We start from the raw sequence: 238,518 nt of genomic DNA on the forward strand, positions 1-238,518 counted from the left end.
ACTTCAACAAGTATCTAGTGAGCCACACCTGATGTGCCAGGCTTGTTCTAGATTCTGGGGATAACTGCGATTTAAAAACAGCAGACAGTCCAGGTGCAGTGGCTCACACCTGTAATCCCAGCACTTTGGGGGGCTGAGGCAGGAAGATTGCTTGAGCCCAGGAGTTCAAAACCAGCCTGGGCAATGTAACAAGACCCTGTCTCTACACAAAATACAAAAATTAGCCAGGTGTGGTGGCACACACCTGTAGTCCCAGCTACTCAGGAGACTGAGGTAGGAGGATGGCTTGAGCCTTGGAGGTTCAAGGATGCAGAGAGCTATGATTACACCACCGCACTCCAGCCTGGTTGACAGAGTGAAAGCCTGACTCAAAAAAAAAAAAAAAAAAAAGCAAAAAACGAAGAACAAAACCAGCAGACAAAAATCTCTGTCTTGTGGAGCTGGCATTCTGGGGTACGTGTAGGGGAGTTGGGAGACAGCAAACACGTAAGTAAGATATAGGCTATGTCAGGTAAGTGTGGTGAGAAAATAAAGCAGGGGAGCATGGGGAAGGGTGCTTGGGTGGAGAGGGGTTGCCATTTTCAACATGACAGCCAGGGAAGACGTCAGTGAGAACATGACACTGGAGTGAAGACCCCAAGAAGATGATGTGGATGCTGCAGGGCAGGCCTGTGGGCCCCAGTGAGATGGGGACCCCTGGAGGGTTGTGAGCAGGAGAGAGACACAATCACTCTGTGTGTTGTACCAAGAATAAACTCTCACAGGGAGACAAGGAGACCGGGTGAGAGGTTACTTCAAGAATCCAACAAACACCCTTTTAAAAAATGGAATGGATGACTGCGGGCCTGTCCAGCCCAGAAGCCACATGTGGACATAGTATCTCTTCAACCTTCAAGAATATGTCTCCTAACACATGCAGCCAACTTTGGAAGGGATGTCACAGATCATCATGGGCTGATGTAGCTGTCCAAGAGATGGCATTGAATTTAAAAATTAGGTTGCAGAACAGCATAATCCACTTTGTGCATGAAAAGTGAGTAGGTGATAGATAATAATAGAAGATAGATGATAGATAGATAGATAGATAGATAGATAGATAGATAGATAGATAAGGATAGACAGATAATAGGTAGATGGTAGGGAGGAAGGGAGAGAGAGAGGGAGTGAGAGAGGATGAAGGAAGGGAGGGAGGCAGGAAGGAAGGGAGGGAGGGAGGGAGGAAAGGGAAGGGAACAGAAGAAAGGAAGGAAGGGAAGAAGGAAGGGAAGAAAGGGAAGGAAGGAAAGAGGGAAGGAAGGAAGGAAGGAAGGAAGGAAGACAGGCAGACTCAATACCCACTTGGTACTGGCTCCTTCAGCTGCTCTCCTGCTGAACTGAGGTCAATCCCACCAGAGCCCATCTCTTTCCAAACCACAAGTTCAACCCTATAGTATTGCCAAACATGTGGATTTTAAAAAGTATTTTCTTTATTATGAAATATACATATAAGGAGTATATATGTTCAGGTCCACCATATTGCCAGAACCCAATGTCTCAATCACATAGATTTTACTGCTGTTTTCCTCTAGAGATGCAGGAGGGTGTTGCACCACACAAGGCCCATCAGGGCTTCTGAAAACTTCGCTTAAATGCCCCTTCTCTTTTCCCCAAGCTCCTCTGTCCACGGCATCCCTGACGCCCCACCCTGAGCTGTCTGTCAAATGCCCCTCCCAGCTCCGCAGCACTCTGGCCGCCTTGCTTCTCCTTTCTCTTCCTAACATTTCCAAAGCTGAGAGACTGAGAACTGGGCAAAACAAACAGTGGGCTGAGGGCCAAACTGGGATGCTACGGTCCTCCAGGACTTCCCTGGGGGTCTGCTCAGACTCACAAAAAACTCTCTACAGGGGTTACCTGTGGGGAAGGCTCAGGGGCTTTAGCTTACCATTTGCCACCCTTTTGAACAATTTCTTCCTTGGAGGTATGTCGGTTTTAGAGAGACAGTAATCATACCCCCACCCAGACCTGTCATTCCCAGTTTGGGACACAGGGAAAGAGAGCAAAAGGAGGTCCTCGATACCTGCCTACCCTTTCCCTTCCTGCCCCTGATCCAGCCTCTGGGAAACTGTGTGGACAGCCCAGCCTGAACTTGTCTTGCCCGCACTCTCACCCCTAAAGCTGCCCTTTGGTCATCCTTCAGTCCTAGGTCTACTCTTGTTAGATCAGATGTGGAAAGGGGCCTAGGTAGGCCCTGGAAATAGATTTGGGGATATTTTAGCAGGGAATTATGTCCTGGGTGCCCAGAGCACGGGGTGTGGAGTGGCAGAACAGAGGGGAGGTTAATACTGCATCCACCCAATGATAAGATTACCAGCATCTTTATCCTTTCGTCACCTCTTCTGTATTCTGTATTTTCTTTTCTTTCTTTCTTTTTTTTTTTTTTTGAGATGGAGTCTTGCTCTGTCACCCAGGCTGGAGTGCAGTGGCGTGATCTCGGCTCACTGCAAGCTCCGCCTGCTGGGTTCACACCATTCTCCTGCCTCAGCCTCCTGAGTAGCTGGGACTACAGGCGCCCGCCACCACGCCCAGCTAATTTTTTGTATTTTTAGTAGACGCGGGGTTTCACCGTGTTAGCCAGGATGGTCTCGATCTCCTGACCTCGTGATCTGCCCGCCTCGGCCTCCCAAAGTGCTGGGATTACGGGCGTGAGCCACCGCGCCCGGCCTGTATTCTGTATTTTCTATCAAGCAGAACCCTGATGATCTTTGTGTGGTCTCCAAATTGTGCGGCCACAATTGGAGGAATCGAGATGACTACACAGTGAAGCACAGTGAAGGGGAGGCCTGAGGAGCCACGAAGATCTGTAGCACATTCTGGATTTTGTCACATCTTAGCCGGGTGCCCTGAGCAAGTCCCCTTGGCTGTCTTGAGCCTCAGTCTCCTTCTCTGTAAAACAGGAATAATAATAACCACGTGAATGGCACAGAGATTTTTAAGATGTAGTTATTACTATTTTTTAAACGTCAGTTGATGCCAGGAATATTCCGCCAGCCCTCCAAGGGTGGTTTCAGCAGGCTTACTTCCTGGTCATAATCACTTCCTCCATCCCCGGCTTCTGTCATGCTCAGCCCTGACCTCACCACCGGCCCGCCCTGCCCCTCCCATTAGCTGCGTCACCACTGCCTGCCCCCACGTTTAGCCCAGCCCCAGCCCAGATCTCAGCCTTGGGTGAAAAGTGTCAGCCCACACACTTTCTATTTTACCTCCGGCCGCTCTTTTAACCTTTACCCTTTCCCTGCCCCCTTTCAGACCCTCTTACTCACCTCTACAGATGACGTGTAAAAGAGCTCAAATCAGTGTGTTACCTTTCCTGGGGTTATTTTGTTTTTAAACTGAGGTTTTGTCCCTTGGTGAGAAAGCTAGGGTACCGCTGAAAAGAAAGCCAGCCTGGGAGCAAGAGACTTGGATTTAAATCTTGCATCTGTACTTTCTAGTTGTGGGGTCTCTGGTGAGTTACTTTAGCTCTCTGAACCTCAGGGTCCTCATCTATAAAATGGAAGAACGTCCAATGTTTTGGGACGCTGAGGTGGGGGGATCGCTTGAGCCCAGGAGTCCAGGACCAGCCCGGGCAACGTAGCAAGATCCCATCTCTATGGAAAAAACCCACAAATTAGCTGGGTATGTTTGTTCCCACCCATAGTCACAGCTACTTGGGATGCTGGGGTAGCTCGATTGCTTGAGCCCAGGCGTCCGATATTACAGTGAGCTGTGTGATCACACCACTGCACTCAAGCCTGAATGACAGAGCAAGACCCTGTCTCTTTAAAAAAAAAAAAAAAGAGAGAGAGAGAGAGAATGAATGATTGAACAATTTCTACCCAACAATTTTGTATATCGAACCACCAACATGTGTAAGACACAGAAGAGGAGTTTGGTCAGTGATAGGTATGTAACCGCCCAGTGGGTTCATCTCGTCTGCTGCCCAGGGGAATGGAAATAGAGACAGAGTTTATACATGCAGAGCCTGCTGAACAGGAAACCGGAGTTTCATTATTGCGCACATCAGCCTCCCAGAAAATTTGGAAGCTAGGGTTTTTTAAAGATAGTTTAGGGGGCTAGGGTATGGGTGCTGCTGACTGGGTGGGGATGCAATCGTAGGGGTGAGGAAAATGGTCCTCGTGTACTGAGTCCACTTCTGGGTGGAGGCCTCAGGACTGGGTGAGTGGAGAGTCAAGGGTCCAGGTAGGGCCATCCAGTTGTCAGAAATGCAAAACTCTGAAAAGACATCTTAAAAGGCCTGTCAGGCCCAAAACCCTAAATTCTTTTTTATCTTTTTTTTTTTTTTTTTTTTTTTTTTGAGACGGAGTCTTACTCTGTCGCCCAGGCTGGAGTGCAGTGGCGCGATCTCTGCTCACTGCAAGCTCCGCCCCCCGGATTCATGCCATTCTCCTGCCTCAGCCACCGCGCCCAGCCCCTAAATTCTTTTTTTATTTGATTTTTGTTTTGTTTTCTTTTCTTTTCTTTTCCCAGATGGGGTATCGCTGTGTTGTCCAGGCTGGAATGCAGTAGCGATATAATGGCTCACTGCAGCCTCAACCTCCCAAGCTCAAGCAATCCTCTTGCCTCAGCTTCCCGAATAGCTGGGACCACAGGTGTGTGCCACCACACCAGTCAAGTTTTTATTTTTCTGTAGAGATGGGGTCTCCGTATGATGCCCAGGCTGATCTCAAACTCCTGGGCTGAAGCAATCCTCCCACTCAGCCTCCCGAGGTGCTGGGATTACAGGCTTAAACCATTGAGTCCAGCCCCCAAACCCCAAGTTGTTAGGGGAAAACTAAACACCTAGTGAGACTACAACAAAATGAGAACCAGAAATGTGGGTGTCCGATAATAGCAGGTTAGTCACCATAAGGAGAGGAAAAGCACATTATATGCAGTTGACTATAAGCACATTTTTAGGAAACCTATACATGGATACAAGATAATATTTACAAAAGCAATCACAAATATAAAGTCTCCAAGATAAGTCGTTGTGGTGTTATGATCTGTATTGATTTTCATCCACAGTTCCTGGTTCATAATCCCATAGCCCTAGTTACAGTGTTTTATTATAATGTTGGGTGAGTTGGGTCTCAGGAAACAAACTCTCCTGACCTCGTTTCACTTACTTCAAAGAAGAACTCTAATCTTCCCCCATCTTTTTGACTGTGGGTTTTAAGACCCTCCCCAGAAAGGATCCTGTCCTATATCATGGAGGAAGGAATGCTGACTGACATCATTAAGCTTCCATAAAAACCCAAGAGGACGAGGTTTGGAGAGCTTCCAAGTAGTTGAACATGTGGAGGTTCCCGGAGGGTAGCGTACCCAGGGAGGGCATGGAAACCCCGCATCCCTTCCCTTATACCTCACCCTACACATCTCTTCTTCTTTGGTTGGGAGAGGATGGCCAGTCTTGGGAACTGAGCCCTCACCCTTTGGTATCTGACACTATCTCCAGGTAGATAGTGTTGAAATTGAATTGGAGGACACCCAGCTGTTATCCATTGCTTGGTGTATGGGGAAAATCCCACACATTTATTTGGTCACAGAAGTCTTCTGCTGTGTTGGTGACTGTTGTGATGGTGTGAGAACAGAAGAAAAACATGGTTTGAGAGAGGTTTTCCCTGCACGGTTGTCAAGACTTCTTTAAGAAAATTATAAATAATATTAAGTGGCATTAAAGAAAACCTAAATATATGGAGATGCATACCATGTTCATGGACAGAAAGGCAATTATCTTCACATTGTCCTAATGCTATTTCTTTTTTCTTCTTCTTTTTTTTTTTTCTTTTTTTTTGAGAGAGAGTCTCACTCTGTTGCCCAGACTGGAGTGCAGTGGTATGATCTCAGCTCACTGCAACCTCCACCTCCCGGGTTCAAGAGATTCTTCTGCCTCAGCCTCCCAAGTAGCTGGGACTACAGTTGCGTGCCACCACACCTGGCTAATTTTTGTATTTTTAGTACAGATGGGGTTTCACCATATTGGCTAGGCTGGTCTCGAACTCCTGACCTCATGATCCGCCTGCCTCAGCTTCCCAAAGTGCTGGGATTATAGGTGTGAGCCACTGCACCCAGTGTCCTAATGCTATTTCAACCAAAAGCCCCAAGCAGTTTTTCGTATAATTTGACAAGCTGAAACTTCAATTTATATGAAGGAGCAAAGGACCAAGGAAGGCTAAGACTTGCCCAAAGCAGAATTCTGGGCAGGTACTTGGCCTCCAAATATTGAGATTTACTATAAACAACCACAAGTAAGATAGTATGAAAATGACAAAGAGATTGACAAACAAATGATGGAACAGAATGAAGGGCCTCAAAATGGATCCACACAGGGATCCAGAATACCTGCTTTCTGGTGGAGGATGCCCTGAAGACTAGTGGGCAAAGAACAATTTATTTCATAAATAAAGCTGGGACAATTGGCTATCCAAATTAGAAAGACAATACCCCTTAACACATAAAAACTCAATTATAGGTGGATCAAAGTCCTAAATGTGAAAATAAATCCTTAAAACTCTTAGAAGAAAATGTAGAATATTTTTATGATCTCAGGGTAGAGACAGATTTCTTAAGCAAAATACAGAAAATGCAACCACAAAGAAAAAGACTGACATTTTTTGAAACAGTAAGTATGTGATTAAAAAAGAAAAAACTGGCACATTTGATAAAATAATTTCTGTTCATTAAAAGACATCATAGATCAAGCACAGTGACTCATACCTGTAATCCCAGCACTTTGGGAGGCCTAGGTGGGAGGATTGCTTGTGGCCAAGAGTTCAAGACCAATCTAGGCAACATAGCAAGACCCTGTCTCTATAAAAAATACAAATTAGCTGTGTGTGGTGGCATGCACCTGTAGTCCTAGCTACTCAGGAGGGTGAAGTGGGAGGATCACTTGAGCCTGAGAAGTTGAGGCTGCAATGAGCCGTGATTACATCACTGCACTCCAGCCTGGGTGACAAAACCAGACTGTCTCTTAAAAAAAATTGTTTTTGTCTGGGCATAGTAACTCATGCCTGAAATCCCAGCCTTTGGAAGGCCAAGGCGGGTGGATCATCTGAGGTCAGCAGTTTGAGACCATCCTGGCCAACATGGCAAAACCCTGTCTCTACTAAAAACACAAAATTAGCCGGGCATGGTGGCGCACACCTGTAATCCCAGCTACTTGGGAGGCTGAGGCAGGAGAATCACTTGAACCCAGGAGGTAGAGGTTGCAGTGAACAGAGATCACACCATTGCACTCCAGCCTGGGCAACAAGAGCGAAATTCTGTCTCAAAAAAAAATTGTTTTAAATAATAATTTAAAATACATCATAATATATGAAATGATGTCGTAAACTTAGAGAAGATATTTTAATGTATAATCAATAAATGATTAGTATCCAGAATAAAGTCCTACCAATTCATAAAACTAAGATAATCTCATAGAAAAATGGGCAAAAGACTTAAACAGATATTTTACGTAAGAGGAAACAAATGTGACAAAGGAACTTATGACCAGATGCTCAATTTCATTATCATTCATGGAAATGCAAAATCAAACCACACTGAAATATCATTCTGTACCCACCAAACTGGTAAAAACCGAAAGTCTGACAATAATAAATGTTAGGATGTGGAGCAACTGTGATGACCATATATTCTTGATGACACTGTATGTTGGTGCTGCCATTTAGAAAATAGAACACTCGGGCTGGGCGCAGTGGCTCAGCACTTTGGGAGGCTGAGGTGGGTGGATCACAAGGTCACGAGTTCAAGACCAGCCTGGCCAAGATGGTGAAACCCCATCTCTACTAAAAAAAAAAAATTACAAAAATTAGCCGGGCCAGGCGCAGTGGCTCACACCTGTAATCCCAGCACTTTGGGAGGCTGAGACGGGTGGATCACAAGGTCAGGAAATCGAGACCATCCTGGCTAACATGGTGAAACCCTGTCTGTACTAAAAATACAAAAAATTTGGCGGGCGTGGTGGTGGGCGCCTGTAGTCCCAGCTACTTGGGAGGCTGAGGCAGAAGAATGGCGTGAACCCGGGAGGTGGAGGTTGCAGTGAGCTGAGATCGTGCCACTGCACTCCAGCCCAGGCAACAGCAAGACTCTGTCTCAAAAAAAAAAAAAAAAAAAATTAGCCAGGCACGGTAGCAGCAGCCTCTTAAACCAGCTACTTGGGAGGCTGAGACAGGAGAATCGCTTGAACCCAGGGGGCGGAGGTTGCAGTGAGCAAGATCATGCCACTGCACTCCAGCCTGGGTGACAGAGTGAGACTCCGTCTCAAAAAAAAATGAAAAAGAAAATAGAACACTCACATCTTATGACCCAGCAATTCCAACTCTAATTACATAACTAGAAAAACCTCTTGTACATGTGCATCAGGGTATATGTACAAGAATGGTCATAGCTGTCGTTTATTAAAAATTCTGGAACCAGCTGGGCGTGGTGGCTCACGCCTGTAATCCCAGCACTTTGGGAGGCTGAGGCGGGCAGATCACTTGAGGTCAGGAGTTTGAGACCAGCCTGGCCAACATGGTGAAACCCCGTCTCTACTAAAAACACAAAAATCAGCCTGGCATGGTGGTGCGTGTCTGTAGTTCCACCTACTTGGGAGGCTGAGGCAGGAGAATCACTTGAACTTGGGAGGCAGAAGTTGTGGTGAGCCGAGATTGTGCTACCGCACTCCAGCCTGGGTGACAGAATGAGACTTCATCTCAAAAAAATAAATAAAATTCTGGGACCATTTTACACACATTAGGATGGCTATGATAAAAAAAAATTTAAATAAAAATACCAGAAAATAACAGGTGTTGGTGAGCATGTGGGGAAATTAGAATGCTTGTGCACTACTGGTGGGAAATGTAGCACGGTGCAGAGACTGTGGAAAACATACGGTGGATCCTCAAAAAATTACATATAGAATTACCATATGATCCAGAAATTCCACTTTTGAGAATACACCCAAAATAACTGAAAGCAGGGGTCTGGGGCGGTGGCTCAAGCCTGTAGTCCCAGAACTTTGGGAGGCCAAGTGTCTCACGCGTCCGTGTGACGAGACCACCAAACAGGCTTTGTGTGAGCAATAAAGCTTTTTAATCACCTGGGTGCAGGCAGGCTGAGTCCAAAAAGAGAGTCAGCAAGGGGTGGTGGGATTATCATTCGTTCTTATAGGTTTTGGGATAGGTGGTGGAGTTAGGAGAAATGTTTTGCGGGCAGGGGGTGGATCTCACAAAGTACATTCTCAAGGGTGGGGAGAATTACAAAGAACCTTCTTAAGGGTGGGGGAGATTAAAAAGAACCTTCTTAAGGGTGGGGGAGAAACAAATCACAATGGTGAAATGTCATCAGTTAAGGCTATTTTCACTTCTTTTGTGGATCTTCAGTTACTTCAGGCCATCTGGATGTATACGTGCAGGTCACAGGGGATATGATGGCTTAGCTTGGGCTCAGAGGCCTGACACCGAGGCAGGTAGATCAGTTGAGGCCTGACACCGAGGCAGGTAGATCAGTTGAGGCCAGTAGTTCGAGACCAGCCTGGCCTGAACATGGCGAAACCCCGTCTCTACTAAAAATACAAAAATTAGCCAGGTGTGGTGGTACACACCTGTAATCCCAGCTACTTGGGAGACTGAGGCAAGAGAATCGCTTGAACTCTCTTGAGGCAGAGGTTGCAGTGAACCGAGATTGTGCCACTGCACTCCAGCCTGAGCAACAGAGCGGGAATGTTAAAAAAAAAAAAAAAAATTGAAAGCAGAAACTCAAACAGATATTTTATACTGATGGTCATAGCAGCATTCTTCACAATAGCTAAAAAAGGTGGAAGCAACCCAAATGTCCATCAATGGATAAATAAACAAAATATGGTATATACATACAATAGAATATCTTTCAGCCTCAAAAGGAAGGAAATTCTGACATATGCAACAACATGGATGAACCTTGAGGACGTTATGCTAAGTGAAATAAGCTAGACTCACAAAAAGACAAATACTGTATCATTCCACTTATATGAGGTCCCTAAAGTTGTCAAATTCATAGAGACAGAAAGTAGAATGCTGGTTGCCAAAGGCTGAGGGGAGAGAGGAATGGAGAGTTATGGCTTAATGGGTGCGGAGTTTTAGTTTGGGAAGATGAAAAATTCTGGAGACGGATGGTGGTAATGGTTGCACAACAATGTGAATGTACTTAATACCACTGAACTATACACTTAAAAATGGCTAAAATGAGGCTGGGGGTGGTGGCTCACACCTGTCATCCTGGCATTTGGAAGACCGAGGAAGGTGGATCACTTGAGGTCCGGAGTTCAAGACCAGCCTGGCCAACATGGAGAAATCCCATCTCTACTAAAAATACCAAAATTAGCCAAGCATGGTGGCAGGCGCCTGTAGTCCCAGCTACTCGGGAGGCTGAGGCCGGAGAATGGCATGAACCTGGGAGGCAGAGGTTGCAGTGAGCTGAGGTTGTGCCCCTGCATTCCAGTCTGGGAGACAAGAGTGAAACTCTGTCTCCAAAAAAAAAAAAAAAAAGAAAGAAAGAAATGGCTAAAAAGGTAAATGTTTATATATATAGACAGAGTATAGACATATATACACATGTATACAACATATACACATGTATATGCTGTATGTACATGTGTATATCATAATAGAAAAATACCAGTAATCATTTAGCTTAATAAAATGTTTTAAAGATAAAAAAAAATTCCTGGAAACCACCCATGTGTATATCAGCAGGAGCATAGATAAATACAGTATATTCATATGGTGTATTATTGTACAGCAATGACAATGAATGATCTAAACCTGCACCATCAACATGGGTGAATCTCACAAACACAATACACGAAAAGGGCAAATTACAAAATAATACAATCCAATTATATATAAAGGTCAAAAACATTACATCATTTTGGGACTCTATCTATCTATCTATCTATCTATCTATCTATCTATCTATCGTAAAACTATATAAAGAAAAGCAAAGGGGCCAGGCGTGGTGACTCACACCTGTAATCTCAGCACTTTGGGAGGCCGAGGTGGGAGGATTGCTTGAGTTCAGGAGTGTGAGACCAGCCTGGGAAACATGGTGAAACCCTGTCTCTACAACAAATAAAAAATTAGCCAGGCATGGTGGCACATGCCTGTAGTCCCAGCTACTCAGGAGGCTGAGGCAGGAGGATTGCTTGAGCTCAGGAGGTCGAGGCTGCAGTGAGCCGTGATTATGCCACTGCACTCCAGCCAAGGCAACAGAGCAAGACCTTGTCTAAAAAAAAAAAAAAAAAAAAAAAAGAACGATTTGCACAAATTCAAGATGGTGGCTACTCAGGGTGGGTAGAAAGAGGCACATGATCAGAGTGGGGCATGAGAAGGCTTCTTGGATATTGATGATGATCTATTTCTTAAGCTGGGTGATGGATACACGGGTATTCATTCTACATTTGTTCTTTCATTTACACATATGTGTTATATACACTTTTTGGTATCTGAATGATAGCACATAATTATTTTAAAATGCTATATATAGAAAAAAGCCTGGAAGAACTCTAAATTTAATGGTGTCTCAGTAGTGGGACTTTCTTTTTACTTTCTACTTTTTGTATTTTTAAAATAGTCTTTTGTACTTTTATAATGAAAAAAAGGCATTAAATTACAATAAGAAAAAAAGAAACAAAGAGAGTTTTCCCCTCAAATTTGTTCGGAGAAAAGGGAAGCGAGAGAAGATGGGTGAAAGCTCTGGGCTTCCCCCAATTCTACTGCAATAAAAGATGACATTGGAATTTTGAGGTTAAATGCTGCTTAGGAGATAATGAGTTTTAACCGTTATCTTGAGAAGGGAAACGTTCCTTCGAAAAGCAAATTCCCTGGTCCCTTTTCTCAGAAATTCCCTGCCAGTTTCAAGAGTGGGCAGAGAGTTTTGATGTCCTTTGGAAACAAGGGGACATAACCAAGGAGATAAAGCCACGGGACCCAGCCAGTCCTTGATGGGAGTGATTTCAAATGAAAATCTTGACACAAATCCCCTTTCAACAGCCTAAAGAGCAGATGAAAGCGATGAAAAAGAGGAAATAACAGAGCTAAGAGAAATTGTAGAGCTGGGAGATGACTTGAGAATATATGGTCCAACACCGGTAACATAGTTCTGGGTAGTGCGATGGCCTTTTGGCTAAATTAGGTTTCTCTTCTTAGTACTATCATCTTATGTACCTGGTCTCTTTCCCTTCATCACTCCCAACACAAGATAACAAACTCAACCATTCTCTCTCTTGAGGCATCTGTGTGCCCCACAAACATGTATGCAACACCCACCATGTCTACAAGCCTTGTTCAGCACCTAGAGATGCAGGAGAATGACACAGTGACTGTCCCTTCAAGAAGCTACCCCCTCAAGGTTGGGAGGCAGATACAATGGCCATTAGAATGGAATGTACAAGACATTGTGGGCCGTGCGGAAGGGACTAACCCAGCCTGGGGTAATAGGGAGGGCAACCAAAAAGAGATGGCCCTTGTATGAAGTCATAAAGGATGAGCTGCACTAAGCCAGGCAAAGAGGGGTTACGGTGAGTTCTTCCAGGCAAAGAGGACTTTGCCTGGAAGTCCTCTTTGAGCAAAGACATGGAGTCCACATGAGCAAAGACATGGAGGAGAAAAACAGCATGGCACGAAGGGAACTGCAGGTACTGTGGTTTATTTCTTTCTGGGAAGGTGACCATGAGGCAGAGCCTGGCCAGGGGAGGGTGGAGAAACTAACGGGAACCATGTCTAGAAGATCCTTTCTCATCAGGTAGAGGGACTTAGACTCTGTTTCTTGGGCACTGGGGAGCCATGGAGGTATTTTAACAGGGAAGGGAGGTGGCCAATGAGTTCTTTGCATTATGACCAATCTTCTATTTAAATGGCCCACTTGATGATGTCAGGGAAACAAAAAAGAAAGAAAGAAAGAAACTATAGGCAGATTAGGGAGAGGACAGATTCATGCTAAACTTGGAGAGACACATCCCTGTCTGAATCCTGCCTCACTACTCACCAGCTGTGATGAGTCACTTCAACATTCGCTGAGCCTCTGCTCATCTGCAAAGTGGGGGCTGAGTGGGAGCATCCAATGAAATGTTTTTGTAGATTTGTACTCACCTGATCTCCCAGATATATTGTTAACCCAGAAATTAAGTGGCTGGATAATATGCACAATATCATTAATCTTAAAAGACTAATAAAGCAAAACACACATGTATGTAAAATGCAGAGAAAAAAAGTTGGAAGGAGTCACACCAAATCGAAAATAGGGGTTGCCGCTGGAGAGGTGGAAGGAAGCCAAGATTGGAGCTGGAGATCAAAGGGAGATTTAGCCTCATCTGTAGTTTTCATTTGTACAAGGAAAATGTACTCCTACATTACTTTACTTGCGTCCTTAAAAATTAATTTTTAAAGGCCGGGTGCAGTGGCTCACAACTGTAATCCCAGCACTTGGGATCACAAGGTCAAGAGATAGAGACAAGCCTGATCAACATGGTGAAACCTCGTCTCTACTAAAAATACAAAAATTAGCTGAGCATGGTGACGCACGCCTGTAGTCCCAGCTACTCAGGAGGCTGAGGCAGGAGAATCGCTTGAACCCAGGAGGCGGAGGTTGCAGTGAGCCGAGATCATGCCACTGCACTCCAGCCTGGGCGACAGAGCAAGACTCTGCCTCAAAAAAAAAAAATTAATTAATTTTTAAATAACCTAACAAAAGCCCTTGACAGAGAGTAGGTGTCCAGTCCGTGTTATCTCCCTTCCTGTCACTTACACAGTAAAGGTCTTTCCAGTTCCATTTCCTAATTCACCCTCATTCCAACTTCAGTTCAAGGCCAGAGTTATTTCTGGCCCGTCATAGTCACTCAATAAATATTCGTAGAAGATCTTCCCTGAAGGGGTCAGTTGATCTCTTACAAGTGAATTGAAGATTGTCTCGGCAGAACCATGAGCCCAAGGCTTTGACGCCCTGGAGACCACAGAGGAACTGAGCTAGTCCTCAGCAGCCATCCTGAGCCATACTGAGGAGCTGCCATCCCTCTAGCCTTCTGGTAGACCCTGAACTCCTTGGGAATCATCCGCTCTTGCTCCTTTCAGGATTCAGAGCTCCTGGCTGGGAAGACAGAGTAATCGCTGCCTCCATTGGCTTCCCAAAGAAAGGCCAAGATTATCCCTGGCACATCAAAGAGCCCAGTCTCAACAAAGGAAACCATCAGCAGTGGTGGCCTTTGCACCAGGGGAGGAGGGGGATGCCAGAGAGATTTCACTTCCTGCTTAGGGAACCTTTTCCTTTTTTTTTTTTTTTTTTCTCCAGACAGGTCAAAAATCCTCTGTCACCCATGCTGAAGTATAATGGCACCATCACAGCTCACTGCAGCCTCAACCTCCAGGACTCAATCAATCCTCCCACCTCAGTCTCCTGAGTAGCTGGGACTACAGATGCACGCCACCATGCCCAGCTAATTTTTGTATTTTTTGTGGAGGTGCGGTTTTACCATGTGTCACAGGCTGGTCTCAAACTCCTGGCCTCAAGTGATTGGCCCACCTTGGCCTCCTAAAGTGCTGGGATTACAGGCATGAACCACCACACTTGCCTTCCTTTTTCCTGTTTGAATATCTTGTTTAAATGTTACTTTCTATTTTTTATTTAGTTTTATTTAGGTTTCTTTTTTTGAGAGAGAGTCATACTCCATCGCCCAGGCTAAAGTGCAGTGGCACAATCTCAGATCACTGCAACCTTCATCTCCTGGATTCAAGTGATCCCCCCACCTCAGCCTCCTGAGTAGCTGGGATCACAGACATGCACCACCATGCCTGGCTAATTTTGTATTTTTAGTAGAGATGGGGTTTCACTGTGTTGGCCAGACTGGTCTTAAACTCCTGGCCTCAGGTGATCCACCCGCCTTGGCCTCCCGAAGTGCTGGAATTACAGGCGTGAGCCACCGCAACTGGCCTTATGTTACTTTTTAAATTAAATACATACTATTCCTTTAATTGGATGAGACTGGGTGCATTCAGGGTAGATAGAGTATGGTATCCGGTGGGAGTATCCAGGGCAGACAGAGTATGGTATGTCTATAGACCATTCTTTTAATTAATTAGTTGATGCAAACAAAAAATAAATTTTACAAATGGAAATTCTATTTTGATAACTCTGATTTAGGCCAAATGAGAGTTCTTGGTGAATATATGATTTTTGGGGTTATAGCAGAAGAACAATGATCATTTGATGATTCTAAATGTGAACAATGGTGGTATTACTTTTCTGGAGAGGATAAAGTTGATGTCTGCATCCTGCCCACATAACTCCTAAAGCACTTCCTGAGGCTTGGGGGAGGATTTATTTAATTTAATTCACATAGGAAGCCAAGTCCAGGGTCTGCTAAAAATGTAGCTGTTTTGTATAGGAGGGGGAAAAGCAAAGAGAAGATGGGATGAAGCCACAGAGCAGGAAGAGGCCTCGGTTGCTGTCCTGACCAGTCCCCTCACTTCACCAACAAGGCCATGAAACCCAGAGAAGGGATGTGACTTGAGATCCAGCCAGACCCAGATCCAGAGTTGGGAGGGCGGGGGTGCTGCAATATGATCACAGAATCGACACTTGACCCCTCCCAGCGACCTGGCAAAGTGGGCACTAACTCCATTCTGCAGAGGTGGAAACTGAGGCCAGTGTGGGGAATGGAAATTGACTGGGCTAAGCTTAGAAGCCTGAACTCTGACCCCAAAGCTCTCTCTTGTACCTTTGACCCCCTGGTCTTGTCCTGCAGCTCTTAAGGTTACAGTGAGCCAGTTTTTCATTTTGCCTTTCTCCAGTGGAGGCACCTTGGAAAATAGAGATCTGGCTGGAGCAACCTGGAACATTTGATGATTGGGCTTATTTATATTTATAATTATCTATAGAGTGATAAGCACTTATATGCAGAAGGAGAGAGTTCCTGTCCTGCTCACTGATGTATCATCAACTTGCTAATGAATGAACAAATGCTAATCCTCACAGATCCCCTCTCTACAGAGGAAGAGGCTGAGGCTCAGGGAGGTGCAGTGACTTGCTTCAGAGACACAGGAATCATGCCAGGAATCGTCGGGCCTCCGTTTTTTCTCAGAGAAGAAAGATTGTTTCTGTTTCCTCCTCCGTCATGCTGGGCTTGTCAACCAGCCAGTCACCGGCCCTCCCTGAGGAAGCGCAGCACAGTCACCAGCCAGGAGAACAGATTCACCTGCCCCGGGACGTCAGCGCTGCCCACACACGGTGCCGCCCACGCACTGTGACACACACTCACACTTGGGCCCCAGACTCCCCAGGTCCAACCAAGGAGCGGGAATGGCAGAGGAGCGCACAGGGGTGGGGCAGGCACTGAACCCCGCTGGGGAATGGAGGGGGAAAGGGTGGGACAGGCCCCACCCAGCCCCAACTGTCAGACGACGAAAGAAAGGGTGCAGGTGGGCTCCGGGTTCGAGAAGAAGAAGGTGAGCCAGCAGAGCCTAGTCACGGCAGCCTGCCAAGCCGACTGCTGAGGCAGAGTTAGCACTGGCTGGATGAGACACTTCACACTTCACAGCTCCTGAAAAGTGTGGAGGAAATGCCCACACCCTACATAGACCAGAGGGCCACTATCTGCTTGAAACAAATGGCCCCTTCCTGGACATCCTTTGTTCCCCTTTATGGACAAAATGCTACTACCTTCACTTACACCCTCCCTAGAGATCTCCCAAAGAAGGAGGATGAGGGAAGCTGCCTTTGGTTGAGTCTATTCTATGTGCCTGACTCTGTGCCAAGCTCTGGACCTCCACCAAGTCAGGTGACATGATGATATGGGCACTACTAACCCTGGTTTCCCAGTGGGCAAACTGAGGCACGGAACAGAGTGGATCAGTAACTTGCCCCGAGTCACACAGGCTGGTAAACGGGAGCCAGGATGGGACTGAAATGCAGGTCTAGCTCAGCCCAAAGCACATCACATCAAGGGTCTCACAGAGCAGGGGTCCCAGGAAAGGTTACTGTGTCAAGCAGAAAAGGGCCAGGCAAGCAAGTCCCCAGCAAGAGCCAAGACTGCACTGTACCTTGCAAGGGGCATTAGACACTTCCAGATTTATCTGGATTCAATGACAGAGTGAGAACTCATGAAGGAAGGATAAGGTGGGGCTCAGAAAAAGAGGGTCCAAAGAACTGAGATCTCATGTGCATTGAAAATGTTAGAAAGTTGCCTCGCAGGGGCTGGTGACAAAGTGAGTTTTGACATAGCTGTGGGGAGCATCTGAGCACTTCATATAAAATGGAAACACTACCCACACACTCATTTGCTCATGTGTGCACACACTTATAGGTGTGCACTCACACACACACATGCATATGTATCCTCCCAATGGGTGGGCATGTGTGTGGCATGCAGAGGTTGGTGCTGGAGGAAGAGGGGAACACATACCTACCGTCCATATACCTGGTTACTAATGAGCACCTACTGTATACATGGTGCCTTGCCAGACACTGATTGTCCAAAGGGGGTCACTGTGATTCCCAGCTCCGAGGTGGACTATATGTATAGGCACGAAGAGTTAGCTCTTCAGACTTCTCATCACTCTCCAAAGGCCTTGGATTGGTAGGTTGCTTTGTAGCTTCCAAAGCACTTCTATATATGTTCAGTCTCAGTGAAAGGAAGAGCCCAACACGGTGAGTGTGGGAGGAAATGTGAAGAGTGCCCTGAGCATCACCACCACGGATGAGTCTTGCCCGAATCAATTACTGGGATGAGTGTCAAATGGTTTTCCAATTCCATCATTCCTTCTATGTCTATTTAGTTGGCATCCTACTGCAAGGGAGAGCTCTCCCTTCTCCCCCATGTAGCGATCTACTTGTTTATATTTGTATGAACCCAGATTCTTATTTTATTCCATGTGTAATCATCCATGATCATCATTTTTGGTTTTGATGTTGAAATTGTCCCAGATTGGCCCGTATTTGGCCGGTGGGAGCTCCTTCAAGCTGGCTCCATGTCCTTTCACATGCACGTGCCCATTATACCTTGAGCATGTCCTTACTTCTGACCTGAAAAGACGCTCCGGACTCATCTGGCACTTCCCCCGGCCCAGCCGAAGAATCAGCTCCGGGTTGAGTAGCCTTTATCTGAAATGCCTGGGACCAGAAGTGTTTTGGATTTGGGATTTTTTTTTCCAGATTTTGGAATATTATTTGCACATACATAATTAGATGTCTTGACGATGGGATCCAAGTCTAAACATGAAAATTTTTCAGATTTTAGAATATTATTTGCACATACATAATTAGATGTCTTGGCGATGAGATCCAAGTCTAAACATGACATTTCTATAAAACATTCATGTTTTATACACATCATATACACATAGGCTGAATAAAATTTTACACAATATTTTAAATAATTTGGGGATTTTTATTTGTTTTGGTTTTTGTTGTTGTTGTTTTATTTTATTTTATTTATTTATTTTTGAGATGGAGTTTCGCTCTTGTTGCCCAGGCTGGAATGCAATGGTGTGATCTCAGCTCACTGCAACCTCTGCCTCCTGTATTCAAGCAATTCTCCTGCCTCAGCCTCCCGAGTAGCTGGGATTACAGGCGTGAGCCACTGTGCCTGGCTTGTTGTTTTTTGAGATAGTGTCTCACTCTGTTAACCAGACTGGAGTGCAGTGGTATTATCTCTGCTCACTGCAACCTCCGCCTCCTGGATTCAAGGGATTCTCGAGCCTCAGCCTCCTGAGTAGACGGGATTACAGGCATGCACCACCACGCCTGGCTAATTTTGTATTTTTAGTAGAGATGGGGTTTTACCATGTTGGCTAGGCTGGTCTTGAACTCCTGGCCTCAAGTGATCCTCATCTCTTGCCAGGCAGGATCCATCTGCATTGGCCTCCCATAATGCTGGAATTACAGGCGTGAGCCACTGTGCCAGGCCAGAAGCAAGGTTTTGACCACATGTTGACTACAAGCCATTTCATGAAGTCAGGCGTGGAGTTTTCCACTTGCGGCATCACATCAGTGCTCGAAAAGTTTCGGATTTTGGAGCATTTTTTATTTCAAACTTTCAGATTGGGGATGCTCAACCTGTGCTTCTCCAAGGACCCCTGGTTCTATTACATGGAGATTGGTATTAAGAAACCACGATCTGGGCAGTAAATATGTCACTAGTGCTTCCTAGATGACAGAGCTAAGAAGATATATGCATATTCACACACACACATTTCTCCATCTAATCTATCTATCATCTCTATATGCACATAGTAAAATCCACGAGTTCACACCAATACCCCCAATTCCAATACAAAACGACAAGGCCTCTTCTAGTCTTCCTTTTTTCCATATTTGCAATTCCCATCTCCAAAGTAAGAACCTGATTCCCACCATCCCCAACACATAAACTTAATTGTTCAATGCTCTTGTACGTAACAATTTCCCATTAACACAGGCCTCTTCCTTGGCCCTGGCCTTGCTGGACACAGGGGCCACAAAAGCCAAGTTCCTGCTGGCCCTGGTATCACTTCACTCTGATTTACATTCATTCCTTCAATAAATCTTTACTGATCACCTACTGTGTATGTGCCAGTCACTATTCCAGATTCTGGGAACCAAACACGTACCAAAAAATCCCTACCATCATGAAGCTGAGGTTCTAGTGGGGAACAGAGAAAACATGCAAAATAGGTAAATGAAAAATAAATGAGTGGAATTGTATGTTAGAAGGTGATACATGCTATGAAAAAAATAAGAGTAGGGTAAATGGGCATCAGGAGTGTTGGGGAGGTATGTAACTTAAAATAAGGGGCCAGGAAAGCCTCCCTGAAAAGACGTTTGAGCAAAGACTTGAAGAGGAGGGGGCTGGACAAGCAGCCACTGGGGGAGGGCAGCAGTGTAAAGGCCAGGGGCAGGAGCATCCCTGCTGGCTTGAGGTGTGAAAAGCCACTGCAGCTGGAGCCAAGTGAGCAAGGGGAGGGGACCAGGAAAGGAGGTCAGAAGCACACTGAGGCAGACCCTGCAGACTGCAGGCCATCGTAAGGACTTGCCGTTTATTCTCAGTGAGACAGGAGCCTCTGGCATGTTCTGAGCAGAGGAGGCACATGGTCTGACTTCGGATAAAAGGTCAGTTCTGGCTGTGGTGTTGGAAACAGGCTGAAGGCGACAACGCTGAACACAGAAAACCAGTTGAATAGCAATGCCTGACCCAGGTGCGATATGATGATGGCTTATATCAGGACAGCAGTCATGTGAGGTGATTAAAAGGGCTCAGATTCTGGATCTGAATTTTGAAACCCAGGGAGACTGACATCAGAGTCAGGGTCTGCCACAATTTGATGACCCTGGTAAACCTCCCTAGCTTGGGCTGTGACCCTGAAAGGGCTGTACCCTAGAAGTAGGGGTGAAATAAAAGCAAACTAGTCCTGAGCTTCAGGTCATCTGGGTAAGCTAGTAAATTTCAGCCTCTGAACTTGAAATAAGGTGATCCTAGAATGCTGATTTGCTCCAGGTGCCTGGAGAAAGGGATTTTTAAAAAAATCATCCCAGGCCTAAAATTATTTTTATAAATATTTTTCCAAATACAGTATTTTTTTTTTTTTAGCACACAATCGAAGATAACCAGATTTCATGAGGGGAAAATACACCATGAATGGTAACAAGCAGAAATGGATCTCAAGGACTCCAGACATGGAAATTATCAGACACTGACTGTAATATAATTATGCTTCCTATGTTTAAGGAGATTAAAAGTCATGCCTGAAAATTCTGTAAGGAGACTGGAAACTATACAAAGTAACTGTGTCAGTCATGTCTTGTCCTGAATATGATGGCATAATCTAGGTGGTTAGACGGGAGTTTAACTAAGCGATGCTTTTATTTTTATTTTCATCATTTTTTGAGACAGGCTCTGGCTCAGTCACCCAGGCTGGAGTGCAGTTGCATGATCTTGGCTCACTGCAACCTCTGCCTCCCAGGTTCGAGCCATTCTCATGCCTCAGCCCCCCGAGTAGCTGGGATTACAGGCACGTGCCACCAGGCCCAGCTAATTTTTGTATTTTTAGTAGAGACAGGGTTTCACCATGTTGGCCAGGCAGGTCTCAAACTCCTGACCTCAAGTGATCCACCCACCTTGGCCTCCCAAAGTGCTGGGATTACAGGCATGAGCCACTGCACCTGGCCAGATGCTTTTAACAGAATGAAAAGAGTATAGGGAAACTACAAGAGATACTCTATAGCTAGTACCCTGGAGTAAGTAACAGTGGAGTGCTATTACTATCCCAAGGCCTGAAGGGGAAGGAGAAGAAGTGGTTACTGGAACTAAGAAGAGTGGACCTAGGTGAAGAGTACCACTTGGTAGAAATTATGATGTTCACTGAAGGACACAATCAACCTGGGTGACCACTCAGGGCAGAAGCTGGGCAAATACATACCAAAACTTCATTCTTCTCCTTCCTTCCAATCTACTGCAGGTACTCCCCACAGGCTGAAATCAGTCAGAAGCCAAAAATAAGGAGCCATCAAAACAGGTCAAGAAACCTCCCAGCACACAGAAAAGGGTGAAGAAGCAGAGTTATTCTGGAGGGACAAATAGAAGGCACCTGGCACAGTGAAGTCACATATTTGAAAAAGAACTAAACACAAATTCCAAAACTGGGAAATACAATGATAAAATTAATAATTCAATGGTCAGGTTTAATAGCAGATTCAACACAACCAAAGAGAGAATTAGTAAACTAGAAAACAGGTCAGAAGAAACTATGTAAAATGAACGGAGAATAAAAGCAAGATAAGAGAAGAGAGATAACAGGGTAAAGTTAATATCCACAAATAAGTAGTTGGTAATTTTCCAGGACATTGAGAAAACATCAATCCACAGATTCAATAAGTCCAATGAACCTCAAGTCTACACTCATACTCATTATAGTGACCCTGCAGAGACAGACAGGAGTCAGGGATGATGGTAAGAATAACAGGCAAATGGAAGCTAATGGAGTTGCCCTGGACTGAGAGGAGAAGACTGAGAGGAAGGAAAATTTGGGAAATTTGAGGAATTGTCTGCCTGGCCCCTGTAAGCCCTTGTGTTTGAGCCCTCTAGTCCCCGGATCTTCTGAGTAGTTCTACTGCCTCCAGACCCATTCCCCACTCCCACTGACTTGGGCCTACTCCCCTTCTCTTCTCAGGAGATTGTAGCAACCTCCTCTTTGGCCTCCCACTCCAGTCCCTTCTCCACATTGGCTGCCAGAGTCATGCTTCTAAAAATGGCAAATGGTTGGTGGTATGATGTGGCCTAATTGTGGGTGATATACTTCTTTCCTACTGCTCTGGTTTCTACAAAGAAGGATTTCCCCTCAATACTCTGGGCTCCCCTCAAGCACCACCAGGTAAGATGGATGAATTCTGACTGGGGAGTGTGGGACTGGAGTCTGCGATGGTGGTGCTCAGCTCTTCCTTTCTTCTTCCTTTTGGGAGAAGACCACCTGCAGGGAGCTGCATTTTGCTCTCCCCTCCCCAAGAAGGCCTGTACTTTTTCTTTGCTTTTTATGCCTCCTGTGTGGGTCTGTCTGCCAAATTCTGAGGTTCACCATTAGGAAGCCCTCTGCAGATAGAAATCACATTTGTTCAGAGCATTGGCAGAAAAGAGAAACTATATTGGGTTCCCCCAAACCCCCAAACCAAATTATTGCAATACATCCTAACTTAAAATGCTTCAGGGCCTCTAACTGCCTACCAGAGAAATTTCACATTTTTAACACAGCCCTCAAAGTCCTTCACCATCCAGCCCCTACCTCTCCAGCTTGATATTAGCCCAGGCTGCATCCATGCTGTCCTCTCTCCCACCACCCATGTTATTTGGATCCTTATCCAGTAGGTAGCCAGTCCCTTGAAGACTACTTTATAAAAGGCAGACTCTCTTTCCTAACTCACACTGGGGAAGTCATATCATGAGCAGCATTATGGAGAGGTCCATGTGAGAAGGACTGAAGCCTCCAGTCAACAGCCAAGTGAGTGAGTGTCTATCCCCCAGCTCCAGTCATCTGCAGAGTCTGTAGCCTTGACCGTGCCAGAACCACCCAGCTAAGCTGCTGTTGGATGCTTGATCCTCAGACATGGGGGCATAATAAATATATGCCATGGTTTAAATCCATCACCCAAATTTTATGTATTAGAAACTTAATCCCCTAATTCGTGTTGATGGTATTTGGAGGTGGGGGCCTCTGGAAAGTAATTCGGATTATATAAGGCCATCAGGGTGGAGTCCCTCTGATGGTACGGGTGGCCTTATAAGAGGAAGAAGAGGTCAAACTCGGTGGCTCACATCTGTTAATCCTAGCACTTTGGGAGGCCAAGGCAGGCGGATCACCTGAGGTCGCCAGTTCGAGACCAGCCTGGTCAACATGGTGAAACCCCCGTCTCTACTAAAAAAAAAAAGAAAAAGGCAAAGAGAGGCCTGAGCTGACATGCTCATGCCCTCTTACCATGCTATGCCCTCCACCATGTTATGAGACGGGAGAAAGGTCCTCACCAGAGGCAGCCCCTCAGCCTTGCCCTTCCCACAGCCCCCAGAACTGTAAGAAATATATTTATTTTCCTTATAAATTCCCCAGTCTGTGGTATTCTGTATAGCAACAGAAAATGGGCTAAGACCTTGTGTATTGTTTTAAAGTTTTAAATTTTGGGTAACGTGTTTTGCAGCAATAGATAACTAATGTACCCAGCCTGCTTCTCTCCCCTTCACTAACTTCTTCATCAGGTCTCAGCTCAGACTCTTCCTCCTCCCAGAAGCTTTCCCTGACTCTGTCCAAGACACCTGATGGTTTAGCCTCCCAATACCTCCTTCTCTGGCTGCACTGCCCAGACTTTTCTTTAGGGAACCACTCTTCTTCCATCTGAGTCTGTGTGTGTAGGATGAGGGTGACTCCACCCCAGGTTTGAGGGCCTGGATGCCAGCCTAGGCCTGGCCAATCAGCACTCTCCAAACCCCTGGAGCCACTGTTTAGGCTGTGACCTAAGCCAGACCCTTGGGGGTCAGCCCAGGAGCCTTTCAGGAGGTACGGGGGAAGTGGTAATCTTTATCTCCTGGCATTGCTGAGTGGGAAAATATCAGCCTGGAGCTACAGGCACACATTTTGCCAGCACAAGGGGAAGCCTGCCTCAAGACGAGGCCAGAGGAAAACAAAGAAGAACCTGGGGATGGGAAGAGACAGATTCCTGATGCAATTGTTGAAGTGCCTGTATCCAACTGTGCCTGAAATCCAAATCTACCTCTGGACTTTTGGACTTTAATTTTTCTTTTTTCTTTCTTTCTCCCTCCCTCCCTTTCTTCCTTCCTTCCCTCCTTCCTTCCTTCTTATCTTTTTCTTTTTTTTTTTTGAGTGCCATAGACAGTGTGTGTTGCTTTTAGATGATTTCTGTCACTTTCAGCTGAAAGAGTTCAGACCAATTCATCCCCACGGGTGGAATCAGGGACTCCCTCTAGACTCCCAGATCCTCTGGTACCACCCTTGTCGCTGCACTTATCACAAAAAACTGCACCAGAGATACGTGACCCTTTCCCTGTCCCTGATTTTTTTGTGATGGTATCACACTTTTGCTTACCTCCTCCCTTCTTTTTTGAAATTTGAGGTATGTCAGGTTCATTTCTACATCCAGAGTATCTGCCTAAAAGAGGTATTCAGTGAATAATGGTATAATGAACAAATACAAGAAAGGATGAATGAACGAACACACGAGTGTCTTCTAGTTGGTCAAGAGACTTTAATAGAGTGAGAAAGGAGAGTTGTTTCTCCAGAGACCTACCTGCTATGAGATCTAAGTTACACTAAAGTCCTCTCTGAGCTGACAAAGGATTATTATTTTTAAATCTCACTTCACCCAGACCACAGCTGAACCGGCCGCACCCATGGGACACAAACCCATCTCCCATTACAGAAAAACAAATCTGACCCAGCCATTCTCTGCTTAAAACAACTTTTGGTGACGTTTTGGACGGGAGTGGGTGGAAGGGAGTGAACATTTGGATTCAGAGAACATTCGGTGTTATAGAACATTCATTTGTTTATTGACTGACTCATTAGACAAGCAATGAATTAGCACCTACTATGTGTGGGCACTATACATGTTACTCCATCCTCACAGCAAGCTCTGTCTTAGGCCAATGTATTTGTTATCTGCTACTGCATAACCAATTACCCTAAACCTAGGGGCTAAAGCAACAAACATTTGTTATCACACAGGAATCCAGATGCAACTCAGCTGGCTGCCTGTGGCTCACAGTCTCTCATGAGGTTGCAGTCAAGCTGGGGGCCAGGGCCGGGGTCATGTCAAGCCTCCACTGGAGCAGAAGGATCCATTTCCAAATTCATTCACAGGGTTGTTGTCAGGCCTTAGCTCAACCTTGTCCAGTGTGTGGTCTGTAGGCTGCCTGTGGCCCCGGATGGCTTTGAATGCATCCCAGGACAGCTTTGAATCCAGCCCAACACAAATTCTTGAACTTTCTTAAAACATTATGAGATTTTTTGTGATTTGTTTTCCTCATCAGCTATTGTTTGTGTTACTGTTTTTTTGTTTGTTTGTTTTTTGAGATGGAGTTTTGCTCTTGTTGCCCAGGCTGGAGTGCAATGGCGCAATCTCAGCTCACTGCAACCTCCGCCTCCTGGGTTCAAGCCATTCTCCTGCCTCAGCCTCCCGAGTAGCTGGGATTACAGGCACCCACCACTACACCCGGCTAATTTTTTGTATTTTTAGTAGAGACGGGGTTTCACCATGTTGGTCAGGCTGGTCTTGAAGTCCTGACCTCGGGTGTTCGGCCTTGGCCTCCCATAGTGCTGGGATTACAGGCGTGAGTCACCGCACCCAGCCCGTGTTACTGTATTTTATGTGTGGCCCAAGACAATTTTTCTTTCTTTTTTTTTTTTTTTTTTTTTGAGACGGGGTCTCCCTCTGTCACCCAGGCTAGAGTGCAGTGGCTCCATCTCTGCTCACTGCAACCTCTGCTTCTTAGGTTCAAGAATTCTCCTGCCTCAGCCTCCTGAGTAGCTGGGATTACAGGCACGCGCCACCATGCCTAGCTAATTCTTTTTGTTTTTAGTAGAGACGGGGTTTCAGCATGTTGGTCAGGCTGGTCTCGAACTCCTGACCTCGTGATCCACCTGCCTCGGTCTCCCAAAGTGCTGGGATTACAAGCGTAAGCCACCACGCCCGGTCCCTAAGACAGTTTTTCTTCTTCCAGCATGGCCCAGGGAAGCTAAAAGATTGGACACCCCTGCCTTAGAAGAATCACTTGCAAACTCACCCACAGGGGCTTTTCCTTAGGGCACAGAAGCCACACACAGAAGCCAGCTTATCCAGGGTGACTGATCCAAGAGATAGCAAGAGAGTGTCCAAGACAGAAGTCACCATCTCTTGATAACCTAATCTCAGAAGCAACATGCTCATCACTTCTGCCATATTTTGTGCATTAGAAATGAGTCCATAAGTCCAGCCTACACTTGAAGGGAGGAAATTACACAAGGGTATGAATACCAAGAGGTGGGTTAATTGGGACAATTTCAGAGGCTACCTGCCACAGGTAAGGTATTATTATCCTTCATTTCATACCTAGACACCCAGCTAGTTAAGCAACTGGTCCAGGTCACCCAGCAGAGAGTGATCCGAGTCCGAAGTGGTTTTCTATTTCCCCAGGCTGGCGGGGGGTGAGATGGAGGAAGGCAGGGAGAAGTTACTGGTAGGAAAAAAAAATAATGAGGATGGAGTCTCTGTTATTTGTCTACTGCTGTGTAACTAATTACCCACAACTTAATGGCTTAAAGCAAACATTTATTATCTTATAGTTTCTATGGATCAGGAATTCAGGAGCAGCTGAGCTGGGTGTTTCTTAGGGTCTCTCAAGAGCCTGTGGTTAAGCTGTGGGCTGGGGATGCAGCTTTGAAGACCTGACCAGGGCTGAGCCGCTACTTCCAAGAGAGCCCACTCACATGGCTGTTGGTGGGAGGCCTCATTCCTCACCGACCAGGCCCCTTTATAATCGTGCTTGAGCCTCTTTAGGACAGGCAGTTGGCTTCCCTCAGAACGAGTGATTCAAGAGTGGCTAAGCAGAGCCTCAGTCTTTTGTGACGTAGCCACAGGAGTCATAACTGTCGTTTCTGCAACATCCTGTTGATTACACAGGATAGGTCAGCCCTATTCATTGTGGGAGGTGATTCTAGAAGGGCATGGGAATACCAGGAGATCAGGTTCACTGGAGGCTGGCTACCTACCACAGGCTTCCACAAGATTGATAATCCGAAAACTTAACTTGTATTGTTCCCTGCTCAAAGAGACCCAGAGCCTTCCCACGTACTGCAGACACAGTCTGATTTTCTTAGCTCCATCTCCCACTGGCTCTTGAGTGGATGGACCATCTGGGACTGACAGCCTGGTCTGCTCACAGACCTCACCAGTCCCACAGCGGAGGCCCATGTTGATACCTCCCCTCCCATCCGCTGTTCTGTTGGTAAGGCCTGCCTCCCTGGGAAGCCTGTATTCAAACTTCAACGCATAGTTAGTGCATCCCCAGCATGTGCAGGGTCTGGCTGGATGCTAGGATATGATGGTGATACCACCTTGTCTCAGGGAACTTTCCTTTTTTTTTTTTTAATTATACTTTAGGTTCTGGGATACATGTGCAGAACGTGCAGTTTTGTCACACAGGCATACACGTGCCATTTGTGTATGACATCATCGTTTGTGTACCCATCAACCCGCCACCTACATTAGGTATTTCTCCTAATGCTATCCCTCCCCTAGCCCCCTACCCCCCGACAGGCCCCTCTCAGGGAACTTTCACTCAGATGGGGTGGTAGTAGTTACTAGTGAATTAATAATAACCTAATCACACGTCATGCCCAGTTCTCCCAAGGAAATCTACAAGGTACCATGCGATTATATAATAGGGGACTGGCCTAGTCCATGAGCATTGGGGCAGTCAAGTAGCTAGCCAGGCTGCATAGGTGTATCAGCATTGGGTTTAGGTGTAAGTGTCTGAAAACACAGAATAACAATAGCTTAAATAAGATAGATGTTTGTTTCTCTTGGGCAGGTGTTTGAGGACAGGTATTTTGCCACTTAGAGACAGGAACTCAGGTATTTTTTTTTCTTTTTGAGACAGAGTCTCGCTCTGTCGCGCAGGCCGGAGTGCAGTGGTGCGATCTGGGCTCACTGCAACCTCTGCCTCCCAGGTTCAGGCGATTCTCCTGCCTCAGCCTCCTGAGTAGCTGGGATTACAGGCGCGTGGCACCACGCCCGGCTAATTTTTGTATTTTTAGTAGAGAAAGGATTTCACCACATGTTGGTCAGGCTGGTCTCGAACTCCTGACCTCAGGTGATCCGCCCACCTTGGCCTCCCAAAGTGCTGCAATTACAGGTGTGAGCCACTGTGCCCGGCAGGAACTTAGGCTCTTTTTGTCTTGTTGCTCTGCTCTGTGGTGGCCTCCACCTTATGGTCCAGGATGGTGACACCTACATTCCCGGCAGCCAGATGGAGAAAGGGACACAGAGGGTAAAGCAGACATACCAACTATCCCAGATGCCCCACAAGACACTTCCCTTTACCTCTCAATGCCACATCTAGCTACAAAGGAAGCTGGGGAAATGCCCAGCCAAAAGTTGGGAGCTCTATCCCCACTCGAAAAGAGCAATGATAGTCAACCCTGTCTTGCATTTACTCTGTGCCAGGCATTTGCTGACCTTGGATATCATCCCAAATGCACACTTGATTCAGTAGGTCTGGCCTGGGGACAAGAGTCTGTCCTGTGATGGCCATGTGGCTGGTCTGTGGACCACAGTTTGAGGAGGGAGGATTCGAGGTCAAAGATCCATCATTGCATGTTTCCTCCCACACAGGGCCAACGAATGGCTGTTTGGAAGCAGTGGCTGCTCAAGGCCCCTTAACTCTCCCTGCTGTCCCTAGGTTTCCAGTTCAGGCTGAGATTTCCTTTTCTCCCCCAACAGTGTCAGACCACTGACACTGAATGAATGAATGAATGAATGAGTGAATGAATGAAAAGGGAACGCAGAGGTCAGGTCCCGGCATATGCTCTAGGGGAAGGCTTTGGTTCACCACGCCACCCTACCCCAGACCCCGTGCTGGTTCTGTCCCTTCTGAATCCTCCCGGAGGAACCAGCACTGCGGTTCCCCTCTATTTACACAGGGGGAAACTGTCCATTGACTCTGCTTTTTGAACCCGAGCCCTCACCATTCTCCCCTGGGTTTTTTCAAGCCCTGTGCCACCACAACCTTGGAGAAAGGGCCAGTGACAGAACCTGGGGGAAGTTCAGAGTGAGTTTCCCCTACTCAGGTCTTGTGTGACCTCAACTACCATCTCCTCTAATCCAGCAGTCACGGAGGCAGCTGCTCTGTATTCCTGAAGAGGAAACTGAGGCTCTAAGAAGGAGACAATCGGCACAGTCCACGTTGGCCAAGTCACAGTGCAGGTCCCATCTGCCTCTGCCACAACCCTGCATGTTCTCGATGGACCTGGTTCAGAGCAGATGCTCTATGAATGCCCACTGGAGTGAACCACAGGGGCAGATGGAAGCAGGGACAGCCACTGCCAGCCTCAATAGTTTCAGGTGCCTGGCACTGTGCTAAGCCAGTCTCCTGTTTCTCAGCTGATCCCCAGGAAAACCCCCTCAAGTAGGTGTCATCGTCCTCTTTGTGCAGATATGCAAAAGGGGCGGGGCGGGGGGGCGCTCTGAGAAGCCCAGTGGCTTTCCCAGAGAGGCACGGCAGGGGCAGAGGTGAGTCCACCTTAACAGCCTAGGATGGCCGACCTCTTCCCTTCCCCCACAGTATTAGGCCCTCACTCAGAGCTAGACGCTGTGCACGGCCAAAGTCTGTATCACCCCCACCCCCGCCGCCCCCAACTCAATCACAGTTCAGTGAAACTGTTTACAAATGCAAAAAACTGGGCTCGGAGAAGCAGAGAATTTGTCCGAGGTCATCCAAAGAGATGGAGAAGGAAATCTAAGTGGGAGGCTTGAAGGAATGAGTACTGGAGTCTTTGGGGGACTCCCTTCCCTTCCGACAGCCTCGACTCTCCGCCCCTTCCCTGCCTGCCCGCGGGCCCCTTTAACCGGGTGGCGGAAGGGGCGGCCGGGCGGGCGGCGCCCAATGGGCTGCGCAGAGCGTCACTTCCCGGCAGCGGGAGGCGAGTGGCGAGTGGCGAGTGTCAGGGGGGCGGCCGGCGGGGGCGGGGCGGCCGGAGGAGGCGTTGGCAGCGGGCTCGGACCCACGCGGCGCCGCGGCCCGCCTGGCCTGCAGCGCTCCCACCCCCGGCGGCGGCACGATGCCCTTTGACTTCAGGAGGTGAGTGTGGCGACCCCGGCCAGTCGGGAGTTCCCTCAGCGGGCAGAGGGAGCGCCCCGGCACGCCGCGGACCCCTCCCGCCCTGCATGCAAAAGCGGCTCCCCGCCCTGTGCATGCCTCCACAGGCCCCTAGGGACCCCAGACGAGCCCCCCTGCCGCACACGAAGCCAGCCAGAGCCGCGGAGGCCCCCTCGTGCAGCGGGAGATAAATCCACCCACCTTCCCTCCGCCGAGCCCCCTCCCCAGCCTGCCCGGATACCTTGCATTCCCCTCCCCCACACTAGGAAACATTTCCTCCCTCCTCCCAGATGGGAACAGCCCTTAACACCCCAGCATCCCTCTCCTCCCTCTACTGAGCCTCCTTGGTGGACCCCACCCCAGCTGACAGGTGGGGCAGGGCACCTGGAATGAGTCCGGAGGGGCCTGGGGCCCCATGCAGCCTGCCGGCAGCTGGAGGGTTTTAAGTTTCTATAGCCTGAGGCTCCCCCAGGCCGGGCAGATCAGGAGGCCTGCCCCCGCCCCTCCCTCCCTCAGCCCCAGCCCTGTCCGCTGGGTATGGGGGCACCATGGGAAGGGGAGGAGGCGCCTTGGGCAGGACTCTGCAGAAGGGCCACCGGGGTCTGGCCTTGGCTTTCTGCAGTCACCACAATGGGTCCTTTGTGGGGTCCAGCTGCCTCATGGTCTAGGTTGCATGGGGCATTCTGGAAGCCTGCGGGGGAAGAGATCTCCACCAGAGGTTCCCTTGAGGTGTGGAGCCCCAGGGGATGTCCTGGCCTGAGGCAGCCACACTTGGTGTCTGGCTGGGAAAAGAGCAGGGCTTTAATGCAGGGAGGAGCTGGATTAGAATCCTGGCTCTGCCCTTTCTACTGAACAGCTTGGTATATTCTAGAAGTTAGGGGCAAAGGCTCTGGGTTCAGAACTCCCTGTCGCTGCTCGGCTGACTGACCTCAGCAAGTCTCCGAGCGCTCTCAGTTTCACCACCTGCAAATTGGGGCTAAAAATAAGGTCTCCGCTTGTGACGACTGAGTGCGTGAAACACCCTTAGCAGAGTCTGGCATGATTTAGAGCTCAGAAATAGGGCATTAGTGGATGGGGGGTGTTCTCCAGGAGGGGTTTTCCACATCCACAAAATAGTGATTCAGATGCCTGTGCCACAGGAGGTATTTCTTCCCCTCTTCTTACATGTGAAGGCAGTGTAAAGTGACAGTCTACCCAGAGAGAAAGGCCCTTAGCCTGCCATGACCCCCATAGCATGGGATATATTGGGGTTTAGGCCCAAAGAGGACACTGGCCTTGGACCTCTTGATTGGTTGACATGGTTTTCCAGCCTGTCCGGGTCCCTGATACCAGCTAGCAAATGTTTGCCGGCTTCTTGCCCCTGCCGGGCAGCCCTGAGGCTAGCAGACCTAGGCAGTTTTGAACAAGAAGAGCCCTTCTGATGGAATTCAACGTCAGTCCTAATAGCATCAGTTAAGTCTGGGCCATAAGAGCTGTGGTCGGCACATCAATTTCTGGTTCCACAAAGCCTCCCCTTACCCAGGCCAACCATAGGGATTCGTGCCACCGCCGCCCCCCGCCCCTGTGTGATTCAGTAGGTTCCGGTGATTTTGAGCTTGCTGGGGAAATTGCTGTTTTTGATCTTTTAATCCTTTCTCCCTGCACCTCACCCTTCCGTCTTACCAAGGAGGAAATGAGGCTCCAGGGATGAGGGCCTTATCTTGGACTTTATGGGTGCTAAATGGGAAGGGTAGACTTAGGTCTCAGGTCACACATGGCTCCCAACCTTGTGCTCCTTGAATTGGTGGCTTGTGGGGGCAGGTAAGGGAAGTAAGGAAAATGGATAAGGCCAGCTCTAGCCTTTGGCCTTGGAAGGGCCCTGTGTCAGGCATTGATATTTCAAGAGAGAAATGCTCAGCTCTGAGAAGCTGGCTAGTCTGGGGCTCCCTTGGCATACTTCAGGTCCCTGAGTGCCCAGGTGTCAGGGGGCCCAGCTTAACTAGGAAATACTCTCAGGGCTTGGGCTCACTGCGGAATGGTGAAAATGGATTCAGTGCTTCACATTTGCACCTTGGAGGACGAGCCATGTGTGCCCAGCAAACCTGCACTCTTTAAGCTCTGTGAACTTCAAGGCTCCAGGACCTGGGTTCTACCGAGGGTTCGACCATCCCCATGCGCCTTCCTCCACTTCAGTGTGCATTCATCAAGCATTCATCAAGTGTCCAGTCCATGCTCAGCCCTCTGCCACAGGCCCCACCGTGAGGAGGTGGGTGGCATGTGGTCCGGCTCTCTTTGCATTCCAAGAGAAGGGAGGAGGGCTTATGGGGTCCCAGGAGTGGGGGTGTGCGTGAACTGGCACGCAAGGAGCATCTACCACTGTATACACACTTTGGGGTCCAGACATCGATTCCCTTGTCACCTGAGAGAGGGAGTTTTAATCTTCATTTTAAATCAAAGGAGAGGGGAGCTCCACTGAGTAGAAGCCGTTTGCTCTGGCCATGCAGTGCATGAGCTGGTGGATCTGGGATTTGAACTTGGGGCTGTTAGCTCCAAAGCCTTAGATCTGGGAGAAAAGGGAGAGATCGGAGGGGCCCACCATCCTGTCAGCTCTTTTAAGAATTGTGGGGAGTGGAGAGGGGTATACCATGATTAGACCTCCTCCCCCAGTTCAAGGCCAGGGAGAAAACCAGCCTTCCTGCTCGTGTTCCCCTTCTTAAAATCAGAAGCAGGAAAAATAGGGCACTCTTGCCCTTCCCTACGGATACTTCTGATTTTCTTACTGCCTGTAGAGCCTGGTGCAACTGAGTTCTGTGTTTTCCTGTCTGTGAAATGGGAATGAGGAGAGTACTCACCGAAGTAGAACAGTTGAGGGATGAGGCAGTGCGGAAAGCATTTAGACACAGAGTAAGCGCCCCATCCATTTTGGCCACCATATTTGTTTGTGTCATTTTATTTAAGCACCCATCATCTCCTAACACATTATATAATTCACTTAATTATCATGCTGCTTCTCTCTGCCTCCCATTAGTACATGAGCTCCTGAGGGCAAGAAGTTTTTATCTGGCTTCTTCAAGGTTGCATCTCCAGCACCTAGAACTGTGCTTGAGCCAAACTCGATCCTTGGAGATGCCTCTTGAAATCTGTCAAGGAAGCCATAGACATGACGTGACTTGATATGCCAGCTTCAGTGGGCAGATTTTCAGCCATTAGTGGAGAAATCTCCCCTCTCCACCCTTGAATCTGCCGTTCCTAGGTTGTTTTTGGGGTTAAGGAAGGAGGCAGAACGCAGGGGAGGGAGGCTGAGCTTTCAATGATTTATTGTGTTTGCTTTGCTCTTGTTAAATTGTTTCACTAATGGCTGGATGTTGCAGTTGTGGAACTGGCCTTGTGACCCACATCCGTGTGTGTTGTTTCGAGTTCCGGCTGGCCTGGGGCCAGTAGCACCTGCTGCCTTCTGCACACCAGCCCAGGGTGGGTGAGGAGGGAAGATAACAGCATCCGGAAGCCCTGTGCCCAGGCCCAGTGGTGCCTGAGCACTGCCTTCCGGGAGGTGCAGGTGGCTGCTGTCCCACAGTGACAGCCCCCATGTTGAAACCCCAAGGCCTGGGGGGTGCCGCTGCACTGGCACTGACCAGATGTGCTCTGGGACCATTGACTTCCCCTCTCAGAGCCTCCATTTCTTCATTTTAAGGAGGGGATGTAAACTTCGCTGCCTCACCTGGTAGAGTAGATGTAGGGGCAAGTGTGATCAATGCACACCTGCAGGATCAATGTGCAATGCAACTTGCAATGCAGGATCAGGCCCATAATTTGTGGGGCCCAGTGCAAAATGAAAATGTGGAGTCCCTTGTTGAAAAAGTATTAAGAATTTCAGGACGGCAGCAGCAGCGCATTCAGCCAAGCATGGACCCCTCTGAGTGTGACCCTGTGTGCCTGCACAGGTCATGCGGCCCTGATGGGGCTGGCCCTGCTGCAGGGCCTTGGTTTGGCCTCTACCATTTTTCACTCTGGCCTTCTGAGTGGTCTTTCCCCCTCCAGGATACCCCAGACCTCCTCAGGACTCCCTAGTGAGCTTTCCAAAGTTGATCTGATATTTTCATGTCCTGATTTCAACCTTCAAATGGGTCTCATTGCTCTAAGGATCCAGTGTGAATTCCTTTTTTAAAAAAAATGATATAGAGATGGGGTCTCGCTATGTTGGCCAGGTTGTTCTTAAACTCCTGGCCTCAAGTAATCCTCCTTCCTTGGCCTCCCAAAGTGCTAAGATCACAGGCATGAGCCACTGCGCCTGGCCCAGTCTTAATTCCTTAGGCCCCAGTAGGGAATGGGACCCTGGTAGCCCCATCAGTTCCTACACCAAGCTAAGCGCCAGCCACCACAGGGACCTCTGAGCACAGAGTTAACATTCAGCAGAGAGTAGCTAACATGAATGCCTGTGTTTCTACCCTGCTGTTTCTTCCAGAAAGAATTCCAAGGAAGCTGACAAGAACATATACTTTACAGCAAGTTTTAAAAAATATAAAATGAGCGCTGTGGCTCATGCCTGTAATCCCAGCACTTTGGGAGGCCGAGGTGGGCGGATTATCTGAGGTCAGGAGTTTGAGACCAGCCTGGCCAACATGGTGAAACCCCGTCTCTAATAAAAATACAAAAATCAGCCGGGCTTGATGGTACATACCTGTAATCCCAGCTCCTCGGGAGGCTGAGGCAGGAGACTTGCTTGAGCCTGGGAGACGGAGGTTGCAGTGAACTGAGATCTTGCCACTGTACTCCAGCCTGGCCAACAGAGCGAGACTCTGTCTCAAAAAAAAAAAAAAAAAAAGTGTATATATATGGGCCAGGTGTGGTAGCTCACACCTGTAATCCCAGCACTTTGGGAGGCCGAAGTGGGAGGATTGCTTGAGGATTGCAGGAGTTCAAGACCAAGCTGGTCAACATAGCAAGACCCCATCTCTATGGGGAAAAAAAAATGGCCAGGTGTGGTGATGTGCGCCTGTGGTCCCAGCTTCTTGGGAGGCTGAGGTGGAAGGATCTCTTGAGCCCAGGAGGTGGAGGCTTCAGTGAGCCATGTTCATGCCATTGCATTCCACACTGGGTAACAGAGCAAGACCCTATCTCAAAACACACACACACACATACACACACACACACACATACACATACACATATAGCCTTAAAAATCAGGGCAAAAAGAAAATAAAAATTAGACCAGAGAGAAAATTATGTGAAAAGGCCAGTATTTCGGGTTTATTGAATATTTGTTAGTGCCAGGCACTGTTGTAAGGATCTTACTGTATCAGCCCATTTAATTCTCCACAGTCCTACAAGGGAGGTGCTGTTGTTACCCCACTTTACAGGTGAGCCAGTGGAGGTGCCACAGAGTTCGGAAACACGGTCGTTCCTGTTCCTGGAGCTGGGATTGGAACACTGCCATTTGGCACCAGCGCTCCACTGTGTCCTGTAGGCTCATCTCTAAAGCTTTCTCTTTTCCATTCACTAAATTCAGAGAGAACTGAGAACTCTTCTAATTGGATTCATTGGATTTCTCTTCACTAATCCTCACCCAACAGTGCTCATTAAGAAGCTTAAAGCCATCAACTTTTTTCCCCCTAGCCTCATGTAGCCTGATACCTGATTCTGAAATGGTCTTTAAAGACCCTCACACCAGCTAATGGCATCACCCTCGAGGGGCTCAGTTTTCCCACGCTGACCAGTGGGGGTTTTCCAGCTTAGAGCATCATGTTTACCTGCTCGCGGGGACATGGAATGAGAAGGAGTGTCCTCTCCTCCCAAGGCAGTTTGGATTCCTGACTGTGGTGCTGTAGTAGCAGGAGACAGGGCTTTAGCCGGCTGTGTCCCGGTTAAGTTACATTCCCCTTCTGGTAATCCTTTCGTATTTTATTTGGAGTTACTCCTAGCCAGTTTTCATCAGGCGTGGGAGAGACAGGCAGGGTGTGAAGAGGGCATTTGGGGTGAGGCTTACCCGGTACATCTAAATCAGTGAGCCTCAACCCTGGCTGTATATTAAAGTCTCTCATGTGATTCTAATGCACAGTCAAGACGGAGGAGAAGTGCTCTGAATTGGGAGAAGCAATAGCAAGCAGGGCTGAGAGCAGCAGGGGAGCCAGGTCGGGTGGCGGTGGAGAGCCTTGCCTCGGGAGGCTGGGGCGTGGAGTTCCCGTCCCACCCATCACTCCTGCATGACCTTCGGCAAATCTGTTACCCCACCAGTGAAGTGGACAGTAAGGGGTCGTAACTTTCTACTAATAACCTTGCTCTTCAAAGTGCAGTCCCAGATGCCAGCTTCAGCAGCACCTTGGAGCTTGTTGGAAGTGGCGAATCTCAGTGCCCACCTGGAATCTGAATTTGTATTTTAACAAGATCCCCAGGTGATTCATGTATTCATTAACATGTATAAAGCCCTGGTCTGTATGATTGATTTGACTCAGTGTCCTCCAGTCTGTGTCCCTCCATGCCGCACTGGCTGCCTCACTGAGGGCTCTGAAGAGTCCGGCACTGAGCGAACCAGAGTTATTTGGTTCAGCCCAGCATTTGCCGCATGTATAGTCTCAGACGCCCTGTTGTTTATGGAGCAGCTAGTACCATTTCTCAAAACACAGTTTGGGAAACACAGCCCTAATTGATCCTTTAAGGAAGTGGCAATTAGCCTAATTGTCTGTTGTCAGCTTTAACTTTTAGGTCTATTAACTTAATTACATTGATTGTATATGTGGGAAAAGTATAGGACAGGAAAAAAACCTCCAATGCTGGCTGTCTTTGTTTAAAAAAAATCTTGACCCATGGGAGAGACAGGGTGAACTCAGGGTTCTCCATACAGCCAAGAGCCAGGGGACATGTGGGGTCCTTTACAGATACCTCTTCTCCCTCTGAGTGGTCATGATCCTTCCTGTTTTATGTCCAGGGAAACCGACCCTCAGAAATGCTGGGTCACAGCTGGTGCCTCTGACAGCGTAATCCTCATGCCCTTGACAATTAGCCTTCCTCCTGGCACCTGCCAGGCAGCACAGCTACACAGGAAGGCAGATCCGCTTGAAATGGACAAACCATTCTGTTTCTCCAAAAGGTGGAAACCCTATTCGAGATGAGAGGCCTGGCTGTAATTACAGTTAGTATAGTCAGAGGACCCAGATGTCCCTGATGTACTGGGGACTGGCGTTGTGATAGCCCCTCCATACATTAGCTTTCCTTTCTCAGATTCTGGTCTGGGTCTTGAATATCTTTGGAGGAGGAGAAGTAATGCTCATCTTATTAGCAATAATACCTCATGGCCCTTCAGCTTGTAATGTCTTGAGCACTGGGCTAGGCATGTCATTGGACTTACAAAATCACACTGGCCTTACAGACAGATACAATGATTCATGATTTATTTTCTTTGTTTTATTTTTAAAGTTAGCATATGATAAAATTAATGTGTGTTTGTGCACTCTTCTATGAAAGTTAAGGCTTGTTTATCATGTAATCACCACCATCCAGATACAGGACAGCTCCATCTCTATCACCCCTCACATCTCATGCTGTCACTTTATAGTCATACCATTAATTTGGTTATTTTTTGTGTGGTAAGAATACCTAACATCAGAGCACCCTCTTTTTTGAGACGGAGATTCATTCTTGTTGCTCAGGCTGGAGTGCAATGGCGCAATCTCGGCTCACTGCAACCTCCAGTTCCCAGGTTCAAGCAATTCTGCCTCAGCCTCCCAAGTAGCTGGGATTACAGGCATGCACCATCAAGCCCAGCTAATTTTGTATTTTTAGTGGAGATGGGGTTTCACCATATTTGCCTATTTTAGATACTTCATGTAAGTGGAATCATGCAGTCTTCATTCTGTGTCTGCCTTATTTCACATAACGTAATGTCCACCAGTTTCATCAATGGTGTCACAAATGACAGAATTTCCTTTTTTAAGGCTGAGTAATATTTCAAGGTGTATATATATACCAATATTTACCCATTAATAGACATTTAGGTTGTTTCCACATCTTGGCAGTTATGAATAATGCTGCAGTGGGCATGGGAGTGCAGAGGTCTCTGAGATCCTGATTTCAATTCTTTTGGATAAATACCCCAAAGTGGGACTGCTGGATCCTATGGTAGCTCTATTTTTAATTTGTTGAGAAATCTTCCTCCTGTTTTCCATAGTGGCTGCACTATCTTTCCTTCCCACCAACAGTGTACAAGCATTCCCTCTCCCCACATCTTGCCAACATGTCTTTTGTTTTTCTGGTAATAGCCATCCTAACAGGTATGAGGTGCCATTTCATTGTGATTTTTATTTGCATTTCCCTGATGAATAGAGATTTTGAGCATCTTTTCAAGATCTTGGCCATTTGTATGTCTTGTTTGGAGAAATATCCATTCACATTTTTTGTGCTTTTTAAAATTGGAGGGTTTTTGGCCAGGCATGGTGACTCACACTTGTAATCCCAGCACTTTGGGAGGCCAAGGTGGGTGGATCACCTGAGGTCAGGAGTTCAAGACCAACCTGGCCAACATGGAGAAACCCCATCTCTACTAAAAATACAAAAATTAGCTGGGCATGGTGGTATGCGCCTGTAGTCCCAGCTAGTTGGGAGGCTGAGGCAGGAGAATGGCTTGAACCTCCGGGAGACGGAGGTTGCAGTGAGCCGAGATTGTGCCACTGCACTCCAGCCTGGGTGACAGAGTGAAACTCCGTCTCAAAAATTAAATAAAATAAAATAGGAGTTTATTTTTGCCACTGAGTTTAAGGAGTTGCTTATATATTCTGGATATTAGCCCCTTATCAGGTGTGTGGTTTGCAAATGTTTTCTTCCATTCTGTAGTTGCGTTTTCACTCTGTTAATGTTTTCTTTATTCAGTTTTAAAATGGTAAGCCAAGGCACAGAGCTGGAATGGGAATGGCCCAGGACACAGCTGGTGAGGTGCGGAGCTGGGGTCCCAGAGCCTGGCACCTCACATGGTGCTATCCTGCTTTGCTGATTTTTCTTGTTGATTTTTATTATTCTTCACTAGATCTTCTCTCCCCTCCCACTTTCACACCAACATATAGAATTACCTAAAGTATCCTTTGAGAACTTTGGGAAACCCTGGTGATATTTGGCGTGTTTTGATGTCTTGCTGGGTCCGAGAGTATGTTCATGGTGTGCAGAAAGAGGCTCCAAGTCTTCAGGGGAAAGTGGTATGTAGCGGTCCAACCCTGGCCACCCTTTCTGAATGGTCTTCGCCCTTGCAAACCCCTCTGGGGACTGACCACAGGTCCCCTGGGGAACGCTGTGAAGTGCCCTTGGAACTGACCCTTACATTGCACTCATTCGGCAGAACTCTCTGGATTGAAATCCCTTCCTCAGTGTTTACCAGCTGTGGGGCCCAGGACAAGACACTTTGCCTCTGCAAGCCTCAGTTTTCCTCATCTGCAAATTGGGGTGCTCATACTTTCTTTGCGGGGATTTTGTGAGGGTGAGATGAGCTCATGTGGAATGTGAGACAAGTGTACTTGGAGACGGGAGGACATTTCCCTCTCCTCTGCCTTTCCTGGTGGCATAGTCCTGTGCACCTCGCCGAGCCGTGATAGGTGGCAGTAGTGGGTCTTCTGGTAGGTGGACGTGGTAAAACCAGGGCCTCCGGGGTTTGCAGGGCACAGATGCAATCACATGGGAACACCTGAGATGGTCAGACCCAGAGTTAGACCCCTCTCCCTTTGTGGTACCCACACAGCCATAGACGTCAAACACCAGTCTGTGGTAAGGGAGAAAGTGGCCAGAGGGTCACACACTCAGGCGCCCCTACCTATCAGCAAGTACCTCAGTTGGTGATTGGGCAAGATGTGGGCCGTGGCCACCTGGAGCGCGAGGCCCTGTGGGGAAGGGACAGCTGACATGCAGCTCTGTTGCTTACTGCCTACAGATGCCCTGATTTTTCAAGAGACAATGAAAATCTGATAAATTGCGTGAAAATGGTTGGCCACTGATCTCAATTTTATTTCTGTTAAACACCAAACAAATCCTTCTGAGGGCTGACGATAGCCTATGACAGGCAGGGTGCCGCCTCTGTGTCGCACATGGCAGTGTGACCAGGACAAGCTCGGGGTGGGCAGGACCTTGGGTTCGTGGGAGGTGGCCTGGTGGGCATGGACTTGAGGCTGGAGGCAGAGGAGTGAGGGACCCACAAGTCAATTTCTTTGGGCACAGGCAGCCTCGGGGCCCCATCCCACGCTAAGCCTCCTCCCACCCGGGGCCTGGCCTGGCCCTAGGACCTTGATTCCTTCAGGTGTCAGCTGGGGCTCCCCTCCTCTGATGGTGTGGGAATGGCACCACCAGCCCCTGCCATTGGACCTGCTGCCCTCTTTGGTGATCCTAGGGCTGGCCCAGGTCCCTTTGGAGTGGCACACCCTTTCTGCAGATCCTTCAATACCTTTGTCCCCGGGGTGTCTTTCAGGTGACTTCCCAGGGCTATGCTGTGACAACAGTAGTGCCCACAATAGTCACTGCTTATCAAGTGCTAGACTAAAGGCTTTTCTTGGATTCCCTCAGTCCATCCTCAAGTCAGGTAGGAGCCATTTCCCATTCCCATCTTCTTGAGGAGGACGCAGGGGTATAGAGGGGGGACAGGACTTGGCCGAGGTCACACAAACAGCAGGTGATGCCGCTAAGTCCCAAGTGCCTGTCTCTGTGCCAAAGCTGGCTTTCTTAGCCAGTATCGTGCCCCAGGAGGGTAGTGTTGTTACCTTGATTTTCTTGCAACCCCTCCGTGGATACCCCCCATCTACTCAGCTGTGTTTACAGTCTGTTGCCTTGGGGGCAACAGACTGTAGAAGTGGAAGCCTTGGGGGGCCCTGGTTGCTGGAGAGGAGGCCGGGCCTGGTGACCATTTCCTACCACCCTGTGCATCTGTGGGCGAGAGATTATGCTGAGCCCCTGCCGGGGGAGCCAGGAAGGCGTGCAGCACTTCCTGTGGGCAGCGGGCAGGGCTGGTCCTCTTGCCGGAGGATGCTCTGGCCAGTCCCCAGGGCCCCTGTCCACAGACCAGGAGCAGCTGGGCCACAGAGTCATCTGTTGGTTGAACACATTGATTGAGGGCCTGTGTGCCAGGTATCATTCTAGAAACTGGGGACATAGTGCTGAGCCAAACAGACAACCCCTGCCCTGCAACTCATGATTTAAAATTCATGTTTTAATTCTGGTATTTTGCTTCTCTCTCTCTTTTAACTAAATACACTTTTTATTTTGGAATAGCTGAGATTTGCAGAAAAGCTGCAAAGCTAGTACAGACACCCTACATCCATTCCGCGAGGGTCCCCACCTTCCATTACCACATTCTCACCACTAAGAAACTGACCTTTGCTCATGACTATTCTCTAAACTCTGGGCTTTATTTGGATTTTGCCCATTTTCCACTGATGTCCTCATGGCACCCCAGGATCCCATCGAAGTTCCCACATTTGCATTCAGAGCCTGTGTGTCCCCAGGCTCCTCTGGGTGGGGGCAGTTTCTCGGTCAGTCCCTGTTTTCTATGACCTCAGCAGCCTTGAGGAAGACAGGCCAGGCATCCTGTAGAATGTCCCCAGCCTGGGTTTGTCTGATGTTTCTTCCTAAGTGGACAGGGTTATGGTTTTGGGGAAGCATCCCCAGAGGTGAAGCGCCCTTCTCAGCACATCCCATGGGGGTCCATGGCATCCATTTGATCTCTCTGGCGATGTCGGCCTTCAGTACCTGGTTAAGTCCTCATTTGGGTTGGTGGTCTTTCTCCCCCTCCCCCAATCCCCTGCACCCATCTTTCCTGTAAAGTGACCCTCCTGGAGGGAAGTGGACTGACTCCCAGCATCTAGAATCCCTTGTGTGATGCTACGTGACTTAACAGCGCCTCTTTCTGCGCTGTCTGTGCAGGACGCCCAGCACTGGGCACTTTGAGTCACTTCTGAGCCCAGCAGCGTAAGATGGGGCAGGAGAAGGAGCTTGTAAGAACCCATTGTCCTCCCTGGCCTGCCCCTTGTGCCAGGCTGATGTCAGGTGGTTTATAGTCATGATCTCATTTCACCATCATTACACACCTGCATGGTAGGAGGAACTGTCTTGGCTCTGAGTTGGGAGACAGCAGAGCTAGGATTGCAGCTGCTCTGGGTCCCCACTCCACAGTCTTTGGATTATGCCCTGTGCCCTTTGTAAGAAGAGCCAATAAGAAGGGCTATAGGAACCATGTCATAAGAGTAACCTTCAAAGGAATAGGAAGGTTTCTCCTGGCGCAGGGAAGTGTTTTAAGAGGTGAGCATGAGACTTGACCCAGAGTCTTTTAAGTCCCTTACAGTAGACAGTGGTGGGCCTGTCTGGAGCTCATTGCTGTGGATTCAGGATGTGACTCTTGACTGCCGTGAGGACTAAATAAGTTTGCCTCTGTAAAGCCCTTAGAACTGTGCCTGGCATCTGTTAGGTGCTTGACATCTATTCGTTACAGAAAAAAGCACCAGGATATCCAGGCTGTCAGAGAAGATTTATGGATGGGCAGGAAATTGGACTAGAGATGCCTCCTTTGTGTTAGCCTAAGTCAGCTAATTCCTATAAACAACCTGCAGATCTCAGTGCTGTAATGCAACACACGTTTATTTTTTGCTCAGTGTAACTTATGCTGGGACTTGATGACTGCTTATGAAGTCCCAGCAGAAGATGGGGTGCTCCGCTCCCCCTGGGTACTCAGAGGCCTTGACTCCTTGCGTCTTCTGGCTCTGTCCTCCTCTAGGGTGTGCTGGATCCTCTCCTTGGCCTGGCAGTGGTGGGGAGAGAAAGGAGGATGGGGACAATTGGGTGGCAGGTCAAGATGTGGGGCCATCACTTCTGCTCACACTCCTTTGTCCAGAACTCAGAGACCTGGTCACACCTAACTGCAGGAGAGGTCAGCAAATACAGTCTAGCAGTGTGCCCAGAGGAAGAGGAAAGAAAGTGCTTTCATAAGCATGTTAATAAGCATGTCTCTACCATGGCAACTGAAATCAGTGGTTTTTACCCTTCCACTATTCTGCTACTATCATCATAATTTTTGGCAGATTCCTAAACAGCATGTGATATATATATATATTTTGTTGTTGTTGTTGCTGTTGAGAGGGAGTCTTGCTCTGTCGCCAGGCTGGAGTGCAGTGGCATGATCTCGGCTCACTGCAACCTCTGCCTCCCGGGTTCAAGTAATTCTTCTGCCTCAGCCTCCCAAGTTAGCTGGGACTACAGGTGCGTGCCACCACACCCAGCTAATTTTTGTATTTTTAGTAGAGACAGGGTTTCGCCGTGTTGACCAGGATGGTCTCGATCCGTTGACCTCGTGGTCCACCCGCCTTGGCCTCCCAAAGTGCTGGGATTACAGGCATGTGCCACCGCGCCCGGCCACGTGTTATTTACTTAATATTTTTTCTTTGAATTAATCAGGTTTTGAACTTAACACTTTTACTGATGAAAGGTGACCTTATAACATCTTTGAAAATGGAAAAGGAATAGCTCCTGCTGTAAATTGATACAGATAATTGCAATGTGTTTGGTTCTCACGAGCATCTGGTGCCTGGTGAAGTTGCTGGGTTTGTTAAAAAAGAGATATTAGCAAGTGCTAGAGAGAGGAGATGCTGAAGACATAGTAGTACCACCCTGAGGCTTTCTCGTTGATATTCTGAGCATACTTAAAAGAGAGCTGAACAGGGAATAACTTTTTTCATGGTGGGGTCTGATGTCATTTAACCACCAGGGAAGTTGGGTTCATTCCTTTTTTCCCTCCATCAAAAATTTATTGGAGGGATTCTGGGGAAAACAAGACAGGCACTGTTTCCACCTTCATGATGATTCCAGGCTATTGGGGAAGATGGGCAGAACAGCAGGGAACAAATCATTGCACAAGTGGTTATTTTCCATTGTGATGAGTGCTGAGAAGGAAGGCAAAGTAGATGGGGTGATAGAGAGTTTATAGAGAAGGAGCTCACTGGATTAGCTTGGCTAACGAGTACTCTTCCTCAAAAAAGATCTTCCCAGACTGCCTCTTCAACCTAACTTGGGTCATCTGCCACCCCTTTTCTGGCCACACCTTTTTATGACACCTAGACAGGTCCTTCAGATCCCTTGGCACAATTAGCACAGTTGCAGTGATTTGTTTGTGCAGTTTGTCATCTTGTGTCTGTCTTCCTTATGGAGTCTAAGTCCTCGAGAGCAGGGGCCATATCTATGTGTTCATCACTGGATCCTGGTGCTGAGCCAGGGTCTGCACCCTGTGGGTGGTCAGTAAATATTGACTGAATGAAGGAAGTAGAGAGACAGGGAGGAAGGGTCCAGCTGAGACCCTCCTGCAATGTGGCAGAGGGGTTCACCTTCGCAAGAACGGAGGACTTCATTGCTATATCTCTTTGTGTTTGGAAAATGTTTCTAGTTTTCCTAAGTGCATCTGAAAGAATTTATTTTGACCGAGTCCTGAGGAATTGGGAAGTCAGACATTACTGAGGCCCTGCCTGAAGGAGGGGTGGGTGGCCCACTACCTATCCTGATGGGAGGCCACCATGTGCCAGCTCCTCTTGCTTGAAGCCATGTTAGTCCCCAGAACAGGAGTAAGGCAGCCGGGAGAAGACACCTGACATTCCACCTTCACTCCTGCCTGGGCATTAGGATTCATTGTAATCATTCCCATTTTGAGGAAATGGAGACCGAGAGAAGTTGAAGACCTGGCTCAGGGTCATACCTCTGGCAAAGTAACAAACCCAAGCCCTAGCTCTACTTTCCGACCCCCAGAAAGTAATGCTTTCAGTTAGATCACCTAACCCTGGAAATCTTAGTTGCCTGTTTTTGAGTTGAGCAACTGTGCTCTCTCTAGCAAACTGGCCAGTTTCCCTAATCACCTGGGGCCCTGTGCGGATCCGGGAGAGTCAGATTCAGGTGGCCTGGGAATCTGCATTTTCACCAGTGTCTTCAGTGATTCTTAGGGTCAGGCAAGCTGGGGAGACCCTGAATAAGGGTTCCCCCATTATGTTCCCAGCATAACTCTGGAACTGGGTGCCACAAATCTTTGTTAACCTAGTAATGACCATCACAAAAGCGAGTGATGGGACTAAGACTTCAGAAAGCCCTTGAAGATGTGTGTGCTCTAGGGATCATTGTTTTCTCTGCAGATGAGGAAGCTGAGGCTTTGGGGGGTTGAGAGTTGGGGGTCACACCTGCAGGAATGCAGCTCTTCTGAATTTGAATCCCTTACGTTTTCCAGTTGATGGCAGGAGTCATATGTGCCTTGGTGAATGTTAGGTCCTCACATACCCCCAGTGACAGCAGCTGTGGGTCTCCTCTCTGTCCTGGTGCATAGCACAAGGGCTCACCCACGCTGTCTGCACTCAACTTGTTTCTGGAAGGCAGGGAGGAAGGAAGCTGTCAGTGCTAGACATTTGCAGGGGAACAGGGGTGGGTAGGTGGTGATAGTAGAAGTAAAAACATTCACTGAGCATCTCTGGGGTATCAGGAGCAGTGCTACAAACTATAAATATCATCTTCTTCTGTTCTTACCCATCAAGTTGGAGCTTTTATTTGCCTCATTTTACAGGTGAGAGAACCGAGGTGGCGTGATCTGATCTAGTGTTGGGTGTGTCAACGTCGTGTGCTGATTAGAATTAGTAAACACGGAAGCTGGAAGGGTCCCAGGATGGGTTCAGTGTCGCCCTGATGTACCCAACAAGCCAGGTGGCAGGAGCTGGTTCCACCTTTCGGGCCTGCCTGACTTTCCCCAATTCGGCTTCCATTGGCCAAGCTGCAAAACTGGGTCACACTTGAAGCCAGGTGATTGGTCAGAGCTGAGTTAACCCTGAGTCAAAGGAGGGCATGAGAAGGTTCGTCTACCCGCCCCCTCCCTGCCCCACCCCACCCCACCCCACCCCGGGCCAGGCCCCTCACAGTGGAGCCACACAGGCACATCATCCTGCTTGGGCCTCCGCCTGCCCCACACTCACCAGAGCATGACAAGTCAACCACCCGGGATTTGGCTGTTCTAGAGGCACTGTTCCATGCTGCCAGGCAGACCTGGGACAGCTGGGCTGAGGGCTCGGGGGAGTAGAGGGAGGTGGGCACAGTGTAGTGCGGAGAGGCCTAGGGCTTTGGAGTCTGGTGGACCTGGGTGCTGATCCTAGTGCTCCTACCCACTCGCTGTGTGTCCTTGGGCAGCTCACTTCACCTCTCTGAGTCTGTTTTCTGCTACAAATGGGGATATAACCCTGACCCCAAGCAGCTGCTGTGTAGAGTTAACAAGAGCCTCATATAGCCCTAGGTCTTATTTCAGTGTCGAACCCCTCTTTTCTTCCTGCATTTATGAAACTTCCTGACACATTTGGTCTTCTAAAGCGGAGGTTGCAAACTGGTGGCATCAGAGGTTGAGTTTTGCCCACAAATGTGATTATTTGGCCCTCACATTTTTAAAAAATTGAATTTTATGTCAGCATTTTTGAATGAAAATATTTCACATAAAAATTTGGATTTCCAGCTGGGCACGGTGGCTCACACTTGTAATCCCAGCACTTTGGGAGGCTGAGGTGAGCGGATCACTTGAGGCCAGGAGTTCGAGACCAGCCTGGCCAACATGGTGAAACTCCATCTCTACTAAAAATACAAAAAATTAGCCGGGCGTGATGGCATGTGCATGTAATCCCAGCTACTCAGGAGGCTTAGGCAGGAGAATCCCTTGAACCTGGGAGGTGGAGCTTGCAGTGAGCTGAGATTGCACAACTGCACTCCAGCCTGGGCAACACAGCAAGACTCTGTCTCAAAAAAAAAAAATTAAAAATTCAGGCACAGTGGCTCACATCTGTGAAGCCAGCACTTTGGGAGGCCGAGGCGGGCGGATCACCTGAGGTCAGGAGTTCAAGACCAGCCTGACCAATATGGTGAGATCCCGTTTCTACTAAAAATACAAAAATTAGCCGGGCATGGTGGCATGCACCAGTAGTCCCAGCTACTCAGGAGGCTGAGACAGGAGAATCGCTTCAACCCCGGAGGCAGAGGTTGCAGTGAGCTGAGATTGTGCCACTGCACTCCAGCCTGGGTGACAGAGCAAGACTTCATTTCAATAAAAAATAAAAAAATTGGATTTCCAATGCATCTGGAAAAATGGACCTCAGTGGCCACATGGCAGCCCAGGGCTGTTGCTGGGCAGACCTCTGGGACCTTAAAGCGGGAGATGTGAGAGCCAGGATCAGGTTGCAGGGCCTAGACAGGGAGGTGGGGGGGTATGGTCACCTCAGGGGCTTCAGGTGCCCGAGGACCCCTCTGAGACATGAGGACAGTCTTCCAGTGTGACTGACTTAATTCCACCTAGTGAGGAGGTGGCTTTTAGAGTCTGGATGCCCCTGGGTAAAAGGGCTCCACTTACCAGCCCCTTGGGCCAGTCACTGACTTGTCTGTGCCACTTTCTCATTTGCAAAACAAGAGTAATGGGTTGTTAGTAAGCACCATGGTAAGCACTCCACTCGTGTCAGCAGCTCATATGAGTCCATCCCAAGTAGGAGATTTGCCCGAGATCGTCTTTGAGAGATGTCTTTCTAAAGGTTCCTGGAGAGACAGGCCTGTGTCTGGAAATCCCAGGCAGGGACTCTGACTGTGATCAGGCCTCCACCTGTCAATGGGTGAACCAGCCAAAAGGAGACCGCCAAAGCATCAGGTGCATTGCCAGGGGCATTGCCATGATTTGATTGGGAGGGAGTGTCAGTGTTGCATTTTTTTTACCCCCACTTTGAGCCCTGTGCTTAAAGGCACCATCAAGGCCACCCCCTGATGGTCTTGGGAATGGATAGAGCTGAAAAGAGTGAGTCCCAGAGGCAGCTTTTCGTTTTCCAAAACGCAGGCAGGGTCTGCCCAGGTGCCCTCTGTGGGCTTGTTAGCCTGCAGGAGCTGGTTTCTGCTGGCTGATGTTAAGTCAAAGAGGTCTCCTGGCTCTAACTCAGACAATTCCTCATACAGTCTTCTTAGTGGGCTTCCTGCTGACAGTGGATGCCAGGGACCCAGGCAGGGAGGTCTCCCTTTTGAAAGGGGCCACTGGCCTTTGGGAAATAGTAGAGACCAGTGATTAAGAGCTTGATCTCCAGAGCCCCTCATAGGCCGTCAGTGACATGAGAGCAGAGACCAGCTCAGCCTTGTTCTCTACCAGGTCCCCAGGGCCAAGGACCCTGAAAGCCCTTTTTAAAAAAAGTGTTGAATAGTAAATGAGCAGGGTCTTCCTCTTGGGTCTGAACCTCAGCTCTCCTACTTGAAGCCTCTCTTGACTTGCCAACAACTTACCGTGTCATCAGCGGGGATGGTAATGGTACCTTCCTCCTGGGGGACAGTAGAGTTTCGGTGAGATAACGTGTACATCACTCAGCGTGGCACGCAGCCATGCGACGTGCTCAGCACATGTGGCTGTGATGACTGTTTGGTTTGCACAGGCATTTCTATGTGTGGACCTTGACACAGGTTCCCACACAGGACTCTGGCCCCATGGGTGACGGTGTCACAGCTGTCCTTTTGGAATCTTCACCTCACCTAAACTCCCTGGCAGTAATAGCCCAGGGGAGAGAGGGCATGTGGGTTTGGCCAAGGGAGGGGATCTCTGGGGAAAGTCGCCCTGTTTGTCCAAGAAGCGCCTGTGTGTACGTGTAGATATGAGTGTGCAAATGTGTGAAACTGTGTGTTCATGCCTTTGCTGCAGGCCCACAAGGTGGTTTACCACATGCTGTTGTTGCCTGGAAAGGTATTGCGCAGGATGCCGTGTGATATGATGTCCCTGGCCCCAGCAGCCCCAGTGACTGGTGAGCGGCTCCTGGGTCTGCTCCTGCCTGCAGTAGAAGCAGCCACAGGAGTCCTGGCCACAGCCCCCATTGCGGCCCCCATCGTGCTGGGTGCTGGCTTTTGGAAATCCCTGCATACCCGCAACGGCTCCCGTGGTGGGGGTGGAGGTGGAGGAGCTGGTCAGGCCACCCAGAGGCATCTTCCTCAGTGGAGCCTTCTGCCAGGTACCTCTCAGCTGTTTTCCAAATGACTACTTAGCATTTCCCTGCCTCGATCCCCACAGCAGCCCTGTAGGGAAGGAGTGGCCCATTTCACAGATGAGAAACTCGAGGCTTACAGAGTCAGTCTGCGCAACTGGGGCTGGGGGCAATGTGCTGGTTAAAATGCAGATTCCCATCTCCCCCCGCCCCGGAGGATGGGATGTGGGAATCAGGGTCCAGGCCTTGGTGTTCTAAGCAGCCTCTCCAAGGAGCTGCGTTGTCAGGAGAGTGGGAAGCAGAAGCAGGAGCCTTGGGCCTTACAGTTCTGGGAGTGTGCTCTGGCCCTGCTGTTTGCTCAGTTGGGGCAATTGCATCAGCTTCCTGGGCTTCCTTCAGCTTTCTCAGCTGTGAGCTGGAGAGAGTGGTGCCCACCTCCAAGGGGCCTGGTGAAAATTCCATGATCAGTTCGTTTATCTCACTTGGGATAGTGGAATTCCTGGAGAGTTCAGTAAAATGGTTTGTTGCTATTATTCCACATGGGATTTACTACAAAAGCAATTTCAGAAACATCCAAAAAGATATCCATGTGCATAATTGACAGTAGTGTATCTGCTCATCTCCTTCGAAGTGGGAGTTTCACAGGATGGTGAATCAGGGTTGCTCTACCCCCATTTTAGAGATTAAACTACAGCAGGCAGGGCACGGTGGCTCACGCCTGTAATCCCAGCACTTTGGGAGACCAAGACAGGAGGATCACCTGAGTCCAGGAGTTCGAGACCAGCCTGGGCAACATAGTGAGACTCCATCTCTACAAAAAAAAAAAAATTAGCTGGGCATGGTGGCCTGCACCTGTGGTCTCAGCTACTCAGGAGGCTGAGGCGGGAGGATCACTTGAGCCCGGGAGGTTGAGGCTGCAGTGAGCTGTGATCACGCCACTTCCACTTCAGCCTGGACAACAGAGTGAGACTGTCTCAAAAAACAAAAAAAGAAACTACAGCAGACCCTCGAATAATGTTTTGTTATAAAACATTGATGAGAAAAAAAGTATTTCCCGGCTGGGGCCACTGTCTGTGTTGGGTTTGCACGTTCTACCCACGTCTGCGTGGCTCTTCTGCAGGCACCCCCACCCACCTACCCACATCCCAAACCTGTGCCTGTCAGGTTCATCAGCACGTCTGCATGGTCCCGGTGTGGGTGAGTGTGGGTGTGTGGGCGTGTGTGCCCTGCGATGGGAGGGTATGCTGGCCAGGGCCGGTTCCCGCCTTGTTCCCTGAGTAGCTGGGATGGGCTCTGGCCACCCATGACTTGGAACTGGAATAAGTGAGTAAACAGTGATCTTACTTGTTTTGACAAATCTTTCTTAAGTGTATGTACAGCTCACATGTATTTTAATGTCTAATAGTAGAAGTGTTTTGATCTTTATTTGGAAGTTTGGTGTTGTTTTTGTGACCAGAAATATGCCTTAGGAACTTAAGTCTTGTTTATATCCATTAGCCTGTGGGGAAATTGTTTTTCATCTTCTGCTGTTTCCCTCAAAGTCATGGTTTCCAAGAACCTACCAACAACCTTAAGTGAGGCCTTGCTGTACTGAGGGGCCACCTGGGACTCACACAGGTTTTTAGCTACCAGGGTTCTGGGGCTCCTGAAATGGACTCAGCTCTCCTTCAGACACCTACCTGGGCTGTGTTCCCCCAACGGACAGTGGTGGATGTGGGTTGGGATGTCACAGGTCACTGCACCACCTACCACCTCCCTGGAGTGGCATTTCCCAGAACACCAGGACACACTGCCGAGTGGGAACAATGACGCTGGTTTCCAGGAGAGCAGTGGGGGTGGGAGAGGAAGCATGCCTACCTGTCTTCCATACCTGATCTGGACCCAGCGAACACGGCCCTGAGGTGCTCCACACCCCATACCTCTCTGCTGGGGGCTTCACCCACAGCCCTTCTGCTGAGATGGTCTCGGGCCTAACCAGGACCTCGCTGGCCCATTTGCTCACTCAGTCATGTAAGAGATGTCTGTTGCATGTTTACTATGTGCTGCGCCCTGTGCTGAGGCTGGAGTATCTGGCTGACCCCACAGACATGGTCCCCACTGTCATGGGGCTTACACTTAAACAGGGAAGATGGACAGTTGGAGGATCAAGAGTTTTCCCAGCAAGAATATCCAGGGAACTCTGGGGATGTTCTGATCCAGCCTTGCGTGGGGTGCAAGGAGGTCCTCCCCACAATGTTCAACTCAAGGCCTTAAGTGAGGAGCAGAGCTGGTTTGGTGCTGGGGCAGGGAGCCAGGCCCGTCCAGCACGTGGTACACTGATGAGGGAATGCACCAGGCAGGCAGAGCCTTCGGGCACGGTGAGGAGTGTGCCCTATCCTCAGCATAGAGAGGCCACGCCTTGTGTTGGGGAGCCGGGTTCCATGTGGGCTGTGAGCGGCCCACTCAGCCTGTGCTTCAGAGGCTGGACTGGGTGCAGCCCGGCGGGGGCCAGGCCAGCGACTGTCAGCTCCTGTGGTGTCCAGTCTTTTTGCCAAGAGGCCTCTTTAATTCACATTTTCCACATCGACTTGATGTTTTGAAAATGTCGACCTTTAGTTCATCAAATGTCACTTATTAAATCATAAGTCACATCCCATTCAATTAAAAAAAGACAATGGACTGGTGACTCAGTGTATGGTCTCTTGGCAGGAGAGACCCTGAAGCACTTGAGGCCAGAGGAAGACATGCGCCTTGTCAGTGATCCCTGCATCCCTAGGGGTGGGCAGCACGTCATTCCTGTGAGAGGCTGGACTGGAGAGAGAGACTGGGTTGGCAACCAGGCTGGAGAAGCTGTGACCAGCCTGGAACGCCAGGCCCAGGCAGGTGGACTTGAAACTTACTCACAAGAAGCAAAGAGCCCTGTTGGAAAGGTGAGGTTTGGTCAGTCAGGCCAGAGAGGAGTCAAGGCCATGCATGCAACAGTGCTTGACTGGAAGAGAAGCAAATGGCAAAATGTGTACAGGCAGGGAGTGAATCAGGGGGCTTCCTGGAGGAGGGACACTTGAGAGATGAGTTGGAGTGAAGTCAGTAGAGGTGAAGGGATTCTAGCCAAGGGCTCTGCGGCCTGATGAGAGGCTAGGAGGTGGGAAAGAGCGGGGGATACAACGGGCAGGTGAGATGGGGCTGCATGTGCTGCCTCAGGCACTGGGGAGCCCTAGCAGGTTTTTGAGCATGCGTGTTGCTCAGGAAGAAAAATAAGATCAAGTGAATGTAAAAGCTCCCTACAGCTTAGAGGAGGGAGCACCGAAAGTCTTTTGGTATGGGTTAGAACGGTTCCCAAAGGCTGTGAGGGGAGGGTTCTCCCTGCTGAGATGACTGCACCTTATCAGACCTTCATGGAGACGGAAGACAGACTGTGGAGACCAACCTGAGACTGGATTGTAGCCTTACCCTCCTACCCTTGCACCTCAGTATCCCTATTTATGAGGTGGGAGAAGCAGTAATCTGCCTCACGGTTGTGCGAAACGTAATTAAGCCGTGCATACAAAATGCCTGAAGCATACTGCAGGCCTGTAGACAGCACTGGGGTAGCCAAGGGTTGGGGCCCCTGGAAACCCCACTACAAGAAATTCACAGCTGGGGAATTTAAGAGCTTTTTGAAAAAACAGTGTTGGGGCCCCAAGGCCACCAGTAGACCTTAGGAACATGATGTACGCTGAAGTTCATTCAAATAACACGGTAAAGAGACTAGCCACCATGTTTTATGTGTCTTAAATTAGGAATAAGGGGAACTTCTTGAAGCCTCAGTTTCCTCATTTGTAAAATGGGGCTAGTGACTGCTTCACAGGGCTGTTGTGAGGATGAAATGAATGGGGCTGAGACGCTTGGCATTGGACGTGGCTGAGGTAGGGTCTCAGGTGATATCCCTGGAATGGTTCGATTCATTGCCATGCACCATCCTTCCTCAGTAGAGGAGTACACATTTCTGCTCCAGTAGTTTCAAGGACATGCTTATAAATATGCGTTCCTTCCTTGCAGACTTGCCTGGGGGAGGAGACTTCTCTTGAGCCTGGGACTCACTGCCTTGTGTGCAGCAATGAACAGTCACAGCTCTGGCCCCACCCTTTGCTGGCTTTGGGACCTTGGGCAGGTCCTTCACCACCCTGGGACTCAGTTTCCTCACCTGTAACAATGGGCTAATAATGGTGCCCCCCCACCCACCCTTAAGCATTGTGTGAGGCCAAAATGAGAATAGTGCACCTGCCAATAAGGGCTCAGCCATGGCCACGTGGTCATGGAACCCCTCCTCCTGGGGTCTCATGTGGCCCCAGGACCCCAGGCACCCCTCTTCCATGGAACTTGGCTTCTTCCCTGGGTTCTTGTCTTGCAGCTTACGTTATGGTTCTTGGAGTGAGAGGAGTAAAATCGGTCTCCCCATCTGCTCTCTGCTTTGCCTTCCTTTTCACTTTTCATCTCCCCAGGCTGTTCATTCGCTCATTCATTCATACATTCACTCACTGACACATTTACAAATATTTATACTGGTCACTGTGCCAGGCACTGCGAGACCCGGTGGTGAACGGCAGGGATATAGCCCCTGCCCTCATGGAGTCTTGGGCTTCAGCAATTAAACATCCAATTAAATGTATAATTCTCAGGTGACATGTGACTATAAAGGAGAAAAGCAGGGGGCTGTGAGGCCTGCGTCTTCTAGGGGATCGGGGGAAGCTGACTGCAGTGGTATTTGACGGCTGTCTGAAAGGTGCTTGGGGTTCACTGGGCCACTGAGAGGCAGGGAGGCCCAGGTGGAGGGAGAGCATGGGCAAAGGCCCTGAGGTGGGAGGTCACAGGTCGGCCGGCTGAAGTGGCTGCCGGACAGAGAGCTGGGGAGTGCCAGGGCTGGAGGACTCAGCTGGCCAGACCATGAAAGCTGCATGAAACACCGTAAGGAGTTTATCCTAAGAAGCTTCAGCCCTTACAGGGTGGTGAGCAGATCCTCACGAACTCTTGATGCGAAGGGAAGGGCGGACCCATTCTGGGTGTCGGGCAGTGTCTGAGCAAGGGGCCGGTGGTCTGTGCATCTGCACACTAGGCCCTTCCTCTTCAGTCACACGCTAGAGGAACAACTCACAATTTGCACTTAGTCCTGAATCCGGGCGGTGACACAGAAGAAAGTCATAGACACTCGGGGTGGGGCAGAGGGGCCCTCACTGAGTCCTCTGCCGTCATCCAGCCCTGATGATTGATTCTAATCCAGGCCGCTTCTGAGGACGCGAGGAAAAGGCTGTTAGCATAGGCCCTACTGCGTACCTGGCAGACCCAAGTTCATCATCGCAGCTGACCTTACCAGCCCCCCGCTGGCATGGGTGGGGGTCCGCTGTTGTCCACAGAAAGAAAACAGGGCTGGGAGCTTGTGAGGGCCCTGCCCAAGATTCCAAGGCCCCTGCCAGCCAGATGTTTGGGGCCAAAGTCCATGCTTCCCTGCCCTGTGGGTAACACGGGGGAGATTCCTGTTTGAAGTACTTTGGACAGTCACACCAGGTCAAAAGGTCTGTGTGGTCAAAAGCTACAAGGCCTGTGGCTGGGGGAGCTGTGCTGAGGACGTGATTTTGAGGCTTTCTTAGCCCAGACTTACCTTCATAGCTTCCTGGGACCTCCCAGGTCTGGGTCGTCATCGGCACCCTTACCGGGGAGGGCTCTGCTCCCCTAAATGCCCCTGTGCACCTGCCCCAGCCCCTTCCCTCCTCCTGGTGCTTGGGTCATGTCGTTCCCTGTGCATGCCAGTCCCCTTACATGCACATTTTTCCTCTATGATTTTTCCTGTTTTGATGAGACACTGCTCTTGGCCGTGCTGGTTCCCAAGAGGGGACCAGGCCCCGGCCTGGCCAGCCGGTCATTCAGGAACTTTGCTCCTAGGCCCAGCCCCACACCCAGCCACATTCCACTAGGGCCAGAACCTTTGAGCTCCGTGTGAATGGGGCATGTCCCACCCACCCCCACCTCCCATGGCCGCCTCCTTATCACCCTTCCCAGCTGACGGAAAAGGCCATATTCCATCCTGGAATTAGCTTTCCCCCATTTCTGTTTGCTTCCAGACTGAAGGGTGGGAAAAAAAATGTCCTAAAGGTCACAGTGCCGTCCCAAGCCTTTGAAGTGTGGCTGCTCTCATTGGCTCCACTTAGCAGGATGAAACTGGGACTCAGAGAGCTGCCGCAGGTGCCTGGTGCTGCTGGTCACTTCTTTGCCACCTCTGAGGGAATCACCTTAAAGGGGCCCCTGGAGCCCTCCGTAGCCCTCACACCTCCTGTGCTGGGCCTGGGCTGGATTGCAGCCCTTGCTGCTATCCTCCGCAGGTGCCCTTGGACAGGGGACAGCCTGCCCAGCTGTACACAGTGGCCTTGCCAAGACCACAGCATGGCCCATAGGTGGTGGCTTCAGGATTTGGAAGCCCGTTTTCTCTAACTCCAAACTCCACAGTCAGTACTTTGGGGTTCTGGATTGTTTGTCGGCTGGGTTAGCTCTGTTCTATTTTTCCAGCTGTTTCTTGCCTTTAAGCTGTGCTTTGCCTACAGGCCTTTTCTTAATTATTCAGCTCTGCCAGAGGTGCTTCTGTAGAAAGTACTTGTCCTGAGTAATTTCAAGCTTTTAATCTTACCTTTGAAGAAATATTTAACCATCCCATGCTCCTATATGTTTGTTCATTTCTTATTCATTCTTTCACCGAACAGCATTGATTCAGTGCCAGGGAGGGGCAGGGACAGAGGTGAACAAGACATGTCTCCAGCCTCAGGTAGCTCAGGTGTGTGAGGCAGTGCGCTCAAGTGGGCTCATCAGTTCCCTGACGGGGAACGAGCAGAGGAGGGCAGGAGGGCGTGGAGAGGTGTGGCAACCTTGAAGGACTTTGGTGATGATGATGATCATAGCCAGCCCTGAATAGGGTTCTCTTTATGCCTGCACCATTCTACCCCCTCACATCTGTTAACATGCTTCATCCCCACAACCAGTCATTAGGAACAACTTACACATTGGGAAGCCGAGGCACAGAGAAGTTAATTAACCTGCCCAGCATTGCCTGAGCCAGGACAGAGCTGGGGTTTGAACCCAGGCCTCCTGGCTCCTGCATCTGCCCCCCTCACCACTGCACCTCACTGCATGCACGGGAGCTCTTTGGATGCAGGGATGGGAGCGGTGTGTGCAAGCCTCAGAGCTGTGACCGTGAAAGAAACAGACTGCTCTGAGGCTTTGCTGCAGAATCTGGGCCAGCAGGTGTCTGGGAGGAAGCCACCCTTGGGCTGGGGCCAAGCATGGGTCCCGGGGTCAGGACAAGGAGAGGGACTGGTGCTTGAGTCCTTTTGGAGCTGCAGATCCACGGTGGGGCTTCTGAATGATCTTGTGTGAGGAAGGAGTCCAGGGTGTTAGCCACGCCTGTGTTTCTTTGTGAGCACAAAAACATATTCCATAGCCAGAGTTCCACAGTGCTTGGAGCTCTGCCTGAGAACCTAGGCTGGGGCTGTGTGGGGAGGAAGGGCCGGCGAGAGCGGATGTAGGCTGAGCCAGCCTCGGCCGGAGACTGGCCCTGGCACTGACTGCCTGGGGTCACTCTGGGTGAAACTCATCCACCCTCCTGGGCACTCTGCGCTCTGCTTCAAATCCACTGCCGAAAACAAGCCGAGTCCTGCCCCAGCCTGCAGGGCCTGTGGGATGTGTCCTCCATCCGCCTCGCTGACCTCGTCCCGTGCCACCTGCCCCTCCCTGCGTGCCAGCCGCAGTGGCCACCGCTGCTGCTGACACAGGCCAGCCACACACCCACCTCAGAGCCTTGGCCAAGCACTGGCCATTCCCTCTGCTCAGAATGCTCTTCCCAGGCACTTGGCTTAGTGGCTCCCTCCCTTCCCTCGGGTCTCTGCCCTGACCTCACCCAGCCTGCAGTGCCCTCTGTCCAGCTCTGTCAGACCCACGTGTTCTCTTTCATAGCTCCTCCCACCCTCTGGAACAGTCCCATCTCCCTTTGGCTTGTTTATTATCTGTCCCCTCCATGGGAACCTCGGTTCCTCAGAGGCGCAGGCTTTGCCTGTCTTGTTCACGCCTGTTGCCCCAGTGCCATCAATGGAGCCTGGCACTTGTGGATGCTGACTACTCGTTGGCTGAATGAATGAACCTCAGTTGCCTTATTTGTAAAATGGGAAGCATCACACTGATCTACTAACGTTGGTGTAAAGATGAAAGGCATGTTATTTGGGTCAAGACACCCAGCACCGTGCCTGACACATAGTAGGTACTTAGGAAGTGGTAAGTAATGCGTGTGTCAGCCCAAGTGTGAATTACTGGCCTTGTTTAGACAAAGTGTACACGGCATAGCTCTATTTTTTGACATTGCCAGGACAGCCTGGTGCTCCCCAGCTCTAAAACTCAGGGTGATCGGTGGGGCAGAATAAGGTAAGGGCAGAAAAGAAAAGAGGAGGAAATGAAAAGGAAGAAGCCCTTTGCAGTGTGGACTACTTTTCAGTAGAAACATAGAAAGACATAGTTTACCTCAAGGCCTCGCTTTGCCCACTGGAAAGTTTATAAATTCCTGCCAAGAACTTTTATTTATTTATTTATTTTTAAATTTTATTATTATTATTTTTAGATGAAGTTTTGCTCTTGTCACCCAGGCTAGAGTGCAATGGCATGATCTCGGCTCGCTGCAACCTCCGCCCCCCGGGTTCAAGTGATTCTCCTGCCTCAGCCTCCCGAGTAGCTGGGATTACAGGTGCATGCCACTGCACCTGCTCATTTTTATATTTTTAGTAGAGGCAGGGTTTCACCATGTTGGCCAGGCTGGTCTCCAACTCCTGACCTCAAATGATCTGCCCACCGCAGCCTCCCAAAGTGCTGGATTACAGGCGTGAGCCACCTTGCCTGGGCAACTGAGTGAGACTACATCTCAAAAAAAAAAAAAAAGATGGCACAAGATAAGGGGGGAGATAAGGAAGTGCAGTAGAGGAAAATGTAGGTGGAGACTTCCTTACACCATCGAGACCACACAAATGGGCATGTGTTTATAGAAAGGCCCAGTGGTGAGGACGGCAATGGTGGTGAGCACTCCCGAGCACAAAGGTGGATGCCCTTCAGCTGTAAGATCCCTTTTCCTTGAAGAATTCTCCGCAGCAAGCTGGCTGGCCAGCCTTGACTTTTCTCTTCCTGAAGGGAGCCTGGTTCTCTACTGACTCAGCAGGGAATGTGTCCTTTAGTGCCACTTATTGATGTCAAGATATGAAAAACTTCCCCAACCTCAAATTTGGGACGTCCTTACCAGTGTTTCTCAAATTTCAATCACTCTAGGGCCACTGTCACAGTTTGTGCCACACCTACATCTACTCCTACTGTTATATGCTTTGTATCTTATTTAAATGGACTCACATTTTAAAAAGCTTGCATAGATGAGTTTTAAAAGGCAAACAGTTTACCTTCTCTCTAAAAATGGAAGACCAGGATCACCTGCCATGAGTCCAAGGTACCTGTGAAAGTCAAAGCAGTGAGATGAAAGTTCGAGCATAGAGCTATTGCTGGTAGACAGTTCTGTGCCTGAAGCGGAGCCTTCTATTTATTTATACGCACATATATACGTACATACGAACTCTCCCTCTGTCACCCACGCTGGAGTGCAGTGGTGCAATCCCAGCTCACTGCAACCTCAGCCTCCCCATTAGCAGGGACTACAGGTAGCACGCCATCACACCTGGCTAATTTTTGTATTTTTAGTAGAGACAGGATTTCGTCATATTGGCCAGGCTGGTGTCGAACTCCTGACCTCAAGTGATCCGCCCACCTCGGCCTCCCATAGTGCTGGGATTACAGGCGTGAGCCATCGTGCTTGGCCTAGTCTTCTTTTTATTAAAAAGTGAGATTATTAAGTGTAAAAAGACCTACTAGCACCAAATGAGATTTTTTTCTAAACTCGATTATGAGAATTGAAAGAAAAGTGGAAAAATAATCACTTCTTCTGTGGGTGATTTGTGTTATTTGCTGCCCAATCTGGGTTCCACCTAAAACCGTCTCAGGTACACCACTGCGCAGCCTCCCAGAACCACCCACCTCCTTCCTGGCGGCCAGGAGACAAAGGACCCTTGGGCGTGATCAGCCGCACCTTCAGGCTGAGTGGCCAGGAGTCCTCCCGTGGCCCAGCCCACCTCTCTCTTTCAGGAATTCAAGTCAGCGTTTTTGTTGGTCCAGATCTGAAGCCACTTCTTCCAGGCAGCTGCCCCTGATCTCTCAACTTCATAGCATTTTGGCTCTTTAAAAAAAAAGAAAGAAAAAAACCAAACGTGTGACTTTCTTAGAGGTGTTAGAATTATCCTCCTGGTATGTTGTTATTCTGACTTAATTCCGAGAGCAGGGCTTTGTCACATGGAGCTGGTACCTACTGTGTCACAGCACTGCATGTGGCTCAACAGACCAGGAAATACCTTTTATATCACAACCTGGTGTACAATACATGAAAACTCAACATGGCCGGGCGCGGTGGCTCACGCCTGTAATCCCAGCACTTTGGGAGGCAGAGGCGGGCGGATCACTTGCGGTCAGGAGGTTGAGACTAGCGTGACCAACATGCTGAAACTTCTCTCTACTAGAAATACAAAAAAATTAGCTGGGCATGGTGGTGCATACCTGTAGTCCTAGCTACTCAAGAGGCTGAGGCAGGAGAATCGCTTGAACCCGGGAGGTGGAGGTTGTAGTGAGCTGAGATCACGCCACTGCACTCTAGCTTGGGCCACAGAGGGAAACTCCATCTCAAAACACAAACAAACAAACACCTCAACAGTGCTTCTGTTACTACACACAATGACAATAAATATTTTATAGTCTTTTTTTTTTTTTTTTTGGAGTCTTGCTCTGTCACCCAGGCCAGAGTGCAATGGCATGATCTCAGCTCACTGCAACCTCCACCTGCCTCCAGGGTTCAAACGATTCTCGTGCCTCAGACTCAGTAGCTGGGATTACAGGCACGTACCACCACACCTGGCTGATTTTTGTATTTTCAGTAGAGACGGGGTTTCACCCTGTTGGCCAGGCTGGGTCTCAAACTCTTGGCCTCAAGTGATTACAGGCAAGAGAAGGATAAATACCACATTTAGAGAGTATTTCTCCTGGGATGGGATGGAGATGGGTCAAAATGGAAAGTGCAGACAGAAGAGGAATATAGGGGCCGTCTTTTTTTTTTAAATGCTGGTTGCAATCTACTACTTTGATTTTTTAACTCACTAGTCATCGTCATCTGCAGTTGGTAAAAACATTGCTGTAGAGGGTTAAAGCATGAACCATATTAACAGGTCCCCCCCCTTTTTTTTTTTTGAGCACCTATTATATGCCGGGCACAGTGCTGAACACTGTCTCATTTTGTCCTAACCACGTTTTGCGTATCAGGCCACTGAGTCTCAGAGAGGGACATCACTTAAGCCCGGCTCACACAGCAAGTAAGAGCAAATTAAGATTCCAGCCTGGGTCAGCCTGACATATTTTCATGTCCTTGAGGCCTTGGAGCAGTTCCCTTGTGTATCTGCTGCAAAGCCTTGCTCAACGCTCTTCCCAGAGGAAGTGATCGAATGAAGGAATCAAATATCAAATTGCTATAGAAAGAAATTCTTTTTTTTTTTTTTTTTTGAGACAGTCTCACTCTGTCACCCAGGCTGGAGTGCAATGGCACGATCTCGGCTCACGGCACCCTCTACTTTCTGGGTTCAAGCAATTCTCTTGCCTCAGTTTCCCAAGTAGCTGGGATTACAGGCGCCCACCACTATGCCTGGCTAATATTTTGTATTTTTAGTAGAGACTGGGTTTCACCATGTTGGCCAGGCTGGTCTCGAACTCTTGACCTCAGGTGATCCACCCGCCTTGGCCTCCCAAAGTGCTGGGATTATAGGCGTGAGCCACCGCACCTGGCCTATAGAAAGAAATTCTAAAACAGTCTCTTTAATATTAACATAAGCCAGTGCAAAGGGTTCCCAAATGTGGCTGATGACTTGGTTTTCTTTCTTTCTAAATGTTTAAGGAATTTTTAAATTGAGGTATTGCAGATTGTAAAGTGTTCTTATCTTAAGTATACAGCTCAATGGCTTTTTTACCTGATACCCCCATGTGGCCACCCCCAGATCAAGGTGCACACCACTTTCAGTACCCCAGAAAGCTCCTACATATGCCTCTTCCCAGCCAGCACCCCCACCGCGGGGTGACCTATCTCCTGACTTCCCTCCCCTTGCTTTAGTCTTGCCTGTTCTTCAGGTCACACACGTGGAATCATATGATCTGATCTGTGTGTGTTGGACTTCTTTCATCCCATGTCCCATCTGTGGGATTCATTCATGTGGTCGGATCAGTGCTTCATTCTTTTTTATTGTTATATACCTGATTGGGGTACTTTTGAGCTTATTTTTTATTTCATAGACTATTTTGGACATATAGAATCATATAGAATCACACCCACCTCCCATCCTAAGAAGCAAACCTTAAGCCCCTATATTCCTCTTCTGTCTGCACTTTCCATTTTGACCCATCTCCATCCCATCCCAGGAGAAATACTCTCCTAAATGTGGTATTTATCCTTCCCATGCAAGTTGGTAAATTTGTACTACCTATGTACAATTTCTTAACAGATCCTTTGAGTGAGTATAAACTCTCTTTTTCTTATTTGGTATTGCCGAGTCCATTAAATTTTAATTTAAATGTTCCAAGTGTTTCTGGGATTCAGAACCTCAGCTCCATGCTCTAGAGGTCAAGACAGTTGGAGCAAAGTCCAGAAGGAAAGGCCAACTGGGGAGAGGCAGGAGGAGAGCAGAGTGGGGAGAGAAGCGGAGGGAGGTGGGTGTGGGAGGGAGATGCTCACAGCCCTCAGCAGCCATGATCTGGTGGGGGCCCCTGCCGCTGCCCTGGTTTTTCTCTCATCTTGGACCTATGGGGAATGCACCGTGCCCCTCTTTCTGGCCTAATTTCCTGTGTCCACTGGTGCCACCTCTTTGCAGAGGCAGCCTTCAGAGGGATTTGTGGGGGAGAAGGAGCTTCTCCTTTGGGAAGAAAATGCTTGTGGTCCTCCATGTACCCTACACCCTGCAGCTGCGTCACAGGGGAAGCACTCCCCCATGGGGGCCAGGCGCTGGGCTAAGCCTTTTCCCTGTACTAACATGTGAACCCCCTCTGAGCAAGCCAGCGAAGTGAGCACTATTTGACAGCCTGAGAAACTGAAGCACAGGGCAGTGAAGTGAATTCCCCGAGGCCACAGCTAGCAAGTGGCAGAGCTGGGACTTGAACCCAGAAAGGACAGCTCCAGGCTCACCACCCGTATACTCTCCAGTCTATTGTCTAGTGGAGGCACGGGCGGCCCAGGGGCCTTCCCCGATGCTTATCTCATTCTGTAACTCTGCATTCTCAGTGGAGGTTTTCTTGACTTTAGCTCCAGGCAGGCAGAGACTGCCTTTGTTTGGCTCCCATTTTTATCATTAGCAGAGCAGGTGCTAGTGATATTTGCGGAACAGGTGCTGAATGAATGCATGAACAAATGCATGAATGTGGAAATGAAAGGGGATGCAGATGGAGATGATGCAGATGGAGAGCAGTGGCCATGCAGAGTCTTTGCAGACCTTGGCTTGGCTTCAGGCTGTGGGGGCTCTGCAAGCCAAGGGTTTGAGTTCCACCTCCAGTGCTTGCCAGCAATGCCACCTTGGGTGACCTTTATCGTGCTACCTGGAGAGTGGGGATGCTGGCAGCCCCTCCCTCCTGGCATCACTGACACTGCATGGTCAGGGTGTGATCCCTTTGGGTACAGGCGGGGGTGGTGGACCTCCCAGGTGGGCAGGTCCAGTTTGGATGAAAGGCCAAGGACGATTCATAGGAGAGCACAGGAGTCCTTGCTTAGCCCCAGCAATTCCACAGAACCTGCTGTGAACTGCTGGCTGCTGCCCGTAACTTTTTCCTGTCCCTATTTCCACTCCTTGGAGGCCGCAAGAACAACTGCTGGCTGGCCTTGGCCACTGCCTCAGTGTTCCAGCCTCTGCCGTCATTTGACACCAAGAAGACAGCCAGGCAGGCCTTGGCTCACTGCAGAGGTGTTACTCCACCCCCGAGTCCTAGCCGCCCCCTGTCCTCTGGGTCCTGGCTGGGCTGGGCAGGAGGGCACTCACCTCTCTCCCTTCTCTCTCTGCCCTAGCATGAACCAGCAGAGGGGCTCTCAATCCTGGTGTTGGGCAGTGGGTCTAGATTTCCCTCTCCATCTGCAAATATACCCACGATTTCCCTTCCCTGCATTCTGCGCTCAGCAGGGCTATTCACAGGAAGCACGGAGGACCTCTCCTTCACAGCGAGCAGTTGACCTTTTTTGAGCACCTACTGAATGCCAAGGGTTTTTTCTACATTTCAATTTGTGATCTCATTTGTTTCTCAAAATCTCCCTAGGAGGGAGACGTAATGCCCCTCCCCATTTTACAGATGAGTAAACTGAGGCTCCAAGAGATTCAGCCAGTTGCTTAGCAGAGTCAGGATTTGAGCCGAAAGCTGGGTTGTCTCTACTCCCCTCCATGCTGCTCTGCAGAAGAGAGAAGCCATAGAAAGCTCAGGAATGTAGTGACAGTCGCAGTGCTAGTGATGATGATAATCACAGCTCACATCCACCATGTGCTTGCTACGTGCTGGGAGCTGCCATTCATGCCTTACATGCGTTTCTGCATTTAATCCTTACTCCTGTGAGGTAAGCAGTATTTTAACCCCATTTTACAGATGAAAAACACTGGCGGTTCAGAGAAAAATCTGTCCAAAGTCATGCAGCTAATGCATGAGACAGCAGAGCCCCTGGCTCTGAAAATCCGTGGGGATTGAAATACCAAGCACCCTGGTTCATCCAGATAATGGGATATTGTTCAGGATTGAAAGGTAATGAGCTAGAAAAATGTGAAAAGACATGGAGGAACCTTACATGCCTCTTACTAAATGAAAGAAGCCAATCTGAAAAGGTTCTGTACCATATGATTCTCACTCTGTGACATTCTGGAAAAGGCAAAACTATGGAGACCGTAAAAGATCAGCGGTTGCCAGGGGTTGCGGGGAGGGAGGGATGAATAGGCGGAGCACGGAGGATTTTTAGGGCAGTGAAACTGTGTGTGATGCTGCAGTGATTGATACGTGTCATTAGACATTTGTCTAAACCCAAGGAATGTACAACACCAAGAGTGACCCCTGATGTCAAGTATGGACTTTGGGAGACAATGATGAGTCAGTGTTCATTCATCAATCATAACAAATGTACCCTGTGGTACAGGATGTTGATAGTGAGGGAGGCTGTGCATGTGTGGGGACAGGCAGGATATAGGAAATCGCTATCTTCTGCTCAATTTTGCTGTAAACCTAAAACTGCTCTAAAAAAATAGCCTATGTTTTAAAAGAGGGAAAAAAGAAAAACGGGTTCACGATGCACTTGGTGCTTGAGCCACCACAACCCCCAGCAGTGATGTGCAGCGGGGCGTGGCTCTGCACTCTGGGGGGGGCTTCCCGGGCTGGCTTAGCTGTGGGATCATCTTCTCCAGTGGTTCTTCCAGGCCTGCTGTCAGGTGTAGTTTGAAATCCAGTTCAGGAGTGCACCTTGCGTGGGGAGCTGGAGGGAGGCAATGGTTGCTGTTGGGTGACTAGCAGAGGCTGAGGGAATGGCAGGCATGCCAGGGCTCTGCCAGTGTATAGACAGATCTTCCCCCCTGGGGAGGAGGAAGGAGGAGGTGAGGGGGGTGACAACAACATTCTTTGGTCCCCATTCCCCAGGACAGCGTGTGCTCAGGGGAGGCTGGCCTCACCCCTGCCAGGGAATTGCAAAATTCAGCTTCAGTTGAATGAGTGTCCTTTGGAAAAGTACATTTTGCTCAGGAGCCAAGTAAAACTGAGGACTCTGCAGCCAGCACACTGAAGTCGCTAGCCATGACTCACACCGAGTGGGATGGGGAGGGCCAAGCTGGGAGGCAAGCCATGGCTCTCTGGTGGGTCCAGGCTCCCTCTGGCGCCAGACCCCTCGGCTGGGCTCAGGTCCCTCAGCTGGGATATTTCGTGTGCCAGAGGCAGCAGCCTCAGATGGCTTTGTCAGGGTTCAGACTCTCCTTGCTGTTTAGAAAAGATGTTGTCTCTAAGAAGTCATGGAGAAAATGAATCACTGTAAAAATCACATTTTCTTATCCACTTGCATTATTGGTTTAGAGATGGCTTCTCTCCAAGATAAGTTTTTGGTAGACTGCAGATCAAAATGTTTAGGGGCATCTGGGGGTGTCATGAGAAGAGCCCCAGATGGGACACCCGTTCTTCCTTGTGACATTAGGGAATTTGGTACAGCTTTCTGGATCAGTTTTTGCCTTTAAGATGCATCTGGACTCATCAAACCCAGAAAGTGTAGAGCAAATGTTCCTATTCCCATGTCCTTGGCAGACATTGCTAATCTATCTCAGGGCTCCAACAGAGTTGGGTCTCAGCCTTACCAGCCTGGCAGCCACTAGACTTGATCCCTGAGATGAAACCTCTTGACCACACAGGAACTCCATGATCTTGAAGCTCCCTTCTGGCTCTATAACTTTTATGTCTCTCTCTCTCTTCTTGCTGTATTTTTCATTCTACTGACTATTCTGATACAAAAATACTTCACGTTCAAGATTTAAGGCCAAGTTCACAAACTGATAATACTCAGGCCAAATCTGACCCACAGAAGTGTTTCCTTTGCTTTGCGTATTATTTCATTTTTGAAACACTTGCCATCATTTTTTAATTGGTGATTTTACCTAATTCCCCAGATTTCTGGTTTCACTTAACGGGCTGCCCTCGGACCCCTTGGTTTCAGCCATGTGCCAAGCTGGGAGGCTTTCTATGGACTCCACAGTTTGCCACAGGCCACACCCAGCCCACTTCTCTAATTTCCAGTTCCTGCCTATTCTCAGTAGGCATTTTTCCACTCCAGAGAAGTATACTTCTGTCCCACATGTAAGGCCTGGCTGTCTCTCATTGGCTGATGTGAGCTGCTAGATGACCAATGCTTGGGTCTGTTCATTCACTTGGGATGCTGACGTTTCCTGGAATCTCTTTCAGAGGGAAAGGTGTTTCCTCTCTATGAATAATAACTGCCTGATGAATTAGTTTTACATTTTTATTTTCTCATGTGGGCTTTCCTCAAAGCAGGGGCTCAGTTATGCCATAAACTGTTGAAGAAAGCACGAGTTGAGGCAGATATGGGAAATTTAGCAGGCGTAGCGGGGAGCAGAGCCCTTCCCTCCCTCTCGCAGCCACTCCCTTCCTCCCCGCCTGCCTGCCTGGGTCTCCTCTGTGAAGCCTCATTGCTGGTGGGTGGTGAGGAAGCCAAGTGGCTCCCCGAGGGTACTTGCCTGCACAGCTCAGGTGAGCTCTTGGCTCAGGAAAGACTCAGTCTTCCCTGGCTCGGCAGGCCTTTTGCTGCTTAAAGATGATGCTCGCCACTTCAGATCACAGTGCCAGCCCCTGGGGAACCCCAAGATGCGTAAGACAACCTCCTGCCCTTGAGGAATTCACAGCTTTGAGGGGAAGACACCAATAGTATTAATGAGGCAGTGTGGGCCGTGCTGTTGTTTGTGAATGCAGTCCACGCATGCTCAGTGACATCAATCATCGCATGTGGCCCGGTAGTAACAGGGAGACCTCAGGGGCTGCAGAGGTCCCCGTGGGGGCACTTCATCCGGCCTAAGGCTGATTGGAGATGGCTTCTCAGAGAAAGGGATGCGTGAGCTGAGTTTTCAATTGCCCGAGACCTCTGACCTCACTGGCCACTCCAGCTGTATCAGCCTCGCTGCTGTTCCAGGAACCTGCCAGATACGCTCCCTGCCTCGAGGCCTTTGCACTTGCTGTCCCTTCTGCCTGGAATGCTCTTCCCTGGCTATCCCTGTGGCTGTTGTCTCACTTAATTCCCATCTCCATTTGCATGTCATGATCTCCTTGTCTGATGAGCCCCATCCAAAGGGCCCTGGCATTACACTATTTCCTTAACCTGTTTTATTTTTCTTCATAACGCTTATCAGCACTGACATATATGAGTTCATTCACTGTTGGTCTCTCCCACTAGGAAATAATCTAGGTGAAGACTGGGAGATTTGTGTCTGACCTCCGATGTGCTCCCAGCACCTAGATCAGTGCGTGGTCCACAGTAAGCACTAGAGGATGCAAAGTACTGTGAGCTGATGAAGGAGAGAGAGGGGGTGATGCAGACAGATGGCACCAAGCTGGAATAGCAGTGGTCTTTGGGGAACAAAGAATGTTGGCGGGCAGTGGGGTGGGAAGGAGGGGCAGATAACACACAGCCAAAGACAGATCTGCTAAGACAGGCCCTGACTGTGTCTCTCTTTTCATTTATAACCTGCTTATTATAGAAAAAGTGACAACACTGAGATGTGCCGAAGTGGAAGTGATCACCAACTAGCCTCTCAGCCAGGCCCACAAGGAAAACATTCTGACCCCTTTCCTAAGGCCCTTTTGCCTGGGATTGTGTGGAGAGTTTCACCTTTTCATTTGTGAGCCAGATCTTGCTTTCTAAGTGCACAGCTGCCTGCCCCTTCAGGTCTCTTCGCTGTGCTCCCAGCCCAGTGCAGTAACCTTGTGTTCAGATGGGCGAGGACATGTACCCCAGCTTGGCCACGAGATAGAGTAACCTCGGGCCTCAGGGGGCCATGAAGCTTTGCAGGAACCTCCACCCTTTCTCCTCCAGCCTCGTCCCCACGTGTCTGCCTGTACTCAAGGCCTCAGTCTGAGTCACTGTCTCTACACAGTCTTTCCTGAACCTCAGTTTTATTTTTCTGTAAAAATGGGGATGAAGCTAGTGTTTATACCTTGAATGGTTTTGAGGATCAGATTTGAGGATCAGATGAGACAATATGAGTTACTACTTGGGTTCATGGGAGGTGCTCAGTAAATATCATTCTCCTTCCCCTCTTAAAATCTTAATCCTGCACTGTGCTTTTACCCCAGGCCTCACCAGAACTCAGCCTTGACTTATTTCTCAAGGTCACTGAGAGTGTTGTCAAAAGGTGGTCTCAGGCCAGGCTTGGTAGCTCACACCCGTAATCCCAGCACTTTGGGAGGCCGAGGCAGGTGGATCACTTGAGGCCAGGAGTTCGAGACCAGCCTGGCCAACATGATGAAACCCTGCCTCTAGTAAAAATTCCAAAATTAGCCTGGTGTGGTGGCACATGCCTGTAATCTCAGCTACTCAGGAGGCTGAGGCAGGAGAATTGCTTGAGCCCGGGAGGGGGAGCTTGCAGTGAGCCAAGATCACACCACTGCATTCCAGCCTAGGTAACAAGAGCAAAACTCTATCTCAAAAAAAAAAAAAAAGAAAAGAAAAGAAAAAAAAGGTGGTCTCATAGCACAAAGCAAAGCTGAATCAATTGGGCAGGTGGAGGTCAGGGGACACTTGGGGTCCCCAAAAGGGGCACCTTTCGCAGGCATCTTGGCATGGCTCCTTCCCCTAAATACTCCCCTCCTAAACTTAAAAACACTGACACCAACAGTTTATTCTTTTTAAATCTCTGTGAAAGGCCGTGCCTGGCGGGGAGCCACGGGCATGAGAATCCAGTCCCCGGAATAGCTCCTGCCGCTCAGCGTTTAAACGCCGTCTGTATTTTTATCCGATGATGGGCCACTTTTGAAAAACCCCGCTCATGCTCTGCCCCTCTAAGAATACATTTCCATTTATAGCATCTGCACACAGGATGTTGTTCTATCCCGGTGTGGGGCCAGGAGGCCGTGTCCTGTTTCCAGTGAGTTGGAAACACTTGGGGGGCCCTTGCTCCCCCCAGCCCAGCACTCCCTGTGGCCTTGTCAAGCGGGAAGCCTGACTCCCGGCCAAGCCCTGGCTGCCTTTCCTCTTCCTGTGCAAGCCTGAGCTCATCTGTCTGTCGCAGGTTGGGGAGGCGAGTGGGGGTGAGGGGCCCCTCTCCAGCCTTGCCCAGCCAGGGCCTCCAGGTGGCACAGCACCACAGTTCCTTAGCTCCGTGGACCCTGCATCCTTCACTCACTCACCCAGTGCCACGGCCTGCTGTCAGCATGGGCCCTGCATGGCACAGGAGAGCAGCGATGAGGACAGAGAGCCAAGGCTCCCAGGGCCCACTGGGGAGCTTTTGGGAGGCCAGGGAGGATCAGTGTTCAGTCTCCAGGATGAGGCTGGCCAGGGTTCCAGTCCTGACTCTGCTTCTTGTTAGCTGTGTGAGCTTAGGCAAGTGGCTTGGCCTCTCTGAGCCTCAGTTTCTGCATTTGTTGAAGGAACCTCAGGAGTAGTAGGGAAGATTCTGTGAACAGAGTAGGCCAAGTGTCTAAGCAGTGCTTGGCCCATAGGGTGGGAGTCCAGGAAATGCCAGTCCCCTTTCCCGTCCCTCTGTTGACCTGTGGTAACTCAGGTGGGTGCAGGCTAAAAGTCTTAGGAAATCTGCTTGAAGTTAGATATAAACACATGCCTTACACCTTAGGAATTCTAGCACGCATGGGCATCTCCTGAACTGTGCTTTTCAGCAAAGCAGATTCCTGCCCTGCCCACCTCACCCCTCACCAGTTTAGTTCATTCTACAGTGGGGCCCTGGAATCTGCAAAATTTTTTTTTTTTTTTTTTTTTTTTTGAGATGGAGCCTTGCTCTGTCCCCCAGGCTGGAGTGCAGTGGCGTGATCTTGGCTCACTGCAACCTCTGCCTCCCGGGTTCAAGCGATTCTCCTGCCTCAGCCTCCCAAGTAGCTGGGATTACAGGCACACGCCACCACGCCTGGCTACTTTTTTTGTATTTTTAGTAGAGACGGGGTTTTACCGTGTTGGCCAGGCTGGTCTTGAACTCCTGATGTCAGATGATCCACCCGCCTCGGCTTCCCAAAGTGCTGGGATTACAGGCATGAGCCACCATGCCTGGCTGGAATCTAAGTGTAATCAGCTTCCCACAGATTCTGAGGCAGTGGTCCTTGGACCACATTTTGAGAAATGCTGCCTTCTTCATCCATTGCACAAGTGCTTCTCCTGAACCTACTCTATGCCGGACACTTTTCTAGGCCCTGGTGATGTAGACAGATGGGGTTCCAGCTCTCTGGTGACTTATATTCTGATGGAGTCAGGCAGTGAGCAGATACACATAACTCAACATCAGGGAGTGATTTTAAGTGCTGAGAAGAAAGAAGAGGGCAGAGGCTGGGCGTGGTGGCTCACACCTGTAATCCCAACACTGGGAGGCTGAGGCAGGCGGATTGCTTGAGCCCAGGAGTTTGAGACAGCCACGGCAACATGGCAAAACCCCGTCTCTACAAAAAAAATACAAAAATTAGCCAGGTGCAGTGGTGTGCGCTTGTCCTAGCTCCTTGAAAGGCCAAGGTGGGAGGATCACCTGAGCCTAGGGAGGTTGGGGCAGCAGTGAGCCATGATCGCGCCACTACACTCCAGCCTGGGCAAGAGTGAGACCCTGTCTCAAAAAAAAAAAACAAAAATTAAAAGAAGAGGGCAGAGTAAGCACAGGCTCCCCCGAGGAGATGACATTTGAAAGTAGACTTAAGTAAGGGAGCAAGCCATACAGAGATGCAAAGGCAGAACCTTCCAGGTAGAACGGTAATTCATTCAAGTTCTCCAGCTGTTGAGTGGCAGAAAGTCAAGGCCTTTCCATACCTCCTCTGCTTTTTCTTTTACATGCTATCTATAAGGGTGCTTTTTTAGCTGAAGTAGCAGAAAAGTGGACTAGAAGAGGTTTAAATAAGAGTTTTTTTGTTTTCATTTTTTTTCTCATGTAACAAGAAGACTGGAGGTAGCTTGCTCCTGGTGTTGGCTCAGCATCTCAAGGATGCCAGAGTTTTTATCTCTGCTCTCAACTGCACTTTTCTCTTATGGTCTCAGAGGAGCTCCCCCAGCTCCAGATGTTATGTCTGCACCCAGGACAGGAAGATGGGGTTGGGGTAGAAGTGTTAGTGCCGGTGATGTGTGACCCTTTGATTATAAAACCAAAAGCCCCCTACCCCCAGCAGGCTTCTGCTTATTATCATCAGTCAGAGCAATGGTATATGGCCACCGCATGCCACAAAGGAGGCTGGGAAAGTGAAAGTAAGTGGTTAGGGTTAAAGGGAATCAGAATCCAACAAGGTCTACCTATTGCCTGTGGGCTTTCTTGAGACAGGATCTCATCCTGTTGCCCAGGCTGGAGTGCAGTGGTGCAATCATGGCTCACTAAAGCTCAAACTCCTGTGCTCAAGTGATCCTCCCACCTCAGCCTCCTAAGTAACAGATTACAGTCATGAGCTACCACACCTGACTAATTTTTTAATATTTTGTGGAGACGGGATCTCGCTATGTTGCCCAGGGAACTCCTGAGCTCAAGAGATTTTCCTGCCTTGGGATAACAGGCATGAGCCACCATGCCTGGCCACGTCCTTTATTTATTGAAGAAACTAGGTCATTTATTCTGTAGAATGTCCGCATTATGGATTGGGCTTATTGAATCATGTAACCTGTTCCTGGTATTTTCTATAAACTGGTGGTTAGATCTGGAGCCTTGATTAGACTCAGGGTCAGTTCTCTGGGCAAGAAGCATTCCTGGGTACTGCTGTGTGCTTTGTATTGTGTCACATTGAGACGTACAGAACAACTGGCTTTCTTCTCTTTGAGATGCTCAGATGGATCACTGCGTTCAGGCAGGCAGATGGATCACTGCGTTCAGGCAGGGGCAGCCTGGTCTATCTGTTAGGAAGTTTCCTGTCATTGCTGATTATTGTCTAGAGCCAGGATTTCATCAGCGGATGCACAAAGAGGATTTTTCTAATTCTCTTAGTCTTTCTGCATACAGTCTTTGAAGTTATTCTATAAAACAGAACGTTGCCCTCATCAACTATTTGGCTAGCTAGAAATACATTTTATACCAAGAAAAAAAGTCAGAGTAAGTGCATTCTCTTTATTTACCAATTTTCAGAATAATGAGTTGGTGGTGTAGGATCTTAAAGGTGTCCAACAAGGCTTGTTACTTGTTTTTAGGAAGTATCTTTATGAACTCATGGATCACTTAATGTATGGGATGTATTTCAATCACGGCTGTTATTAAAATGTTTTATTCAGACAGCTTTATTGAGGTATAATCGACTTACAATAAATGTCACATGTCTAAAGTGTACAATGTGAAAAATTTGACATATATATACGTCCATGAAACCATCATCACAGCCAAGATCATGGATATCTACACCACACCCCAAAGCTTGCTCCTCCCTGTCCTTTCCGCTCTCCCTGGGCAGCTGATGATCTGCTGTCACTCTAGATTAGTTGGCATGTTCTAGCATTTTATATAGACAGAACCATACCATATGGACCCTAGTTTGCCTGCCATTCAGCATAATTATCTTGAGAATCATCCATGTTGTTGCAGTGAGCCGAAATCGCGCCATTGCACTCCAGCCTGGGCGACAAGAGTGAAATTCCGTCTCAAAAAAAAAAATTTAATGAAGCCTAATTTATCATTTTTCTTTTATTACTTGAGCTTTTTGGTGTCTCATCTAAAAAGATAATCTTTGCCTAACCTAAACTTACAAAGATATTCCCTTATGTTTTCCTCTAGAAGGTTTATAGTAAGTCTGGACATCAGATCCAAATTTGTTCTTTTTCACAGTTGCTTTGGCTGTTCTAAGTCCTTTGTATTTCCATATGAATCTTAGAACCAGCTTGTCAATTTCTACAAAAATACTTGCTGGGATTTTGATTGGAATTGAGTTGAATCTATGGATAAATTTGGGAAGAAATGCCATCCTTACAATGTTGAATCTTCTGACCCACTAACATGTCTATATTTCCACATTTACTTTTGCTTTCATGTCTTCTTTAATTTCCCTCAGCAGTATTTTCAGTATATGGGTCTTGTACTTTTTTCTCAAATTTATCTCTAAATATTATATATATGTGTGTGTGTGTGTGTGTGTGTGTGTGTGTGTATATATATATATATATATATTTTTTTTTTTTTTTTTTTGAGATGGAGTTTTGCTCTTGTTGCCCAGGCTGGAGTACAATGGCACGATCTTGGCTCACTGCAACCTCCACCTCCCAGGTTCAAGCACCACCCCCCTGACACAGGGACACACACATAAAATGTAACAGAATGCAGCATTCTGCCTTGGCCTTTTCCTCTTACTGTATCCTGGAGATTCCCCTGTGACAGTGTCATTCTCCCATCCAGCTGTATCATCCTCTGCCTTATGGGTGATCTGTAGTGTCCCCTTTGGCTGGATGTTTGGATGACCTCCCGTCATTTGCTATTACAGCTGGTGCTGTGGTACATAGCCTTGTGTAGACGTCAATTTATATTTTCACCTGGAGTTCACTGAGTGCTATTAATGGGCCAGGCCCTGCGTGACCCACAGGAGATTCAAGGACAAATCTGACCCAGCCCAGCAAGAGTGGAAGGCCCTGCAGCCAGCCTGGGGCTGGGCCGGGTATAGTCCCCAGAGCCTGTGGAGACTGGGGAGCTGCCTTGGGATGGGGAGTGTGGTTTGTCTGGCCTTCCGGAAGTCAAGCAGTCAGATTTACTCTTCTTCCTCTTTGTCCAGACTTGGTCTTTGTGGGAAGGAGGGGAGGGGAAAGGCCAAGATTTTGTGGCCAGAAAGGGTTATCACGGATGGGAGAGGTCACATGTGGAGATGATTGGGGTAGAAGTGGAGGCTGCTGGAGCTGGGAGGCCATGCCATGGGCACCAAGGTCTAGGGAGAGAGCTGCAGGGAGAAAACCTTATATGCGTTGGTGACATCAGCATTATGTGCTATGTAGACCAGGAGTCGTCACCCAGATTTCTCATAAATCCAGGCCTTCACTCCTTCACCTGCCAGCCTGTTTCCCTCTTCCAGGCAGGCATGTGGCCCAGGGGTGAGAAGAAGTGTTCTACTGCCAGACTGTGCCAGTTCAAGTCCTGGCCCTGCATCTTGGGCAAGTAAAACAGAAAGAATGCTACTGTCTACCATACAGGGTTATGAAAGTGATCCGAGATACTGAACGCAAAGTGTAAGCCGAGGCTTCGTGCACAGTAAGCCCTCGCAAGGGGGGTAGCAGCAGTCATAGCTGTGATTGTTACTATTATATTATTATTATTCCTCCCTCAAAGTTGCTCCATCTGGGCTGGAGACAGAGATGGACCTTTTTTCCTTTGGACAGAGGGAGAGAGTGGTATGAACTCATCTTAGTAGTATGAATGTCAAGGTCAGGATTTGAGGGGGGCGATGAGAATGATTCTAGGGCTCCCTCCCGCCTGCCTCCACTTGGCTCTGGTGTGTTCCTTTGCCTTCGTGCCCCCCAACACACATACACGCATGCACACACATACACTAGCACAGCCCCCGGGCCAGTGGTTCTCAGTAAGGTGGAGGGAATGAGTAGGTGAACAAACGAGTGAGTTTTTCGCCTCACTCCCTGGCACTCGGCACCAAGGGCTCCGACAGGCTGGTGGCCAGGGCTGACCAGCCAGAGTTTCATCTAAAAGCCTCGATGGCTATTTTTGGGACAAATGACCCACCACTTCCAATGACTTGCTCCGAAATGGCATCTAATTTAATTAAGCCTTGGAAACAGTGACATCACAAGTGCCTGCCCGGTAGCCGCCCACATATGGCGAACCACAGAGTGATCTGAGATTCGTCTGCAAGAACAGGGGAGAACTAAGGTCCCAAGCAGCAAAAGTTAAAATAGCAAAGCTGAGGCATTCTGCTATGAAAAGAAATTACAGATGAAATCCATTAGTCAGACATTTCCAGCGGCAGTTTCCTTGCTTGGGAGCAGGGGAAGACGTGTTTATTCGGGGTTGGGCTCTGCAGCCATTCCTCACTCTGTAGGCTAGATGTGGCCCGGAAAGTGGGTTTCTCTTAAGGAAATCCTATGTTCTCATTGACTTTTAGCACCGACCTTCCTGTACATTCTCATGGAATTTGCTGTATCCTAAGGCATGAGGAAGCTAGAGACGTGGATTTGGCACCTTTTTGATTAACATAGTGACACTTGTACTTACCACACCCTTACAGTAAGTCACAAAGTAAATTCAGATGGACTTCATCTTTTCCCTGTGGGTTCCTTTGCTTTGTTTTTTTCCCAAGTGAGCGCTGCCTTCTCAGGCACAGAGCAAAAAGGGAGAGGGAAACACTGCCTAACTCCAGATTCTTGGTCTCCATGGAGGCCATCAAGGCGGTGGCTGTGACATCACCCATCGGGGGCAGGAGCAGCTGGAGGCCCCTCAGAGAGAGCATGGGATCAATGGGAAACCTTCTATGTGGGAGGTTTTATTCTACACACAACAGAGCTTCCCAGCCTCAACCCTATTGACACTTGGGGCTGGTCATTCTTTGTCGTGGGGGGACCTTCTTGTGTGCCATGGAATGTTTAGCAGTACCCCTGGCCTCTACCTATGAGATGTCAGTAGCACCCCACACCCAGCGACGGCCCAAAAGACAAATGTCCACTGAGAGGCAAAACCTCTCCTTACATGAGCACTATCGAGGATTGATTGGAAAGCTTTTTAGTGGCTTGTGTTTATTTATTTACTTTGTTATTTACTTATTTTTTGGAGGCAAAGTCTTGCTCTATCTCCCAGGCTGGAGTACTGCAGAGCCGCGATCTTGGCTCACTGCAACCTCCACCTCCCAGATTCAAGCAATTTTCCTGCCTCAGCCTCCCCAGTAGCTGGGATTACAGGCACCTGCCACCATGCTCGGCTAATTTTTGTATTTTTAGTAGAGACAGGGTTTCGCCATGTTGGCTAGGATGGTCTCGAACTCCTGATCTCAGGTGATCTGCCCGCTCTGGGGCTTGTTTTTATTTTTTTAAATTATTATTATTATTTTATTTACTTATTCTTGAGACAGGGTCTTACTCTGTCTCCCAGGCTGGAGTGCAGAGGCATGATCTCAGCTCACTGCAGCCTGGACCTCCCTGGGCTCAAGCAATCCTCCCACCTCAGCCTCCCAAGTAGCTGGGACTACAGGCGACCACCACCACACCCAACTAATTTTTGTATTTTTTTGTAGAGACAAGGTTTCACCATGTTGCCAGGCTGATCTCAAACTCCTGACCTCAAGTGACCCACCCACTTCAGCCTCCCAGAGTGCTGGGATGACAGGCGTGAGCACCACACCCGGCTTTGTTTTTGTTTTCAATACTCTGAGTTTAATTGCACCTTCAACTGAGCAAGGCACACCTCTTCTTGAGGCTTTGGTTTTCTCTTCTGTAAAGCGAACGGGTTGGACACAGTGATCTCAGAGTCCCTGAGAGAGCTGACCGTGAGGAGCGTTGAGGGCAGGGGGCCCTATGGGGTCTCTGTTTGGGTTCTGCCCCAGCAGGGGATAAACCGCGTGCCCAGCTAGCCCCAGTCCCCACTCCCATTCCCTTGACCCCTGGCATCCAGGTTAGTTTTTCTTAAGTCCAGTTGGTTCCTCTCTTGCTTTAATTTTGGCCCATTTTCCTTTTTAAAAAGTGAAAATATGGCTGGACGCGGTGGCTCACGCCTGTAATCCCAGCACTTTGGGAGGCTGAGGCAGGCAGATCACCTGAGGTTGGGAGTTCGAGACCAGCCTGACCAACATGGAGAAACCTCGTCTCTATAAAAATACAAAATTAGCTGGGCATGGTGGCACATGCCTGTAATCCCAGCTACTCGGGAGGCTGAGGCAGGAGAATCGCTTGAACCTCGGAGGCAGAGGTTGCGATGAGCTGAGATCACGCCATTGCACTCCAGCCTGGGCAACAAGAGCGAAACTCTTTCTCAAAAAAAGAAAAAAAAAAAGTGAAACTGTCTAAGTATCCACAAAAGTAGAGGAAACAGTACAGGGACCACGGTGTACTCACCGCCCAGCTTCACCACTGCCCATCTTATCTTAGTCTCATATTTAAGGCTATCCAGTGGGCCTTCTGCTTGTGCAGATCCATTCATGGACTCAGTTCCCCAAGGGCCTAGACTGGGTAGCGAGGAGGGCAGTAGAGGAAAGGTCTGGGACCTGCCCTTGAGAACTCATACTCCAGTGGCCGGGGAGGGCTGGGAGGGAGTGTTTCTTAAATAATAAATATTTATTATAATCCGTCCTTTAGCTTTCTGTGTTTGAGGCTAAGCAGTCCAAATCTTTAACTTTTCTTCCAAATATTTTCCACCCAAATGGGCCTGATTTGTCCCCACACTGTGGGGGAAAAGCAACAGGACCATAAATTAGATCTGGATTCAGATCTCTGCCGTGGCACTTCATAGGTGTGTGAGCCTAGCCAAGTCTCCAGCCTCTCTGAGCCTCATCTGTAAAATGGAACAATAATCCCTAATTTGCAAGTCAGTCAAGACAATTAGATGTGAACATGCTGGTCGAAGGCCTCTGTGGCCCTAGTATACAGCAGGTTTGCTGTAAGCACCCCTTTCCCTCCTCCATTCTCTTCACCCTTTCCTCCACATTCTCTTGACGGAGAGCTGGTCACAACTGGTCACATCACCGCAGCAAGGGACTGACTAATGTCAGCCAGGGAGGACGGCTCACTTCCTGGTCTGTCACATGCCTGGGGTTCTCACCAGCCTCCTGATAACCCATTTTCTTAGTGACATTCATGCTGACTCACTTGGCTTGTGGTCAGTTCTGAAACCAGGGTCTTTTTGAGCTCTCCCTTTACCCCACCACTGCTGCCCAGCGTGGCTCTGTGGCGTGGGAATGGAGTCAGTATTACAGTACGTAGTGTTGAGGTGGCCACTTCCAAGGAGCCAGAAGCTTTGCTAGATTGGCAGCTTCATGGGGTGGTGTCTGCCTTGATCACTTTCATTTCCCCACTGTCTAGAACACTGCCTGATATAGTAGGTGCTTAGCAAATGGCTGTTGAATGAATTAACGAATTTTGAACTGGTCTCTGTCTTCCAGGTGACTCTCATCTGCTCTGGGGCAGCATCCTTGGAAAAGCAGATGAGCAAAACCATGAGACCTTCATCTGATTTACCAAAAAATGAGCTCTAAACTGGTAATTCCCAGAGTATGGGCAGTGGAAGGACCATGCCCTGTGGACTCAGACTTGGGTTTGAATCCTAGCTCTGCCACTCACTGGCTTGGTGACTCTGAGCTTCCATTTTCTCCCTGGAAAAATGAGATATCAGTATTTTCCAGGGTTTTGTGAGAAATACATGCAAATATGTATGTCAAAGTGCCCAGCATAGAATGGAAATGATTATGGTTAAGCATCATTTACTCTTTCCTTTGATTGCCTTCTGTAGTTTTGGTCCAAATCTCACCTCCCTCTTAGAGCGTCATCATCGCCCAGCCTGCCTCCCTACCCCTGTCCCCATGCCCAGCAAAGACTTACTCTGCCTGACACCCAGGAGTCAGGGTTAAACCAGCACCTAAAATTCAGCACCTCAAATTCAGGTGCCTACAAGGACCAGCCATATGTGAAGACAACAGGCTAAGTGGGGTGGTGATGATGATGATGATGATGATTACTATTAGAGATGGTGGTTTCTTTTGCTCAGGCTGGAGTACAGTGGAGTGGTCATAGCTCACTGTAGCCTCAATCTCTGGTCTCAAGTGATCCTCCCACCTCAGCCTCCTGAGTAACTGGGATTATAGGCATGCTCTAAGTGTGATTAAGTGGCATCTCTGTCTTTCATGTTTTTTTAAATTTCCATTTGAAATACTTTTTTAACTTTTTGTTTTGAAATAATTTCAGACTTTTCCGCCGAACTGCAAAAATAGTACAGAGTTCCTGTATGCCCTTTACCCAAGCATCCCCAGATGTTAACATCTTACATAATCACAATACCATGATTAAGAGCAGGAAAATCCATTAGACAGTGCTGCCGGCCAATCTGCAGATCGTACTCAACTTTCTTCAGGTGTCCCACTGATGGCCTTTTTCTGATCCAGGATCTCATCGGATTTAGTTGTCATCTCTCTTTAGTCTCCTTCAATCTGTGACAGTTTCCCCATCTTTTCTTGTGCTTTATGACCTGAGTGCTCTTGACAAATGCCAGCCAGTTTTTGTTTTGTTTTGTTTTGTTTTGTTTTTTTGTAGACTGCCCCTCACTTTGGATTTGTTTGATGTTTTCTCATTGTTAGATTGAAGCTGTACCTTTTAGGCAGGATCCCCCAGAAGTGGTGCTGTGCCCTCCTCAGTGCGGCATATCAGGAGGCACGGGGTGCCAATGTGTCTCCATGCTTCCGGTGCCCACTGTCTTCACCTGGTTAAGATGATGCCTGGGCCAGGCACAGTGGCTCATGCCTGTAATCCCAATACTTTGGGAGGCCGAGGCGGGCAGATCGCTTGAGCCCTGTAGTTGAAGACCAGCCTGGGCAACATGGCAAAACCCCATCTCTACAAAAAAATTAAAAAATTAGCCAGGCATGATGGTGCATCCCTGTAGTCCCAGCTACTCGGAAGGCTGAGGTGGGAGGATCACCTGAGCCTTGGGAGGTTGAGGTTGCAGTGAGTCCTCACATCACTGCACTCCAGCCTGGGTCACAGTGAGACCCTGTCCCTCCAGGCCCCATCAAAAAGACGATGTCTGCCAAATTTCTCCACTGCACAGTTACTCTTTCCATTTTGTAATTAATAAGCATTTTCTGGGGGAAGTGCTTTGAAGGTATGTCAGTATCCTATCTTTATCAAAGTTTTGATTTGTTCATTTCTTTATTTCTATCTATGTTTTATCCTTTCTGTTTTATCCAATGGCTTATAATCTGTGATGACTGTTATTTATTTTGATGCTCACATTGTCTATTCTTCGGCCAGTGGGAACCCCAAGTTTTTTTTTTTTTTTAAAGACAGGGCCTCACCCTGTAGCCCAGGCTGGAGTGCAAGGCTCACCATAGCATTAAACTCCTGGATTCAAATGATCCTCCCACCTCAGCCTCTTGAGTAGCTAGGACTATAGGCACACACCACCACGCCCAACTTTTGTTGTTGTTTTTTGTTGTTGTTGTTTGTAGAGATGAGGTCTTGTTATGTTGCCCAGGCTTTTCTTGAACTCCTGGCCTCAAGCGATCCCCCCACCTGGGCCTCCCAAACTGCTGGAATTACAAGCATGAGCCACTGACTGTGTCTGGCCTCTTCTTGTCCTTTTGACATGTCCTTTTCATTCTTTGAAAACTTTCTTGGTTTCTGACATAAGAACGTGCTCCAGGCCCATCTTGTATTTTTCCTGCCCAGCCTAGAATCAGCCATTCCAAGGAGCTCTGACTGCTTTAAGTAGAGAATAGTGATTAGAAGCCAAGGTTTGAGTGCTTGTTACACTCACTGCTATTGGGCTGTTGCTGTTGCTGGATCTTCTCTATGGAAAGAGCTAGGAAATGTATGTATATATGATATGTATATATACATGTGCATATTTCAGTATTTGGGTGTATTGAAAATGATCAATTCATACTGATATTTCCATTACCACTATAATACCATGTTTTCACCTCCCTTCCCTGACAGTGAGGCGCCTGGCCCCACTATCCTTGTACATGTACATGTTTGACCAGTCTCTCTGTATGTAACAGTCTCCTATCTCTCTCTTCCTCATCCTGACTGAACTTAGACACTCTGCCCCTAGCCACCGCTGCCTCCTCACCCAGAGCAGCCTCTGACTTCCAGTTTTGAAACAATGGTTCTTATATTTTTTATTTTTTAATTTTTATTTTATGTATATTTTTGAGATAGGGTCTCACTGTGTGACCCAGGCTGGAGTACATTGGCACCATCTTAGCTCACTGCAGCCTCAACCTCCCAGGCTCAAGTGATCCTCCCACCTCAGCCTCCTGACTAGCTGGGACTACAGGCGCACACCACCATGCCCAGCTAATTTTGTTCATTTTTTTTATGGAGATGAGGTCTCTCTATGCTGCCCAGGCTGGTCTCAAACTCCTATTCTCAAGCAGTCCTCCCACCTCAGCCTCCCAAAGTGCTGGGATTACAGGCAAGAGCCATTGTGTACAGCAGTTTCTGTATTTTTTAAACTGCAAGGCCCAGTTTCTGCTTGTCAGTCCCTGATGGTGACCTGGACAAAAGCTGGGCTGTTAGCCACCTGGGGTATCGAGCCCCAGGACACGGCTGTCAATTCAGCTTTAATCTGCATGGGAACTTTTAGATCCCCTGTGCACCCCTCATTTCATACTCAGAGAAGCTGAGGCCCAGCAAGGGCCAGGGATTTTCTGAAGGTCTAAGATGAAGTTGGGGTGGAGTGAGGACGAGACCCCTCCCGCTGCAGCCCTTTCCCGCTGCCTCGCTACCTGTTGCTCATTTCTCCAGTCTTCTTAGGAGAACCCACGTGCCTTCCCCACTGGCCCAGGCTGGCCTTCCTATGACACGAGGTGGACCACATCCTTCTCCAGCTCCGCAAGGCCTCTCCGCTCAAATGGTCACCGCCTAGGCCCCAGGCCTCATGTCATCTGCAGACACGTCTCATTTGTCCTGTAGAGTGTTGGCCCAGCATTTGAGAATGGTGAACTTCCATGTAAAATTCCATATTTTTGGCTTCTCTTGGACAATCAGAAGATCTGGCCTCCTGAGCCCGCATCTCTGCCTGGCAGGTGTCAGCTGGGGCTCAGTGATGGCCCCCTGCTGGTTTGTTTTCTCTCCATTCCCTCTCCCCACCCCCACCTCCCAAATTTGCTGACCTCTCACAGTCTCCCACAGTAGACCGCCCGCCGGCCCCCATCGACACTTGGTGTGAGACTCCCTAGCCACAGCCTGGCCTCAGGACCCTCTCCTCCAGCCCCGCCCCAGTTTTCCATCCTCCTCTCCCTCCACATCGGGCTGTACCCCGTGCAGGAGAGAGGACAGCGCCCAGCTTCCCAGATTCGGTCCTACTCTGTCTTTGCTTCTGCTCCTCTCCTTGCCTGGGCTGCTCTTTCCCTCCACCCACCCATCTTCTCCCCCTCCTGCTCTGTGCACCCATCACCCCCTGTAGGAAGCTTCACCGAGGACCCCAGGCCAAGTCAGGTACCCCCTCCTGAGTTAATCCAGCACCTCGTGATGAGGATGCCACTACCTTCTCCTTCCCTTTCTTTGCCTCTACTGCTAAACTACAAACTCACTGGGCCAAGGGTTGATTTTTATCTCCTTGCCTAAGGGCCTAAAAGAGGGGCTGTGTTAGTAGGCACTGCGTAAATGTTTGTCAAACAAGCATTAATAATGATAGTAACCACAAATATCCACTGGTGTGGATCTGGGGTGCCAGGCTCCGCCTAAGTACTTTATGTGTGCTCAGTCATTTGAGCCTCACCACCATGCTGTGAGATAGTTACTGTTGTTGCCCCCACTTTATAGACAAAGAAACTGAGGCACAGAGAGGTTAAGTGATGGTCCCAGGGTGGTACAGTAGTGGTCGTAGTTGAGCCCAGGCACCTGATTCCACAGCACATGCTCTTAGCTCTCACACACCTCTCAGTGTTAAAGTGGCCCCCACTTTCTGACTAAGGGATATGAGTAAATATGGACAGGTGAGTCGCAGAGACCCCCAACCTCCCGACCACACCCCAGCCCCAGCTTCTAGTACCCTCAGGGGCACAAGCACAGGTGACTGGGAGCTAAGCAGGCGGCAGAGAAAGTGGTACCTTTTAACTTGGCAGCCCGCAGGAATTTTTCTCCCCTGAGGTCTTAGGAAACTGAGCATGTTTCACGTGTAATTAGGGTGAGCACACTGATTCAAGCATCAGCCCTTACGCAAGGTTTCCAAGGCATTGCGTCGGGTTTAGCTGGGCATACTCTTGTTTCCCAATCACCAAAGAGGAACCGCACACCAGCCTGTCACCCCCAAGGGCTGGAGCCGCCGGCCTCTCCAGCAAGTCAAGTTCTGTCTGAGAGCTGGGATGCCGTGTGGACTGAGGAGGGTTCTGTCGATCAAACTCTGCTGTGGGAGAACTGTCTGCTACGCAGGTTCAAGTGAAGGAAACGAAGCCAAGTGCGTGGGGAGCCTCCCCTGCGAGCTCTCTGCGTCACATCCTTTACAGACACTTCTTTCCCTCACTCCTTTCCGTGGCCTCGCAGGGTCTAGTAGTAATGGTCCCATTTTTACAAAGGAGGAAACAGGCTCCGAGAGGTGAAGTCGTTTGCTGAAGGTCACATGGTGAACGAGAGGACCAGCCGAGATTTGAACCAGGGTAGTCTGATTCCAGGGTCTTAACTCTTAAATAGCTGAAGCAGAGCCAGAATTAAACCTGTGTCTGTCTGATTTCCAAAACCCTGAATTCTCCCACTACACCACACGATTTCCCTGTGCTCTGGTGGGATCCATAGGAAAGAAAGACATCTGTCTGCTTCTGTGACGGAAAGAAATCACACAAGACAGGAACCAGAGCCATCACGAGCTGATGCTGAGACCGTGGGCTCCTGGCAGGACTTTCTGTTAACCTCATGCCTTAGCATTCTTAAGAAGAATCTCCATGAGGCAGACAGCAGGAGCTGGGGGGTGCAGCAGGAGTGGAAACAGGAGGAGGCAGGAAAGGGAAGAGGGGGAGGAGAGGTGACGTGGAGCAAGAATGCAGCATCGTCACATAACTCGAGCAGGGCTGTGCGTTTCCTTGCTTCCTCTAGCGTCAGAGTCACCCCCGATTCAGGGGTTCCATACATTCCATAATTATCCAGTGCCTACTATGCACCAGGCCCATGCTAGGGTTTGGGAACGTGGCAGGGAACAAAACCTAACTAGGCCCCTGCTCTCGCAGAAGTTACACTCTGATGGAAGACCCACCGATGAGTGGGAAGGTCATCTGGTGGTTCACACCTGTAATCCTAGCACTTTGGGAGGCCAAGGTGGGCAGATCGCTTGAGCTCAGGAGTTCGAGACCAGCCTGGGCAACACGGCAAAACCCCGTCTCTACCAAAAATACAAAAATTAGCCAGGCATGGTGGCACATGCCCGTAGTCCCAGCCACTTGGGAGGCTGAGACACGAGACTCACTTGAACCTGGGAGGCAGAGGTTGCAGTGAGCCAAGATTGCACAACTGCACTCCAGCCTGGGTGACAGAGCGAGACCCTGTTTAAAAAAAAAAAAAATGTTATGAAGAAGAGATGACAAGGGGATGTGATCTAAGGGTGTTGTGGGGAGCAGGGGTTCCATCAGAGAAGCATCTTGGAGAAAGTGTCCTGAAAGAGCAGAAAAACTGTGGGAAGAACCATGGTTTGTTGAACCATGTGTCACACGAGCCAGCACCACTGCCTGCTGCCTTGAGACCCACCCTTTGTGCCCACCTCACTCCTGTTCCATTTGCTCTCCACAGGTTTGACATCTACAGGAAGGTGCCCAAGGACCTTACGCAGCCAACGTACACCGGGGCCATTAGTGAGTAGCCACCCTCTGGCCATGCCCTCTGCCCCATCTCCACTGCCTGTGCCTGCTCTCTCTGTGCAGATCATCTGGGCCAGGGAGGAAAGAAGGAAAGACAGGAGGGAGGAGAGAAATGCTGAGCATCTTGCGGGGGCCCTTCAAGCATTTCCTCACTTACTCTCTATCCTCACTGTAACCCCGCAAGGCACAGGCACCATCTGGAAGGACATGAAAGAAATTGTCAAGAGTAGCTGCCAGGCTGGGCGCGGTGGCTCATGCCTGTAATCCCAACACTTTGGGAGGCCAAGGCGGGTGGATCAATTGACATCAGGAGTTCGAGACCAGGTTGACCAACATGCTGAAACCCCGTCTCTATTAAAAATACAGAATTAGCCAGGCATGGTGGTACATTCCTGTAGTCCCATCTACTCAGGAGGCTGAGGCAGGAGAATCGCTTGAACCAGGGAGGTGGAGGTTGCAGTGAGCCGAGATCACACCATTGCACTTCAGCCTGGGCAACAAGAGCGAGACTCCATCTAAAAAAAAACAGTAGCTGCCCCTGGGAGAGGAATTGGGCCCAGGGGTAGGAAGGAGATTTACTTTTCTCTTTATACCTTAAAAATGATTTGAGTTTTCCACCAAAGCATGTTTTTATCCATTAAAAAAAAAAATCACAATCTCATCCAGATTTTGGGTTCTAAAGACCATTCTTCAATAAAAAGAACCATGGCTCCTTGGAGAAATGGCTGATTTCAGGGCTAGGCAGGGTAAAGACAGAGGAGCCTGGAGCGCCTGGTGTCAGCAGGACCTAGGAGCCAACTTGAAAGTCAGCCTGCGGCAGTTTGAGTAATAAAATAAATAATGACATTATTGGCTTAGAAGCCAGAGAATTAAGAAAGAGTTCTGTGGGTCCTAATTGATATCAATAAATGGGGGAGAAGAGACAAATCCATTCAGAATAATTCCAAATAATATACAGGCTGAGTATCTCTTATCCAAAATGCTTAGGACAAGTGTCTCAGATTTTGGATTTCAGATTTTAGAATATTTGCATTATACTTATCAGTTGAGCATCCCACATCCAAAAACCTGAAATCCAAAATGCTTCAGTGAGCATTTCCTTTGAGCAACATGTTGGCACTGAAAACGTTTCAAATTTTGGAGCACTTAGGATTTCGGGTTTTCAGATTTGGGATACTCAACGTGTATGTAGCTATTCTCCCATCCAGGTGGTGGAGTTTAATTCCCCTCTCTTGAGTGTGGACTTAGTAACTCTATTTCAAAGAATAGAGAATGAGAAGGAAAAATAAGGCCTTTACTGAGGAAATATGGCAAGTGCCAGTGAGGAACCAAGTGAGAAAGGTTGGCATCACCAGTGATAAGCCACGTGCATATCGTGAGCCCCTGATAGGATGCATGGAGGCATCTTGCCTCCATGGGATCGTACCAAAAAACCACAGTTCAGTCTAATCATAGGAAAACTCACAATCCCAGGTCAGGGGACATTCTATAGGATACTTGGCCAGTACTCTTCAAACGTGGCAAGGCCTTGAAAAACACAGAAGACCGAGGAACTGTCACTGATAAGAGACTAAGGACCCAGGATGAAAATGCAAAGTGGACTCCCAGATCAGTTCCTGGAATAGAAATCTGGAGTTTGTGGGAAAACTGGTGAAGCCCAAATAAAGTCCGTAGCCAAGTTCATGGTACTGTACTAATGTTCAATTCTTCATTTTGACAAATGTAAGATGCTAACATAAGGGGAAGCCCAGTGAAGGGCGTATGGGAACTGTCTGTACTACCTTTGCATCTATGATTATTCTACAGTAAAAAGTTTTAAAAACAAACCAAAGCCACCTTGCAAACGGGATGCTTTCGCCTCATTTTCCCAATGAGAAAATGAGCTGAGAGAGGTGAGCTGAAATTTCACAGCTCACAGAAGATGGAGCCACGACTCATACTCAGGTGGGCCTCCTTGCACCCCACAAGCCCCCCTAGTGCCTGGTGTGGGAGAGGGAACTGCCCCCCTGATGGTCCCAGCCCTGCTGCCTGAGCAGGGTCCTGGGCCGGGCAGTCGGTCATATTGGAGTCCACTTCTCCCAGGTCAGGCCATTCTCAGTTGGGGGAGGACCTTGGGGATCCGGCTGGGCTTGTTGAAACTGCAAGATGCCTTTGAGAGCCCTGAGGAAGGGACAGCACAGCCACGTGGCAGGATGCATGTCACACAGGCTCTGTGTTCGGGCAGAGCAAGGTTCATCCTCCCATTTAGCAGCAGTGTGACTGAGCAAGTCACTCCCCTCTCTGAGCCTCAGTTTCCTGATCTGGGGATTAAATGTGTCCCGGGATGTGTCTTGTGCAGGGCACGTACTAACCCCTCAGTGCATGGATGACTCTCCTTTTCTTCTCACTGTCCTCACGGAGCCTGCAACCCATGAGGGCCTGTGGCCTGAGAAGCTGTGCAGCTTTGTGCCTTGACCCCCTAGGAAAGGATATGGAGGGGACCATGAGAGGAAAGAGCCTTGGTAGTTTATGAACCTGATCCAAAAAAATCAAATAAGGCTTCCTGCCCCATTCCTACCGTCCACCAGTGGCTCCATCCTCTTCCCTCTTCTCCATCTCTGCAGTCTCTCCCTTGTCTGGTATGTTTAACAGTCAGGTGTGTATTTTTCTAGAGTTTTTAAAAATATATTTAGGCTGTTTTTTTTTTTGAGGTGGAGTCTCGCTCTGTCCCCCAGGCTGGAGTACAGTGGCGGGATCTTGGTTCACTGCAACTTCTGCCTCCCGGGTTCAAGCAATTCTTGTGCCTCAGCCTCCCCGAGTAGCTGGGACTACCGACGCCCACCACCATGCCAAGCTAATTTTTGTATTTTTAGTAGAGACGAGGCTTCACCATGTTGGCCAGGCTGGTCTCGAACTCCTGACCTCAAGTGATCCGCCTGCCTCGGCCTCCCAAAGTGCTGGGATTCCAGGCATGAGCCACTGCACCTGGCCTATTTAGGCTTTGATATACCTATATCACTGTTTGAAACACAAAAGGGAGCATACTCTGCACACTGTTCTTCCCCTGCCTTTCTTCTGCTGATACATCCTGGGCACCTTTCCTGCCAGCGGATAAACAGCCACCACATTCTTCTTTCCAGCTGTGTCACATTCTGTTATCTGGCTGACCTACGGGGCCTGTGGCCAGCCCCTGAGGGTAGACATTCCCCATTCTGGTTTGTTGGACATCCTTGTCCATATCTTTTTGTATCCTTGTACAGTTATTTCTGTAAGGTAACTTCCCTAGAAGAAGAATTACTGGGTTAAAGAGTATGTGTTTTTTTTTTTTTTTGAAACTTACAAGGTCCTGCCAAAGGGCCCTCCAGGGACATGGTCTGATAGACAGTTTCAGCCACAGCACAGGAGACAGCAGATTTCCTTACACAAGAGGAAAGGCGTGAGGCATAGGAAGCCAGCCCTTAGCTACCATTTAGTGAATAAATATTTATTAACCAGGTCCTTGGGCCAGGCGCCATGCCAAGCCCTGGGACTGTGCTGATGAACGGGGCTTCCATCTTTGTCCTTGAGGAGCACACGACTGGGCAGGGCGGGCTGACTTGGACACACACCATTTCATTACTTTGTGATGGGTGCTATTAATAACTGAAGGAAAGATCAGGGCATTGGAGACTTACAGCTCAGGGTTTAAATTTTGCCTCCTCCACTTACGTGACTGTGTGACCTTGGACAAACTCCTTGGCCTCTCGGAGCCTTGGGTCTCAGGTCCGGTGCCCCCTTTGGCTGGCCGCACCAGGTTTCCTACCGTCAAGCCTTCTCCTGGGGTCACATTCCTACTGTCCGATGCCTGAGTCAGTTTCAGAAGAAGTCTGGAGTTAGAGAGCCTTAGAGTCTTGCCCAAACATGGACTGAAAAACCTTCATCAAGCCTTCAGTATCAGAAGGCCTTTCTGGTTGAAACAGTTTTTACCTCCTGTTGTGTTTTTTATTCATTCATTCAATAAATATTTATTTTATACCTTCTCTGAGCCAGGCACTGTGCTAGTCTCTGAGGCCACAGTGGCATTGTGACCTGGTCTCTGTCCTCCTCCTCTGTCTGGGGTAAGGGTAACACACGCCATGAATGTGTGTGATCGGGACCTTTGGACCACTTGAGTCTCTGCTGAGTAGACTTAGCACTTATTGTGTCCACCTGCTGGGCTGACCAGGCTTAGTCCGAGCCTTGAAAAAGCACACAGATTTCAGGAGGCCTTTCCATCCCATCCCCCCGGCTCTGGTGTGGATAGAATTAGAACCCTGGGACACACGTCTACAAGCATGAACACGGAAAGTAGCTAGGAGACCTGAACCCATCCAAGTTAGCACCGACCTTCATAAACACATCCTGTTTTGTTTTGTTTTTTTGAGACAGAATTTCACTCTTGTTGCCCAGCCTGAAGTGCAATGGTGTGATCTCGGCTCACTGCAACCTCCGCCTCTCGGATTCAAGTGGTTCTCCTGTCTCAGCCTCCCAAGTGGTTGGGATTACAGGCGCCTGCCACCGCACCTGGCTAATTTTTGTATTTTTAGTAGAGATGGGTTTTCACCGTGTTGGCCAGGCTGTTCTCAAACTCCTGACCTCAAGTGATCCATCTGCCTCAGCCTCCCAAAGTGCTGGGATTATAGGCATGAGCCACCATGCCCGGCAACACTCCCTGTTTTGTGCCTGTTCATCATTACAGCATCCAATGGGTTGTCAGGGCTTGGGGGAGGAGGGTGTAAAAGATTCTGAAATGTGGGTCCTATATGATCCTGGTCAGAAAGTTGCAAGCTTCCAAAGCAAAGATGTTTTGCCTGCTCAGTTTTCCAAGAGGTTTAATAGCCTCAGTTTGCGGGTGAGAAAGGGAAGAACAGGAGCCAGGAAATTTGGATTGATAGCTGATCTCTTCCAGTGGATTTGTTCAGCAGCTGGAGAAAACAATTTGAAATTTATCTCTCTGCCGTTCGAAAATGAAGGAAAACACGGCCACTCGGTAAACTGACGTGGAACCTGTTTCAACATAGATTGCTGAGTGAGCAAAGCACGGTGGAAAAGAGTGTGCTCATTACGCTGCTGTTCGCTTAGGGGGATATATATATTTAAATGTCCATGGATGGACACACGAAACTGTAACAGGGAATCGGGGGCTGCAGATCAGGAGAGACAGACTCACTTTTTTTATACGGCTGGATTTTTTTTCTTTATAATACGCATTGTTAACTATTTTTTTCTTTAAAAAAATTTTTTTTCTCACTCTTGTCTTATGGTGCTAATGATACTTTTTTTTTTTTTTTTTAAGTAAAACCTTTGAATGCTTCCCCGGTACAACTTTTTTTTTTTTTTTTTTTTTTGAGACGGAGTCTTGCCTTTTACCCAGGCTGGAGTGCAGTGGCACGATCTCGGCTCACTGCAACCTCTGCCTCCTGGGTTCAAGTGATTCTCCTGCCTCAGCCTCTGGAGTAGCTGGGACTACAGGCGCCTGCCACAACACCCGGCTAATTTTTGTATTTTTAGTAGGGACGGGGTTTCACCGTGTTGGTCAGGCTGGTCTCGAACTCTTGACTTCGTGATCCGCCCGCCTCAGCCTCCCAAAGTGCTGGGGTTACAGGCATGAGCTACCGCGCCCGGCCAACTTTTTGAAAGTTTGGGAGAAATTGGGAGTAATTCTAGTATCCCCCATGTCTCAGGGTGGTTGGAGAGACTCAGTGAGCAGTCTGGGGACATCCTGCCCTTCACTCGGAGCCTAAGTTCTTGAGGTTCCTTTTCTCAGGGCTTTGCCTCTAAAACATATGGCTTCCAGTCCTGCCTCTCCTGCCCCCACACAGTGAAGCCATGGACCAGCCTCCTTGTCTCACTGTGCCTCCATTTCCACACCCTTAACATGGGCACCGCCCCCCTCAAGGCGGTGGGAGTGTGAGGTGACAGGACATCTGTTAATGCAGTCACAACAGGGCACATAGTAAGTGCCCAGCAAACACTCTCTTTCTTCCCCCTTCCCTCAGAATGCATCTTTGGCTGTTTGTTTTGAAGACAGTTAGATGGCTATTTGCTTTGAAGATAGATCGATCAGTCGATCAATGTTTGGCTGTTTGTTTTAGATAGGTAGATAGGCAGATCGATATATGTAAATAGATACAGACTAAGAAAAATAATAGAGATAACTGGCTGTCACATCCGTGACGCTGGCTCTGCCAGTCCAGGTGCAGGCTGCGGAGAATGCAGCAGAATCAGCAAGAGGGATTGGGAAGTCTTCTTTGCAGGAAACTAAGGGTCAACCAATGTGTTGAATCACTTTCCCCAGATCACCAAACCCTTCCCACATCTCTCTGATGTAAGTCCTACTCATGAGCTGACGCTCAGGTAATTATTACCTGCCGGGCTCTGTTTCAAGCTCAATCCTTGTGTTGTTGAGATCCTCAGAGAAGCCCTATAAGGCAGGTACTACCATTGCTGCCATTTACAGGTGAGCAGGTGAGGAAGTGGAGGCACAAAGAGGTTAAGTAACTCACTTAGGGCCAGTGAGCAGACAAGAACTAAAGCAGGGCAGGCGGTAGAAAATGAGATGGCTGCAGGTACATGATATTTTATGAGGATCAAACAAGATTATTTAGCTGAAAGCTAACTTAATATAGTGCCGGCTTCACTTTAATATCATAAGGTCCATATCTCTTCGTGCATTTATTCATTTCCTACATAGTCTGCATCTAACTCTAAAAAGGTTTTAAGGCCGCTCCGCACCAGGCATATAAGTACTCAGGGAATGTGAATTCCTTGTCCCCTCTTCCGCTTTGAGTTAAGAAGACGCCTCTCTTGCCTGCGGCTGACAGCGTGTGGGGTGGCATTCCCAGCTCATCCCACATGAGGTGGGGCACTGAGGCAATGGGCTGCCAACAAGTGAGTTTTGACGTCACAGCTTGAGGCTCGAGCAGGTGGGGCCCCACCCGCAGAATGCCCGGGAGCAGTGGGGCCCCAGCGTGGTCCTGAGTGAGCCCTTGCCCACTAAGTGCCTCTGGGATAAACTCAGGTGTGGCGTATTCAGCCCTCATTTTGTATCCTGGGAGCTGACTCTCTGCCGTACACAATACCTGTTAGTCCCCAGCCCCAGGCCAGGCACTGGAACTCCAGAGTATTTGTCTTTCTGGATATCAGTCTAGTGGGAGAAACAGCCACAGATAACCGATAAAATGTGGGACATGTTCAAGTAGAGGCTGGGAACACAGACGAAAGAGTGACCAGCTCCACCTCTGGGAGTAGGGGAAGCTTCCCATCAAAAGGGACATTTGAGTCGGGCCTGGGAAGATGAGTAGGAGTTCAGCAAGCAGAGAGGATAACCATGGAGGAGGAGGGATGATGAGTCCAGGCAAAGGAGCAGAAATGAAAGGCATATTTAGGGAATAGCATGCCGCTCGCTGTGGGTGGGTGGTTAGACATTGTGGGGAGTGTCAGGAGATGGGGCTGGTGAGTGGAGTTGAGGGCCGGCCTCTGGGGCACTTGTTATGTCCTGCCCCCAAGGAGTGACTCCAAGGTCCACAAACCCCAGTGTCTTTAGGTGCCAGGCAGATGAGAGAAAGATAACACATGGCCGACCCCAGAACTCTGTTCTACACTCTGCATTTTAAACATATTGGACCAGCCGGGTGTAGTGGCTCACGCCTGTAATCCCAGCACTTTGGGAGGCTGAGGCGGGCGGTTCACTTGAGATCAGGAGTTCAAGACCAGCCCGGCCAACATGGTGAAACCCCGTCTCTACTAAAAATAAAAAAATTAGCTGGGTGTCGTAGCAGGCACCTGTAATCCCAGCTACTTGGGAGGCTGAGGCAGAAGAATCGTTTGAACCCAGGAGGTGGAAGTTGCAGTGAGCCGAGATTGCGCCACTGCACTCCAGCCTGGGCAACAGAGTCTCAAAAGTAAAGAAATAATAAGCATATTGGACCATTCTTCACTTCCATAAAGAATTATTTCTTCTCTTGAAGCACCGCTGTCTATAGCCCCTTCTAAGGACAGGGGCACCGTGTGGATGGCACCACAGAGGGTGGTGAGAAACAGCCACAGACTCTGCCTCAGCCTCAGAACCAGAGAGGCAGAAGGGAGTGGTGGGGCGTGTGGCAAACTCATGGGCTTGGACCCTCTGTGGGAACAAGGGTGAGATGTTCTGGAGAAGCCAGAACGCTGGCCTTTTATGTGAAATCTGCTGACTGTTCAAGGTGGACTCCAGATTGTGAAATATGTTGTCACTCGAGCCAAACAGAACACATTTGTGGGCCACCGGTTTGCAGCCTCTACTTTTGGCTGGCCTCTGCATTAAAGAGCTCTCCTGGAAGGAAGCGGGGCCAGCCCCAGGAGGATTGCTCATGTCGGCAGGTTGATCCACACCTGGAGGCCAGACCAGTACCCCAAAGGCAGGGGGTGGGGCTGCTTCATATTGAGGCTCCAGTCAGAAGGGGCTCTGGAGGGTCTGTGGGCACACCCCCACACCCTTGTCCTGGGGCCTCTTTCCTCTTCCCTGTAGGCTGGTCTCCCTTCGTCAGTGCCCACCACCCTTAACAGTTTGCATTTCTGTTGTTTCTTCCAGTCTCCATCTGCTGCTGCCTCTTCATCCTCTTCCTCTTCCTCTCGGAGCTCACCGGATTTATAACGACAGAAGTGTAAGTCATACTTTCCCGATGGGGCATTCCAGGATGTTCTGGGACCCCAGACAAGAAGAGGGAGGGGTCTTTGGCCAGGTTTGGTGCCTCACACCTGTAATCCCAACACTCTGGGAGGCCGAGGCGGGCGGATCACCTGAGGTCAGGAGTTGGAGACCAGCCTGGCCAACATGCTGATACCCTGTCTACACTAAAAATACAAAAATTAGCTGGGCGTGGTGGCGGGCACCTATAATCCCAGCTACTGGGGAGGCTGAGGCAGGAGAATTGCTTGACCCTGGGAGGCAGAGGTTGCAGTGAACCAAGAGTGCGCCACTGCACTCCAGCCTGAGTGACAAAGCAAGACCCTGTTTCAAAAAAAAAAGAGAGAGAGAGGAGTCTTAAAAAGGAGAGCAAGTTCCAAACCTTCCAACTTCTGTCTCCAAGCCTGTGGCATCGGTTGCTCTTCTGTTTCTTAAAAGGACTTTAAAGTGAGAGCAAAAGTGAATATTGCCTTGTTAAAGCTGAAGGGAACATTTTGGTTCCATTCCGTGGGGGTTCTCCTGGGCTCAAAGATGAACAGGAATAATTTGCTCATCTCTGCCATCCCTTTGTTTGGCCAGTGGGCTTTTTTTCCCTCTGAATCATCACAGGGTCATTTGATGTGAGAGCCGAAGAGTTCAGTGAAACTAATGGGTACAGCTTCCTACCGGAGGGGGCGAGGTTGCTGACATCAGCGCCCGGCCCCCTGGACTAACCCCCTTCCCATTTCTCAGGCCCACACTTGGTGAGGAATCGGTGCAGGCTTCCTGGCAGTGGCTGACGCAGAGTTAATCCATTCCTGATTCCTAGAATTATCTGTTGTCTGGATAACCTAGTAAACGCTCTGGGGTGTGTGTAACAGAATGCCATTAGAATTATGCAGTCACGACCTCATCGGACGCCCCTCTGTGATGGAATTAGACCCAGGAGCTTCCTGCCTTTGGCACTGGCTTGAGGCTTCAAAGCCTCTTCATTTCTGTGTTTACAGCCCGGAAAGTCATCACGGAGCTGGGCCCTGGCCACCCACTCTCCTGCTCAGCACTGGAATTTTCTTTTTCACTAATGGGATTTCTTGGTTTCCTTTGCCTCCACTCAGCCACAAGACAATAGGAAACTAAATACATAGCTGCTTAGCCCAAGAAGACTCTCATTATACAAGCATTACCACCTTTAGTTCTCAAACAGCCTCAGGAGGGAGCTGCCCCCTCTTTACAAAGAGGAAATTGAGGCCCAGGGAGGTGGAGGGACCTGCCCACAGCCATACAGTTAGGAGCTGGCTCCCAGCCCTGCCTGTCTCCCTAGCCCACGTGTGTTTGACTGGCACACTGAAAGGCCTATGAGACAGGAGGGCTGGTCTCACCTTGTTTCTGGGTATACCTTTCAGCCCTCCCCTGGCATGGGAGAGTTTGCCTTTCCTGGTCACTCTGATCCTGTTTTAACCCTGATGGTGCCAAAGCCAAGGGGACCTTTTACAGTGGTGGGAAGAGTACAAGATAAGGCATTGGGAGACCCAGGGCCAGGTCTCTGCTTAATTACTACTTTGCTGTGTGACCCTATGCAAGTTGCCGAACCCCTCTGGGTCTCAGTATTGGTAGCCAAATGAAGGAGAGTAGACCAGAGTCAGAGCTCCCTTCCAGCTCTGGGAGAGGTTGGTCTGCTTCCCAAGACATGACCCTGTGGCCATGCAGGGTTCGAAGAAGGGCTTTTATTCCCCCCAGGCCTCTAATGGGAGATGGCCATGTCCAAGTCAAGCATCTTCCCCTCTGTACAACTCAGTCACTGGACATCTTAGGATCACCCTATCATGAATCAGAGCTCGAAGCAGGGAGAGCGGCAAGAGGTTGAGACTTGCTGATGTTATGAGGTACCTGTTGTATGCCAGGCACCCACTGGCCTCTGCAGGCTGTACCCCACCCTCTAGGAGGGGACCTGCTTGGCTTGGCAGGCCTGTCATGTTCTGAGCAAGGTGACAGAGGCACACATGTGTCATCTGCTGAGACCAGGCACCAGGCAGGTGGCTTTATGTGCTGTGGGCAGGACACCAGCAGGTGCAAAGGGCCTCAGGCAGGGATGACCTGGTGTATGTGAAGGCAGGAAGAAGGCCAATCAGCCAGGTCAAAGTGAGCAAGCGGAGAGGGTAGGAGGTAGAGCAGGCAGGACGGAGAGGGGCCAGGCCTTCTGAGCTGCCAGGTAGAATTGGGAGTTACTTCTTCTTTTTTTTTTTGAGACGGAGTCTCGCTCTGTCGCCCAGGCTGTAGTGCAGTGGCGTGATCTCGGCTCACTGCAAGCTCCGCCTCCCGAGTTCAAGAGATTCTCGTGCTTTAGCCTCCTGAGTAGCTGGAATTACAGGCGAGCGCCACCATGTCCAGCTAATTTTTGTATTTTTAGTAGAGGCAGCGTTTCACCATTTTGGTGAGGCTGGTCTCGAACTCCTGACCTCAAATGATCCACCCGCCTCAGCCTGTAATCCCAGGCTGGGATTACAGGCGTAAGCCACTGCGCCCGGCCTGGGACTCGCTTCTTGATGATGAGCTCGTGGAGCCCAGGAATGGACCTGCACACTCACTGCTCTGTGGCTCCACACATGGAGGAGCTGAAAACGCCAGTGGTAGACACAGTCAACAAGCAAACAAAACTAGACTATATCGATCAGGGGCAAGTACTCCAAAGACAAGAACTAAAGCAGGGCAGGAGGTAGAAAACGAGATGGCTGCAGGTACATGACATTTTATGAGGATCAAACAAGATTATTTAGCTGAAAGCTAACTTAATATAGTGCCGGCTATACTTTAATATCATAAGGTCCGTATCTCTTCGTGCATTTATTCATTTCCTACATAGTCTGCATCTAACTCTAAAAAGGTTTTAAGGCCGCTCCGCACCAGGCATATAAGTACTCAGGGAATGTGAATTCCTTGTCCCCTCTTCCGCTTTGAGTTAAGAAGACGCCTCTCTTGCCTGCGGCTGACAGCGTGTGGGGTGGCATTCCCAGCTCATCCCACATGAGGTGGGGCACTGAGGCAATGGGCTGCCAACAAGTGAGTTTTGACGTCACAGCTTGAGGCTCGAGCAGGTGGGGCCCCACCCGCAGAATGCCCGGGAGCACTGGGGAAGGGCCCTTCCAGCAAGCCCAGACAACTCATGCAGCTTCCCAAGGGCAGGGCTGCTTCTTTCTGAAGAGCACAGTGTGTTCCCACTGCTCCCCATTCTCCTGTGCCAGGACTTCCTCTCCCTCTCTCCCAGCGGCACCCCGGATGCTCTGATCCCACCGAGTCCCTGGAGAGGTACAAAGCTTAGGGATGAGGGGAGGAAGGGGGCCAGGCGCAGTGGCTCACACCTGTAATCCCAGCACTTTGAAAAGCCAAGGCCAGAGGATCACTTGAGCCCAGGAGTTGGAGACCAGCCTGGACAACACAGTGAGATCCTGTCTCTGCAAAAAAATTTTAAAAACATTAGTTGGCCGTGGACACACACACCTGTAGTCCCAGCTACTTGGGAGGCTGAGGTGGGAGGATCACTTGAGCTCAAGAGATCCAGGCTGCAGTGAGCCATGATTGCGCCACGGCACTCCAGCCTGGGAGACAGAGCGAGACCCTATCTCAAAAAAAAAAAAAACAAAACATGAGGACATTTTTTGAGCATTTGCCTTGAGTCCAACCCTGTGCTAAGTCAGCGGCTGGAGAGAGGGAGGGAGGCAGAGATGAATAGAGAGATCTGTCCGGAGCTGAGGCCAGATGCTCCAGCTATGAAGATGCAGTGACCCTAATGTCCCCTTCCCTCCTTACTAAGGTATAGGAGTTGCCCGAAGGGCCTCCGCAGGATGAGCCCTAAGACTTACAGAGCAATCGAGAGGAGAAAGCATCACATCTTTGGGGTCTTCCAGTTGTCAGAAGCTTGTGACCCCCAGGAAGCCCTACAGGTTTGGGAACAACTGAAGGTCACGGTTCTCGTTTTCTGGGTGGCTGGCCCTCTGTGGCAGGTTTGTGGCCACAGTGGGGTCAGTGCCCCCTCCCGCCACCATGAGATTGTAACTTAAGGAAATGAGGTCACCGTTGGTTGGGTCAACATGGCTCCAGCCCCAGCCTGTGGTTATCAGTGACATAAGACGCTTATTCTGGCCTGGGCCTGGTGGGGGGTGAGGGGGAGGCACATTTGTTTGGGTGGTTGGGCTCCAACCTGGCTTTGGACAGGCCGTTAATTATCCTTGGGAAAGAGGCCCCACAGAGTGTTCTGAAACTCCGTGTTTTCAGGGAGCAGGCCCCTCCTCAGGCAACCTGGCCACAGAATGTTCCAGCCTCTGACTGCCCAGTCTCTGACTGCTCTGAATAATTATTAACCTCATGAGGATTTATACTAATAAAATATAGTAACTGGAACTCTCCATTGATAGTTTATAATGTAATATAACTCATGGTACCTTCCATACTATAACTCATGGATTTATCGTGTGCATGCCAACACCTAGGTCAGCACTTTATTTTTATTTTTATTTTTTGTTTGTTTTTTGAAACAGGGCCTCATTCTGTTGCCCGGGCTGGAGGGCAGTGGCTCAATTATGGCTTAATGTAGCCTCGACCTCCAGGGCGATCCTTCTGCCTCAGCCTCCCGAGTAGCTGGGACTACAGGCATGAGCCACCATGCCTGGCTAATTTTTTAATTCTTTGTAGAGACAGGGGTCTCCCTGTATGTTACCCAGGCTGGTCTCAAACTTCTGGGCTCAAGCAATTCTCCCACCTTGGCCTCCCAAAGTGCTGGGATTATAGGCGTGCAGGCTGCCCCCGGCAGGTCAGCACTTCATGATGGTCATCTCATTGGTCATCGCAGAACCCCTTGAGGCAACTACTACTGTTCACCCCATGTTACAGCTGGGGAAACTGAGGCACCAGGCGGCCAAAACCACATGAAGCAGTAAGTGGTGTAACTGGAGTCAAACACGGGTCTGTGATGCTAAAGCCCAGACTCAGCACCTCCCCTCTGTTGTACCCCACTTCCCTGGCCCCAGCGTTTCAGGGCCCCAGCCTCATGGGAGCCACTGCTTTTTGATCAGAATGGTTGACTGGAGGACTTGGGTGCACCCTTCTAGGGTGAGGTGGCCAAACAGGCAGATGGAAGCCTGGGAGGTGGGAGTTGGAGGTCACCTGGAGGTCACGGTGTTCTCACAGGCTCCCCGTAGGAGGCCCGGAGTGGGGAGCAGTGGCTTAACCAGGAGGAGGAGCTGGAAGTCTCCAGGTTGCCTGCCTTGAGCCTGGGTTGTGAGCCAGGCTGGGTAGAGGGCCCCAGGCATCCCATTAAGGAGCATGAAGGACATTGCTCTTAGCAATAAGAGGCCTGAGGGCGTCTGAGTGTGGAGTGACGGGTTTATGTCTCAGACAGCTCACCCCTTGTGAAGATGGGTTTGGTGTGGGGCCACCCAGAGGCCAAAGCCCTGGTGGGAGCTGGGGGATGACCCAAGTCAGAGGGGCCGAGGGTGCTGGGACTTTGGCTTTGGAGCAGGGGTGGGCAGAACCCGGTGACTGGCTGTCGAGGGATGTATTTTAGACATCCACCTGGTTGGTAATAGATGCACATACTTCTACCTGGACGACTCAGGATTTGAAACTCAAGGTTCCGGAGCGCGTGCTTGCAGAATCTCCATCCCTCCCTCCACCCCACCCCAAGCCCTTGCGGCAGGCCTCACCGCCGCCTAAGTTTCCATTCGATCAAATTTTGAAGCATAGAGGTCAGAGACTTCAGGCAGGAATCTGAACTATTTAAGGGCTCTTCAAAAAGCAAATAAAATTGTTTTGTATAGATGTCATCGAACTCATGCCTCAGACTAGAATTTCAAGGCCCTCCACCACATTCCATTTACACTCCCCCCACCCACACCTCCCCAGGCCCTTGCGTACCTCTCCCTACAAGGCCACTGTCCACCCACACCCCCCACCCTCCCACGCACTCGCCTGACTCCCTGACGCCATCTGGCGTCCCCCACCTGGAATGTGCTCCCGACTGCTCCACCAGCGCGTGCCTTCCCTGCATCCTGGGAGTGCTGCTGAGGACTCCCTCCTCCACTCAGGCTCATTCCACCGAAGTTTGTGAGCACACGCTCTGTGCTGAGGCTCAGGGAGCCCTCGTCCTGGGGGTGTTGATGGGAGTGGGAGAGGCTTGTGGGACAGACGCCACTGGACCCCTAAGCACCCCTGTACCCTGCAGGCACCTGGGCCCTGGTGGGAGGGGGCACACCTGAAGATTATGAAAAAGGACTAGGATGCCTGCATCACACGTCCACTGAGGGCCACCGGCCCCTCAGCTTTTCACCGATTCCCATCCCATCCAGGCAGTGCAATGCCTTGGAAAGAGCATGGGCTCTGGGCCCCCTGTCCCTGGGCTCGGATCCTGCCTCTGCCTCCTCTTGGTCCTATGATCTTGGCCAGCCAGCTGTGCTCCTCTGAGCCTGGTTTCATCGACGTGAAGGGAGAACAGTACCCTTATTAAACACTGGATCAACTCCTTGAGCATCGATATTAATAATAATGATAAAAACCGTGGACATTTATTGAGCACTTACTGTTTACTAAGACCACACTTAGCATTGCTCTTGTTCTCATTTGATCTTCTCAGCAACCCCATAGCAACCCGTATGATTGTCCCCATTTTACATCTGGGGAAACTGATGGATGGAAAGCCCCTTGCCCAAGTCAATCAGCCAAGAGGTGGCAGAGCCAGGATTCGAACCCTGGTAGCCTAGGCTTCGAACCCTGGTAGCCTAGGCTTCGAACCCTGGTAGCCTAGGCTTCCCCTGCACTGCTGTATTTTCTTTACCAAGAAGGGTGTGGAATCGGCCCTCAAGAGAGAGATGAGTCTCACACATACACACACACACACACACATTGACTCACACTAACATACACACACTCACTCACTCACTCTCCTGCCCTGGGGCAGCCAACAGCTTGACCTGGCAGTCGTCCAGCAGCCCTGTGAAGTAGACGGAATCTTTATCCTTATTTTCCTCTTTTTCTCTCCTTTCCTCTCTCCCTCCTTCCTTTCCTTTCTTATTTTCTTATTTTAGTGAGGTATGTGTAACTTACATACAGCAAAGCATACAAATATTAAGGTAGAGGCCCGATGAATTTTCACCTGTGTTTACACACGTAACCATCACTCTGATGAAGACATAATACATTCTATCACCAAAGAAGGGTCCCTTGAGCCCCTCCCAGTCAGTAGCCCCCACCACTATTATTCTGACTTCCATTGCCATAGATTAATTTTGCTGATTTTCGAACCGATTGAAAGCTTTTCCAGTTTTACAGATGAGGAAACTGAGGCTCAGAGAGGTGAAGCAGTGTGTCCTAGGTCTCCCAGCTCCTCAGTGGCAGAGCCAGGAGGTGAGCCCACACCGGTCTGCCACTGCCTCCATAGGCCTTCCCACTGCCCACACTGGTGACAGGGGAGTCAGGCCCATGGAAGTCCTCAAACCACAATGAATCCACAAAAAACATTTCCTTTTCTTCCAGGTGGGTTGATTTGTGGCAGCCCGTTGGCCTTTTAAAATCAGTTCAGCCCTAGCCAATGAAGTTAGTTAGCCTTGGCAGGCCCCTGCCGTGGGGTGGTTGTGGGTGAGCTCGTGGCGCTGGCTGGGGTGGCAGGAAGCCAGCAGTCCTGGAACATTTGCCTTGGACACGAAGGCAGCTTTATTGACCTCATCAGGCGGCCCAGGTGATTGAATTGTGTTTATCCCACAGCCTGGGGCCCTCCAGGAAGGAGCCTGGGAGCAGCCAGTTCTGGCCTTACATAACCAGCCTGGCCAGAGCTCCTCAGGCCGTCCCTGCCCAGCACCGCCGCCCCCTTGTTCTGGGTGGCCCTCTAGCCCTGCAGAGCCTGTTCTCTGCTTATTCTGGTTAGGAAGACAGGGACCCACGCCTGGGAGAGGCTTCTTGGGGCCTTGTGGGTGAGCTCACCTTGGCGCCACACCCGGGATTCACTTTGCTCTTGGCTGAGGTCACCTCCAGAGGGTTGCCAGTGGATGACATCATCCCACAATCCCTCAGTGCTGTGCGGAGGCCCAGCCTCGCCAGGTGGGAAAGGTGAGTTGCTTCAAGGAAGAGTCTCAGGCGGCTTCCTGGCTGGGAAGAGAAGCCCAGGCTCTCCTTAGTTGACTGTGTGTTAATCACCCAGCAATTTCATTACTCAACAGCTCTCCAGAGTTGCACATTACAGCTGGGGTGGAAATTGGGTGCTGAAGGCCAGGCAGAGCATTTGGCTGTGGGGAGGCCGATCCTCCTCGGGCCTGTTACCAGCGGGTCTTTGTTCTTAGACCTGGGGTTCTTGGCCTCACGGATTCCAAGGAATGGAACGTTGGGCCATGCGGTGAGTGTTACAGCTCTATTGGAAGCCGTGGGTCACGGAAGACAACTGTGGAACCCAGCGACTAGTGTGCAGCTCATTTAGGACAAACCCGGGCGCTTAGCCACACGGGAACAATGGCCAGCCTCTAGCCCGATCGGGAGCGGCAATGGGAGCCTCGCTGAATAAGCACAGCGGACACCCTGCCGGATCCAGAGGGGTGGAAGTCAGTGGTGGGTCTGTGACGACTGCGATCAGCACCACGAGCTAAAGCTCAGCTTGAGCCGGAACAAACACAGACCAGAAGAGTGTGTAGTTGCAAGACTTAATAGAGTAAAAACAGAGCTCCCACACGAAGGAGGGACTGAAAGGGGGTTGCCCAATCCAGCTCGAATGCCTGGGTTTATATCCCCATCATTGTCCCTCCCCCTGTGCTCCCAGGCCATAGCTGATTTGACTTTCTTTACCTCCTGCTTTTAGCCTAATTGGTATTTCAGTGAGTTCCCTTTACTACCTGATTGGTCAGGTGTGAGCTGAGTTACAAGCCCCGTGTTTAAAGGTGGGAGTGGTCACCTTCCCCAGCTAGGGTTAGGAATTCTTATTTGGCCTAGGAAATCCAGCTAGTCCTGTCTCTCATAACCTCCTGGGCTCCTGTTTGCCTCTCTCCCTCCAGCTCCTTTGCTCTTGGTGGCCTCTGATTGGGGCCAACACTACAAGCAAGGTCAAGTGCAGGCCCGTGTCTCCCCTCTCCCATCCTAAGGCTTCCCAGGACCAGGGCCCTCCTTCATTTTCTTCCTTGACCCTGATGCTGAGGAGACGGCTGGGAGGCAGCCTGAGCTGTGGAAAGGCTGGGTTGAGATTCTAGCTCGGCCATTTCCTAGCATGTGACCCCGGGGATGGGACACACCCTCTCCGAGCCTGTTCCCTGGTTTTAAGATGGGGCTCAGGGCATTTCACAGGCGCACATGGGACAGCGTGAATGCACGTAGTAGGCCTCCCCCAGCTTAACGAGTGGAGGCCCATCTGTTGCACTCTTGTCTCTGGGAATATCCTTGTGGGCCCCACAGAGAAGCCCCAGGTGTCTTTTCAGAGCCCACCGTTCCTTGTGAACAGCATCACACCAGGTGCTAGGGGCGCAAAGATGTGGTCTTAGTAAAAACGAAATTCCTTTGCCTTGGTCTGACTCATTCTTTCCCTAAGATGTGGCCATTTACAAAGCTCTCTTGGAGTCTTCATTGCTTAGATAGGGCAGTTCTCTTTTATTTTACAGCCTAGGGACTGGACCCAAGGGGCCTAATAAATGTTTAAAATAACCACAGCCCAGCCACCTGAAGCACTGCCCCCTCCAGCTGCCCCCTAGACCAGGCCTTTAGATTTGGTTCCCTCTGGGTGGGGGGCATTATCTGGGAATCACATGCGGCCATCAGACATCCAGCAGCTACTTGAGGATGCCTCCAAGACACCTGGGCTCAGCACAGCCTCTGGCACTCAGCACCTCTCCCTCCTGCTGCTCCTGTTCCTCTTCCAAGGGCTCTCAGCCCAAAGAATGGGTCCAGGAAGAAACACAGCAGTGTGTCTGCATTCCCCCCTCACCTCACCCTCCTCCGCCCAGTCCCATCCATCAGCAAGTCCCGCCTGCTCTACGTGGGTTCCTACAGCCCTCCTGCTCTCCATTCCCATCCCACCCCATCCAAGGCGCCGCCATCCCCCGCCTGGTCTCCCTCTTGCACAGCAGCCCCTCCAGTGGGTCTTCCTCGCAGCAGCCAGAGGGAGCCCGTGTGAGTGCGAGCCTGACCCCGTGGCTGTGCTCATATCAAGTCTAAAGGCCTCGGCCGGGCACGGTGGCTCATGCCTGTAATCCCAGCACTTTGGGAGGCCGAGGCGGGCAGATCACCTGAGGCCAGGAGTTCAAGACCAGCCTGGCCAACCTGGTGAAACCCCACCTCTACTAAAAATACAAAAATTAGCCAGGCATGGTGGCGCATGCCAGTAGTCCCAGCTACTTGGGAGGCTGAGGGAGGAGAATCGCTTGAACCCGGGAGGCGGAGGTTGCAGTGAGCCGAGATCGCGCCACTGCACTCCAGCCTGAGGGACAGAGCGAGACTCTGTCAAAAAAAAAAAAAAAAAAAAGTCTAAAGGCCTCGTGTAGCCTCCTTACACTGCAACCACGGTGACCTTCATTCAGTTCCGCAAAGCAGCCATGCCCTCCCCAACCTCCAGGCCTTTGCACATGCTGCCAGGATGATGCCTACGCATCCCCCAGACCTCAATCACACCTCAGAGAGGTCTTCCCAGCCCCTTCTCCCCAAAGGTCAGTGGCCCTGTAGTCCCTGTCACGGCCCCCTGCAGCTTTCTGTCAAGTACTAATCAGCGTTGGGGGTGGCAGCATATTTAGGGGCTGAGTGATGTCTGGTTCTTGTGTCTATAAGCTTGAAGAAGGCAGAGACAGCATCTGTCTGATTCATTGCTGTTTCTGGCTCCTGACAGGTAGTAGGTACTCAAAAAGTATTTGTTGAGCAAATTTGGATTGCTAACAGATGCCAACACTGTGCTGCTGACAGCAAGGTGACATGGCTGTCTGTGGAGCCACCTGCCCCTAAATATGGCCGATGCGGTTGACAGAATAATGACCCCCTGCCCCCCGTGATGTCTAGGTCCCTGTCCCTGATGTGTGTGGCCGTGTTACCTTGCATTCAAAAGGAACTTTGCAAATGTGATTACATTAAGGATCTCGAGATGGGGAGAGGATCCTGGGTTAGCCAGGTGGACTGGATGAAATCACAAGAGTTCCTGTAAGAGAGAGGTGGAGGCCAGGCACAGTGGCTCACGCCTGTAATCCCAGCACTTTGGGAGGCTGAGGCGAGGGGGAAGGGGGGGGAGGGGGAGGGGGGATGGGGGGTATGGATCACGAGGTCAGGAGTTCGGGACCAGCCTTGCCAATATGGTGAAACCCCATCTCTACTAAAAATACAAAAATTAGCTGGAGTGGTGGCACACACCTGTAGTCACAGCTACTCGGGAGGCTGAGGCAGAAGAATTGCTTGAACCTGGGAGGTGGAGATTGGAGTGAGCCGAGATCGCGCCACTGCACTCCAGCCTGGGTAACAGAGTGAGACTCTGTCTCAAAAAATAAAAAAAGAGAGAGGTGGAGGTCAGAGAAGGGGGAAGCTGCTGGCTTTGGAACTGGGAGAAGGAGCCACAAGCCTAGGCAGCGCCTAGAAGCTGAAAAAGGCAAGAAAATGCATTCTCCCAAGAACACAGCCCGTTTTAGACTTCTGACCTCCAAAAGCGTAAGACAATAAATGTGTGTTGGTTTAAGCCATTCCCGTTGTGATAATTTGTTACAGCAGCCACAGGAAATTAATACAGCGGTCAAGTCGTTTCTCAGAACCGGTTCTGCCCCTACGGATGAGCATCAGGGAATTCCTGGCTTCCCAGCTCGGGGGAGGGGACCTCAAGAGAGGAGGCTGTAAGGTCCTCTGTGCCTGTTGGTGCCAGGCCCTGATCCCTTATAAGACCCCTATTTCTCATTTTAGTGTTCATACCACCTTATTTGTAGTGGGTGGTGTTATCCCCACTTAACAGGTGTGTTCGGAGGTGAGCATAGGAAGTGCCAGAACCAGAATTTGAACTTGAATCTGTCTGACTCTGAAAGATATGCTCTTACCACTGTGCTATCCCACCCCACCCCTTCCCTTTCCTGAGCCCCAGCCCTCCCCTCTTTTTTTTTTTGAGACGGAGTTTCACTCTTGTTGCCCAGGCTGGAGTGCAGTGGCGCAATCTCGGCTCACTGCAACCTCAGCCTCCTGGGTTCGTGATTTTCAACCTCCCAAGTAGCTGGGATTTCAGGCATGCGCCACCACGCCCAGCTAATTTTGTATTTTTAGTAGAGATGAGGTTTCACCATGTTGGTCAGGCTAGTCTTGAACTCCTGACCTCAGGTGACCCACCCACCTTGGCCTCCCAAAGTGCTGGGATAACAGGCGTGAGCCGCTGCGCCCAGCCCAGCCCTCCCGTCCTGAGAGGTAAGGCTGCACTTGAAGAGTGCAGCCTAGACCCATGCCTGAGGGCACAGGAGGTGCAGGCTCTGCCCAGATGGAGTCTGGGTTATCTAAGTTGTGGTCACCAAGTGAAGTGGTCCCCGGCTGTCCCCTGCAGCTGAGATCTTTGCTGCCATCTCAACAAAGGTTCCTATACTTGTCTTTCCCCTAGTGTGAACGAGCTCTATGTCGATGACCCAGACAAGGACAGCGGTGGCAAGATCGACGTCAGTCTGAACATCAGTTTACCCAATCTGCACTGCGAGTGTGAGTACTCCACGCAGCCCCTCCCTCCAGCAGGACACCTCCTTAGGGCAAATGTGTGTGCAGAAATGGCAAGATCTCCAGGACAAGCCAAGCCAACATATGGTTCTCCCCACTCTTTTTTGGAGGAGAATATAATTGAGTATGCATGCACTTGGAGGTTTTCTGGCATAATAAACACAAGACACTACTCATAGGGGTTAACCCTGGAGAGCAGCTGATTTGGTGCAGGGAGGTGGGGTGTTTCTTAGGGTCATGTTACAGCTTCGCAGCAGAGCCTGAGAGTCTCATGCAAGTGACTTGTTGAGGGGAGGAAGCTGTAAGGGAGTTAGGGACGCAGGATAGGGCAGTACGACAGGATAAGCAAAGATGTGTGTTCAGCTGAAGTCCAAACTCAGCCTGATCTCACAGGATGCTGTGGGGTGTGAATGACACCATAGCATTTGTCACACCCAATAGCAATGGGACCAGGCTGTTATTATCCATGTCATTGGGTAATGGCTGCAGAGTGGTGTGCGTGGCGGGGGTCATATCACCTCCCAAGCATCTCAAGCGAGAAGACCTCCGGTCAGCCAAGAGCATTCATCTGGAGAAGGGCGCAGCTCTGAGTCATTGGCAGCTGACACCTAGAGAAGCTGGAGCGGTCCACCATCCGTGAGAGAGTGCAGGACAGGGCTCAAGAGCATCTGCGACAGTGAAGGGCTGAGAGATTCCCTTTTTGACTTCACACCTATTTTGTTTTAACCAAAAGAATGAATTACTTCTTTTTTTTTTTTTTTTTTTTTTGAGACGGAGTTTCACTCCTGTCACCCAGGCTGGAGTGCAATGGCACGATCTCGGCTCACTGCAACCTCTGCCTCCTGGGTTCAAGCGATTCTTCTGCCTCAGCCTCCCGAGTAGCTGGGATTACAGGTGCGCACCACCATGCCAAGCTAATTTTTGTATTTTTAGTAGAGACGGGGTTTCACCATGTTGGCCAGGCTGGTCTCGAACTCCTGACCTCAGGTGATCCACCCACCTCAGCCTCCCAAAGTGCTAAGATTACAGGCATGAGCCACCGTGCCTGGCCCAGAATGAATTACTTCTACAAAACAAAACTCATTTGAAGTCTGATTTGGAGTCAGATCCTGGCTCCTTTGCTGGCTAAAACTGTGACCTTGGCTAGGGTGACCTCTCCGAGCCTCAGGTTCGTCATCTGCAAAATGGGCTTAGTAATGTCTGTTGTCTGAGGTTCTTGGGAGAATCTAATGCCATGGTCCCTAGACTTGTCAGCGAGTGGACTGGGCGCCCTCTCCTGGACTGGGGTTCCAGCCGTCCCTCTGCCCAGCCTGGCACAGAGCCTGCTGCAGGCCCTTCTCTCCCCACCCCCTCTTCCTGTTAAAGGACACAGCTGAGAGAACACTGGGTGCATCTCCGGCCAGAGATAGGAAGAGTCTCAGCCCTGTCATTGCTTTTGGTGAGATTTACGTCACAATTTTGAATCCTCGCTGGGCCCCAAGCCAGGGAACCTGTTGAAATAGGTCGGTCTTATTTTTTGTTATTTTTTTTCTTTCACTTAGAAAAATAATTCATCTGGCAGATTCTCATTCAGGAGTGACTGTATCTCTGGAACAAGGAAATTCTTAGTCAGACCAGAGGACTGGGACAAGTGTGGTAGGAAAGGGAAGAGATGTGGTTCCAGGAGGGGCCAGGCAACCTCCACCCCGTTCCCTGCCATGCCCTGCTGGATCTGTGGGGCTATAACCTGAACCCCCAACCCCCTCACCCCTGTTACAGCCCAGCATTCTGGCTTTTCTTTAAAAGAACTTCACATTTTTATTATAGGAAAAAACACATGCTCATCATTATACTTCTGGAAAACACAGGGAAGCAAAAGAGATCACCCATAACTCTGCCACCTGACAGCAGTGTTGGTGACATTTTGACATCATTCTGTCCAGCTGGCCTTCCTTTCTGTGTTTCTGAACATAGCTGAGATCGTCCTGCATGTATGATCTCATATCCTGCTTTTAAAAATAATATTCTTCATTATACAACTAATAGAATATATTTTAATCTTAAAAAAGACATACATTCAAAAATACAAAAATAATATGTTTTTTAAAAAGCAAAAGTACCCCTCCCCTGTCCCCCTTCTTGTCCCAGCATGCCATCTTCCCCAAAGGACACCTCTGCTAGCAGGTGGGGCCCCCGTTCCCCACCCCTACATGTGTGTGCGTGTCTGTGAACATATATTGGGTTTGGGGTTGTTTTTGTTGTTGTTATTGTTTTTTCTTTTTACATAATTAATTGGGACCCTACCATATGTGAACCTTCTGGAGTTTCTTTTTTTTTTTTCTAGCTAGTGTCTTGGAGCTGTTCTCATATTACTCATAATATGAGTAAAATAATAACAGCTGCCATTTATTCCATTCTTCCAGGCCAGGCCCTGTCCTGCGTCCTTTGGCTATATTAAATCCACTGGGATTTGAGGTGTCTTAGCAGAATGGCTGAAGGGTGTGGGCTCAGAAGCAAATCCACCTGGATTTCATTCCAGGCTCTGCTGTTTCCTAGCGGTGAGGTCTCTGTGCCTCAGTTGCCCTAGATGTAGAATGGGACTGATAATATTATCTTCCCCACAGGGGTGTTTAAATGGTGTTTTGTTTTGTTTTGTTTTGTTTTGTTTCGAGACAGAGTCTCACACTGTCACCCAGGCTGGAGTGCGATGACGCTATCTTAGTTCACTGCAACCTCCGCCTCCCGGGTTCAAGCCATTCTCCTTCCTCAGCCTCCTGAGTAGCTGGGATTACAGGTGCCCGCCACCATGCCCGGCTAATTTTTTGTATTTTTAGTAGAGATGGGGTTTCACTACATTGGCCAGGTTGGTCTCAAACTCCTGACCTCGTGATCCACCCGCCTCAGCCTCCCAAAGTGCTGGGATTACAGGCGTGAGCCACCGCGCCCAGCCAAGAAGGTGTGTTCTTACATAAAAGGCACTTAGAAGAGAGTCTAGCACATAGTAAGTGCTATTTTACTTTTCTTTTCTTTCTTTCTTTCTTTCTTTTTTTTTTTTTTTTTGAGATAGAGTTTTTCTCTGTTGCCCAGGCTGGAGTACAGTGGCATGATCTCAGCTCACTGCAACCTCCACCTCCCGGGTTCAAGCGATTGTCCTGCCTCAGCCTCCCGAGTAGCTGGGATTACAGGCACCTGCCACCACGCCCAGCTAATGTTTTGTGGTTTTAGTAGAGATGGGGTTCGCCATATTGGCCAGGCTGGTCTCGAACTGCTGGCCTCAAGTTATCTGCCCACCTTGGCCTCCCAAAGTGCTGCAATTACCGGCGTGAGCCACTGTGCCCAGTCCTGTTTTACTTTTCTTTAACCCTCACAACAAGCCTGTGATAGGAGAGGAAACTGAGGCACAGAGATTAGGCAACCTGCTTGAGGTCTCAGCGCTAGTAACTCAGCCACTGATCTACTCCGAGCCTCCTCCACGCACCTGCATTTAGCCCATTCTTTGTACCTGCCGCATGGCACTGGGAAGAGGGCTGTTCCACTGGCTCCAGTGACAAGCAGTTGAATTGCTTCCAATTGCCACTATTTCAGATAAGCTTGCCTGAGCAGCTTTGCACACACATCTGGACACACATTGTGGATCTAGAGGACAGGCTGCCAACATTGGAACTGCTGAGTGAAAAGCGGACCTGCTTGTATTTTCTCTAAACTTCACATTATACCATTGGCATTTCCCGTGTCGTGTGGACCCGTGAGAGTCATTTCGAATGGCTCCAGCACGTTCCCTTCTATGGATGGATCCTCACTTCTCTGTCCTCATCGAGGAACACAGAGTTGTTCCCAATTTTCCCTTTTAAGGTTGTCCCTCTTTAAAATTGCTTCCAGCTGTTCTTCCTCTGTATGGCACCTCCTTTCTAGCGCTCCTGCCAGGGAAATTCCTACATTTCCGTAGTTCACAGGGATCATCTCACCACTGGCTACTTGGACCATCTCTGGGGATGCAGTTGGCATTGGCCTGCCCATTTTACAGATGGGGAAGCCATCTGAGTCACAGTGAGGTGACAGAGGGCAGGGCCTATCTTTTCCCTTTGTGCATCCCTGGTGCTTATCATAGGGCTGGTAGCATAGGTGATGGGTAAAGGAATGTGTGAATGAATGAATAAGTGAATGATGGATGAATGGATGGGGGGCCTGAGCCTATTCACCCCATAAACCCAAAAACTCTCTGAAGGCCAGGAACGGTGGCCTACACCTGTAATCCCAGCACTTTGGGAGGCTGAGGCAGGTGGATCACCTGAGGTCAGAAGTTCAAGACCAGCCTGGCCAACATGGTGAAACCCCGTCTCTACTGAAAATACAAAAAAATTTTTTTGTATAGGCGGGCACCTATATTCCCAGCTACTTGGGAGGCTGAGGCAGGAGAATTGCTTAAACGCAGGAGGCAGAGGTTGCAGTGAGTCGAGATCCTGCCATTGCACACCAGCCTGGACAACAGAGCGAGACTCTGTCTCAAAAAAAAAAACAAAAAAACAAAGACTATCTGAGATACAAGAGCTAACATTTATTAAGCACTTTCCACCTAGCGTTCATCAGACCCTAAGCATTTTCTACATCTATGAACTATTTGATCCCCATAATCTTTCAAGGAAGGTTCAATTATGGTCAACCCCCATCTTACAGAGAAAGAAACTGAGGCATCCAGAGGTTAAGTACCTGAGGCAGGACCCAGATTCAGAGGACCAGTATGGCAGACCCCAGGGTGGCCCCAGGACCCCTACTATGCACCGCCTCCCTCGGCCTCACATTTAGCAGAGTCATTGCCCTGTCCCCTGTAGTCTTTGGACCCCAGACCATGAGCTCCTGGAGGTCCCCAGCCTGGCCTGCCCCTGGAATGGATGAATGAAGGCTCCCAGAGAGAACAGGCTGGCCCCCATCCTCCCGCGTCTCTGGGTTTGTGACTGCTGTCTCCCTTTGGCTCCTGCAGTGGTCGGGCTTGACATTCAGGATGAGATGGGCAGGCACGAAGTGGGCCACATCGACAACTCCATGAAGATCCCGCTGAACAATGGGGCAGGCTGCCGCTTCGAGGGGCAGTTCAGCATCAACAAGGTATGGAAGCTCTGCCTCAGCCCTTTCTACCTGCTCCCCTTTCCTGCTGTCTCCCCGCTCCCTGGAAACTGGTTGTGGAGGCACTCACTCGACCTGACCCCAACACAGGCCCCAGCAAGCGAGGGTTCGTGTCCAGCTGCCTGGCCGTTCCTGCTGAGAATCTGGATGGGTGGTCCAGGCTCCCTGGGGTTTTAAGCCCCTGATGGCTGGTTCAGGAAGGAGCTACTCTTCTCTCCAATGAGGGAGACAATGATGAGAAGACCTGAGGATTTGCAGCCCCCAGCCCTGGGTTCAAGTCCCAGCTCTACCCCTTCTTGGCCTCTACAAGTCACTTGACCCATCTTAGGCTGAGGGTGTGATGGCGATAATAGTATCACGATACCACCCACTTCACAAAGTTTGTGTGGGGATTAAATGAGCTAATGCAGATTCATTCATTCAGAAAAATTTTTGAATGAGCACGTTCTGTGTTCCAGGGTCGGTGATAGGCTCTGGGGCAGCGTTCCTGGGCTGGTGGGGCTCCCATTCTGGTGGAGGGAGACAGTCTACAAACCAGAAAGCATCAGGGATGCTAAGTGCAGTGATGAGGAATAAAGCCAAGGGGAGTGAGATGAGGTGGGCTTGAAAGTACCTTGTCTGCTCAGAAGGACCATTCAAGGTTCACTGTTGTTTTGTCCTCAGAACCAGGAGCTTCAGATGCTAAGTCAAGTGGGTGAACGCAGTGCCCTTGGGAGGGCCGAGGCACCCGGTGGCAGCTGGCAGGGTTTTGCTCAGCACGTGCCGGCCTTCCTCGAAGCTCGGTACTGTCACAGTGGAGCCTCTCAACAACGCTGTGAGGCAGCACCATTTGACAGGTTAGGATGCTGGGGCCCAGAGAGGTTAAGTGTCTTGCCCGAGGTCACACAGCTATCCGCATGTCCCACAACTCCCCTTCCCAGCCCCAGCCAAACTGAGCCACTGGCCACTCCTGGCTTCTCCTTGTCCCTCCTGCAGCCTCTGCTCAGAACGCCCTTCCTCCAGACCCTGACACCTGAGTTGGGGTTGCAAAGTCACTGGCCACATCCAGCCCAAAGATAAATTTTGTTTGTCCAGTATAGCATTTAACTGCATCAGAACCAGTATGAAAAGATCAGGAATCCAGATTTCTGGCTTTTAAAAGTCAGAGGCTCTCACTACGTTGGGTCCGTGTTCCCGCTATGACAATGACCTGGCACCAATGGGCAGTGTTCCCCTTTAGAGAGGGTGTGTGCTGTCCCTTCCCACAGTCCCTGGCAGGCGGCTGGAAGGCCAGGCCTGGTCATCTGTCAAGCAGGGTGGACTTCTTACGTGACAGTTCAGGGCTCCCTTAAGTGCTAAAGCAGAAGCTGCAAGGCTTTCTTAAGGTTTCGAGTGTTGCTGGGAGAAATCTGCTGCATGTTGTGGGTTAAAGGGAGTCTCGCACCAGCCCAGGCCCTCAGGAGGAGGAGATACCAGGAGGCAGGGATGCTGGGGGTCGTGGTTCACTGGGGGCTCTCTCTGCCCATGAGCTGCCACACAGCACTTTTGCCATGCCCCGTAATTTGGATTTTATGGTGGTTGTGATGGAAAGCCATTTGAGGGTTTTGAACAGGGAGGCAATGTAATCAGATTTATGCCTTAGAACTGGACTATCCAATAGGTTGCCACCAGCCACATAAGGCTATTTAAATTAATTCAAATTAAATAAAATGTACAATTCAGTCACTCATTCTCATCAACCACATTTCAAGTGCTCAAAGCCACGTGCTGGCTAGGGGCCACAGCGTTAGACAGTGCAGAGAGAAAGCACTTCCATCGCTGAGGAAAGTTCTGCTGGACCGCACACCCTTAGAAGGATGGCTCTGGTGGCCGGGCGCGGTGGCTCAAACCTGTAATCCCAGCACTTTGGGAGGCCGAGGTGGGTGGATCACGAGGTCAGGAGATCGAGACCATCCCGGCTAACATGGTGAAACCCTGCCTCTACTAAAAATACCAAAAAAACCAAAATTATCCGGGCGTGGTGGCAGGCACCTATAGTCCCAGCTACTCAGGAGGCTGAGGCGGGAGAATGGCATGAACCCGGGAGGTGGAGCTTGCAGTGAGCCAAGATCGCACCGCTGCACTCCAGTCTGGGTGACAGAGTGAGACTCCATCTCAAAACAAACAAAAAAAGGATGGGGCTGGGCTGGAGAGGGTGGCAGGCAGTAGTTGTGGCAGTGGAGCTGGGGAGATGTGGTCGGATTAGGGAGGTAGAATCAATAAGACTCAATGAAGAATCGGATGTGGGGGTAAGGGCACATGTGGAAGCAAAGAAACCTTTGACATCTTTGTCTTGACAACCGGGTGGTCCTGTTTCTAGACATGGAAGCTTAGAAAAGCCTGGATTCTGTGGGAAGTAGGTAGGGCTGGGCATTGGTCATTCCACTCTGGTTTCCTTTGGGGTTCCCATTAGGTGTCTACAGGGAGAGGTGAAATTGGAAGTTGGAGGTGTGGAGAGTTCAGGAGAGGGTTCTGGACCACAGATGTTGAGGTGGGAGTCATCAGTGAATAGATGATGTTGGAAGTCATGGGTCCTCAGAGTGGGGGCTCCTTAAGCCTCCAGGCCAGCAGCATCAGCATCACCTGGGAGATTGTTAGGAATGCAGATTCTCAGGCCCCCCTAAGACCCACCGACTCTGTGCTAGAACAAGCGCCCCTCAGAGATTCTGATGCCACTGAAGTTTGAGGAGCATTGGTTTAAGCAAGATTACCTACGGAGAGGCTGTAGATCCGTGTTCTAAACCTGGGGTGCACAGACACCCCCAAGAAGAGCGGATTGAATGCAAGAGATCTATGAAGTTGGATGGGGGAAAAATTGACATCTTTATTTTTGCTAAACTCGATCTAAAGTTTAGCATTTCCATCTGCGATGAACGTAGGCCACAAACCACAATAGTATTAGCAGTGCCTGGGACCTCCCAACAACAGAAATTGCCGATATTTATAGCACGTTACAGTTGTTGCAGATAATTTCCAGAGACTGTTTATATGCACCACTGTTTTAAAATTACGGTGATTGGCCAGGTGCAGTGGCTCACACCTGTAATCCCAGCGCTTTGGGAGGCCAAGGTGGGTGGATCACTTGAGGAGTTCAAGACCAGCCTGGTCAACATGTCAAAACCCTGTATCTACAAAAAAATACAAAAGTTAACCAAGCCTATGCTTGTAGTCACAGCTACTCAGGAGGCCGAGGTGGGAGGGTCTTCTGAGCCCAGGGAGGTAGAGGCTTCAGTGAGCTGAGATCGCACCACCACACTCCAGCCTGGGTGACAGAGTGAAACCCTTAATCAGTCAATAAAAATTACAGTAATTATTAGACCCACCACTAGGTCATCTTATTTGATGCATCAGTAAAGCAGCATATTCAAATGTGGATTTTTAAATATTTTAATTACTATTTAAATATCTCTTTACTTTGTAATCCTATGCATTTTACGCATTAAAACATTTTAAGCATTTAAAACGTAGGTATCATTAGACTGGCAAAGATCATCCGTGGCACCAAAAGCCTTAAGAACCTAAGGTCTGGAGAGAATTGCAGTTTGAGGACTGAGTTCTGGCGCCCCCCCCCCAGTCACTTGGAGGTGGGGAGATGCGGGGGTAACAAAAGGTGCAAGAAGGGGCAGTCGGACAGGAAGGAGGAAGCAAAGGCTGGGCGGAGCCTGCAGCCTGCAAAAGAACATATGTATAGATATCAAAGAGCAGGGCTGGCGCTGCCAGGCTCAGGAAGGCAGGGTTGGAATGGACGGTGATCTAAGTGCTGCAGAGAGTGCTCCAGAAAACGCTGATGATGAGGAGAGAAGGGGCAGCTGCAGGAGCCACGTCCTTACGAAGCAATGGGAGCCAGATGCAGGCCACAGTTGGGGGTTTAAGGCCTTGGGGAGGTTCACAGTGCCGGCAGGCAGGTCGGGGGATTGATGGGGGACCGCTGCTGGGCCTCCATACCCTCCCTCTGTCCCCACCTCATCCTCTTGGGGAACCACTACTCACCCACAGGCCTCAGCTGATGTGGGTCCCTCAGGGGAAGTCCTCCCTCCCCTTCCCTGCCCGCCCACATTCACTCCCCACCACGCCCCTCATCACGCTGCGGCTGCTGCCTGTGCCTCCTCCTTGACTCGGCCTCTCCCTTTGACCACTCCACTCAGGCTTTTGTGCTATTGAGCATCCACCTCACGCCTGGCTCTGTGCTTGGCGCTGGGCTGCAATGGGAGAGAAACAGCCATGCTCCCCGCCGTTGGTGGCCCATGGTCTATAACGGGGGGACAGCCAGTGCTCAGGTAAACAGGAAATGTGTGATTTTGATAAAGCAGGCGTGAAGAGAATGACGGGGTGCTGTGGTGGAGAATGAAGGAGGAGACCCCTGAGGTTACAAAGGAAGCCCTGTCTGAAGACTGAAGATGAAGATGCACAGATGAACAGACATACACACACACCTCCTCACTGTGGGCCCCCCGCCCCCGGGGAGATGCAACCACCTGGGCTGAAAAAATATATGTGCCCCAGATGGTGATCAAGAAGGGATCGTGCTTATTCAAGCACCTGGAGTGACAACCCACGAGACAGCCCTGCCACCAAGCCCTCCCACCTCTTGGCAAACACGCCCAAGACTGCAGTCTGCTCCCCTTAGAATGGGCTGTGCTGGAGCCCCCAGCCAGCTCTGGGTGAACTTGTCCTTTGGGGTCAGACAGACCTGTGGTCAAGGATCCCGGCTACCATGGTCACTGGTTGAATGACTCTGGGCAGTTTAGCTTCTCTGAGCCTCAGGTTCCTCATCTGTAGAATGGGGATAATAATACCTCACAGGCTGTGAAACATGAACAAACTCTGCAGTAGAGACTGGACAAGCCTCCTGGCCTGCCTTATCTCCCGTCAGTGCAAAGTTTCCATGACCTCATCAGCTGGCACCCACCTTACAAGTGCGCCTGTGGAAGGCACATGGAGGGCGTCCAAGAAATGGGCCTTCTCTGGTCAGGGGAGTGCCAGGGAGTCTTTGAAAGGCTCACACCAGCCTTTCTTAGACCTGCGTTATGGCTGCCACATACTAGGTTCTTACCCAGCCCTTTCCACATATTAGCTCCTTTAGTCTTCACGGTAGCCTGGAGGAAACTGAGGCACAGGAGGTTAAGTGACCTGGTCAAGGTCATGCAGCCAGGATTTTAACACAGGCAGCCTAGCACCAGGGCCCTGGCCCTCTGAGCTCACTGCCTGGGGCTGCTTCTCCCAACATCTTGGTTACACATGTCATGACCAGCTGTGTCTGTGTGCCCCAGGTCACAGCCTAGGGCACCCTCTGCCCCATACTCCTGGAGGGAGTAGACACCGTCCCCCACCCCAGCCCAGCCACTTTCCCTTTGAGGAACCGCCCATCAAGAGGTGCTCAAAGAAGCCACCGGGGTCCGTGTGCTGTGATGGCAAGGTCAGCAGCCAGCCCCCGCACCTCTCTCCCAGCATCAGGCTGAGACTTGTCCCACGGCCTCTTTATCCGACCCCCAGGAAGTTGACCAGCAGCCAGATGTCAGAGTTTGCGTGTTTTGAGCAGCAGCGGCAGCCCCACTGGAGACCCCACGGTGACCTCGTTTCATCAGCCAGCCCCGCAGGAGGAGGACAGGATGGGGTGAGGGGTATGGGGCCTGGCTCCAGCTATATGTTTTTAAAATCCATCAGAGACACTGACGTAGGTTCCTAAGTCACAGGCTCTAAAAGCGTTGCTGTTTCTTTCTTCAGCCCAGCATGTGCTGGCATGAGTCAGCCACCTATGATGGATTTGGTGTGGAGGGGGAGTGGGTTCCTGAGTCACAGCCTCGCGCGGCCCGGCAGGGGTGGCAGGTGCTGAGGGGACAGCCTTCTTGACTCACTTCACTCCAGGAGCACGCGGCCCAGGCCCCAATCCCAGTTCTGAACTCTGCCATGGCCCGATCTGCGGAAGGCCCTGTGTCACTGCGTAGAAAAACTCTGGGAGGACACACGCCTTATGGCTGTGGGTTTCTTACTCCCAGGGGCGGTCAGCAACAGGGTCTTTAGTCTGACTGTGTCTCGTGACTGTTTTATCATGAAAATGTACCCAGGCATTATTTTTATCGGTGAAAATGAGGCATAAATGTTAAAACCCACAGTGGGCTTTTCCTCACGCCCTGCCTGTGAGTGTTCCCTCTTCCGGGAGGGCCCTTCTTGTTGGCTCCGATGACAGACGTGATCACCCTACAAACCCGATCTGAGGCCAGCTGCGGGCTGCTTTGTATGCATCACCTCAGTGAATCCTCCCAGTAACCTTCTGGCTTTACGCCCATTTTGCTGATGGAGAAACTGAGGCATGGAGTGGTTACTGACCTCGCCTAAGGCTCCCCAGCTAGGAAGCGGGGCTGGGCTTGAGGCCAAGTGTAGAACTCAGAGCGACCGCTCTACTATGGGTTATTGGGTCCCTGAAGCAGGCGATGCTGCCCCTCGAGGGAGATCCTGCCACGCCGTTGTTCCTGCTCCACTCCTGACCCAGCAAGTGTCCCTTCTCCACTGTAGCCTGCAGCTCGCTCCACTGCGAGTTTGCTGAGGCCGAGGCTACAGGCTGTCAGCTTGATGCCTCCCCTGTCAGTCACAAGCTCGGGCCCTGCTGAAGTAGGAATATTCCTGCAGGAAGTCCACACTTTGTGTTTGAAACAGACATGCTTACAAAATCAGACTTTGATGGGCTGCTGCACGATAAGCTATATTCCCTCCTCGGACACAGCTCGCACAGTCTTCTTCACTGGGCTGGAATAAGGTAACCCCTGAGTTTTTCAGTGTGGCATTTGGGGACCTTTGATAAACAGCCCCAACTCCTCCCTTGTGCCTCTTTGTTTCCTGCTGCTGCCAGCACCACCACCTCCGTCTCATTTGGAGTTCAATAATACCAGACTCTTAGTTCCTAAGACAGCCCACATGCTGGGCAGTTTCTGTCCTCTGCACCTGTTCATGCTGTTCCCTCTGCCCAGATGCCTTTCGCTCTCTTCCTAAGTAATGCAGACTCATCTTCAGAGCCTTAACACAGGATGTCCGTCCCCCTGGGAAGCCCTCCCTGAATACAGCCTGCACCCTCAATTGAGCCGGGGGCCTTCCCTGTAACCCCCATGGTCTGCAAATTCCTCTGGGCCAGGGTGGATCCCACAGAGTCTCATTGTCTGTTCCAAGTCTGTGTCACAGGGGCTTGGCCAAGGCCAGATTCTTGTCTGCTCATCTCCCCAGTCCTGGCATCTCCTGAAGGACTGGCGCCATGTGGCCATCAGCCCAGGCTGCGGAGGTAGATGGCATCCAGGCATCAGAGGAGGGAGCAGCGCGTCCAACAGACGTGAGCTGAGACTGCAGCTCTTGACATGTGACCTTAGCAAGTTTCTTCACTGCTCTGAGCCTCCATTTTCTTTTCTGTAAAATGGGAATTATCAGATGACAAAGTCAAAGGATTCAGTGTTGTTTGTTTAGTCATTCATTCATTCAATAAGTGTCTGTTGAGCACCTGCTATGCGTCGGAGTCTGGGGGGCACAGCAGGGGGTGGACATGCTAATGGGAGGAGGCAGACGAGAACAGGATGGGTATGAGATGGCAGGTGATCCCAGAGGCTGTAGCAGGTAAGGGGATGGGGAATGGGGGCCAGGGTGCTCTTTTGCACAGGTGGACGTGGAGGGCCTCTCTGTTGGGCCCTGATGGGCCGAGGGAGGGCCATGTGGAAGAGGGTCCCAGGAAGGGGTGCAGGCACAAAGGCCTAAAATGGGGCCACACTGGATGCTGTTCCCGGCACGGCAGGGAGACCAGACAGGAAGCAGCAGAGGACACAGCAGCAGGAGGCCAAGAGGTGGGGACACGATGCTTGGCCAGTGGCCAGATGTGGCCTGTGGGCCACCACGAGGACATGGACCTGGACTCCGAGAGAATAGAAGCCGTGGAGGGTTCTGGGCAGAGGAGTGATGAGATCTGATGTAGGGTTTAAAAAGATCTTAACAGTCATTATTGGGAAAAGGCCCAGGCTGTGGGGAACATGGAAGCTGGGAGCCCAGGGAGGAGCCTGCCATTCTTGTCCATGAAGAGATGACCTTGGACCAGGGCAGCAGAGAAGAGGTCAGGCACCAGGTGTGTTTGGAAGGTGGAGCTGACAGGGTTTCAGCTGATGGATGGGATGTCGGGAGTGAGAAAGGGGGGTTCCAGGATCATACCAAGGGTTCTAGTCTGAGCATCTGGGAGGAGGAGGAGGGTTCCAGGATCATACCAAGGGTTCTAGTCTGAGCATCTGGGAGGAGGAGGAGAGTTCCAGGATCATACCAAGGGTTCTAGTCTGAGCATCTGGGAGGAGGAGGAGGGTTCCAGGATCATACCAAGGGTTCTAGTCTGAGCATCTGGGAGGAGGAGGAGGGTTCCAGGATCATACTAAGGGTTCTAGTCTGAGCATCTGGGAGGAGGAGGGGGAGGAGGGGGAGGAGGAGGGACTTCGTGCTGAAACAAGGAGAAGCTGCAGTGGCTCCTGCCACATGGTTGTCACCAGCATCCTTTGTTCTGTAAATACTCATCCAGCACCTCTTGCTGGCTTGGCTCTGCAAGGGCTTGAGACCCAGGGAAGAGATGAGGCTACCACAGTCTGTCCATCAGGGATCCCCTGTCTAGGGCACTGGGGCAAACTTGGGTAGGAAATGATAGGGGTTTGGAGTCCGAGGAATCCCCATTAGTCTGCAGGCTCAAAGGTTATCCCCCAGCTGACTGTGGGGTCAGCCGCCCAGAATCCACAGAGCTGGAGGGGGAGCAGCTGCCATGAGTCCTGGCTTTGTGCCCGTTGCCCAGATGGGCACTTCACATGCACCCTCTCACCAGATAGTCCTGGCAGCCCCCTCGGAAGCTATGGTAGTGCCCCCATTCTGCAGATGAGGAGCCTGAGACCCAGAGAGATGGGGTGACTCCTTTGCACAGTTGAAAATGATACAAGCAGGATCCAAACCCAGATCTGCCTGATTCCAGTGTCCTCCCTGGATCACACAGGGTGAGGCCCCAATGTTCCGCCCCCTGGAGAAGTCAACCAAACTCCTGAAACTCACATTTCTCCCCCAGGTCCCCGGCAACTTCCACGTGTCCACACACAGTGCCACAGCCCAGCCACAGAACCCAGACATGACGCATGTCATCCACAAGCTCTCCTTTGGGGACACGCTACAGGTGAGCAGGGGACACTCGAGATGGCATGGCCGGGGGTGGGCCTTCAGGGGCTCTGTCACCCAGTGCCCTCTGCCCTCTCTGGGCACAAGGAAGAGTTACCCTTAAGGTGACATCTAAGCCAAGCCTGGAAGGGTAAGAAGGGTTTCACCAGGAACAGAACAGGGAAATGGGTCCTAGGCAGGGGGCGTCTCAAACATCACCCCTCTCCTAGAGCACGCAGCTGGTGGTTTTCATGTGAAAGACCCTCAAGGTTACTTTCAGAAAAATGGATCAGTAAGCGTATGTGACACGGCATGTTCTGTGCCGAGATGATCCAGGGCACAAGGGCTCGCTTGGCAGCTGAGAGGGCCCAGAGCACTTGCCTGAAGTGGGAGCCGGCAGGTGGGGTGTGTGGGGTGCGAGAGACCCATGTTAGATTGAGGAAGGTGGAGACTGAAGGTCTGGTTGGTGACTCAGAGCACCCATCTGCAATGAGGAAGATGGACCCAGGAGGCAAGACTATAGGCAGGGAGGTGAGGGAAGGGCCCAGACCGAGGCAGGGTGGAGGGGAGAGGAGCAGCGGTCTCACATTGCCACGTGCAGGGGCAAAACAGGACACAGAAACTACAGTCCCAAGTTTAGTCATTAGTGGGGTGGAAATCTGATTTTTAAAAAAAATGTACAAAACTTAGCTTAGGGCCCATCCATCCATTCATTTTCTGTCCATCCATCTATTCAACATATATTTACAAAGTACCTACCGTGTCCAGGCCTTGCATACCTTGGTGAGGACAAACATGGTCCCTGCCCACCTGGAGCTTCGAGTCTAGGGGGGAAGACAGATGTTGATCAAATAATGGTACAGGCCAGGTGCGGTGGCTCACTCCTGTAATCCCAGCACTTTGGGAGGCTGAAGCGGGCGAACTGCTTGAGGTCAGAAGTTTGAGACCAGCCTGGCCAACATGGTGAAACTCTGTCTCTACTAAAAATACAAAAATTAGCCGGGCGTGGTGGCAGGCACCTGTGATCCCAGCTACTCAGGAGGCTGAGGCAGGAGAATCACTTGAACCTGGGAGGTGGAGATTGCAGTGAGCTGGTATCGTGCCACTGCACTCCAGCCTGGGTGAAAGAGTAAGACTCCTCTCAAAAAAATAAAAAATAAAAATAAAAATAAATGGTACAAATAAATGTGAGATAAAGCCATGTCACATGACAATGGAAGAGAACATTCTAGCCTTCTTGTCTCTGTAACCACCGTTCTCATGGGTTAGAAATGAAGCCTTCACACGGTCAGTCTCAAGACAGCAAATAGACAAACTTCCTTTTCCTTGTTGAGAAATTGCAGTTCCTTCCAGTTGTTGAGGAATTGCTTGTTGAGAACGTGCAGGTGTGTTAAGTGCTCAGTAAACATCAGCCACCTGAGACCAGGATCAGGGATTACTCCGCCCCGCTGCTGCCCTCTGCTCCTGGAGTGGCCACAGAATCATGTCCCCACCTACTCTCCGATGTCTCCTCCTTCCTTCTATTCAGACACCTCACTCTCCTTCCTCCTGGGGGCCACGTGGGCCTGTCTCCATACTCAAGCCTTTGTACATGCTGCTTGCCAGTTTAACTTCCCACTTTCCTCCAGATCTTGATGTCAATGTCATTTCCTCCAGGAAGCCCTCCAGGGTGTCTAGCTTGATAACCCCTATTAACCATGCCCATGGTAGCATGCTCCATTTACCAGGTATGCCTTGTCCTTCTTTAGATGTTCCTTGAGGCCAACCTGGTTTCCCATTGTCCTCAGAGAAAAGGTGGGATGTGGTTTTCAGCCCCACTCTACAGTAGCCCACCCCACTGCCCGGAGGAGGGTTCTCTTCACATCTGCTATATTTCTCTGCAGCAGACATGATGGGGGGCCCACAGCTCTGGGGCATCCCTGCCTGGACTCCTCTATGGGCCTTTCAGAGGACCCTGGGATCTCAGGAGAAATCTTCTGGGACCCAGAATCCACGTTCACTTGAATTTTCTGTGTGACTTCATGGAAAGAGTCCAGCTTAGTGTCAGACAGACCTGATTTCAGAGTTTAGCTTAGCCACTTACCAGCCGGGCAAGTTTTGGTGTCTTTCCAAGCCTTGATTTGCTCTTCTGTAAAATGGGCCCAATAATACATCATTAGGGGCATGAAATGAAATTATATGAAGGGGCCAGGATGGAGCAGCACATGGTAGGGGCTAGAGATGGGAAACAAGCTTGTGCCTACTGTGTGCCAGGCCCTTGCTGCCTCTTGCTCCCCACAAATCCGCTGGAGCCCCCTTTTACACATTGGTAGGGTTCCTAGACCAGGTGGTACCTGGCCATCCCCCACAACCAGGGCCAGGCCTGGAGGTGGAGGTGTCCTGGGGACCATCCCCTCACTGCATTTTTCCACAGGTCCAGAACATCCACGGAGCTTTCAATGCTCTCGGGGGAGCAGACAGACTCACCTCCAACCGTATGTATCCCTGCTGGGAACAGCCTTCTGCTCCAAGATGCCCAGTACAGCAGGCAGGGAGGGGGAGGGCAGAGAGGTGGAGGGGGGATGGCAGAGAGGTGGGGGGGGGGTGCCTGTCCAGCACCCACTCCAAGGCAGGGAGGCTGCTGCTCACACTCCATTCCCACAGCTAACCAGTGGGAAGGTGGACCCAGCCCCGTCCAGACCCAGACCCTGATGGAGAAGGAAGAAGGCTTGTCCCGGGGCACAGCAGACACACGCACGCAGTGGATACCAGCTATTACCATTATTGTTGCTGTCATCACAGCCACATCATCATCCTTAGTTGAACTAATTACCTGAGATCCCACAGGGAGCTATGGCAGAACCAGGATCTGTTCTGCCTCCAGGTCGCACCGTGAGAACAGGTCTGTGGGTGGCCCAGTCAGCTCTGACCACATGGCTGCCTCCCCCACACCTCACTCTCCTCCTGCTCAGACTTCTCCCATCGACAGTGGCTCCTCCTAGAGTCCTCGCCCTCCTTAGCTCCCTGGCACCTTGGCCCAGATCAAAGAGAACAGCACATCTCCACACGCAGACAGGAGAGCATGCATACCTTTCGTGCACACCAACACACACGAGCTCACATGGCCCCAGACACATGCACAGAATGGGCCCGGGGCTCAAGCAGACCCGCAGACCCACTGCTGCACAGGGTACCTGGATTTTTCTTATTTCCTCACCTGAGCTCACCTTTTAACCCACATCTTTTCTTATTATTTCCTGAAATGCGTTTGCTCTCCCATTGTCAGGGATCCAAGGCAAAGAAAACATCCCTCTGTGACCTGCCCCCCCGACAAATCGAACCTCATTTTTCTGTGTCCCTGTGAGTCCTTGTCCATAAGCAGAACTCACTTTTCTTTTTTTCCAAGGCATGGATTGCAGTTTACCGTCTGCTTTTTGTACTTGACCTTATTACATAGCCACGATTTTCTTTACTTTCCAGTTGTAATGGGAGCACAGTTGTCCATCTTGCAGCTCTGCTGTGCTTTTTTTTTTTTTTTTTTTTTTTTTGAGACGGAGTCTTACTGTGTCACCCAGGCTGGAGTGCAGTGGCACAGTCTCGGCTCACTGCAACCTCAGCCTCCCGGGTTCAAGCAATTCTCCTGTCTCAGTCTCCCGAGCAGCTGGGATTACAGGTGCCCGCCACAATGCCCAGCTAATTTTCTGTATTTTTAGTTGAGACAGGGTTTCACCATGTTGGCCAGGCTGGTCTTGAACTCCTGACCTCAGGTGATCTGTCCCCACTCTGCTCTGCTTTTCTAAGTCATTGTCTTCTCACCGAAAGCGTCTGTCGTTTCCTGTGTTTCACTGTGGCAATAATGCCTCTGATATGTACAGGGTTGGCGCTCTGTTACCCGATTGCTTTCCAGCTGTGTCTGGTTCCCATTCATGCTGCCTCCAGCAACGGATAAGTATACGGCAGCACCTCCTTATTTGAGTGCAAATGTCTGGTTGTAATAGAGGTAGATGATTCTTGGTGTGGTGCTGTGGTCATTGTCGTTTTGTGTCATGGTAACATGTCATCCGACGTCGGCCGTCCACAAATGTCTGCAGCTACGATGGACCCTCAGCTGCTGGACAGGAAAGAGGATCAAGCTAAGAAGGCCCAGAGTGTGCAAGCAGCGAGAGGGTGTGGACAGAAAACCTTGCCTTCTCCAGGGCTAGTGACGAAAGCTATCTCAGGCTGGCTTAAGTGGAGAGAAAAAAGCATGAGATCAAGCAATGGACAGCTGGGGAAGGGCTGGCTTTTATTTCCTCAGCTCCCAAGCTCAGTCCCTGGCACTGGGCCTTTGCCTTTGTAGGTCCCTCTGTGCCCAGGTCTTGCTATGGGGGTTGTTTCTTGGCATTAAGGTCTCAGTTCAAATGCCACCATCTCCAAGAAGCCCTCACTGGTCACCCTATCTAAAGTAACCCTCACTCCTAAGGACAAACCTGTTTTTTCTTCCTAGCATAGACCACTCTCTGAAATCACCTTGTTCTCCCAGTCATCTGCTGCCCTTGGCTGTTGCACCAGCTATAACATAGCACTCTGCCTTGCCCACTGCTTTGTCCCCAGGACCCAGCCCTGTACCCAAGGTATAGTGGGTATATGATCGATGATAAGAGGCCTGGAGGCCACTGTGGAAGAGCTCCTGCCACATGGTGGTGGAGTGCGGTCATGAGGACCTCGGCCTCCAGTGTCTCGCTCCACTCTTTCCCAGCCCTGTGGTCTTGGGAAAGTCATTTAACTCTGCTAAGCCTCAGTTTCTGCATCTGTAAAGTGGGAAGAATCCTCTCCACCTTAAGCCTTGCTATGAGGATTAATGAGATGCGTGTACAGAGTTTAGTACACGGCCTGCCACATTGTGAGTGCTCAATAAATGTTGGCCGTTCTCTTCATTATCGTCAGCAGCTAACTTCAGGAACGAGATCCCCTAGGGCAGAATCTAAGGAGAACCTTTCCGATATCAAATTGTATCTTGTATTGTGGTACTGAATTGTTTAACTGGTCCTGAATGATATAACTGGGATGAAACCAGCTTGTCATGTATATGTATACACATAATATGGGCTGTCATATATATATATATGTGTGTGTGTGTGTGTGTGTGTGTATGTGTATATAAGTATACACACACATACATATATGTGGGCTGCTGGTTTTAAGAATGCAGATTCTGGGCCCCACTCCAGTGGCGGGATAGGGATGAAACAAGATTGGCCATACGTTGGTAATTGCTGAAGTTGGGAAATGGGTACGTGGGAGTCCATTATACAATTCCCTATGTTTTAGGTTTGAATTTTTCTGTAAGAAGATTTTGCGGGTAGGGGAGGAGGGAGTGAGCTTGAAGGGAATGTGGGCTGGCCTAGACCAGGTTGGAGCCAGCAGTCTCTAGGAATGGTCAGCTCACAAGGAATCCACATGGGTGTAATTAACTGCAGTGTCTCCAGTGGGCATTTGGCAAATTGTATCAAAGGCCTTAAAAATGGTCATTGTCTTTGAGTCATCAATTGTACTCATAGGAGAGTAAGCTAAGGAAATAATTAAGAGAGTGTACAAAAATCTAGGAAAATAATGTTCATTAGGTCATTGTTTATAAAATTGAAAATGAGGAACCACGTCAGTGTCCAGCCATAGGGGGTTGACTGAGCATGGCAACTGCCCAAGATGAGCGAGGTGTGTCAGGACCTTACTGGCAGTCAGGCAGCAAAGATTTATTGAGCACCTACTATATGCTGGGCATTGGGCTAGGTTCTGGGGATAGAGAGATGAATAAAACAAACTCTCTGCGGACCTTACGTTCTGTGTCTTAGACCTGAAAAGTTGATCATGATGTTCAGTTCTTAGAAAAAGATGGCTGGGTGCGGTGGCTAACGCCTGTAATCCCAGCACTTTGGGAGGCCGAGTCGGGTGGATCACGAGGTCAGGAGTTCAAGACCAGCCTGGCCAAGATGGTGAAACCCCATCTCTACTAAAAATACAAAAAATTAGCCAGGCGCAGTGGCAGGCGCCTGTAGTCCCAGCTACTCAGGAGGCTGAGGAAGGAGAATCACTTGAACCTGGAGGGTGGAGGTTGCAGTGAGCCGAGATCGTGCCACTGCACTCCAGCCTGGGTGACAGAGTGAAACTCCGTCTCAAAAAAAAAAAAAAAAAAAGATACAGTATGGTCCTATTTTAGGAAAATATAAATATATGTATAAACATGTCTGGCAGTTTATATGTGAGAATGTGAGCCATAGTTTTCTGAGGATGGTGAATTTATGGTGATTTTTTTGTTTTGTCCTTGGTGATCACCTGTGTTTTGTACAATTTTTTTTTTTTTTTTTTTTTTTTTTTTGAGATGGAGTCTCTCTCTGTTGCCCAGGCTGGAGTGCAGTGGCGGCTCACTGCAACCTCCACCTCCTGGGTTCAAGCGATTCTCCTGCCTCAGCCTCCCTAGTAGCCGAGACTACAGGTGTGTGCAACCAGGCTTGGCTAATTTTTGTATTTTTAGTAGAGATGGGGTTTCACCATGTTGGCCAGGTTGGTCTTGAACTCCTCACCTCAAGTGATCCTCCCACCTCGGCCTCCCTAAGTGCTGGGATTACAGGCATGAGCCACCACGTCTGGCCTTGTACAAATTTTAACAAGAAATATTACAGGTGTGATTTTGATAAGGCATTCACTTTTTCATTCCTTCAAGTTTTCAACCTAGGGCAATAGGCGTTTGGACACCACTATCAAGTGTGGTCTTGGGCTCTTGTTTTAAAAATGCAAATTCTGAGCTCCACCCTTGACCCATTTAGCGGGATGCTCCTGGAAAGAGGTCCAGGTGTCTTTTTATTCCAAATGATTCGACTGCTTCTGACATCTGAGAACCATTACAGGGTTGAACAGAGGGATGTTGGAGTCTTCATGGACTGGGCTCTGCGGCTGCAGGACTTTTCTCGGGTTTTCAGAGGAACCTACTCAAAACAATTCAAGAAGCACTTCCTTTGCTTACTGAGATATGGCTTTGGCAGGAAGGGGCAGGGAGGGAGTGTCAGGGCAGTGAATGCTGTCTGCATCCCCAGCCTTCTTACAGAAGAGGACTGACTCAACTCTGCGACCAGGCTTGGAACCCACAGGCCTAAATTTCTGTGTTATTTTAGCTCTGTATTCCGTGACCCGAGATTCTGGAAGGCCCATGAGCTTCCTGTAAGCATCCCAGAAGGCCCAGGAGAGTTCATACCTTTCCTGAGTGATATTTGGCAGCTCTGGGCCAGCATTCTATCAGCCCAGCATTGGACTCCAGTTACCTCATGCTTATCAGCAGCTGATTCATCTGTGCTTTCATTCATGCCCCTGTCCAGTCATCCTTCCATCCGTTCATTCATTCAGTAAGCATTTGCCGCGGTCCACTTGGTACCAGGCCCTGCACGGGGCTGTGGGGACACAGAGATGAGTAAGGCTCCATCCCTGCCTTCAGCAGCTCCCCCATCCAGGAAGAACTGATCTGCCGTTGATTTCTTTCCCCATCTTCAGTTCATCAGCGCTTCATTGGTGCAGTTTTTCTGGTTGATAGGCTCTTTTCTTTTTAATACTGAAACCTAGTTTGTTTTAAAAGTAAAACTATTCAAACAGTGTCAGAGGATGTACAATGAAATGGGATCTTTCTCAAATCCTGCCTTCTTCCCCAGAAGCTAAAGCTGCCTGTGGTTCCTTGGGCATCTTTCCAGATAATTCTCCTATATATTTACATGGATAGAGAGTGTCTCCTCCTCCCCTAATCCATGGACACATGTGTATCCTGTCCCATGACTTGGTTCTTTTCCCTGTTGGAGAATAGCTGCTGCTAGCACCCACACTTTTTTTTTTTTTTTTTTTTTGAGACAGAGTCTTGCTCTGTCGCCCAGGCTGGAGTGCAGTGGTGTGACTTTAGCTCACTGCAACCTCCGCCTCCCAGGTTCAAGCGATTCTCCTGCCTCAGCCTCCTGAGTAGCTGGGATTACAGGCACCTGCCACCACGCCTGGCTAATTTTTGAATTTTTAGTAGAGACGGGGTTTCACCATCTTGGGCAGGCTGGTCTCGAACTCCTGACTGCAGATGATCCACCTGCCTCGGCCTCCCAAAGTGCTGGGATTACAGGTGTGAGCCACCACGCCCGGCCAACACTCACTCTTTCATGGTTGCTCTATTGATGGACATTTGGGTTGTTTCCAGAATTTTAATAATGTGCACAGTGCAGGAGGAAAGATCCTGATGGATAGAGTCTCCCAATTCCCGGTATCCAAGGGGAGAAGATGAAGAGCAGTTGGTTGGTGGTAAAACTGGGGAATGAGCCCCCTGCCGTGCCCAGGGAATTTAGGCTTAGGATTGAAATGACATAGAGCTGTCAGCGGGCAGTGCCCGTCCCCCTGCTTCATTCTGCTGTGTCCTTCCCGCAGCCCTGGCCTCCCACGACTACATCCTGAAGATTGTGCCCACGGTTTATGAGGACAAGAGTGGCAAGCAGCGGTACTCCTACCAGTACACGGTGGCCAACAAGGTGCGCGGGCGGTGGCTGGGCCGAGCTGTGTGCGGCGGCGCCCTCTGCTGACGGAGAGCAGAGATGACAGGCGGCTGCACCGACGCACTTTCTTCTGGTTCCTTTCTGGAGGCCTTTCCTGGGGGTTAGCTTGGGCCAGGCGCTGTCCCTGGGTAAAATTGAAAGGCCCAGTCCCTGCCCATGTGGCAGTCTCAGAGTCAAGGAGAACAGATCTAACCAGGAGATAGGGTGTGATGCGTTTGACAAAGAGCAGGTAGTCTCCGTCCTACAAAGGTCCTGGGGTTGCAGGTCTCAAACAGCCCTGCATTTGGTCCGAGTCCTTTAGACACAGACCCCTGGGTGCTCAACACAGACAGACACTCCTGCTCTCAGGGCACAGGCACTTTACCCAAACTCATGAGGCTACTGAGTCACACCAAGATGGCTGTTGATTAATTTGCTGTTGATTGACAGGGGTGTCCCCAGGACCCCAACACTCAAAGTCATGGAGAAGACGCCAGGCCTTAGTGGGCAGCAGAGCATGGTCAGAGTCTGCAGAGTGGGATGACACAGCAATTAGTGGTCTCAAGACAAGACAGCCTTGGGCTTCCCCGGGAGTATCCCACCAATGGGACATGAATACTTGAAACCTGTTGGTTGAAATGCCCCTGCTAGACCCTGGTGGATGGGTTTTTCCCACTTACCACCAGGACTGTCCTTTTTCTTCTGTTCCAAGGCTGCCCAAACCCCTTATAAGTGATACCTGTTTAGCTCAGTTAATTATAACAATAGTAGGAGGCATAGCTGTCACTCATTGAGTACTTCCTGGGGGCTAGACATGCTAAGCTCTCTTCTTCCGTCTTCTCGATCATCTGACAGCTCTGATATTGAGACTGTTATTGAGCCCATTTTGTTGATTTGGCCATTGAGGCACTGAGAGGTGGTTGTAGAGCTATAAAGTGGCTGAGTGGGGATTAGAACAGGTTTTCCTTGGGCTCCAGAGCCTGGCTTCTTGATCACCTCACGCCTCAGTCTGAGGAAGGGGCTGTGAGTCTGCCCACCTGCGAGCTGCTCTCTGTCCAATGACATAGTCCCTCTGTTCTGACTCACCCTAAATTGATGTTCCCGGGAGCCCTGTTTCTTTTATTCACTGTTTCACAGGGGGCATCTCATTGTAACCCTCACATGCTCATAGCAGCTAACAGATGGAAAAGCACAGATGCAAGCTCAGGACCACGCTGCAGTTCAAATTCCAGCTCAGTCATTCACTAGCTATTGACCCCGGACATGTCACATAGCCACTGTGTGCCTCAGTTTACTCATTCATAAAATGGAGATGATACTTTATAAGAGTGCTGTCACATGAGGCAATGTTTTCAAAAATGCCTAGCCCACCAAAAAAAAAAAAGCCTTTAGGTAAGTGATACTGACTGCTGCTATTTTTCACTCTTTTTCTCTGTCCCTCAGCTCTGGGTTGTGACCCAGACAGTCACCCTGCCCCAGCAGCTCTCCTGGAGAAAGCTGGTCTTCCCTTGCGCAAAGCTCCTTTTCCCAATGCTTTGGCAAGGCCCAGCAGCCAAATACAGCTTGCTTAGCTTCTCTGTGGCTGCAGCCACACTCTGCCCTGGGAGCAGGCAGCAGCGACCCAGCGGGAGGTCAGGGCTCAGTGTTACTTACCCCCGGAGCGGCCTGGGCTCCTCAGGCTCAGCATGTGGGGTTGGGGGTACCCCAGTGGTTCAATTTGGCCTCCAGTTGTTGCAGACTTTAGCACCTTGAAGTGCCCAAACTGGAGAGATCCCAGGGGTCATCATCCCAGGCCCATCCGTGTTTAGATGGGGAAGCCAAGTCCCTGAGGGAGGGAGGGGCTGGCCCAAGGATGCACTGTTAGCTCAGCCTCTTAGTATCCTTAGTCCCTGCTGTGTGCATTCTCAGGAAGGTTGGTGGCAGGGCGGGGCCTTCTGGCTTTGCAGTTCAGTCTATTCCTCTGAAGAAGCTAGCCCACTCCCCACACGGCATTTACACCCATCACACACACACACACACTGGGACTCCTGCTTATTCATCATGTGTGGCTCAGAATGTCCCCTCCCCAGTCTCCCAGATGCCGCCCGGGAGAATGGGTCATTCATTCATTCCCCTCAGCTCTCCATGTCCCTCCATCCCACATGCGTGATGTCGCAGTGTTAGGGATATTCTTATGTCTTCCTCCTTCTGCAGACTGTGACTCCCTCTGGGGAAAGGGCAGGACTTGCTCACCTCGGGGTCCCCAGCAGCCAGCCATGGGCCACCACAGTGGAGGCGTTCAGCAAACCATTGTTGAATAAATGAATGGATTTCGCGTGGCCCAGAGGTTGAAGGAGGCAATAGCCAAAAATTGCACTTTTCCTTTTACAGCTCTGCTTTCTAATGTATTTTCTGATTCTGGTCCTGCTTGCAGCTCACATGGTCAATTTCTAAACAACCAAGGGGGTCAAAAATGCCCAGCTGTGCACGGCAGAGTTTAGGGCCTCCAGGGGAAGGGATGTGAGAGAGGGAGTGGGGGAGTCTGGCTTCGTGGGGCAGAGAGGGAGGAAAGTCCTTTCTGGAGGGTTGCTGGGGGGCCCTCTGCAATCCAGTCCCCGCCCACCCTGAGACACAGTTTGTACTTCTGATTCTTATATCCTCTACCCCAGGAATACGTCGCCTACAGCCACACGGGCCGCATCATCCCTGCAATCTGGTTCCGCTACGACCTCAGCCCCATCACGGTCAAGTACACAGAGAGACGGCAGCCGCTGTACAGATTCATCACCACGGTGAGTGGCCTGGGGCAGTGGGTGGGGCCCTGAGCCAGCCACCCCGCGCCTGCTCTGGGCCCCTTTCCTTGGCACCCCTCACCTGTTCTCGCTGAAACAGGAGGCAGCCTGCAGGGCTAGGGGCTCTGGCTGGGCACAGGAGGCTTCGACCCCAAGGATGCTGAGAAATGTTGTCAGAAACACATCAGTATCAATGACGTTTTGTCTAGAAAGTATTTTCCAGAGGGGAATGCCCTGAAATCCATTTAATTCCTGAAGCAGATCTCCATATGGTTCCACTAGATGTTTAGGATTTCTCCAGCTTTTTATTGTTACGGAAATTATTCTTAGCAGAGCTTATCCTTTAATGTGTAAATTTTGCACCAAAGATTTAACTCACTTTTTTCCAGGTCTAATTTCCAGTTACAGCTGCTAATAGGGTCCGATTTTTCCCTTTCCTTCCTCTCTGTTCTCTTTTTTGCCGTGGTCTCTACCACATCCAGTTTTCTCTAGGGCAGCTTCAAGCTGATGTTAGTTTTCCTTTATGCTGATTATTTCTATCACGTCTACTGTTTCCTGGCCTCCCATTCAGAAGGTCCTTGGGGTCAGAACAGGAGGGTCAGGGTGCCCTTCTTCACCCAAGAGGCCCAGGAGGTACTGAAGAAGCCAGAGTTAGCGGAGGTGGAAGAGACAGGGTGGCTATCCCTACTTCACAGATTTGGAAACTGAGACCTAAAGATAAATATGGCATTGGGAGGCCCTTATGCTTCTGTACTTCTTCATGCTTGTAATGATGGTTCAAGATCAAGGGCCTTGGCTCTTTCATTTCCCGCAATAACTAGGTCAGTATTAGTCAGGACTCTGTTACCGAAGATCCAGAACCAGACCTTGAGCTGGCCTGAGGAGTAGAAGGCTTCAGCCATGGCTGGATCCAGCCTCGAACATTGCCAGGAGTAGGTCTCTATCTTCAGATCTGCTTTCCGCTATACTGGCTTCATCTTCAAGTAGAATTTACCAGTAGAAATGGCCTCTTTCTCAGTCATTCTAACCAAGTCCTAGATAGGACAGAGCTCTCACTGGCCCAGCTCATGCCTCATGCCATCCTTGTGGCCTGGGAAATCAAATGCTCTGGTTGGCCAGGCTTAGGCCCTGTACCCTCTCTGGTGTCAACCCCATCCAAACCGCAGGGACACAGATTGTGAGGAATGAGGTTTCTCAAGAGAAAAGGCAGGGGCCAGCTACTGGAAGAGGAAAGAGTGGGTGCCAGGAGGCAGAACAGTGGGATGTTGTGACAGGGTCTCTGCCTTCTCATCTGTGAAGTAAGAACGATCATCTCTGTTCCTGCCACCTCCCAGGGCCTTGTGGGACTCAGAGGAGATCGTGAAAGGAGAAGCTGTTTGCAGATGTGAAAAGCCAAGTTCACTAGAAATTGGAGGGATGGGATTTAAAACAAGACTCAATTCAGGCCAGACATGGTAGCTCACACCTGTAATCCCAGCACTCTGGGAGGTGGAAGCAGGAGGATGACTTGAGGCCAGGAGTTTGAAACCAGCCTGATCACCGCAGCAAGACCCCCTCCCTACAAAAGAAAAGTTAAAAAATTAGCTAGACATAGTGGCGCATGCCTGTAGTTTCAGCTAGTTGGGAGGCTGAGGTGGGAGGATTGCTTGAGCGTGGGAGGTTGACACTGCAGTGAGCCATGATGGTACCACTGCACTCCAGCCTGGGCAACAGAGTGAGACCCGGTCTCAGAAAAATAAAAAAATTAAAAGACCCAATTGAATCCTATTGGACTGACAGAAATTGAAAACTTGCCCGGCTCACACCTGTAATTCCAGCACTTTGGGAGGCCGAGGCGGGCAGATCACCTGAGTTCAGGAGTTCAAGACCAGCCTAGCCAACATGGCAAAACACTACTAAAAATACAAAAATTAGCGGAGCATGGTGGTGGGCGCCTGTAATCCCAGCTACTTGGGAGGCTGAGGTGGGAGAATTACTTGAACCTGGGAGGGAGAGGTTGCGGTGAGCCAGGATCACTCCAGTGCACTCCAGCCTGGGCAACAGAGTGAGACTCCGTCTCAAAAAAAAGAAAGAAAGAAAGAAATTGAAAACCTGCTACTACAAAGATTGGGAAGATGTGAAGCCCTGGGAACCCACATGTGCTATTGGTGTGCAAGGACATGGGTACAGCTACCCTGAGGGGAGATGCACAAACCCCAGGACCCAAAAAATCAGGGGATTTGTGAGCAAATGATTTAACCCAAGACCCCACAGGGTAGCACACCCCAAGTGGGTCTTGGTGCTGATTCTTACTGCAGCTCTCCTACTCCACACCCACGATAAGCCACATACAAAGATACAAGTAGGTTCCCTGGTGCCTCCATGAAGGTCTAGACCACTCCTCAGAGGCCCTAGGGTCTGTAGCATTGACTATAGCAGAGAAACCCCCTCCAGCCATGCCTCACAGTAGGGTTCAGAAGGCTCTTTTCTGTCCCCGTTTCTGTTTGCTCCTGTATGGAAAGCAGCTGAGACTCTGGGCATTACAATCATTTGGCAATGGCCGGGCATGGTGGCTTATGCCTGTAATCCCAGCACTTTGGGAGGCTGAGGCGGGGGATCACTTGAGGTCAGGAGTTCAAGACCAGCCTGGCCAACATGGCAAAACCTCATCTCTAGTGAAAATACAAAAATTAGCTGAGCATGGGGGGTGGGCACTTGTAGTCCCAGCTACTCGGGAGGCTGAGGCCGGAGAATCCCTTGAACCCAGAAGGCGGACGTTGCAGTGAGCTGAGCTGATGCCACTGCACTCCAGCCTGAGTACCAGAGCGAGACTCTATCTCAAAAAAAAAAAGAAAAAAAAAAAAAGAAATCGGCCGGGCACGGTGGCTCATGCCTGTAATCCCAGCACTTTGGGAGGCTGAGCTGGGCGGATCACCAGGTCAGGAGTTTGAGACCAGCCTGACTAACATTGTGAAACCCCATCTCCACTAAAAGTACAAAAAATTAGCCGGGCATGGTGGCACATGCTTGCAGTCCCAGCTACTTGGGACGGTGAGGCAGGAGAATTGCTTGAACCTGGCAGACAGAGGTTGCAGTGAGCCGAGATCACACCACTGCACTCGGGTCTGGGAGATAGAGTGAGACTCCATCTCAAAAAAAAAAAGAAAAAAGAAAAGAAATCACTTGGCAAGTGGCTGAGAAATGAAGCGACTTCATTTATTCACTTAACATTTGCTAGAATTCACTATGTTCCGGCGCCTGTAGCAGGCACCAGGGTTAGCTGAATCATACGCAGTCCCTGCCTTGAAGGAGCCCCCTGCTGGAGAGGCAGATGAGTGAGCACAGGGAGCTGTGACCGGCTCTAGTGGAGATGTGCGCCAGACACTGCAGGCAAACAAGAGGGCGCCATCCCCTTTGTTTGGGAACTCTAAGAATGGAACCCTGCGATGGGCCTTGAGCTGAGGAGGAAGGGCCCGGGAAAGGGAATGCTATGCGCAGAGGTGCCCAGTATAACATGTCCTGTGAAGGCCATGCCACCCCCTTTGGCAGGTGACGAACTCCCCAGTGAGCCGCTGACCTTCTGAGAGCAGGAGGCTCCAAGAAGCCACGGGGAAGACCCTTCCTTCGTCAGAGACCCAATGCCTCTATGACTCCTCCTTCTCTTCCTATCCTTGGCCACCAGCCTGTCCTCCATTTCTGCCCCATCCACCTCTGCTCAAGCGTGGGCTGGCAAAGCCCTGGGCTTGTGGGCCACACTGCTGCAGGGAACCTCCTGACATCATTAGCCTGGTGGTTCTTCTGAAGGCCCTGTGCCACCACCTTGGTTGCCATGGTAACCGTGGGGTCAGCTCTGAAGGAGCCAGCCGGCCGGCTGTCCCTGGCAGATGGCGTCATTGTGGAGCTTCAAAGGCCCTTGTCACAGGGCAGCAGATGTGGGGATGACGCCAGCACTCAGACACACACGTACACACACGGCACAAAGATCCCTGGGAGCCCTCGGAGGGCGGGGTGGGGCCGGGATGGAAGTGGAGGCACCTGCTGTGGCTTCTCTTTCTCTCTTTTTAAAATCAAACACTTGCGTGCAAAGCCCCTAAACGGCAAATGGGGGCCTCTGCAAATAGCTCCTTAGAGGGGCTGCAGATGAAGAGGGGCTTAGGTCGGGATGTCGTCATGTGGTGGCTGCGGGGCTGGGAGGCAGCTGTGGGTGGGCTGGAGGGAGGGTAGAGGCAGGTGGGGCCTCCCAGATGCATTGCCAAGTGTTTAGTACCTGGCTGCTTCCAGGTTGCCCCCTCCAGGATCTCATTGTCCCAAAAGGGCTTGTTTATCCCTAGCCTACAGCAGTTTTTCCTCCTGGAAGTCTTTAGCCAGGCTTCTTGGAGCTTCTCTCTCTCGGCACGTGGGGCACCTTGCTCAGAGCGATGCTCTGTGCTATATCAGAACATTCCAGCGCCAAGGGAATAAACAGATCGTGTTTGACAACATGCAAGTAATCCCCTCCAAAGTGCTCCCCTCCCACACACACATTTGTCCTCTGCCACTTGCTGTAGCTCCCTTTTTGAGATTGAGATTGCCTTCAAGTGGGTTGTGGTGACAGACTGGATGGCTTCAGAGGTATCAGATCTCTTTCCTTGCATGGTTTATTTTAATTTGGAGGAAGAGCCAGAAGTCACAAAGTGCCAGTTGGGCCAGTATGGCCGGGATGGTTTTTGCCCACCAAGAAGTACCGGATGGCGATGACACCCTCCCATTGCGTGCTACTCAAAACCTGTCATTCTTGAAGAGTTGCGCAGCTCACTTAACTCAAGTGGTGCTCAGGGCCCTTGGCCAGGGCTTAACCTGAGTATGAGGGAGAGTTGCTACAGGGAGCCCCACCCACAGACGTTCCTCTCTGCTGCCCTCTTTCATGCTTTCTAACCTGGGGACTAATCCCCCAGACTTTAGATTGCCCTGCATGGTTGTCAGGCCTGATGATGACCTCCGGGTCTGACTTACCTGTGTCCCCAGCATCCAGTGAAGGGCCTGGCCTGGACACAGGTGCTCGGAAATGTGTAAGAGGCAGCTGCCTAAAGAAGTGATCATATTTTCAGCTGGGCGCGGTGGCGCACACCTGTAATTCCAGCACTTTGGGAGGCCAAGGTGGGCAGATCGCCTGAGGCTAAGAGTTCAAGACCAGCCTGGCCAACATGGCGAAACTTCGTCTCTACTAAAAATACAAAAAATTAGCCAGGTGTGGTGGTGCACGCCTGTAGTCCCAGCTACTGTGGAGGCTGAGACAGGAGATCTTGGCAGTGAGCCAAGATCGTGCCACTGCACTCCAGCTCTGTCTCAAAAAAGAAAAAAAAAAAGGTGATCATATTTTCCCTAGCCAGACAGGATGAGGGAAAAAAGTGATCATATAGCTACCCTTATCAAGCACCTACTATGTGCCAAGTAATTACATAGTTACCTCCTTTAAGCCCTCCCAGCAACCTCTCAAGGTAGACGATTTTGTTCCTGTCTTATAAATGGATTAAACTGAGGCTCAGAGAGGTGAAAAAACTCATCCAAGATCACACAGCCAGTAAATGGCAAGGCTCGGACCTGACCCCAGTGCCTGCCTCTGCAACATCCCCTACCCCCAGCACTGTCTCAGGAGCCTCTATCTTCCAAAACAAGGGCTGTCAGGGGTGTTGCAGCAACAAAGCCCCCAGAAGTCATAGAACTCTTGGTAGGACAGATATCAGGATCATTTGATACAGTGACTTTCATCCTGGGAATCAGGAAGAACTATTAGAGCAGGAAACAAAGTTTTATTGTGAATATGCATGGTGAAATCACAGCTTCACACAAACCATTAAAAAAGCCAACGTCCATCTAAGGCAGATTGGCTGATAGTTTGCAAGTTTTCCTGCCCATATCTAACACCTTTTGTTCATCTGTTTAGGCTTCTGCAAACATTTGCCAGAAACTAAGGCAGCAAGTGCTGGGGGCAGGGAAGAGGGCAGGGGCATTAAGAAGAATTGACAAGGCCGGGCGCAGTGGCTCACGCCTGTAATCCCAGCACTTTGGGAGGCCGAGGTGGGCGGATCACAAGGTCAGGAGTTTGAGACCAGCCTAACATGGTGAAACCCCGTCTCTACTAAAAATACAAAACTTAGCCAGGCGTGGTGGTGCACACCTTTAATCTCAACTACGTGGGATGCTGAGGCAGGAGAATCGCTTGAACCAGGAGGTTGCAGTGAGCCGAGATCGTGCCATTGCACTCTAGCCTGGGCGACAGAGCAAGACTCCGTCTCAAAAAATAATAATAATAAAAAATAAAAAAAAGAATTGACAAGAGACAAATTTCAAACTGAGAAGGTTCTACCCACTAAGATGATGTGAGTTGGAAAAATGACCATCTTGGCCCTGGGGTGGCAGGAGAGCCTTCCCAGCTCCCATATGCCGCCTCGGTTCTCTCCTCTCTGCCCCCGCTACCCTGCTTAGGGTTCCCTCGGTGTCTCTCTTCCCTGGACCACGAGCTCCAGGTTTAGTCATCTCTGGTCTCCAGATCCAGTGCATCAATGTGGGTAATAAATAGGTGTCAAACAATGAGCACATAGAAGGAGAGGTGTACGCCTTGGTCCACCCCCAACCAAGAAGATTTCTGTTATTGGAGGGACAGAACAGAACCCATATTAGGAGCTTGGTGATTCAGGTCTGGAAATGTGCAGAACGCTTCAGTTCAGATCCTTCCGTGGTATTCCGAGCTGAACTAGATCTTCAAGAAGGTGTTCCAGAGACAGATTGCTCCAAACTGGGTCTGTACACAGAGAGGGGCCTCCTGGCGCGTGCGTTCCCAGAGCAGGTTCGGAGGCGGAAGAGGAACGTGAGACCGAGTGGGCTCCATTTTGCACACCAGGCTGGTTTTTATAGTTGCAGAGCTTCTGACTTCCAACACTTTGCTGACGGGGACCCCTTACGTCAGGATATTTGCTATGTAAACCTTAACAGAATTGAGAAGACAGATTCCCTGCATGGAAGCTATCTGTACATGAAGAGAGGGGCTAGGAAGAGTCTTCCGGCTGGGAATGAGGCCAGGTGGGCTAACAGAAAAAGCAGGCCCTTTGCAGCCTCCCAAACCTGGCTTCTAGTGATCCTTGCTTACTCGGTAGCCCTGTGACTGTGGACAAGTCATTCCCTCTCTGACCCTCTGTGTCCTTGTCTGTGAAATGAGGGTCACCTAGCAGTGGCAAGGATTGAATGAGAAAAGAGGAGAAGGTGCCATCTCAGACCCAGCACATAATAGGTGCTCAACCAAAGTGAGGTTCTTTCGAGGTGGGGTGGATGGGTATTTTGCAGCCCATAGGAATTGTAAAAATGTCAGCGGGAGGCCTCTCCCCAGGCCCCCGGAGCTCTGGAAGGCCTGATACCACACTCTCTCCTCCCCCACCCCCAGCCTTTCCAGGGCCCAGTCAACCACTTCCCTTCCCCGACTACAGCCCCCACTTCTGCCTCCTCCACGACTTTGGTGTTCTCATATCCGGCTCCAGCCTGTCTGCCGCTGCTGGAGCCTGATGAGACTCCAATTCATTATTTATTTCCTCATGCGGCGCCTCCTCCACACGCTTTTAAAGCAGTGCTGACTGAACGGGGAAAGTGACTGAACAGTTCCTGGGCACTTAGGGTACAGCAGGCAGCTGGACAGTGTCATCCCGGTCCCTGCAGTGGGCCCCATTCTACAGATGGGGCAACTGAGGCTCAGAGAGGTAAACTGGCTTTCCCAGCCAGGGCCACAGAGCTGGGATTGGACCGCAGGAGTGTTTACTCCAAAGCCCACAATCTCGCCTCCCACGGCGGTGTGTATGGTGCTTCTCCATTGCACGCTATGGGAGAGTAATGGGGAGGGGAGTAATGATGCACTGGGAAGGCGTTCGTGCTGGTGGAAAAACAGGCATTTAGCTCCCCCTCCAGTGCGGCTGGAACACATCCTTCTCATATTATAAGGAATTAAGAACCATAATGAAAATGTAAGGGAAACACACACGCACCCCTTTTAAAGGTAGACAAGCTGACTTCATTCTGGTCACAGTGGAAGGCCAAGAAGCTGACGGGACCCCTGGGAGGAAGTTGCTGGTGGGAACAGAGGGGCATTATCGGATGACGTCTGATGAATGCCACTTCCTGCACTGCCCTCAGACTCACTGGGGCCCAGGTATTGAATTGTCCTTGTTTTTGTTTCTGGAGCTGTGGCTGCTGCCCAGAGCAGTGGTGCATGCACTGGCCGAGGTGGCCCTCCCTGGCTCAGCGGCCCTGCTCCCTCATCCCCGACGGGGAAGATCCCACCCTAGGTTGTCTCTGAGCCTTGAGGCCTGGTTGGGAGATACAAGAGCGTGGCAGTGGCAAGGGACCAAGCCGCTCTCAGTCAATGCCACCACAGTCCTAGGGGGTAAGGATTAGTCTTCCTTTTTTTTTTTTTCTGAGACGGAGTTTCACTCTTGTTGCCCAGGCTGGTGTGCGGTGGCGCGATCTTGGCTCACTGCAACCTCCACCTTCTGAGTTCAAGCAATTCTCCTGCCTCAGCCTCCTGAGTAGCTAGGATTACAGGCATCTGCCACCACGCTCAGCTAATTTTTGTATTTTTAGTAGAGACAGGGTTTCGCCTTGTTGGCCAGGCTGGTCTCGAACTCCCGACCTCAGGTAATCCACCCACCTCGGCCTCCCAAAGTGCTGGGATTACAGGCATGAGCCGCCGCACCCAGCCAGTCTTCCCATTTTTAAAAGCCAGAAAACTGAGGCACTGGGAGCTAGGGTGGCACAAGAGCACATGGATGGGAGGAGTCCAAGCCAATTCTGCCAGCCTCCAAAGCCCAGTCCCTCTGTGGCATCGCTTTCCAGGTGCAGGGTCTCCAGGCACAGCAACTTAGTGGAGAGGGGCACCTGCTGCCTGCCCCGTCCGGGGTCTCCCCCTCCAGGCCCACCTTTTCATCAGCACTGCCTTCCCCACGTCCCCGGCTGACACCCCTGAGCGAGTCACCTTTGCCGCTGCCTTGGGTGTGGAACTCTGTGCCTTTCCTGAGTAGTCATTCATTCCCTCACTCTGGAACCCACCCATCGGCTCCTCATTCTTTCTCTCACTCCTTTATTTATTCAACAAACACGTCTTGTGCACCTCCCATGTGGTCAGTTGTGTCTGCTATCTTCTCTCCCTTGGGCATTCAGGAAAATGAGAGTTTTCCCCATAGGCTTGAGGTGGTGAGATTCAGGGAGCTCCCTCACTGGCCAAAGGATGGAACCCACCTCTGGCCTAAGGTGCTTTGCCCCACAAGGATGTTCTTCGTCACAAACACATCTTGGCAACTGCCTGAGGGAACAGGACACCCTGTCTGGGCCTCAGCTACCTGTTCTGTTGAATGGGTTGCTGTGTAACTTCAGAGGGCCCTTAGAGTGCGTGGGCCCCCGGCGGCCACAGAGAATCTGCCTGCGGTGCTGGGACACTCTTGCGGTCCTGTTCCTGTATGACTCGTCTTGCCTTCTGCTAAAAGTGCCAGAGAGAGAATGGAAGTTGAGACCCAAAGGCGTGCTCTGGGGAATAAGTAATATTGTACTGATTTTTCTGGTTAAAGTGGGTCTCAGGTTGAGACAATCCCATTTCTTAGCCATAAGGTTAGAGCCTTCCAGTGAACTGAAAGATTAAGATCAGGTTTCATTTACTGAGCATCTACTAGGTGCTAGGTGCTCCAGATGTATTTTCAGCAGAGTCGCAGGGGTTTTCTCGTTTTATTTTTATTTTTATGTATTTATTTTGGCAACAGAGTCTTGCTCTGTTACCTCGGCTGGAGTGCAGTGGCTGAATCTCGACTCACTGCAACCTCCACTTCCCAGGTTCAAGCAATTCTCATGCATCAGCCTCCCGAGTAGCTGGGATTACAGGCACCTGCCACCATGCCCAGCTAATTTTCGTATTTTCAGTAGAAACAGGGTTTCACCAAGTGACCAGGTTGGTCTCAATCTCCTGAGTTCACGTGATCCTCCTACCTTGGCCTCCCAAAGTGCAGGGGTTGCAGGCATGAGCCACTGCACCCGGCTGGCTTTCCCGTTTTATAGATGAAGAAACTGAGGCCCAGAAAGGCTCTCCCACGGCTAGAATTAGTAAGTGATGCCACGACGCAGCCTCCAAAGGCTGGGTGCTCTCTGCTGCCATGGCAGGAAAGCGGGTGGACTCCCCAGCCCTCACCTCATGCCACCCTCACCATGTCCAGCAGGGAGGTGCACACCTCCCAGCCCCAGCTTTGTCCTGGACTCCCCTGGAGAGGCCCGGCTCTCCTCGCTCCTCTGTGTGAACAGCAACAGGCTGTGGGAACTAAGTGTCGCGACTGCAATTTGCTTTGTTTTCAGTTTCATTCATTAGTGTTCCTCCCAGGCCCCATCCCCACAGCCCAGGGAAATGCCAATCACCGTCTTCCCTCCTGCCAGCGGCACCCCTGCCCTCCCCTCCAGGAGTTCCTGAGATCCCGCCAGCATCTCCTCCAGGTTCAGAATATCTGCTGTTGGATCCCATTGTTCCCACATCATCCCAGGTATCCTAAATGGCAAAGCCTGTCATCTTGCTGCTGCCCATGTAGGGCCTGAATTCCAAGGGAGACACACCACCTGGCACAGCCTTGTGGCTGCATCTCCCCATGTTCCAGAAGGTATGGTGACCTTCTAAGACGAGGGACAGCCATGACCAGCCACTTCCCTGAGCGAGTTCAGGTGTGAGAACGCCCTGACACTGGGCATTTCTGAATCTTTCCATATGTCAGAATCCAGGAAGTGCCAGTCCTGGGAGCACCAGAACCCTCTCCTGTGACTCTACGTCACCTCATGCCAGTCACCTCCTACTGACTGCCAGTGTGTCAGGGAGGCCTGAGGGATGAGAGATAAAATAATGAAAACAGGGCCGTGGCAATGTGGGCCTGGCCACTAGAGTTCTGTCAGCATTTTTTTTTCTTTAAAGTCACGGGGCCAGGCATGGTGGCTCACACCTGTAATCCCACCACTTTGGGGAGGCCGAGGCAGGCAGATCACTTGAGGTCAGGGGTTCGAGACTATCCTGGCCAACATGGTAAAACCCAGTCTTTACTAAAAATACAAAAATTAGCTGGGCATGGTGGTGGGCACCTGTAATCCCAGCTACTTGGGAGGCTGAGGCAGGAGAATCACTTGAACTCAGGAGTGGAGGTTGCAGTGAGCCGAGGTCACCCCATTGCACTCCAATCTGGGCGACAAGAGTGAGACTCAATCTCAAAAAAAAAAAAAAGAAAGACATGATCTTGCTCTGTCACCTAGGCTGGAGTGCAGTGGTGCAATCATAGCTCACTGCAGGCTTGACCTCCTGGGCTCAAATGATCCTCAGCCTCAGCCTCCAGAGTAGCTGGGACTACAGCCACCACACCTGTCCAATTTTTTTTATTTTTTGTAGAGATGGGGATCTCACTGTTTTGCCCAGGCTGGGCTCAAGCTCCTGGACTCAAGCAACCCTTCCATCTCCCGAAGTGCTGAGATGACAGGCATGAGCCACTGTGCCCAGCTGAGTTATCTCAGCTTTGAGGAAACCCCCCTGGAATGTGTGAGGATTTCCCCTCCCCTCACCTCCTCAGGTGAACAGTGACCAGCCCCTTCAACAGATGCGGGGTGATGGGGGCACGTTGAGCAAAATCAGTAGATACTCATAGGTAGTCTGCCTCAGGGTTCCCCCTTAGCCTTCAGGCTTGCAGTCACTCACCCTGTGACTGAGCCAGTTGCATAGCAGTTTCCATGCCCCAGGGCCTCAGTTTCCCCTCAGGCGATGTGCTTTCCTGTGTACCTCAATACACACATTGTCTCCCTCTGGTCTGGGCCAGCCCCATGAAAGGAGAGTTGAGACTGGGTGCCAGGTGTCTGTGAGTCATAAGCATTTGGGTTCCAAATTGTGTGTAGATGAATACAGATGTGTTTTGTGTGTGTGTGTGTGTGTGTGTGTGTGGTTATTTTTTATTTTTTGCTTCATTGCACGTAAGTCACATTTTCCTATCTTCTGATCCAAGCTCTAAAAGCGTTTTGTGGTATAAAATCTCCCATCATCTGATCCACTCTACCGAAATAAACCAGCTCCCCTGCCGTCATCTTCCCTGAAAAGTCCCCCTGCGTCATGCTCCGAGGCCGGCAGGGAGGGGCCTTGCCCACTTAAAACACTTCACCATAATCCCCCCAGCGCCCCCGGTCCTCTCCACTCCCTGGGGGGCCGCTCCGGTTTCCTGGGCTGTTATTACTGGAGGACCAGCTGCTCCCCTGCCATCCATACAGACCTGGTCTGTCCATCCTGGGCCTCACAGGCCCCCGCTTAGCGCATCTCATGGAAATATCATTTAAAAAAATAAACACTGGTTTGATTCACACTTCCCTCTCGCCTTTGCTATGTCTCCCAGCCTCCCACCACTGGGCACCAGTTCATCTATTGAGGTGTTCTTAGCTCCCAGAGTTCCCCAGAGGTTGCAGGTCAGTGGCTGGCCGTCCACCTGTGGTGCCTCTGGGGCTGCTAATGTCCTCGGGGGCCACACAACTGTTTATTTCTTCTGAGTCCTGTGGTCATTTAAATGCCCCTTAAATGTGGCATGGGGAAAGAGTGAGTGCCACATGCACTGTGTGACCTCGGACAAGTTACTTCCCTCTCTGTACCCCATGGGTACCTCAGTGAAGAGGCATCTCCTTCATGGGCTGTAGGGCTCCTGCTGCTCCGAGGCCTATGGCTGCTCCTAGGATGGGAGGTGTTGGTTCTTATGAATGACATAAAGTAGATGCTCAAGAGGAAAATATGTTTAAAGTTTTCTTGCAAGGTCTGGAACAGTGGTTCATGCCTGTAATCCCAGCACTTTGGGGGGCTGAGACAGGTGGATCACTTGAGTCCAGGAGTTCGAGACCAGCCTGGGCAACATAGCGAGACCTCACCTCTACAAATTAAAAATTAAAAAAAATTAGCCAGGCATGGTGGCATCACCTGTAATCCTGGCTACCCCGGAGGCTGAGGCAGGAGAATCACTTGAGCCTGGGAGTTGGGGTCTGTGGTGAGCTATGATCACCCACTACACTGCAGCCTGGGTGACAGAGTGAGACCCTGTCCCTACAAATAAATAAGTTTCCTTGCAAACCTTCTCTGAACTTCATTTGTCTTCCATCATCCATGCTTTGATTCTCTGAAGTCATCAGAAGGCAATTTGTAGGCCATAACATTTTGAGTAAAACATAACGTTAGTTTGATTAGTCCCAAATGGTGTTCTGACAACTGCAAAGCTTTGTGATTCAATCAGGTGGGTGTTTTGTGCCTGAGAAGCAACAGGGTGTCACATTAAGAGCACAGACTCCAAAGTTTTGAACCCCTATTCAGCCACTTGCTGTGGCATTGGACGAGGGATTCAGGGTCTCTGTGCCTCAGTTTCCTTGGCTGTGAAATAGTCTAAGAATAGTACCTACTGCCTAGGGTTGAACTGGGGATTCACTGGGGTGGTAGGCATGGAGCACTGTAACCCACCTGGCCCAGGGAAGGTGCTGCGTAAGTACTGTGTATTTTGTTGTGGTTAGTATATTATGATGTGGCAGACAGTTACGAAGTACAGACATAACAGGTGACATTCATTATCCCCCTGCTACCGCCGTTCTCAACCAGGGGCAATTTTGACCTCTGGGGACATTTGGCAATGTTTGGAGACATTGTGGTTGTCACAGCGTGGGGGAGGGGGGATGATTGGCATCTCCTGGGTAGAGGCCAGGGATGCTAAATCCTTCTGCAAAGGACAGCCCCTGTGGCAAAAAATTCTCTGGCCCCAAATGTCAATGGTGCCATTAGAAACCTTCCCCTGGCCAGGCACAGTGGCTCATGCTTGTAATCCCAGCACTCTGGGAGGCCGAGGCGGGTGGAGCACGAGGTCAGGAGATCAAGACCATCCTGGCTAACACGGTGAAACCCCCCCACCCCATCTCTACTAAAAATACAAAAAATTAGCTAGGCGCGGTGGCAGGCAGCTGTAGTCCCAGCTACTCGGGAGGCTGAGGCAGGAGAATGGCGTGAACCCGGGAGGCGGAGCTTGCAGTGAGCTGAGATCACGCCACTGCACTCCAGCCTGGGAGACAGAAAAAAAAGAAAAAGAAAAAGAAACCTTGCTCTAATAGAAGCTTTCTGGTAGCACCAAAGGCCTCTCTGTCCTTTGTAGCACTTGCCTTGGTTATAATTTTGCATTTATTGGTATGATTATTTGCTTACTACCCATCAAGTCCCAGGATGCCATTTCTTGGCTGTGTGACCTTGGGCCCCTGGGACTGCCTTTCAGAACCTCCATTTCCTTCATCTGCAAATGGGATTGTAAATGTGTGATCAATTCAGAGTTGAGGTTAAGACCACAGGCTCCAGGGTTAAGACGTACCTGTGTTCAAGTTGCATCTCTGCTAGTGGTGAACTTAGGCAAGTTACCTGATGAACCTCAGTTTCCTCCCCTGTGAAATGGGTCTAATAATTCCCTTCCTCATTCAGAGGGTGAATATGGGAATTAAAGCAGCTCATAATGGTGAAAATTATTTTATTATTATTAAATCCACCATCCAACAACTGGTTTTCTTTGAGCCCTAAGTATGTTCTGGACTTGGTGACTATGTAGTGGGTATTATGGGCTTAACGGGCAATGTCTGCCTTGCAGAGCCCATCATCTCATGATGTGGGAGGGGTCTGGCCTGGTGCATCCTCCAGCACTGACCTCTGACACTCCCACCCCGCCCCTGCCCTCTTGCAGATCTGTGCCATCATTGGCGGGACCTTCACCGTCGCCGGCATCCTGGACTCATGCATCTTCACAGCCTCCGAGGCCTGGAAGAAGATCCAGCTGGGCAAGATGCATTGATGCCACACCCAGCCTAATGGCCGAGGACCCTGGGCATCGCCAGCCTTGCCTCCAGTGCCCTGTCTCCTTTGGCCCTCAATCTGGTCCCAAATCTGGCTGTGTCCCAAAGGGTGTGTGGGAAGTGGGGGGAAAGTAGAGGATGGCTCCATGTTTTGCAGCTACCTCTTTTCCCTGTGTTTCTTTTTAGACAAATTACACTGCCTGAAGTTGCAGTTCCCCTTTCCCTGGGGAGCCCCAAGAACAGAGTCAGGCAAGGGGTGGGGAGTCCAGGGATCTTGGGGACCCCTCCTAGGAGAGCTGCAGTCTCTTCCCTCAGGGGAACATCCCAGAAAGCATATCGATCAGCTCTCAGCCAGCCTTCGACAATCTCGCAGCCCCCACTATGTGGACACATTAATGATTTGGTTTCTCCCCTGGGCAGCCAACCTGCCCCAGAGGCACCAGACCTGGGCTTTCAGCTTTGGGACCAGGCTGCCCAAAGGTACTCCTTTATACACCCGGCACCTTCCACGAAAGATGGTACTTCCCAAGCAAGCCCCTATGATTTGTCACTATAGATGGAACCCTGACTTCTGCCCCATCCCTTCCTGCCCAACCTAGAACCCAGGCCTCAAGTCTTTACCCCACCCCTTTCTTGTTCTTCCAAGAAGCAGATGCCCAGTTGCTCAGCAGCAGCGGTAGAGACTTGAATCTGCCCACCAGTCACAAGGCGGGTCACAGATTCCTCTTCCTCTCTTCTCCTCGTTCCTCTGAACCCTCCACCAATGTGCCTCAGCCTGTGTGCTGTGTGGCAACAGCATTTCTTGGTGAAGGGGCTGGTTCCCACTGCCAAGATCTCCCACCACTCTGCTGGGATCTGCAGTGGCAGGGAGTGGGGGTTGTGTGACGGGGAAGTCATCTTTTGAGATCCAGATAGACATGGTTTGTGCACTTATGTCCAGATGGGAAGCATCCTTCCTGCAACCCTAAAATAATCATGCAGCCTCTCGGACGGACGCCATCGGTCCCAAGGCCTCAGGTGGAGGAAGCAAAGCAGGCCAGCCCTGTCCTGTCCGTGGACCTCTACCTTCTGGACTCCCTACGGGTGCAGAGCACTTGGGTTTCTCTACAGCCATGGTGGCCCACTTGACACTGTGCTCCTCCATCAGCTGGTCACATGCCAACACGTTCCCAGCCCCTGAGGCAGCTCCAGGGTGCCCCACCTGCTCCTGAGGTGGGTCCCTACCCTGCTGCTCCTCTTCATCCTTTCCCTTTTGTCCTGAAAGGGAGGAGCAATGGTCCAGGCATTAATTCCACCCAGGGAATTTTAGCTATGCCCTCATGTCCCAGGGAGAGAGCCACACGCCTGTTTTCCATTTATAGCAAGATTGTTTGCATACTTTTGTAATGAAGGGGAGTGTCCAGTGGAAGGATTTTTAAAATTATCTTATGGATAGCTCAAGTCTCTGCCATTTGTAATTTTTGGCTCTAAGCTCCGATTGGAGACGCTTCTCCTTGTGCATGTGAGTTGACTGATGTTGTGAGTGTAAATGCATTTGGTTATTTCTGGTATCGGTGGCCACTTGGATGGATTTCTTTTTTTACATTCTGTTCCCCAGTTACAGGAAGGAGTCCCTTTGGTGTGTGAATATGTGTGCCTGTAGAGGGTGGGGCAGGGTGGGGTGGGGATGGAAATGTGTGGCATGCACATGAGTTGAAATTCTTTTATGCATTTTTTTGAAAAAAAAAAAAAAGAACTCTGAGGACATAGGGGATGTCAGTTTCCTATGGAAGAGACACCTCTGACCCGTTATTCTTATAATCAAAATCTGAAGGGAAAAAAATGTTTTAGTTCTTTCCCCACTCATTGGGTTCAACTAGATTAAAAGGCTGATTTTCAGAAATATTATGGTGTGATTCTTTCTACCTTGACTGGGGCTGGGTGACCCAAAGGCTGGAATCACAGCCAGAATGGAATTCACTTCTAGAGGAGAGAAGGTAGAAGAGTTGAAAAGGAGATCTGTGAGGATGATCAGAAAGTCAAACCCCGGCCAGGCGCGGTGGCTCACGCCTGTAATCCCAGCACTTTGGGAGGCCGAGGTGGGCCAATCAGGAGGTCAGGAGATCGAGACCATCCTGGCTAACATGGAGAAACCCCGTCTCTACTAAAAATACAAAAAATGAGCCAGGTGTGGTGGTGGGCGCCTGTAGTCCCAGCTACTCCGGAGGCTGAGGCAGGAGAATGGCGTGAACCCAGGAGGCAGAGCTTGCAGTGAGCCGAGATCGTGCCACTGCACTCCAGCCTGGGCGACAGAGCGAGACTCCATCTCAAAAAAAAAACAAAGTGAAACCCCCTTTGGCCAGGTGCAGTGGCTCACACCTGTATTCCCAACACTTTTGGGAGGCAGAGGCGGGTGGATCACCTGAGGTCAGGAGTTCAAAACCAGCCTGGCCAACATGGTGAAACCCCATCTCTACTAAAAATACAAAAAATAGCTGGGCGTGGTGGCAGGCACCTGTAATCCCAGCTACTCAGGAGGCTAAGGCAAGGAGAATCGCTTGAACCTGGAAGGCAGAGGTTTCAGTGAGCTGAGATCGCACCATTGCACTCCAGCCTGGGGGACAAAGCGAGACTCCGTCTCAAAAAAAAAAAAAAGAAAAGAAGAAAGTAAGTCAAGCCCCCTTAGATTAAGTCATTCCTTTATTGAGTCCCTACAGAATGTTCTTGGGTCTGTCACCTTCTAGCTGTGCAGCTTCAGTCCAGGTCCTTAACCTCTCAGTGCCTCAGATTTGTTGGGTGAAAATGAGGATAGTAATAAAACTACCACATAGGGCTGTTTCAGAAATAGAATCTATAACGTGCACAGAAATTATATTAGAATGAGATTGTCTATGTAGAAGAGTGTTTATTGCTGGTACACAGTAAGTTTTCAAAAATGGTGATTGGACCATTATGAGCATTCCCAAATAGGATATAATCTTGAGAAAAGACTAACTTTAGAGCTTTGAGCTAAGGGCTCCATAAATGAAAGGTGATTCATAAATTCTTCTTGATTTCAAAGGACCTGGCACTCCTTTTTCAACCCTAAGCTCAGCAATGAGAGATCATCATCAGCTATGAGCAATGGACTTCCATGGATCTTTCCCATCTTGCTGCCGAGTCCTACAAGACTTTCATCAGAACAGCCCTAACACGGATAAACACACCAGGGATGAATGTGGGAGGGAAGCAGTCTGTGAGAAATTCTTAACTCTCCCCATGCTCTCGCTCTTACATCCTGATACTTGAGTTATGTGTGTTCCCAAACCTGTTTATACTAGTTGTGCTTTTATACTGGTAGGATGTGATTTGGGGAACTATTAGTTAAACCAATGAGCTACAAGAAATGAACCTAGTAAAACTAAGTTGAATGCTTTAGAGAGACTTGATTAAGGTGAGTTGTTACCCCTCCCAACTCAAAATGCTGCTGAATGAGAAGTGAACAAGACAACTGTAAAAGATTTGGGAGGCCGGACGCGATGGTTCACGCCTATAATCCCAGCACCGGGAGGCTGAGGTGAGAGGATTGCTTGAGCCCAAGAGTTTGAGACCAGTCTGGGCAACATGATGAAACCCCGTCTCTATAGAAAAAATACAAAAATTAGTGGGCGTGGTGGCCTGTAGTCCCAGCCACCTGGGAGGCTGCGGTGGGGGCAGGGGCGGCGGGGGGGAAGTGGGGGGAGTGGTGGAGGCTGCAGTGAACCAAGATCTAGCTGCTGCACTCCAGCCTGGGTGACAGAGTGAAACTCTGTCTCAAAAAAGAGAGAAAGAGAGAGGGAGGGAGGGAGAGAGGGAGAGGGAAGGCGGGTGTGGAGAGGGAGAGAGACAGAGAAAGGAACAACTGAAGATTTCTGGTTGCTTTATGTAAGGAAAATGGAGGGGAACACCGATACAGGTTTCTCTGTAAGGTAGAGCCTTAGCCCAGGGTCATTGTCCAATGTGTTTGACGTTGGCATACAACATTTAAGGGATGGATGCCATTTTTATTATTTCTCCTTTCAATGAACTTTTCCAATTGTCTAACCAGATGTGGATTCCAGTGGTTTCACGTAAGAGGATTTCTAAATCAGGATTACAGAGCAGAACCCTCCAGGGGTGCGTGACAGGTTGGGAGCTGCGGTGGGTCCAGGCAGAAATGGCTTCCCTGGGAAGGTGCTGCGGAAGAGGCGTCTCTGGAGACGTGCTTCGTGAGGAGAGAAGCTGAAGTGTTGCAAACAACACTGGTTGGGGTGGGTGAAACCTGGGAAGAGGGGGTGAAACCTGGGAAGAAATGGGGTGTGGCACTAGAGTTCATAAATAGTAGCTGTGGTTAGTTTTTTTTTTTTTTTTTTGAGACGGAGTCATTGCCCAGGCTGGAGTGCAATGGCGCGACATCGGCTCACTGCAGCATCTACCTCCCAGATTCAAGCAGTTCTCCTGTTTCAGCCTCCTGAGTAGCTGGGATTACAGGCGCCCACCACCATGCCCAGCTAATTTTTGTATTTTTAGGAGAAACGGGGTTTCACCATATTGGTCAGGCTGGTCTCGAACTCCTGACCTCAGGTGATCCACCTGCCTCAGCCTCCCAAAGTGCTGGGATTACAGGCGTGAGCCACTGCGCCCAGCCTGTGGTTAGTTTTTATTACTATATGTTACAAATAATTTTTAAATTCTTGCCGGAAACAATGTGGCAGGCCACTGGAGGTCTCAATCCCTTCTTAAGAAACTGGTCCTTAATTCCAGAAGGTTCATTAGCTGCTGCGGCAGTTAGATGCAGTGGTCCAGGAACGTGAGTGGGGATGTGTGTGGACAAGAATACTCACTGGAGACCCTTTTTTCTTGCCCTAGCAGTTGTTTCCTGTCAATTATGGAGTGATGAGGTCATGCACTTCATTCTGGCCAGTCATTGATATGATTTGGCATTCTCTGCATGCCAGGCAAGAGTGACTGCTCTTCAGGCCAGATCTTCCTTCGAGATGGATGTTATCTCCTTTTTAGGAAGGAGGAAACAGAGAGACCTCGTAACTTGGCGTGGCCACACAGTGAGTCACGCAGTTAGTAAAGATGGAATTCATACCCAGGTCTGCCTGACTCTGGGATTACGAAGAATTACATGGTTCCACCTCAGTCCCAAGGTCATCTTTGCTGTGCCAAAAGGGAAAACTGGAAATAGGGGTGGTCAGAGCAGGAGGTGCTTTTTTTGGTTTTGTTTTTCCTTTAAAACAACGTGCAGAGAAAATCTAAATTAAACATTCGCAGGGACAGCGTTCTTACAACTTTTTAAATCTTCAAAATGTAATTTTAATTACACAAATAACACAGGCTCATAAGCCCACTGGAGGAAAATTATCAAATACTAAAAAAAGTAAAAGGGGAAAAACGAAAGTCACCCGTAATCCCACTAATCAGAGATGATCATTTAATGATAACATTTTAGCGATGCCTTTTGATAAGCAAAATGGGATCATACTGTTCATATTATTGTATAGCTTAGCCCTCACTTAACAGACATCTTCCTAGATTAATAAATACGGATCGCATTATTATCTTTATGGGCTGCAAGATAAATAATAACCATATTGAGCATCTAATGGTAGATTATGTCCATCCTTTGTTCCCATCTCACTCAGAGCCTCAGTTTTCTCACCTGTAAAAGGGACAATTTATACTGTTATTTAACGGACTGAAATGAGGTAATGCTTGTAAACCTGTTAGCACAATGCCTGACAGTAAATGCTCAGCCCATTAAGAAGAGCCATTATTATTCATCTAATAAATAAATAAATTCCAACATTTATTAAGTTCTTCCTCTGTACCATTGTGCTAAGGGTTCATTTAATCCTGACACCAGGCCGGGTGTGGTGGCTCACATGTGTAATCCCAGCACTTTGGGAGGCTGAGGCAGGTGGATTGCTTGAGGTCATGAGCTCAAGACCAGCCTAACCAACATGGTGAAACCCTGTCTCTACTAAAAATACAAAAATTAGCCAGGCGTGGTGGCATACGCCTGTAGTCCCAGCTACTCAGGAGGCTGAGGCAGGAGAATCACTTGAACCCGGGAGGTGGAGGTTGCAGTGAGCCGAAATTGCGCCACTGCACTCCAGCCTGGGTGACAGAGCGAGACTCTATCTCGAAAAAAAAAAAAATCCTGACACCAAACCAATGAGGTAGTACTATCATTATTCCCATTTTTCAGATGGGAATAAAGTGAGTGACCAAGAGGCTGAATATCTTCTCCAAAGCCAAAGAACCAGGCAGTGGCAGAGATCCAAACCCAGGCGATTCGGGTGCCAGGGCTCAAGCACTTCCCCATGCAGCCACTGCCTCGAGAAATAAAAAGACTCACCAGACACTTCCTCTGTGCTAGGTGCTTGAGTTCCTGCGCATGTTTCCAGGGGTGGGCATGAGACAAGACAGCCAGTCCCACTACATTGTTAGAATGACAGCCTCCAGCTCTTGTCATCCAGGATATCATTGTGCCTGTTTTAATTTTACTGAAGCACACAGCATGTTAAAAACAAAACAAAACAAAACAAAAAGCCTTCCCTGCTCTGCTTGATCATGGATACTCCTTGATGATCTTGGGTTCTCAAGATCTGTCTTTACATGGCTTTCCTTCACCAGTGAGGCTCTGAACTTCTTGGGAGCACTCCTCCCCAGATCTCTTTAATCAAGACCTGTACCTGGCTCCATGTAGGTACCAAATAAATTGATGAGCAAATGAATGAATGTATGAGTAAATAAGTGGGTGAATGACAATAAATGGATATGTGATAGAGAAATGAGTGAATAAACAGAACCAGTGAGTGAGTGAATGAGTGAATGAATGAACTCCTTGGGGAAGGGCATGGGTTTGACTAACACCTAAGGACTATTCTAAGAAGAACCTCTGACCTTTACTGTGTGTGCACCGTTATGCCAGCGTCTGCTCCTGGGTTGCCGATGGGTAATGACATCCTTTCTTAGGACCGCCCCCCAACCTCCTTATTCTTGGAGCCTGGGCACATGCACAGCTGGGTGGCCCTTCAGCTGATACTGCCTTAACTGCTTTAACTCTGCTTGCTGTGCTGTCCAGGCTTCTGCAAATAGCCCAGGTGTGGCCATCCTCCAGAGGCCTCCAACATTAACTGTGAAGGGCCCAGAATAAAACCTAGTATTAGTAGGCCAGGCGCAGTGGCTCACGCCTGTAATCCCAGTACTTTGGGAGGCCGAGGCGGGAGAATCACCTGAGGTCGGGAGTTCAAGACCAGCCTGACCAACATGGAGAAACCCCGTCTCTACTAAAAATACAAAATTAGCCGGGCGTGGTGGCGCATACCTATAATCCCAGATACTGGGGAGGCTGAGGCAGGAGAATCGCTTGAACTTGGGAGGCGGAGGTTGCGGTGAGCCGAGATGGTGCCACTGCACTCCAGCCCAGGGAACAAGAGCGAAACTCTATCTCAAAAAAAAAAAAAAAAAAAAAAAATCTAGTATTAGTAAACGCAGGTGTTTAACAATGTCACCACTACATGTCAGGGAACACTGATAAACTAAGAGAGAGCACGGGACCTGCCTGGGTGTGGCTGCTGTACTTGCAAGACATCTTCTCTGAGTTTCAGCACGCCGGCATTTGGCACTAAGTTGTCATTCAACATATATGGAATGAATGAACGAAAGGGAGAGTTGGAGTTAATAACACCTTGCATAGAATAAACCCCGTCGGTTCTTAACCTGAAGAGAGTCGAGACCCAGAGCCCTTTTCCCTCCCTGCCGCCACGGTGTCCACGGAGGGGGCGTGGTTGATCTCCCTCACAGCTCCGTCGGGACCAGAGACCCGGGGACCTTTTACACCCAGGGTCCGCGCAAAGTGTCGGCCTAGCCAGTGGTCGGGTGGCGCCCGGGCCTCCAGGCAGTCTTCCAGGGGTCGGCGAACGAAACGCGGAGCTCGGGAGCGACCCGGCGGGGCCAGGCACGGGCAGAAGGGCCACGAGGGCCACAGGTGGGCGCGGAGCGGCCGGAGTGGGCGGGGACTGGATGAGAGGGGCGGGGTCTAGGGGAGAGGGGCGGGGCGGCGGCCACAAACCCGCAGGCACGCCGCCGGCCGCCGTTTAGTCCCAGAGATAGAAAAAAGTAGAGGTAGGAGGGCGCGGCGGCTCACGCCTGTAATCCCAGCACTTTGGGAGGCCGAGGCGGGCAGATCACGAGGTCAGGAAATCGAGACCATCCTGGCTAACACGGTGAAACCCCATCTCTACTAAAAATACAAAAAATGAGCCGGGCGTGGTGGCGGGCGCCTGTAGTCCCAGCTACTCGGGAGGCAGAGGCAGGAGAATGGCGTGAACCTGGGAGGCGGAGCTTGCAGTGAGCCGAGATTGCACCACTGCACTCCAGTCTGGGCGACAGAGCGAGACTCCGTCTCAAAAAAAAAAAAAAAAGAACACCAGTAAGCCTCTACCGCAGGCCCTTGTACTCACTGGCATCGCCCTCCCCGGGCCCCTAGGAATGAGGCGCTGAGATCCCACCCCAAGCCGCTGGGGGCGCCATTCTATTTCGCTCCTACGGAAATGGGGCTTCGATGTCTTTCTGCGCTTGCGCGGCACGGAAACTCACTTCCGGCCCTGCGCACTCAGGGTCTGAGGCATCTAGTAGCCGGGTGAGTGGAGGCTGGAGTTTTCTCGGACGGTGAACCCTACTGCCCCGTGAGACCCTGCCCTATGTGTCGCGGGAACACATGTCACCCCACAGCTCTCTTTGAGTGACCTCCCGACCACCCATTCCTGCCTAACCCTAGCATTCCTTCCTCAGCCTCAAGGTCCCAGTGCCACCCTCTCCCCCACGACCCCTTCAGACGGGCATGCGACCTCCACACTCGTCTCACTTTATGTGATAGTCAGACTAGTCGCATCTCTCTGTCCTCCCTCAGTTGCCTTTTCAGAGGCTACCTCCCCTGTAGAGCCTTTGTTGGGGGATGAGGAGGAGTGTCTTGGGTCGAGAACAGGCCCCTGTAACCCACTGAGCGCCCCTTCATTCCGTCTCTCTCCGCCCTTTGTAGAGGGTCACCATGAAGTTCAATCCCTTCGTTACCTCGGACCGCAGTAAAAACCGCAAACGTCACTTCAATGCCCCCTCACACGTGCGCAGGAAGATCATGTCATCCCCGCTCTCCAAGGAGCTGCGGCAGAAGTACAATTTCCGCTCCATGCCCATCCGCAAGGACGACGAGGTCCAGGTACGTCTCCCTCCGGCGCTAGTGGCGCTCGGACACCTTTGCCTAAGAACGTCATGCGTGGAGCAGTCACAGACTCACATGCCTCAGGACTCTGGAAAGTAGTGTGATCCTTCAGATGTGTTAGGCCAGAGATAGGGTTCAGAGCCACTAGAGAGTGCCTGCGTTGCTTTAGAGCATTTAATTATTTAATAGTAATAGTAAAATTTAATAAAACAGTATGTCAACCAAGCAAAAACCTGCTTTTTTGTTTGTTTTGTAGAGATAGGGTCTTGCTATGTTGCCCAGGCTGGTCTCTGAACTCCTGGCCTCAAGTGATCCTCCCACCTCAGCCTCCCAAAACACTGGGATTACAAGTGTGAGCCACCGTGCCCCGCCAAAAATACTTTTGATTTAACCTTCTGGCTGCTAGTTTGCCAAGTGTTGTTGCCCAGGGTGGCTTGTTGAACCAGACTGTAGGGGAAAGTGCTGCAGTGAGAGTAGTGTTTTAGTATATTTGGGTGTAGTGGGATTGATGGACAGAGATTTGTGGGAGCTGGCCATGTGATAGCATTGGATTTGGCAGGAGAAATGGTAAAGATGCAGCGAGTCACTCTTTCATAATTTCTAAAAGACTGGCCCATGTGAGAACGTACAAGCCCTCTGTTCTCTGTGATTGGAGCTTAGAATGCATGAGAGGAGGGAAGGGAGTTGGATATGAGTGAAATAAGCAGGGGCTAGATTCATTCCTCAAAGGAATATTTATGGAGCACTTACCAGAGATTGTTCTAGGACAAGATTGACAAGGCCCTTGTTCTCATGGAGATCACGTTTTAGAGCAGGGTTTCCTAGCGTCAGCTCTATTGATATCTTGGACTGGATAATTGTTGTGGGGGGTGGGGGGTGGGGGCTGTCCTGTGCATTGTAGAATGTTTAGCAGCGTCCCTGGCCTCTCCCCACTAGATGCCAGTGGCACTCCCTCCCTTCACAGTTGTGACAAGCAAAAATATTTCCAGATATTGCCAAATGCTCCCTGGGGGGCAAAATCAACTCTTCCCTCACTCAGTTAAGAGCTATTGTCTTAGAGAATGAAATAACATAAGGTGATGAGGCTTGGTGTATCATCTGAGACACTGGGACTCTTTGAAAGTTTGGGGATATGTTAAGGAGGAAAAAATGTGGAGTTAAGCCGGGAGTGTGACAGGAAGAGTGGAAAGAGTAGTTCAGAGGTATGATCAGCAGTTTCAACCCCCTCTCTCCTGGATCCTTCCCATCAGACATGTTCTAGAATGGGGGAATTGCAAATACTTATAGGGGATAGGTAGGGATAGAAAATGGCAAACTGGAAAGCTCAAGCCTCACATATAAGATATTAATCATCTACCTTTAGCCCATTGATGCCTGGGGGAAATGCAGACCCATTGTTAGATTCTTGGATTTTCAAAGAGAGCTGGAAAATTTGGATTCACTTCCCTAGCCCACATTTCCTTCCAGCTACTACACTTTGTTCTCTATTCATAACCAACCTCCTCAAGAGAGCTGTCTACACCTCCTCATCTCCCATTCACTCTTGAATACTCTTCAGTCTGTTCCCTGTCCCCACTACATTATAGAACCTACTTTGGCGTAGATCACTAATAATCCCTTCGTGACTGAATCCAGTGGACACATCTAGCATCTCTTTCTGCTCTGTGTTCTCTACGTAGGTAAAGAATAGGTAATAATCCATTCTTAGAGCTTTAAATGTCTGCTGTGTGCTAACAACTCCCTCTTTTATATCCCAGTCCAGACCACTTTAGACAACCTGTATATCTGACTACCTATAACACAGACCTATAGATCTGACTACCTACTGAACATCTCTATTTAGGTAGCCCATTGACATTTCAAGCTTCTTAAGAGTACTCTTGATCCTAACACTCTCACTGCCTCCAGAAGCCAACTCTACTCCCATCTTCCACATCTCCAGTAAGTGCCATTTATATCTCCCCAGCTGCATATGCCCCTAAACCTCTGTTATCTTTAACAACGCTCCTTAACCCCCTCTTGTAATCTACCATCAAGGCTTGTTGATTCTACCTCCAAAGTAAGTCTTGAACCTATTTCCTGTCCAGTTCAAGGCAGCATTGCAGTTCCCTCTCTTACCTTTGTCCATTTTCCACAGAGTGGTATTATTTGCAAATCAGGTCCTATTTAAAACCTTCGGCAGGCTGGGCATGATGGCTCCCGCCTGTAATCCTAGCAGTTTGGGAGGCCGAGGCGGGTGGATCCCCTGAGCTCAGGAGTTTGAGACCAGCCTGGGAAACATGATGAAACTCCCATCTCTACTAAAAATACAAAAAATTAGCCAGGCGTGGTGGTACACACCTGTAATCCCAGCTACTCGGGAGGCTGAAGCATGACAATCGCTTGAACCCGGGAGGCGGAGGTTGCAATGAACCGAGATTGTGCCATTGCACTCCAGCCTGGGTGACAGAGTGAGACTCTGTCTCAAAAACAACAACAACAACAAAAAACGGCCAGGCACAGTGGCTCACGCCTGTAATCCCAGCCCTTTGGGAGGCTGTGGCAGGCAGATCATGAGGTCAGGAGATTGAGACCATCCTGGCTAACACGGTGAAACCCATCTCTACTAAAAATATAAAAAATTATCCAAGCATGGTGGTGGGCGCCTGTAGTCCCAACTACTTGGGAGGCTGAGGCAGGAGAATGGCGTGAACCCGGGAGGCAGAGCTTCCAATGAGCCAAGATCGCGCCACTGCACTCCAGCCTGGGTGACAGAGTGAGACTCTGTCTCAAAAAAAAAAAAAAAAAAAAAATCCTTTGGCAGTTTTATATCTGCCAAAACTGACCTGTGCATTTTACTGTATGTAAATGATGCCTCAGTTAAAAATAAAATGATTTCAAATTGTGTTCATTGCTATGAAGAAAATATAAAGGATGCTATGATGTTGATTAAAGGACCTGGGAAGGCTTCTCTGAGGAACTAATACATTTAAGAGAAGACCTGAGAAATGAGGAGTTAGCCAGGTGCTTACCAATGGTGCCTGATATGCTTATAAAATCTAAAATCATGGCCAGGCGCGGTGGCTCACGCCTGTAATCCCGACACTTTGGGAGGCTGAGGTGGGTGGATCACCTGAGGTCAGGAGTTCGAGACCAACCTGGCCAACATGGTGAAACCCCGTCTCTACTAGAAATACAAAAATTAGGTGTGGTGGCACACACCTGTAATCCCAAGTACTCAGGAGGCTGAGGCAAGGGAATCGCTTTAACCTAGGAGGTAGAGGTTGCAGTGAGCCAAGATTGCGCCACTGCACTCTAGCCCGGGCAACAGAGTAAAACTTGGTCTCAAAAAAAAAAAAAAAAAAGTCTAAAATCACTGACTGCAAGGCCCTGTATGGGCCAACCCTGGTCTACTTCTCTATCCTCATCTCCTCCTAACCCCCATGTGCTCTACACTTTAACCACACTGGGCTTCTGGGATCTTTAAATACACCTTGATCTTTTCTCCCGCTGGAATGTTCTCTCTGCCTGGAGTGCTCTTCCTTCTCTCCTTTACATAGGTAACTCCTCATTCTTCGGGTCTTACCTTAAATGTCCGTTCCTCAGAGAAGCCTTCCCAGATCCTTTAACCAATATTATAGCCTAGCATTCTTTATTTTTTCTTCGTAGCAGTAAGCACAATTTGAAATCATTTTATTTTTAACTGAGGCATAATTTACACACAGTAAAATGCACAGGTCAGTTTTCGCAAATGTAAAACCAAATAGCCATTACCCTAATTATGATTAGACCATTAAAAAGACCATTTTTAATCATCCCAGTAAGTTCCTATGTGACTTATTCCAGTTAGTGGTCACGTATTTGTCTATGTACTCATTAACTGCTTACTGGCCATCAGGCTAAGCTCCATGAAACCAGAGAGTTCATCTTGTTTGTTGTCTGACCTCAGTGCAGAGTCTGACACTTAGAGAGGAGAAGGGTCAGTCAATATTTGTTGAATGAATGAAAAAAATTTTTTGACTAGGTAAGATGTAGAAGGTGAGACAGAGAAGGAGGGCAAAGAGGGAGAAGGAGCTGCTGTTAAATATATATATTTTAAATTAGAGACATTTATTTATTTATTTATTTATTTATTTATTTATTTATTTAAAAATAGGTATTGCTTTGCTGCCCAGGCTGGTCTCAAACTCCTGGCTTCAAGCAATCCTGCCTTGGCCTCCCAAAGTGCTGGGATTACAGGCATGAGCCACAGTGTCTGGCCTGTTGCCCTTTTTTTTTTTTTTTTTTTTCTTTTCTTTTCTTGAGACAGAGTTTCACTCTTGTTGCCCAGGCTGGAGTGCAGTGGCACAATCTCGGCTCACTGCAACCTCTGCCTCCCGGGTTCAAGCCATTCTTCTCCCTCAGCCTCCCAAGTAGCTGAGATTACAGGCACACACCACCATGCCCGGCTAATTTTCATATTTTTAATAGAGACGGGGTTTTACCATGTTGGTCAGTCTGGTCTCAGGTGATCCACCCGCCTCAGCCTCCCCAAGTGCTGGGATTACAGGCGTGAGCCACCACGCCCGGCTGCCTGTTGCCATTTTTTGAATGCCTAAGAGGTATGAATTGTTTCAGCCAAAGGCCATACTGGCTGAACACTTCTCCACCAGGAGAATAAAATAGCCCTGATTGGGTTTGTTAATATTGCCTCCTCTCACAGGATCTTCTGAATCTCACTTACCTTCCTCTTTCTCTGAGTAGGTGATGGTTCCTCCTACTTTACAGAGAAAATTGAAGTTATCAGCCAGGAACTTTCAGAAATCGTGGCTCCACACCTACACGTTTACCTGTAGTTCCACCCCTCTTATTTTCTTTCCCTTCTGTTACAATGAAAGAAGTATCCCAGGCCTGGTGCAGTGGCTCACGCCTGTAATCTCAACACTTTGACAGGCCAAGACAGGTGGATCGCTTGAGGCCAGGAGTTCGGGACCAGCCTGGCCAACATGGCGAAATTCCGTCTATACTAAAAATATAAAGATTAGCTGGGCGTGATGGCACATGCCTGTAATCCCAGCTACAAGGGAGGCTGAGGCAATGAGATATCACTTGAACCCAGAAGGCGGAGGTTGCGGTGAGCCAAGATCACGCCACTGCACTCCAGCATGGGTAACACAGCAAGTCTCTGTCTCAAAAAAAAAAAAAAAAAAAGAAATACCCCTGTTTCCCTGTTTCTGCCTAAGCCTAATCCATCTGCCACTGGGTGCTGCTCCATTCTTCTCTTGGAGCTTTTTTGGTCCCTTATCTTCTTTCTCTGTAGTTTCTTTTACCCTCTTCCTCCATACTTGTTCCTTCCCATCAGCATTTAAACACAATCATGTTTTCCCTTCTTTAAAAATAAAAAATAAAGAAAAGTTCCCTTAGCTTTCCATCCCCCTCAAACATCTATCCCCTTCTCATCTTCAGAGCCAACCTCCTTTGGACTGTCTTTTCTCACCTTCACCTTCTCACCTGGTACACTCATCACTTTACTGTAAATGGCCTCCATCCCAGCACTCAGTGAAGGCATTCCAGCCACAGCCACTGGTGATGACCTTGTTGTCAGATCTGTTAAATACCTTATCCTCTGTGTTCTTGACAGTCCCACAGAATTTGACATTCTCTTGGCTGCTGTAACACCACACTTGCATGATTTCCCATTCGCTCTGGCCACATTAATCTCTCACAAGCTCTTCCAAAATGCTGGCTTTTCTCACATGTGTACATTCTGCCCTTTTCTCATACCATCACTCCTTGAGCAACATGAAGCTCCTAATTGCCTCCCTGTGGATGACTCCCACGTCTCTATTGCTGGCCCAGTTGGCATTCCAGCTGTGTCTGAATTCTCTGTTAGAATGTCCCCAGATGCTTCAAATTTAGCATGTTCCAAACTAAACTATTTCCTTCTAAAATACGGGGCTTCCCCTATGTTCTCTGCATCTGGCAATGGCATTTCCATCCACCTGGTTGCCCAAGCCAGACTCTGAGTATCATCCTTCCCTCTTCATCCTCACCTCTCCAGTCTAGTCGACCAGCCGACTTAGTCTTATCCTGTCTCCTGTCTTCCTTTTCACTATGTCCAGAGGTTGTCCACTTCTGTTTTTAAAATTTTTTTAAATTAATTTTTAATTTTATTTTATTTTGAGACAGGATCTCACTCTGTCACCCAGGCTGGAGTACAGTGGTGCAAAAACAGGTTGCTGCAGACTCAACCTCCTGGGTTCAAGTGATCCTCCCACCTCAGCCTCCCGAGTAGCTGGGATCATAGGCGCATGCCACCATGTCTGACTAACTTTTTTTTTTTTTTTTTTTTGTAGAGACGGGGTCTTGCTATGTTGCCTCGGCTGGTCTCCAACTCCTGGACTCAAGCAGTCCACCTGCCTGAGCTTCCTAAAGTACCAGGATTACAGCTGTGAGCCTGGCCTAAGATCTTTCTTCAGTCTTGGCCAGGTGCAGTGGCTCACACATGTACTCCCAGCACTTTGGAAGGCCAAGGTGGGTGGATCTCTTGAGCTCAGGTGTTTGAGACCAGCCTGGGCAGCATGGTGAAACCCCGTCTCTTAAAAAAAGTGTGTATGTGTGTATTTCTTCAGTCTTGATGGTAGTTAACAAGACTTCTTCCAGGTGTGTCCCGAGAGTCTCTGGTCTTGTAGTCTGTGGTAGATTTTTCACTGAGATATGATTGTCCTCTTCAACCTAAAAATCGCCTTGGAAAATAAGCCGAACAAGCTATACGTAGACATTTTAGGAGTATTGTGGTTCTCTAGTTCTTTATATGTGGTATTTCCTCTATGCTTATTAATCAGAGTCACATCATACCTGGCGTTTTTTTTTTTTTGAGGCAGTGTCTTGCTCTGTCACCAGGCTGGAGTGCAGTGGCACCATCTCAGCTCACTGCAACCTCCGCCTTCCAGGTTCAAGTGATTCTCCTGCCTCAGCCCCCCGAGTAGCTGGGTCTACAGGCGCCCACCACCACGCCCAGCTAATTTTTGTATTTTTAGTAGAGACAGGGTTTCACCATGTTGGCCTGGATGATCTCGATCTCTTGACCTCATGATCCACTCGCTTTGGCCTCCCAAAGTGCTGGGATTACAGGTGTGAACCACCGCGCCTGGCCCCCATGCATGGTGTTTAATAAGCTCTTGTGGCTGGACATGGTGGCTTACACCTGTAATCCCAGCACTTTGGGAGGCCGAGGCAGGCAGATCACTTGAGGTCAGGAGTTCGAGACCAGCCTGGCCAATATGGCGAAACCCGGTCTCTACTAAAAATACAAAAATTAGCCAGGCCTGCTGGTGCGTGCCTATAATCCCAGCTACTTGGGAGGCTGAGGCAGGAGAATCACTTGAACCTGGGAGGTGGAGGTTGCAGTGAGCCAAGATCATGCCAGTGCCCTCCAGCCTGGGGGAACAGAGCAAGACTCCGTGTCAAAAATAAATAAATAAATAAATAAATAAATAAGCTCTTGCTTTCAAGGAAACCCTAATCTAGTTGGTTTTTGAATAGAGTAGATTTTTAGTACAGTAAAACAGTCTGTGAGATTTAAAATTTTTTTCTGACTTTAAAATATTTGTATTAAATGTAGAAATGTTGAAATTTAGAAGAATATAAATCTAAAAATCAGTCATCTGTAATCCTGCTTCCTGCCTAATGGCAGCTGTTACCAATATTTATATATATATTTTATCCCACTGTGTCATGCTATATATATGAAATATGTGTGTGTATATACATATATACACATATATATGTATATGTATACATATATGTATATATTACATATAAGTGCATATATGTATGTATGACATATATGTATATATTACATAAGTACATCTGTGTATATGATACATGTATGTATATATGACATATAAATACATATGCATATATGCACATATGTAATATATATTTTATATATATATACACACACACACATACACTCATATAGTTTGAGTATCTCAAATTCAGAATGCTCCAAAATCTGAAACTTTGTCAACGTGATGGTCAAAGGAAGTGTTCTTTGGAGCTTTTGGGATTTCAGATTTCCAGATTTGGGATGCTTAGCTAGTAATGCAGATATTCCAAAATCCCAAAAACCCTAAATCCAAAACACTTCTGGTCTCAAGCATTTCGAATAAGGGATACTTGACATATATATGTATATATATATATAGTTCAGAGTATATTCTATATGTAGTTTTGTATTCTCCTTTTTCCTCTAAAGCTCATATCACACATTTCTGTGGGATCCAGGTAAAAAATCTCCACCCAACCATAGCACAACACAGATTTATATCAGAAAAGTAGCTAATTTTTGACTGCCAAGATTAAGCTGCTTTTGACAAAGTTATGTGTTTAGCCCATGTGTTCCTGATGGTTAGCTTCCTCGTTATGATCATGCACTACAAATGGAGGGGGATTCTCTTTTGTATTTTCTCTTAGGTAGTTCGAGGACACTACAAAGGTCAGCAAATTGGCAAGGTAGTCCAGGTGTACAGAAAGAAATATGTCGTCTACATCGAGCGGGTGCAGCGTGAGAAGGCCAACGGCACAACCGTCCACGTGGGCATTCACCCGAGCAAGGTATGGTCAAGGACTGAGTGGCAATAGCAGCCATGGAGTGTGTCAATACTGTTAAAAGTTATTGGTGTTTTGGTACTCCCTGCACAGTTGTCTGAGGCAGGCCAGGTGGACTTGATTGATTCAGTAGCTTTGTGATATCATCAAGGATCCAGATTTTTCTTCTCTTCTCTTTTCTGTTTTGCCTTTCTTGGTGATGGCTGTGTCTTTTTTTTTTTTTTTTTTTTTTGAGACGGATGCTCGCTCTGTCACCAGGCTGGAGTGCTGTGGTGCGATCTTGGCTCACTGCAACCTCCACCTCCTGGGTTCAAGCGATTCTCCTGCCTCAGCCTCCCAAGTAGCTGGGACTACAGGCACACACCACCACGCCCAGCTAATTTTTATATTTTTAATAGAGATGGGGTTTCACCATGTTGGCCAGGATGGTCTCGATCTCCTGACCTCATGATCCGCCCGCCTCAGCCTTCCAAAGTGCTGGGATTACAGGTGTGAGCCATCATGCCCGGCCGATGGCTGTGTCTTTAAGCTGGTTGCAAGAGGCTTCCAAGTGTTCCAGGCATCACTTCCCCTACCACATAATATTCAGAGGAATAAGAGAAAATATATCTTCCTGTAGCCCTCATGCCTACCTAGTGGAACATGCTATTTCTCCTTTGTGTTCCTATTTTGTATTGTGTTACAGGGTCTGTTTTCCTTCCAGAGTTTCAGTTCCTTAAAAGCTGAATGGCTGAGGTCTTACTTAACTTATGATGTCTATATTGCTCAATAGCTGGTGGGGATGCAGAAATAAAGATCTGTTTTCTCACTGCCAACAGGTGGTTATCACCAGGCTAAAACTGGACAAGGATCGGAAAAAAATTCTTGAACGCAAAGCCAAGTCTCGACAAGTTGGAAAAGAGAAAGGCAAATATAAAGAAGAACTTATTGAGAAAATGCAGGAATAAATAGAACCTGTTGTGCAACCACGGTTTAACCGGAGATTTCGAGGCTAGTGTGTGTTTCTTTCGAACTTTTCGGAATGTCTCTGGAACATTTCATTTCCTGTTTTGTTACCTGTGGCTCTGTAAATCTACTTTTGCAATTTTAATTAATAATTTTATGAATAAAAATGGGAAATGCTTCCTAATTCCACATAGTATTTGCATTGTTTTATAAATAAATTCCACTTACTATCAATTCCCCTTTGCCAGTCTTTTCCTATTTAATGTGTGGAACAGCAAAATCGCAAGGGTAGGGTTAAATGGCCCTCCTCTTGCCTGGACTCTTGTGCTGATGAAGTAGAAAGGGCAGGGCTCTAGTCCTATATAGACAGGCCTCATCATCTTGTCCAGGCCGGTCCTGAACTCCTAGGCTCAAATGATCCTTCTGCCTTGGCCTCTCAAAGTGTTGGAATTACAGGCGTGAGCTGCCATGCTCTGGTCCTTGACACAGGGATTTGCCCCACTCAGTAGCAGTCGTAATGTGCACTGTCACATCTCACGCCTGACAGATTGCTCTCTGGCCTCCTGACTTGTGCTTCCCCAGCTTTCTCTCCAAGTGCCAACCAAACCAAATCATGTGCAGCTCCCTGACCAGGCTTATCTTCCCAAAGTTTTGACTTTGCAATTGCCATTTTCATGTGACTAAAAAGCCCCTTTTCCTCTGGAACTAACTTGAGAAACTGGCAGCCTACAGGAAAGATTTAACTGAGATACTGTTTTTCACTATATTTTATAATTTTAAAAAATTTCCAACATTTAAAATGTGGGAGACTCCACAGAGAATCACCTGCTTCACCTGGCTCCACGGGGCTCTCCCTGTTTTGCAGTGTTAAGTGCAGCCAAGGGCTTGGCGGTTCCCTATCCCACCTGCTCTGCTCCCATACGCTTCTTGCCTGGCCTCCATTGGCCTCCGCATTAGACTCCTGGTCTAACTTTCAAGCAACTAAATCTTCAAGATTTAGTTCCTTTGGCCAGGCACAGTGACTCATGCCTGTAATCTCAGAACTTTGGGACACTCGTGGGAGGATGGCTTGAGCCCAGGAGTGTAAGACCAGCCTGGTTAACTACTGAGACCCCACCACTACAAAAAAATAATTAATTAATTTTTTTAATTAGAAAAAAAAGATTTAGTTCCTTTGAGAGGTATGTAGTGAATAAAAATTTTTAGAAAATGTATCTCCAGGGCCACATCCAAAATCCTCTGTCCCTATGGGGGAAAAAAAAAACTTTTTTTGAGATGGAGTCTCCATCTTGCTTAGGCTGGAGTGCGGTGGCGCTATCTCAGCTCACTGCAACCTCCACCTCCCGGGTTCAAGTGAACCTCCTGCCTCAGCCTCTCAAGTAGCTGGGATTACAGGCCTGCGCCACCACGGGGATTCCCCATGTTGGCCAGGTTGGTCTTGAACTCCTGACCTCAAGTGATCCGCCCGCCTCAGCCTCCCAAAGTGCTGCAATTAACAGGCATGAGCCACTGCACCTGTCCTAAAAAAAAACACAAAAAAAATTTTTTTAAAGAGAGGGTCTTGTTCTGTCACCCAGGTTGGAGTGCAGTGGTGTGATCTCAGCTCACTGCAGCCTTGACAGCCCAGGCTCAAGTGATCCTCCCACCTCAGCCTCCCAAGTAGCTGGGATTACAGGCATGTGCCACCACACCCAGCTAATATTTAAATTTTTTTGTAGAGATGGGAGTCTCAGTATGTTACCCGGGCTGGTCTCAAATTCCTGGCCTCAAGCGATTCTCCTGCCTTGGCCTCCCGAAGTGCTGGAATTAGACATGAGCCACCATGACTAGCCTAAAAAATAATAATGTATTGATTAAAATGTATCAAACAGCCTTTTATGACTTTCTAGTAATGGTTTATCTGACACACTGGAATTTCTTAATAAATGTTAATTGAATCAGTGTTGTTTCCCATTTTGACTGATGAAGAAAACAAACTTAGGTTAACTGTCCAAATCACAGCATAAGAAATGAAGCCAAGATTTGAACCTGAGCCTGACTGCATCAAAAGGCCATTCACTTCCCACATTAGCCACTTATCTTTAGTCTTCCTTCCTTCACTCTTGTCAGCCTTTCACTGGAGTCTGATAAGAGACTGGATATTTATGTGGAACAGACAAGAACCTATGTGTTTGCAGCCAGTAGTGCTACTTAGGAAAGCATTATCACCAACTGTCCAGGTCTAATCCTAGCTTTGCCACTGGGCAGTCATCAGCCTTTGAGCAAGTTACTCATCTCTGGACTTCTAAACAGATGATAATACCTGCTCTGCCTTCCTATCTCATCGAAAATGCAAAGATAAAATGGCAAGATCAGATGGGCCGTTTCTGAGTACTCTTTGAAAGCTATTAGTATACAAATGTTAATTTCACTATCATTGTTCAGTTTACTTATATGTCCAATTCTGACATTCACTCTGCACTCAAAGAGGCAGTTATTTTTCAGAAAAGAAATCAGTGAGTTTGGCAGGGCGCAGTGGCTCACACCTGTAATCCCAGCACTTTGGGAGGCCAAGGTGGGTGGATCACTTGAGCTCAGTAGTTCGAGACCAGCCTGGCCAACATGGTGAAACCCCGTCTCTACTGAAAATACAAAAATTAGCTGGGTATGGTGGCACACGCCTGAATCCCAGCTACTTAGGAGGCTGAGGCACGAGAATCGCTTGAACCTGGGAGGCGGAGGTTGCAGTGAGCCAAGATTGCGCCACTGCACTGTAGCCTGGGAGACAGAGCGAGACTGCATCTCAAAAAAAAAAAAAAAAAATCAGTGAGTTCAAAAACCACAAAACTCAAGATGTGTTCTCTGACTTGGCATTGATACACTGAACTCACTGATACAAGGTAGACAGATACTGTCCTATCCCTGGAGTCAGACAGATTTGGGTTCAAATCCTGCTCTTGTTCTTGGGAGGTCATTTTTCTGATTCTCTGTTTTTCTATTTATGTGAAAAGCTGCCAGACACAGTGGCTCACACTTGTAATCCCAGCACTTTGGGAGCCCGAGGTGGAAGGATCGCTGGAGCCCAGGAGTTTCAGACCAGCCTGCGTAACATAGTGAGACCCCATATGGACAAAATAATTTAAAAACTAGCCAGGTGTGGTGGCCCATGCCTGTAGTCCCAGCTACCCAGGAGGCTGAGGTGGGGAGGATTGTTTGAACTGAGAAGGTCAAGATTTCAGTGAGCCACGATGACATTGCACTCCAGCCCGGGCAACAGAGCGGAACCCTGCCTCAAAAATAACAAATAAAACAGAGTAGGTGCCCACCATACAGCAGCTGTATAATCATTAACATGCTGAGCTATGTATCTAATGAGTATAGTGAGTAGGTTAACTAGTAAATTCTGAAATTTATATCTTCTAATTTGATTCTCGTCTTTGTTCTCAACCAATACATATTTTAGGACTCTAAGAGTTGCATGAAAGTCAGATTTCATACTAAACTCACAGCTCCTTACTCTATAGTCTGTTACCTGGTCTGAGCTCCAGGCTCCAGCCATTACTTTCATTAGTAAATTTAAGTTATATCATCTAGGAATCAGACTTGGCTTGTTTTCAGCAACTTATTCCAAGAAAAATGACCAATAAGAGCTTTGAGAGCTGCAATCCCCCTGTAGGTATCCAAATCATACCACACTGCTTATACTAAGCCAGGTTGATAATAATAATGCATGATCAAGAGCAGGAACTAGGCCTAAAGTTGAGTTCTAATCTTAGCTCTGTCATTTCCTAGCTGTGTGACCTTGGGCAAACTGCTTAACCTCTCTGGGCCTCAGGTTTGTCATTTATAAAACGGAGATAAAATTAGTACTTACTTCATAGAGTTGTCAGACTTATTACTTGAGATACTGTGTGTAAAGCACAGAGTGCTCAGGAAGTTTTAGCTATTGTCTTAAAGGAGATTGGCAATGGAGTTCGTTCACAGGAACACAGAGAAAAGTTTTTCTCCAGGGAGTTGAGACAAATACTGATTCTTGAAAAAAGGGAAGGGTTTAAGGGCAACAGTGATGTGTTTGGGCTGCTGCAGGAAATGAGGATTGGAGAATGCCAGATGGGTGGGCCTGCCTATCAAAGTTCAGGCCATGGGGTATTAGCTTGTTTTCTGGAATGAATGAATTATACAGTTTTCTACTGACCTTTTCATCACATTTGCGGATGTCCATTCCCTTGAGTGGTTCCCTTCTGCTATTCTGGGAAGATGCCAAACTTTTAAACTTCAGATAACTGCTTTTGAATGTCTGCTTTCACATTGCATAGGCATGAGATGTTCAGCCACATAATTTTTTTTTTTTCAGACAAGGTTTTGCTGTGTCGCCTAGGCTGGAGAGCAGTGGCATGGTTTCAGCTCACTGCAACCTCTGCCTCCCAGGCTCAAGCGATCCTCCCACCTCAGCCTCCCAAAACTGGGACTATACAGGCACATGCTACCACTGCCAGCTAATTTTTGTGGTTTTTGTAAAGACGAGTTTTCGCCATGTTACCCAGGATGGTCTTCAACTCCTAGGCTCAAGCAATTCACTTGCCTCGGCCTCCCAAAGTGCTCGGATTACAGGCATGAACCACCGCACCCAGAAGCCACAGGACTTTTGACGTGAGTTGGATGAGCAAGTAATTGAATCTTCCAGGAACCAGACAGAACCCAACTAACCACGAGTCCACCATTCTCTGCTGCTGCTGCAGACTTTGAGCAGTTCCTATCTGACAGTTTACCAGAGTCTTGTTCATTGTCCTTTTAAACTGGTATTTTTTAATTAGCTAAGTAGTGCTTATATATGGTACAAAATTAAAAGGTAAAACAAAAAAGTAGATGGTGAAAAGTATGTTTCTTTGTTACCTTGAGTCTCAGTCACTCTGGTTCTCTCCAGAGGCACTGTTTCCAGTTTTTTTGTATCCTTCCAAACACAGTATTTATTATATTCATATACAATTGAATGTTTATTGAAAGTTTGATCCATGAGAAAGTCCTCATGAGAAAAGCAGGCCATCCAAATTTAAACAGCTATATAAGGTTGATTTATTATCTGAACACCATAATTACAAAAACATGCACAGATATGAGAATGTTCTTTGACCATCAGAAATAATTGGCCGGGCGCGGCAGCTCACACCTGTAATCCCAGCACTTTGGGAGACCGAGGCAGGAGGATCATGAGGTCAGGAGATCAAGACCATCCTGGCTAACACGGTGAAACCCCATCTCTACTAAAAAAAAAAAAAAGTACAAAAAATTAGTCGGGCGTGGTGGCGGGCGCCTGTAGTCCCAGCTATTCAGGAGGCTGAGGCAGGAGAATGGCGTGAACCCGGGAAGCGGAGCTTGCGGTGAGCCGAGATCACACCACTGCACTCCAGCCTGGGTGACACAGCGAGACTCTGTCTTAAAAAAAAAAAAGAGGCCAGGCGCAGTGGCTCACGCCTGTAATCCCAGCACTCTGGGAGGCCGAGGTGGGTGGATCACGAGGTCAGGAGATTGAGACCATCCTGGCTAACATGGTGAAACCCCGTCTCTACTAAAAATACAAAAAAAATTAGCTGGGGATGGTGGTGGGTGCCTGTAGTCCCAGCTACTCGGGAGGCTGCGGCAGGAGAATGGCGTGAACCCGGGAGGCGGAGCTTGCAGTGAGCCAAGAGTGCACCACTGCACTCCAGCCTGGGCGACAGACCGAGACTCTGTCTCAAAAAAAAAAAAAAAAAAAACCCGAAAAAAAAACAACACTAAATCAACCACTTTCCAATTTATTCTTGGCAAGAGGGTGGCTAGTTCTAGAATAGGCTTTTAAAGGTCTCATCTTATGCAGCAGATGATGTCTGAATCTTGTGAAGTTGTGTGTAATTTAGGATTCTTTGCATGCCGACTTATTTCTTGAAATAGGAGAGGCTGTCAGTCGGCGCCACATGTGGGCTGGTGGCTCTGTGGCAGTGGTGGCGGCTGGACTCCGGCACCATGAGCGGCTTCAGCACTGAGGAGCACGCCACGCCCTTCTCCCTGGAGTACCGAGTCTTCCTCAAAAATGAGAAAGGACAATATATCTCTCCATTTCACGATATTCCAGTTTATGCAGATAAGGATGTGTTCCACAGGGTAGTTGAAGTTCCACGGTGGTCTAATGCAAAAATGGAGGTTGCTACAAAGGACCCTTTAAACCCCATTAAACAAGATGTGAAAAAAAGAAAACTTCGCTATGTTGCAAATTTGTTCCCGTATAAAGGATATATCTGGAACTATGGTGCCATCCCTCAGACTTGGGAAGACCCAGGGCACAATGATAAACATACTGGCTGTTGTGGTGACAATGACCCAACTGATGTGTGTGAAATTGGAAGCAAGGTATGTGCAAGAGGTGAAATAATTGGTGTGAAAGTTCTAGGCATATTGGCTATGACTGAGGAAGGGGAAACCGACTGGAAAGTCATTGCCATTAATATGGATGATCCTGATGCAGCCAATTATAATGATATCAATGATGTCAAACGGCTGAAACCCAGCTACTTAGAGGCTACTGTGGACTGGTTTAGAAGGTATAAGTTTCCTGATGGAAAACCAGAAAATGAGTTTGCTTTTAATGCAGAATTTAAAGATAAGGACTTTGCAATTGATATTATTAAAAGCACTCATGACCATTGGAAAGCATTAGTGACTAAGAAAACGAATGGAAAAGGAATCAGTTGCATGAACACAACTGTGAGAGCCCGTTCAAGTGTGATCCTGATGCTGCCAGAGCCATTGTGGATGCTTTACCACCACCCTGTGAATCTGCCTGCACGGTACCAACAGACGTGGATACGTGGTTCCATCACCAGAAAAACTAATGAGATTTCTCTGGAATACAAGCTGATATTGCTGCATCGTGTTCATCTGAATGTATTAGATGTAAAAGTAGTAGCTTTTCAAAGCTTTAAATGTGTAGAACTCATCTAAGTAAATTCTGCTGTGACCAATCCAATGTACTCAGAACATTACCCATCTAAAGCATTTTTCATATCTCAACTAAGATAACTTTCAGCACATGCTTAAATATCAAGGCAGTTGTCATTTGGAAGTCACTTGTGAATAGATGTGCAAGGGGAGCACATATTGGATGTATATGTTACCATATGTTAGGAAATAAAATTATTTTGCTGAAAAAAAAAAGAAATAGGAGAGGCAACATGGCTTAGTGGAAAGAACAGGAGCTACGAAGAGCCGTGTTCAGATCCAAGCTCTGTCACTGAAAACAGCTATGCTTTGGACAAGTTACAAATTACAAGTTACAAGCCTTTTAGGACTGGGTGCAGTGGCTCACACCTGTAATCCCAGCACTTTGGGAGGCCGAGGCAGGTGAATCACCTGATGTCAGGAGTTCGAGACCAGCCTGGCTGACATGGTGAAACCCTGTCTCTACTAAAAATACAAAACTAGCCAGTTGTGGTGGCGTGTACCTGTAGTCCCAGTTACTCAGGAGGCTCAGACAGGAGAATCGTTTGAACCCAGGAGGTGAAGGCTGCAGTGAGCCAAGATCGCGCCACTGCACTCCAGCCTGGATGAGACAGAGCAAGACTCTGTCTCAAAAAAAAAATAAATAAATAAACCAAATCTAAGCCTTTTAAAATTATGTACAATAGATTTTAAAATACCTATATTCAGTGTCGTGAGCATTAAATGAGACAGATAATTCAAAGCACCTAGTCCAATGTCCGGCAGGTGGCAATCACTCCAGCAATGGTGGCAGCAGTAGTACTGGTGGCCATACACAGTGCACATTCCATATACACTACTGGGCTAAGGAGTAATAAATCCTGCTAGGGTTTTCAGCTGCCCCAGTAACTTCCAAGCTTCCAGAGTAGCTTGGAAAGGGGCTTTATGACACCATATCTTCGTGACTCTGCATGCCTGTTTTTACCTACAGGACTGAGTTTAGGAAAGAAGGGCTCCTCGGCTCGTTGCACAATAGTGTTTCAGTCAACTCTTGTTTCCTTGATGCTGCTGGGGGACCTCTGAGGTTTTTCCTCTAGTGGTGCTTCTCAAACTTTTTGGTCTCAAGACCTGTTTATGTATTTAAAAACTATGGAGGACCCAAGGGACTTACATTTATATAGGTTATAGCTATTGATATTTGCCATGTTAGAAATTAAAACTTCAAATTTTAACATATTAATTTTATTATATTATTATTATTATTTGAGACAAGATCTCACTCTTCACCGAGGCTGTAGTGCAATGGTGCAATTATAGCTCACTGTAACCTTGAACTTGTGGGTTCAAGCAATCCTCCCTCCTCAGCCTCCTAAGTAGCTAGGACTACAGGAGATAACACCACATCAAAATTGTTTCTTGTAGAGATGGGGGTCTCACTATGTTGCCCAGGCTGCTCTGGAACTCCTGGCCTCAAGTGATCTTCCCGCTTTAGCCTCCCAAAGCACTGGGATTATAGGCGTGAGTCACTGCATCTGGCTAACATATTTATTTTAAATTCATATAAAAAGAGCAACAAGAAACCCACAACATGTTAACATAACATTTATATGAGAAATGGCTGTTTTTTCCAAAACTAACAAAAAATGTGGTTGGAAGAGTAACATTGTGTTACATTTTGGGAGAACTCCTTGACCTCTGGTTTAATAGAAGACAGATGCATTCTCATAATACTACTGCATTCAATCTGATGTGATATGTTGTTTTAGATGAACTACAGGAAGAAAATTCAGCCTTACAGAGATTCACAGTTAGAAAAGACCTGCTGGGGTGGCCAGGCGTGGTGGCTCATGCCTGTAATCCCAGCACTTTGGGAAGCCAAGGTGGGTGGATCACGAGGTTAGGAGTTTGAGACCAGCCTGGCCAAGATGGTAAAACCCCATCTCCACTACAAATACAAAAATTAGCTGGGCGCAGTGGCAGGCGCCTGTAATCCCAGTTACATGGTAGGCTGAGGCAGGAGAATTGCTTGAACCCGGGAAATGGAGGTTGCAATGAGCCGAGATCACGCCACTGCACTCTAGCCTGGGTGACAGAGTAAGACTCCATCTGAAAGAAAGAAAGAAAGAAAGAAAGAAAGAAAGAAAGAAAGAAAGAAAGAAAGAAAGAAAGAAAGAAAAGACCTGCTTGGGGAGTCTCAGGGACTCCCCAAGGGTCCTTGGACCACACTGTCCAGAGTCTGATTTGTTTCCTGAAGACTTTAGCACCTTGAGGGCAGAGAGTATCTCTTCATTTGATGGGTCACTGAATGGGGACAGTTTTCATTTGGTGTGTGATAAAATGCTTTTGACAGATTGGCTGATAGAGGGAGCTATAGGCTAATACTAGCCCACATATATAATACTGAGATACTAACTTTTCTCCTTTCACAGATGAAACCAACAGATTTAGACAGAATTAGTGTCTAAAGAGTTACATCCAGCCGGGCGCGGTGGCTCACGCCTGTAATCCCAGCACTTTGGGAGGCCGAGGCGGGCGGATCACAAGGTCAGGAAATCGAGACCATCCCGGCTAACACGGTGAAACCCCATCTCTACCAAAAATACAAAAAATTAGCCGGGCGTGGTGGTGGGTGCCTGTAGTCCCAGCTACTCGGGAGGCTGAGGCAGGAGAATGGCATGAACCCGGGAGGCGGAGGTTGCAGTGAGCCGAGATCACGCCACTGCACTCCAGCCTGGGAGACAGAGCGAGACTCCATCTCAAAAAACAACAACAACAACAACAGAGTTACATCCCTGGCCGGGTGCGGTGGCTCACGCCTGTAATCCCAGCACTTTGGGAAGCCGAGGCAGGTGGATCACCTGAGGTCAGGAGTTCGAGACCAGCCTGGCCAACATGGCAAAACCCCATCTCTACTAAAAAATAAAAATAAAAATAAAAATTAGCTGGGCATGTAGCACGTGCCTGTAATCCCAGCTACTCAGAAGGCTGAGGCAGAAGAATCACTTGAACTCGGGAGGCGGAGGTTGCAGTGAGCTGGGATCGTGCCATTGCACTCCAGCTTGGGCAACAAGAGCAAAACTCTGTCTCAAAAAAAAAAGGAAAAAAAAAAAAAAAGAGTTACATCCTTGCACTTCCAAACATTGCTTCTCAAAGAGGCTGCCCAGAAGATAAAGCAAAGGTTAGACACAAAAAGGGATCAATTTAAGACAAAAATTTCCACTTGTTTAAGAAATGGGAAAGAATTCACAATAGCCAAAAAGTGCAAGCAACCCAAATGTCCATCGATGGATGAATGGATAAACAAAACGTGCTGTATACACACATGGAATATTATTCAGCCTTAAAAAGGAAGGGGACATTCTGACACTTGCACAACATGGATGAGTCTTGAGGATATTATGTTAAGTGAATAAGCCAGCCACAAAAGGACAAATGCCGTATGATTCCTCTTGAAGGAACCTAGAGTAGTCAAACTCACAGAGACAGAAAGTAGAATGGTGCTTGCCATGGGCTAGGGGATGGAATATGGGAGGTGGTTGTTTTTTTGTTTGTTTGTTTTTTGAGACAGAGTCTTGCTTTATCACCAGGCTGGAGTGCAGTGGCGTGATCACAGCTTACTGCAGCCTTTACCTCCTGGGCTCAAGCAATCCTCCCACCTCACCCTCCGCAGTAGCTGGAACTACAGGCATGCACCATCATGCCCAGCTAATTTTTTGTTTAAATTTTTTGTAGAGATGGGGGTCTCACTACTGCACCTGGCCAGAAGTGGTTGTTTAAGGGATATGAAAAAGTTCTGGGCTGGGCGCAGTGGCTCACGCCTGTAATCCCAGCACTTTGGGAGGCCAAGGCGGGCAAATCTCCTGAGGTCAGGAGTTTGAGACCAGCCTGGGCAACATGGTAAAACCCCGTCTCCAACTAAAAATACAAAAATTAGCTGGGTGTGGTGGTGCATGCTTGTAGTCCCAGCTACTTGGGAGGCTGAGGCAGGAGAATCGTTTGAACCCAGGAGGCGAATGTTGCAGTGAGCCAAGACCACACCAACCTGGATGACAGCGAGACCCTGTCTCTAAATAAATTAATAAAAATAAATTAAAAGGTTAAGGTAGTAACTTTTATGTTACCTGTATTTTACCATTTTTAAAAGGAAAGGGCCTGACTGCGGCAGCTCATACCTGTAATCCTAGCATTTTGGGAGGCCAAGGCAGGAGGATTCCTTGAGGCAGGAGTTCGAGACCAGCCTGGGCAACATGGTGAAACCCCATCTCTACACACACACACACACACATACACAAGCACACACACGCACACACACAATTAGGCCAGCACAGTGGCATGCGCCTGTAGTCCTAGCTACTATGGAGGCCGAGGTGGGAAGATCCCTTGAGCCCAGGAGTTCAAGGCAGTAGTAAGCTATGATTGTACCACCATACGCCAGCCTGGGTGACAGAGCACGACTCTGCCTCAAAAAAAAGAAAGAAAGGGGCTGGGCACGGTGGCTCACTCCTATTATCCCAGCACTTTGGGAGGCCGAGGTGGGCGGATCACTTGAGGTCAGGAGTTTGAGACCAGCCTGGCCAACATGGTGAAACCCCATCTCTCCTAAAAATACAAAAAAAAAAAAAAAAAAAAATAGCCTGGTGTGGTGGAGGGCGCTGGTAAATCCCAGCTACTCAGGAGGCTGTAGCAGGAGAATCGCTTCAACCTGGGAAGTGGAGGTTGCAGCGAGCCATTGTCATGCTACTGCACTCCAGCCTGGGCAACAGAGCGAGATTCCATCAAAAAAAGAAAAAAGAAAGAAAGAGAGAGAGGAAGGAAGGAAGGAAGGAAGGAAGGAGAAATGAACTTCTTTCTCTAATTTTGTTCTGACCTCATCCCTTCTTAGCTACTCAATTCAGTTGCACAGTTATTTATTGAGCACATTCTATGTATAAAGTCCTCCCGGAAACAAAGATCAGTGAAACAGTGCCTATTCTCAAGGCGTTGGCCCTCTAGTAGAGGGTTGGTCAAGATACATATACAACAAGGCCAAAGAGATGCGCTAACAGGATGAAATGGGTCTTGGAGAAGGCGGTGTTTGGGCTAGAACTTAAGGACCATAGGATTTCTGCTGGGGCTAAGTTTTGGGGAAGCATTATGAGCACAAAGGAGACAAACTAGTTTTCTACATTGCTGATCAGGTTAAAGGCTTAGAATCATGTCCGAAAAGTTGGTACAGATGTTGAAGATTATTGGTCCAGTTTCCCATTTAATACAGGAATCCATTCTACTTGATGAAAGAAATCAGGAGTTAATGCAATGTGGCTACTGCAAGGAAACCATGGTCCCTGGTAAAGCACATTGCATTTAAAGACCTGCTTTCTATCTTGCTTTCACCTGTAAGCTTTATCATCAAGCTCCTCAACCTCTCTGAGAACTGGCTTCCTTGTCTATTCCAAGCTTGGCGCATACTATAACTAACATATGTGAAAATTCTCAGCAAGCGTTCTAAGCCCTGTTTATCAGCTCAGCACGGTGGCTTATGCCAGTAATCCCGGCACTTTGGGAGGCTGAGGTGGAGGATCCCTTCAGGCCAGGAGTTTAAGACCCACCGGGGCAACATAGTGAGGATCTGTCTCTACAAAACATTTTAAAAATTAGCCGGTGTGGTGGTGCACACCTGTAGTCCCAGCTCCTCAGGAGGCTGAGGCAGAAGGATGGCTTGAGCCCAGGAGTTCCAGGCAGCAGTGAGCTATGGAGCACCACTGCACTCCAGCCTGGGTGACAGAGCAAGGCCCTGTCTCAAAAAACAAACAAACAAACAAAACTGTTTTACCTTTCTTTTTTTTTTTTTTTTTTTGAGGCAGAGTTTCACTCTGTCGCCAAGGCTGGAGTGCAGTGGTGCGATCTCAGCTCACTATAACCTCTGCCTCCCAGGGGTTCAAGCGGTTCTTGTTCCTCAGCCTCCTGAGTGGCTGGGACTACAGGTGCATACCTGGCCAATTTTTGTATTTTTAGTAGAGATGGGATTTCACCATGTTGCCCAGGCTAGTCTTGAACTACTGACCTCAGGTGATCTGCCCGCCTCGGCCTCCCAAAGTGCTGGGATTACAGGTGTGAGCCACCATGCCTGGCCTGTTTTTCTTCTTACTATTCTGGCTAATTTCTACTTGTCTTTCAAGGCTCAGCGAGGACGAGTTGGGTAGAAAGCCTTGCAGGGTCGTCCACTTACTTTCACATTGCATTGAGTCGCCTGTTTGCAAGGTCATCTGCTCCCCAGAATGTGAACTCCCTCAGGGGTGCCTGATTGACTTCTGTAACTCCAGAGCCTGGCACAGCACACAAGATAAATAGTGGTGCACTAGTTAAGAGCTCTGGCCTTGAAAATCAGATAATCAGGGGTTGAATCCTGGCCCTGCCACTTACTATGTGACTTTGGGCAAGATCCTTAGCCTCTTCCCTGGGCCTCAGTTTCTTCAACTGCAAAGTGGGGATAATAATTACAATTACCTCATAGGCTGAAGTGAGGAGTTCAACACGGGTTCATGCAATTTTTTTTTTTTTCTTTTGAGACAGAGTGTTGCTCTGTTGCCCAGGCTGGAGTGCAGTGGCGCAATCTCGGCTCACTGCAACCTCCACCTCCCGAGTTCAATTGATTCTCCTGCCTCAGCCTCCTGAGTAGCTGGGACCACAGGCACGCACCACCACACCCAGCTAATTTTTGTATTTTTAGTAGAGACAAGGTTACACCATGTTGGCCAGGCTGGTCTCGAACTCCTGACCTCAAGTGATCCGCCTGCCTCAGCCTCCCAAAGTGCTGGGATTACAGGCGTGAGCCACCGCACCCGGCCTGGGGCTCATGAACTTAAAGATCATGGCCCAGTGCCAGGCACACGGGAATTCAGAATAGTAAGAGACAACTATTGTTAAGTTCTCTATGTCTGTTGCATAAGTAGATGAGGCTGTAGATAACTACACTCTTTGTCTAAAAGGGCCAAGTTCTCATCAGAACACTTTGCTGAGCCCCTGGTGACCGAATCCCTAGCTCTGGGGTGAGCGACATGCCTCCAAGGAGCTGCAGCAAGGAGACAGCCAGGCGAAGGCGGGGCTCTGCCTCTGGGCTCCCCGAGGGGCGGAGGCCGGCGCGCGGGTCACGTGGGGGCGCGGGAGGCGGGGCTTGCACACGCTGGTCACGCGGTCAGCTATTGACACTTCCTGGTGGGATCCGAGTGAGGCGACGGGGTAGGGGTTGGCGCTCAGGCGGCGACCATGGCGTATCACGGCCTCACTGTGCCTCTTATTGTGATGAGCGTGTTCTGGGGCTTCGTCGGCTTCTTGGTGCCTTGGTTCATCCCTAAGGGTCCTAACCGGGGGTAAGTGCGCGAGGCCCGCCTTGGGAGGAACGGGCGGTGAGGAGCTAGCAGGCCGGGGCGGGGAAAGGCACGACCCCCACACGGGTCAGAGAACGTTGCCTGGGCGCCCCCCGCGCTGCAGAGTCAGGCCCCCGACCCGGCGGAACTCCTTGTGTTCCTTTTCGCAGCAGCTTCAGTGTCCTCCGGCCTGAGCGAGTGGAGGGTGACCTTTGGTGGACCCCCCTTGGAAACGAGTTTCAGGGGAATTTTTTCTCATCATAGCCCTGTGTAGGGAGGTGCAGTCGGAAATGAGCAGGCCGAATCTGGGAGAAACTGGGGTTTGTCCCTAGTCGACTGTCCCCCTTTAGCCCTGCCTTCCACCCACATGAGGCCTCGTTTGCTTGAACTTAAGGATCAAATAAATAAAACAGAAATTGGCTTCTCTGCCTCCCATGCTGTCGCGGTTGCGTACAGAACAAGCTCCTTCGACAACATTGAGCCCAGGCCTTGCATCTAGTGGGCGCCAGGAGGCGGTTGGGGCCTGATCTAAAGCGAGATTAATTACCAAAGAGCAGGAGGTATTGCTGAGAAACCCCTGCGTCATGCCTTTTGGAGGGCGCTCCGGCTCTTGTATGTGAGTGTAAGAAGTGCTTAGAATGATTGGCTAAGAAAGATTTTGTTTTTCCAGACTTCTTTGTTGGTTAGAGCTTTGTCTATTTTGGAATTAAACTTTTTAACTGTAGTATAAAATAGAGGCTTAATCTTCAAAGGAGCCTTGGAACACCCTCTTCCTGGTTCCTCTTTTGCTTTTCAGTCATTTTTTTCTCAGTTCAAGATGATGAGAGGTGAAACTTCGACTGAAGTCAGTTTGTCAGAAACACCATCTCTTGCTTTATTCTTGAACCTAATTGGTGGCTTCATAGTGCCTGGTTTTCATAGTACCTTGTATGCACAGGAGGCACCCAATAAATACCTGTTGAGTGAATAGTTCTATTGTCTTTATTAAAAGAAAAAGATTTTTGGCCAGGTGCCGTGGCTCACGCCTGTAATCCCAGCACTTTGGGAGGCCAAGGCGGGCGGATCACGAGGTCAGGAGATCGAGACCATCCTGGCTAACACGGTGAAACCCGTCTCTACTAAAAATACAAAAAATTAGCCGGGCGTGGTGGCAGGCGCCTGTAATCCCAGCTACTCGGGAGGCTGAGGCAGGAGAATAGCGTGAACCCAGGAGGCGGAGCTTGCAGTGAGCCGAGATCGCGCCACTGCACTCCAGCCTGGGCGACAGAGTGAGACTCCGTCTCAAAAAAAAAAAAAAGAAAGAAAAAGATTTTTACTACTTCCCTAATATTTTGTGACCTGAACCCCTTTTGCTCCCTGGGATACATTTGCTTTATTAGTCTAAAATTATTTTTTTTTAAAGATACATGGTAGATGAATTTTTATCATTTTTAAGTATCAAGTTCCTCCTCCCTGGTTAACACCAGTTATATGGGGTCATCTCTCCTACCTATAGAGGTTGATGGACAGTCAGAATTCTGACATTATTAAAGCAATTGTATTTACCAAAGTTAATTAGATTTGTTTTTCCTACCGGAGTTAGAGAACAACAAAGTGCTTCTTTGTTGTGTTTATATCTTCAACTGTTTCATTACCCTACTGTCTGCCTTTATGGCCTTTGTACTCAAAGAAGCATTTATTAATGTACTAATAGCACTGACAATTCCTTTCTTAAAGACCATTCTCTCCCCTTCCTTGGGATGTCATTGCTATTATCCAGGGTAATGAAACCCATCCTGTTTCCACTTAGCCCTAGTGAATGTCATGATTCAGGTATTTGACCAGCTAATGATATATAGACATGTGTCACTTAACAAAAGGGATATGTTTGAGAAATGTGTTAGTAGGGCTTTTGTGTGAACAAAGAGTTTACTTAAACAGATGGTACAGCCTACTACACACCTAGGCTATTTGGTAGAACCTGTTGCCTCTAGGTAGGCTACACACCTGTACAGCATGTTACTGTCCTTAAATACTGTATAGACAAATGTAACACAATGGTATTTGTGTATCTAAACATAGAAAAGGTACAGTAAAAATACATATCAAAGATTTAAAATGGTCCACCTGTGTAGGGCACTTACCATGAATGGAGCTTGCAGGACTGGAAATTGCTGTGAGTGAGTCAGTGACTGGTGAGTGAATGTGAAGAACCAGGACATTGCTGTATACCATGGTGGACTTTAGAAACACTGTATACTTAGGCTCCATGAAATTTCTGAAAAAATATTTTTCTTTCTTCAAAAATAAATTAACCTTAGCTTCCTGTAACTTTTTTACTTAAACTTTTGAATTATTTTTAACTTTTTGACTCTTGTACTAACACTTGGCTTAAAACACAAGCAAGGCTGGGCATGGTGGCTCACACCCATAATATGCAGCACTTTGGGAAGCCGGACAAGAGGATTGCTTGAGACCAGCCTGGGCAACACAGCGAGACCTTATCTCTGAAAAAAAATTTTTTTAATTAGTTGGGTATGGTGGTGCACACCTGTGGTCCTAGCTACTGGGGAGGCTGAGTGAGGGGGATGGGAGTGTTTGAGACCAGGAGTTCCAGGATGCAGTAAGCTATGATCACACCACTGTACTCCAGCCTGGGCAACAGTGAGACCCTGTCTCTTCAAAAATGAAACAAGTCCAGTGTCAGAGTCTGGGGAAGAGGCTGCAGGCACCATGTCCATTTTCACAGATGGCAGGAAGAAGCCCCTGAAACAGCCCAAGAAGCAGGCCAAGGAGATGGGTGAGGAAGATAAGGTTGGTTTTTTGTTGTTTTTGTTTGTTTGTTTGTTTGTTTTTGAGACAGAGTCTCACTCTGTCGCCAGGCTGGAGTGCAGTGGCGTGATACTGGCTCACTGCACCCTCCGCCTCCTGGGTTCAAGCAATTCTCCTGCCTCAGCCTCCCGAGTAGCTGGGGTTACAGGCGCGCACCACCACGCCCGGCTAATTTTTGTATTTTTAGTAGAGACGGGATTTCACCATGTTGGCCAGGATGGTCTCGATCTCTTGACCTCATGATCCGCCCATCTCAGCCTCCCAAAGTGCTAGAATTACAGGCATGAGCCACCACGCCCGGCTGGAAGATACATTTTTTAAACAAAAAGAGGAGCAGAAGAAACTGGAGGAGCCGAAAGTGAAGGCCATGGGGAAGGGGCCCCTGGTCATAGGTGGAATTAAGAAATCCGGCAAAAAATAAGCTGTTCCATGTGCCTGAGGTGATCGATGGTGACCCTTGATTCCATTTGTATTTAAACATCTGGATTCCCTGTTATAACTTTTTTTTTTTTTCTTTGAGATGGACTCTCACTCTTTTGTCCAGGCTGGAGTGCAGTGGTGCCATCTTGGCTCACTGCAACCTCCACCTGCTGGATTCAAGCAATTCTCCTGCCTCAGCCCCCTGAGTAGTTGGGATTACAGGTGCCCACCACCATGCCTGGCTAATTTTTGTATTTTCAGTAGAGAAGGGGTTTCACCATGTTGGACAGGCTGGTCTTGAACTCCTGACCTCAGGTGATCCGTCCGCCTCGGCCTCCCAAAGTGCTGAGATTACAGGTGTGAGCTGCCACACCCGGCCCCCTGCTATAACATCTTTTGCCACCTATACTTAGAATGAAGTGTTGTCTTGGAGCCTGTTGTACATTGTACATGTAAGAGTAAACTTTTGAAAACAAATCAAAACACACACAGACACATTGTACAGCTATATAATTTTTTTTTTTTTAAGAGTCAGAGAGTCTCACTGTCACCCAGGCTGGAGTGCAGTGGCTCCATCATAGCTCACTGCAGCCTTGAACTCCAAGGCTCAAGGGATCCGTCCACCTCAGCCTCCGCACTAGCTAGGACATAGGCGTGCACCACTACACCCAGCTAATTTGTTGTTGTTGTTTTGAGACAGGGTCTCTCTTTGTTGCCCAGGCTGGTCTCCAACTCTTGACCTCAAGCAGTCCTCCCACCTTGGCCTCCCAAAGTGCTAGAATTACAGGCATAAGCCACCTCGGACCTAATCTATTTTCTTTCTTTATATCCTATCCTATAAGTTTTTTTCCATTTAAATTTTTTTTAACTTTTTAAACTTTTTTTTCTTAAAAACTAAAACACAAACATATTATTCTAGGCCTACACAGGTTCAGGATCATCAAGATGTCATTAGGTGATAGGAATGTTTCAGCTCCATTATAATCTTAGGGGACCACCTGTCATTTATGCATTCATTCATTGACTGAAAGGTCATTATGTGGCAATTGTCAAGTGCCTGTATTATCTGGGTCCAGTTCACAGCCTCTGCTGCAGTCCTTGCTTTTCCTGCTCTTGGCTGGATTGAGCAGGTCTTGAAACAGTGTCTCTCCTAGGAAGAGTTGCTATAATACATTTTGAGAAACACTGCACCTAGGCAGATGATCCCTGTGACCTTGACGATTTAGTTAACTTTTCCATGTTCCCATTTCTTCATTTTAAAATGGAAATAGGCTTTTCTGTAGGGATTTTTTTAAAAAGGAAATACTAGTGCACAATTTAATTAACTTTTCCATGTTCCCATTTCCTCTTTTTAAAATGGAAATAGGCTTTTCTGTGGGGATTTTAAAAAAAGGAAATATTGAAGCCGAATTAGTACTAGTTCCCCTTTACCTCTTGAAAATACTGCAAATCAAATTTTTCAGGATACGTGAAGGAGCTGAAGTGCTTCACACTATGGTGAGTTGGGGTTTTTTTTTGAGACAGTCTTCCTCTGTTGCCCAGTCTGGAGTGTGGTGGCACAATCTCGGCTCACTGAAACCTCCACCTCCCAGGTTCAAGCGCTTCTCGTGCCTCAACCTCCCGAGTATCTTGGACTACAGGCGCACGTCACCATGCTTGACTAATTTTTGTATTTTTAGTAGAGGCAGGGTTTCACCATGTTGGCCAGGCTGTTACCAGACTTTTGGCCTCAAGTGATCCTCTCGCCTCGGCCTCCCAATGTGTTGGGATAACAGGCTCGAGCAGTGCCCCTAGCTTGTGGTGAATTTTTAATACAGGTGGGCATTTCTGATTTAAATGATCAAAAATATTTTCAAAAAAATAAAAATGGGCCTGACGTGGTGGCTCACACCGGCACTTTGGGAGGCTGAGGTGGGAGGATCACTTGAAGCCAGAAAATAGAGACCAAGCCTGGGCAATAAAGTGAGACCTGGTCTCTACAAAAACAATTTTTTAAAAATTACCTAGGCATGGTGGTGTAGACCTGTGGTCCTAGCTTCTCAGGAGGCTGGGTGGGTGGATTGTTTGAGCCCAGGATGTTGAGGCTGCAGTGAGCTATGATCATGCCACTGCATTCTAGCCTAGGCAACAGAGTGAGACCCCATCCCTTAAAAAAAAAATTCTCTTTTGCCCTTTCTTTTCCCTGCCTCATTAGGTCCTATAATCTCCTAATTACCCAACTTTCAGCATTCTGATGTGCAGGGGTCTCTTGGGGAAGATAAATTAACATCAAATACATCTGTGTTTCTCTCCCTTCTTTCCTCCTCACAGGGTTCCTTTATTTATCTCCTTACTGAAGATTTTTTTTTTTTTTTTTTTTTTGAGACCTAGTCTTGCTCTGTCACCCAGGCTGGAGTGCAATGGCACGATCTTGGCTCACTACAGCCTCTGCCTCCCGGGTTCAAGCAATTCTCCTGCCTCAGCCTTCCGAGTAGCTGGGATTACAGGCATGGGCCACCATGCCCAGCTCATTTTTGTATTTTTTAGTAGAGATGGGGTTTTGCCATGTTGGCCAGGCTAGTCTCAAACTCCTGACCTCAGACGATCCACCCACCTTGGCCTCCCAAAGTGCTGGGATGACAGGAGTTGGGCACCATGCCCAGCCGAAGATTTTTTAAAATTTATTTCTTAAAACAGGGTCTTACTCTGTTGCCCAGGCTGGAGTGCAGTGGCACGGTCAGTCATAGCCCGCTGCAGCCTCAACCTGGGCTCACACAATCCTTCTGCTTCAGCCTCCAGCATAGCTGGGACAACAGGCATGCACCACCATGCCCAATCAATTAAAAAAAAATGTTGTAGATACTGGGTCTCGTTTTATTGCCTATGCTGGTCTTGAACTCCTGACTTCAAGCAGTCCTCCCACCTCAGCCAACCAAAGTGCTAGGATTACAGTTGTGAGCACTGTGCTCAGCCAGGAAAAATTTATGAATCTTTTCTTTTATTAAAAAAAAAAATAGCCTACGATCACTTGGAAAAAACTCTTCCGAATTTATGGATGACCTAAATAAAGCCCCTGGCTCTTTATTTTTGCAACTGAAAAGGGCCAGCTAAAATCAGGTCTGTGCCTGGAATCAGCTTTCCTGATTCCTGACCATTCTAGTTTCTCATGATTTCCCTCTTTTCTCTAAAGGAATCCATAGATTCTCTAAAGCTTCCATTTTCTCACAGTGGCTTCCTAACCAGTAGATGTGGGGGAGGAGAAAAGGAAAGAGCGCAGAGATGAGTTTGCCAGTTCAGTCAACTCCACTTTTCTTTTTTTGTGGTTTGTTTTAATTTTATTTTTATTTTTTGATTATTTTATTTATAAATAATAGAGATGGGCTAGCCAGGCATGGTGGCTCATGCCTGTAATCCCGGCACTTTGGAAGGCTGAGGTGGGTGGATCACTTGGTCGGGAGTTCAAGACCAGCCTGGCCAACATGGTGAAACCTCATCTCTACTAAAAATACAAAAATTAGCCAGGTGTGGTGGTGTGCGCCTGTAATCCCAGCTACTCTGGAGGCTGAGGCAGGAGAATTGCTTGAGCCCTGGAGGCGGAGGTTGCAGTGAGTTGAGATTGCGCCACTGCACTCCAGCCTGGACGACAGAGCGATACTCTGTCTCAAAAATTAAAAAAAAAAAAAAAAAAAATACAGATGGGATCTCGCTCTGTTGGCCAGGTTGGTCTTAAACACCTGGCCTCAGCCTCCCAAAGTGCTAAGATTACAGGCTTGAGCCACCATACCTGTTTTTTTGTTTTGTTTTGTTTTGTTTTAAAGAGTCTCCCTGCGTTGCCAAGGCCTCGAGTGCAGTAGCGTGCTCATATCTCACTACAGCCTTGATATCCTGGGCTCTAGTGATCCTCCCGCCTCAGCCTCCTGAGTAGCTGGGACTATAGGCATGCTACTGCATCCAGCTAACTCCCCTTTTTTCATGAACAATTTCAAACATGTAGAAAAGTAGGAAGAGTAGTACAATAAGTGCCATATATTACCTCCTAGACTCAGTCATTGTTTAACGTATTCATATTTGCTTTGAGTGTGTGTATATATAATTTTGCTGGACCATTTGAAAGTAAATTGCAGTTATTATGGCATTTCACCACTCAGCATGCAGCTCCTAAGACCAAGCATATTAGGAAATGATACGTTAATGAGGGAGCTTTTATGTGAAACTATTAATATTAAGCAGGTAATACAAAGGAGCCTCAGCTCTTTCAGTTCTATGAGATGGTCTTTTGGAGAAGAGAGAAGACAGGGAAGAGATTCCACAGTGGAGCACGGACTGGGGGAAGATGAGTAAAGGCTTGGAATTGAGAATCCTAGATATAATGTGTTTTGGGGGACAGTGAAGGCACCTGCCTTCAGGAATGAAGGACTGATGTTTGCACGTAGGGGGAGGTGAGAAGGATGGGTGGAGGGAGTCAGTTACAAATGAAGCGGGGGACTTGATTCTGTAGGTCTTCAAACATTTTTATTGTGCAACTGTCAGAATTTCTTTAGCACAATCCCCCATACATATTTATTTATATTTTATAAGTGTAATGTATAAATTATGTATTTCAAGGAACTGACCAACTCTTACTACCTGCACTGCTGCCAGCCTGATCCACTTGGATTATATAATTCCTCTCAACTGCTTTCTCTGCTTTCTTTTTGCCCCGCTTCCCCCAGTCTCTTTCATCCCAGCAGAGAGATCCCTTAGAATTGGAATCAGATTTTGTCAGTCCTCTCCTCAAATCCCTCCAAATAACTGCCCTTTTCTTTTCTTTTCTTTTCTTTCTTTCTTTCTTTCTTTCTTTCTTTCTTTCTTTCTTTCTTTCTTTCTTTCTTTCTTTCTTTCCTTCCTTCTTTCTTTCTTCTTTCTGTCTGTCTTTCTGTCTTTCTTTCTCTCTCTTTCTCTCTTTTCTTTCTTTCTTTTTTATTTTTTTTGAGACGGAGTCTCGCTCTGTCGCCCAGGCTGGAGTGCAGTGGCGGGATCTCGGCTCACTGCAAGCTCCGCCTCCTGGGTTCACGCCATTCTCCTGCCTCAGCCTCCCGAGTAGCTGGGACTACAGGCGCCCGCCACCACGCCCGGCTAATTTTTTTGTATTTTCAGTAGAGACGGGGTTTCACCGTGTTAGCCAAGATGGTCTCGATCTCTTGACCTCGTGATCCGCCCGCCTCGGCCTCCCAAAGTGCCGGGATTGCAGGCGTGAGCCACTGCGCCCGGCCATAACTTCCCTTTTCACTCAGAGTCAAAGCCTTTTAAGAGTGAAAGTCCTTTCAGAGGCCACATGGCACCTCTTTGACCTCACCTTTCCCCAGGCTCCTTGCTCTGTGTCAGCCACACAGACCCCTTCCTCTTTGAACTCCAGGTACCCTCTCACCCCCTGCCTTTGACATTACTTCTGCCTGGAACGCTCCGTCACCTTGTTCAGGTCTGCACTGACACGCCACCTCCTCAGCAAGGCTTTTCCTGACCATCCTCAAAAATTGCAACCACAATCTCCAAACCCCTGGTAGACCCCGTCTCCCTTTCCTGTCTTATTTTCCTCCATCAGCACTTACTGACCATCTGGCATATATAGGTAGATAATTGTTGTTTGTTGTGTGTTCATCTTGTTTGTTGTCTATCTATGCCAGTAGCACGTGAGCTTCATGAGGCAGTGGTTTTTTTTTGTTTATTTATTTATTTTTTTGAGATGGAGTCTTGCTCTGTCGCCCATGCTGGAGTGCAATAGCGCAATCTCGGCTCACTGCAACGTCTGCCTCCCAAGTTCAAGTGATTCTTCTGCCTCAGCCTCCTGAGCAGCTGGGATTACAGGCGAGCACCACCACGCCCAGCTAATTTTTGTATTTTTAGTAGAGATGGGGTTTCATCATATTGGTCAGGCTGGTCTCGAACTCCTGACCTCTTGATCCGCCTGCCTCGGCCTCCTAAAGTGCTGGGATCACAGGCGTGAGCCACCACGCCCGGCCACAAGGCAGTGGTTTTTATCTGTTTTGTTTCCTGTTCTCTCCTCAGACCCTAATACATATACTGGACATTCAGTGAGTGAAAATCTGTTGAACGAGTAAATGAATGTGCCAATATATTAACCAAAGAAAATACACACACAGTGGCTCATGCCTGTAATCCCAGCACTTTGGGAAGCATAGGTAGGTGGATTACTTGAGGCCAGGAGTTTGAGAACAGCCTGGACAACATGGCAAAACCCCATCTCTACTAAAAATACAAAAATTAGCCGGGCATGGTGGTGCATGCCCATAATCTCAGCTACTTGGGCTGAGGCAGGAGAATCGCTTGAACCTGAGAGGCGGAGTTTGCAATGAGCCAAGATTGTGCCACTGCACTCCAGCCTGGATGACAGAGTGAGACTCTGTCTCAAAAAACAAAAAAGACACACAGAACTTCTAAAGGATGAGTTAAAAATAAAGAAAAATAAGAGTTCTGGGCCAGGTGTGGTGGCTCACACCAGTAATCCCAACACTTTGGGAGGCTGAGGCAGGAATATCACTTGAGGCCAGAAGTTCAAGTACAACCTGGTCAACATATTGAGACCCCCCCCTCCCCGACCCCACCTCTCCAAAAAAAATTAAAAATATTAGCCAGGCCTGGTTGTGTACACCAGTAGTCCTAGCTACTCAGGAAGCTGAGGCAGAAGGATCAGTTGAGCCGAGGCGTTGGAGGTTACAGGGAGCTATGATCATGCCACTGCCCTCTAGCCTGGGCGACAGAGACCCTGTCTCTTAAAAAAACAGGAGTTATAATATTTGGTTCCCAAGTTCTAGGAAATGGTCTTGCTCTTCTTAGGGCGTGGACATGCCTCTTGGAAACCAAATGATGGATGATGGAGGGGGGACATCAAAAGGTCTTAAGTAGAGAATCCTGGTGATTGTTTATAGAATGAAGGAGAAGGAGAAAAGTTTGAATCTGCCAGCAGTTAAGCCAGGAGAACTGGGTGAATTTTGTTGCTGACAGTGGGAATGGGAAGGAGGAAATACACATGGGGAGAGATGCTTTAAACTATAAATCCACAGTATTTGGTGACTGTGGAGGTGCAGAGAAGGCATGGACAAAAGATGATGGATGTGAGGGTGGGTCGGTTGGGTGAAAATGGCAGAGCTTCTTCTGAGGAGTAGGAGATTCAGAAGGGGAGCTTTTAGAAAAGAGATGGGAAGAGAACAGCATGAACTGAGGTTTAGAAATGTTGAAATTCTGCTGATGAGAGATCAAAGTGTAACTTTTTCAGACATGAATGGAGATTGGGAGAGCTCATCGCTGGAGAGTCATATTTTTAGAAGTACAGTGTTAATTTCATTACAGAGAATACTACCAAATAGGGTAATTACTTAGTTGTCAAAACTAATTGTCACTGCGGCCTTTCCTGTTCAGTTTCAGATAAATTTGGATTGCACAGCTACACTGTGGCATCAGCACATATCTCTTTAAATACAAATGTTTAATTACATAAACTTTTCCCAGGTGTACCCTGGGCACACCGCAGTTTGCTGGATATTTGAGCAAATACAGATCCAATTTCTTGGTGTGCAATCCATGCCAGTTTGATAATCTGGAAAGGGGACTTAAACCATTCTGTGATGTTTGCACAGTTTGCTAGTTATTTAATGACATTTGCATTTTTTTTTTTAGAGTTATCATTACCATGTTGGTGACCTGTTCAGTTTGCTGCTATCTCTTGTAAGTAATTTTTTCTTAAGTAATTATTCTTGGTATTTGTAGTGTGTGCGATTTACACATTTGTTTTATTGGAGCTCATCCCTCATGTAATATCTAGAAATAGTGTCCTAAAATTGAAAATATCACACTTTTCATATGCTCAGTATATTTATGTAGAGTGGTACAGATACTCTATCCTTCTGGGAATACAACTTCTGTTTAATTGGCACAAATGTTAAAGCTTATAAGTAGCTGGAAATTATGATTATACTACTTTATATTTTACTATGGTGAAGTATTTACTTATTTATTTATCTTTTGAGACAAGGTCCCGCTCTGTCGCCCAGGCTGCAGTGCAGTGGTGTGATCTCAGCTCACTGCAACCTCGGCCTCCTGGGTTCAAGTGAGTCTCATGCCTCAGCTACCTAAATGGCTGGGGTTACAGGCACACGCCGCCATGCATGGCTAATTTTTGTATTTTTAGTGGAGACGGGTTTGCCATGTTGGCCAGGCTGGTCTCAAACTCCTGACCTCAAGTGATCCGCCTGCCTTAGCCTCCCAAAGTGCTGGGATTACAGGCACGAGCCACTGTGCCCGGTATACTATTGTGAAGTATTTAGATCTACTTATTTTACTGAAATATCTCACTAATGGAGCTAATAAAGCTATTCTTTACTGTGACTTTTGTTTATCTGATGGACAGAAATTGAGCTAGAATTATAACCAAGTAGACTAAGGATAATTTTTTAACAATTCATTGTAAGCTGTATCAAAATATATGTATTGATCACATACCATAAAAATAATCCTAAGGATTTCTTTCAATTTAGGTTTTTGAGACAGGGTCTTGCTCTGTCACCCAGGCTGGAATGGCTCAATCATAGCTCACTGCAGCCTCAAACTCTTAGGCTCAAGCGATCCTCCTGCCTCTGCCTCCCAAGTAGTTGGGACTATAGTCATGCGCCACCATGCTCAGCTAACTTTTTTATTTTTGTAGAGATGGAGTCTTACTGTGTTACCCAGGCTGGTCTTGAACTCCTGGCCTCAGTGATCCTTCCATCTTAGCCTCCCAAAGTGCTAGGATTACAGGCATGAGTCACTACACCCAGCCAGGATTTCTTTCTAGAGTTTAGAACCAGTGATTCTCTTTTTTTGAAGAGAGCTTTCTAGCTTCCTGAGACTTCAGAGACATGGAAAGTGTTGGTGTTCACAGAAGTGTTGTTTAGTGCCCATGTAAGGTAGGAAGCAACAGTTCTGACCCATCCTATAGATGAAAGACCATGACTTTTTTTTCCAGAAACATTTTAATAAAAATTGGCCATTTCCAAGAAACACCCACTGCATGCCCATTAATAAAAGAGGACCATAACAAAATAGAAAATTTACCATATAGCTGTGATTTAAAATAGCTGTGATTTAAAGAGAAAATGTGGACACAAGCACATCAGCAAAGTCCAGTATTAAAGTCACATTCCGGCCAGGATCGGTGGCTCACGCCTGTAATCCCAGCACTTTGGGAGGCCGAGGCGGGTGGATCACCAGGTCAGGATATTGAGACCAGCCTGGCCAACATGGTGAAACCCATTCTCTATTAAAAATACAAAAAAAATTAGCTGGGCGTGGTGGCGCACACCTGTAGTCCCAGCTGCTCGGGAGGCTGAGGCAGGAGAATCACTTGAACCCTGGAGGCGGAGGTTGCAGTGAGCCGAGATTGCACCACTGCACTCCAGCCTGGGCGACAGAGCGAGACTCCGCCTCAAAAAAAAAAAAAAAACACATACATACATACATACATACATACATAAAGTCACATTCCTTCTTATGGGCTATGATTAGGAATCTGATCAGATATCAGAGTAAAAATACAAATGCTGAACTATTTAGGTCAAAGAACCTCTATAGAAGCATCTGTCTTCAAAGGCATTCCAATTTGAGATCAATTTTAGAATAAGGCATAACACATGTTAACAGAAGACATACAAGGTGATGAAAGAGGGATTCTACAATTCCCCACATACTCTGAACCTAATAAAACAAATCCAGATTTTTAAAAAATTACTTTTCTTTAAACAATTGCCAAGACTGAAATCAAAGAGAAATAGAAGGCACAACAATTTTGCTCTGGTTGTTATCTGGGTTTGGGGAATTTTTTCTTTTTTTTTTTTTCAAATACAAATTAAACATGAAAAAACTCTATTTCAAATAAACTAACAGTTCAAGAAAAGCCTATCAGTTGCATTCCAGACATTTAAAACCTATATCGCAATTTAAATTTCAGTGGTAAAAACAGTAGGTTTTAGAATTGTTTTGTGATCCTATATCAAAAGAAAAATTCTATTCCTTTAATTCAGTTTTTAAACATACCAGTGAGAATCAAAATTGTCAAATTTTCCAATGACAAATTCTCCACACCAGAAGGTAGTCATGACTCTCAAAGAAGAAACAATTTGGGTTTTTCCTGCCTTCAAAATGTTATCAAGTCCTGTATTTCTCACAGGTTTTTGAAACACGTAGAAAACAAGAAATATTCCGATGAATGAAATATACCAAATGTCAGTAATATGCAAGACACATTCCTTTGGGGAAATGGCTGTTAAAAAAAAAAATCCAGTCTGTATATGCAAAGTAAGCAAGGAAATTCAGTCTTTTTTTTTTCTTCTTCTTCTTTAAAAATCCGTTACTCCTAAAATATCATTCCACAAAATTGGAAGTGAAAGACTAAAGGTCAGGGGCAAGGCGCGGTGGCTCATGCCTGTAATCCCAGCACTTTGGGAGGCCAAGGCAGGCAGATCACCTGAGGTCAGGAGTTCAAGACCAGCCTGGCCAACATGGTGAAACCTGGTCTCTACTAAAAATACAAAAAATTAGCCGGGCGTGGTGGCAGGCACCTATATTCCCAGCTACTCAGGAGGCTGAGGCAGGAGAATCGCTTGAACCCTGGAGGTGGAGCTTGCAGTGAGCCGAGATCACGCCATTGCACTCCAGCCTGGGGGACAAGAAGGAGACGGTGGCTCACGCCTGTAATCCCAGCACTTTGGGAGGCCGAGGCGGGCGGATCACGAGGTCAGGAGATCAAGACCATCCTGGCTAACACAGTGAAACCCCGTCTCTACTAAAAATACAAAAAAAAATTTAGCCGAGCGTGGTGGTGGGTGCCTGTAGTTCCAGCTACTTGGGAGGTTGAGGCAGGAGAATGGCGTGAACCCCGGAGGCGGAGCTTGCAGTGAGCCGAGATTGCACCACTGCACTCCAGTCTGGGCGACAGAGCGAGACTCCGTCTCAAAAAAAAAAAAAAAAAAGTTCTAGGCCGGGCATGGTGGCTCACGCCTGTAATCCCACCACTTTGGGAAGCTGAGGCGGGCAGATCACTTGAGCCCGGGAGTTCAAGACCAGCCTGAGCAACATGTTGAAACCCTTTCTCTACAAAAAATTATCCGATTGTGGTGGCACATGCCTGTAGTCCCAGCTACCGGGAAGGTGGAGGTGGGAGGATCACCTGAGCCCGGGGAAGTCAAGGCTACAGTGAGCTGTCATTGCGGCAGTGCATTCCAGCCTGGGGGTCAGAGTGATACCCTGTCTCAAAAAAAAAAAAGTTGTGATAATGATGTTGTTTGACTGTTTAAACACTAAGGCCCAGCTGATGAAACTTAAAATTTAGTCTTTTTTTTTTTTTTGGTTAGAGTGTTAAAAGAAGCTTGTTCAGGTGATAACTTAGCCTCCAGAGTGGAACACAGGTTGCATGTGGAGGGAATTCTTATCACTATGTTTGGCTGTAAAGAGTATATGAAGCCTGGTGTGGTGGCTCACGCCTGTAATCCCAGCACTCTGGGAGGCCAAGGCGGGAAGATCACCTGAGGTTACAAGTTCAAGGCCAACCTAGCCAACATGGTGAAACCCCATCAATACTAAAAAAAATTTTAAAAATTAGCTGCGCATGGTGGTACGCACCTGTAGTCCCAGCTACTTGGGAGGCTGAGGCAGGAGAATTGCTTGAACCCGGGAGGTGGATGTTGCAGTGAGCCAAGATCGCTCCACTGCATCCAGCCTAGGCATCAGAGTGAGACTCCATCTTAAAAAAAAAAAAAAAAAAAAAAGAGTAAATGAGGGCAAACACATGTATCATCAAGAACTGATTTTAGTATGATAGTTGACCATCAGCCTATCCTACTGAATCGCCTATGGAAATCAGTAAGGGAGCTCCATATCAATCCAGGTGTCAAGGATTGGTCTGTCATTGAAAAGGCCTTTGTTTTTATTGCTTTGAAGATCTCTGCAATGTGAGCAGTAAGGTCAGTGGTGGTACCTTATAAAAGGGAAAATGGGGGCCGGGCGTGTTGGCTTATGCCTGTATTCCCAGCACTTTGGGAGGCTGAGGCAGGCGGATCACAAGGTCAGGAGTTCGAAACTCCTGGCCAACATGGTGAAACCCCATCTCTACTAATAATACAAAATTAGCCCCATGTGGTGGCGGGCACCTATAATCCCAGCTACTAAGGAGGCTGAGGCAGGAGAATCACTTGAAACTGGGAAGCAGAGGTTGCAGTGAGCCGAGATTGTGCCACTGCACTCCAGCCTGGACAACAAGTCTCCATCTCAGGAGGGAAAAAAAAGGGGGTCGGGGGAATGAGTTCACAGAGGAATGACTTGAGATTTAAACCCAAAAAGCACCAAAATATTTTGTGACTTCCTGGTTCTCCATAGTCTTTGAAATGTGGTTAATTTTCATGATATTTAAAAACAAAAGAAAACAAAAACGTTTCCAGTCAGTCTCATGTCTTGTATTTCCACTTTTTTTTTTTTCTTTCTGGACACACAGTCTTGCTCTGTCACCCAGGCTGGAGTGCAGTGGCACTACCATAGTTCACTGCAGCCTCAAACTCCTGGGCTGAAGCAATCTTCCTGCCTCAGCCTCCTGAGTAGCTGGGACTACAGACATACACCACCACACCTGGCTAATTTTTAAAATTTTTAGTAGATGAGGTCCTGCTATGTTTGTTGCCCAGGCTAGTCTTGAACTCCTGAGCTCAAGCAGTCGTCTCACCTCAGCCTTCCAAAGTGCTAGGATTACAGGCGTGAGCCACCATGCCCAGTCATATTTCCACTTTCAAGTATAAAATGAATAATTGGATTTGAGCCCTTGCCTCTTGCTGTCTAGACATTAGTCCATTTTTTTCTTTGTTCCCAAGTTCTGGTGACTTCTCTACTGACAGTGGATCAGCACTGTTAGTGGTGTATTAATAAAGGTGGTACACAGTGTTCCAACATTAAATGCTTCTGGAGGCCATTTTATGGGGAAATCAGCTGGATAGTATTGACTTTATGAAGTCATTTTTCTTTTGTTTCTTTGAAATCTGATCATACATCCTATTTAGGATGATATCTGAGTGAAGAATGTGGACGGAATTCAAACCCCAAATATTTTACATACCTTATTCCACAAAAGAGTGAGATTCTATTAAAAAAATTGAAATTCAAAGGAAATTTCACTGTTTGGCACTGGTACATTTTCTTGAAAATGCCCCTTTTCAAGTAAGGCACACCCAAAGAGACTTTGGCTTTCAAAGTCATGTTTTGAAATGCATTCATGGACTTTTAAATTGCCTTCTGTTTGTTGCAGTTTTTTCTGGTGTCAGTTTGTTCTAGTTTAAAGTTTGATTCCGTGAGGCTCAACTTGTTTGAGCTCTGTATAAATTAGGTTCTCTGCCAGTAGAATCCAGTTTCTGTTAATAGTTCAGCAGAGGAAAATCTGAATGTTATATCTGGTTCCCTCTTTAAGGCACAAGATCACTTTTGTCTCTTAAACATACAATCTTGTTAAGTTACTATACTATATTTCTGGTCTTAGGTTAATTTTTAATGTTGAATTATATTGTTGTTTACTCAGAGTCACCAAGCTCACATGAAATTAGAAATGTAATGTATTGTGAAGACACAGTTGTTTCTTGGAAAACATGCTGTGTCTTAGCACCTGACTAACTGTAAATCTTACTGGCATCATGATATAGGAAAATAAATACTATCTAAGAATCAGGAGACCTAGGTTCTTTTAGGCAAAAGGATACTTGGCACGATTATGTTGTAGGGTGGTTTTGTGAGTTTTAAGTAAGATGCTATGTGTGAAAACTTAGAGTAAAGCACAATAAAAATCAAAGTAATATTATCAGTGATTTTTTTTTTTTTTTTTGAGGTAGAGTCTCACTCTGTCGACCAGGCTGGAGTGCAGTGGTGAGATCTCAGCTCACTGCAACCTCCACCTCCCAGGTTCAAGTGATTCTCCTACCTCAGCCTCCTGAGTAGGTGGGACTACAGATGTGCGCCACCATGCCTGGCTATTTTTTGTATTGTTAGTAAAGACAGGGTGTCACCTTGTTGGCCAGGCTGGTCTCGAACTCCTGACCTCAAGTGATCCACCCACCTTGGCCTCCCAAAGTGCTGGGATTACAGGTGTGAGCCACCGCCCCCGGCCAATCAGTGATCTTTAAAATAAGTTATTTTAATTCAAAGGACTGTGTTATTTGTAAGCACAGTTTCCTTACAGGGCTGGTATAGTGAATATTTTACTTAGCCTTATTAGAATTCATTCATTCAACGTATATTTATTTAGCATTAGTAGGCACTGGATCTGGACACTACTAAAAATACAGAATTAGCCGGGTGTAGTGGCACAGTGTAGCAGTGAATAAACAAAGTAGACAACCTCCCTGTCCTCTTTAATGAGGAGAAGCAGATAAAACAAATCAAGAGCCAGAGAGGCCCAATCACTCCCCTCATTGCCCTTCATTCACTTCCCAAACAGGTTCCCCCATCCACTCATTTCCACAAATACCTACTCAGTTATGACATCAGAAGATTCCCCTTTACTCATTCTTTAGCCCCCCGTTGCTGTCCATCACACAGGGACCTGCACAGCCCACAGAAACTCCACCTCACATGTCTCGGAATTTGCAAATCCAGAGCGGAGCCTCACCTCCCTCACTGGCCTTTCTGGGTCCTGGCTCTAGAGCTAGTTTGAGCACAGGACATAATCACTTCCCAGGGGCCTGGGTGCACCGCTTTGGTTTCCAACCAAGTAACCACACGTGGTGGCTCACGCCTGTAATCGCAGCACTTTGGCTGATTGGTTTCAGGGCTGCTATTTACTTTAACATGTATTTCCTTTTTAAACTTTCTGGTTTTGAGCTTCCCCCCCCTCCCCCCGAGACGGAGTTTCACTCTTGTTGTCCAGGCTAGAGTGCAATGGCTGGATCTCAGCTCACTGCAACCTCTGCCTCCCAGTTTCAAGTGATTCTCTTGCCTCAGCCTCCCGAGTAACTGGGATTACAGGCATGTGCCACCACGCCTGGCTTATTTTGTGTTTTTAGTAGGGATGAGATTTCTCCATGTTGGTCAGGCTAGTCTCGAACTCCTGCCCTCAGGTGATCCACCTGCCTTGGCCTCCCAAAGGTTTTCAGCTTTTTAAACATACTATTTTCTCTCTATAAAAGTAGAAAGGTTAGGATAATAAACCTTCATTTGCTTACCACCCACCTTCAAAAATGATCAACTCATGGCCAATCTTGTTTTATCCCCACACTTTTCCTCTCCACCCCAGATTATTCTGAAACAAAACCCAGACATATCAGTTCATCTGTAAACATTTCAATATGTGTCTCTAAATTTTAAAAGTACAACCACAATACCATTATGCACAAAAAACTTAATTCCTTTATGTCATCAAATATCCTATCATATTTAAATTTCCGTAATTGTCTCATTATTTTACAACTTGCTGGAATCAAGGTCCACATAAAGACCACACGTAGCAATTGGTGAATGTCTCTCAAATTTCTCTTTATAGGCTTCTTCTCCATATCTTTCTCTTTTTTCTTGGAAATTTTAATAGAAAAACTGGGTTGTTTGCCCTTTAATGTTGCAGTCTGGTCTTTGTTAATTGCATACTCATGGTGGTAACACGTTCTTCTGTATTTTCTATGAATTGGTAGCCATATCTAGAGGCTGATCAGATTTAGCTTCAATTTTTTGACCAGTCTCCTTCATAAGTGGTGTTGAGTACTTCCAAGAGGGGTACATAATGTCTGATTTTTCTTTGTATTATTGGCCATCATTTATGATATTCTGTTTCTGTAATTTCTTATTCACTAATTAGCTAGACTATATCCAAAATAGAAGCCAAGTCTGGTGGCTCATGCCTGTAATCTCAGCACTTTGGGAAGCTGAGGCAGGAGAATTGCTTGAGGCCAGGAGTATGAGACCAGCCTGGGCAACATGGTGAAACCCTGTGTCTGAGGAGGAATCAGCCATAGGGAAATTGGAGGGAGGGCTTTCTGCAAATGTAAAGGCACTGAGGGGTAAAGAGCTTGGGATAGCCGGGGACAGGGGTATCGCACCTGTAGTCCCAGCGACTTGGGAGGCTAAAGCAGAAGGATCGCTTGGGCTCAGGAGTTTTGAGACCAGCCTGGGCAACACAGCAAGGCCCTGTCCCTTTTTTCTTTCTTTTTTTTAAGTAGCTTGGAATGTTCTGGCAGGGTAGTGTTGGGCTTAATAGTGAGGTGGGGAGTGGTAGGTTCAGAGTTTATGTAAGGCCCAGGCCAGGTGGGATTTTATGCTGTGCAGGTCCTTGTGTGATTGACAGCAGCAGGGGGCTGAAGGATAAGTGAGGGGGAATCTTCCGAGGTCATAACTGAATAGGTATTTGTGGGAACAAGTGGATGGGGGAAACTGGGAAGTGAATGAAGGGGCTGTGAGGGGAGTGATTGGGCCTCTCTGGCTCTTGATTTGTTTACTATCTGCTTCTCCTCATTAAAGAGGACATGGAGGTTGTCTGATTTGTTAATTCATTGCTACACATCTAGTGCCCAGATCCAGTGTCTGCTGACACTAAATAAGGAGTTTGGGTTTCATGTTAAGTGAATAGGAGATGCTTTAAGATTCTTAATGAAGGAGTGATGTGAATGGGATGATCACTCTGGCTGCTCTGTGGAGAACAGACTGTTTGGCGGGGAGAATGGAAGCAGGAACACCCGTCAGGAAGTGACTGCATGCATGCCAGTGAGAGATCACCATGGTTTGGTCTGAGGTGAAGAGAGGCACACAGATTTGAGAGCAAATTTGGCAGGTAGAATTTATTGGTCGTACTGATGGATTAGATGTAGGAAGAATCAGAGATGGCTCCCAGTTCTAGGTTGGGCCATTTACTAAGATGATCCTGACTTGGGACAGGATGAATTTGAAGAGAGATTCAACTGGTACATGCTAATTAGGACTGAGATGGCCATAAGATGCCCAAGAGTTGTCAAACAGGAACTTAGCTAAAGCAGAGAGATTTGAGGCCATGAGAACACATAGAATTACCTAAGGCAGTGGTTCTTTGCTGGGGTTGCTGCTGGCATCCAGGGATAGAGGCCAGGGATGCTGCTGAACATCCTGTACTGCACAGGACAGCCTCACTTTCCCCTAGTGAAGAATTATGCAGCCCAAAATTTCAATAGTGCTGAGGTTCAGAAACCCAGCACTAAGGGAAGGGGTAGGAGAGAAAAGTAAAGAAAAGATCCGACCAGACCTGAGGAATGCCAACATTTTGATGTGGTGTAGATGAGGAAGAGTCAGAAAAGGGCAACCTTGAGCCTCCTTTGGTGAATAAGGGCGGTGCCTGGGAAAGCATGGAGGGATAAGGCTGGTGATCAGCAAGCTTGCACTTCATTTGCCTAAGGACATGCAGTTGCACTTCTTTAGAGTCAGCTTTTCACAAGGTTGGGTGAAAATTGTTAGGAGGCAGCACAAGGGGAGCAAAGATGTTACTAACCCCAGTCGCCAAAGCCTGAGGTATCTGGCCTGTAAACATAAGCGGTCTTCTCTGCTTCAGAGAGCCTGGTGAGAAGGGATGGGAAGCTGGGTTTCAGTTAAGCTAGAGGGAAAGTGCTGGAAGAGGAGGTACATGAACAAGTAGCAGATCATTGAGCAAGAGTTACAGAGAACACAGTGGAAGGATTTGGAAGAAAGGGGAAGATTTGGAAGAAAAGGAAGGGATGCACCATTGTTACATCAAATGGTGAGATGAGTGCGGAGCAGTCTGGGGATGGGGTCATAATAGATGGTCCTGGGAGGTTTCAAATGCCGGTAAAAATTGAGATAAGGAAAGATATGAGACCTGTTGAACTTAGTTTTTATATTCCGTTATTAGGCGAGAACTGGGACCTGAAGGCTTTCCACAATAGCTTGGCAGGGGAGAGGGTTTTGGCAGTTAGGCATGACTGCTTCTGAAGGTTGTAGGCACTAAAATGGTACAGGTCATGCCTTGTTTTTGTTTTTCTGTTTTGTTTTGCTTTGTTTTCCCAATATAGACATCCAGTTGTTGCTGCACCAGCTTTTGAAAATCCTTTCTCCGTGAAATTGCTTTGGCATTTTCATCTAAAATTAGTGACTATATCTTATGAGTCTGGCTCTGGATTGCCTCTTCTGTTCATTGATCTCTTTGTCTGGCCTTATGATAATATACTGTCTTGAGTATTGCAGATTTATGTTAAAATCAGAAAGTGTGAGTCCTCCATCTTTGTGCTTCAAGATTGTTTTGGTTATTCTAAAATAGCCACATATATTTTAAAATCAACTAGGCAGTTTCTACGAAAAAAAAAAAACCTGTTGGGATTTTAATTGGGATTGTGTTGAATATATCAATTTGAAGAGAACTGACATCTTAATGATATTGAGTTTTCTAATCTCACTGGTATCTCCATGTCCAGCCTCATGGGATCTCTTCATTTATTTAGGTTTTCTTTTGTTTCTTTCACAAATGTTTTGTAATTTTTGGTGCAGAGATCTCACATGTCTCTTGGATTTTTGGGGTTTTCGTTTTTTAATAGAGATGGCATTTTGCCATGTTGCCCAGGATGGTCTCGATCTCCTGGGCTCAAACGATCTGCCTGCCTTGGCCTCCCAAAGTGCTAGCATTACAGGCATGAGCCACTGCACCTAGTATGTCTCTTGTTATTTTAATGTATCAAGTATTTTAATGTAATTTTTGATGCTCTTTTAATGAAGCAGTTAGGAATTTATCAATTTTATTAATCTTTTCAAATAATCAAAATTTTATCTTGGTTACTTTCCTGTATCTTTTTGTCCTTCTCATTGACATCTGCACGTTATTATTTCTTCCTTCTTACTTTGGATTGAATTTCGTCTTTTCTAGTGTAAGCATTTAATACAATAAAATTCCCCCTAAGCACTGCTTCAGTGATATCCCACAAATTTTGATAAGGTGTATTTTCATTTTACTCCATTTGAAATATTTTCTAATTTCTTTTGTAATTTCTTAGACCAATTGGTTATTCAGAATTGTGGTGTTTAATTTCTAAATATCTGGTGCTGTTCCAGATGTCTTCTTACTGTTAATTGATTTCTCATTTAATTCCATGTGGTCAGAAGATATACTCTCTAAGATTTCAGTCTTTTGAGATTGGGACTTATTTTATGCGTATGGACTATCTTGACAACCATTTGTGTGCAGTTGAAAAGAATCTATATTCTGAAGTTGTTGGTTGTAGTATTCTGTATCAGGTCAAGATGGTTCAAATTTTCTATGTCCTTATTGTGGTTTTTTTTGTTTGTTTTTTATCTACTACTTTTAATTATGAAAAGAGGGATGCTAAAAATCACCAGCTATGATTGTGGATTTTCCTGTTTCTCCCTTTCTTTCCTCTTGAATTCTGATTGATTTATCCTTAATTCAAGATATAACCCTTTAGGATCCTAGTTTTTGGAGGGGGTGAAGGTTTTATTAAACTCTACTCTGGGCCGGGCACGATGGCTCACGCCTGTAATCCCAGCACTTTGGGAGGCTGAGGCGGGTGGATCACGAGGTCAGGAGATCGAGACCATCCTGGCTAACACGGTGAAACTCCGTCTCTACTAAAAATACAAAAAATTAGCCAGGCGTGGTGGTGGGCGCCTGTAGTCCCAGCGACTCGGGAGGCTGAGGCAGGAGAATGGCGTGAACCCGGGAGGCGGAGGTCGCAGTGAGCCGAGATGGCGACACTGCACTCCAGCCTGGGTGACAGAGCGCGAGACTCCATCTCAAACAAACAAACAAACACTCTACTCTGGATGGGCCTTGGGCCTTGTCCACTGTTTCCTGTGCCCTGTGAGATCTGTAAACAGAAGCTCAAGTCCATGTTGTTTGTTACATACATTTAAGCTGTAGAAAGCAACCTATGGTCACCTTCCTCTCTGAGTACCTGCCTTCATTTGGGTTTTGGGGGGTTTTTTTGGCCTGAGAATTGCTTGAATTTCTTATGGATACATTTGAGATGTTTGTTTGTAGGGGAAGGGAAGGGAAATCTAGGTACCTGGCCCAGCATATTACTTGCTATATGGAAAAGTTTATTTTTCTTAGTCTGACTTTATAATTTTTTCCTTTATAATTTGGCAGATAAGAGGAATTTTAGACTTTGAGCTGGAAGGTCTGGTGTAGAAAATAAGTATGGAGAGAAAAAAGGAAAGTATTTCAAGTTTAGAATTGGCAAAAATAGGTTATATTCCTTTGGTAGTGAAATAGCCATAGGTTGGCATTAAGTTAATGGAAAACATGTTTATGACTTTTTTTATTTTTATTGAGATGAGGTCTCGCCATGTTGCCCAGGCTGGTCTTGAACTCCTGAGCTCAAGCATTCTGCCCATCTCGGCCTCCCAAAATGCTGGGATTACAAGCATGAGCCACTGCAGCTGGTCATGTTTATGACTTCTAATCTGAAGCTTGGCCTCCTCTTCCAAGCTCTCATGGCTGTCAGAATTCAGTTCTATGTGCTTATAGAACTGAGATGGCAGTTTCCTTGCTGGCTGTTAGTTGGGACCACTGTCAGCTCCTAGAGGCCACCTTCATTCCTGGCCATATGGCCCCTCCATTTTCACAGCCAGGAAAAGAGAATCTCCTTTGTGTCAAATCATCTCATCCTATAGCAGTCTGGAGTCCAATAAGGAGATAGAAACCACATAGTCGGTTAAGCAGGGGAAGATAAATATAAAGAATTATTTTTTTCTTTTGCGGATTAGGTAGCCACGTAAACCAAAATAGGTTGAGAGAGATTTCAGAATTATTATTATGGCAAAAGAGTTACTAAAAGATACAAAGAAACTATATTTGGTTCCCTAGGACTGAGGGAGAGTAACCAAAGAACAGACTTGGAAGGGATTCAGACCTCACTAGACAAAGTATGGTTGAGCCCACCAGATAGCAAAGGAGTTTGTTGGTTTGGCCAGACCAGGGTTTGCCTGGAGTTTCTGGGCAAGCAATTGGCCTCTTCTGGAGTACAGGCAGGGGGCGAGGTCATCGGGGGCATGGATGTAGTGGGAGTCCCTGTCCCCATACGAGCAGGAGGCCTTCAAGGCATGTATGCCGGGCAGGGGCTTTGCTTAACATGTGGAGAGGGTTCTGAAGTTATTGCCAGGCCAAGGCTACAAGATCAAAGAGGTACCACGTTCTGGCCTCGAGCCATAGTAGGCTTCACCAGAGGTTCTCACACCCACTCCGCGACCTCCGGCCTACGCCTGAAATGTCCCTCCAGCTTCCTCTACTGAGAAAGCTTAACAGCGTGCTCACTTTACAGGAGAAATAAAGTAATTCACTTGTTTATCACAGAGCACACATGGAATTGCACTTCATTTGCCTAATGTTCAGAGCTGAGAGGCAATAAATTCGTGACTGAAACACACACTCCAAATGTCTTTGTAAGGGAGAGTCCTGTTCTTTTTTTTTTCTTTTTTCTTTTCTTTTCTTTTTCTTTTTTTTTTTTTTGAGACAGAGTCTTGCTCTGTCACCAGGCTGGAGTGCAGTGGCTCAATCTCGGCTCACTGCAACGCTCCGCCTCCTGGGTTCAAGCAAGTCTTCTGCCTCAGCCTCTCTAGTAGCTGGGACTACAGGTGCGTGCCACACTGCCCAGCTAATTTTTGTTGTTTTAATAGAGATGGGGTTTCACTATGTTTGCCAGCATGGTCTTGATCTCTTGACCTCATGATCTGCCCATCTTGGCCTCCCAAAGTGCTGGGATTACAGGCGTGAGCCACCGTGCCCAGCCAAGTCCTTTTCCTTTTAAGAACTCAACTGGGCTGGGCGCGGTGGCTCACACCTGTAATCCCAGCACTTTGGGAGGCCGAGGTGGGCGGATCACGAGGTCAGGAGATCGAGACCATCCTGGCTAATGCGGTGAAACCCCATCTACTAAAAATACAAAAAAAATTAGCTGGGCGTGGTGGCGGGCGCCTGTAGTCCCAGCTACTCGGGAGGCTGAGGCAGGAGAATGGCATGAACCCGGGAGGCAGAGCTTGCAGTGAGCAGAGATTGGGCCACTGCACTCCAGCCTGGGTGACAGAGCAAGACTCTGTCTCAAAAAAAAAAAAAAACTCAACTGAGGGCTGGGTGGGTGACTCATGCGTGTAATCCTAGCACTTTGGGAGGCCAAGGCTGGCAGATCACTTGAGGCCAGGAGTTCGAGACCAGCCTGGGCAACATGGTGAAACCTCGTCTCTAATAAAAATAGAAAAATCAGCCAGGCATGGTGGCATGTACCTGTAATCCCAGCTACTCGGGAGGCTGAGGCACAAGGATCGCTTGAACCAGGAAAGCAGAGGTTATCGTGAGCCAAGATTGCACCACTGCACTCCAGCCTGGGCAACAGAGTGAGCCTGTCTCAAAAAATACAAATTAAAAAAATAAATAAATAAAATAAAAGAACTCGCCTGAAGCCATGCCCAGTGGTGGCACCTCATGCCTGCAATCTCAGCTACTCAGGAGACTGAGATGGGAGGATTGCTAAAGGCCAGGAGTTCAAGACCACCCTGGGCAACATAGCAAGATTCTCATCTCAAAGATAAAAACAAAAATTTGCCTGAACAGGTCACATTCACTCAGGATAGCCACTTCCCTTTTTTTTTTTTTTTTTTTTTTTGAGACAGAGTCTCGTTCTATCATCCAGGTGGCTGGAGTGCAGTGGTGCAATCTTGGCTCACTGCAACCTCTGCCTCCCATGTTCAAGTGATTCTCGTGCCTCAGCCTCCGGAGTAGCTGGGATTACAGGCGTGCACCACCACGCCCGGCTAATTTTTATTTTTAGTAGAGACAGGGTTTTGCCATGTTGGCCAAGCTGGTCTCCCAACTCCTGACCTCTGGTGATCCACCCACCTTGGCTCCCAAAGTGCTGGGATTACAGGCGTGTGCCACTGCGCCTGGCCTCTTTTTTTTTTTTTTTTTAGATGGAGTCTCGCTCTGTTGCCCAGGCTGGAGTGCAGTGGCACAATCTGGGCTCACTGCAACCTCTGCCTCCCGGGTTCAAGCGATTCTCCTGCCTCAGCCTCCTGAGTAGCTGGGATTACAGGCACGTGCCACCACGCCTGGCCAATTTTTGTATTTTTAGTAGAGACGGGGTTTCACCATGTTGGTCACGCTGGTCTCAAACTCCTGACCTCGTGATCTGCTTGCCTCGGCCTCCCAAAGTGCTGGAATTACAGGCGCGAGCCACCGTGCCCGTCCTGGATAGCCACTTTGTTAAAGCCAGCTGTATCAGTTAATATAATCTAACCATGGAGTGACTATTCTGTCAGATTCACTGAGTTTTATACAGAGTGTGTATACTGAGTGGTGGGAACCTCGGGAGAATTGAAATCTGCCTGCCATAGAGTGGGTGGTCGCGGGAGAGGAGGTGGAGATGAGAATGACTCAGTGCTACATGAGAAACTCCTTTGTGAAGTAAATAGGTTGTATTTCATTCTGTGGCTTGAATACATTTTTAGCTGTCTTACAGAGAAAGAGAAGAAATAACCAGTGTTTATTGAACATCTATTTGTCAGCCACTGCATAGAGCACTTTACTTATATTATCTCTTTAAATTGTAATACCATAAGGCAAGGATTATTATCACCATTTTACAACAGGAGACAGTGGGCTTGGGGTTGTAAGGACATTTGCCTGGATTCAGTTCACCGATATTTAGTGTTGCTGGAATTAAAATCCGACTCTGTCTAATACCGAATCCCATGTTTTCTAGGAGCATCTAATAATGTTGCTCCTCTTGAAAGTATTTTTATCATTCAGTTGAGATGAGAGGTCGTTTTAGTGGCGTTAGGGCAAATCACTTTCCTGCATTTCTGCTGTCTCTTAAGGAGCTCACCGACAGAGGTCACTGCTGTCATGGCCCTGGCTGGAGGGACAGTGGATCAGAAGAGAGGTCCTGGCCAGACTTCCCCATTCCAGTAGGGAAGCTGAGACTGCTCCATCTGCGTGTCACCGGGAAGTAACCTGTGCCTTTGTTCTCTGTTCTTATATCTGAATGTGGAACAGAAGAACAAAGCAGGGCTTGAGAGAGCTGAGTATAGTGGTGAGGGCATAGTTTATGCTGGGAGAGTTCTAGTAACCAAGAGCTGAGCTCCTAAGAAGTGGCCAGGGAGGGTTTATAGTATGAAGGCACCCATGCATATCTCTACGAAAACATACTCTACTACTCTCCTTGGCTTATTTCTCACAGCTCATGAGTCCCTTTGGGTTGGCCCCTCAGCCAGCTCTTTTTCGCATCCTCAGAGGTTGACATGGAACATGGCACTGCTAAATGATTGTGGAATAAATGAATCCCTAGGCTGCCTGATTTATCTTTTTTTTTTTTTTTTTTTTTGAGACAGGGTCTTGCTCTGTTGCCCAGGCTAGAGTGCAGTGCCATGATCATAGCTCACGGCAGCCTTGACCTCCGGCCAGTGATCCTCCCACCTCAGCTTCCTGAGTAGCTGGGACTATAGGCATGTGCCATCAAGCCTGGCTAATTGAAAAAAAAATTTTTTTTAATAGAGACGGGGTCTCGCCATGTTGCTCAGGCTGGTCTTGAACTCATAGGCTCAAGCAATCCACCTGCCTCAGCCTCCCAAAGTGTTGGAATTACAGACATGAGCCACTGCACCTGGCCTGTTTCATCCTTAATAGCCTATAGAAACAGCCTAGTATAATGGGACTCAGGAGTCCTGGATTCCCCGCTTCCAGCTTCCCCCTTCACTAATTTGCTGTGGGGTATTAGTAAGTTCACTAGGACTTAATTTCCTCATCTTTAAAATGCAGAACTTAGACTTGATCTCAGATCCATTCCAGCTCTGCAGTTCTCTGAAGACATTATTGCACCATAGCTGCCTCAATTGTTTGAATAATCTCAGATTGGTTATTAAGGCTGGCCCTCAGGTTATGAAGACATGCGGTACAGTTTGGGCAAACATGAAAGGTACATTTAGTTCCTTTTCTTGTACACATGAAGTAATAGATTCATTGGAATATGATCTCTTCCTCCACCCACTTCCATCAATTCAGAGTGGATTTTTTTTTCCCTTCCAGTTCTCTGCGTGTCTATCAGCTTTAAAGGGAAATTTTAAGTCAGGAGGTAGTCAGAGGGGCAGGCACAAAGCTCAGCGGGTTAGGGGGGTAAATTCCTCTGAAATTTCAAATGAACCAGACTAGACTGTTTCCTAGGTAATTTTTTTTTTTTTTTTTTTGAGTCTTGCTGTGTCACAAGAGGTTGCCCGATCTCAGCTCACTGCAACCTCTGCCTCCCAGGTTCAAGTGATTCTCCTGCCTCAGCCTCCCGAGTAGCTGGTACTACATCCATGTGCTACTGTGCCTGGCTGATTTTTATATTTTTAGTAGAGATGGTGTTTCCCCATATTGGCCAGGCTGGTCTTGGACTCCTGACCTCAGGTGATCTGCCCGCCTTGGCCTCTGGAGTTTTCTTGAACTGTGGTTTCTTGTTTTTTTTTTCTTAAGTGAGATGTGTGCGTGTGTGTGTACATGCATATGTGTATGCATGTGTACTTTGATAACCATATACAGAAGAGTGAAATTGAACCCTTTCTGTCACCATATACAAAAGTCAACTCAGGATGGGTTAAAGATTTAAACGAGGCCGGGCATGGTGGCTCACGCCTTTAATCCCAGCACTTTGGGAGGCCAAGGCGGGCGGATCACCTGAGGTCGGGAGTTTGAGACCAGCCTGACCAATACGCAGAAACCCCATCTCTACTAAAAATACAAAAAATTAGCTGGGCATGGTGGCGCATGCCTGTAATCCCAGCTACTCAAGAGACTGAGGCAGGAGAATCGCTTGAACCTGGGAGATGAAGGTTGCCATGAGCTGAGATCGCCTGCCATTCCACTCCAGGCTGGGCAACGAGTGAAACTCCATCTCAAAAAAAAAAAAAGAAAAGATTTAAACATAAGACCTGAAATTATAAAACAACTAGAAGCAAACATAGGGACAACTCTTCAGAGCATTGGTCTAGGCAAAAGTTTTATGACTAAGACCTCAAAAGCACAAGCAACAGGCTGGGTGTAGTGGCTCACACCTGTAATCCCAGCACTTTGGGAGGTTGAGGTGGGAGGATCAGTTGAGCCCAGGAATTCGAGACCAGCTTAGGCAGCATAATGAGACCCTGTCTCTACAAAAAATTTAAAAAATTAGCCAAGCCTGGTGGCACGTGCCTGTGGTCCAAGCTACTCAGGAGGCTGAGGTAGGAGGATCGCTCAAGTCCAGGAGCCTGGGAGATCAAGGCTGCAATGAGCTGTGATTGCGCCACTCCAGTCCAGCCTGGGCAACAGAGCAAGACACTTGTGTTAAAAAAAAAAAAAAGGCACAGTCAACAAAAACTAAAATAGACAAATGGGACTATATTAAACTAAAAAGCTCTGCACAGCAAAAGAAACAATAGAATAAAGAGACAACTTGGCCGGGCGCGGTGGCTCACGCCTGTAATCCCAGCACTTTGGGAGGCCGAGGCGGGTGGATCACGAGGTCAGGAGATCGAGACCATCCTGGCTAACATGGTGAAACCCCGTCTCTACTAAAAATACAAAAAATTAACAAGGCGTAGTGGCGGGCGCCTGTAGTCCCAGCTACTCCGGAGGCTGAGGCAGGAGAATGGCGTGAACCCGGCAGGCGGAGCTTGCAGTGAGCTGAGATTGCGCCACTGCACTCCAGCCTGGGCGACAGAGCCAGACTCCGTCTCAAAAAAAAAAAAAAAAGAGACAACTTGTTGAAGGGGAGAAAATATTTGCAAACTACCCAACTGACAGGGGACTAAGATCCAGAATATATAAGGACCTCAAACAACTTAACAGTTAAACAAATAATCCTATTGAGAAATGGACAAAGAACATGACTAGATATTTCTCAAAAGAAGACATTACAAATGGCCAGCAGTGCTCAATATTATTAATCACTAGGGAAATGCAATTCAAAACTACAATGAGATATCATCTCACTCCAGTTAGAATGGCTATTACTAAAAAGCAAAAATATGGCCATGCATGGTGGCTCATGCCTATAATCCCAGCACTTTGGGAAGCCAAGGCAGGTGGATCATCTAAGATTAGGAGTTTGAGACCAGCCTGGCCAACCATGTTCAACATGGTGGAACCCCATCTCCACTAAGAATTAAAAAATTAGCTGGGTGTGGTGGTAGGTTGTAATCCCAGCTACTCCTGAGGCTGAGGCAGGAGAATCATTTCAACCCGGGAGGTGGAGGTTGCAGTGAGCCAAGATCGTGCCACTGCACTCCAGCCTGGGCCATAAAGGGAGACTCCATCTTTAAAAAAAAAAAAAAAGCCAAAAAATAACAGATGCCAGCAAGGATGCAGAGAAAAGGAAACTTTTATACACTGTTAGTGAGAATGTAAATTAGTATAGAAAATGGTATGGAGTATAGAAACCAGTATAGAAAATGGTATGGAGATTTTTCAAAAAACTAAAAATAGAACTGCCATATGATCCAGCATTCCCGCTACTGGGTATTTATCCAGTGGTAGAGAAATCAGTATATATAAAAGGTATACCTGCACTCTCGCATGTTGATCGCAGTGCTGTTCACAGTAGCAGAGACAGAGAATCAATCTAAGTGTCTGTCAACAGATGAATGCATGCAGAAAATGTGTTATATGTACACTATGGAATAGTATTCAGCCATAAAAAAAGAATGAAATCATGTCATTTGCAGCATCATGGGAGGAACTAGAGGCCATTATCTTAAGTGAAATAAGCCAAGTGCAGAAAGACAAATATCACATGTTCTCACTTATATGTGGGAGCTAAAAAATTTGATGTCAAAGACATGGAGAATAGAATGATATGAGAGACTGGAAAGGAAGGAAAGTTGTGGGAATAAAGAGTAGCACAATGGGTACAAACATGTGGGGTACCCGTAAAATGGGCACAAACATTAAACAGAGGAAATAAGTTTCTTCTATGTTTGATTGCAAAATAGGGTGACTATACTCAGCAACAGTACTTTGTGTATTTCATACTGACTGGAAGCGAGGACTTGAAATGATACCAACACAGAGAAATGGTAAATACGAAGAAAAAACAGTTTCTAAATACTGACCTGACCAAGAAAGGGGTCTTCATTCTTTCTTCTGGATATTCTTTAGTGAAGGCACCAAAGGCTTGTGTTGAACTTAATCAGTGCTCAGTGGATGGATTCTCATTTTCTGAATTCTCAATTTAGATTTAGCTAAATTAATGCCTTCTGAAATGTTCTCAGTTAAAATATTCCAGAAGGTCACTTTTTGAAGTGGGAACAGTAATCTGATCTGATTCCTGGTCTAGGATCTACTACCTAATTAGCATTGTGACCATAGGCCAATCACTTAGACTCTCTCTGCCTGTTTCCTAGTACAAGAATTAAATGAAAGGTTATATGTGAAATTGTGATATTGTGAAATACAAGTTTAGTCTTTGTTCCCATTTCCTGGTATACAACTCCTAAAATCCTTAGAATCTCCAAAGTGACATGTGTCTGTGTATGCTAATGAGTTGACTGATGATTGGCAGCCCCTTGGTAGCTCCAGGATGGGATCTAATCACGAACCAAGGAAGGATTAGAGGGTTGGGACTTTCAGCCCCACAGCCCAACCATAGGGGAAGGGGGAGGGGCTGAACCTTAAACTGATCACCAATGGCCCGTGATGTAATCAATCATGCCTACACAATGAAGCTTCCATGAAAACCCAAAAGGATTGGGTTCTGAGAGGTTCAGGAAAGCTGGAAGGTATTCCTGGAGGCTGGTGTTCCCAGGAAGAGCATGAGAACTTTGTGCCCCTTTCCATAGCTCACCCTGTCCATCCCTTCATCAGTATCTTGTGTAGTATCTTTTGTTAGTTTGTTTGAGACAGTCTCACTCTGTCATCCAGGCTAAAGTGCAGTGGTGCGACCTTGGCTCACTGCAACCTCTGCCTCCCAGGTTCAAGTGATTCTCCTGCCTCACCCTCCCAAGTAGCTGGGACTACAGATGTGTGCCACCATGCCCAGCTGATTTTTGTATTTTTAGTAGAGACGGGTTTCACCATGTTGGCCAGGCTGATCTCGAACTCCTGGGCTCAAGTGATCCACCCGCCTTGGCCTCCCAGTGTCGAGATTACAGGCGTGAGCCACCATGCCCAGATTGTAGTATCTTTTATAGTAAACCAGAAAACGTGTTTCCCTGAGCTCCGCGAGCTGCTCTAGTAGATTAATTGAACCTAAGAAAGGTTAGAGCCTCCCCGATTTATAGCCAGTTGGTCAGAAGCACAGGTAGAACAACCTGGGGCTTGCGATTGGCATCAGAAGTGAGGGGCGGTCTTGTGGAACCAAGCCCTCACCCTGTGAGATCTGATGCTGATGCTACCTCCAGGCAGATAATGTCAGGATTGAATTGGAGGACACCCAGCTGGAGTCCGCTGCAGAATTGATTGTGTGCTTGTTGGTGGGGAGAAATCCCCACACATTTGGCTGTAGAAGTCTCTTCTGTGTTGATTATTGTGGTGTGAAAGCAGAGGAAAAGGAGTCAATGTTTTTTCCACTCTCAGAAATAGCATCAGTATATTTTAAAAGTTCCCTGAGTGATTATAATTTGCAGCTGGGGAGGAGAACCACTCCGCTACAACATCCTACAAAGTGCTGGGAAGTGGTGTTTTCATTCTGTGCTATATTCTTGGTAACAAAAGGAGATAGGGGCTAGTTTAAATTCTAATGGATTTTTTTAGTATTTCTAGGCATTGGCCAGTTGTCTCAGTCTCTTACGAAAGTGTTTTTTCAGGCAGCTTGTATTGCCTACCGGGATTGGGGAAGTCCTTGGTTAGTTTGGAATTTTCCATGACTCTTAGCTCTGCACCATTAGCGTCAACTGCAGTCACAGAGCTTTTCAATGTGTCCGCCTGTGCTGTTCTCTTCCTTTTTTTATAATGTCAGATGGATGATGTTGAACCTCAACTACAAGTCTTAGTATTGTGTTTGTGTTTAATACCCTACTTCTAAGGATGGATCAGAAAATCTCATCTGAATGAACTTTTTGTTTATTAAGTGAGTCAGCTTGAACTATCTGTTTTGGCCTGCTTTCCTCAGGTGTCATGTTTCCTGTCACAAAATCACCTTTTGTTTCTGTGGGCACAAGCTTCTGATGTGGTGCTGGCTAATTCTCCAGCAATCTCTCCATTGGTGATCAGAATCAGCCTTTTGATCCTCTGATTGGAAAAGCTCTAAAAATGACAGTAAATGAAAGAAAAAAGATCCACCCAGATAATGGCCTAGTTGGGGCTTGGCTAGTTCCCCGCTTATAGGGAAATTTAAAGTCCTGAAAGTGTAAAAGGAGACTGCTGTAGTGATATATCCACTTACCCTTAGAAAGTGATTCCCTGCTGGGCGTGGTGGCTCACGCCTGTAATCCCAGCACTTTGGGAGGCCGAGGTGGGCGGATCACATGAGATCAGGAGTGCGAGACCAGCCTTGCCAACATGGTGAAACCCCATCTTTACTAAAAATACAAAAATTAGCCCAGTGTGGTGGCAGGCGCCTGTAATCCCAACTACTCGGGAGGCTGAGGCAGGAGAATCGCTTGAACCCGGGAGGCAGAGGTTGCAGTGAGCCGAGATCGTGCCATCGCACTCCAGCCTGGGTGACGAGAGTGAGACTTCGTCTAAAAAAAAAAAAAAAAAAAGCGATTCCCGGCCGGGTGCAGTGGCTCACGCCTGTAATCCCAGCACTTTGGGAGGCCAAGGTGGGCGGATCACAAGGTCAGGAGTTCGACACCAGCCTGGCCAACATAGTGAAACCTCTTCTCTACTAAAAATACAAAAATTAGCTGGGGATGGTGGCGCGTGCCTGTAATTCCAGCTACTCGGGAGGCTGAAGTAGGAGAATTGCTTGAACCCAGGAAGCGGAGGTTGTGGTGAGCTGAGATTGTGCCACTGCACTCCAGCCTGGACAACAGAACGAGACTCCTTCTCAAAAAAAGAAAAGAAAAGAAAAGAAAAGAAAGGGATTCCCTAGATCCCAATGTACCATGCAGAAAGGATAGCAGTATGTTACCAAATTTCACTCTCCCAGATTGGTAGTTGGAGGTTGGTTGGGCTTGTTTACCTTAACCCTGCCCTCCTCCCCACACCACTGCCCACCAATGAAAGAAATTCAAATTCATACACAGTTGACCTTTGAATAACGTGGAAGTTAGAGGTTCCGATCCCCTGCACAGTTGAAAATCCATTTATAACTTCTGAATCCCCCCAGATTTAACTACTAATAGCCTACTGTTGATCAGGAGCTTTACCAATAACATAAACAGTCAATTAACACATAATTTGTATACGTATTATATCCCGTGTTCCTATAATAAAGGAAGGTAGAGAAAAGAAAATGTTAAGAAAATCATAAGGAAGAGAAAATATGTTTACTATTTTATTAAGTGGAAGTGGATGAGCATAAAGGTCTTCATCCTTGTTGTCTTCACACTGAGTAGGCTGAGGAGGAGGAAGAAGAGGGCTTGGTCCTGCTGTCTCAGGTGTGGTAGAGGCAGAAGAGGTGGAGGAGGTGGAAAGGGAGGTGGAGGCAGGACAGGCAGGCATGTGAGCAGACCCAGGCATCCAAGTCGACCTGCATGGTTCAAACCCATGTTCAATGGTCAGCTGGATTTTGAGTAGGAACTAAAGGCAGTGTGTATTCTGCTTCATTCCCCTGTCTGTCTTCCTCCTTCCCTGACCACCCTGTCGAAATAATGCCCCGTCAAGCCATTCTCTATTCCTTCTCCTTGCTTGACTTCCTTCATAACAGTTATCACCTGACATTCTATTATGTAAGCTCTGTGAGGATAGTGACATTTCATTTCTCGCCATTGCATTTCTGAGGCCTAGAACCTAGTAGGTGCTCATTAAATATTTCTTTAGTAAGTGAAGAATGGTTTGAATACTCAGACATTTGCATATTTTTTTGTTGTTTGCTTTTGTCTGAGTTAAGTGATTCTCAAACTTTATTTGGCATATGAATTACCGTATCATATATAAGACCCTTTATACAGAACTTTGTGAGCTATATAAGAAAATTTTAAAGATAAATCTATGCTATTTTTCTTTTCTTTTTTTAGAGACAGGGTCTTGCTCTGTTGCCCAGGCTGGAGTGCAGTGATGTAACTATAGCACTGCAGCCTTGAACTCCCAGGCTCAAGGGATGCTCCCACCTCAGCCTCCTGGGTAGCTGTGGCTACAAGTGCGAGTCAGCAAACACAGTGAATTTTTAAAAATTTTTTATAGAGACGGGTTCTCACTGTGTTGCCCAGACTGGTCATCAACTCCTGGCTTCGAGTGATCCTTATCCTCCCAAAGTGCGGGGATTATAGGCATGAGCCACCGCACCCAACCTGTTTTTCACTTTTAACCCTGAAGTCGGCTGGGCGCGGTGGCTCACGTCTGTAATCCCAGCACTTTGGGAGGCTGAGGCGGGCGGATCACGAGGTCAGGAGATCGAGACCATCCTGGCTAACACGGTGAAACCCCATCTCTACTAAAAATACAAAAAATGAGCTGGGCGTGGTGGCGGGCGCCTGTAGTCCCAGCTACTCGGGAGGCTGAGGCAGGAGAATGGGTGAACTCGGGAGGCGGAGCTTGCAGCAAGCCGAGATTGCACCACTGCAGTCTGGACTGGGCGAAAGAGCGAGACTCCATCTCAAAAAAAAAAAAAAAAAAACCCTGAAGTAAGATGTGACACCATTTTACTTCCTTTATAGTTTAGTCTGTAATACAGAGGAATACCTCGTTATTTAGATTCTGAAGTAAACTGGGGAGAAGGTAAATGCCCATTCTGTTAAGTTCCACAGTAGGATGTGTTACATATTTTGGTGGTGATGGGGATTAGAAAAGGGGACCTTACATGTTATACTCTAATAGGAAGATGATAAGCTGCAATCAAACCTTGCCTGTACCAGTAAAAATGGGTGTGTCATGTAGGTTGTGGGTCTTAACATTTGGAGAATGGATAAAATAAGACACATTTTCCCTGAGGTTGGAAGTTGTGATGATGATAAACTGAGATTAAGTGAAAACCCTTTGAAGCGAAGATATCATGAATTCAGGAAATCTTGGATACTTGGAAAGATAATCAGGTAATGAGAGAAAAGTCAGAGACTTACTGTGACAAAGCCTCACTGCTTTGTGATATGTCTCAAGATGAAGGCAGGCTACGTCCTGGGAAACATTTTGTTATCAGACATGCTGCTGTTAACACAATGTATATGGAAAGTTTGGTGTGAATGCAGTAGATTTAAGTTTTGCTAGTGTACTTTTTCCATGCTAATTGAAAATGGTCATGTTCCAACATGATTTCACCGCTTCGTTGTTGTTTCTCTCCCATCCTTCTTTTAGTTGGCTGATTGCAATTCTGGCCCAACTCAACCCTCTCTTTGGACCGCAATTGAAAAATGAAACCATCTGGTATCTGAAGTATCATTGGCCTTGAGGAAGAAGACATGCTCTACAGTGCTCAGTCTTTGAGGTGACTATGCTTGTGACCTTTCTTATCAGTATGGTCAGGCAGTCAGAGTTTGCCTTGACTTTTTCTCACATTTTATGGCCATTTTAACACGTGGCAAGGGCAAGCTGCTGAATGCAAACACGATCTGAAGAGCAGAAATAAAATTGGAACTTAAGCCTTAGCTTACCTAAATCTCAATAAGATTCTTTTTAGATTCTGCTATCACCCTGCCTTTTAAAATAAATACAGTTTAATTTACAAAATTAAGCTTGCATGCACTCTTTCAGATGCAGATCAAAAAAGTAACTGTTTATACTTGGCATTGTGAGATCCAGCAACTTTAAAAAGTGGCTGGCAGATTTAAAATTGAGCAGGTTTCTTTCCAGCAGTAGTCAGCCATCCGGACAGAACCGTTCCTGTGATGGTGTTACACTGCTGGGAGAGGAATGTCTTGTCTTCATCCGGTTGCCTGCGCCACTGTTCTGGTGGCGTCTGGCACTGGTGCAAGACAGAGCTGTGCTTCCCCGAGAGTGTGCTAAGCATTCACTTTGGCTGCTTAGTTCTAGTCTGGGAGCAGACAGAGAAAACAAAATTAAGGTTTTTGAATGCTTTGGATGGAGAAAGGTGCCTGCGTCCGTTTGTTTTGTGTTGCTCTAAAGGAATACATGAGACTGGGTAATTTATATTTGGCTCGCAGTTCTGCAGGCTGTATAAACATGACACCCGCATCTGTTTGGCTTCTGGTGAGGCCTCAGGAGGTTTTTACTCATGGCAGAAAGCAAAAGGGGGGCAGCCGTGTCATATGGCCAGAGAGGGAGCAAGAGAGAGAGAAGGAGGTGCCAGGCTCCTTTAAACAAGCAGCTCTTGTGTGCACTAACAACTACTTCACTCATTACTATGGGGAGGTGTATTAGTCCATTTTCACGCTGCTGATAAAGACATACCCAAGACTGGGTAATTTATAAAGAAAGAGAGGTTTAATGGACTCACAGTTCCTCGTGGCTGGGGAGGCCTCACAATAATGGCGGAGGATGAAAGGCAGTTCTTACATGGTAGCAGCAAGAGAGAATCAGAACCAAGCAAAAGGGGTCTCCCCTTATAAAACCATCAGATCTCGTGAGACTTATTCACTACCATGAGAACAGTATGGGGGAACTGCCCCCATGATTCAGTTATCTCCCACCAGGTCCCTCCCACAACACGTGGAAATTATGGAAGCTACAATTCAAGATGAGATTTGGGTGGGGACACAGCCAAACCATATCAGGAGGGTACCAAGCCATTCATGAGGAATCCACCCCCATGACCCAAACACCTCCCACCAGGCCCCACCTCCATCATTGGGGATCACATTTCAACATGAGATTTGGAGGGGACATATAATCCAAGCCATATCAGTGGCTTTTGAAAATCAGTCTTTGGTCGTGCGCGGTGGCTCACGCCTGTAATCCCAGCACTTTGGGAGGCTGAGGCGTGTGGATCACGAGGTCACGAGATCGAGACCACGGTGAAACCCATCTCTACTAAAAATACAAAAAATTAGCTGGGCACAGTGGTGGGCGCATGTAGTCCCAGCTACTCGGGAGGCTGAGGCGGGAGAATGGCTTGAACCCAGGAGGCGGAGCTTGCAGTGAGGCGAGATCGCACCACTGCACTCCAGCCTGGGCGACAGAGCAAGACTCCGTCTCAGAAAAAGGAAAATCAGTCTTAAGGTTGCAGCTTCTATTTGTCCTGAGGGTCAGAGAGGTTAGTAGTAGTATAGTGGAAAGATTTATTCACTGGCCGAGAGTCAGGAAACCTCTTATTTAATCTGTTCGTTGTTTTCATTATTTTGTTAAATGGAAGTTAGCTTTAAATGCCTTGACTAGATTTAGGTTCAAGTTTTTTGGCTCTTTAGGTGTTACTGTAAACTGTGTATTGCCTCCCATCTGGAGAAACAGGATGTCTGGCTCTGGCTCTCCTATGTTTAGTAAGGCTGATGTGATCACTGGGTTCAGGTAATGACAGCCTGGTTCCTTCATTTGTAAAGTTCTTTTTATCAAGTGATTTTATCCATTGATGATCATAGCCTGAATTAATCATTTTAGTTGAAATGGCAAATGGTGATTTGCTGCTGCTGCTGTTTTTTGTTTTTGTTTTTGTTTTTAATTGAGACAGAATCTCATTCTTGTCACCTAGGCTGGAGTACAGTTGCACAATCACGGCTAACTGCAGTCTTGACCTCCTGGGATTAAGCAATCCTCCTGCCCCAGCCTCCCAAGTAGCTGGAATTAGTCATGAGCCACCATACCCTAACTTTTTTGTTTTTGAAACAGAGTCTCTGTCACCCAGCTGGAATGCAGTGGCACCATCATGGCTTACTGCAGCCTCACACTCCTGGCTCCAAGTGATCCTCCTGCCTCAGCCTCCTGAGTAGCTGGGACTACAGGCACACACCACTGTGCCTGGCTAATTTTTAAATTTTGAATAGAGACAAGGTCTTACTATGTGGTCCATGTTTTGGCTAATTTTTAAAATTTTATTTATTTTTTATAGAGAGAGAGGGTCTCTTTCTATGGCCCAGGCTGGAGTGCAGTGGTGTGATCATAGCTCACTGCTGCCTTGAATTCCTGGGCTCCCGAGATCGACCTGTCTTAGCCTCCCTAACAGCTGCAGGCACGCAGCACCACATGTGACTTTTGTTTTGTTTTGTGGAAATGAGGTCTCACCATCTTGCCTAAGTTGGTCTCAAACTCCTGGGCTCAAGTGATCCTCCCACTTTGGCCTTCCAGAGTGTTGTGATTATGGCCATCAGCCACCGTGCCTGGCCGCAAATGATGATTTTTCCAGTTCTATTTTTATTTATTTATTTATTTATTTTGAGACAGAGTCTTGCTCTATCACCCAGTCTAGAGTGCAGTGGTATGATCTCAACTCACTGCAACCTCTGCCTCCTGAATTCAAGTGATTCTTCTGCCTCAGCCTCCCAAGTAGCTGGGACTACAGGTGTGTGCTACCACACCCAGCCAATTTTTGGTTACTTTTAGTAGAGATGGGTTTTCACCATGTTGGCCAGGCTGGTCTCAAACTCCTGACCTCAGGTGATCCACCCGCCTAGGCCTCCCAAAATGCTGGGATTATAGGCGTAAGCCACCATTCCCGTCTGATTTTTCAATTGTATTATTACCTCTGCATTTGATGAGCTGAAATGCTTCTATAAAGATAACTTTCCTGCCAGGCACAGTGGCTCATGCCTGTAATCCCACTACTTTGGGATGCTGAGGCAGGCAGATCACTTGAGCCCAGGAGTTCAAGACCAGCTTGGGCAATATTGTGAAACCTTGTCTCTACAAAAAATACAAAAATTAGCCAGGCAAGGTGGTGCACACCTGTAGTTCCAGCTATTCAGGAGGTTGAGGTGGGAGGAGAACTTGAGCCTGGGAGGTGGAGGTTGTAGTGAGCCAAGATCGCACCACTGCACTCCAGCCTGGGTGAAAAAGCAAGACTCTGTCTCAAAAAACAAACAAACAAAAAACTTTTCCTCATCAACAGGATGATCTAATAGACTTGAAATACAGATCATGGGGCCGGGCACGGTGGCTCACCCCTCTAATCCCATCACTTTGGGAGGCAAGGCGGGCGGGTCATGAGGTCAGGAGATCGAGACCATCATGGCTAACACGGTGAAACCCCTTCTCTGCTAACAATACAAAAAAAATTAGCCAGGCATGGTGGTGGGCGCCTGTAGTCCCAGCGACTTGGGAAGCTGAGGTAGGAGAATGGCATGAACCCAGGAGGTGGAGCTTGCAGTGAGCGGAGATTGCGCCACTGCATTCCAGCCTGGGCGACAGAGCAAGACTCCGTCTCAAAAAAAAAAAAAAAAGAAAGAAATACAGATCATACAAAAATACGGGAAAAGCAGAATACAGGTTTAATTCTTTTAATTTTCATAGTAAGATGTTGGTGGCCAAGTTCCAGGGTATTCAATGAGATTTTTTTTTAATTTTAAATAATTACATTTTTTACCCTTTATATGGTTGTGTGTTTTTGTTTTTGTTTTTTGTGTTTTATTGTTGTTGTTGTTTTTTGTCTATGAGAACCTGTTTAGGATGGCTTCTATGTACTTTTGGTGTTAGTTTTTGGTAGTTTCCTTACTTTCTGGCAACATCAAAATGTCCAGGCCCCTCTTGTATATTTTCTGTCCGAGACTTAGATTTAGCTGTTCTTTGAATTGGTTTCTGAATTCCTCACTAAAAGGATGTCTGGTTTACTAATCAGTTCTCAGGCCCATTTGACTCTGGTTCTGTTCGGTGGAAATGGCATTTAAGAATCACGATCGGAGTGCTAGGTGCGTTTGTTGCTGCCTGGGGTAATTAAGCATAATTGCTTCTAAGCCTTTTCAATGGAAAGAACCAGGAAGTAATGTATTTTTCAGATGAAAAATAATCTTAAGTTTACATTAGTATTTTCTCTTCAAATATAACATTACAGAGTTTTTATTTTATTTTATTTTTTTCTTTTTTCTTTTTTTTTTTTTGAGACAGAATCTCGCTCTGATGCCAGGCTGGAGTGCAGTGGCGTGATCTTGGCTCACTGCAATCTCTGCCTCCTGGGTTCAAGCGATTCTCCTGCCTCAGCCTCCCAAGTAGCTGGGATTACAGGTGTGCGCCACCACGCCTGGCTAATTTTTGTGTTTTTAGTAGAGACGGGGTTTCACCATGTTGGTCAGGCTGGTCTCGAACTCTTGACCTCGTGATCCACCCACCTCGGCCTCCCAAAGTGCTAGGATTACAGGTGTGAGCCACTGTGCCTGGCATTCTTTTTTTTTTTTTTTTTTTAAAGACAGAGTCCTGCTCTGTTGCCAAGGCTGGAGTGCAGTGGCAGTATCTTGGCTCACTGAAACCTCCACCTCCCAGGTTCAGGTAATTCTGCCTAAACCTCCTGAGTAGCTGGGACTATAGGCACACACCACCACACCCAGCTAATTTTTGTGTTTTTAGTAGAGATAGGGTTTCACCATGTTGGCCAGGCTGGTCTCGAACTCCTGACCTCAAGTGATCTGCCTGTCTCGGCCTACCAAAGTTCTCGGATTACAGGTATGAGCCACCATGCCTGGCCTGAAAATTACTGTTCCTTAATAACAGTAACTTTTATTATTCTACAATGTATATAAAATACTTTTTTTTTTTTTTTTTTTTTTTTGGAGACATGGTCTCTGTCACCCAGGCTGGAGTGCATCACCACAACCTCTGCCTCCTGGGCTCAAGTGATCCTCCTGCCTCAGCCTTCTGATTATCTGGGACTGTAGACACGTGACACCATGCCTGGCTAATTTTTTGTATTTTTGGTAGAGACTCAGGGTTTCACCATGTTGCCCAGGCTGGTCTCAAACTCCTGAGCTCAAGCGATCCAACTGCCTTGGCCTCCTAAAGTGCTGGGATTACAGGTGTGGGCCTCCATGCCCGGCAAAATACTTTCAAGATAACACCAGTATAACTAATAGATATGAGCTCATCAAGTGCTGTTTTCTGAGGTCACTTAAAATAACAGCTGGTACAGTGGTATGTGCCTATAATCCCAGCTGTTTGGTGCGGTGAGGCAGAAGGATCTCTTGAGCCCAGAGGTTGAGACATGCCTCGGCAATATATCAAGACCTCATCTCAAATAATAATAATTTTTTTTTTTTTTTTCAAGACAGGGTCTCACTGTTGGTCAGGCTAGAGTGCAGTGGTGTGATGTTAGCTCACTGCAACCTCCGCTTCCTGGCTCAAGCAATCCTCCCACCTCAGCATCCTGAGTAGCTAGGACTGCAGGCATGTGCCACCATGCCTTGCAAATTTTTAAATTTTGTATGGAGACAGTGTTTCGCTTTGTTGCCCAGGATGGTCTCAAACTCCTGGGCTCAAGTGATCCACCCACTTTGGCCTCCCAAAGTGATGGGATTACAGGTGTGAGCCACTATGTCCAGCCTGTAATTATTGTTATTATTTCCCCTGGCAGTTTCGTCACCAGTTTGATACACAATTAGACTAAGTTGTTTGTGTTCAATTTATTGTATTTTTTTCTGTTTTATTTGCTGCTGTTTTTTGAATACATAAAACATCTCCAAAGTCAAATTATGAACAAGATATATTCAGAGAAATCTATCCTTTCACTGTTTCATATTTTGTAAAGATTAAGCAAATACATATATTCATTCATATGTATATACACACATACACACTGCTGTTACAGAACAGATATCAGCTACATATACTATTCTGTACCTTGTTTTATTCACTGAACAATATATGCTAGAGATTGCTGCATACTGGTGTATAGAGATGTTTCTCATCTCTTTATAGCCATTGATAATCCTTTTGGGTTATTTCTAGTCTTTTGCTATTACTGATAGAGCCACAGTGCCATCCTATGCATATGCCATTTTCTGTTTTTGCTGATGATCTTTAATGTAGCCTCCTTGAAAATGCAATCTCTGGTTTAAAGATATATATGATTTTTCTAGATACTGTTGCATTGTCTTCCATAGAGATTATACTGTTTTGCATTCCCATCAACAGTATATGAGTGGCCGAGCGCAGTGGCTCATGCCTGCAATCCCAGCACTTTGGGAGGCTGAGGCGGGCGGATCACAAGGTCAGGAGATCGAGACCATCCTGGCTAACGCAGTGAAACCCCATCTCTACTAAAAAAATACAAAAAAATTAGCTGGGCGTGGTGGCAGATGCCTGTAGTCCCAGCTACTCGGGAGGCTGAGGCAGGATAATGGCATGAACCTGGGAGGCGGAGCTTGCAGTGAGCCGAGATTGCGCCACTGCGCTCCAGCCTGGGTGACACAGCGAGACTCCGTCTCAAAAAAAAAAAAAAAAAAAATAGCCGGGCACGGTGGCTCACGCCTGTAATCCCAGCACTTTGGGAGGCCGAGGCGGGTGGATCACGAGATCAGGAGATCGAGACCATCCTGGCTAACACGGTGAAACCCTGTCTCTACTAAAAAAAAAAAAAAAAAAATACAAAAAATGAGCCTGACATGGTGGCGGGTGCCTGTAGTCCCAGTTACTCCGGAGGCTGAGGCAGGAGAATGGCGTGAACCCGGGAGGCAGAGCTTGCAGTGAGCCAAGATTGTGCCACTGCACTCCAGCCTGGGTGACAGAAAGAGACTCCGTCTCAAAAAAAAAAAAAAATAGTATATGAGTTTCTGTTTTGCCACAACCTGAATTTTGCCAATTTAATTTCCCCTTAAATATATATATTTTATATATATGTTTATACGTACGTGTGGGTTTTTGTTTTTGTTTTAATAGATGGGGGTCTCACTCTGTTACCCAAGCTGGTCTCGAACTCCTGGCCTCAAGCGATCCTCCCACCTTGGCTTCTCAAAGTGCTGGGATTACAGGCATGAGCCAGTGTGCCTGGCAATAATACCAATTTTTTTTAACCTGCCTTTTTCATCAAGTTCTGTTTTCTACTCTTTATTTCAACTGTAGTGAGTGTTAGGTAAGGCTGTTAATTGGGGTTTAAAGCTGAGAACTTCAGGCCTCAGTTGGTTCTAGTTCCAGCATTGCTTTTCACTTAACTTCTCTGAGTTTCATTTCCTTCCATGATAATGAGAGAATTGGGCCCTTTGACACTAAATAACACTGGGTGGGTGGATCTGAAGACATTTTATCTGCTTATTCTTTTCACTCTTATGTCTCTGTCAACCGGATTGACAGATTCCTCATGTTTTCACTCTGGTCCACAGCACACACTCGGGCTCCTTGAAACCCTTATACTAAAGTTGGTTCTTTTAAAAGCAAAATGCCAGGAAGTAGGAGGGCAAGCCAGGCGATCCCTAATTATGAACATCGTGTCATGCCTATTCTGCATTTAACAGAATTATAGTGGTATCGTAACCTAAGACTTTGGAGTTAACACATCAGGAGATCTAATCTCTGCCTAGCGTTAGAACAGACAGACTTAAGACAGGCTGACTTCACTTTTTGGATGGTAAAGTCAAAGGATTGAGTTTTGTTTAACCTTTTGAATTTTGAACTTTTACCTAATGGTGAGATGATAAAGGAGTTTAGAAGGTAGATTTGGGTCTGACCTCACCTGATAAGGAAAAATGTTTGGTTTAGTACATGATTCCTTTTAAGAGGCCAGATTTGGAAAGTAGGTGTAAGCCAGACATGGTATTCAACAGAGAAAAATGAGGAACAGTTATGAAAGCTTTAGAATAATTTTATATAGATGAAATGGAATCAATCCAAAGAACACACCGTTAAATACATAGCCGATCTTTTGCTGCTTTAATCAGTGTAACTGTCATGATTTTCTTTCCTGAATTGAAGAACCGAACCACAGCCTGATGAGAGGCTGAGTTACAGCACGTTATGTTTATTGGCTGCAAATAAACGTGTCCAGTACTCCTAAGAGCAGTGCTCACTCTATCCTTGGCTTTGCCAGCCTCGTCTGCTTCCCTTAGATTCCTGAGTGTGACTTCCTAAGATGTATGTGGGACTCTAATGTCAAGGTTGCTGTTTTTGTTGATGTTCACTTTCCTACAGCCTTGTGGGGTGTGCTGCTACCATGGAATCTCCTTGGAGGGGTGGCTTTGGCTTCAGACCCAGTGTCCTGGAAGTTACTTGGTTTAGCAAGGCATTGTTGCCTGGTAGATGATCTGATATGGTTGACCACAGTCTGAAGGCATAGAAATGCTATCTGTTTTATTATAAAGTCCGGGCCAGGAAAGAAATAGAGGATATTGATAATTAGGCCTCTGCCCTGTGGGAGCTGTTTTTCTATGCATTCCTAAAATACTTGAGTGCTTGTGAGGTGTATAGTACTGAAGTAGGGGAAGACTGGGCTCCAAAGGGGTTTGTGATCTGTTGGGGTGTTGAATTAAGCCATACTTGGGAGAAGTTCAATAGTGCAAGGTGTCGTGTGGTTAATAAGTAAATCTTTTACTCTGAGTACTCTGGCTGGGTATTCTGCTGCCATTTCAGATTCAGCCATGTCTCCATTTCAGTTCCCAATATCATAGTTTTCCTTGTCAGGGTCAGAACCTGTCGCGTCACTTTTTTCTCCTCTTCGTCAAATCCATTTGCTCTCATTATGTCTCTTGTGTCCGCCCTTCCTTTCCATTCCTCCTTCAGGCACCCTGATTTCTGCCCCAACTTAAGACAGCTCTGAATTATGGCAGGTGCTCCTCATCTGGTCTCCCTGGCTCTACCGTCATCTATCTACAGAATACCACCCTGTTTATCTTCCTGGTGTAGCACTTCCTGAAATAGATCAGCTTGCCTCAGAAACTGTCAGTAGTTCTCTGGGGCCTGCACCAGGATTTTTTGTTTTGTTTTGTTTTGCTTTTCTGTTTTGTTTTGTTTAACCTAAGGTCTCTGATTGTAGAGAGTACATGCCCCTTGAAATGCGATATAAAATGTTATAAGCACACAACTTTTGCCGGGTCACCAGCGGTCCTATGAGCCACAACAGATAAGAACGGCTAACCTGCAGGTCATGTCCAGCTCTGACTTGACTGTCGAGGCCTTCCCTCCCCAGTCTGCCTTCCTTCTCACTACTTTCCCCTCCAGGCCCTAGTGGTGTGGGCCCTTGTTCTTGATCTCATTAGCTTTACTTGGTTTTTCCTGACTCTCAGTACCCTACTACATTCATTAATTTAGAAAACAACTTAGTAAATACACTCTCCCGTGAAAATTCCTTCTGCTTTCTTGCCTCAGTTCACGCATTCTCTCTTAATTCTTTCTGATGCTTTCTCTTTCAGTGCCCAGCTGGCAAATCCTAGCACTTCCTTCCTTGGCTACTTTGTTTCAAAGTGATTTCTTTTCTTTCTAAACATATTTAGCTCTCCAGTTTTTGCCATTCATTTGGTACATTGCCTTGAATTGTTAAATACATGCTTAACTCCTTGTATTTAATCTCCTACAATATATAGCCTTACATATCATAGTAAAGAAGGAATTATTTTGCAAATTTATCTAAAATTTTTAAACAGATAAAAATTAAGCCTAATATATCGTTTAAGAAGTATATTCACTTACTTTTCCCCAAACAGATTTCTTGGTTCTAGACTTAATATTTTTATGTTATCTTCATTGTCAGTTTTTTGTGTTTTTTTTTGAGACAGAGTCTCACTCTGTTGCCCAGGCTGGAGTATAGTGGCATGATCTTGGCTTACTGCAAACTCCGCCTCCCGGGTTCAAGTGATTCTCGTGCCTCAGCCTCCCGAGTAGCTGGGATTACAGGAATGTGCCACCATACCCGGCTAATTTTTGTATTTTTAGTAGAGACGGAGTTTCACCATGTTTGCCAGGCTGGTCTTGAACTCCTGATCTCAGGTGATCCGCCCCGCCTCCCAGAGTGCTGAGATTACAGGTGTGAGCCACTGCACCTGGCCCATTGGCAGGTTTTTGTTTGTTTGTTTGTTTGAGGTGGAATCTCGCTCTGTCACCCAGACTGGAGTGCAGTGGCGCAATCTTGGCTCATTGCAACATTGACCTCCCAGGTTCAAGTGATTCTCCTGCCTCAGCCTCCCGTATAGCTGGGACTACAGGCATGCACCACCATGCCTGGCTAATTTTTGTATTTATTTATTTATTTGAGACGGAGTCTTGCTCTGTCGCCCAGACTGGAGTGCAGTGGTGCGATCTCTGCTCACCGCAATCTCTGCCTCCCGGGTTCACGCCATTCTCCTGCCTCAGGCTCCCAAGTAGCTGGGACTACAGGTGCCCGCCACCATGCCTGGCTAATTTTTTGTATTTTTAGTAGAGACAGGGTTTCACTGTGTTAGCCAGGATGGTCTCGATCTCCTGACCTCATGATCTGCCCGCCTCGGCTTCCCAAAGTGCTGGGATTACAGGCGTGAGCCACCGTGCCCGGCCTAATTTTTGTATTTTTTTTTAGTAGAGATGGGGTACATCATGTTGGCCAGGCTGTTCTCGAACTCCTGACCTCAAGTGATCCACCCACCATGGCCTCCCAAAGTACTGGGATTACAGGCATGAGCCACCGCATCCGACCCTTTGTCAGTTTTATCTGATAGTAACCTTATGACTCTTTTTTTTTTTTTTTGAGACGTGCAAAATGAGAACATGGACCCTTTGATTAAGTTCTTCAGCCCCACCCCCAATCAGCTATTTCTTATCAAAGATGATAAGAATACAGGCTTCCTGGCCGGGCGAGGTGGCTCACGCCTGTAATCCCAGCACTTTGGGAGGCCAAGGCGCGCAGATCACGAGGTCAGGAGATTGAGACCACCCTGGCTAACACAATGAAACTCCGTCTCTACTAAAAAATACAAAAAATTAGCCAGGTATAGTGGCGGGCGCCTGTAGTCCCAGCTACTCGGGAGGCTGAGGCAGGAGAATGGCGTGAACCTGGGAGGCAGGGCTTGCAGTGAGTGGAGATCGCGCCACTGCACTCCATCCAGCCTGGGCAAGAGAGCGAGACTCCGCCTCAAAAAAAAAAAAAAAAAAGCTTCCTTAATTTACTCCAAAATCAGCTGGGCGCAGTGGCTCACACCTGTAATCCCAGCACTTTGGGAGGCTGAGGTGGGCAGATTGCTCAAGCCCAGAATTTTGAGACCAGCCTGGGTAACATGGTGAAACCCCATCTCAACAACAACAACGAAAAATACAAAAATCAGCCAGGTATGGTGGCACACGCCTGTAGTCCTAGCTACTTGGGAGGCTGAGATGGAAGGAACTTGAGCCCAGGAGGTGGTGGTTGCTGGGAGCGGTGATGGTGCCACTGCATTTACTCCAGCCTGGTTGACAGAGCAAGACCCTGTCTCAAGAATAAATAAATAAATAAAAATAAAAATTTATTCCAAAATCAAACCACATGCCTTTGCCATGTGACATAATGCACATTTACTTTTCTTTTCATTTATTTATTTATTTATTTATTTATTTATTTATTTATTTATTTTGAGACGGAGTCTTGCTCTGTCACCCAGGCTGGAGTCCAATGGTGTGATCTCAGCTCACTGCAACCTCCGCCTCCTGGGTTCAAGCCATTCTCCTTGCCTTAGCCTCCCAGGTAGCTGGGACTACAGGCATGCACCACCACGCCCGGCTAACTTTTTTGTATTTTTAGTAGAGATGGGGTTTTACCATGCTGGCCAGGCTGATCTCGAACTCCTGACCTCAAGTGATCCACCTGCCTCGGCCTCCCAAAGTGCTGGGATTACAGACGTGAGCCACTGTGCCCGGCCTACATTTATTTTAAACTGGTATCATTGATCTTGAGTGAAAACTATCCCCCATTTGTATATGGTTTTTCAAAAGTGAAGGCTTATTTTTCCCTTTTTTGATTGTTTTTTTGTCACAAAATGCCTGTACTATGAAGAAGTCTAATCAGTGTGCTCTTCATGGAAAATTAACAGACAAACCATATGTATTCACTACTTCAGTATTCTCAGATAAAATTTATTTTATTGGCTGGATGTGATGGCTCATGCCTGTAATCCCAGAACTTTGGGAAGCCAAGGCAAGAGGAAACCTGAGCCCAGGAGTTTGAGACCAGCCTGGGCAATATAGCAAGACCCCATTTCTATGAAAAATTTAAAAATTAGCCGGGCATGATGGCGTGGGCCTATAGTCCCAGCTACTTGGGAGGCTGAGGCAGGAAGATTGCTTGAGTCCAGAAGGTTGAGGCTGCAGTGAGCTGTGTTTGTGGCCACTACACTCCAGGGCAGGTGAGAGAGCGAGACTGTCTGAAAAAAATATTATTTATTGATTAGATACAGGGTCAGGCTCTGTCACCTAGGCTGGGGTGCAGAATGGCATGATCATAGCTCACTGTAACCTCAAACTCCTGAGCTCTAGTGATCCTCCCACCTCAGCTTCTGGAGTAGCTGGGACTACTGGTGTGTGTCATCATGCTGTAGAGAGTCTCGCTATGTTGCCTAGGCTGGCCTCAGGCGATCTTCCCGCCTTGGCGTCCCAAAGTGCTGGGATTACAGGTGTGAGCCACCACGCCTGGCCTAAATTTATAATCTGCCTGGTACTGATACTTGTACAAAGAGGCTGTTCTGCTGGCCTAAGGAAGAGAACAGAAAATTATCCCTAGATTAAGTGAAAGATATTATGAGGCTTTCACACTACTACAAGAAACAAGTAGCTCTGGTAATTACCACTCCTTGGCCTGATGTTGTTTTCCTAGTACATTGTAAATATAGTCTGTTTAGGGCATGATGGCTCATGCCTGTAATCCCAGCACTTCGGGAGGCGAGGGTGGGCAGAACGCTTGAGCCCAGGAGTTAGAGCCAAACCTGGGCAGCATGGTGAAACCCCTTCTCTACAAAAAAATATAAAAATTAGCCGAATGTGTTGGCGTGCACCTGTAGTTCCAGCTACTTGGGAGGCTGAGATGGGAGGATCATTTGGGCTCAGGAGATTGAGACTGCAGTGAGCTGAGATCACGCCACTGCACTCCAGCCTGGATGGCAGAGCAAGACCCTGTGTCCGAAAAAAACAAAAATAAAACAAAACAAAACAAAAGATGGTGTTGAATTTAAGCTGCTAGAAAAAGAAAAGTGTCATTTGTCACCTACACTCGAGATAGCCAGAACGGGGAGCAAGCTACAGGGCAGCCTCCAGTACAAGACCAATGCAAGGAGCCCGCTCCCCAGGAGCCTGGCCCCAGAGCAGAGTTCGCCATGCCTGCGGAACCTCCCCTCCATGCTATAAGAGGGAAGGGAGAGATACAGACTCTTGAAACTGCGGTGAATTCATTAGATTCCAGCACTATCAATCTCAGTCAGCTTCATTCTTCCTGCTTTCTGTGACATAGACTGTTACTTGTGCTCCTCATTGCAGCAGTGTCCTTGGTTACTGGACCTTTTGCCACAGCCCTGCAAAACCTGGCCAAACTTGCACCAAGTTGATTATCCTGTGTTTCATATTTTGTTGAGCATCTATGTATGCATTTTAAAGTGTTGGCTTGGTTAACTTTCTCGATGTTAACTTTTTGCCTTCCTGAGGAATGTATGAGGACCAGTTACCAGAATGGTTTTGTTTTGCAGGTCACGAGAAGAGAATGCCTTCTAGATGCAAAATCACCTCCAAACCAGACCACTTTTCTTGACTTGCCTGTTTTGGCCATTAGCTGCCTTAAACGTTAACAGCACATTTGAATGCCTTATTCTACAATGCAGCGTGTTTTCCTTTGCCTTTTTTGCACTTTGGTGAATTACGTGCCTACATAACCTGAACTGTGCCGACTCCACAAAACAATTATGTACTCTTCTGAGATAGAAGATGCTGTTCTTCTGAGAGATACGTTACTCTCTCCTTGGAATCTGTGGATTTGAAGATGGCTCCTGCCTTCTCACGTGGGAATCAGTGAAGTGTTTAGAAACCGCTGCAAGACAAACAAGACTCCAGTGGGGTGGTCAGTAGGAGAGCACGTTCAGAGGGAAGAGCCATCTCAACAGAATCGCACCAAACTATACTTTCAGGATGAATTTCTTCTTTCTGCCATCTTTTGGAATAAATATTTTCCTCCTTTCTATGGAAATCTGGGCTCGGTGTTTGTAAAGTTCATTTTTATAAGCTTTTCTATCGCTACATAATGCCTTTTTAAAAAATGATTTTGTAGTCTAAACTTAGGTTGAGTATATAAACCCTGCCATGTAGCTTGAGATGCCTGAAAAGATTGGTAAGTGCGTTTCTTAATCGTTCAGTAACCATTTGAGTGCCTACTGCAGCCAAGGCACTGGAGGGATCAAAGGTGTAAATTTGGAATCCCTGCAAGTTCACAAGCTATTTGGAGAGATAAGGTTAGTATACATAGAACTGTAATATAAGGTTGTGTTGGAGCATTGTCCTTAAAGATGGTACCATGGTGAGCAGTTCAAGGTTACCTACCAGCCGCAGAACAAGGCAGCAAATGCTCCTGAGATGGAACCATCACAGCCTCAGACATAGGACTAAAGAAGTCAAGAGTGATTAAAAAGCCAGGGGCAGGAGACAGTAATTTTGTATTTCAGTAGCAGGCATCTCGATACACTAATTTGAGAGCTTTATTACTTTTAAGAAATTAAAAATTAAAATGAACCTAAATTTTCACCAGCTCATGGCTTTTTGACAGCCAGCCAAGAATGGATTTCCTGTTTTGCAGTTTCTACTTTCTATTCCTCCCAAACTGTCTGAACTCATTACTTTGCTATTCTTATGACCAACGTGAGTTTCAAGTTGAAGTGACTCTCCTGCTCTCGTTTCTTTTCATTCTTTACTTTTGTTTTGCGCAGTCTGTTAGGCAACTCCATGCTTTACGTTTCCAGCAGGAGGGCCACATTAGCTAATTTCATGGAATACATGAAACATTGATGATTTGAAGTTGAAGGGGGCTATGGTGATATAGGCTAACCCCATCATTTTATGGATAAGGAAGCTGAGCCCAGACAGGGAGAATTTCTCGCCCAGCTTAATGCAGTTGGTCAGAGCTAGACAGGGGAGTAAGATCCATGTTTTCTTTCTTTTTTTCTTGAGACAGAGTCTCACTCTGTCGCCCAGGCTGGAGTGCAGTGGTGCGATCTCAGCTCACTGCAACCTCTGCCTCCCGGGTTCAAGCAATTCTCCTGCCTCAGCCTCCTGAGTAGCTGAGATTACAGGCACCTGCCACCGCGCCCGACTAATTTTTGTATTTTTAGTAGAGACAGGGTTTCACCATGTTGGTCAGGCTGGTCTCCTGACCTCGTGATCCGCCCACCTTGGTCTCCGAAAGTGCTGGGATTACAGGCGTGAGCCACCGCGCCCTGCCATCATACTATTGTTGAAATGTGGGAATGACGAAATCAGCTCAGGTTTTATGAGAGGAAACTCGGTAAATTCCCTTTGCTCAGGAAGTCACTTCACCCTTGAGCCCTAGTTGTTTCATTTATTAAATTCTTGAGAAGTTTCAGTGCTATTAATACCTAAACCCAGGCACATGTTCTCTCGTCACCTCACCCTTAATAGCAGAACTGTTTGTTAACAACATGATTAGGCATCGGAGATGGATGTTGGTGAATCATATTTTCCTGACCGTTGCCGCACTCCATCCAGTGTTTGTCAGGGCCCAGACTGGAAGGACCTCCATTTAGCCCGTTCAGAGGATACCGAAAATGTTCCTGCGCTCCAGAGCCCTTCCAGGCGAACGTGATGTGGCCTCCTGACACAATCACTAGATTAGCAGAGGTCCTAGGTTTGCCATCTTACTCCCATCACTCGCTAGCTGTGTAATGGGGCAAATCATTTAATTTCTGACTCTCAGTGTTTTCATCTGTAAAATAGGGATAATGCATACCTTTTCTACTATACGAAGTTGTTACCAAATGAGATTTTGGCAGGGAAGGTGATTTGTGAATTATAATAATACATCAAGAGTATTTTCCAAATAAATGACCAAATCCCCAGGGTACACTGACAGTACTTTTCTATTCAGATAGGACCCAGAGGGACAGCCAAGTGATTTTTTTTTTCTACGTAGGGTTACACTTTGGGTTCTTTGTGTTTTGTTTTGTTTGAGACAGAGTTTCGCTCTTGTTGCCCAGGCTGGAGTGCAATGGCACGATCTCAGCTCACTGCAGCCTCCACCTCCCAGGTTCAAGCAGTTCTGCCTCAGCCTCCCAAGTAGCTGGGATTACAGTAGGCTGCCTCCACGCCTGGCTAATTTTTTGTATTTTTGGTAGAGACGGGGTTTCACCATGTTGGTCAGGGTGGTCTTGAACTCCTGACCTCAGGTGATCCGCCCACCCTCGTCCTCCCAAAGTGCTGGGATTACAGGCGTGAGCCACTGTGCCTGGCCTATGGTTACACTTTTGATTAGTCATTTGTACTTGGAGGTAGAGGTTTACAGAAAAATAAAAGGCACCCTTATTAGGCCCCCAGGCCTGAGTTCAGAGCCAGAGCCTAAGTGGCTGGACCACACCCTTCCTGCCCTTCCAGGTTCTACCAACTCTTATACCAGGATAGAAGTATTTCTGGCATGATTTTGAAGATGAAGTGTGAGGATTGATTGGTTTCTTTTAGCACTGTTTTTGTTGTTTTCTTTAAACATATAATGATGTCTAGACGTGTGTCACTACCCCAACTTAATAATATTTTATCTTTCCTTTGATGTTGCTTCAAAAGTAGCACCTTTTTGTTTAGCCTTTTTTTTTTTTTTTTAAGCAACGGTAGGTGTTTGGTCATGCTGAAGTAAATTTAGAATTTGAGAAATGATTTAAAATTGTTGCCAAGAATCATGAAAAATTTGGCAAGAGTCAATTGCTCCTTTATTAACATAAATTATGTTTACAAATATATGTCTACACATTTTAGAACAGTTTCATACTCCATCCTCTATGCAAAAATTCTTTTTGGTTTGGGAGAATATATGTGTTTAAAATGGAGAGGGAGGCCAGGCGCGATGGCTCACACCTATAATCCCAGCACTTTGGGAGGCCAAGGCAGGCAGATCACCTGAGGTTGGGAGTTCAAGACCAGCCTGGCCAACATGGTGAAACCCCATCTCTACTAAAAATACAAAAATTGGCCAGGCACGGTGGCTCATGCCTGTAATCCCAGCACTTTGGGAGGCCAAGGAGGGCAGATCATCTGAGGTCAGGAGTTTGAGACCAGCCTGACCAACATGGAGAAACCCCGTCTCTACTAAAAATACAAAATTAGCCGGGCGTGGTGGCACATGCCTGTAGACCCAGCTACTCGGGAGGCTGAGGCAGGAGAATCGCTTGAACCCAGGAGGCAGAGGTTGCAGTGAGCCGAAATGGTGCCATTGCACTCTAGCCTGAGCAACAAGAGTGAAACTCTGTCTCAAAAAAAAAAAAAAAAAAAAAAAGCCCACTATGGTGGCAGGTGCCCGTAATCTCAGCTACTAGGGAGGCTGAGGCAGGAGAATCACTCAAACCTGGAAGGCGGAGGCTGCAGTGAGCCAAGACTGCACCGCTGCACTGCAGTCTGGGCAACACAGTGAGACTCCATCTCACAAACAACAACAACAAAATGGAGATGGAGACTAAAGCAAATGTTATGTGTTACTTTTCCCCTGGCCCTTTTATTTCAACTTTCTCTCAAGAGTTGAGTGGATGAAATTAATTGCAGAAAATTCATAATTTTCAAAGGAAAGCGCAACATAAAACATTGTAAATAATACCTATCACAGTACAGTTGACTAGAAATAACCTAATGCCGACGTAAGGAGCTGTTTAAATCATGTTGCTGCATCCAAATGAAGTAAAATCAATTTTGTTTTCAAAATATATGCCTAGAAAAGAGACAGAAAAGAGAACAAAATTACTAGCGTTGCTTGCCTCTAGATGGTAATTACAAGTCATCTTATTTTTCTTTTTCCTTTTCAGCATTTTTTCCAATGAAAATGTAATAGTGTAGTAAAAAGAAACAATGGAAGTTAATTTAATAGCAAAAGATAATGGCCAGAATATTATGTTACAAGAAAAAAAATAAAACAGGATTTTAAACAACTATACATAGAAAAAAGCCTGGTAGGAAACAGACCAAGATGTCAAAAGTGATTATTTCTTTTACAATATTGTGTCTTCCAACTTTTCCATAAACAGCATGTATTACTTTTATAATCAGAAAAAAAAAGATATTTTTGAGGGCATCATTGTCAGAAGTGTTAGTACTTCCTTCAAATATAATTTAGTGCACACACACACTTTTTTAAAAAGTTATTCAGGGTCAGGGGAAATGAAGTCAGCTAGATTTATTAAAACATTGAAGCTATTATGAATCAATGAAAATCAGTGAGTTCACACAGAAATTGTGATTGTTTTCATTGTGCGGGACAGAGCACTGATCATTCCGTGTATAAAACTCTAACCTCCTTTTGTATAGGTGCTCACAGTGACAGCATGGGGAAATGAAAAGGGAGCATTGATTTTGATTCTTTCCACATAGAAAAGTGGAAGCCTAGGGTATTAATGCTCTGGGGTCCCACACCGCTTAGAAAAAGCCCCACTGTTCTTCTATGCCCAGCTGCTCCAAGCAAAGCTTTCTTTCAGGCTGTCCCTGCTTCAGTTAGAATCCCATCTCAATGAAATGTATTGGCCCTCTTTTCCCAACTCCCACTGCCCCCAAGCCAGCTCCAAAAGAAGGGGATATTCCAGTAGCTGAGGTTGCTCAGCAGCTAATACTGCCGCCCCCATGAATCCAATCAAGATTCCATTTCAGTTTCTGTCAGGATGTTGACATGGTTTCCATGGTTTCTTTACACCGTCCACAGTGTGGTACTACTGTGGGTTGCCACTCCAAAACAGAACAAGCAGAGTAGATATTTTGTCAAAGTAAGCCTGTATTTGAGGAAGGGTGAGTTAAGAAGCTAAGTGTGACTTTGTCCAAGCTGCAGACGCTTTTCAACAACAGGTTGAAAAAGTAGTTCAGCCAGATTCAACCAGGTTGCACAGGTATTTTCAGCTCCTGTTTTTTGTCCTGATGTTAGCTGCTTGAGCAAAAAGACTCAGCAACCTGACCTCCTGCAGCCTAGAGTTTAGCAGGGAAGAGAATTAAACAGTAATAATGAATGGTTATTTATGCTACACCAGTGCTTCTCAAATGGTAACGTCCAGATTGCCTGGGGATTGTGTTTTAACAGATTCTGATTAAATCAAGATGGGAGCAATGATTCTGTATTTCCAACAAGCTCCCAGGTGCTGCTGGTCCTTCTGGTGGGTGGACCCCACTGGAGCAAGGTGCTGTGTCTTAGGGAAGTACAGGTTGCTAGGTAAGAGTAAGCACTAGAAACATTAAACTGGTGGTGGGAGGAAAGGTTATTGTAGGAAATGACCTTTAAGGGTAAACCCCAAGGATGAGTAAGAGCTTAGCAGAGAGGATCGGGCACAGTGGCTCACACCTGTAATCCCAGCACTTTTGGAAGGCCGAGACGGGAGGATCACCTGAGGTCAGGAGTTTGAGACCAGCTTGGCCAATATGGCGAAACCCCGTCTCTACTAAAAATGCAAAAATTAGCCAGGCATGGTGGTATGCACCCGTAATCCCAGCTACTCGGGAGGCTGAGGTAGGAGAATCCCTTGTATCTGGGAGACGGAGGTTGTAGTGAGCCGAGATCATGCCATTGCACTCTAGCCTGGAGGACAGAGTGAGACTCCATCTCAAAAAAATTTTTTAAAAATTAAAAAAGAGTTTAGCAGAGAGGAGTGTCTGAGGTATTTCCAGTAGACCTGTGAAATTGTTGCAGGAGTCCAGGAGAGATAGGTGTCCTGGAGTGTGGTAATGGAAATGAATTAGGAGAAGAAGCTACAATGGGGCCATAATTATTAGTTAATACACATAAACTTCTGTGAGTGATTAGTTATGTGGGGGCAGTAAGGGACAGGGAGGACTTGAGAATTACACCAGGTTCCGACTGAGTGATGGAGCCCTTTACTAGGATGGAGGCACAGGGGATACAACAAACTTGTTATAGCCTGATGGGTTCTTCTTGCCTTCTGCCCAGAAATGCCAATGCACTGAGAACAGCCGAAGTGTTGCAGCAGAGAAATATTTTTTTTTTTTTTTTTTTGAGATGGAGACTCGCTCTGTCGCCCAGGCTGGAGTGCAGTGGTGCAAGCTCCACTCACTGCAAGCTCTGCCTTCTGGGTTCACGCCATTCTCCTGCCTCAGCCTCCTGAGTAGCTGGAACTACAGGCGCCTGCCACCACGCCTGACTTTTTTGTATTTTTAGTAGAGACGGGGTTTCACCCCATTAGCCAGGATGGTCTCGATCTCCTGACCTCGTGATCTGCCTGCCTCGGCCTCCCAAAGTGCTGGGATTACAGGCGTGAGCCACAGCACCCAGCCGAGAAAGAATTTAATAATCAAAATGCCAGCCAAGCAGAAGGACTGGAAATCATTCTCAAATCTGCCTCCCCGAGAATTCAGAGGCTAGAGTTATTTTATTTTATTTATTTTAATTTTATTTTTGAGACAGATTCTCACTCTGTCACCAGGCTAGAGTGCATGGTGCGATCTCAGCTCACTGCAACCACTGCTTCCTGGGTTCAAGCGATTCTCCTGCCTCAGCCTCCCGCGTAGCTGAGACTACAGGTGTGCACCACCACACACAGCTAATTTTTGTACTTTTAGTAGAGACGGGGTTTCACCATGTTGGCCAGGATGGTCTTGATCTCTTGACCTCGCGATCCGCCCACCTTGGCCTCCCAAAGTGCTGGGATTACAGGTGTCAGCCACTGCGCCCTGCTGAGGCTAGAGTTTTTTTGTTTTGTTTTGTTTTGTTTTTGAGACGGAGTCTTGCTCTGTCAACCAGGCTGGAGTGCAGTGGTGCGATCTCAGCTCACTGCTCCCGGGTTCACACCATTCTCCTGCCTCAGCCTCCCAAGTAGCTGGGACTACAGGCGCCCGCCACCACTCCCAGCTAATTTTTTTGTATTTTTAGTAGAGATGGGGTTTCACTGTGTTAGCCAGGATAGTCTCGATCTCCTGACCTCGTGATCCGCCCACCTCAGCCTCCCAAAGTGCTGGGATTACAGGCGTGAGCCACCGTGCCTGGCCCTCTGAGGCTCGAGTTTTTAAAGGAAAGCTGGGTGGGCAGGTGGCTAGGGAATGGGTAGTGCTGACTGAGTTGGGGATGAAATTATAAAGGGTTGAAGTTGTCTTCTTGCACTAAGTCAGTTCCTGGGTGGGGGTCACAAGACCAGTTGGGTCAGTTTCTGGGTGATGGGTTGCCCATCTGAGTGGCGCCAGCTGGTCCATCAAAATACAAGGTCTGAAAGATACCTCAAACACCAGTCGTAGGTTCTACGATAGTGACGTTATCTATAGGAACAATTGAGGGGGTTACAAATCTTGTGACCTCCAGCTACATGACTCCTGGACCATAATTCTGACCTTGTGGTTAATCTGTTAGTTTTATGAAGGCAGTTTAGTCCCTGTGTGATGAAGAGGTTCGTTATCTTTGTTTAAAGTTAAACTATAAACTAAATTCCTCCCATCGTTTTCTTGCCCTATACACAAGAATGAGCAAAGATGGTCAGCTGGTGAGGTTAGAAGCAAGATGGAGTCAGCAATGCTGGATTTCTGTCACGATCATAATCTTTGCAAAGATGGTTTCAAGCTTAGGGACACAGTGGAGTCCAGCTGTGGACAAAGAGTTGCAGGGACCTGAGGTGTCCATGCGGGGACACCCCCAGTGGGCAATTGTTATTTGGGCCTGGAGGTTAAGAAGGACCAGGCTGGAGGTTAGAATGTGGGCACAAATGCAGAGATAATGGAAGCTGTGGGTGTAGATAAGGGCCAGGAAGAATGTGTGTAGAGTGACAGGAGAGGCTGTCTAAGCTGCAGGCCTGAGGGGCACCCACTCTTAAGGGTGGACAAGGGAAGAGGAGGACTCTGTAAGGGGCAGCCATTGTAAATGGCCCTGGTTTGGATAGCTGTCGGCACCACCCTCACCCCCAGCTTATGAAGTATTTTACATTACATTATCCTAGGAAGTAAGTGGGACACATATTGTCCCTCTTTTATAGCTGGATAAACAGATCAACCGTACATCAAACCTACTCTCATTCCAACAGCTTGGCTGCCCTTCAGCTGGTATGTTTACAGGGACTCCAACCAGCCCTCACTCACCTG

At 48.1% G+C, this 238,518-nt stretch overlaps 4 protein-coding genes and 1 non-coding gene across 10 annotated transcripts; all 5 read left to right on the forward strand.

Moving 5' to 3' along the window:
- Positions 1 to 30,161: 30,161 nt before the first annotated feature.
- Positions 30,162 to 148,131, forward strand: ERGIC1 (endoplasmic reticulum-golgi intermediate compartment 1). Of its 3 annotated transcripts, XR_010112246.1 has the most exons (11): positions 30,162 to 30,340; positions 84,479 to 84,540; positions 93,113 to 93,185; positions 105,750 to 105,844; positions 110,817 to 110,941; positions 120,039 to 120,143; positions 122,538 to 122,598; positions 128,528 to 128,628; positions 131,280 to 131,402; positions 132,737 to 141,919; positions 142,804 to 143,716. XR_010112246.1 is itself a non-coding variant. In XM_003813997.6 (10 exons), exons 1-10 carry the CDS (start codon positions 30,321 to 30,323, stop codon positions 146,246 to 146,248), a joined length of 873 nt encoding a protein of 290 aa, XP_003814045.2. In that variant the 5' UTR covers positions 30,162 to 30,320; the 3' UTR covers positions 146,249 to 148,131. The 3 variants fall into 3 exon arrangements, 2 of the variants coding, with proteins under 2 accessions (XP_003814045.2, XP_063460777.1); XM_003813997.6 differs by lacking the exons at positions 132,737 to 141,919; positions 142,804 to 143,716 and adding an exon at positions 146,141 to 148,131; XM_063604707.1 differs by having other exon boundaries at positions 132,737 to 143,716.
- A 6,022-nt stretch (positions 148,132 to 154,153) lies between these two features.
- On the forward strand, positions 154,154 to 165,160 carry RPL26L1 (ribosomal protein L26 like 1). 4 transcript variants are annotated; one of them, XM_008966599.5, is made up of 4 exons: positions 154,154 to 154,227; positions 155,281 to 155,457; positions 163,897 to 164,037; positions 164,850 to 165,160. In XM_008966599.5, the coding sequence occupies exons 2-4, from the start codon at positions 155,290 to 155,292 to the stop codon at positions 164,976 to 164,978; spliced, it is 438 nt and encodes a 145-aa protein (XP_008964847.2). In that variant the 5' UTR covers positions 154,154 to 154,227; positions 155,281 to 155,289; the 3' UTR covers positions 164,979 to 165,160. The 4 variants fall into 4 exon arrangements, with proteins under 4 accessions (XP_008964847.2, XP_003814046.2, XP_008964846.2 ...); XM_003813998.6 differs by lacking the exon at positions 154,154 to 154,227 and adding an exon at positions 154,313 to 154,881; XM_008966598.4 differs by lacking the exon at positions 154,154 to 154,227 and adding an exon at positions 154,861 to 154,927.
- A 4,727-nt stretch (positions 165,161 to 169,887) lies between these two features.
- LOC100994017 (inorganic pyrophosphatase-like) lies at positions 169,888 to 171,934 on the forward strand. Its single transcript, XM_008966602.5, is given in 2 exon segments — positions 169,888 to 171,691; positions 171,694 to 171,934. Coding segments are annotated over 2 exon segments (864 nt in total). The 5' UTR covers positions 169,888 to 170,955; the 3' UTR covers positions 171,822 to 171,934.
- A 7,125-nt stretch (positions 171,935 to 179,059) lies between these two features.
- ATP6V0E1 (ATPase H+ transporting V0 subunit e1) lies at positions 179,060 to 230,446 on the forward strand. Its single transcript, XM_003813999.8, has 4 exons — positions 179,060 to 179,255; positions 190,137 to 190,184; positions 215,836 to 215,965; positions 229,953 to 230,446. Exons 1-3 carry the CDS (start codon positions 179,152 to 179,154, stop codon positions 215,927 to 215,929), a joined length of 246 nt encoding a protein of 81 aa, XP_003814047.1. The 5' UTR covers positions 179,060 to 179,151; the 3' UTR covers positions 215,930 to 215,965; positions 229,953 to 230,446.
- Positions 216,326 to 216,526, forward strand: LOC112439950 (small nucleolar RNA SNORA74). The gene has a single exon (XR_003028168.1). It is a non-coding gene; the product is annotated as a small nucleolar RNA SNORA74 (small nucleolar RNA).
- Positions 230,447 to 238,518: the final 8,072 nt, after the last annotated feature.

This window comes from Pan paniscus, chromosome 4 (genome assembly GCF_029289425.2).
Source record: "Pan paniscus chromosome 4, NHGRI_mPanPan1-v2.0_pri, whole genome shotgun sequence".
Lineage (NCBI taxonomy): Eukaryota > Metazoa > Chordata > Mammalia > Primates > Hominidae > Pan > Pan paniscus.

Bases quoted from the DNA above. Each gene is read 5' to 3' on its own strand.
- RPL26L1 (XM_003813998.6), top strand. From the start codon at position 154,804: ATGTCTTTCTGCGCTTGCGCGGCACGGAAACTCACTTCCGGCCCTGCG. The intron at 154,882-155,280 runs GTGAGTGGAGGC...CGCCCTTTGTAG, and splicing joins CTGAGGCATCTAGTAGCCGG to AGGGTCACCATGAAGTTCAA. The intron at 164,038-164,849 runs GTATGGTCAAGG...CACTGCCAACAG, and splicing joins TGGGCATTCACCCGAGCAAG to GTGGTTATCACCAGGCTAAA.
- ATP6V0E1 (XM_003813999.8), top strand. From the start codon at position 179,152: ATGGCGTATCACGGCCTCACTGTGCCTCTTATTGTGATGAGCGTGTTC. The intron at 179,256-190,136 runs GTAAGTGCGCGA...TTTTTTTTTTAG, and splicing joins CCTAAGGGTCCTAACCGGGG to AGTTATCATTACCATGTTGG. The intron at 190,185-215,835 runs GTAAGTAATTTT...TCCTTCTTTTAG, and splicing joins TCAGTTTGCTGCTATCTCTT to TTGGCTGATTGCAATTCTGG.
- ERGIC1 (XM_003813997.6), top strand. From the start codon at position 30,321: ATGCCCTTTGACTTCAGGAG. The intron at 93,186-105,749 runs GTAAGTCATACT...TCTTTCCCCTAG, and splicing joins GGATTTATAACGACAGAAGT to TGTGAACGAGCTCTATGTCG. The intron at 120,144-122,537 runs GTGAGCAGGGGA...ATTTTTCCACAG, and splicing joins CCTTTGGGGACACGCTACAG to GTCCAGAACATCCACGGAGC.